At 47.5% G+C, this 288358-nt stretch overlaps 1 protein-coding gene and 1 pseudogene across 1 annotated transcript; both read right to left on the bottom strand.

The window, feature by feature from the left end:
* Positions 1–100065: 100065 nt before the first annotated feature.
* LOC147724878 (alanine aminotransferase 2-like) lies at positions 100066–264890 on the bottom strand. Its single transcript, XM_086966404.1, has 12 exons — positions 264699–264890; positions 253753–253842; positions 246038–246146; positions 177548–177681; positions 153498–153741; positions 125315–125394; positions 121077–121213; positions 114554–114725; positions 111140–111295; positions 105960–106072; positions 100984–101432; positions 100066–100490 (listed from the first exon to the last, which is right to left on the bottom strand). Exons 1-11 carry the CDS (start codon positions 264822–264824, stop codon positions 101342–101344), a joined length of 1452 nt encoding a protein of 483 aa, XP_086822530.1. The 5' UTR covers positions 264825–264890; the 3' UTR covers positions 100066–100490; positions 100984–101341.
* Positions 264891–287692: 22802 nt separating this feature from the next.
* LOC147724877 (uncharacterized) overlaps positions 287693–288358 on the bottom strand; it is a 949-nt pseudogene continuing 283 nt past the window's right edge.

Genomic DNA, 288358 nt, shown 5'->3' with positions numbered 1-288358 from the left:
TTTTGCAAGAGGCAGCTTTGAACTGACAAAGAGTTGGTGCTGATAGTTGGTGACCTCAGTCACCAGTATCTCATTTTCTTCATGACTGAAATTTGACTTCCATTTCCTCTTTGCCCCAGTCTCAGCCTGTGCATCTGGGCTTCTGCTATGGCTGTTTGCCAGAGGGTTGTGGCTACAGTGGTTAAACTTCCTGGTCCATTGGTAGGTCCTCTGTGGTCCACAAATGTATTTTTGGAGAATTGCGTGGATTCCTGGGAGCCTTTTGCCGCTTCATGCAGTGTGAAATGTTGCAGGGTGGTTGAGATAGCATTGCGTGTCACAAAACAGTCTTATATGACTTTTTCTGAAGTTGCGTCATACTGACTTGCAGTAGTTTTGCGGTACTTACGTCAGTTCTTCTGACGCAGGCTGCAGCGTAGTGCCACGGTCCGTCAGATTGTAGTTTTGCCGCATCCTAGGTGAATTGCGTTGTTGCAGCGGCGACACAATATTTTTGACGCATCACTGCCTTGTGGCAGCAATGCATCACTTCTTGTAAATCTGCCCCCTTGTTTTAATTTTTTCCAAGCTATGCAAATCCTCGGGCCTAGGAGAGTCAGCGGGTCACAAGAAGGATCGCAGCAGAAAGTTTTCTGTGACAACCAGACAGAATGTGGCAGATTAAACAAGCATTTACAATGCAATGGTCTCGGCAATATTATAGGTAGAGCTATTAGAATTGCTCATTATTTTTTTATCTTTTTTGTATCCCTAAATAAATGGCATTGTCATTTGTATTGGCATTAGCTTTGTTTTTGCATATGTGATACCTATTGCATTAGCAGAGAGAGAGTGAGGTAGTGAGATAGAGAGAGCGAGTGAGGTATTGAAATAGAGAGAGAGAGTGAGGTAGTGAGAGAGAGTGAGGTAGTGAGATGGAGAGTGAGGTAGTAAAGAGTGAGGTAGTGAGGGAGAGGGATGTTGTGAGGTAGTGAGATATAAGCATAGAGTGATGTTGTGATGTAGTGAGATAGAGAAAGAGGTAGTGAAAGAGAGAGTGAAAGTGAGTTAGTGAGATAGATAGAGTGAGGTAGTGAGATAGAGAGTGATTGAGGTAGTGAGTTAGAAAAAGAGAGTGAAGTTGTGAGGTTGTGAGCTAGAGAGTGAGGTAGTGAGAGAGTGAGGTAGTGATGTTTTGAGAGAGAGAAGTTGTGAGGTAGTGAGATAGAGTGGAGTAGTCAGGTAGAGAGTTATGTAGTGAGAGATAGGTAGATAGAGAGTGAGGTAGTGAGAGACAGAGAAAGTGAGGTAGTGAAAGAGTGAGGTAGAGGGATGTTCTGAGGTAGTGAGATAGAAACAGTGAGTGAGTTTGTGAGGTAGTGAGATAGAGAGAGAGTGAGGTAGTGAAAGAGAGTGAAAGTGACTTAGTGAGATAGAAATAGAGAGAGTGAGGTAGTGAGAGAGAGAGTGAGGTAGATAGAGTGAGACAGAGAGTGAGGTAGTGAAAGAGTGAGGTAGTGATGGAGAGTGATTTTTGGTGGCAGTGAGATAGAAACCATGAGTGATGTTGTGATGTAGTGAGATAGAGAAGGATTGAGGTAGTTTGAAAGAGTGAAAGTGACTTAGTGAGATAGAAAAAGAGAGAGTGAGTTAGTGAGATACAGAGTGACGTTGTGAGTTGGAGAGAGAGAGTGAACTTGTGAGCTAGTGAGATAGAGAGTGAGTCAGCGAGAGAGTGTTGTAGTTATTTTTTGAGTGAGTGACTTGTGTTATAGTTAGGTAGTGACAGTGATATCGAAATAGACTGATGTTATGGAGAGAGTTAGTGAGAGAGAGAGTGAGATAGTGTTATAGATTTAACTTGAGTAGTGATGTAGTTATTTTTGTTTTGTGGGAGAGTGAAGTAGATATAGAGTGAGGTAGTGAGAGATAGAGAGAGTGAGGTAGTGAAAGAATGAGGTAGTGAGGGTAAGAGTTGTTGTGCTGTATTGAGATAGAAACAGAGCGATGTTGTGAAGTAGTGAGCTAGAGTGAGGTAGTGTATGAGAGAGTAAAAGTGAGTTCGCGTATTTGAGAGAGAGAGAGTGCGGTAGTGAGATAGAGAGAGAGTGAAGTTGTGGGGTGGTGAGAGAGTGATGTAGTGAACTTTAGAGAGAGTGTGTCGTGATATAGTGAGAGAGAGATAGTGAGATAGAAATCGAGTGAGGTAGTATATAGAGAGAGTGTGAGGTAGTGAGATAGAGAGAGTGAAGCAGTGAGTTAGAGAGAGAGAGTGAAGTTGTGAGGTAGTGAGAGAGTGTTGTGAATTTTTGAGAGAGTGTGTCGTGATATAGTGAGACAGTGAGAATGAGATAGTGAGATAGTAATAGATAGAGTTAGGTAGTGATGTAGAGAGAGTGAGGTAGTGAGATAGAGAGAGTTAAGTTGTGAAGTAGTGTGTTAGAGAGATAGTTCCTGTGGTAGTGATATTGTGATGCTGTGAGAAAGAGAGAGTTGAGTAGTGAGGTAGAGATTGAGGTAGAGAGAGTGAATGAGAGATAGTGTAGTAGTGTGAGAGATAGTGAGGTAGTGAGAGAGATAGTGAGGTAGTGAAAGAGAGAGTGAGGTAGTGATAGAGAGAGTGAGGTAGTGAGAGAGAGAGTTCGAAGGGACGGTATAGTGGAGCTGAGGAGAGAGTGAAGGGATGGTGCAGTGAGAGGCTGAGGAGAGTGCATCAGTGAAGGGACGGTACCATAAGAGGCTGAGGAGAAAGTGCAGCAGTGAGTGATGGTGCAGTGGAGGAGTGAGGGCTGCAGCCTGGATGGGGGGCGGGGCTGAGCAGAGAGTGCAGCAATGAAGGGATGATGCAATGGGGGGCTGAGCAGAGAGTGCATCAGTGAAAGGCTGAGGAGAGTGCAGCAGTGAAGGGATGATGCAATGGGGGCTGAGCAGAGAGTGCATCAGTGAAGGGACGGTGCAAGGAGAGGCTGAGGAGAGTGCAGCAGTGAAGGGACAGTGCAGGGACAGTGCAGGGAGAGGCTGAGGAGAGAGTGCATCAGTGAAGGGACAGTGCAGGGAGAGGCTGAGCAGAGAGTGCAGCAGTGAAGGGACGGTGCAGGGAGAAGCTGAGGAGAGTGCAGCAGTAAAAGGACGATTCAGTGGGGGCTGAGCGGAGAGGGCAGCAGTAAAAGGACGGTGCAGTGGGGGGCTGAGCATAGAGTGCAGCAGTGAAGGGACGGTGCAGTGGGGAGGAGGAGTGAGTGCAGCAGTGAAGTGACGGTGCAGTGAGAGGCTGAGGAGAGTGCAGTGGTGAAGGGACGGTGCAAGGAGAGGCTAAGGAGAGAGTGCAGCAATAAAGGGGCGGTGCAGGGAGAGGCTGAGGAGAGCGTGCATCAGTGATGGGCCGGTGCAGGGAGAGGCTGAGGAGAGAGTGCATCAGTAAAGGGATGGTGCAGGGAGAGGCTGAGGAGAGAGCGCAGCAGTGAAGGGATGGTGCAGTGAGAGACTGAGGAGAGTGCACCAGTGAAGGGACGGTGCAGGGAGAGGCTGAAGAGAGTGCAGCAGTGAAGGGACGATGCAATGGGAGGCTGAGCAGAGAGTGCATCAGTGAATGGACGGTGCAGGGAGAGGCTGAGCAGAGAGTGCAGCAGTGAAGGGATGGTGCAGGGAGGGGCTGTGGAGAGAGTGCATCAGTGAAGGGACGGTGCAGGGAGAGACTGAGGAGAGAGTGCAGCAGTGAAGGGATGGTGCAGTGAGAGACTGAAGAGAGTGCAGCAGTGAAGGGATGGTGCAGTGAGAGGCTGAGAGAGAGTGCAGCAGTGAGTGATGGTGCAGTGGAGGAGTGAGGGCTGCAGCCTGGATGGGGGGCTGAGCAGAGAGTGAAGCGATGGCGCAGGGAGAGGCTGAGGAGAGAGTGCTGCAGTGAAGCGATGGTGCAGTGAGAGGCTGAGGAAAGTGCAGCAGTGAAGGGACGATGCAATGGGGGGCTGAACAGAGAGTGCATCAGTGAATGGATGGTGCAGGGAGAGGCTGAGGAGAGTGCAGCAGTGAAGGGACGATGCAATGGGGAGTTGAGCAGAGAGTGCATCAGTGAAGGGACGGTGCAAGGAGAGGCTGAGGAGAGTGCAGCAGTGAAGGGACAGTGCAGGGACAGTGCAGGGAGAGGCTGAGGAGAGAGTGCATCAGTGAAGGGACAGTGCAGGGAGAGGCTGAGCAGAGAGTGCAGCAGTGAAGGGATGGTGCAGGGAGAAGCTGAGGAGAGTGCAGCAGTAAAAGGACGATTCAGTGGGGGCTGAGCAGAGAGGGCAGCAGTAAAAGGACGGTGCAGTGGGGGGCTGAGCATAGAGTGCAGCAGTGAAGGGACGGTGCAGTGGGACTGAGCAGAGAGTGTAGCAGTGAAGGGATAATGCAGTGAGAGGCTGAGGAGAGTGCAGCAGTGAAGGGACGGTGCAGTGGGGAGGAGGAGTGAGTGCAGCAGTGAAGTGACGGTGCAGTGAGAGGCTGAGGAGAATGCAGCAGTGAAGGGACGGTGCAAGGAGAGGCTAAGGAGAGAGTGCAGCAATAAAGGGGCGGTGCAGGGAGAGGCTGAGGAGAGCGTGCATCAGTGATGGGCCGGTGCAGGGAGAGGCTGAGGAGAGAGTGCATCAGTAAAGGGATGGTGCAGGGAGAGGCTGAGGAGAGAGCGCAGCAGTGAAGGGATGGTGCAGTGAGAGACTGAGGAAGTGCACCAGTGAAGGGACGGTGCAGGGAGAGGCTGAAGAGAGTGCAGCAGTGAAGGGACGATGCAATGGGAGGCTGAGCAGAGAGTACATCAGTGAATGGACGGTGCAGGGAGAGGCTGAGCAGAGAGTGCAGCAGTGAAGGGACGGTGCAGGGAGGGGCTGTGGAGAGAGTGCATCAGTGAAGGGACGGTGCAGGGAGAGACTGAGGAGAGAGTGCAGCAGTGAAGGGATGGTGCAGTGAGAGACTGAAGAGAGTGCAGCAGTGAAGGGATGGTGCAGTGAGAGGCTGAGGATAGTGCAGCAGTGAAGGGACAGTACCGTGATAGGCTGAGAGAGAGTGAAGCAGTGAGTGATGGTGCAGTGGAGGAGTGAGGGCTGCAGCCTGGATGGGGGGCTGAGCAGAGAGTGAAGCGATGGCGCAGGGAGAGGCTGAGGAGAGAGTGCTGCAGTGAAGCGATGGTGCAGTGAGAGGCTGAGGAAAGTGCAGCAGTGAAGGGACGATGCAATGGGGGGCTGAACAGAGAGTGCATCAGTGAATGGATGGTGCAGGGAGAGGCTGAGGAGAGTGCAGCAGTGAAGGGACGATGCAATGGGGAGTTGAGCAGAGAGTGCATCAGTGAAGGGACGGTGCAAGGAGAGGCTGAGGAGAGTGCAGCAGTGAAGGGACAGTGCAGGGACAGTGCAGGGAGAGGCTGAGGAGAGAGTGCATCAGTGAAGGGACAGTGCAGGGAGAGGCTGAGCAGAGAGTGCAGCAGTGAAGGGACGGTGTAGGGAGAAGCTGAGGAGAGTGCAGCAGTAAAAGGACGATTCAGTGGGGGCTGAGCGGAGAGGGCAGCAGTAAAAGGACGGTGCAGTGGGGGGCTGAGCATAGAGTGCAGCAGTGAAGGGACGGTGCAGTGGGACTGAGGAGAGAGTGTAGCAGTGAAGGGATAATGCAGTGAGAGGCTGAGGAGAGTGCAGCAGTGAAGGGACGGTGCAGTGGGGAGGAAGAGTGAGTGCAGCAGTGAAGTGACGGTGCAGTGAGAGGCTGAGGAGAATGCAGCAGTGAAGGGACGGTGCAAGGAGAGGCTAAGGAGAGAGTGCAGCAATAAAGGGGCGGTGCAGGGAGAGGCTGAGGAGAGCGTGCATCAGTGATGGGCCGGTGCAGGGAGAGGCTGAGGAGAGAGTGCATCAGTAAAGGGATGGTGCAGGGAGAGGCTGAGGAGAGAGCGCAGCAGTGAAGGGATGGTGCAGTGAGAGACTGAGGAGAGTGCACCAGTGAAGGGACGGTGCAGGGAGAGGCTGAGCAGAGAGTGCAGCAGTGAAGGGACGGTGCAGGGAGGGGCTGTGGAGAGAGTGCATCAGTGAAGGGACGGTGCAGGGAGAGGCTGAGGAGAGAGTGCAGCAGTGAAGGGATGGTGCAGTGAGAGACTGAAGAGAGTGCAGCAGTGAAGGGATGGTGCAGTGAGAGGCTGAGGAGAGTGCAGCAGTGAAGGGACAGTACCGTGAGAGGCTGAGAGAGTGCAGCAGTGAGTGATGGTGCAGTGGAGGAGTGAGGGCTGCAGCCTGGATGGGGGGCTGAGCAGAGAGTGAAGCGATGGCGCAGGGAGAGGCTGAGGAGAGAGTGCTGCAGTGAAGCGATGGTGCAGTGAGAGGCTGAGGAAAGTGCAGCAGTGAAGGGACGATGCAATGGGGGGCTGAACAGAGAGTGCATCAGTGAAGGGACGGTGCAGGGAGAGGCTGAGGAGAGTGCAGCAGTGAAGGGACGATGCAATGGGGAGCTGAGCAGAGAGTGCATCAGTGAAGGGACGGTGCAGGGAGAGGCTGAGGAGAGTGCATCAGTGAAGGGACAGTGCAGGGAGAGGCTGAGGAGAGAGTGCATCAGTGAAAGGATGGTGCAGGGAGAGGCTGAGGAGAGAGTGCAGCAGTGAAAGGATGGTGCAGTGAGAGACTGAGGTGAATGCAACAGGGAAGAGACGGTATAGTGGAGCCGAGGAGAGAGTGAAGGGATGGTGCAGTAAGAGGCTGAGGAGAGTGCATCAGTGAAGTGATGGTATCGTGAGAGGCTGAGGAGAGAGTGCAGCAGTGAGTGATGGAGCAGTGGAGGAGCAAGGGCTGCAGCCTGGATGGGGGGGGCTGAGCAGAGAGTGCAGCAATGAAGCGATGGCGCAGGGAGAGGCTGAGGAGAGAGTGCAGCAGTAAAAGGACAGTGCAGTGTAAAAATAAAAATATGCCTTACCTCTAACATAAACTAAAATCAACATACATACCTGTCTGAACAACTCCGTGCACAGCGGTGCACATCGCTGAAGGGAATCGCCACGGGCCATGTTGAACCTAGAAAAGAGAAAATAAACATAAGATTAGCAAAAAAAAACAAAATGGCTTACCTCTGAAAGAAAACAGAGAGTGAGGTAGTGAAAGAGAGTGAAAGTGACTTAGTGAGATAGAAATAGAGAGAGTGAGGTAGTGAGAGAGAGAGTGAGGTAGATAGAGTGAGACAGAGAGAGTGAGGTAGTGAAAGAGTGAGTTAGTGATGGAGAGTGATTTTTGGTGGTAGTGAGATATAAACAATGAGTGATGTTGTGACATAGTGAGATAGAGAAGGACTGAGGTAGTGTAAGAGAGAGTGAAAGTGACTTAGGGAGATAGAAAGAGAGAGAGTGAGTTAGTGAGATAGAGAGTGACATAGTGAGTTAGAGAGAGAGAGAGTGAACTTGTGAGCTAGTGAGCTAGAGAGTGAGTCAGCGAGAGAGTGTTGTAGTTATTTTTGGAGTGAGTGACTTGTGTTCTAGTTAGGTAGTGAGAGTGATATGGAAATAGATAGAGTGATGTTATGGAGAGAGTTAGTGAGAGAGAAAGTGAGATAGTGTTATAGATATAATTTGAGTAGTGATGTAGTTATTTTATTTGTGGGAGAGTGAAGTAGATATAGAGTGAGATAGTGAGAGAGAGTGAGGTAGTGAGGGTGAGAGTTGTTGTCCTGTATTGAGATAGAAACAGAGAGATGTTGTGAAGTAGTGAGCTAGAGAGAGAGTGAGGTAGTGTATGAGAGAGTGAAAGTGAGTTAGTGTATTTGAGAGAGAGAGAGAGAGAGAGAGTGCGGTAGTGAGATAGAGAGAGAGTGAAGTAGTGAGTTAGAGAGAGAGTGAAGTTGTGTGGTAGTGAGAGAGTGATGTAGTGAACTTTAGAGAGAGTGTCGTGATATAGTGAGAGAGAGATAGTGAGATAGAAATAGAGTGAGGTAGTATATAGAGAGAGTGTGAGGTAGTGAGATAGAGCGAGAGTGAAGCAGTGAGTTAGAGAGAGAGAGTGAAGTTGTGAGGTAGTGAGAGAGTGTTGTAGTGAATTTGAGAGTGTCATGATATAGTGAGGCAGTGAGATAGTAATAGATAGAGTGAAGTAGTGATGTAGAGAGGGTGAGGTAGTGAGATAGAGAGAGTGAAGTTGTGAAGTAGTGTGTTAGAGAGATAGTTACTGTGATACTGATATTGTGATGCTGTGAGAAAGAGAGAGCTGAGTAGTGAGGTAGAGATTGAGGTAGAGAGAGTGAATGAGAGATAGTGTAGTAGTGTGAGAGATAGTGAGGTAGTGAGAGAGATAGTGAGTTAGTGAAAGAGAGAGTGGGGTAGTGAGAGTGAGGTAGTGAGAGAGAGAGTTTGAAGGAACGGTATAGTGGAGCTGAGGAGAGAGTGAAGGGACGGTGCAGTGAGAGGCTGAGGAGAGTGCATCAGTGAAGGGACGGTACCGTAAGAGGCTGAGGAGAGAGTGCAGCAGTGAGTGATGGTGCAGTGGAGGAGTGAGGGCTGCAGCCTGGATGGGGCGGGGCTGAGCAGAGAGTGCAGCAATGAAGGGACAATGTAATGGGGGGCTGAGCAGAGAGTGTGTCAGTGGAGGGATGGTGCAGGGAGAGGCTGAGGAGAGTGCAGCAGTGAAGGGACGATGCAATGGGGGGCTGAGCAGAGAGTGCTTCAGTGAAGGGACGGTGCAGGGAGAGGCTGAGGAGAGAGTGCATCAGTGAAGGGCCGGTGCAGGGAGAGGCTGAGGAGAGAGTGCATCAGTGAAGGGATGGTGCAGGGAGAGGCTGAGGAGAGAGTGTAGCAGTGAAAAGATGGTGCAGTGAGAGACTGAGGAGAGTGCAACAGTGAAGGGACGGTGCAGGGAGAGGCTGAAGAGAGTGCAGCAGTGAAGGGACGATGCAATGGGAGGCTGAGCAGAGAGTGCATCAGTGAATGGACGGTGCAGGGAGAGGCCGAGGAGAGAGTGCAGCAGTGAAGGGATGGTGCAGGGAGAGGCTGTGGAGAGAGTGCATCAGTGAAGGGAAGGCGCAGGGAGAGGCTGAGGAGAGAGTGCAGCAGTGAAGGGATGGTGCAGTGAGAGACTGAAGAGAGTGCAGCAGTGAAGGGATAGTACCGTGAGAGGCTGAGAGAGAGTGCAGCAGTGAGTGATGGTGCAGTGGAGGAGTGAGGGCTGCAGCCTGGATGGGGGGCTGAGCAGAGAGTGCAGCAGTGAAGCGATGGCACAGGAAGAGGCTGAGGAGAAAGTGCTGCAGTGAAGGGATACTGCAGTGAGAGGTTGAGGAGAGTGCAGCAGTGAAGGGATGGTGCAGTGAGAGGCTGAGGAAAGTGCAGCAGTGAAGGGACGTTGCAATGGGGGGCTGAACAGAGTGCATCAGTGAAGAGACGGTGCAGGGAGAGGCTGAGGAGAGTGCATCAGTGAAGGGACAGTGGAGGGAGAGGCTGAGGAGAGAATGCATCAGTGAAAAAATGGTGCAGTGAGATAAATAACGGTGATGGATCAAGCCCTGATGTTTGGACTGGGTAAGAGTGGTCTGCTCAATTCAGACACTCTGTTCATCACCACCCCCTTTTCTAAATCGTTTTTGGCCACTATAGGTGTGGCAGGGTATACTCAGACATGAGTCCCTTTCTCACTGCTCCATCAGGATTCAAGCAAGCCGGGCCGAAGACGGCTGAAATGCCAGAAACCGGTCCCCAGTAGCTTGTCTCCTTTCTGGTGAAGAATTGGCTTGGTAGTTTAGTCTGCCCTGTTCCCATGATGCACTGGGCCAGGGACAGACTGATTTGCATATAGCCAGGTTCTGAGCTGGGATGGGGCAGTGAGATAAATAACGGTGATGGATCAAGCCCTGATCTTTGGACTGGGTAAGAGTGGTCTGCTCAATTCAGACACTCTGTTCATCACCACCCCCTTTTCTGAATCGTTTTTGGCCACTATAGGTGTGGCAGGGTATACTCAGACATGAGTCCCTTTCTCACTGCTCCATCAGGATTCAAGCAAGCCGGGCCGAAGACGGCTGAAATGCCAGAAACCGGTCCCCGGTAGCTTGTCTCCTTTCTGGTGAAGAATTGGCTTGGTAGTTTAGTCTGCCCTGTTCCCATGATGCACTGGGCCAGGGACAGACTGATTTGCATATAGCCAGGTTCTGAGCTGGGATGGGGCAGTGAGATAAATAACGGTGATGGATCAAGCCCTGATCTTTGGACTGGGTAAGAGTGGTCTGCTCAATTCAGACACTCTGTTCATCACCACCCCCTTTTCTGAATCGTTTTTGGCCACTATAGGTGTGGCAGGGTATACTCAGACATGAGTCCCTTTCTCACTGCTCCATCAGGATTCAAGCAAGCCGGGCCGAAGACGGCTGAAATGCCAGAAACCGGTCCCCGGTAGCTTGTCTCCTTTCTGGTGAAGAATTGGCTTGGTAGTTTAGTCTGCCCTGTTCCCATGATACACTGGGCCAGGGACAGACTGATTTGCATATAGCCAGGTTCTGAGCTGGGATGGGGCAGTGAGATAAATAACGGTGATGGATCAAGCCCTGATCTTTGGACTGGGTAAGAGTGGTCTGCTCAATTCAGACACTCTGTTCATCACCACCCCCTTTTCTGAATCGTTTTTGGCCACTATAGGTGTGGCAGGGTATACTCAGACATGAGTCCCTTTCTCACTGCTCCATCAGGATTCAAGCAAGCCGGGCCGAAGATGGCTGAAATGCCAGAAACCGGTCCCCGGTAGCTTGTCTCCTTTCTGGTGAAGAATTGGCTTGGTAGTTTAGTCTGCCCTGTTCCCATGATGCACTGGGCCAGGGACAGACTTATTTGCATATAGCCAGGTTCTGAGCTGGGATGGGGCAGTGAGATAAATAACGGTGATGGATCAAGCCCTGATCTTTGGACTGGGTAAGAGTGGTCTGCTCAATTCAGACACTCTGTTCATCACCACCCCCTTTTCTGAATCGTTTTTGGCCACTATAGGTGTGGCAGGGTATACTCAGACATGAGTTCCTTTCTCACTGCTCCATCAGGATTCAAGCAAGCCGGGCTAAAGACGGCTGAAATGCCAGAAACCGGTCCTCGGTAGCTTGTCTCCTTTCTGGTGAAGAATTGGCTTGGTAGTTTAGTCTGCCCTGTTCCCATGATGCACTGGGCCAGGGACAGACTGATTTGCATATAGCCAGGTTCTGAGCTGGGATGGGGCAGTGAGATAAATAACGGTGATGGATCAAGCCCTGATCTTTGGACTGGGTAAGAGTGGTCTGCTCAATTCAGACACTCTGTTCATCACCACCCCCTTTTCTGAATCGAGGAGAGAGTGTAGCAGTGAAAGGATGGTGCAGTGAGAGACTGAGGAGAGTGCAACAGTGAAGAGACGATATAGTGGAGCTGAGGAGAGAGTGAAGGGATGGTGCAGTAAGAGGCTGAGGAGAGAGTGCAGCAGTGAGTGATAGAAATAAACATAAGATTAGCAAAATAAACAAAATGGCTTACCTCTAACAGCAAAACAGCAGCATACATACCTATCTGAACCACTTCGTGCACAGCAGTGCACACAGCTGCACAGGGACGCCACGGGCCATATTGGACTTGAAAAACAAAGAAATAAACATAAGATTAGCAAAATAAACCAAATGCCTTACCTTAACTGAAAAACAGCAGCATACATACCTATCTGAACCACTTCGTGCACAGCAGTGCACACAGCTGCACGGAGACGCCATGGGCCATATTGGACCTGATAAACAAAGAAATAAACATAAGATTAGCAAAATAAACAAAATGGCTTACCTCTAACAGCAAAACAGCAGCATACATACCTGTCGGAACCACTTCGTGCACAGCAGTGCACACAGCTGCACGGAGACGCCACGAGACATATTGGACCTGAAAAACAAAGAAATAAACATAAGATTAGCAAAATAAACAAAATGGCTTACCTCTAATAGCAAAACAGCAGCATACATACCTGTCTGAACCACTTTGAGCACAGCAGTGCACACAGCAGCACGGAGACGCCACGGGCCATATTGGACCTGAAAAACAAAGAAATAAACATAAGATTAGCAAAATAAACAAAATGCCTTACCTCCAACAGAAAAACAGCAGCATACATACCTGTCTGAACCACTTCGTGCACAGCACTGCACACAGCTGCACGGAGACGCCACGGGCCATATTGGACCTAAAAAACAAAGAAATAAACATAAGATTAGCAAAATAAACAAAATGGCTTACCTCTAACAGCAAAACAGCAGCATACATACCTGTCTGAACCACTTCCTGCACAGCAGTGCACACAGCTGCACGGAGACGCCATGGGCCATATTGGACCTGAAAAACAAAGAAATAAACATAAGATTAGCAAAATAAACAAAATGGCTTACCTCTAACAGCAAAACAGCAGCATACATAACTGTCTGAACCACTTCCTGCACAGCAGTGCACACAGCTGCACAGAGACGCCACGGGCCATATTGGACCTGAAAAACAAAGAAATAAACATAAGATTAGCAAAATAAACAAAATGGCTTACCTCCAACAGCAAAACAGCAGCATACATACCTGTCTGAACCACTTCGTGCACAGCAGTGCACACAGCTGCACGGAGACGCCACGGGCCATATTGGACCTGAAAAACAAAGAAATAAACATAAGATTAGCAAAATAAACAAAATGGCTTACCTCCAACAGAAAAACAGCAGCATATATACCTGTCTAAACCACTTCGTGCACAGCAGTGCACACAGCTGCACGGAGACGCCACGGGCCATATTGGACCTGAAAAACAAAGAAATAAACATAAGATTAGCAAAATAAACAAAATGGCTTACCTCCAACAGCAAAACAGCGGCATACATAACTGTCGGAACCACTCCATGCACAGCAGTGCACACAGCCGCACGGAGACGCCACGGGCCATATGGACCTGAAAAACAAAGAAATAAACATAAGATTAGCAAAATAAACAAAATGGCTTACCTCCAACAGCAAAACAGCAGCATACATACCCGTCGGAACAACTTCGTGCACAGCAGTGCACACAGCTGTACGGAGACGCCACGGGCCATATTGGACCTGAAAAACAAAGAAATAAACATAAGATTAGCAAAATAAACAAAATGGCTTACCTCTAACAGCAAAACAGCAGCATACATACCCGTCTGAACAGCTTCGTGCACAGCAGTGCACACGGATGCAGGGAGACGCCACGGGCCATGTTGGACCTACAAAAGACAAAAAAAACATAAGATTATTGCAAAAGAAAAGATAGCTTACCTCAAACTGCAAAAGAGCCGCGGATCGGAACCACTCCGTGCACAGCAGTGCACATCGCTGCAGGGAGACGCCACGGGCCATATTGGACCTGAAAAACAAAGAAACAAACATAAGATTAGCAAAATAAACAAAATGGCTTACCTCCAACAGCAAAACAGCAGCATACATACCTGTCGGAACCACTTCGTGCACAGCAGTGCACACAGCTGCACGGAGACGCCACGGGCCATATTGGACCTGAAAAACAAAGAAATAAACATAAGATTAGCAAAATAAACAAAATGGCTTACCTCTAACAGCAAAACAGCAGCATACATACCTGTCTGAACCACTTCCTGCACAGCAGTGCACACAGCTGCACGGAGACGCCACGGGCCATATTGGACCTGAAAAACAAAGAAATAAACATAAGATTAGCAAAATAAACAAAATGGCTTACCTCCAACAGAAAAACAGCAGCATACATACCTGTCTAAACCACTTCGTGCACAGCAGTGCACACAGCTGCACGGAGACGCCACAGGCCATATTGGACCTGAAAAACAAAGAAATAAACATAAGATTAGCAAAATAAAGAAAATGGCTTACCTCCAACAGCAAAACAGCAGCATACATACCCTTCTGAACAGCTTCGTGCACAGCGGTGCACACGGATGCAGGGACACGCCACGGGCCATGTTGGACCTACAAAAGACAAAAAAAACATAAGATTATTGCAAAAGAAAAGATAGCTTACCTCAAACTGCAAAAGAGCCGCGGATCGGAACCACTCCGTGCACAGCAGTGCACATCGCTGCAGGGAGACGCCACGGGCCATATTGGACCTGAAAAACAAAGAAATAAACATAAGATTAGCAAAATAAACAAAATGGCTTACCTCCAACAGCAAAACGGCAGCATACATACCTGTCGGAACCACTTCGTGCACAGCAGTGCACACAGCTGCACGGAGACGCGACGGGCCATATTGGACCTGAAAAACAAAGAAATAAACATAAGATTAGCAAAATAAACAAAATGGCTTACCTCTAACAGCAAAACAGCAGCATACATACCGGTCGGAACCACTTCGTGCACAGCAGTGCACACAGCTGCACGGAGACGCTACGGGCCATATTGGACCTGAAAAACAAAGAAATAAACATAAGATTAGCAAAATAAACAAAATGGCTTACCTCTAACAGCAAAACAGCAGCATACATACCTGTCGGAACCACTTCGTGCACAGCAGTGCACACAGCTGCACGGAGACCCCACGGGCCATATTGGACCTGAAAAACAAAGAAATAAACATAAGATTAGCAAAATAAACAAAATGGCCTACCTCCAACAGCAAAACAGCAGCATACATACCCGTCGGAACAACTTCGTGCACAGCAGTGCACACAGCTGCACAGAGACGCCACGGGCCATATTGGACCTGAAAAACAAAGAAATAAACATAAGATTAACAAAATAAACAAAATGGCTTACCTCTAACAGCAAAACAGCAGCATACATACCTGTCTGAACAGCTTTGTGCACAGCGGTGCACACGGATGCAGGGACAAGCCACGGGCCATGTTGGACCTACAAAAGACAAAAAAAACATAAGATTATTGGAAAAGAAAAGATAGCTTACCTCAAACTGCAAAAGAGCCCCGGATCGGAACCACTCCGTGCACAGCAGTGCACATCGCTGCAGGGAGACGCCACGGGCCATATTGGACCTGAAAAACAAAGAAATAAACATAAGATTAGCAAAATAAACAAAATGGCTTACCTCCAACAGCAAAACAGCAGCATACATACCTGTCGGAACCACTCGTGCACAGCAGTGCACACAGCAGCACGGAGACGCCACGGGCCATATTGGACCTGAAAAACAAAGAAATAAACATAAGATTAGCAAAATAAACAAAATGGCTTACCTCCAACAGCAAAACAGCAGCATACATACCTGTCGGAACCACTTTGTGCACAGCAGTGCACACAGCCGCACGGAGACGCCACGGGCCATATTGGACCTGAAAAACAAAGAAATAAACATAAGATTAGCAAAATAAACAAAATGGCTTACCTCCAACAGCAAAACAGCAGCATACATACCCGTCGGAACAACTTCGTGCACAGCAGTGCACACAGCTGCACGGAGACGCCACGGGCCATATTGGACCTGAAAAACAAAGAAATAAACATAAGATTAGCAAAATAAACAAAATGGCTTACCTCCAACAGCAAAACAGCAGCATACATACCTGTCGGAACCACTTCGTGCACAGCAGTGCACACAGCTGCACGGAGACGCCACGGGCCATATTGGACCTGAAAAACAAAGAAATAAACATAAGATTAGCAAAATAAAGAAAATGGCTTACCTCCAACAGCAAAACAGCAGCATACATACCCGTCTGAACAGCTTCGTGCACAGCGGTGCACACGGATGCAGGGACACGCCACGGGCCATGTTGGACCTACAAAAGACAAAAAAAACATAAGATTATTGCAAAAGAAAAGATAGCTTACCTCAAACTGCAAAAGAGCCGCGGATCGGAACCACTCCGTGCACAGCAGTGCACATCGCTGCAGGGAGACGCCACGGGCCATATTGGACCTGAAAAACAAAGAAATAAACATAAGATTAGCAAAATAAACAAAATGGCTTACCTCCAACAGCAAAACAGCAGCATACATACCTGTCGGAACCACTTTGTGCACAGCAGTGCACACAGCTGCACGGAGACGCCACGGGCCATATTGGACCTGAAAAACAAAGAAATAAACATAAGATTAGCAAAATAAACAAAATGGCTTACCTCTAACAGCAAAACAGCAGCATACATACCTGTCGGAACCACTTCGTGCACAGCAGTGCACACAGCTGCACGGAGACGCTACGGGCCATATTGGACCTGAAAAACAAAGAAATAAACATAAGATTAGCAAAATAAACAAAATGGCTTACCTCTAACAGCAAAACAGCAGCATACATACCTGTCGGAACCACTTCGTGCACAGCAGTGCACACAGCTGCACGAAGACGCCACGGGCCATATTGGACCTGAAAAACAAAAAAATAAACATAAGATTAGCAAAATAAACAAAATGGCCTACCTCCAACAGCAAAACAGCAGCATACATACCCGTCGGAACAACTTCGTGCACAGCAGTGCACACAGCTGCACGGAGACGCCACGGGCCATATTGGACCTGAAAAACAAAGAAATAAACATAAGATTAGCAAAATAAACAAAATGGCTTACCTCTAACAGCAAAACAGCAGCATACATACCCGTCTGAACAGCTTTGTGCACAGCGGTGCACACGGATGCAGGGAGACGCCACGGGCCATGTTGGACCTACAAAAGACAAAAAAAACATAAGATTATTGCAAAAGAAAAGATAGCTTACTTCAAACTGCAAAAGAGCCGCGGATCGGAACCACTCCGTGCACAGCAGTGCACATCGCTGCAGGGAGACGCCACGGGCCATATTGGACCTGAAAAACAAAGAAATAAACATAAGATTAGCAAAATAAACAAAATGGCTTACCTCCAACAGCAAAACAGCAGCATACATACCTGTCGGAACCACTTCGTGCACAGCAGTGCACACAGCTGCACGGAGACGCCACGGGCCATATTGGACCTGAAAAACAAAGAAATAAACATAAGATTAGCAAAATAAACAAAATGGCTTACCCCTAACAGCAAAACAGCAGCATACATACCTGTCGGAACCACTTCGTGCACAGCAGTGCACACAGCTGCACGGAGACGCCACGGGCCATATTGGACCTGAAAAACAAAGAAATAAACATAAGATTAGCAAAATAAACAAAATGGCCTACCTCCAACAGCAAAACAGCAGCATACATACCTGTCTGAACAGCTTCGTGCACAGCGGTGCACACGGATGCAGGGACACGCCACGGGCCATGTTGGACCTACAAAAGACAAAAAAACATAATGTTATTGCAAAAGAAAAGATAGCTTACCTCAAACTGCAAAAGAGCCGCGGATCGGAACCACTCCGTGCACAGCGGTGCACATCGCTGCAGGGAGACGCCACGGGCCATATTGGACCTGAAAAACAAAGAAATAAACATAAGATTAGCAAAATAAACAAAATGGCTTACCTCTAACAGCAAAACAGCAGCATACATACCCGTCTGAACAGCTTTGTGCACAGCGGTGCACACGGCTGCAGGGAGACGCCACGGGCCATGTTGGACCTAGAAAAAAGAAAAGAAACATAAGATTAGCCTCAAAAAACAAACATGGCTTACTTTTAGACGATAACAACAACAACATACATACCCGTGTGCACAGCGGTGCACATCGCCGCAGGGAGACGCCACGGGCCATGTTGGACCTAGAAAAAAGAAAAGAAACATAAGATTAGCCTAAAAAAACAAACATGGCTTACATCTAAATGAAAACAACAACATACTTACCCGTTTCAAGAGCTTCGTAACAGCGACTTCTAGCGGAGACGATCAGGGGAAAATTGCATTTAGAATCCTACGGCCATTTTCGGACTTGGGGGCGTGGTTTTGAAGTTCTGAGTGACAGACAACGTCACTGTCTAAAGAACATAAAAAATTACGCCCCAAATCCGAAAAGGACGGGGCTTGTTTAGAGTGACGCATCTCTCCTCCAATGGCTGGCCTCCGTTTAGGAAGCCAGCCAATGAAGGTGAGATGGGGCAGGGAGGCGGGACCTTCTGCGCTACTGAGACTCATTAAATCTCCGGCCTAAGACTGCGCAAGCGCAGCCTTTTAGGCCTCCGACCTAAAAATCAATGGATGACCGGAGCAAAAGCTCCCTCATCTAACAGGGTGCGTTTACTTTTTTTTAATAGATTCATGAATGCATCCTGGATTCATGATTTGTAAATCCATTGAGAATCCATGAAATTACAGTCCAGATGTCACTAGAATGTAACCTATTAATGCCCAGACGAGAACACTTTTTTTGCACTCATTACTCAAAAACTCCTAAACAGATATATACCAGCCCAAGTAAAGACACTTCTTTTGGTGTAAAGTTGTATTTACAAGCCAAGTTTGGTGTAAATGCATGTAGCTGTGTGTTCTATGGAGGAGCAAAGAATCCTTAGGAACCTAAATTGGGAAATGTCATTTTTCGGACCTCCTCTCCTGTTTGTTAGGGTCTGATTGATGGATCTGCAAGAGCCGTGCAATGAAGGAACCGAAAGTGGATGTAGTTTGTTTTTAGAAAGCTTTGTGCTGATTTGTTCAAGGGAGCCAAACTGATTAAGAAAACAAAAATGCCTTTTCAATGGAAATTCTAACTTAACCAAGACTAAAGAGGAGCTTTATCTATCTATCTATCTATCTATCTATCTATCTATCTATCTATCTATCTATCTATCTATCTATCTATCTATCTATCTATCTATCTATCTATCTATCTATCTCTCTCACAGGAGATAATTATTGTTCAGAGGCACTTACCATTAAATTGAAAAGATATTTCCCATGGACGCATCTGTGTGAAATTTGGCAAATAAAACGTTGTCTACTCATCATCCTATGGCTTCACTCACCTCATTGGCCGGCAGAGCTCAATAATGATACAACATATGATGCCACTTGCCAGTTACATGAGTCAACACCATATCCTGGGGCCGTATTCGGTGTAGGGCATTTTTCTGGGTGCACCTTCCAAAATGTGCGCCCAGCACTAACCACGAAAATGCCCTGCATTATAGTGAATGCGCTGCCCCCAGGGTAGTCACGAACTTGTGCTGCCGCCAGGGCAGTGCATTCAAGTGAAAAACAGAGCGGCTGCTTTGAATCCGCTCCATTTTTCACAGTGCAGGAGGCAAATTTGGAGGGGGTTTAGAAAGCCCCTTGCAGGTGGGTGCAGTGAGAGACTGCACACACCTGCAAGGGGTTGTCTGGGGGGGGGCATCAGACCCCCTTCCCCCTCGTCCAGAGGGCTGCGATTAGGGGTCGCACTGACAGTGCGCCCCTTTTTTGGTGGCACAATGTCAGTGCGCCTCTTGACAGCTTATTTGCCTCTTCGCCCATGTCTGTAATACGGTGCGGGCACAGAGGAAAAGGGATTCTCTCATTTGCACTGGGCCACACCCCCATGCAAATGAGAGTACAACCTCTGATGATGGCGCTGGTGCTTTATGTGCGCCAGCTCTATTGCTTTTCTAGAAGGGGACACACAAGCATCTGTATCCCCTTCTGTAATACCAAAGTGCCCCGGGCACGCAAAGCGGGCCCAAATGCCTGTTGCGCCCCGGGGCACTTCTATAATACGGCCTCAGGTGTTTCATGGAGCTGACCTCTGTGGGTGTTTCAAGGATGCCTCTGTAGAGTTCATGTATATCTCTTCTCTCTTGCCCCTGGTGTTGCAGGTTCTTTTCTATCTCCAAGCTGCATTGTTTATGGTTGGAATGTTCAGTGATGGGCCATGTGGTCTGGATCTATGTCAGATATTCAGAAACAGAAAATCCACTAGTTAATTAATGAAGCAATGCATTTGATGACTTTACAGGAGCGTTGCCCACTGCACCCATGAACGTGTCTTTGCTCAATCTGTTGGACTCTTTCTAGGACCTGTATGGCATGACTGAGTTGATATATGCCAACTCATTCTTCCCTTAAACTATGTCTGAAAGTTGCAACCAAAGAACTTTCACGGCCCACAAGGACTGCAAAGCCTCTGAAGTAACTCTCTGAAGTAAGTCAAGCAGAAATCCTATTTAAATAAGCATGTCCTAAGGTCAGACTGATAATTTTATAGAACAGTGGTTCGAAGTAGGCCTTATACGGTCCTTAAAGGAAACGGAGGGTATTAGCGAGTATTTAATAAGTCGCTAGGGAGCATTGGTAGTAGGAAAAATTTAGAGTTTTTTATTTTTACTCTTTTCTCGTAACAATATACAAAAATATATATACACTGTATTGCAGGTGCTCAGGTGAATAGTACGGTGCAGGACGTGACATAGGTGATCAAAGTGAACGAACTGTCACACAACAACAAGGATAAAAACACACAACAATTATATACAATGGTACAAGTGAAATTCCTTGGGTAGGTCGACGGCGTTTCGATCTATATTGTTTTAGATCTTCATCAGGACAGTTGAGCCTCCTGAAACTACAGAAAATTCAATTATACTCTCTTTCTTATATGTACTTTACTGGTGTTCCTACATGTTTGTATCTGACATTGTTTTGGTGCTCCCGGAGAAAATTAAAATTAAAAAGAAGAAATGGATTCCCAAGCATGCACATGTTCAATTTACTATGCATGCATTTTTTGTGAGAAGGAATAGTTCGGGGGCAGATGATTTAATCTCACCCAGGTGCGCGGCGTTTTTGCAGGCTTAAGTTATGCGCGCATGCATCCAAAAGAATGGACTGTAACAATTTAAAAATCATTATATACCTTGCCAGTGGAGAGGGCAAGGATGGTCATTCGTGCAATACAGCTGGGCGGATGTCGCAGCTTTTCAAGGAATCTGTGGGTAATTTAATTTAATAAGCATGGGTTGGGCTCAGTTGCTGTAATCATTTAATAGATCTTAGCGAATATGGCAGAATTGAGGGACTAAGGAGTAACCATAATCGCTTATTAATCCAGAGACTTACATAAAATTTTGTTAGATTCCAGGCTTTAATTGGGGATTCAAGTGGCGATTGTTCACTTCTATGTAGGCAAAAGTCCTACTTGAGCTTATAGAATAAGAGAAAGAAATAACAGTTATTAGGACTTTAGGAGTATTACTAACCGTAGTTAGAGGGAAGTGGGGGTATTTACTTACAGAAAAATAATCAGGTTAAAACATAATCAGTATTGCTGCCAAAAGCGCATTCGTCGCTATGGTAGGGAAAATTGCCTGAAACTGAAGAACATTGTCGGTCAGTGCATGGTGTTAGTTAGTTAAAAAACGTGGTGATTGTGACCTCGTTATCGGTGGTACACTTACGCAAACAATGTGGGTTCCCACAGCGCATTCGTCGCTATGGTTGAAGGGGGCGCCTGAAACTGAAAGAACATTACCGGTCAGTGCGCGGCGAGTATAAATCAATTAGAGCCAGCATGGCGAGAAAATGGCCGGGGGGTAGGCGATACACTTACTTAATTGTTGCAGGTCGGTGCGGCAGGAAGGGGGTCCGAGTACCTCTTTTCAGCAGCTCACAACTGAGTGAGCGTCCCTGACTCCATTAAGAGCGTGTCGGGGATAGTGCGCGCGCAGGCAGGGAAGCGTGTCTGGGCTGAGCATGCGCGGTAGGGCTTACTCGGAGCATGCGCTCTTGATTAGTGTTGTAACAGAGTACATGCGTGGGAAGGCTGATCGCGCAATGCTTTAGGCATCCTGAGCGGAAAACTGCTTGAAAACCGCCAATTTTTACAAGAATTAAATAGGATTTAAACAGGAATTATAAATACATAATTATTACAATACTGGGAACAATATTTAGTTATAGTTTTGTAGAAAAAATTTTTGGCATTGGCAAGTAAATGTACATTAGTTTGTGTACATTGCTGAATGGGTTCACGTAACAGTATTCATAATAATATCCATTAAGTCCGATTCAAGTGCACATGTTCCATTCAACCTAGTTTCAATTGTGTTATTAGCTGTTGGATTGATGGCTGCTCCACCAGTACTAGGGCATTTTAAGTGTAACAAGTGCATGGCATGCGAATTCACCACCAACACTAAAGTATTCGAGTATGGATGTATTAAGCACAATCTCAAATTTTTCACAAATTGCAATTCTAAGAATGTGATTTATTGTATTGAGTGTCCATGCAAACTATTATACATCGGACAAACGACCCAACAGATAAAGACCAGAATATCCCAACACAGAAGTAGGATCCGATGTAAAGTAACAACAGCTCCACTGGTGGAACACTACCTTGAACTGGGACATTCGGAAAATGAAATAAAATGGCAGGTTATTGATAAACTGATGCCCAATGCCAGAGGAGGCAATCAGCAAACAATACTAAGCCGCCTGGAATGCAAATGGATTTTCCTGTGTAAAACAATTGAGAAAGGACTTAACTCTCTCGATGAATGGAACATGTGCACTTGAATCGGACTTAATGGATATTATTATGAATACTGTTACGTGAACCCATTCAGCAATGTACACAAACTAATGTACATTTACTTGCCAATGCCAAAGGTTTTTTCTACAAAACTATAACTAAATATTGTTCCCAGTATTGTAATAATTATGTATTTATAATTCCTGTTTAAATCCTATTTAATTCTTGTAAAAATTGGCGGTTTTCAAGCAGTTTTCCGCTCAGGATGCCTAAAGCATTGCGCGATCAGCCTTCCCACGCATGTACTCTGTTACAACACTAATCAAGAGCGCATGCTCCGAGTAAGCCCTACCGCGCATGCTCAGCCCAGACACGCTTCCCTGCCTGCGCGCGCACTATCCCCGACACGCTCTTAATGGAGTCAGGGACGCTCACTCAGTTGTGAGCTGCTGAAAAGAGGTACTCGGACCCCCTTCCTGCCGCACCGACCTGCAACAATTAAGTAAGTGTATTGCCTACCCCCCGGCCATTTTCTCGCCATGCTGGCTCTAATTGATTTATACTCGCCGCGCACTGACCGGTAATGTTCTTTCAGTTTCAGGCGCCCCCTTCAACCATAGCGACGAATGCGCTGTGGGAACCCACATTGTTTGCGTAAGTGTACCACCGATAACGAGGTCACAATCACCACGTTTTTTAACTAACTAACACCATGCACTGACCGACAATGTTCTTCAGTTTCAGGCAATTTTCCCTACCATAGCGACGAATGCGCTTTTGGCAGCGATACTGATTATGTTTTAACCTGATTATTTTTCTGTAAGTAAATACCCCCACTTCCCTCTAACTACGGTTAGTAATACTCCTAAAGTCCTAATAACTGTTATTTCTTTCTCTTATTCTATAAGCTCAAGTAGGACTTTTGCCTACATAGAAGTGAACAATCGCCACTTGAATCCCCAATTAAAGCCTGGAATCTAACAAAATTTTATGTAAGTCTCTGGATTAATAAGCGATTATGGTTACTCCTTAGTCCCTCAATTCTGCCATATTCGCTAAGATCTATTAAATGATTACAGCAACTGAGCCCAACCCATGCCTATTAAATTAAATTACCCACAGATTCCTTGAAAAGCTGCGACATCCGCCCAGCTGTATGGCACGAATGACCATCCTTGCCCTCTCCACTGGCAAGGTATATAATGATTTTTAAATTGTTACAGTCCATTCTTTTGGATGCATGCGCGCATAACTTAAGCCTGCAAAAACGCCGCGCACCTGGGTGAGATTAAATCATCTGCCCCCGAACTATTCCTTCTCACAAAAAATGCATGCATAGTAAATTGAACATGTGCATGCTTGGGAATCCATTTCTTCTTTTTAATTTTAATTTTCTCCGGGAGCACCAAAACAATGTCAGATACAAACATGTAGGAACACCAGTAAAGTACATATAAGAAAGAGAGTATAATTGAATTTTCTGTAGTTTCAGGAGGCTCAACTGTCCTGATGAAGATCTAAAACAATATAGATCGAAACGCCGTCGACCTACCCAAGGAATTTCACTTGTACCATTGTATATAATTGTTGTGTGTTTTTATCCTTGTTGTTGTGTGACAGTTCGTTCACTTTGATCACCTATGTCACGTCCTGCACCGTACTATTCACCTGAGCACCTGCAATACAGTGTATATATATTTTTGTATATTGTTACGAGAAAAGAGTAAAAATAAAAAACTCTAAATTTTTCCTACTACCAATGCTCCCTAGCGACTTATTAAATACTCGCTAATACCCTCCGTTTCCTTTAAGGACCGTATAAGGCCTACTTCGAACCACTGTTCTATAAAATTATCATTCTACCCCAGGTTCTACTGTATGGGGTTCCCTTGTATATAACAAACACTAAGGTCAGACTGAAGCATCTTGAAAAGATGAACAACTATTTAAAAGTTGACCAAGCCCCAACCTACCTCTCATAGAAGATTTGTAGGAATGCCTTGGTCTAAACGTTTCACTAATTTTATCAGGACACCCTGACAGCAGCGGAACCGCTCCGTCACCAGCACAGCGCAACCGAGGCTGGTGACGGAACGGTTCCGCCACCAGCATGGAAGGGGTTAAGAAAGGGGTTGGTATCGCTTGCATCCACCGCTCTGACCTCACCATTACCCAACTTCACTCTGATCCTCTTGACTCCTGCGAATACCTTTCACTTTCCATAAGCAAAGACTCTAATCAATTGTGTAAATTGCATACTTTCTAGCACCCTCCGGTTAAGAATGACCCGTTCATCAAACACCTCATCACAGCAAATGTCTCCCCCCACTCCAATGATATTTTCCCAGGGAACTTTAACCAGTATTGAAACAACCTTAATGACAATCAGGTCAACGTCTTTAAAGATTTCCTAGCTGACCATACACTCACTCAAGCCTGCACCCTGCCAACTCACACAAAAGGCTCCGCACTCAATTGGATTATCTCAAAGGAAAAGGCGGTCAGGCTAATCTCAATTGCTCCTTGCGACTGGTCAGACCACCACTCTATTACATTCCTGAGATCGGGCGCACTTAAGAAAAGACCAGCGTAACCACTGAAACCGAAACTATGGCTTAGGGACACAAAAAGACTAGACCTCGGGAAACTGGTAGCATATTGCGTAAAGGATCCCCCCAAGCTATCAAATGTCAGCGAACTTACTGAGCATTACAATGCAACAATGTGTGATATAATCGACTCTCTAGACCCTTTAAAACTGAAAAGAATCCAGGCTAAAGACAAAAATCCCTGATTTAATGGGTCCCTGAACAATGAAAGAGAAATCTGCGACTAAGGGAATGGAAATGGAGACAACACCCCTCCTCCCCCAGGTAAAACTTCTTAAAAAGTCCAGGAATGCTTACAACAAAAGCATTCTCAAATCTAAAAAATACTTCTTTAGATTGGAAGTGGAGAACACTAAGAACATTCCTCGCAAGCTCTTTGAAATGGTAAAACACCAATCAAACAAAACTGGCCAAATCCTCTAAAGAAGGAACATAATCCCTAATAACCTGTGATCAGTTCCCCTCCTTCTCAGCCAAAGTCGACTCATTGGGAAAATTAGCTAAATTCCAACTGAATTCCGCTGCTTTTGTCCAGTCTCATCCATCGGCAGCACAAATCAAAGCATCCACACACACCCATCAGTTAGCACCCAAAAATGAAGCCCACTTGACCACTTTCACTCTACATGATAACCACAACATCTTGAGAATTCTATAGTACATAAAACCAAATAACCACTTCCATGACCCGCTCCCCTCCAATGTCTATCCGCAACCAACCAATTTAGTCTACCAATCTGGACTCTAATAATCAACTCTTTCCTAGCGCAAAGTTCCATGCCAGACTCTAAAAACTGGTCAATTCATCCCCATTTAAAAAAGAAAACACATTGAACCCGGCTGAACCAGACAATATAAGACCCTTATCTAATATTCCTGTACTAGCAAAAATACTCGAGAAATGTGTACAACAGCAACTTAGCCAACACATTGCCGAATTCAATCTGCTAGCCGAATGCCAATCTGGTTTCAGGTACTGAAATTACTATTCTCCATATATCAAGCCCTAGACCATGACAAAACGTGTCTCTTAATTCTACTGGACCTTTCATCTGCATTCAACGCAGTTAATCATGAGAAGTTACGTGATCGGCTCGAAAACATGATGGGTTCAGAGCGAACAGTTCTCAAATGGTTCAAATCCTTCTTACTGAACTGTTCTCAAAGATTCTTAGTTAATCAAAATCTATCCTCTCCTTCCCCGATTATGAATGGCATCCTGCAAGGCTCAACTATCTCCAAAACTCTTTTTAACCTCTATCTGGAACGTTTAACTGAAATTCTGCCAACGCCAACATCTTTTCCATATGTATGCAGATGACACACAGATCTACATCAAAGTTTAATCCCCAGAAGAGATCAAAATAATGCACATGCGGGGGCAGTCCTCCCATCATCCGCACCTAAATTCCCCCCGCCATATTAGGATGGCGGGAGAGACCGCGGCAGACGGAAATACCGTCCGCCGCTTTTCCGCCCCGGTCGCCTTGCGGCCGGGGCGGAAAAGGATTAATATGGTGGCGGTGTCTAATAGAAACCGCCAGCCATATTATGATGGGCTTAGGGAGATGCCTTTCCGCGGCGGCGATGCTGCCACGGAAAGGCATGCGGTCTTCACTCTGGGGGCCTCCTGCGGGCCCCCAGAGTGAAGGAGAGGTGGGGGCTGCACACGGCCCTTCATTTGCATATACAAAGCGCAGGCACCGCGTGATGCATGCCGCTTTGTTTATGCAAGTGCATTAATGCATTTATAGCATTGTGGCGGTGCAGAGAGCACCACCCACCACAATGCTATAAATGCAGGATGTGCCCGCCACTGTGGCGGGCACATCCTAATTCCCCCCACGGGACCCCTGCCCTAATGGCGGGTGGTCCCGAATTCCGACGGGATGGCGGGTGGACAAAGTGTGCAAAAAACTGAATTCTTACTAATTTGCCCTCCAAAAAGCTTGACTTACATACTAGAATGGACCAAATAGATCTCTGCGCTAAACTGCACCCTGATCATAGTGGACTCAGACAAATCTCTAGGAATCACACTGGATAAGAACCTGAACATGTAAGCCCACATCAACACACTGGACAAAAAAAGCCAGGTTTCACCTGAGCTACCTTAGAAAGCTAAATCCATTCCTCGATACGTCTGACCTCAAAATAACAGTACAGGCATTAGTTATCTCTAGGATCAAATACGGATGCACAACCCTCTCTGGTCTGCCCAGGAGCTCAACAGCTCCCCTAAAAGCCTGTCCCAACGCTGCCACAAGACTCTTAACAGGCTCAAAAAAATTCGACTACTTCTCACCGCACCTGAAGGCCCTGAATTGCAGATGTAACTTACGCCATTCTGGTATCATGGATAATGTTTAGCTTATGGCATAATTCATACCTCTCTGTAACTTTATTGGGCAGAAGTCGATATTGTGCAGTTGTTAGACCTGGCACCTTGGCGTGAGTTTCCCTTCCACTTTTTGCTGATGTGCCTCCGATGTTTTGCTGGTTTTCCGATACTCAGGGCACTGCGCCACGGCTGACCCGTGCCGCAGTGCAAGTGCTCCCTACTGTAAATTGTACATGCAATTGGTATCCATGATTGGTGCATTAGATTTACTGTCAGTCCCTAGTAGTGCGCACTAAAGAGTGCCGGGGCTTGTAGATGCCAATACTGCTGGTGGGCCTGCAGCGCTGGTTGCGCCACCCACCGGAGCAGCCGTAAAGATGTGTCTGGGAACTGCGACCGCAGAACCCGCGTGCGGTCTCGTACTGCCACGCTAGCTGGGCGAGTGCACCCACTTGCCAGCCTCGAACCTTCCCTTGACTACATATTAGTCACCCCTATGGTAGGCCTGCGGGCAGGGTGCGTTGTAGGTGTAAGGTAGGACAAGCCCTGATGTGTGTGGCATGTCCTAGTAGTGACTTACAACCAAAACCGTATCTCACTATTGAAGGCTACCTGCTCCATTAGGCCAGACTGAGCTGCTGGAATTATTACACCCTATAGTCCCAGCAGGCTCAAGGAGCATGGTAGCGAGTCGTCTTTAGTATGCCTGAACTCAGGATGATAAAATATTTCTTGTAGTCAAGTTTATTTTAGTATCCTGGGTTTGCAAATGCTACTTTTAGAAAGTTAGCATTTGCTTGCTTAACCATTTCAGCCCGCCTCTGCTGGTATGTGTATCCGACTGTCTGGGACATGTGAGTGACAGGGCTGGGAGGATGACAGGTGGGGAATGCGCAGATTACACCTTAGTGGGAGGTAGAAGTGCCTCTTGACTCGAACTGCAGCTGTGCTCGGCCACCACAATGCTGGCTCCACCCTCCTGGGGAGCGGCGGATGACTCGGCCGGCACCTGGCCCAGGAAGGGCGAAGCCCCCATCAACAAGGTACTCTGGCCGCCCCTGTCCGCACAATGCTGGCTCCACCTCCTGTGGGGCGTCTGATGCGCCTGCCCCTCACTCTGAAAGCAGAAGCCGGAGTACACCCACCGGGGTACTCAAGGACTGAGAGTGGCTATGCAAAGGCCCCCCTGGCCTGCGAGAACAAAAGAATTGGCCTATAAAAGAAGGAGCCCTGCTCCTTGAAAATTAGATCCTGTTTGGGCCACAGAAGGACTCTGCCCTACGAGAAGGACCGTGAGAGACAAGGAAGGGTGCTGACTCTTGCCTGTGTCTGGTGCCTTGCTGCCGAAGGAGAGGAAGAAGAAAAGACTACGAGAAGACTTTTGCTTTACTTTGTGCCAAACTCTGCTAAAGAGATCTCCAAGGGCTTGCAACGGAACTTGCCCCCTGACCAGCGTCCCAGGACCAGTGGACGCTACCCCCTGAAAGAAAGCGACTGCAGGTGCTGGCCATCGCTGCAGTACCGACGGAGGACTCTCCTCCAAGGCAACGACATCCACCTGACCACCGTGACCGGGGCCCAAAGCAACAGCGAGAGCAAAGTGAGGTCCAGCCGCCGCTGGCCCGAACACCGTGACCGCAACTGCACCGGGAGCCCGAGAGCAAAGCAAAGGAGGACCCGTCCGGTCCGAGCTCTCGAGTTGACTGCGCAACGAGCAGCCACTCACCTGCAAAGACGGACAGTTGCCCTGTGAGAATCCGCAAGGTCGGTAGCCTGCCCGACAGCCCAGCTGTGAGCGCACAGCTGCACCGGCACTTGGCTGGGTACGTCCTGCACTTGGGGACCGTACTGCCACTTGCCGCCACCGCACAGCCGCCGCCTCCAGGGTCGGAGCGGACGACGAGAAGAGGACCCTGCCGCCACAGAACACCGCTGCCCCGGATGACCCGTGAACTGCTCGGCTGAGCGCCGCAACGAACAGCGACCCCGGGAAGGCAACGCGACGTGGGACAGATCCCCTGGAAGCCGCCTGCCCCACAAGAACTTTTGTGGACATCGGCCTGAGGGCCCTAAGAGAACGCTTAAAACTGCTAGAAAGAACTGTGGTAACCTGAACTGAGTAACTTGCAACCGTTATCATAAAGTACGTTGACTGTATTCACAAGCCTGCTTAAAATCTATATAAAGATATATATTTTTACAGAATACAGTCTGGTCTCGTTGTGTGGTGGGTTGGTTGTAAAGGTGTACTATTGCAAGTGTTTAACCTATATGCCCCAAAGATTAGCCTACGACTGCTTAAGCCACACTACCTAGAGGGTAAGCAGAGGTTGTCTGGAAGGTAACCCTCAGCCCTGACGAGGAAGAGGAGAGTCCCTGCTTGTCGCTAGTGTTGCACTGCGCCAACTAGAGACTCCCCCTTCCTACATTGGACGCAGCGGTGAGGATTTCGAATTTACACTTGCGATATCTATACTTGAGCTTCTGACCACTACACAAGGATTACGGTCCAGTTACTTAGCCACAGACTTTGCTTTTTGAATTTTGCCGAAAGAAGATTCCGAGTGCGAAAACCATGCCAGGCACGAAGAGCCTGGATGGAGCGGAGTCCACGACCTCTGAGGTGTTGGAGGTGGAGTGGGACGCCGCAAAGCTGGATAAATACACCAGAGCTGAACTGAAGTTTTTTTGCAAGAAACTCAAGGTTCCGCACGTTGGCTGCAAGAACAAGCCAGAGCTCTACAAGGCCCTGAAAGCCTGGATAGAGTCCAGAAAGGCCCCGGAGGATCAAGATGCCCTCGCGGAGCAAGATGCAACGGAGGAGCAGAATGCACTTGGGGATCTGGTGGATCTCGAACGACAAGACAGCGTGCACAGCTTTGGTAAAGGCCTGTCGCCAGAGGAGCTGGCAGACAGGAAGGAAACAAGGAATCACGAGAGAAAGCTGGCAGAATTGAAAATCCAACTGGAGCTTGAAACGAAAAGAATGGCGCTGGAAGAGCGAAAGCACCAAATGGATTATGAAGTGAAAATGAGGGAGATAAGTCTCAAGGAGAGAGACTTGGATCGTCCTCCCTCTGGTGGCAGCACATCGCCAGTGCAGGTAGAGTCAAGAGTGCACATCCCGAAGGACGTAGTTAAGGAGTTCTTTAAGGGGGATGACATAGGACAATGGTTTAGGGCATACGAGGTAGCCATGTCCTCCCACCGGGTCCCTGACAAGGATTGGGGAGCGGGGTTGTGGGGAAGGTTCCTTAGCGAAGGGAGAGATACCTTGCTAGATTTGCCCGTTGAAAATCAGAGATCCTATTCCCACATGAAAGAAGCTTTAATGAACAGGTACGGGCTTACCCCTGAAATGTATAGACAGAAGTTTAGTGGACGTACTAAGCGGCCTGGGAATACGTATGTGGAGTATGTGACTTACTTTTGCAGAGCACTGGATGGTTGGGTGAAGGGTAGCAAAGTCAATGATTTTCAAGGTCTCTTTGATTTGATTGCATGGGAGCACTTGTCTGATCACTGTTTTCCTGAGTTACGCCAACACCTGATCGATAGCAAGCTGTCCAACCCGAGGAAGCTTGCTGAGGAGGCGGACCGCTGGCTCAGCACCAGGGTCCACAAGGGTCCCGTGGGAGACTCCGCCAAGAGTGGGCAGCGTCCCCAGCAGAAGAGTGGGGGGGACAAGGGGGGAAAACAGAAAGGGTTCCAAAAAGGCCCCCAAAGTAGTTCCCAGGGGAGCTCGCAGCAGGGTTCTCAGCCTCCCCCACCCCCGAAGCAGAATGGAGCCCCGACAGGTAAACCTGTTCCAAAGGGGCCCTTCAATTGTTTCAAATGTGGCGAGCCTGGGCACATATCCAGTGATCCCAAGTGTCGCCTGTTTGGAAAACCCGCACCCACTGGTGCTCCGCCCCGTCAAGTGACTAGCGTTCACCTGGGAGAAGAAATGATGGTCCCGGGGGGTGGAGATCCCGTTCACATGACCCTAGTCTCGCTAGGAGACAGTGAGATGATCCCTACGAACTACCTGCCCTCTAACACTAAGAAATATGGGCAGGTGGTGATCATCAATGGTAAGGAAGCTGAGGCTCTTAGAGATACAGGAGCCAGTGTGACTGCAGTGAAGCAGCACCTGGTGTCTCAAGAGCAGGTTGTACCCCATGCCTACTGTAGGGTTATCAACGCTGATAATTCTGAGAGTCAGTGTCCGATGGCTCAAGTTCCCTTCGAGTGGGGGGGGGGGGTCTCTGGTACTCTGCAGGTCTGTGTGAGAAAAACCATGCCTGTTGACTGTTTGCTAGGGAACGACTTGGAGCACTCCCCTTGGGAAAAGGTGGAGAAGACGACTCACCTGCGGATGGTGGGTCTGCCTGACTGGGCGTGCGTGACCACCCGGTCGATGGCAGCCAGTAGGGGTGATCGAGAGGTCCTGGGGCCTGAAGGAGAGGCCCAGGAACCGGCCTTAGGGAGAAGGCGCAGGGGGCGCGGGAAACCGGCCCCTGAAGTTCCCACGGTCCAGGAGGAGGCAGACCTTGAGGGGGATGCCCTGGAGCCTACAGGGGAACAAATTGCCGAACTGGGGGACCTGCCTGAGCTGACCCATTGGCAGCAAGAAGGAGGACCTTCCAGGGAGGAATTCTGCAAGGAGCAGAAAGAATGCCCTTCTCTCGTGGGTATGCGGCAGCAGGCTGCAGACCAGGCCAATGGTGTTCAGGCCAAAACACATTATGTGTACTGGGAGAACGACCTCCTGTATTCAGAGCCTAAGGCTGCTGAACCTGGGTCAGCCCGTGTGCTGGTGGTACCCCAGAAGTTCAGAAGCTTCCTACTGGGTCTGGCTCACGATGTGCCTTTAGCAGGACATTTGGGGATGGACAAGACCTATGACAGGCTTGTCACCCACTTCTACTGGCCCCAAATGCATAAGAGTTCAGATGCTCATTGCAGAACCTGTCCGACTTGCCAGGCAAGTGGGAAGACGGGAGGGAAGAACAAGGCTCCCCTCCAACCCTTCCCTGTGGTCGGTACGCCATTCCAGCGAGTGGGTATTGACATCGTTGGGCCTCTGGACCCCAAGACAGCCATGGGCAACAGGTTTATCCTGGTCTTGGTGGATCATGCCACCCGGTACCCTGAAGCCATCCCTCTGAGAACAGTGACGGCCCCCGTGGTGGGACGTACACTGATGGGAATTTTCTCACGAGTGGGATTCCCTCTAGAGGTGGTGAGCGACAGGGGGACCAATTTCATATCCAAGTATATGAAGTCCCTTTGGCAAGAGTGTGGCGTAACGTATAAGTTCACCACGCCTTACCATCCCCAAGGTAACGGGTTGGTTGAAAGATTCAACCGAACCCTGAAAGGCATGATCATGGGCCTAGCAGGTCCGATGAGGCGTAAGTGGGACGTCCTCTTACCATGCCTACTCTTTGCATATCGCGAGGTGCCACAGAAATCCCTAGGGTTCAGCCCCTTTGAACTACTGTACGGTCACCCCGTGAGAGGACCGCTGAGTTTGGTAAAGGAAGGCTGGGAGCAATCTCCCAGGAAACCTCCCCAGAATGTATATAGCTACATGCTGGCCTTCAGAAACCAGACCAGACGCTTCAGACAACTTGCCGAGGCAAATCTGGAAGCAAGCCAGGAGGAAATGAAGCGGTGGTACGATCAGAATGCCACTCTGGTCGAGCTTCAACCTGGACAAGAGGTGTATGTCCTGGCCCCAGTGGAGCCCTGTGCCCTTCAAGATAAGTGGACAGGCCCATTTGAGGTTGTGGAGCGCAAGAGCCCCGTGACATACTTGGTGGACATGAAGACGCCCAGGAACCCTTTGCGGGTCCTACATGTCAACCGCCTCAAGCCCCACTTGCGAAGGTCCGAAGTGGGCATGTTGTTGGCAACTGATGACGGAATGGAGGAGGAATCGGAGCCTCTTCCTGACCTCTTGGTGGCCTGTGAGAAAGATGGGTCAGTGGATGGAGTTAACCTCTCACCCACCCTGACCGCCGAACAACAGGAAGACTGCTGCCAGTTGCTGGGGCAGTTTCCAGATCTGTTCTCCCTGGTTCCGAGTGTCACAGATTGGTGCGTCCATGATGTGGACACTGGAGACAGCTTACCTGTGAAGCATAAGGCTTACAGGGTGACTGACAGGGTCCGGGCCTGCATCAAGGAGGAGGTCTCCAAGATGCTTGCCCTCGGGGTGATTGAGTCTTCCAGCAGTCCTTGGTCCAGCCCCGTGGTCTTGGTTCCGAAGGCTGCTGCGCCGGGAGCCACACCCGAACTCCGGTTCTGTGTGGACTACAGAGGACTCAATTCAGTCACGAAGACTGACGCGCACCCCATCCCCAGAGCTGACGAGCTCATTGATCGGCTAGGGGCTGCCCGGTTCCTCAGCACGTTTGATTTAACGTCTGGGTACTGGCAGATCGCCTTGACCGATGGGGCAAAGGAGAGGTCGGCATTCTCTACACCAGATGGGCATTTCCAGTTCCGGGTTATGCCATTTGGAATGAAGAATGCCCCTGCCACCTTTCAGAGATTGGTCAACCAGGTGTTGGCTGGACTGGACGAGTTCAGTGCCGCCTACCTGGATGACATCGCGGTGTTCAGTGGCACCTGGCCCGAACACCTGCGACACCTCTGGGAAGTGTTGATGGCCCTGCGCAGAGCAGGCCTCACAATCAAGGCAAGCAAGTGCCAGATTGGGCAGGGTTCAGTGGTGTACTTGGGACACCAAGTTGGGAGTGGCAAGGTAGCACCCTTGCAGCCCAAAATCGAGACCATCCTGGCTTGGGAACCCCCCAAGACCCAGACTGCAGTGAGAGCCTTCCTGGGGCTCACTGGGTATTACAGGAGGTTTGTCAAGGGCTATGGCACGATCGTGACCCCCTTGACAGAGCTGACTTCGAAGAAGCAGCCCAGGAATGTGATTTGGACTGACACCTGTCAGAAGGCTTTTGACACCCTGAAGACTGCCATGTGCACGGCGCCCGTGCTCCTGGCCCCTGATTTCTCCCAGGAGTTCATAGTGCAAACAGACGCTTCAGAGCATGGTGTAGGGGCTGTTCTTTCACAGATGACTGAGGAGGGCTTTGACCAACCCGTAGCCTTCATAAGTAGGAGGTTACTTCCACGGGAAAGTAGGTGGAGTGCAATAGAGCATGAAGCATTTGCTGTGGTCTGGGCGCTGAAGAAGCTAAGACCCTACTTGTTTGGGTCTCACTTCCGAGTTCAGACGGACCACAGGCCCCTCAGATGGTTGATGCAAATGAGGGGTGAGAACCCGAAACTGTTGAGGTGGTCCATTTCTCTACAGAGTATGGACTTTACGGTGGAACACCGCCCTGGCACCAATCACGCCAACGCTGACGGTCTGTCCAGATTTTTCTGCCTTAGTGATGTGGAACTCCCTGGGGAAGGGTAGTTCCCCCCCCACATTTCAGCTGGAGGGGACACATGTTAGACCTGGCACCTTGGCGTGAGTTTCCCTTCCACTTTTTGCTGATGTGCCTCCGATGTTTTGCTGGTTTTCCGATACTCAGGGCACTGCGCCACGGCTGACCCGTGCCGCAGTGCAAGTGCTCCCTACTGTAAATTGTACATGCAATTGGTATCCATGATTGGTGCATTGGATTTACTGTCAGTCCCTAGTAGTGCGCACTAAAGAGTGCCGGGGCTTGTAGATGCCAATACTGCTGGTGGGCCTGCAGCGCTGGTTGCGCCACCCACCGGAGCAGCCGTAAAGATGTGTCTGGGAACTGCGACCGCAGAACCCGCGTGCGGTCTTGTACTGCCACGCTAGCTGGGCGAGTGCACCCACTTGCCAGCCTCGAACCTTCCCTTGACTACATATTAGTCACCCCTATGGTAGGCCTGCGGGCAGGGTGCGTTGTAGGTGTAAGGTAGGACAAGCCCTGATGTGTGTGGCATGTCCTAGTAGTGACTTACAACCAAAACCGTATCTCACTATTGAAGGCTACCTGCTCCATTAGGCCAGACTGAGCTGCTGGAATTAGTACACCCTATAGTCCCAGCAGGCTCAAGGAGCATGGTAGCGAGTCGTGTTTAGTATGCCTGAACTCAGGATGATAAAATATTTCTTGTAGTCAAGTTTATTTTAGTATCCTGGGTTTGCAAATGCTACTTTTAGAAAGTTAGCATTTGCTTGCTTAACCATTTCAGCCCGCCTCTGCTGGTATGTGTATCCGACTGTCTGGGACGTGTGAGTGACAGGGCTGGGAGGATGACAGGTGGGGAATGCGCAGATTACACCTTAGTGGGAGGTAGAAGTGCCTCTTGACTCGAACTGCAGCTGTGCTCGGCCACCACAATGCTGGCTCCACCCTCCTGGGGAGCGGCGGATGACTCGGCCGGCACCTGGCCCAGGAAGGGCGAAGCCCCCATCAACAAGGTACTCTGGCCGCCCCTGTCCGCACAATGCTGGCTCCACCTCCTGTGGGGCGTCTGATGCGCCTGCCCCTCACTCTGAAAGCAGAAGCCGGAGTACACCCACCGGGGTACTCAAGGACTGAGAGTGGCTATGCAAAGGCCCCCCTGGCCTGCGAGAACAAAAGAATTGGCCTATAAAAGAAGGAGCCCTGCTCCTTGAAAATTAGATCCTGTTTGGGCCACAGAAGGACTCTGCCCTACGAGAAGGACCGTGAGAGACAAGGAAGGGTGCTGACTCTTGCCTGTGTCTGGTGCCTTGCTGCCGAAGGAGAGGAAGAAGAAAAGACTACGAGAAGACTTTTGCTTTACTTTGTGCCAAACTCTGCTAAAGAGATCTCCAAGGGCTTGCAACTGAACTTGCCCCCTGACCAGCGTCCCAGGACCAGTGGACGCTACCCCCTGAAAGAAAGCGACTGCGGGTGCTGGCCATCGCTGCAGTACCGACGGAGGACTCTCCTCCAAGGCAACGACATCCACCTGACCACCGTGACCGGGGCCCAAAGCAACAGCGAGAGCAACGTGAGGTCCAGCCGCCGCTGGCCCGAACACCGTGACCGCAACTGCACCGGGAGCCCGAGAGCAAAGCAAAGGAGGACCCGTCCGGTCCGAGCTCTCGAGTTGACTGCGCAACGAGCAGCCACTCACCTGCAAAGACGGACAGTTGCCCTGTGAGAATCCGCAAGGTCGGTAGCCTGCCCGACAGCCCAGCTGTGAGCGCACAGCTGCACCGGCACTTGGCTGGGTACGTCCTGCACTTGGGGACCGTACTGCCACTTGCCGCCACCGCACAGCCGCCGCCTCCAGGGTCGGAGCGGACGACGAGAAGAGGACCCTGCCGCCACAGAACACCGCTGCCCCGGATGACCCGTGAACTGCTCGGCTGAGCGCCGCAACGAACAGCGACCCCGGGAAGGCAACGCGACGTGGGACAGATCCCCTGGAAGCCGCCTGCCCCACAAGAACTTTTGTGGACATCGGCCTGAGGGCCCTAAGAGAACGCTTAAAACTGCTCGAAACAACTGTGGTAACCTGAACTGAGTAACTTGCAACCGTTATCATAAAGTACGTTGACTGTATTCACAAGCCTGCTTAAAATCTATATAAAGATATATATTTTTACAGAATACAGTCTGGTCTCGTTGTGTGGTGGGTTGGTTGTAAAGGTGTACTATTGCAAGTGTTTAACCTATATGCCCCAAAGATTAGCCTACGACTGCTTAAGCCACACTACCTAGAGGGTAAGCAGAGGTTGTCTGGAAGGTAACCCTCAGCCCTGACGAGGAAGAGGAGAGTCCCTGCTTGTCGCTAGTGTTGCACTGCGCAAACTAGAGACTCCCCCTTCCTACAGCAGTCCTCCCTTGTTTCCTCAAGTGTATTCATGATTGTTTGCTCCTAAACTTTGAATTTAGCTTTTTATCTCTGTAAAGCTCTCTGATACCCTAATGGGTCATGTTCGCGCTCTATAAAACACGAAATAAATAAATGTACGCACCCACACAGCCACTCACACACCCATACAGCCCCATGCACCCACACAACCACTCACACACCCACTCATAGACCCACACAGCCACACAACCACTCACACACCCACCCACTCACAGAACCAAACAGCCACTCATGAATGTTCCCCCGCCCCACAAAATGTGCTGGGCCCTGGGATGATAGGGTCACTAGCGTCCAAATTGGCCTGGGGAGGGCGTGACATGCACCCCTCTCCATTAAAGATGGTGCAGGAATCAGAAGATGGTGTGCCCAGGGCCAAAGTCAGCCTGAACAGGGGAGCAACAATCCCACCTACCTCTGAAATATGTTGCCAAGCCCGGGATGGGGTCAAAAGCAGTCCATGGAGGGGGGCCTGTGCCCTATCTAAAACATATACTGGGGCACCGAGGGTTTAAGACCACAGGCCAAAAGCGGGGCAGGGAGGGGGCCTGCGGGTTGACCGCTTTTTTGCTTCCTTCGCCACAAGGCCGCAGGCCAGGACTTGTGGCCAACCGCCCACTCTGCATAGCCAACGGCCATGCACAGCACAGGGTTGTCATTATCCGGGGGGTTGGCCGCAGGCCCTGAAGACAACCCCCCTTTGCTCACTGCCCAGGTTATTCATTGTTGGACCTGGGGTAGCCTGGCCTAGGGCAAGACTAACATACAGAGGCTCTGTGTGAAGGTTGCAGTCCACCCAAAAGTAAAGCTACGCAATAGCACACAAAAAGAAAACACTACACCAAAAATTGTGGGAAAATACGTACTATTTTATAAAAATAATATCTTCTTTGTGGTCAAAATTTTCAGTTTATGACATTTCAAATTATCGACATTTCAGCAATTAAATCTCTTCAGCTCTAACAATTTATCAAATAAATTCCCAATAACAGTTCATACAGTTTTCTAGAGATCAGGTAAACCCACTCTTCAAAGTTGACCAGTAATACAGTTCACTTTACAAAAATATGAAAATTACACTTCCAATTAGTTAGTCAAACTCAAGGTTGAGCATTAATTAACCACCTCAACAGATTCTAGACTCAGCTTCAATAGGGTATTACACGATGCCCATTACTGGACACTCACAGCACCAACCACCCTCAGGGTTAACTCTGGCAGTTGAATTCCTCAGGCTTGTAACTGTCCCTCCTCTCACAGGGAGGTTGCACCCACTCTGGCAAGAACTCTCCACTTTCCCCTTCCTAGTTAGCTGTTCCCCTTCCCTTCGGATGACACTCCTTACTTGCAGCAGATTTAACTGCGTGGTCCAGGGGAAGAACCTGCTTTTCAAATCAGGGGAGACTCAGTACTGCAGACACCCGGCAGCCACTTGGTAGACTTTCCTCTCTTCTCCCGCTCGCGCTATTTTTACTGCTAGCGCTCAAGCGGGGAGAGAGTTTAGAACAGCTGTCTGGCGTCTTGGCTCCTCACACTCGCCTTTCCGTTGAGCGCTTGAGGTGCACCGGGGATTCGGCGTTGCTGCAGCGGCCAGGGGAAGCTTCCGACGCCTCCTCACACGATCCTCGAGGTGCGCGCTGGTCTCCCGGGCATGCGCGTAGCTCACCGTCGTCTCCGCCTCCTCACAAGTCGCGCTACTCCCTGGAGCCTGCGCAACCACAGCCGGAAACTGCACCTCCACAGACGCTGCACTTCTGGGCCTGCTTCCGCAGCGGTGTTCTCGCGGGGGACATGCGCGGAAGCGCTTACTTCGTCAATTTCCGCGGCCGGTGCCCCCGGGGTCCCACAGCCGATTGAAGCAGCGCCGCTGCTCCTCTCCAGTTACTTCCCTCGCCGGCTTCACAGGAAGGATCTTACTGACCGGGCACTCGCTCCTCCAGGCGTTTCAGGCTCCGCAGTTCCCCAACCACCTCAAGGCGCTTCAAGGGGGTCCACGACTGGCTCGACACCCTGGTAGGTGCAGCGCTGGGCAGGGCATATAAGGCTGAGTTTCAGAACACAGGTCCTGTCAGTTTTTACAGGAATGCTGATCCAGAAGGGTCTTTCTTCTCACGTAGCTTGTTTTCTTGGCCAATAATTGATGTCTTGAGAGAGGGATCGGTCAAGGGCTAAAGGGGGAACAATCCTCTGAAGTAACTGTCAGCCTCAATGACAAACTAGCTGCTCTCAGTGTGTCCACCTCCTCTCACCACTGCCTCACTCCTCTACTCTGGGGTCAACACAAAATGGCTGCTGGTCACTGGCCTTATATAGGTTGGCCTGAGACCTGCAGAAGTCTCTAGTAGATTCCAGAAAGTTCCCTAATGCTATCCTATGGACCTGTCCTCCAGTGGTGTCCGTTATGACAGTTGGTGGACACCATTTTAGGTCTCTGGAGATCCCTAAGGTTTCAAGGGGGTGACTAGGCCTCACAAGTGATGAGGGAAAAATGGTGTCATCGCCAAGGAACACCTAGCCCCCTGACAGCATAAAAAAAAACTCCTGATGGACATATGTAAAAATAAAAATAGAAAGTCTGGGAGGCTAAGGGGGACAAAAATAAATCATGATGGTTAGAGTCTTCCCAGAAGCAGACAGGTCTAACACGCGTCCCCCCCAGCTGAAAGTGGGGAGAACTACCCAACCCCTTGGGAGTCCTCATCACTAAGGCGGAAGTACCTAGATAGACCGTCTGCGTTGGCATGGTCTGCCCCAGGTCGGTGTTCCACCCTAAAGTCCATTCCCTGTAGGGAGATAGACCACCTTAGCAACTTGGGATTCTCCCCCTTCATTTGCATCAGCCAACGAAGGGGGCGATGGTCAGTCTGAACTAGGAAGTGCGAACCAAACAGGTATGGTCGCAGCTTCTTCAGAGCCCAAACCACCGCAAAGGCTTCTCTCTCAATTGTACTCCACCTCCTTTCCCTGGGGAGTAGTCTCCTGGACAGGAAGACCACGGGTTGATCCAAGCCCTCATCATTTAGCTGCGATAACACTGCCCCAATGCCATGTTCTGACGCATCTGTTTGGACAATGAATTCTCTAGCAAAATCAGGGGCCTTGAGAATGGGAGCGGAACACAATGCTTGTTTCAAGGTCATGAAGGCTCGCTGGCAAGCCTCCGTCCAGACTACCCGTCGGGGTTGCTTCTTGGAAGTAAGCTCAGTGAGAGGGGCCACAATAGTGCCATACCCCTTCACGAAGCGACGGTAATATCCAGTGAGGCCCAGGAAGGCTCGGACCTCTGTTTGAGTCTTGGGGGGCTCCCAGGCGATGATAGCCTCAATCTTTGCCTGGAGGGGCTGCACCGTCCCTCTGCCCACCAAGTGACCTAGGTACACCACCGACCCCTGTCCGATCTGACACTTGCTGGCCTTGATTGTCAATCCAGCCTGTTGCAGGGCATGTAAAACAGCTTGCAGATGCTGCAAATGGTCCTCCCAGCTGCTACTGAAGACAGCAATGTCGTCCAGGTATGCAGCAGAAAAAGCTTCCATTCCAGAAAGGACCCTGTTTACCAGCCGCTGAAAAGTGGCAGGGGCATTCTTGAGCCCAAAGGGCATCACGCGAAATTGGTAGTGTCCCTCAGGTGTAGAGAAGGCTGACCTTTCCTTCGCCTCCTCTGTAAGGGAAATCTGCCAGTACCCTGAAGTTAGGTCGAAGGTACTTAAGTATTGAGCAGCTCCCAGCCGGTCAATCAGCTCATCCGCCCGGGGGATAGGATGGGCATCAGTTTTGGTCACTGAGTTCAAGCCTCGGTAGTCCACACAGAATCTCAATTCAGGTGTGGTGCCTGGTGGGGCAGCCTTTGGTACCAAAACCACCGGGCTAGACCAAGGGCTTCCAGAAGGTTCAATCACTCCCAGTTCCAGCATCTTGGCGACTTCACTCTTGATGCTGGCCTTCACCTTGTCCGACAGCCGGTAGATTTTAGACTTCACAGGTGGGCTGTCTCCTGTGTCCACGTCATGGGTACACAGGTGGGTCCTACCCGGGACAAGGGAGAACAGAGAAGAAAATTGCCCCAGGACCTGGCGGCAATCACCCTGCTGTTCAGGAGTTAGGGATGGCGAGAGAATAACTCCCTCCACCGACCCATCCTTTTCTTGGGACGAGAGAAGATCAGGGAGAGGTTCGCTTTCTTCTTCCTCTGCTCCATCGGTTACCATCATCAAGACAACCGCGGGCCTCTCATGATGTGGCTTGAGGCGATTGGCATGCAGCACCCTGTGGGGCTGCCTTGGGGCTTTAAGGTCCACCAAGTAGGTGGACTTCCCCTTCTTCTCCAACACCTCAAAGGGGCCTGTCCAACGATCCTGGAGGGCATTTAGCTCTCCAGGTTCCATCACCCACACCTTCTGTCCAGGCTCCAGTTCCACTGGGTGAGCGTTGTGGTCATACCACTCTTTCATCACCGCTTGGCTGGCCTCCAAGTTGTCTGAAGCTTGCTTCCACAACTTAGCCATTTGGCTCCGGAAGGCCAGCATGTAGCTCACCACGTCCTGGGGAAGTTTTCTGGGAGTCCGTTCCCATCCATCCTTCACCAGGCTGAGAGGTCCCCGTACAGGGTGCCCATACAAAAGTTCGAAGGGGCTGAAGCCCACTCCCTTTTGTGGCACTTCCCTGTAAGAAAACAAGAGACAGGGTAGGAGGATGTCCCATTTCCTCCGCAGGCTCTCAGGTAGACTCCTGATCATACCTTTCAAGGTTTTGTTAAACCTTTCCACAAGACCATTGGTTTGTGGGTGATAAGGAGTGGTAAACCGATAGGTAACTCCACACTCCTTCCACATAGCCCGCATGTACGCTGAAAGGAAGTTAGTCCCCCTGTCGGACACAACCTCCTTGGGGAAACCCACTCGGGTAAAGATCCCCATCAGGGCCCTTGCCACCACAGGTGCAGTGATGGTCCTCAGAGGTATGGCCTCTGGGTACCGTGTGGCATGGTCCACCAAAACCAGTATGAACCGGTGACCAGCTGAAGTTGGTGGATCCAATGGCCCAACAATGTCGATGCCCACCCTCTCAAAGGGGGTGCTAACGACAGGTAGTGGTTCCAGGGGAGCTTTAAGCTTCACTCCTGTTTTCCCACTAGCTTGGCAGGACACACACGTCCGACAGTATGTGTCAGACGCCACTTTCATTCGAGGCCAATAGAAGTGGGGGACAAGCCGGGCAAAGGTCTTGTCCTGCCCTAGATGTCCTGCCAATGGTATCTCATGAGCCAATTCCAGTAGAAAGGCTCTAAAGCACTGAGGGACCACCAAGGCTCTGGCTGAACCGTGGCCAGGTGCCTTGGGCTCACTGTAGAGGAGTCCATCCTCCCAGTAAATCCGGTAGCTCCCTTCAATGTTTCCTGCTGCCTGGGCGTTGGCCTGTTGCCGCAGCCCCTCGAGAGTAGGACACTCTTTCTGAGCTTCACAGAATTCTTCCCTGGAAGGACCTCCCTCCACATGCCATTCAGTAGGGATGGGTAGGTTCTCCAGGGAAGCAACATTCTCCCCTGTGGACTCCAGATCCACCTCCGCAGGTGGTCCAGCTGTCTCACGAGGCGGAGATGTCGAGGCAGGGTCCTTCGGCCTCTTGTCCTTCTCCTCTCTGGCAGCTGGCTGGGCCATTGTTCCAGGCTCCAGCGTAAGCAACTTTTCCCTTCGGGCAGTTGCTGACCTTGTGCTGACACAAGTCCAGTCAGGGGGTCCCAGCATCGCAGAGTGAGTCTGGTACTCCACCCTCCTCCAAGCATTGTGCTCCATATCATTCCCTAACAGGCAGTCAACAGGCACGGCAGGGCTTACGGCAACTCGAAGTGGACCTGCAACCCCTCCCCACTCAAAGGGAACCTCAGCCACAGGGTAGTGGCCCAATCTGCCGTCAGCCATTACGGCGGGATGGAGTATGGGATGACCTGCTCTGGAGACACCAGCTGACTCCTTACCATAGTCATGCTGGCTCCTGTGTCTCTCAGAGCCTCCCCTCTACGGCCATTGATGGTGACCCACTGCTCATACTTAATAGTATTAGAGGGCAGCTGGGTCTTGGGAACCATCTCCTTATCTCCCAGGGACACTAAAGTGACACCCGCCCGCTCCCCTCCATTAACCAAAGGCATCTCCTCCCCGAGCACTACACTAGTGATTCCCGGGGCTTTTCCTCCAGTGGGAGGGGGTGGTCTCTTTGGGCATCTCACATCTCCTTTATAGTGTCCCACACCACCACACTCAAAACAATGAACAACCCTTGGCTGCTGGCTTTGGCCAGGGGTAGGGTTGCGAGGGGGGTTACTCTTGGGGATGAATCCTCTGCCCCTTCCTTGCGAAGTATTTTGTGGCCCTTTAGAGAACTCCCTCTTAGTTTCCCCTCCCTCTTTCTTCTGGGGGGCGCCCTGTCCTTGCTTCTGGGAATTCCCTCCAGTCCCCTTAGTCGACACCCGGGTACTAACCCAGATGTCCGCCTCCTCAGCAAGCTTCCTGGGGCTGGTCAGCTTGCTGTCCACCAGATGCTGTCTAAGCTCAGGAAGACACTTCTCGAGTAGGTGTTCCTTGAGTATGAGGTCATATAGTCCCTCATAGTCCCCTACATCGCTGCCTCTTACCCAACCCTCCAGGGCCTTCCTGGCGTAGTCCAAGAAATCTACCCAGTTTTGTGTGCCCAGCTTGTAGCTGCCCCGGAACTTTTGTCTATATTTCTCAGGGGTCAACCCAAACTTCTTAAGCAGTGCTGATTTCATAGCCGGATAATAGGTCTGTTCACTTGTGTCAAGGGCCAATAAGGTATCCCTGCCAGTGGGGGGCATGTATTTGTATAACCCACCTCCCCAGTGGACTTCCAGAATCCCATGGGCCCTCAGCGAGACCTCGTAGGCGGCTAACCATTTAGCAATGTCGTCGCTGGGTACATAACAAGCCATAATGTCTTTTGGTAGGTACGGTCTAGGTTCTCGGGGGTTGGTTTGGTTATCGCTGCCACCATTCTCTGCTTTGGGGGTACGTAAGTTTAGGGCTTGCAAATCCATCTCCTTGATGGTCCGCTCATGCTCCAACCTCTTTTCCTCCCTCACCATGTCCATCCTGGCTAGTTCTATTCTCATCCTCCTCTCCTCCCTCCTGTCTTCCAACTCGGCGTCGGTCAGGCCCCTCTCTGACACACTACTGCCCACTCTAGAAGGTGTTCTAGGACCCGTTACAAGGTTCTCCCCTCCCGCCTGGTACAGTGTTGTGGTCTCCAGGACAGTGTCCTTGTCACTCTCTTCAGGATCTACCTCCTCCCCGGAATGAGCCTCTACCCATGCCCGAATACTGGTCAGCAGCTCAACTTTCCTGGCGCCTTTCTTGAAAAACACCCCCTGCTGCTGACACCATTCTTTCAATTGAGGCACAGTATAATCGTCTAGCTCTTCCACATTTATCTCCATTCTTGTTTGAAGTATAAAATGCTATACAGGAGAAATCCACAGAGTGACCTGAGGTCAACCTCCACCCACCGCCAGAAGTAAATTTAGAAAAATCAAAATGTAAATCAGGAGGGCCGCAAGGAGAAAACTCCTGGTGTAGGTTTAGTGTATTGCGTCGAATTACTAGTGAGTAGCTGCAACCAAGTCAGTATCCCACCGCTAGGCACCAATATGTTGGACCTGGGGTAGCCTGGCCTAGGGCAAGACTAACATACAGAGGCTCTGTGTGAAGGTTGCAGTCCACCCAAAAGTAAAGCTACGCAATAGCACACAAAAAGAAAACACTACACCAAAAATTGTGGGAAAATACGTACTATTTTATAAAAATAATATCTTCTTTGTGGTCAAAATTTTCAGTTTATGACATTTCAAATTATCGACATTTCAGCAATTAAATCTCTTCAGCTCTAACAATTTATCAAATAAATTCCCAATAACAGTTCATACAGTTTTCTAGAGATCAGGTAAACCCACTCTTCAAAGTTGACCAGTAATACAGTTCACTTTACAAAAATATGAAAATTACACTTCCAATTAGTTAGTCAAACTCAAGGTTGAGCATTAATTAACCACCTCAACAGATTCTAGACTCAGCTTCAATAGGGTATTACACGATGCCCATTACTGGACACTCACAGCACCAACCACCCTCAGGGTTAACTCTGGCAGTTGAATTCCTCAGGCTTGTAACTGTCCCTCCTCTCACAGGGAGGTTGCACCCACTCTGGCAAGAACTCTCCACTTTCCCCTTCCTAGTTAGCTGTTCCCCTTCCCTTCGGATGACACTCCTTACTTGCAGCAGATTTAACTGCGTGGTCCAGGGGAAGAACCTGCTTTTCAAATCAGGGGAGACTCAGTACTGCAGACACCCGGCAGCCACTTGGTAGACTTTCCTCTCTTCTCCCGCTCGCGCTATTTTTACTGCTAGCGCTCAAGCGGGGAGAGAGTTTAGAACAGCTGTCTGGCGTCTTGGCTCCTCACACTCGCCTTTCCGTTGAGCGCTTGAGGTGCACCGGGGATTCGGCGTTGCTGCAGCGGCCAGGGGAAGCTTCCGACGCCTCCTCACACGATCCTCGAGGTGCGCGCTGGTCTCCCGGGCATGCGCGTAGCTCACCGTCGTCTCCGCCTCCTCACAAGTCGCGCTACTCCCTGGAGCCTGCGCAACCACAGCCGGAAACTGCACCTCCACAGACGCTGCACTTCTGGGCCTGCTTCCGCAGCGGTGTTCTCGCGGGGGACATGCGCGGAAGCGCTTACTTCGTCAATTTCCGCGGCCGGTGCCCCCGGGGTCCCACAGCCGATTGAAGCAGCGCCGCTGCTCCTCTCCAGTTACTTCCCTCGCCGGCTTCACAGGAAGGATCTTACTGACCGGGCACTCGCTCCTCCAGGCGTTTCAGGCTCCGCAGTTCCCCAACCACCTCAAGGCGCTTCAAGGGGGTCCACGACTGGCTCGACACCCTGGTAGGTGCAGCGCTGGGCAGGGCATATAAGGCTGAGTTTCAGAACACAGGTCCTGTCAGTTTTTACAGGAATGCTGATCCAGAAGGGTCTTTCTTCTCACGTAGCTTGTTTTCTTGGCCAATAATTGATGTCTTGAGAGAGGGATCGGTCAAGGGCTAAAGGGGGAACAATCCTCTGAAGTAACTGTCAGCCTCAATGACAAACTAGCTGCTCTCAGTGTGTCCACCTCCTCTCACCACTGCCTCACTCCTCTACTCTGGGGTCAACACAAAATGGCTGCTGGTCACTGGCCTTATATAGGTTGGCCTGAGACCTGCAGAAGTCTCTAGTAGATTCCAGAAAGTTCCCTAATGCTATCCTATGGACCTGTCCTCCAGTGGTGTCCGTTATGACAGTTGGTGGACACCATTTTAGGTCTCTGGAGATCCCTAAGGTTTCAAGGGGGTGACTAGGCCTCACAAGTGATGAGGGAAAAATGGCGTCATCGCCAAGGAACACCTAGCCCCCTGACAGCATAAAAAAAAACTCCTGATGGACATATGTAAAAATAAAAATAGAAAGTCTGGGAGGCTAAGGGGGACAAAAATAAATCATGATGGTTAGAGTCTTCCCAGAAGCAGACAGGTCTAACATTCATGTATAGTTATTAAATATTAGTTTGCATTTAAAAAGCTCTGGAAATCAGCTGGAAAAAAAAGGTAACAGGGATGTGATAATTAGGAAATTGAATGTGAAAAGCTTAGAAACGTAATAAAAAAAATAAAAAATGGTTACAGGGACGTTATAAGTATGTCTGTTTTTTTACACATAAAATAATAGAAATTCAGCAGTCATAGTTATCTCAAGTAACTATAACTTGTGCCATAAGCTAACTATACCATGTGCCATTGTGATGCATTGCTAATTGCCCCACATATTACATCAGTCATGATATTTTCTCTGACATCATTGATATCACTGAAACATTTGTCTTAGATCATGGGTTATGGTTCCTTGACATAATGACATATTTGCTGAATTTCTATGGTTTTGTTTGTGTAAAAACGGAACCTAACTATAATGTCCCTGTACCCGTTGTTTTTTTTTGTGATTGATATATATACGTTCACTCCGTTTTGCACATTCCTTCCTTTTGAAAAACGGGCACAGACCACAGTGTTGTGCAGGAAAGTTATTTATTGTTGCTCCAGGACCTTTACTGCCATGACGCTTTTCAGCCCACCAAGGGCCTTGATGACATGACACGCTCTGTCAGGTGAGCAGTTTTTTTATACCATTTTGTCCTCTATTTTTTCTCTTTTTCTCACAGTAACTTTATTTTGTGTTTTACTCAACCAGTGTTGTAAAGTGACATGTGCATTATGAAATTCATAGACACAGAAGAACAATTTCACAGCACAATGGACATAATCGTTGCAGTTGCCAACGTGCTTGTATTGCGGTAACATACCATAGCAACAATCTCCATAGATGTTATAAAACAGAATTGAATAACTGTAACCCATCAATTAATTATAACATTAAAATCTGTTATAGTAAATATGGAGAGGAAACATGAATTTAAAAATATCTAAAATCATGTAAACTTGGACATTTCGGTATAAATACTTGAATTTGTAATATTCCTATCCCTAAATTGTTGTGCAAGTTTCTCTGATATTGTACAGATCTCCTGTAGCTATATGTAAACATTCGGTATTCAAAAAAAGTGCAAGTGCTGTGCAAAAAGCATTATTAAAAGTCTAACCTCGAAAATAAAAAAACCCTTAAAGTTAATTTATTGCTAAAAAAACTTTAAAAGAAAACCTTATTACTAACTCACCCTACGTGTACAAACTTTGTGTGGTAGGCAGCGGTTTAATTATTTGATTACTATCAAGATACTAAATAGTATTTTACAGTTTACAAATTTCGATAGTAATCATTAAAGTGCCTTAAAACTCCTAAACTAGAAGTCTGTTAACTTGCAGATACAATTTATTAAAGACAAGTGTGTAATTCTTCAGTGGCATTCAGACCCTTAGGGAATTTAGTATTGAGGTTAATGATGTAATGTGCCTCGAGAAGTCTGAGAGCTTTTTCTCTGTCTCCTCATCTTTTGTTAGGAGCGACAGTATCTATAAGGAAGTATCTCAGGCTACTAGGGTCTGCTTGGTGTGCTTCACTAGCTTGCCGTGCAACCGGATACGTTAAGTCTTGGTTCTTTATTGCCCTTAAGTGCTGGAGTACCCTTTTGTTTGCTTGTAGAATGGTGCTACCAATGTAGCGAAGCCCACAGGGGCACTCCAGCAGATAAACGGCATGATCATTGTTGCTAAAAGGAGTTTTATATGTGGTCTGATTACTGCCATACTGGCAAGCCTTACAGACCCGGTATTTGAAAAAGCCCTTTCTGTGTGTCAGCCAAGAACTCTTACTGGCATCTATGGATTCATTTTGAACCAAAATATCCTTCATGGGTATACGTGATAGCCGGTTTCTTGGGAAGTAGAGGACCAATCGTGGGATCACTAAGAACCAGAGAATAGGTTTTTAATTTGTCTTTTTTGTTTGCTTTATTGTATGATGAATCTAAAAGTATCATCAACATTGCATTTAGTGGTTTCTATCATGTTAGGCCGAGATGTCTCGCTGTCTTTTTTTCAAGAGGGTCTCTCTGGGAAGAACTCTGCTCTTATCGATAGCTACATCAATGCAATGTTTTGTGTATCTCCTTTCCATAAAGCGCTGTTTGCTGTTTTCTTGTTCCCTTATTCAGTCATTTTCGTTACTGCATATATGTCTGAGCCTCAGCATCTCACCGTAAGGGTTGCTTTGGATGAGATGCTTGGGGTGTGAGCTGCCACTATGTGAGACTGCATTGGTTGCAGTTGGCATTCTGTGAAGTCTGGTTATAAGCTTGTCTTCTGCAACACAGACCTCTACATCTAAAAAGTTGACACTAATAGCAATGATGGAGGCAGTAAAATATAGGTTGAGTGAATTGTTGAGTAGTGCCTGTACAAATTTCTCTGCTTCACTGATGGACCCATCCCTTATTAAAAAAAAAGGTAATCAGCATAACTCCACCAGACTTTTAAATTGTACCTGATAATTGACTCATGTTCCTTTGATAGGACCAGCTCCTCCCACCAGCTCATATGTGGGCAGGCGTAGCTGGGGGAGAAGCTGGCTCCCATTGCTACTCCTCGCAGTTGCTGATATAGGGTGTTTTGAAACAAAAAATAGTTATTACGTAAACAAAACTCTTCCATATTTAAAAGCATCTGACTGTGTTGAGTGTATTCTGGTCCTCTCCTCTCTTAGATAGGTAAAATTCAAGAGCTCTCAATCCATCCCTCTGGTTTATGTAAGTATACAGGGAGGTTACATATAGCGTGATTAAAAGATATTTGTATTGGTATCACGGACATAGGAAGCCACATTTTGAACATGTTCTTGTAAATAAAAATCAATATATCTGGAGGTGTTTTCAAGCAAACTTTTGCCTGCAGATATAATTGGTCTGCCTTGTGGTATTTCGGCATCCTGATGAATCTTCGGTATAAAGTATAGAATAGGAATTACAGGTTTATCGTTTTTCATATACTTGAATTCATCCAAAGATAACAATCCTATGTGCTACCATAGGTGGTTGTTCATTCATTACAGGGTCCCTGCCATCAGTAGGCCGGGGAAGTTTGCCCAATTTTAGGTGGGTTTCCTGATGCAGACTCCTGTCATGATATACAACATCGGGCCCACTCATCATTCAGTTTTGACAAAAGTGCATCCACTGCTCCTTCTCGTTTCCGTTTTAAAACATTAGACAATGCGAAAATGCAGTATTTCAAAAGCAGATGTAACTACAAAGAGCACATTTTTATAATACATTTTTATTAGTAGACAATAGCAATCTTAAGAGGCATTGCATAGCTTCATACACACTTTGACCCCAATTCCATCACAGTCTCTCTCTCTCTGTCAGTCAGTCAATCGCTCTCTTTCAGTCAGCCAGTCTCTCTCTCTCTGTCAGTCAGTCAGTCAGTCTCTCTCTCAGTTTTTCAGTCTCTCTTGGTCAGTCAGTCTCTCTCAGTCAGTCAGTCTCTCTCTCTCTTTCTGTCAGTCAGTCTGTCCCTTTCTGTCAGTCAGTCTCTCAGACAGTCTCACTCTGTCAGTCTCTCTCTCTCTCTCTCTCCCTCTCTCTGTTAGTCACTCTCTCTCTGTCAGTGTCTCTCTGTGTTAGTCAGTCTCTCGCTCTCTGTCAGTCTCTCTCTCTCTCTCTCTCTTATTCTCTCTCTCTATCTCTCTCAGTCAGTCTCTCTCTCTGCCAGTCAGTATCTCTCTCTGTCAGTGTCTCAGTCTCTCTCTCTGCCAGTCTCTTTCTGTCAGTCTCTCTCTCAGTGAGTCTCTCTTTCTCTGTAGACCAGTCTCTCTCTCTGTCAGTGTCTCAGTCTCTCTGTCTTAGCCAGTCTCTCTCTGTCAGTCTCTCTCAGTCAGTCAGTCTCTCTCTTTGTCAGTCTCTCTCTTAGTTAGTCAGTTTATCTCTCTGTCAGTCCCTCTCTGTCAGTCTCTCTCTCAGTGTCTCTCTGTTAGTCTCTCTCTCAGTCTCTCTCACTGTCTCTCTCTCTCAGCCAGTCAGTCTTCCAGACAGGCTCTCTCTCTCTCCCTCTGTCAGTCTCTCTCAGTCAGTCATTCTCTCTCCCTCACAGTCAGCCAGTCAATCTCTCTCTCTCAGTCAGTGACTCTCTCTGTCAGTCTCTCTCTCTGTCAGTCGGTCTCTCTCTCTCTGTCAGTCAGTCTCTCTCTCTCTGTCAGTCAGTCTCTCTCTCTGTCAGTCACTCTCTCTGTGAGTCTCTCTCTCTCAGTCAGTCTCTCTCTCTGTCGATCAGTCTCTCTTTCTCTGTCAGTCTGTCAGTCTTGCTCTCTCTCTGTCAGTCTCTCAGTCTCTCTGTCAGTCAGCCTCTCTCTCAGTCACTCTCTCTCTCTCTCTGACAGTCTCTCTCTCTCTGACAGTCTCTCTCTCAGCCAGTCAGTCTCTCAGTTTCTCTCTCGCTTAGTCGCTGTCTCTCAGTCAGTCAGTCAGTCTCTCTCTCCCAGTCAGTCATTCTCTCTCTACCTCAGTTAGTCAGTCTCTCTCTCTCTATGTCAGTCAGTCTCTGTCAGTCAGTTAGCCTCTCTCAGTCAGTCAGTCTGTCTGTCTCAGTCAGTCTCTTTGTCTCAGTCAGTCTCTCTCTCAGTCAGTCTCTCTCTCAGTCAGTCTCTCTCTCCCAGTCAGTCAGTCTCTGCCTCTCTCTCTTAGTCAGTCAGTCTCTCTCTCTCAGTCAGTCAGTATCTCTCTACCTCAGTCAGTCAGTCTGACTCTCTCTCAATCAGTCTCTCTCTCTCTCTGTCATTCAGGCAGTCTCTATCTCAGTCAGCCAGTCTTTCTCTCTCTCAGTCATTCTCTCAGCAAGTCAGTCTCTCGGCCAGTCAGTATTCAGTCTCTCAGTCAGTCAGTCTCTCTCTCCACTCTCTCCATTCTCTCTCTCAACTCTGTCCACTGTATCGCCACTGTCTCACTCTCTCTCCACTGTGTCACTCTCCACTCTCTCTCTCTCTCCACTCTCTCACTCTCTCTCCACCCTCTCTCTACTCTCTCTCTCCACTGTCTCTCTCTCCACTCTCTCTCTCCACTCTCTCTATCTGTCAATCTCTCTCTCTGTCATCTCTCTCTCTTTGTGTTATTGTCTCAGTCTCTCTCTCAGTCAGTCTCTCTCTGTCAGTCTGTCTCAGTCAGTCTCTCTCTCTGTCAGTCTCTCTCTCAGTCAGTCAGTTTCTCTTTCTCTGTCAGTCTATCTCTGTCTCTCTCTCTTAGTCTCTCCCTCTGTCAGTAAGTCTTCCAAACAGTCTCTCTCGCTCTCCCTCTGTCAGTTTCTCTTAGTCTCTCTTAAGTTTTAACTTGCAAATCCCTATGCAGATATCAAACCTTGTGGTGGCATAGTTAAAAGAGCTGACTGGGCAATAGGCTAGTCCAAGAGAGAGATGTTGTTGCTCAGCTTTGTTAAGGACAATATCGGTAAGGTTAATGACAGTCGGGTTAGCCTCTGGTTTGCCTCTGGTTTGCTAGGTTTTAGCGTCTCCAATTCGTCTTCTGTTGTCTTTTTTGATGCGGGTTTTTGCTTGTTGTTTAGCTTTCTAGCCTGCCTTCTTTCTCGGCGCTTTGTTGTCCTGCTTTTGACGTGTTTTGGTAGGGTCTCGGGCGCAGGGTCTGCCTGCGCTTTCTCTACTAAAAAATCCACTTCCTCGGCCAGTGATATATATATATATATTTATATAGTCTGCCATTTAAAATACGTTATCTGTGTTTGTATATGTATGTATATATATATATATATATATATATCTCAAACAAAATGCTGGACATCTATTGGACCTGCCAGTCACTTCTGCTCTTAAAGTCCAAGTTTGAAAGTACATATGTTCAGTGGACATTGTAAGGAGCAACCACCATGTAATTACTAATCCCTTATCTAGTATAGCAAATAGTTAACTATATCTATAGGAAAATGTATGGTCTATTAAACCCCACGGAATGCCTGAACATTCACATTTTCTGCCCTTTGGAACTGTACAGGACTTTCATCGTCTTTTATAAAAAAAGACATGTTTTTCCTAACATGGATTTATTCAATTCCAGTATTTCTCTTGCCTTTTAACTACCCATACAAAAAGAATCTGCTGCTGACATCTTTGTGTAATCTAGAGTCATTTGTTTGAACCCCAGCAACAGGGATGACCCAACCTTTTGTTCGATTGAGGTTGGTATAATGAGGTCCATTGAGCTGAGTAATGATAGCATCATATACTAAGTTATGAAACTGCAGAGCTGTGAATGCAAGTGTTACGCAAAACATAGGGGCATATTCTCAAGGCAGTATCGCCAAGTTAATGGCACTTTATCGCAGCCAAAGTCGCGATAAATGTACCTCCCCATTCAGAAGCTGGTGCTAACAGCCCATATCAACAGTTTACCTGCAATAGCAGCCGCAAAAAACATTGCCACAGAGTACCCCGGCAACTATCGCTAATGACATGTAGAGTAGGCATTCCTGTGCCAAAAGCTGCGACAACACCACTCCGCAACATTCTCAACAACCAGCCAGATCAATGATAAGAGCCCAAAACAGGCGATAAGGCGCGCTAGCAGCAGGAAACTAACACCTACTCTGACCTGGTGCAAAGTCGGATGACAGCCTGCACAAAGGAGCCAATCCCAGAGCCACATCTGAAGGGCAACAGATGCCATGTAGCCACTGATCATGTGGGTCGGACACCCAAGAGGGCCACAACACCCACTGCCACCACCACCAGGACCACCCCTCAGCTCCCCCTTGGCCCTACCCTGGGCACCCCCTACCTCCCCCGGACCAAGATACTGCACATCAACGGCCCAAACCATGAACAAAAGCACCCGCCTGATTTTGCACAGTTACAACAATCAACATTCATGTGAGTACATAAAAACTGATTCATTCATTCACAATTGAAAGACCAAACAAAATATCACATTCCAATTTGTCTCAAAACAACTATTTTCAAGAGTCATGGCGGGGCATCCCTGGAAAATCTGTGAGTCACAGCCTGCAAGACAATATCTAAGATAAGAAGGTGTGTCAGTCACCCATCAAAGGACAGAAAGAAAAAGAGGGAGAGAAAGAAAGAGAGAGAGAGAGACTGAACAAGGAGCGCAAGCCCAATCTGGCCCTTGGCACATTCAAACATTCCAACTGCTGCGTTTGTTATTTATTTATTTATAAAGTTTTATGTAGCACATGCTTGATCCCGAAGGATATCAGAGCGCTTCACAAATTGAGCGAATGAGGTAACATCAGTACGAGAGTCAAATGGGGAAAATACATAGAAAATTCAAAAATTGTGCACAGGAAAGGACAATATAGGCATTGAAAGCATAATGGCAAGGGGAGCAAATACAGTAGAAAAATACTGGGGTGACATCCATTCTTGGAGTGTGTCCGATGTGCTAAGAACTGCCCATCGCTCTTCTTATGAAGGTAGGAATTTGTGCATGAGGAATCTTTTTGCTTCCAGTAATCGGTGCAACCCAAATCACAGGCCTGGCATCAAAGTCAGAGTGAAGGCCACATCACATTTAAGAAATGCAAGCAGTCAGAGTAAAATTAGGTATGAAAGCTCCTTTGTCTCAATACACAAGGCGGTAGGACAACCGAACCCCCGACCTTGGTCCTGTATGCGGCTGGCACACCCTGCATGAGATACCAGACCAGCCTCCGACGACTCCCACACCACGAACTGCGCTAATGAAACACCAACACTGCCCACACCCCACGCACACTTGTCCCTGCATGAGCTACACCTGCAAGGGATGCTCTTGACGCATTGATTAAAAATAACCCATACATTCAAATGTTGCACACAGATACCACTCATTGCCCAGAGCTGTGGCATATCCTCCACCGAACTGCTGCCGGTGCTACAAGACCAAAAAATGCAATGGCAGGCCGTCCCGGGCACATGCACACCCCCTGTCATGTGGAACTGCACGAATGCTGCATCTGTTGGGATCACTGCCAATGGCAGTGTTACGAATCAGTTTTCTATCTGAGTTTCCGTCTTGCCTACGTCCCCTGCGTCCAACCCTGGTTCCACTATCGATCATGCACTTTCAAGTGGCTCTTGGAGGTCTGCCTATCCAACGTAACAGTAACAGAATAGGATTATGACTTGACAGTGCATCCCCTGTTGGCCCATGAACAGGACTGTCACCGGGATACCTGTGCATGTGATGCACTGATCTTTGGCGTATGTGCTGGCAGTTGTGCATGGGAGATTGCACAACTCCTCGTGTGCAGTGACCACATCGAGGCGCTCCTCTGTTGGGCTGTGGTGCAGTTTGGTAAAACAGCGTAAACTGAGCACATCTGCCCGGACCAGTGAATGGATTGGCTCACCCTGGTGTTCCTTGAACCCAACAGTGACGTACTATTGGAACAGATTGCCCGTGAAGCTGCGCTCTCATTCATGGACGAGTAACTAGATTCCTGCAGCCACATCGGATTGTCACCCACAGCAAAGGCCCCACACCTTGTTGCATCGTGTGGAATCCTCACATATCCCACAACAACAGTTGACATGTCTGCCTTCGTCTTGACACTGAATGCATGTTTGTGGAACTACGCATGTGTACCCACACCTGTGCAAAGGGATGCAGTTCCATGGTCGGAGCAGCACATCGTTGTTTGGCAACGTTCACAATTCGGATAAACTGCTGGGGGGAGAGTACGCACATGGCAATATAGCACGACATGTGACCTTGTCGGACCCTTTCACCTGATCACTGTCAGCCGAGCAGACAGTTGGCGCTGTCCGGTGGTACAGCACTATGCAGTTCCCATGGACTATGAGTTGTGGCCCCTCACACGGGACAATGAGCAGATGCCAAACATCACATGACTCATCAAGCAAGGTAAGGTGGGCTGAGACCGTTGCCATCCATAATGATTTTGTGTACATTTTTGCCTCCCCATTTCTTGCTCCTCAACATGTTCCCATGCTGCGTGAAAGTGTTTTAAGCACTTCCTTGCATGTTGTGGCCCATGCCTTGTATATTTTGATTATTATTTTATTGTATTTAGTTAATAAAAACCATCACAATACAAATACAGATTAAATACATGTTAAAAGGATGTTACTCCTTGCCTTGTACGTCCTGACACGCACATGCCAATAAAGACTACACAACTTTACTGGTGTCTAACTGTGATGAGTGTCGATTAGATTGACAAATGGTGTGCCACAATGAGCATCGTCCCTACACAGGGAGGGACTGACTGATGCATGTACAAGGGGGTGGGTCCCTTTTGACAGCTCCACCTCTGTGAGCCAGTCATTTGTGTGGATAGTTGCTGGCAGACCTGTGCACTTAAGTGTCTCCAGCAATATGAGTATGGTGTCGAAACTCTGGCCATGTGGAGGAATGTTATACATCAAAACTGGCTGTGTCCACACAGATGTGCAGGAGTAGGTTGGGGAAGTGATGTTCTATTGTTACGTGTGATGGAGGACCCCACTTCTGTCTGTCTGTCTATCTATCTATCTATTTATCTATCTATCTATCTATCTATCTATCTATCTATCTATCTATCTATCTATCTATCTATCTATCTATCTATCTATCTAACTGTGTAAATCTTTGTTGCACTATCTCGAGCGCTTTAGTGGGAAGATCAATATCCCTCCTTAGCGTCAACACCCACGTGACTCGGGGCCACGCCCCTCCCATGTAGCCACGCCCACTCCCGGAAGTACAAAACACCGCGCTGAGTTTGCTAGCTACCCTGAGGCGGAAGCCGGGGTGTTTGCTCCTCGACTGAATTTTAATATTGTATTGCACGCACACTGTTTTTATGTCGATTTTATAACTTGAAACTGTGTAAATCTTTGTTGCACTATCTCGAGCGCTTTAGTGGGAAGATCAATATCCCTCCTTAGCGTCAACACCCACGTGACTCGGGGCCACGCCCCTCCCATGTAGCCACACCCCCTCCTCCTCCCTATTACCATGCTCACTCCTCGAAAGCGCAGCGGTCGAGCGCAGCGGGCACACCATCAGCACGCCGAAGACACGCCAAAGACTAGCCCGTCTGTGCTCGTCCGGGCCAGGACGGAGCACGAGGCAGAGGCTCCCGCTCCCCCTACATCTTCTAGGCTGGTAAGATTGTCATCTGAATTGAGAGCGCTGCTCCCTACCCCCAATCCGAGGTGCTCAATATTTAACCTCCAGTCGGAATACGCTCTTGCTCGGACTGTAAACTGTCCACCTCAATATGTCAACCCCACCCTGACACCTCCAGAAGACATAGGAAAAGCAAATTACTGCGTAAAACCGAACCTCTAACTTACGTATTTTACAGTACAAATTGCCGATCATTGCCTAAACATAAATATGATATCTTCAACCTCCCAGCTGAAAACGGTCCCAGTGCCCTTTTCTTAACCGAGACCTGGCTGCACGACAGCGCCGGGCCGGATGTTGCTACCGCCCTCCCTGACAACTACGCCATTGTCAGAATAGACAGGGACAAACAGCTAGGTGGTGGGATAGCTATTATCTTTAATAGAGAACTAAAATGCACCCTGGAACCTGTAGCTATTCCAGACTCTGAAGCGGGTCTATTCAAAATTTCCTTGAACCCGAATTTCACGATGTCAGGCCTTCTGATTTATCGACCCCCAGGCAATTCCTCTCAATGGGTATCCAACTTAGCCAATCTTATCACCCCCTTATTACATCACTTTAAGCAATTTTTCCCTGCTGGGTGATTTGAACCTGCACCTAGAGGACCCCACCATCCCCTCCTGTTCTAACCTACTTGAAGACCTGAAGGCCTTAAATCTGTCCCTGATAAATTCTAGCCCTACTAATATAGCTGGCCACTTGCTGGACCCTATAATCTCCAACATCAGTGAACTAAGTTGTATTGCCACCTTGCCCATAGGCTGGTCTGACCACCACCTTATTAAATTCAGCATTACCTTTCAAGTAGTGTGGCTCACTGGTTAGAGGCGGCAGACCCGAGAGCAGAGGACGGCCCGGGACCAGGGTTCGATTCCCGGCGCGGCAGGTTTCTGGACCAAGGTCAGCGGACTCGATAATTCTCTCGCCTCGGTGCCCACTCTGATCAGCGATCACACTCGGCAACTCTGGGCATTAGCTTGCCTCATCTTCACTAACGGCCCCACCAGACCGCCGGGGATGCCTGGTCTCACCCTGGAGATACCCATTAAGGGACCATTTCTCAGGGAAGCCAGGAAGGGTTTCGCAGCGGTCGAAGCGCTTTGGGACCCTACGGGTAAGTAGTGCGCTATATAAATGCCTATACATACATACATACATACACCCTCCCCCAACCTGCAATATGATGCTCAAGGCTCATATAGGAAAAACTGGAAGCTAGTAGACCTAGAACTGCTAAACTCGGCACTACAACAAAACCAACCAAGCTGTAGCTCAAACATGGATTGCCTAGCAACCGAAGCGCAAAATTGGCTTAGCGATGCAGCTAACAAATGTTTGCCCTCTTCTTGCATCAAAGGGAGTAGACACCGGCTTCCGGCTCCATGGTATAATGATAGCCTAAAGATCGAAAAATCCAAATGCAAAGCGCTCGAACGCAAATGGCGTAAGAACTACGCCCCTGAAGCAAAAAGAAGCTACCAGGAAGCCAGGAATCTTTATCACACGGCCTGTGCAAAAGCAAGAGCTGCTTTCGTCTCAAAAACTATCGTGGAAGCCACAAATATGCCAAAAACCCTTTTCAACAAAGTCAAAGAACTGGCTGGTGCACACACTACAGCTGCTGCACCCCCATTAAATACTCAACAATGTCAGGCGTTAGCATGCTTTTTTACTGAGAAAATTGATAAAATCATCCTAGATATCAAGGCAAACAATACAGAACCATCCTCTCCCTCTGACTCAGTACCAACATCCCTTGGTGACAACTTACTGGAATCCTGGCCTGCTCTTTCAGTAGACAAACTGAAATTAATTCTTAAAACCATAAAATCCGGCTCCCCCAGGGACCCCATCCCTATCAAAATCATTAAACAACTTGGTGAAAACTCATTGGAGATCATTGCAAATCTTCTGAACTCATCCCTTGATCTTGCCACTGTCCCAGCCTTATGGAAACATGCCATGGTTACGCCCCTTCTGAAAAAAACGACTGCAAACCCGGAAATCCTCGCCAATTACAGACCCATATCCCTGCTCCCGGCATTTTCCAAATGTTTGGAGAGACACGTGCATTCTGCTTTAGCTACTTTTGCAGAAGAAATCTCTCTACTACATTCATCACAATCTGGTTTCAGGGCTGGCTTCTCCACAGAAACCGCCCTGCTTGGAGTCACTGAACACATCCGAAAGCTACTTGATCAAGGTCAGACGGTCGCGCTCGTGCTATTAGACCTGAGCGCGGCGTTCGACACCATCTCCCACAAAACACTTATCAAAGAATTGCAGAAAAATGGCGTACGAGGAAAGGCACTGGATTGGATCCGGTCCTTCCTGACAAACCGAACCTTCCAGATTACATCTTCACGAGCCGTTTCGGACATCCTGCCTGCATCCCATGGAGTGCCCCAAGGGTCTATTCTTAGCCCTCTGTTCTTTAATTTATATCTCAAACCCCTGGCCGACCTTGTTGAACAATCGGGTCTCACTCTTATGAACTATGCCGACGACTCCCAAATCATTTTTTCCCTATCCGAATCTTGTCCTCACTCCCCTTCGTTACTCAGAGAAGGACTCCTAAACATCCTGAACTGGATGACAAAAAACCAGTTAAAACTAAACGGCGACAAGACGGAGATACTGGTCCTGGGAAAAGATCAAGATCTGGGGAATCCCGTACACTGGCCTGACCAGATGGGCGCCCTTCCTACTCCGGTGACCCACACTCGAAATTTGGGCTTCATTCTGGACAATTCCCTATCCATGAACCAACAGGCCAGTAAAGTAACTGGCCTATGCCTCACCATAGTTAAATGGTTGAGGAAGATCCTCTGGATGCTGCCTCTGTCCACGCAAAAGACCGTAGTCAATGCCCTCATTACATCAAGGCTTGACTACGGCAACATTCTGTACCTGGGCGCAAACAAATCTGTAGTCGGCCGACTGCAGGTGGTGCAAAACGCAGCAGTTCGGCTACTATGCAATATTCCCAAAAACTCCGGAGTCTCGAACCATCGTCGGGAACTCCATTGGCTCAGGATTGAAAACAGAATCCGCTTTAAAGCCCTGAACTATATGTTCAGAATTAAAGCAGGTACAGCACCTAAATATCTTCAAACCCTCGCCTACCTCTACACTCCCAAGCGTAACCTTCGGTCGCAGACGGCAGCCTTTTTCTGCGTACCGAGATTCAAACGGGCGAGAACAGGTGGCAGATCCTTCGCCCATCTGGGACCCTCCCTTTGGAACACGCTCCCTCCCTTCATCCGGAAGGAAGAAAATTACATCAGGTTCAGAAAGCTTGTTAAGACCTGGCTATTTGAACAATAATACTCAACAGCCATTTCCCCCCTTTTTTCTGTCCTCAAACTAGCTGTGTCTAGGCGCCGGGAAACCCTTTTTGGGTAGCTGTTGCGCCGTATAAATTGAAAAAATAAATAAATAAAATAAATAAATCTATCTATCTATCTATCTATCTATCTATCTATCTATCTATCTATCTATCTATCTATCTATCTATCTATCTATCTATCTATCTATCTATCTATCTATCTATCTATCTATCTATCTATCTATCTATCTATCTATCTATCTAGCTATCTGCAGTTTGGGCGTGATAGCCTGGTTGGTGCATTATGGCGGCTGGTTAGGCATGCGCAGGGGGAGGGGAGGGGAGAGTGCCAGAGGTAACCTCCACGGAAACATAGTTATGGTCCGCTCGCGGCTGCCTGTTGCGACCCGCCAGGCGACCGGGGCCTCCACGTGTCACCCCGGGCAGCCGCAGGTGCCCCCGGAGAACCGGTGGACTGGGATCCCGGTGTCGTCAGTGTTTCTTGTGTGAAAGAGTGAAGTAACATGCCCCAAGCAAAAGGCATTTCTACTTTCATGTTTTTGCAGCGTTTGCAGATTCCAAGAGCGCTAGCCTCCCATGTGTATAGGTCTGGGAGTCCCGTGACAGTCCTAAGTGTGGTGTGGACTGTGTCCCAGTAGCTGTGGAGTATTGGGCAATCCCATAGCATGTGCCGAAATGAGGTATTAGGGACTACATTGACGTTGTTGACTATGGTCTGCCATATTTCCGTTGCGTTTCTAATGCCGCAGTGGAGGTGATGAACAGTTGTTGGTAATGTTCTGTCACCTCCGTGATGATGATCCGGTCTTTCTGCGGACTGAACCCCATCTTCCTCTTCCTCTTCCTCTTCTCCTTGTCCTTCCCCGTACACAGGGTTCCTGGATGGTCCTCCGTGGGGCTTGTGGGGTTCAAGTTGTCCTCTGCACTCGGTCCACATGCATCCATGGTGCTACGCAGTTTGAATTGGTCTTGGTGTTCTTTTTTGTTGCTTTTATAGTGCATTTTCTCGCATGGCGCGTGGAAATTGTAGGCCTGTAGCTGGTTGTCGCTGATTTTTGTATTGCGATTTGGGGCATCGCAACTTTTTTGGCATTTATGTTTCACATTTTCTGTGCGCCGCGTTGAATTTTATGCGGTCATTTGGCACATTATCCTGCTACTATTGCATGGTGCTGCCGGGTTGGGAATTGGAGGTTAAGACAGTGTTATTTTCTTGCGATACACTGCGATATGCAAAGTTGAGTTAAGCTAAATTTGCTATGGTTATCACACGTTCTTGAGAATATCCCCCATAATCTATTGCAGTGAAAATTGTGTGATCAAATACCTGTGTTGACAGAGGAATGAGAGCTGAGATATTTTAGTGGGATGAAGTTATGCCACATTATTTTATTCATAAGCTGTATTCTCAAAAAGATATCCCCGAGTTATCAGCACTTTATCGCAGCCAAAGTGGCGATAAAACTATCACCCCATTCACAAGCTAGTGCTAACAGCCCATATCACCCGTTTAGCTGCGATAGCAGCCGCAAAAAACATTTCCACAGATGAGCCCGGCAACTATCACTAACGAGATGCAGAGTAGGCGTTCCTATGCCAAAAGCCGCAACAACACCACTCCGCAACATTCTCAACGACCAGACCGATCGGCGATAAGATTCCAAAACAGGCGATAAGGCATGTTAGCAGCAGGAAATTAACACATGCTCTGACCTGGGGTAGTCAGATGACAGCCTGCACCAGAAAAGGAAGCCTAGCCCAGACCAACACCAGAAAACAAACAGAAGCCATGGAGCTGCTGATCATGTGGCTTGGTGCCCCAACAGGGCCACAACACCCACTGCCACCACCCCCAGGCCCGCCAAACCACCCCTACCCGGACCACCACAGAGGCAGCACAGACACAGACAGCGGACATTCAGAAACAGCAACAGCCTCACAGACTTAACACCAGAGTATATCATTGCCCACTACAGGCTCAAAAGGACAATGATCCTCCGCCTCCTGAACATCATTGCCCACAGGCTGACGGTACCAACACAGCGGACAACCAACATCCCACCTCAGACAAAGCTGCTGGCTGTGCTGCACCTGTTGGCCTCTGGGACCTTCCAACCAGCAACCGCCAGAGTCGGATGAGTCTCACAGCCAGCCCTATCAAAGTTCCTCAAACCTCTCCTGGATGCCATCATTAGCTTACTACCCCAGCCCCTTCACTTCCCACACACTGCGCAGGAACGGCTGGAGACCTAGTAAGACTAGTGTGCCATAGCTGGCTTTCCCACGTGTGTGGGGCAATTGACTGCACACAGGTCCTACTTGTGCCCCCTGCCGACACTGCACACAATTACCACAACAGAAAGCACACGCATTTCATCAATGTGCAGGCAATAGTGGACCACTGAGGACTCTTCACCAATGTTGTCACCAACTATCCAGGCAGTGAGCATGATTCCTACATCTTCCAAAAGTCCATCATCAACCAGCTCTTCCAGGCTGGCACCTACAGAAATGCACTGCTCGTTGGTAAGTACCAAATGAACACACCACACACCTCAAATCCACAATCATACAATTCACAACTCTGGGAATGCACAGGTCACAAAGTCATATACAACATGCCAAACAACATGCCCACCCACCAGACACGACAGCACAACTTACTGTGGGAACCTGGGCCAGCCATGTACACAAGCCATCAACGGCATTGCACCTCAGCCACATATTAGCAGAATGTGGGGAGAGGTGGGAACCAGGCATGTGCGAAGGAGGCAAGTGACCGATGAATGAGAATGAACACAATGCTCAAGTGTGGCGTGGATGTGCTGGACAGACTTCAGTATGCAGACCAAAGACATATTCATGTCTACATACACCGCCGCTGGTGTATGGAGTGTAGTGTACAGTGGACACAACCATGTCACCCCAGCCAGTGGGGGAGATCACGGAAATGTAGCTTGTTACATCCCTCCTATAAGCGTGTGCAGAGTGGGCTGGCCCGGCGTACGTCAGATTAGCGTAGGGGTGTGAATGAAAAGCGCGTAGCCCTGGGCGTGGTCCTCTTCCAGAGTGGCCAATGTCCCTGCCAGGGTGGCGCCACTGACCCCGCCACGAGGCTGACGGCGTGAGCGGTGGGGCTTGCGATCCTGTGTGCATGCTGCACCCCAGGTCGCTGGTCACCAAAGCCGTCTTGCCCACCCCTGCGCATCCAGGCATCACTGCTCAGCTGCCAACAATGGCGTGTGTCACGGAGGGCCCACCACATGCCGCTCCAAGCTCCAAGCCCGAGGCCCCCGACCTTGGCAGCCTCCTCAGACCATCACGTCTTCCGCGACACAGTCCTGCAGTACTCCTTTCTCGTTGACGTACTCCACCTGCTGACCCAGCAGACTAGTAGGTCACACCTTTGGAACTGAGTCTTGATTACACTATGGCAGAGTACTCATTTTATGGCAAAGTTCATACCACTATATTCCCTACGATGTGCCACTACCTCCGTCAGCCACAAATCCTCTCCACATGCCATTCCAATGTCGTGTGTGAGAGGTCCAAGCGTTGTTGACCCGCGCTGACCACTGCTCCTGACCTACACTATGGCAGAGTACTCATTTTATGGCAAAGTTCATACCACTATATTCCCTACAATGCAGTGCCACCAACTCTGTGCATAGCATTGTAACCACAAGTGTCTGTGGGCCCTTGCTGACTTCGGCCTTCTGCCTCCACTGTGGTCCTGCAGGCCTTAACACCAATCCAATGCAGTCTGCATCAGGCAGGACACGCCATTGTCGCAAGCTGCACACCCGCTCAGCTCTGGTGCCACTACCTCCGTCAGCCACAAATCCTCTCCACATGCCATTTCAATGTTGTGTGTGAGAGGTCCAGGAGTGGTTGACCCACGCTGACCACTGCCCCTGACCTACACTGCGGTCAACTAGGTCAAACATTTGGAACTGAGTCTTGATTTCTTCATGGCAGTGTCCATTTCACAGTACGCAAGGAGAGGAGTAAGAGAAAGACGCTCTTCAGTCCGGAGAAGAAAAGGCTCTCCGTTAGAGAGGTGATGGGACACTGCCAACAACTGCACTGGTGCCACTAACTGTGTGCATCGCAGGCCTACGACACATGGCTGTTGGCCACTGCTGACCGCTGCCTCCGACACACACTGCGGTGGAGTAGGTCACACAATTGGAACTGAGTCTTTCTCTCTTGATGGCAGAGTTTATATCCTTGTACAGGCCTCATCGCAGACTGCATCCCCCTTCAGCTATGGTGCCACTAAGTATGTGCCCCGAAATTTTTTCAAGAGGGTCTCTCTGGGAACAGCTTTGCTCTTATCGATAGCTACATCAATGCAATGTTTTGTGTATCCCCTTTACATAAAGCGCTGTTTGCTGTTTTCTTGTTCCCTTATTCAGTCATTTTCGTTACTGCATATATGTCTGAGCCTCAGCATCTCACCGTAAGGGTTGCTTTGGATGAGATGCTTGGGGTGTGAGCTGCCACTATGTGAGACTGCATTGGCTGCAGTTGGCATTCTGTGAAGTCTGGTTATAAGCTTGTCTTCTGCAACACAGACCTCTACATCTAAAAAGTTGACACTAGTAGCAATGATGGAGGCAGTAAAATATAGGTTGAGTGAATTGTTGTGTAGTGCCTGTACACATTTCTCTGCTTCACTGATGGACCCATCCCTTATTAAAAAAAAGGTAATCAGCATAACTCCACCAGACTTTTAAATTGTACCTGATAATTTACTCATGTTCCTTTGATAGGACCAGCTCCTCCCACCAACTCATATGTGGGCAGGCGTAGCTGGGGGAGAAGCTGGCTCCCATTGCTACTCCTCGCAGTTGCTGATATAGGGTGTTTTGAAACAAAAAATAGTTATTACGTAAACAAAACTCTACCATATTTAAAAGCATCTGACTGTGTTGAGTGTATTCTGGTCCTCTCCTCTCTTAGATAGGTAAAATTCAAGAGCTCTCAATCCATCCCTCTGGTTTATGTAAGTATACAGGGAGGTTACATATAGCGTGATTAAAAGATATTTGTATTGGTATCACGGACATAGGAAGCCACATTTTGAACATGTTCTTGTAAATAAAAATCAATATATCTGGAGGTGTTTTCAAGCAAACTTTTGCCTGCAGATATAATTGGTCTGCCTTGTGGTATTTCGGCATCCTGATGAATCTTCGGTATAAAGTATAGAATAGGAATTACAGGTTTGTCGTTTTTCATATACTTGAATTCATCCAAAGATAACAATCCTATGTGCTACCATAGGCGGTTGTTCATTCATTACAGGGTCCCTGCCATCAGTAGGCCGGGGAAGTTTGCCCAATTTTAGGTGGGTTTCCTGATGCAGACTCCTGTCATGATATACAACATCGTGCCCACTCATCGTTCAGTTTTGACAAAAGTGCACCACTGTTCCTTCTCGTTTCAGTTTTAAAACATTAGACAAGGCGAAAATGCAGTATTTCAAAAGCAGATGTAACTACAAAGAGCACATTTTTATAATACATTTTTATTAGTAGACAATAGCAATCTTAAGAGGCATTGCATAGCTTCATACACACTTTGACCCCAATTCCATCACAGTCTCTCTCTCTCTGTCAGTCAGTCAATCGCTCTCTTTCAGTCAGCCAGTCTCTCTCTCTCTGTCAGTCAGTCAGTCTATCTCTCTGTCATTCAGTCTCTCTCAGTCAGTCAGTCTCTCTCAGTCAGTCAGTCTCTCTTTCTGTCACTCTCTCTCTGTCAGTCAGTCAGTCTCTCTCTCAGTTTTTCAGTCTCTCTTGGTCAGTCAGTCTCTCTCAGTCAGTCAGTCAGTCTCTCTCTGTCAGTCTCTCTCTTTCTGTCAGTCAGTCTGTCCCTTTATGTCAGTCAGTCTCTCAGACAGTCTCACTCTGTCAGTCTCTCTCTCTCTCTCTCCCTCTCTCTGTCAGTCTCTCTCTTTCTGTCAGTCAGTCTGTCCCTTTCTGTCAGTCAGTCACTCAGACAGTCTAACTCTGTCAGTGTCTCTCTGTGTTAGTCAGTATTTCGCTCTCTGTCAGTCTCTCTCTCTCTCTTATTCTCTCTCTCTCTATCTCTCTCAGTCAGTCTCTCTCTCAGTCAGTCTCTCTCTCTCTGTCAGTCAGTATCTCTCTCTGTCAGTGTTTCAGTCTCTCTCTCTTAGTCAGTCTCTCTCTGTCAGTCTCTCTCAGTCAGTCAGTCTCTCTCTTTGTCAGTCGCTCTCTTTGTTAGTCAGTTTCTCTCTCTGTCAGTCCCTCTCTGTCAGTGTCTCTCTCAGTCTCTCTCTGTTAGTCTCTCTCTCAGTCTCTCTCACTGTCTCTCTCTCTCAGTCAGTCAGTCTTCCAGACAGGCTCTCTCTCTCTCCCTCTGTCAGTCTCTCTCAGTCAGTCATTCTCTCTCCCTCACAGTCAGCCAGTCTCTCTTAGTCAATCTCTCTCTCTGTCAGTGACTCTCTCCGTCAGTCTCTCTCTCTGTCAGTCGGTCTCTCTCTCTGTGTCAGTCAGTCTCTCTCTCTCTGTCAGTCAGTCTCTCTCTCTGTCAGTCAGTCTCTCTGTGAGTCTATCTCTATTAGTCAGTCTCTCTCTCTCTGTCGATCAGTCTCTCTTTCTCTGTCAGTCCGTCAGTCTTGCTCTCTCTCTGTCAGTCTCTCTGTCAGTCAGCCTCTCTCTCAGTCACTCTCTCTCTCTCTGTCGGTCTCTCTCTCTCTGTCAGTCTCTCTCTCAGCCAGTCAGTCTCTCAGTTTCTCTCTCGCTTAGTCGCTGTCTCTCAGTCAGTCAGTCAGTCTCTCTCTCCCAGTCAGTCATTCTCTCTCTACCTCAGTTAGTCAGTCTCTCTCTCTCTCTCTCTCTCAGTCAGTCTCTCTCTGTCAGTCTCTCTCTCCCAGTCAGTCAGTCTCTGCCTCTCTCTCTCAGTCAGTCAGTCTCTCTCTCAGTCAGTCAGTATCTCTCTACCTCAGTCAGTCAGTCTGACTCTCTCTCAATCAGTCTCTCTCTCTCTCTGTCATTCAGGCAGTCTCTATCTCAGTCAGCCCGTCTTTCTCTCTCCTAGTCAGTCTCTCAGCAAGTCAGTCTCTCAGTCAGTCAGTCAGTCTCTCTCTCCACTCTCTCTCCTTTCTCTCTCTCAACTCTGTCCACTGTCTCACTCTGTCTCCACTGTGTCACTCTCCTCTCTCTCTCCACTCTCTCTCGTCACTCTCTCACTCTCTCTCCACCCTCTCTCTACTCTCGCTCCACTCTCTCTCTCTCTCTCTCTCTCTCTCTCTCCCCCCTCTCTCTTCACTCACTCTCCACTCTCTCTCTCTCTACTCTCTCTCCACTCTCTCTCCACTCGCTCTCACGCTCTCTCCACTCCCTCTTTCTTCTCTCTCTCTCTACTCTCTCTCCACTCTCTCTCAACTCTCTCCACACTCTTTCTACACTCTCTCTATCTCTCCACTGTCTCTCTCCACTCTCCCTCCACTGTCTCTTTCTCCACTCTCTCTCTCTCTCTCCATTCTCGCTTCACTCTCTCTCTACTCTCTCTCTCCACTGTCTCTCTCTCCACTCTCTCTCTCCACTCTATCTGTCAATCTCTCTCTCTGTCATCTCTCTCTCTCTGTGTTATCGTCTCAGTCTCTCTCTCAGTCAGTCTCTCTCTGTCAGTCTCTCTCAGTCAGTCAGTCTCTCTCTCTGTCAGTCTCTCTCTCAGTCAGTCAGTCTCTCTTTCTCTGTCAGTCTATCTCTGTCTCTCTCTCTTAGTCTCTCCCTCTGTCAGTAAGTCTTCCAGACAGTTTATCTCGCTCTCCCTTGGTCAGTTTCTCTCAGTCTCTCTTAAGTTTTAACTTGCAAATCCCTATGCAGATATCAAACCTTGTGGTGGCATAGTTAAAAGAGCTGACTGGGCAATAGGCTAGTCCAAGAGAGAGATGTTGTTGCTCAGCTTTGTTAAGGACAATATCGGTAAGGTTAATGACAGTCGGGTTAGCCTCTGGTTTGCTAGGTTTTAGCGTCTCCAATTCGTCTTCTGTTGTCTTTTTTGATGCGGGTTTTTGCTTGTTGTTTAGCTTTCTAGCCTGCCTTCTTTCTCGGCGCTTTGTTGTCCTGCTTTTGACGTGTTTTGGTAGGGTCTCGGGCGCAGGGTCTGCTTGCGCTTTCTCTACTAAAAAATCCACTTCCTCGGCCAGTGATATATATATATATTTATATAGTCTGCCATTTAAAATACGTTATCTGTATTTGTATATATATATATATATATCAAACAAAATGCTGGACATCTATTGGACCTGCCAGTCACTTCTGCTCTTAAAGTCCAAGTTTGAAAGTACATATGTTCAGTGGACATTGTAAGGAGCAACCACCATGTAATTACTAATCCCTTATCTAGTATAGCAAATAGTTAACTATATCTATAGGAAAATGTATGGTCTATTAAACCCCACGGAATGCCTGAACATTCACATTTTCTGCCCTTTGGAACTGTACAGGACTTTCATCGTCTTTTATAAAAAAAGACATGTTTTTCCTAACATGGATTTATTCAATTCCAGTATTTCTCTTGCCTTTTAACTACCCATACAAAAAGAATCTGCTGCTGACATCTTTGTGTAATCTAGAGTCATTTGTTTGAATCCCAGCAACAGGGATGACCCAACCTTTTGTTCGATTGAGGTTGGTACAATGAGGTCCATTGAGCTGAGTAATGATAGCATCATATACTAAGTTATGAAACTGCAGAGCTGTGAATGCAAGTGTTACGCAAAACATAGGGGCATATTCTCAAGGGAGTATCGCTAAGTTAATGGCACTTTATCGCAGCCAAAGTCGCGATAAATGTACCTCCCCATTCAGAAGCTGGTGCTAACAGCCCATATCAACAGTTTACCTGCAATAGCAGCCGCAAAAAACATTGCCACAGAGTACCCCGGCAACTATCGCTAATGAGATGTAGAGTAGGCATTCCTGTGCCAAAAGCTGCGACAACACCACTCCGCAACATTCTCAACAACCAGCCAGATCAATGATAAGAGCCCAAAACAGGCGATAAGGCGCGCTAGCAGCAGGAAACTAACACCTACTCTGACCTGGTGCAAAGTCGGATGACAGCCTGCACAAAGGAGCCAATCCCAGAGCCACATCTGAAGGGCAACAGATGCCATGTAGCCACTGATCATGCGGGTCGGACACCCAAGAGGGCCACAACACCCACTGCCATCACCACCAGGACCACCCCTCAGCTCCCCCTGGGCACTACCCTGGGCACCCCCTACCTCCCCCGGACCAAGATACTGCACATCAACGGCACAAAACCATGAACAAAAGCACCCGCTTGATTTTGCACTGTTACAACAATCAACATACATGTGAGTACATAAAAACTGATTCATTCATTCACCATTGAAAGACCAAACAAAATATCACATTCCAATTTGTCTCAAAACAACTATTTTCAAGAGTCATGGCGGGGCATCCCTGGAAAATCTGTGAGTCACAGCCTGCAAGACAATATCTGAGATAAGAAGGCGTGTCAGTCACCCATCAAAGGACAGAAAGAAAGAGAGAGAGAGAAAGAAAGAAAGAGAGAGAGAGACTGAACAAGGAGCGCAAGGCCAATCTGGCCCTTGGCACATTCAAACATTCAAACTGCTGCGTGTGTTATTTATTTATTTATAAAGTTTTATGTAGCACATACTTGAATCCGAAGGATATCAGAGCGCTTCACAAATTGAGCGAATGAGGTAACATCAGTACGAGAGTCAAATGGGGAAAATACATAGAAAATTCAAAAATTATGCACAGGCAAGGACAATATAGGCATTGAAAGCATAATGGCAAGGGGAGCAAATACAGTAGAAAAATACTGGGGTGACATCCATTCTTGGAGTGTGTCCGATGTGCTAAGAACTGACCATCGCTCTTCTTATGAAGGTAGGAATTTGTGCATGAGGAATCTTTTTGCTTCCAGTAATTGGTGCAACCCAAATCACAGGCCTGGCATCAAAGTCAGCGTGAAGGCCACATCACATTTAAGAAATGCAAGCAGTCAGAGTAAAACTAGGTATGAAAGCTCCTTTGTCTCAATACACAAGGCGGTAGGACAACCGAACCCCCGACCTTGGTCCTGTATGCGGCTGGCACACCCTGCATGAGATCCAAGACAAGCCTCCGACGACTCCCACACCACGAACTGCGCTAATGAAACACCAACACTGCCCACACCCCACACACACTTGTCCCTGCATGAGTTACACCTGCAAGGGATGCTCTTGACGCATTGATTAAAAACAACCCATACATTCAAATGTTGCACACAGATACCACTCATTACCCAGAGCTGTGGCATATCCTCCACCGAACTGCTGCCGGTGCCGGTGCTACAAGACCAAAAAATGCAATGGCAGGCTGTCCCGGGCACATGCACACCCCCTGTCATGTGGAACTGCACGAATGCTGCATCTGTTGGGATCACTGCCAATGGCAGTGTTGCGAATCAGTTTTCTATCTGAGTTTCCGTCTTGCCTACGTCCCCCGCGTCCAACCCTGGTTCCACTATCGATCATGCACATTCAAGTGGCTCTTGGAGGTCTGCCTATCCAACGTAACAGTAACAGAATAGGATTATGACTTGACAGTGCATCCCCTGTTGGCCCATGAACAGGACTGTCACCGGGATACCTGTGCATGTGATGCACTGATCTTTGGCGTATGTGCTGGCAGTTGTGCATGGGAGATTGCACAACTCCTCGTGTGCAGTGACCACATCGAGGTGCTCCTCTGTTGGGCTGTGGTGCAGTTTGGTAAAACAGCGTAAACTGAGCACATCTGCCCGGACCAGTGAATGGATTGGCTCACCCTGGTGTTCCTTGAACCCGACAGTGACGTACTATTGGAACAGATTGCCCGTGAAGCTGCGCTCGCATTCATGGACGAGTAACTAGATTCCTGCAGCCACATCGGATTGTCACCCACAGCAAAGGCCCCACGGTATGCAAAGCTTACAACGCGTGCGTTACCACGACCTACTATTACAACGCGGTCGTAACAACGAAAGTTGTTACCACGCATTGCGCTGGGGGGCGCTCAAGGATAGGAAATGATTTAATTTACTATCCCAACACCTTCCCTACTATCCACGGGGACTGGTGTTGGAATAGTAAATTAAATTCTTTAATTTTGCGCCCCCCCAGCGCAATGCGTGGTAACATCTTTCGTTGTTACGACCGCGTTGTAATAGTAGGTCGTGGTAACGCGCGCGTTCTAACGTCATATATCCAGGCCCCACACCTTGTTGCATCGTGGGGAATCCTCACATATCCCACAACAACAGTTGACATGTCTGACTTCGTCTTGACACTGAATGCATGTTTGTGGAACTACGCATGTGTACCCACACCTGTGCAAGGGGATGCAGTTCCATGGTCGGAGTAGCACATCGTTGTTTGGCAACGTTCACAATTCGGATAAACTGCTGGGGGGAGAGTACGCACATGGCAATGTAGCATGACATGTGACCTTGTCGGACCCTTTCACCTGATCACTGTCAGCAGAGCAGACAGTTGGCGCTGTCCGGTGGTACAGCACTATGCAGTTCCCATGGGCTATGAGTTGTGGCCCCTCACACGGGACAATGAGCAGATGCCAAACATCACATGACTCATCAAGCAAGGTAAGGTGGGCTGAGACCGTTGCCATCCATAATGATTTTGTGTACATTTTTGCCTCCCCATTTCTTGCACCTCAACATGTTCCCATGCTGCGTGAAAGTGTCTTAAGCACTTCCTTGCATGTTGTGGCCCTTGCCTTGTATATTTTGATTATTATTTTATTGTTTTTAGTTAATAAAAACCATCACAATACAAATACAGATTAAATACATGTTAAAAGGATGTTACTCCTTGCCTTGTACGTCCTGACACGCACATGCCAATAAAGACTACACAACTTTACTGGTGTCTAACTGTGATGAGTGTCGATTAGATTGACAAATTGTGTGCCACAATGAGCATCGTCCCTACACAGGGAGGGACTGACTGATGCATGTACAATGGGGGTGGGTCCCTTTTGACAGCTCCACCTCTGTGAGCCAGTCATTTGTGTGGATAGTTGCTGGCAGACCTGTGCACTTAAGTGTCTCCAGCAATATGAGTATGGTGTCGAAACTCTGGCCATGTGGAGGAATGTTATACATCAAAACTGGCTGTGTCCACACAGATGTGCAGGAGTAGGTTGGGGAAGTGATGTTCTATTGTCACATGTGATGGAGGACCCCACGTCTGTCTGTCTATCTATCTATCTATCTATCTATCTATCTATCTATCTATCTATCTATCTATCTATCTATCTATCTATCTATCTATCTATCTATCTACAGTTTGGGCGTGATCGCCTGGTTGGTGCATTATCGCGGCTGGTTAGGCATGCGCAGGGGGAGGGAAGGGGAGAGTGCCAGAGGTAACCTCCACAGAAACATAGTTATGGTCTGCTCGCGGCTGCCTGTTGCGACCCGCCAGGCGACCGGGCCCTCCGCGAGTCACCCCGGGCAGCCGCAGGTGCCCCCGGAGAACCGGTGGACTGGGATCCCGGTGTCGTCAGTGTTTCTTGTGTGAAAGAGTGAAGTAACATGCCCCAAGCAAAAGGCATTTCTACTTTCATGTTTTTGCAGCGTTTGCAGATTCCAAGGGCGCTAGCCTCTCATGTGTATAGGTCTGGGAGTCCCGTGACAGTCCTAAGTGTGGTGTGGACTGTGTCCCAGTAGCTGTGGAGTATTGGGCAATCCCATAGCATGTGCCGAAATGAGGTATTAGGGACTACATTGACGTTGTTGACGATGGTCTGCCATATTTCCGTTGCGTTTCTAATGCCGCAGTGGAGGTGATGAACAGCTGTTGGTAGTGTTCTGTCACCTCCGTGATGATGATCCGGTCTTTCTGCGGACTGAACCCCATCTTCCTCTTCCTCTTCTCCTTGTCCTTCACCGTACACAGGGTTCCTGGATGGTCCTCCGTGGGGCTTGTGGGGTTCAAGTTGTCCTCTGCACTCCGTCCACATGCATCCATGGTGCTACGCAGTTTGAATTGGTCTTGGTGTTCTTTTTTGTTGTTTTTATAGTGCATTTTCCAGCATGACGCGTGGAAATTGTAGGCCTGTAGCTGGTTGTCGCTGATTTTTGTATTGCGATTTGGGGCATCGCAACTTTTTTGGCATTCATGTTTCACATTTTCTGTGCGCCGCGTTGCATTTTATGCGGTCATTTGGCACATTATCCTGCTACTAATGCATGGTGCTGCCGGGTTGGGAATTGGAGGTTAAGACAGTGTTATTTTCTTGCGATACACTGCGATATGCAAAGTTGAGTTAAGCTAAATTTGCTATGGTTATCACACGTTCTTGAGAATATCCCCCATAAACTATTGCAGTGAAAATTTTGTGATCAAAGTATGTTTCAAACAAATACCTGTGTTGACAGAGTAATGAGAGCTGAGATATCTTAGTGGGATGAAGTTATGCCACATTATTTTATGTATAGGCTGTATTCTCAAAAAGATATCCCAGAGTTATCAGCACTTTATCGCAGCCAAAGTGGCGATAAAACTCTCACCCCATTCACAAGCTAGTGCTAACAGCCCATATCACCCGTTTAGCTGCGATAGCAGCCGCAAAAAACATTGCCACAGATGAGCCCGGCAACTATCACTAATGAGATGCAGAGTAGGCGTTCCTATGCCAAAAGCCGCAACATTCTCAACGACCAGACCGATCGGCGATAAGATTCCAAGACAGGCGATAAGGCATATTAGCAGCAGGAAATTAACACATGCTCTGACCTGGTGTAGTCAGACGACAGCCTGCACCAGAAAAGGAAGCCTAGCCCAGAACAACAGCTGAAGACAAACAGAAGCCATGGAGCTGCTGATCATGTGGCTTGGTGCCCCAACAGGGCCACAACACCCACTGCCACCACCCCCAGGCCCGCCAACCCACCCCTACCTGGACCACCACAGAGGCAGCACAGACACAGACAGCGGACATTCAGAAACCGCACCAGCCTCACAGACTTAACACCAGAGTATATCATTGCCCACTACAGGCTCAAAAGGACAACGATCATCCGCCTCCTGAACATCATTGCCCACAGGCTGACGGTACCAACACAGCGGACAACCAACATCCCACCTCAGACAAAGCTGCTGGCTGTGCTGCACCTGTTGGCCTCTGGTACCTTCCAACCAGCAACCGCCAGAGTCGGATGAGTCTCACAGCCAGCCCTATCAAAGTTCCTCAAACCTCTCCTGGATGCCATCATTAGCTTACTACCCCAGCCCCTTCACTTCCCACACACTGCGCAGGAACAGCTGGAGACCTAGTAAGACTAGTGTGCCATAGCTGGCTTTCCCACGTGTGTGGGGCAATTGACTGCACACAGGTCCTACTTGTGCCCCTGCCGACACTGCACACAATTACCACAACAGAAAGCACACGCATTTCATCAATGTGCAGGCAATAGTGGATCACTGAGGACTCTTCACCAATGTTGTCACCAACTATCCAGGCAGTGTGCATGATTCCTACATCTTCCAACAGTCCATCATCAACCAGCTCTTCCAGGCTGGCACTTACAGAAATGCACTGCTCGTTGGTAAGTACCAAATGAACACACCACACACCTCAAATCCACAATCATACAATTCACAACTCTGGGAATGCACAGGTCACAAAGTCATATACAACATGCCAAACAACATGCCCACCCACCAGACACGACAGCACAACTTACTGTGGGAACCTGGGCCAGCCATGTACACAAGCCATCAACGGCATTGCACCTCAGCCACATATTAGCAGAATGTGGGGAGAGGTGGGAACCAGGCATGTGCGAAGGAGGCAAGTGACCGATGAATGAGAATGAACACAATGCTCAAGTGTGGCGTGGATGTGCTGGACAGACTTCAGTATGCAGACCACAGACATATCCATGTCTACATACACCGCCGCTGGTGTATGGAGTGTAGAGTACAGTGGACACAACCATGTCACCCAAGCCAGTGGGGGAGATCACGGAAATGTAGCTTGTTACATCCCTCCTATCAGCATGTGCAGAGTGGGCTGGCCTGGCGTACGTCAGGTTAGCGTAGGGGTGTGAATAAAAAGCACATAGCCCTGGGCGTGGTCCTCTTCCAGAGTGGCCAATGTCCCTGCCAGGGTGGCGCCACTGACTCCGCCACGAGGCTGACGGCGTGAGCGGTGGGGCTTGCGATCCTGAGTGCATGCTGCACCCCAGATCGCTGGTCACCGAAGCCGTCTTGCCCACCCCTGCGCATCCAGGCATCACTGCTCATCTGCCAACAATGGCGTGTGTCACGGAGCGCCCACCACATGCCGCTGCAAGCTCCAAGCCCGAGGCCCCCGACCATGACAGCCTCCTCAGACCATCACGTCTTATGCGACGCAGTCCTGCAGTACTCATTTCTCAGTGACGTACTCCACCTGCTGACACAGCAGACTAGTAGGTCACACCTTTGGAACTGAGTCTTGATTACACTATGGCAGAGTACTCATTTTATGGCAAAGTTCATACCACTATATTCCCTACGATGTGCCACTACCTCCGTCAGCCACAAATCCTCTCCACATGCCATTCCAATGTCGTGTTGTGGAAAACGAGCCCATAATCCTATTGATGCCCAGGCCGCTGGCGCAAACCGCCTCTTAGTTCCCATGTTGAATAATTACCAAATAAAGAGACGGGCGCTGGAAGCAGGAATCAAGAACAGAGTTTAATTCTCATGAGGAGAGCCAGTCATTTCGGACACGAAACACAGTGTCTTTCGGGAGGTGCTCTAACAAGTGAGCTGAGACTCTTGCTTTTATATCTTACAAAACACTTGATAATACAATCAGGTCAGTATGACGCAAAAGAAAGACATCCCTATAATCCTCGTGGTGATCCTACCCCACATACATTCACAATGGGAACCCTTGACCTGCTGATAAGAGGGGAGGGCAATCACGCAGCTGAGTGTTTCGTAGGATGTGTACGCCTGATCATAGCCCAGGGGGTGGGGTGGCTAAGACCAATAGAGGATCCTTTGAAGAGGAGTGACTTCATACAATAAGGGCAGTAAAGGGTATCTCCTGGCTTAGGCGATGGCCTCGGACATGTGTAGTCAGCCGGACTCGGGGGAAGGGGTCATCAAGGAGTGGTATTCATGCCGCGTGGACAATCGAGCGCGGAGGGAAGGCTTGTCAACAGAGGGGCATTCATGGAAGGGAAGGAGGTGTTGGTCAGGCGCGGCCGTGACTCTCAAGGACAGGGTCTTGAAAAAGAAGGTTTATGATTTGCCCGTGTGAGGAGAAGGGAGGGGGAGCCAGGGTGGACACAGGGACAGAGTCACACAGAGAGAGAGAGATCTTATGACCCGTACATGAGAGAGCGGGGGCAGTCAGGTGCAGCTGGGGAGGGCTATGTCCGCTAAGGCGAAGGATGCCTCTTCAAGAGGGAATGGGGGGTTTGCGTGGGTCGAGCAAAAGGGCTGCCTTTCAGGGCAGGGTCGCGCAAAAGGGAGAGGGTTTCATGGTTTATGCATGTGAGGGAGAGAGAGAGGTTTCGAATACACGCAGAAGGGAAGCTGGTGATTCTAATCTTAGGCGGGCAAAAGGCCAGGGTGCCTAAAATGGCTGTCATGTATACATGGGTACAGGCCTTTGCTGGCAGTGGGATGTAGTTAATGCTTTACGGTATTCATGGTACGCGCAGGGAGAGGAGTGGGAAAAGGGAAATGAACGTTGCTTATGTACATCAATATTTCTAATTTTCTACAGTTGCCCCTTTTTACATAGCAAAAGTTCATTTTCGTGATCGATGATGGTACATATAAACAGGCGCGGTCGCAGAATTAGCATTGTCAATATTAGCATATGGCATATAATCATGGACAGTTGATGTGTTTGGCAGAATACGGCACATAGGAGATTGCATTTGTCGAGTTCCTACCATTTCAAAGCACTACATAGCATAAATGTTTCTGACTAAAAAATGTGACCAATGAACAGTTTTGACCAGGTAGTTGAGAGCGGAATTCAGTTCAATACACAAGATTTCTTCGTCACAGTGTCTTTTTATTATTGAGCCATCACTGGTAGGCTCTAGTCCGTGTACTTTCGTTGGCGCTGTTGAGCACCGGCGGTGGAGCTATAGGTCCAGCTCTGTTCTATCCTTTCGCGTTGCAGGGTGCGGTCAGTCCTCTGCTGTTAGACCACAGTCCTGTTCCCTAAACAATCCGGTTGGTGGCGCCTTATGCTCGGCACCCATAGTTCTATGGCAGCACCCTATTCCCAGTGGAATGCAGTTCTTTCCCTTGGCAAAAAGTCACGTGGAAAAGAGGGTGAGTGTGGTTCAAATAGTCGATAGGTGAGAGGGCGGAGTTGGGTCAGAGTTCCTGGGACACGCAAAAGGGACCAAGGGAGCAAAGGATAACAAGCAGGCAGGCCCATCAATCGGGCCCAAAGAAGGGGGACGGAGACTCCAGGCACGCGTGGGTTAGCAGACGGAGGGCTTCAAGGCGGCCCGTCATTTTTCATTTTCCACGTTGAAATTGAGGTCTCGTCCCGTATCTTGTCGCTCTGCGGCTCTACCTTTGGTCGAGGTCACACGTGTCCCAAGATCTGCAGTCAGGCTGTACGTCACATCTGACCCATCTCCTTCGGTGATCGTGAATCTTTGAATAGGTACAAAACAAGGTTTTAGAGAAATGGCAGAAGAAGATATCTACGCATGTGAATTCCTCCCTCAATTCTACACATTTGGGAGATACGCTCATTGGTCACAGTCAGAGGTCCTATTACCAAGCAGTGCATGTGTCAGCATTCCTACTGAGTTTATGGCAGGTTTATTCATTGTCCTGTTTATAACTCAAGTGGGGATAAATGACGTTCCCATCAACTGTGCGTTACATCATATTCAACATTACGGAGCATTTCCCTTCAGGACTGGCTAACATTTTCAGACAGGGCGGGGATGCCATTATCGAGAGTCATGCAAAACAGTGTTTTCTCGGGGGTCAACAGCTACTCATGGTCATTATGTTTATATCCGGGACAGCAACTGGGTTCTATCAAAATGGGGCGGGGATGCTTCGGGCGCTTATGCTTCGGTGCAAAAAAAGGGGGGGGGGGTGGGGCAATCTGGGCATTGGGGGTCAATCTAGACGTTGGCGTTCGTCTCTGAAGAACAGACATAAGGTGCCATGGACATACAGTTCCCCTATAAATGGCCAGATTTGGGGGACTTTTAGTCGTCTTACCTGTCCTTTCCTTCTCAGCCAATTCAAGTTCATTCATTTTGCAGAAAGGAGAGGCAGTAATATGGCAAGGTACAATCATTTTAGTTTCGGTCAATTTCGCTGAACACCTTCGCGTTCAATAAATATCCAATCAGACTGGTGCCGGTGGGGCACAATTTTACCAAAAGAGGGAGAGAAAATAGGGAGACTCTCATAGAGAGTGAGAGTCGTCCGCAATCTAAACGAGCCATTTGGTACACGTATGACATGTAGAGAGAGAGAGATAGAGAGAGAGAGAGAGAGAGAGAGAGAGATAAAGGGGTGGTGAGAGAGAGAGGGAGAGAGAGACGTGCACGAAAATAGGTCATTTAGTGCGCTCACAACACAGAACAGCAAAGGTCAGATAACGCGCAGATACAGACAGAGGGAAGACATAAATTCGTACATTACACACACACAAACTCAGACAGGGAAGACGGCACATGTATTACACATATACAAGACATTCACGACAAGACAGGAAACAATTGTTAGCCTACAAGATCTGTTTTTATATATATCCTACGTATCTTTACTATCCTATTTATCTACGTGCTTAGCTCTTTCTACCCTTCCCCCCTTTCCCTTCTCGCTTGTCACGCCTGCGAGCGTTCCCAACTACCAATACTCATACCTCGTTTGGTCGATCAGTAATTAACCTGGTCGTGCTAGTTACCCATGGTTGGATCTTAAACCATTTTTCTGTTTCCTCCTTTGGTGGGAAGTTCTCCAGGCTGAGGCAACGGCAAGTATTGATCGGGAGAGCAGTCGGACAGCTTGGCTATATCTATAAGAGTGTGAGAAAAGGGGGTAGTGCATTTTGAACATCAGCAACATTTCTAACTTCCTAGACGGGTGGTGCTGTGGCAACCCTTACCCGTATAATTTTTCTTTGTCCTTTCCCTACCTAGTCAAACGTCCAGTTACATTATTTAACACGTCATTTCTAGTCAATTTTTCGTCATTCAGAACCTGTCCAGTTTCTATGTCAGTCCATCCTCTCAGTCGCTATGTCCTAAGGAGGAACAGTCATGTTAAGCCTACGTCTTTTAAAAACTTATCGTTATAACGACTACACACATATTCCCTCTTTCCCTTTTTCGTCGGTGGTCCGACCGTCGCTCTTCCACACTTCAGCCGACGTTCTGACGTGACCTGCAGCAGGGAGGAGAAAGAAGGGGTGGGGGGGCAGCATTCAAAGTACATCAGCATGTAGTAGTCCAAAAATGTTTTTACCTACCACCTACTCGACCTATCTCCGCGTACTGCATTTCTTTACCATCTCGGCGTTTAAGCCTAGAGGGACCAGTAATGTCAGATAGATGACCACTGACGATCTACATATCTACACGAGTTACTCGGTCGTAACCCTCTCTGTCGGGTGCAAGGGTGACGGCCAGGTGGCATTTCTGTGGTGTCGTTTCAAGGGTGTCTAAAAACACTTTTCCTGGCTGCCTGCGATACATAATGTAACTGCTAAATATCTGATCCCTTTTGATCTACATCCTTCATCATACTTATTCTTCGCTCACAGTAGTAAGACATCCAAAACTCATTAAGGCAACTGCTACAACCATGCTTTCTTTTTCAAAATACTTTTAATAAATGAAATTGGTGGCGGTTCATTGCATAAAGTGCAGCAGTGCAATAAAATCGTATTAAAATTTTCTTACAGAGCAAGCATAATGCATGTCAAGATTTCAGTTTTAATTAATTCATAAATTCATTATCCAATACTCATTCTTTATCTAAATTACACCAATTCATTTTCCAAATCATAATCAGTACCCACCCTAAGTCAGTTCATTATCCAAGCACATACTCAACATCCTTCATATCTACTTTCATTATCCAAAAACTGCATATAGATCTCGGGACAACAAGCTACGCAATCAGGGTGCAACAAAGTTCATTCAAAACGTCTCATTTTGTGTCGGCGCCATTTTGGGAGGGGTCAGGCGAGTTCCGGTATAGTCAGAATGTCTCTAGTCTCGCATGGTTGGCCCAGAACCTTCCGTTGGCAGTTCAAAAAGTTTTGTGCTATGCGGTTAACAGTCTAACAATATGGACCATGAGTCAAGGAGTGGGAAGGGCGGCAACAATTTTCCTACCGGGTCATCCTGGTGTTCCTCCGGAACTGAACAAGTCTGTGCCGGGGCTGCATTTTAGCCATTTCCAATCCGAGGCTGGTGCCGGCAGGAGTTGCACCGATGTCGTGGTTCCCAGTGAGGGGGCGGGGGCGCCCATGAGGAGGGATCGGGGTGCCCCCCGGCTCTCATAGAATCTTCAAGGTCGAGGAGAGAAGGCATGGAGCGTGTGCCCGTCCTGGGCAGAAGACCGCTTTTTGATGTTGACCCTCTTTAAGTAAGAGCATTGGGGTGTCGCTGGAAGCCTCCACCTGGAGGGGGGGTGGGGGAGGCTCGTTCGCGTCACCTCCCCCTTCCAGCGACCTCGCGCCGTTCCTCGGCTCCGTCGCTTCGATATTGGCCGTGCTGGCTATTGAAGATGGGGGGGGGGTGGTCGGCGGCTGAGGCAAGACAGCCCCCCCCCCCCTTTTCTCTTGACATGTGGCGGGACTACCTGGAACTGTCCAGGCGTCGACATGTGGCGGCACTACCTGGAACTGTCCAGGAATTTGACATGTGGCGGGACTACTTGCAAGCGCCGCCGTTCTCGCTTTTGGCTTCGGCCTTCTTCGTGGGTCGGACCAGGCGAGAGACAGAAGGGGGGGGGGTGGTCGGTGGCTGAGGCAAGACAGCCCCCCCCCCCCGTGGCCTGCAGGGCAGCAGAAGAGGAGAGAAGGAGAGGTCTCTGCCATTCTTTGGACCGCCTGCCCAACATCATCTCCTCCTGACCGTGGCCAGGCGAGCCCCTCGCGCCTCGAGGCCTCGCCTTCCGGATGGGCGTAACCTCGAGCCTGTTGCACTTCGGGAGCTTCCGGAATGGGGGTAGGTACCTATTGGATTGTTTCTATTTCATGTGACCGTTATTTGGGCGTGGCGGGCAATGAGGCAGGCATGTTGGGAGCAGGAACAGGCAGTGAAGCCTAGCTACCTCGTGGCTACTTTTGCTGCCAAACTTTTCGCCATTTTATATTTCTTATTATGAACTATTTCTAATGTTTCTTATTTTTAGTGAAATCAAAAGCTCATCAGGGGGTTACTGACTTAGCCTGATTCCTTTTTATTTTTCTTTCTCTTCCTTAGCGTGTTTCGAGCTAAAGCTTTCTGTTAGTAGGGAACGGTGATCACTTCATATTTTTATGTGTCCTTTTCACTAGGGGGTACTTCTGGGCGGACCAGACGAGTTCCCTCCAATAAATGGTCCGGGGTGGAACGAGATTATCGATCAAAAAGGGGAACATATATTCCTTCATTAGGGTATCATCCTGGACAGACCGAGCGATGTACTTCCATTTACTAGGGTAGCCTCCTGGACGGACCAGATGGTCTACTTCCACTAAATGGCCCATGAGCGGGGAGCATATGTCCTCCATAAGGGTAGTCTCCTGGGCGGACCATGCGAGCTACCCCCCAAATAACCAAACAGTGGGGAGTGGGTAGGACTGACGAATTCACAAAGGGGCATAACCTACCCTTTACTACTTGCAAAGACTAGATAGAATATTTCTATTCCACGTTGTTTGCAGGCAGAAAATACCTCAAACGAAACAATTCCTGGAACAACAATGTCCAGGCAACCAACCAATCAGTGGGGAGAAAAACAGGCATGACGGATTACAACGGGGACAAATGTCTGCATTACCTGCCCTTCGCTATCCAAAAAGGAAGACAGAATATTTCTACTCGTCTCAGTTTGTAGACAGGGAAGATCTCAAAGAACAACAATCGATTATTTAATCGACTTCAAACAATCCAGTGGGGAGAAAAGTAGGCATGACGAATTACAACGGGGACAAAAAGTCTGCATTACCTACCCTTCTCTATCTGCAAAGAGGGGCGACGTTCCTATTCGCCGCTGTTTGCAAACAGAGAATGTCTCGTTCTCAGAAGAGAACCAATATGTCAAGTAGCCTTCAAAGCTAAATGAACCAATACCAACAATTTCGGTATACAAATACCGATTTTCAATACAATCAATCAATCAATCAGGTGGATAGAACCACCCTACCAATCAGGCGTAAGAACGCCCTACTTAATCTTACCCGGACCGGACCATACGGACAGTTCTTTGACTTCCTCCTCCAGCGCCCGATCGTTCTCTTACTCCATGTAGCATTCCTGTGGGATTCCAGTCAGGACAATAGGTCACTCAAGAGAGGTCAGTTCAGAATTGGTGAAGTTCTGTCGATCGGCAGCCGGGCGAGGGCCCTCTCAAGGCAGGCATACCCCGATCATTTAGATGTTCACTTCTTCGTCTGGATCTCTCTTATCGGACCCTATGTCACTGATGGGCCCCACGTTGGGCGCCAATTGTGGAAAACGAGCCCATAATCCTATCGATGCCCAGGCCGCTGGCGCAAACCGCCTCTTAGTTCCCATGTTGAATAATTACCAAATAAAGAGACGGGCGCTGGAAGCAGGAATCAAGAACAGAGTTTAATTCTCATGAGGAGAGCCAGTCATTTCGGACACGAAACACAGTGTCTTTCGGGAGGTGCTCTAACAAGTGAGCTGAGACTCTTGCTTTTATATCTTACAAAACACTTGATAATACAATCAGGTCAGTATGACGCAAAAGAAAGACATCCCTATAATCCTCGTGGTGATCCTACCCCACATACATTCACAATGGGAACCCTTGACCTGCTGATAAGAGGGGAGGGCAATCACGCAGCTGAGTGTTTCGTAGGATGTGTACGCCTGATCATAGCCCAGGGGGTGGGGTGGCTAAGACCAATAGAGGATCCTTTGAAGAGGAGTGACTTCATACAATAAGGGCAGTAAAGGGTATCTCCTGGCTTAGGCGATGGCCTCGGACATGTGTAGTCAGCCGGACTCGGGGGAAGGGGTCATCAAGGAGTGGTATTCATGCCGCGTGGACAATCGAGCGCGGAGGGAAGGCTTGTCAACAGAGGGGCATTCATGGAAGGGAAGGAGGTGTTGGTCAGGCGCGGCCGTGACTCTCAAGGACAGGGTCTTGAAAAAGAAGGTTTATGACTTGCCCGTGTGAGGAGAAGGGAGGGGGAGCCAGGGTGGACACAGGGACAGAGTCACACAGAGAGAGAGAGATCTTATGACCCGTACATGAGAGAGCGGGGGCAGTCAGGTGCAGCTGGGGAGGGCTATGTCCGCTAAGGCGAAGGATGCCTCTTCAAGAGGGAATGGGGGGTTTGCGTGGGTCGAGCAAAAGGGCTGCCTTTCAGGGCAGGGTCGCGCAAAAGGGAGAGGGTTTCATGGTTTATGCATGTGAGGGAGAGAGAGAGGTTTCGAATACACGCAGAAGGGAAGCTGGTGATTCTAATCTTAGGCGGGCAAAAGGCCAGGGTGCCTAAAATGGCTGTCATGTATACATGGGTACAGGCCTTTGCTGGCAGTGGGATGTAGTTAATGCTTTACGGTATTCATGGTACGCGCAGGGAGAGGAGTGGGAAAAGGGAAATGAACGTTGCTTATGTACATCAATATTTCTAATTTTCTACAGTGTGTGAGAGGTCCAAGCGTGGTTGACCCGCGCTGACCACTGCTCCTGACCTACACTATGGCAGAGTACTCATTTTATGGCAAAGTTCATACCACTATATTACCTACGATGTAGTGCCACCAACTCTGTGCATAGCATTGTAACCACAAGTGTCTGCGGGCCCTTGCTGACTTCGGCCTTCTGCCTCCACTGTGGTCCTGCAGGCCTTAACACCAATCCAATGCAGTCTGCATCAGGCAGGACACGCCATTGTCGCAAGCTGCACACCCGCTCAGCTCTGGTGCCACTACCTCCGTCAGCCACAAATCCTCTCCACATACCATTCCAATGTCGTGTGTGAGAGGTCCAGGAGTGGTTGACCTGCGCTGACCACTGCCCCTGACCTACACTGCGGTCAACTAGGTCAAACATTTGGAACTGAGTCTTGATTTCTTCATGGCAGTGTTCATTTCACAGTACGCAAGGAGAGAAGTAAGAGGAAGACGCTCTTCAGTCTGGAGAAGAAAAGGCTCTCCGTTAGAGAGGTGATGGGACACTACCAACAACTGCACTGGTGCCACTAACTGTGTGCATCGCAGGCCTACGACAAATGGCTGTTGGCCACTGCTGACCGCTGCCTCCGGCACACACTGCGGTGGAGTAAGTCACACAATTGGAACTGAGTCTTTCTCTCTTGATGGCAGAGTTTATATCCTTGTACAGGCCTCGTCGCAGACTGCATCCCCTTTCAGCTATGGTGCCACTAAGTATGTGCCCCGAAATTCATGGGCCCTCTCTGTTTTATCTTTGGTGGCGTCTGAGTCCATGGGCTGGGGTTTGTATTCATCATAATTTAGCTGATACTGGCATGCTGGTAAAGAGGAGTCCGTAGCATTCAACTCCGCCATTTGCCTGTTTCTGCTTGCTTCTGCCCTCTGCACCATGCCCTGCAAGGACACCTTTCACTGTCCCCCGCAACCCTCCACGACATACACCTTGGACATCGATGAGGACCCGCTCAGCTCGCATGGCCCTACCTCAGTGCAGCGCAAGTCACCGTCCTGTGGCAGTGTGGCTGTGCTGGCCGCAGTGTATCCGGGGCCACTAACTCTGTGCAGCTCAAGTCATGGACCCTTGCTGTTTGAACCCTGTACTGCTGATAGTCTGATAACTGTTGTGGTTTTTGCCTGCACCAACCAACCCCTGAGGGATGACTTACACTACACAACACCCACCCAGCACAGGCGTCACTGGACATGTGACCCTGGCAATAAAAGGGGACAGGCATAGGGGCCCGTAGCCAGTTCCAAAAACTCACACAGTGTGTCTGTGTAGTCATTATGTATGCATGAGGGCCCGAGACATACCACATTACATTGTGCTGTGTACAGCGGGCGCAACCATGTTACCGCATGCAGTGGGATAGGCCTGGGACATGTAGCCATGTTGCACCTCCCTGTGAGCGTAAGTGGAGTGGACAGGCGTACGACAGTACAGCGTAGGGGTGTGGCTCTTCCACACATGGATCTGGGTGTGGTTAAGTTCAGGACTTGCCAAGGAAGTGACTAATGCGTGTGTCTCTGTTGTGGTGTCTGCGCCACCTGTCCCGCAATGGACAATGTTACTATGTGGCATGCCCCCTGAGTGCGGGCTCAGCCGAAGGGGTACATGAGGGAGAGCGTACCTGCTCGGGGTCAGGGATTACACATGCCAACTGTTGTGTGTGTTGCTATTAGCGCAGCATGTGCCAAATGTCTATCCTCAACCGCACGGTGAGTTCAACCAGGCAGGTGCCCTACATCTATGTCAGCCCTGTCCTTACAATGGGCCTACACACATGTGGCTGGCCACCTTCAGCCCATATCATCACAGTGTTGTAGTCAGGCTTGTGGACATGCTCAGACAGGCCTGACAATGGTGTGCCGTAGGAGTGCAAGTGATGCAACCGCGCTGCACACACTGGTGACTATGCTCGGGGGTAGGGAGGAGCATCAGTGAGGCTACAGAATACACATTGATGCAGCTCATTTGCAACAAGCAGTGCATGTCATGCAGGAATCACTGAGTCAAACATATCACACACCAATAAACCAGTGAGCCTGCCAACACATCATGCAGTATGTAGTCTTGACTCATGTCTCTCTGCACTTTCACAGGTGACCAAGGATATGCACTCTCCACTTGGATGCTGACACCCCTCTGAACCCAACACAGGCCCAGAGGCAGTACAATTTGGCTCACAAAGGCACCAGGGGCATTGTGGAGCGCACATTTGGCGTGTTGAAGTCACGTTTCAGGTGCCTGGATGTCACAGGTGGAAGGCTCCTGTACAGCTCGGACATTGTGTGCAATAAGATCGTTGCATGTTGTGTGTTGCACAACATATGTGTACACAGCAATGCCCCATGGATACAAGTGCCAGATGCACCGGACGATCATGATAAAGATGAGGCACGTGGACCACACCCCACTGCAGCCACAGCCGGAAAAGCCTGTAGGAACACAATCATTGACAATTTCTTCTCATGTTGACGTCACTTTGTGACGGTCTTTAGCAATCATGGGACAGTACGATGAATGACCACAGGTACAGCATGTGCAAATAAATGCATTCCAAGACACATTCTCTGCATGCATGTCACTCATCTGTACAGGCACTTCACTCAGACAAGTGTGGGTGCGACATGTAGTGCCAGCAATTTTGGAATTAGTTGATGGATGGTGGATGTGTCACCTCTGTGCTGTGAGGCTGTTTAGGGTGTCACATTTTCAAACTGCCAGTTCTGTGTGTCACAGTTGTTACGGTATCTCACTCTTTGGCGTTTCACATATGTCCCAATTCATTCCATTTTGGCTGTCATTTGTGGCCTACAAGTGACAACAGGGCTTCTTTTGGGCTCTGATATGTGCCGCCATGATGCAGGGATGCACCCTGTTACTCAAGTCCCACGACATGGGCAACATGTACGTAAGGGGGAGTCACTGACTCTACATTAGTCAATACTTTCATTATTGTTTGATCATGGACATGGCATGTCTGTGTGCAGGGGGTGTTGATTGTCCCTCTGCAATGTGAAGAGGAGATGCAGTTTCACAGTGTGTTCCATGTACGTCTCCGCATTGGCGCAGGTTACATACAGAATGTATGTCAATGTATATTGCGGCTGTTTGTGAGGATATGCCTATCTGATGCAGGACAATGGTCATTTGTTCTACGTCACGGCTGTGGGGTTGTGCTCGTACGTTGTCATCTCACCATTTTTTTTACTCTGCTTTCATGGATCATTCTCCCGCGTGACGCGTGGGTTTCGCAGGCCTGTCGCTGATTCTCGCTGATGTTTGTATGGTGATTGGCCTCAATGCTACTATTTTCGCGTTGGTGTTTCGCGTTTTTTCGGTATTGCTTTGGTTTTAATGCAGACATTTGACGCATTATCCTTAGCCTAACGCATGGTACGCCGTGTTGTGAACAACGCTGTTAACAAGGCGTTGTTTTCCTGCAATAGACTGCGATGTGGAATTTTGCGTTATTATTCTTTCGCGCTGATTATCACATGTTCTTGAGAATATCCCCCTATGTTTCTACACTGAAGAATCAACCTACATTTGTGAAACTACTCACTTCCTTGTTATCATCTATCTGGCTTGCGTGATGGAATATATATATCCTGTTTTCTAGCCTGCTCTTAGACAAAGCCCTAAATTAGCATTCTCTCTTTATTCTCATAGAAGATGAACTTGACTCCTGCTCTGATTGGAGAAGAAAATGTCCATAAGCAGTTTTACCCATAAATTTATAATTTATGTGCTTTGGAGAGTAAAACCTCCTCAGTTTTACTTGGACCTGGCTGGCACGTCCTAGATGTGGAGCTGACTCTCCTCTCCCTCCCACCCTCCATCTGGGACCAGGCTGAAAGAGTTCTGCCTCCGCTGACCTACCTTCGTGCAAGCAGGACAAAAAACGCCCCAGCACAAGAAGCTTCAACCAACGAAAGGAGACACATAAAATGTGAAACTTGTCTGACGAAGGGCAGCACAAGTTTTGACTGAAGAGAACATGGAACCAGAGCAGCCAAATGCAAGCGTATGGGGTAGTCACTCTGCTTGCTTATCTTACCTCCTCACCCAAGCTAGAGAATTCTACACACCCTACCTCCTGCAGGGGTCCCCCTACCAGGAACAAATCCCCCATTTTGCTGAGTTTGAGAAGAACCCACAAAGCCTACATGGGGTTCAGGAAGAAGGTCTATATGCACTTAAGGCCCCTTGATCTTAGCCCAACCTGGCACTGATCAAAGCAATCATTCAAATAGAAGGTACCATGCCCACAACCGATAATAATTGAAAATGCCCCAAAAGAACTAAAGATCTCAAACAATTTGCATGACATGACACAACCCGTGGGCAGGACACTGTCCACACCCTGAAGATCCATATCAGATCCTTAAATAATTGACCCCCGTCAATTCCTACGAGTCTTATTCAAGCATACAAAAAGTGAATGATGGAATGCCTGAATTAATCTCAACCACTGTTAATTACTTGAGCCGCATCCAAATCCATCGTTATTTTGCACACCATGCCAGCTCAGTTTGGACCAAGCTACATGCAAATCAGTCTTGACCTAGCTCCAATGGGAAGAGTCCAGCTCGCTCTGCCAGGCCAGGTCATCCCTGAAGCAGAACATGAGCCCCCCAAGACTGGTTTCATCTTTGTTAGGGGCTTTGCCAGTATAGCTTGGCTGCAGTGACACTGTGCACAGGACCCACGGCTGGACATACCTGTCCCACTTAGGGTGGCATACTGAAGTGTACAAAAGTGATAGATGGAATTCTTGAATTAATCTTAGCCTCTGGTAATTACTCAAACGCACTGCCACAATCACAACCACAGCCCCAGCGGCCTAAGGCATATCTGTAAACGCTTATTGTGCTCAAAAACTTTTTGTTAAGGAAGGCAGGCGGACTCCAATTACTTCCGATTATACATCCATCTGTGTTGGAATCTTGGGTGCAGTGCATACATTCTGCTAGCAGTGTTGTTTGTTTAAGATACATAATTAATTGTTTATGACTATGCACGAGTACAAACGTCACAACTGATTTAAAGACGTGGTGTTCAATTGGCCCGGGGACCCGGAAAAGAGGTACTCATATGATAGCCCTTTAAATATTGTATGGACAACAACTGAGTAATGGTCAATAATAATTGATTTATTAGTGTCGACCAAATACCTTGGGTGGATCTGCCTCGCTACAGTTTGAGGGAATGGGGTCCAGGGCTGTGGTACTTAAAACAGTAATGCTGTCTTGGAAGTTCATGTTTGTTCCTAGCAGGGATACAATAAGATCAACATTTTTTTTATACCGGTTTTGGTAAATAAACAGTCAAAACAATAAAATGATGCTTTATTGCCATGGTGGGATGAAAAGGTCTTGGCAAAATCTGGTTGTATATGGCACTGAGCAAGATGTCTCCAACAAATGCAGCCCAAATAGATTACAATGCAGGAGCCCACTTAAAAAGTATAGGTCTGTAAGCCATCATATAAACATTATATAAACAATATAAATTCCCCCCTCAGTAATACCTGGAAAATCCCAAATAACCCACACGCCCACCTTTAAACCACAAACGACCAATGCCAGTCTTCACATCAACCACCCATCGTATCCCAAACTCTGTCTGCAGGCCCTTGATCCCTGGCTCCATAATCCTGACCACATTTTCTTCCTACACAGTATGTATAAACCTGAACAACACCCTCCCCAGAGCTGGTTACATCCACACAGTAATGACCCAATATGCCAAATACCAAATCATGAGCTTACTCTATCTCCAAAAATAAACACCGTAGCCAGGGGCTATATTATGTATGGGGGCCCTACGCTAATCTGCACTAAGGCACAGCTTTACTTTAACTGAGTGCACCAGGTCAGACTTTGTCAGTTTCCTACAGCCAGTCAGAGACCACACCAGGGTTGGTAGGGATTCAGGGGGCACCTCTGAGGTGTCCCCTGGGTACCAGGTACAAAAAACCCCACACTGGCCTCAGTGTGGATTTATTGAAAGGAGTAGTTTGGTACTAAACACTCTTGTATTCAGTGAAGCCATCATGATACTGTGGAACTCGAGTTGTTGAGCTCCAAGCGCATGTACTCTCTTATAGTTGCACTGGTACTTACAATATTAGACAAAGGGCCTCAACATTGTTGGGGCTTATTCGCTCATGCTAATTTGCTCTCACCTGTGGTATAGTGCACCCTGCCTTAGGCCCTTGAGGCATGCTAGAGGGGTAACTTGTATTTGCTGTCAGGCAGTGGTAGCTGGCATGGAATCCAGGCGGGGGTTTCTCCCTCACAGGGGCATGCAGGCTGCAAGTGCAGTGGCACTGTTCCAGTGAGGGGTCGTTTCAAGGGACCCTCTTCAGACCCAGGCCGTAGGTACTCAGGGTACCATTAATTGGAGACTTATAGGAGGCAGAAGTATCAATTGGGGGTTTGTTTTAGGGAAGGAGCACTGGCACAAGGACCCTTATTGGCAGGCACCCTGTGCACTACATTTGAAACCACGTCAAAACCAGGCAAAGAGTGGGAGGGGGCGGGGGTGCGCTAGAGGGCGCCGGGCAAGATGGCCGCACTTGCGTGAGGCTCTGCCGAGATCATCTAAAATTCGTCCATTTATCCTGTAATTCCTGACACCTGAGCCCTGTAATTCAGCTGAGGGAGCCCCGCTACCATCGGGGGTTCGCTGAAACGCTTTTCCCTACGATAACGGCTGAGCTGAGCACTCCCGGAGCCGAGCTGCTCTGAGCCGGGATCCTGCTGACGGAGTCTTCGATCCTCGGGGAGGAGCCGTCCCGCTGCTGCCCGGGCTGCGGACTCCGCTGCTGCCTGCGGGTGCTGCTCTGAGGGCGCGGCGCCTGGATCCTGCGGTTGCGGTGGCGGTGCCTGTGGGACTTACCCGGAGTGGCGCTGGAACATCGAACGGCCCGGACCCGCCCCTGCTGGTTTTGGTGAGTGGGGCGGGGCGCTACGCAAGCCCGGGGCTGCGGAGGTGGCGTCGGGCCGCGCTAGGCCTCGCCGCGCGAGCTGTGGCTGGCGGGGGCGGGGGGAGGAGGCCTACGGCGAGGCAAAGTGGCGGAGCTGTGGCTCTGAGCAGAGCGAAGCACTAACCTAGGCTGTGTCGGTGCATTACCCGAGACGCTGACGGACTGCTGAGGTGCCTCAATACACTGGTTATCTGTGGGCCTGCAGCGCGCCCGCCATTTTGTGGCACTGAACCCCCGAAACATCGGAATTTGAGCTTTGGCTGGTGACCCACACCCAGCGGCCACAGAATCAGATGCTGGTGCTGGCAGGAGGGGAATTCCGAGGTTGTGGTACTGGCGACATGGACATTTGATTACTTTGGGGAAAATCGGATCATTGTTTTACGGGAGAGCTGAGAGGCTACTTGGAGTTCGGCTTGGAGCGCTTTTCCCGCCGAGTGCGGTGGGGCTGCCTGTATTGCATTAAGGATAACTGCGGAGGGCTGGATCTGCCCCTTGGTGAGGGGCAGCTAGTATATGCTTTGAGTCTGCTGGGGGCGCCTCGCCTGGTGTGTCTGCCCTACATTTCTGCGACTTTGACTGGGCTGTGTTGCTCGCCACCATGGACAGACCGGAGAGGAATCAGCCGAAAATCACATTTGAGGCAAAAAAAACTGCGCTCATGTCTTCTCAGGCTCCCACTGACTCGGACCAGGGGGGGGCTGCGGGGGGTGCCCCAAATTTGGAATCTACACTGGTAGCCATGCAGAAGACTCTACAATCCATTGAAGGCACCATGGAATCAGTTAATCACCGCCTCGATCAAATGGCAACGCAATTTGACCGCCAAAACGAGCGGATGGGGGAGGTGGAACAGAGGGTATCTGCCACGGAGGATGGACTAGCCACGGTCTCATCTAAAGTATTCAGTATGGAGAGGGTGTTGGCGGTCATACAAGCGAAGAACGAGGAGTTGGAAGGGAGGTCCAGAAGGAACAATGTTCGTGTCACGGGCCTACCGGAGTCCACGAATGTTGGACGCATGGAGGACTACATGGAACGCATGCTCATCGACATATTTGGGGCTGACCAACTGTCTCGTGTCTTTATAGTAGAACGTGCCCATCGCTCTCTGGCTAAAAGGCCTCCGCCTGGGGCGCCGCTGCGACCAATCGTGGCCAGAATCCTGAACTATAGGGACCGGGATACTATTCTACGTCTTGCAAGGGAGAAGGGCTCCATAGACTACCAGGGTAACAAACTTGAGTTCTATCCTGACTTCACCATGGCGGTGCAGACAGCTCGTAAAGAATTTGCCACGGTGAAACAGATGCTGCGAGCCGAGGACGTTGCTTATGCCATGTTGTATCCCGCACGACTAAGGATTGGCCCCCCCTCGGACAATAAGATTTTTTCTTCCCCCAAGGCGGACATGGACTACGCCAAGAAACTGAAAAAACGGGCTAAAGAGCCGAATGGACGACGGGACGGTGAAGATGAGAGGCAGGATGAGGTCGCCTGAACTGTTCTGCGCTGTAGGGTGCGGCAGGGGCACTGCTACTGAGTACCGTACTAGGTCACCTACACTGTTCTACACTTAGTTTATGTTGCCAGCTCACACGGCCCACTGGTGCCTGAATTGCTTTGAAATGCTAATATGTATGCTGAGGGGGAATGGACACACTGACCGGTGGTGTCTCTCCGAATGATGTGGTATTGCTATTGGCTGGACCATTTCTCATGTGGGCTCAGTGAGGGGCCTGGCTGATGATCTTTAGGCATGGGAAGAATTGCACGAGTGCCGCGCTGCTAGCTACAAGCATTATCAGCTACAGTTATTACTCTATTGGTTGTGGACACATCAAGGGATGCTCTAAGCAATGTACTTATGTTTTACTGCTCATTACTTGATGCCATGATCACGAGAATGGGGCTGCAGGGTTGGGGATATCATTATTGAGTATGGTCTACACTCTCGTCAACTATTGGCGGGAGTAGTGTGCCGCTGCGCCCCCTGATATGGGAGATCCCCACACACAGTTGTTTGAATTGTTGGGGTTTGCAAGGGGGGGGGTACGGGATGGCTTTGGCAAATTGGGAATGCTGAAGTGGGTGGTGGGGTGGGGGTTGGGTCTTTGGGGTTTGTTGGGGGATTGTTCCTTTTCCTGGTCAAGGGCGGGGGATCTGAGGTGTCGATGGACTATGTTCGGAGCTTCTGGTGGGAGATCGGTCTTTGTTACAGAGGAACTCATGTCACTCCCAGGTTGAGGGGTGAGGTGGGTTGCCCTCTAGGGTGGGAGCTGGGGAAGGTCTATTTGCTTCTGGGATGTTTGAAGGTTTGGCGATATGGATAGGGGGGGTAAACTCACGTGTGTTACTTGGAATGTGCGGGGTCTCAATAGGCCGCAAAAGACTCGACAAATGCTTGCTTTTTTGAATAGGCATGGTGCACAGGTAGTGTTTCTTCAAGAAACACACCTTCAGGGTAGGGCGGCTGAAATGGTGGGCAAACAGTGGGCGGGAGTGCAACTGGCTACGACGTACTCATCCCATGCACGAGGGGTGATGATTCTGATAAAGAGAAACGTCCCATTTGAAGTGATTCATGAAGAGATTGACCAGGATGGTAGATATATCATTGTACAGGGTAAATTGTGTGGTACGCTGATCACTCTTCTCAATGTATATGGTCCAAATGTTGATGATCCTGATTTCTTTGTTACGCTCTGGAACAAAATTTATATGCTTACACCATCAGCTATCCTCTGTGGGGGGGACTGGAATGTCACGCTGGATTCCGATTTGGACAAAAAACATGACAGGCCCTATGTGCGCAAGAAGGCGGTGGATGCGGTATGTGAGGGTATGAATGGGCTGCAACTGCTGGATGTCTGGAGATTGCGCAATCCGACCAAGCGGGCGGGAACTTGTTACACGTCGGCGCATGATACATGGTCGAGATTGGATTACTGGCTGGTGACTAGAGATGTTAGCGGTTGGGTGGTGGATGCTGCACATCTGCCTCGTACTATCTCTGACCATGCGCCTGTTACACTGGTGCTGCAGCTCTCAACGCATGCTCCTGCTCCTTTCACTTGGCGACTTTCTCCTGGGGTGTTGACTGATCAGGTGTTATGTGAGCGACTGAGACAGATAATTGAGGAGTTTTTTTAGAACAATGTGGGGTCCGTTGACAATATCAGTACTGTGTGGGAGGCTTTCAAAGTGACGGTGAGAGGGGCCTGTATTGGTCTGAGATCAGGGGTGCTCACGTCCATCAGGGACTCTATGACCAGGCTTGAAAGAGAATTGTTGGTTCTGGAGCGGCGACTGGAGGAGGGTGCGGAGGGCACTTTACTGGCTGACATTAGATCAAAAGTCACAGAATATAACGATTTGGCGGAGCAGGAGGTGAAATTCCTGTCCAAACATGCTACAGCTAGGTATTATGGCGAAGGGGGTAGGCCGGGAAAGGGGCTTGCGGATCGAATCAGGGACCCATGGGCACGCCACTGCTCGGTACAAGAGATTGAGGATCAAGGGAACGTCGTGACTAGTACGGATGGTATTTTAGCCTGCTTCTCGAAACATTATGCGCAGCTCTATGAGCACAGGGACACGGCGGATGAGGAGGAAGTGAATCGGTATTTAGAGGACATCGCCTTGGTATGGCTATCCAGGGGTCAGCAGGAATTCCTAATGCATCATGTCACTGAGGCGGAGTTTAGGGACGCAATAGCAGCTCTCCCGAATGGGAAGGCGGCTGGCACGGATGGTCTGCCCTCCGAATTTTATAAAACGTATGCAGATCTGCTGATTCCGCAACTGGCTCTGGTCTTGGAAGAAGCATTAGAGTGTGGACGGCTTCCGGCGACTATGAGAGAGGCGCTGTTGGTAGCACTGCCTAAACCAGGGAAACCACCGAATAAGTGCGACTCGTATCGTCCCCTTTCACTTATGAACACCGATGTTAAGATAATTGCCAAAGTTTTAGCCACGAGATTGCGTTTACTGCTGCCTGTCATGGTGCTTCCGGATCAATCGGGGTTTGTTCCCCTCAGATCCACTACGCACAATTTGAGGGCGCTGTTTGCTGTACTACACCTGCTTAAACCTGAACTGGCTGCAGCTGCTGTCATGCTTGACGCGGCCAAGGCCTTCGATTCAGTGGCGTGGAAGTATATGTTGGCTGTTCTACACCGGATGGGGGTGCCTTTCTTTTTTACGTCGCTTATTGCCCTCTTGTATACTGCGCCCACGGCAAGAGTTAGGGTCAACGGTCATGTGTCTTCCTCGTTTCCGATTCAGAGGGGGACGAGGCAGGGCTGCCCCCTCTCACCATTGCTGTTTGCCATCATGATGGAGCCATTGGCCTGCATCTTGAGGCAGAGATATGCGGAAGCGGCGTTGAAGTTCCCTCTCAGATCTTTGGCTGTGTCAATGTATGCTGACGACATGGTCCTCTATGTTAGGGACCCGGTGCTCCATCTTGAAAACATACTCCGTGAATTCATTAAGTTTGGTCGCCACTCCGGACTAACCATAAATTGGGACAAATCTGTAGTGTTACCACTCACGGACGCAACTCACCAAATTCCATTGGAATTCCCGCTGGAATGGGCGACAGAGTCGGTTCGATATTTAGGCATTTGGGTACATAGGGATTGCCAAGAAGTCATACGGGCTAACTATGGCGTAGCCATCTCTAAGTTGGAAGATCAGGTAGCGCGGTGGACTCGTCTCCCACTGACCCTGGCTGATCGAGTATCCTTAATTAAAATGGTAGTGTTGCCGAAATTTCTTTATCTTTTTGTGAACATTCCTGTCCCGTTGAAATCGCATTTCTTTGCAAGGATGAGGTCCCTTTTGATATCTCTCACCTGGGCTGGCAAGAAGCCACGTGTAACTTGGGAGGTACTGGTCAAGCCGTATGCACTGGGAGGGTTCGCCCTGCCGGACATGAGGCTTTATTATCTCTGCGCACAGGCGCATTTCGCAAGTTACTGGTTGAATGCCCCGCCATATACCCCGCATGTGGCACTTGAGGCAAGTGTGGTTTTGCCATATCCACTGAGGGCCATGATTGTTAACGAACATTCGGTATTTGAGAAGGGGGAGATTGATACTGTGCGAATCACGGCGACCGCCTGGGAGGGTCTGGGTAGACGGGCTGCCAGGTTGCCGTTATATGCACCGGCTATGCCGCTACTTTATCACTCGGGTGTTTCAGTATCCAGCGAGATTGGAGGATTACAGGTTCTGAGGGAAGCCGGATTACAAACTATGGGGGACCTCTTCCCCGGGGCATCATTTCTCTCCTTGCAGGCCATGACAGCTCGCTCAACTAACGCAGGTATGGCTACCTTTATCTATGTTAGGCTTCGGGCTGCAATAAAAGATTTGTTTCCAACGTACCCAGGGGAACCATTAACACTCGGGGCTTTACAACTGCTTTACACGGCTAAAGACAGGACTAAATTGCTCTCTAAACTATATAAAGCTGCGCAGGAGGATGAGGGAGGGGGCGCAGTCCTGGCTAGAGCAAGATGGGATCGGAGCCTTCCAGAACCTCTGAGTGATGACGAATGGAATGAATGTTGTGCCATGACCGGGGGGTATGTGATAAATGGTAATTTCCGCCTTCTGCATTATAAGTTTCTACATCAGTGGTATTACACGCCGGTTCAGCTGGTTCGATATGGTCTTCGGGCTACTGCTCAGTGTGTCAGGTGTGGTGCTGATGACGCTGACTTTGTGCACCTGGCCTGGGGATGCTCACGTGTGTATGACTTCTGGAGGGCGGTGACCGAGAGGCTGACTGTCATGACATCGACTGAAGTTAAGCTGGATGTGCGCCTCTGTCTTTTGGGCATCGCTTCTGGTGTGTCAGCGCAATCGCGACGGCTTGTGGTGCTGGCGCTACAATTGGCTAAGAGGAGAGTTGCTATAGGATGGGGAGGGAGGAGGGCGCCTGATGTGCAGTTGTGGCTGAATGACATGGCTTACTGCAGGGACCAACTGCATTGTTACTATCATGGAATGCCGGAGAAGTCTCGCCCGCGAGACGTATAGGCTCCGTTTACGCTCTATATGCTGTCCCTAGCTGATACCGATAGCGAGAGGAGTGCGTCCGCTGACTTGTCAGGGGGAGACCGGGAATCTGCTTGAGTGCTACCCGAGTGTGGGAGAGACGAATGTCCTGTGTAGAGTGTCTGCGCTGTGGTGCTCATTGAGGTCTTTACGTGTGCTATGGGAGGCTGGAGTGGCCGGTGCCTCGCTATGGTTTGCGTACAGTGGGAGAGACTGTTTTACTGGTTGCCTACCCTATCAACGTTCTTCTTGCCGACTACCGGACCGGCTGACTTTTGGACACTGTACATATCGGACTTGGACTGCTCACTAAGACCAGGATTGGAAGGGTTGGGGGGGAGTTGGGGTTAGCTGTTGCTTGACTTTGTTTCTGCAAAACTTGAAAATGAGACCGAGATCACATGAGGGCTATACGGCCAAAATCTTCTGGTGTGCTTTGAACACTGCATTTAGATCATGTGTGGTGCCTACATGAGCTGAGTTTTCCGGATCATGCACTTGTGCCGATGATGTAAGTTACTAAGCTCGTCTATATTGTATGGTACACTGATTGCGGCCGGCCCTGCCAGTGAGTTGTAGGCACACCGCTGTGTATATGAATAATGTGCAATAAAGGTCTACCAAAAAAAAAAACAAAAAAAAAAAAGAGTGGGAGGGGGCTGACCAGGCAAAAGAGGCACTTTCACACACTGTGTCATTTGTACTTGTGCTACAGAGCAAACGGTTCACCATATGTGGCACAGTTACATGTACAATGGCTGTTATCTCCGTGCACTCACTCAATTCGAAATTATTTTTAAGGTAGGTTGACGACGGCGCTGGCCTTGTTACACTGTGCCTAGCAGTGCCTTACGAAATTGAAGAATGTGTGATGTACAAATCACTAAGGACGCGCTTGTTTACCATGAAACCTAGGGGTTTCTTAACTCATTTATATGTGGTTTGATTGTCTTGCTTCAATAAAACCAATCATATGTATCTTGAAATCATCATATGTTTTATTTCATTTTCACATGTTTTCTTTATCCACGTTATTTTTTGGAAATTCTTTTAAAAAATAAATCAATTCAAAGCATTACGTCATGCCCAATGCATTTCGGGTTAAAAGAATAACCCTTCATCAGGGGCTGGATGTGTAACGCGTAATGTTCTTGACGTCTCGTACACGGAACCGAGTCTGTGTACGAGACGCCGAGAACATTACGCGTTACACATCCAGCCCCTGATGAAGAGTTATTCTTTTAACCCGAAAAGCATTGGGCATGACGTAATGCTTTGAATTGATTTATTTTGGAAAAGAATTTCCAAAAAATAACGTGGATAAAGAAAACATGTGAAAATGAAATAAAACATATGATGATTTCAAGATACATATGATTGGTTTTATTGAAGCAAGACAACCAAACCACATATAAATGAGTTAAGAAACCCCTAGGTTTCATGTTAAACGAGCGCGTCCTTAGTGATTTGTACATCACACATTCTACAGTTCCATGTACAACACAAACGTACAAACATTTTATTTTTCAAATTGGAGAAATTTAAAGTGCAAAAAAATTTTCAGCAAAAATGCTCATAATAAGGAACATTTTGCTCAACTTGATGGAACATTTTTCTGCATTTAAAATTTCTCCCATTTAAAACACAAATGGCTGTATTTTTCAGCTGTAAATAAAGAAGTGTGCCTACCAGGCACAGGGAGCAAGATGCTTGATTTTTGTAAATGCGACATTTTGAAATGGGAGAAAATTAAACTGAATAGTTAACATTAGGCCTGGGCGGAAAACTACACTACGCTCGCGTAATTTGCCTAGTTTGCGCAACTGCCCGCTACGCGAATTGCACGTAGCACAGTGCAAAGACGCGTAGCATAGTTGGCATTTTTTGCTCGCTTGTGGTCCTCAACGTCAAGTTGGCGACCATGAGCGAGCAAAATGACATCCCGGCGAGACTTTTTCCTTGTTCGCGATCAGCAACATCAAGTTGCCAATCGCGAGCGTGGAAAATAAACCTCCCGGCTAGATTCTCAACGCGGGGAGGTCAGGTTTCTCGTTGCGAGTGGTCGTGTATGCTCGAGACCACTCACGATGAGAAACTACTAGTCCGCGTTAAGAAAGCTGCAGCCCGAGTAAAAATCTACTCGAGCGGCAGGAAACGACCGCTGGCACTGTGCTAGATGCCGTTTGCAATGATTGCATAGTGCAAACAGGAATCTAGCACTGTGCAATCATTGCGAACAGCATTTCCCTCCCACACTACGCAGTTCGCCTAGTGCTATGTGTAGCTTGTGTACTACGAAGTGCACTTTGCGTAGTTACGCGTAGCGCTACTACGCGAACTACGCCCAGGGTTAGTTAACATTATGTTTATATGCACTACATAAAACTCATCATTTTAATTTTCTCCCATGTAATAGTGTCTTTACAGACAGCAGCCATATTACTCCCAGTGGCCTGTAGACATAGTGCCATATTTATATCAGAAAAATACAGTCATTTGTTTAAATGTGAGGAATTTGAAATAAAGAAACATGCTTCATAACACGCTGGGACTTAATTGGCTTACTGTAAAGTAAAAAAAAGCATTCAGACAATGTTTAATAGAAACATTTTCTTCACTTAAAATGTATTTCTCTCATTTAAAAGAAAATGACTGTATTGTTTAGTTATAAATATGGCACTGTGTCTACCAGCCACTGGAAGCAAGATGCCTACTATTTGTAAAAGTGAAGAGAGAACTCCTCAGTTTTATTTTCTCTCATTTAAAAGCATACTGAAATATAATTTTGTTCGCATGCTGCAATACAGAGTTGAGAACTACTTTTATTTGAGAGTTAAATGCCCCAGTGCCTCAGTTCTGAACCTCTGTGACTCACATGAGTCATACATCTGAGTGGAGCACTGCTCGCTATCAAGCTCTACACCTGCAGCCTGAAAATAATGTAAAATAAACACAGCTTATCCTTAACTTTAAAAGGAAAACGCAACACTCATTTATTGAAGTTATTAGTTGAAAATTGACTCAAGGGTGGCTGGGAGTGCTCTGAAGGTTTCTGTGAGCTCCTGGTACCTCCGGATCGACTGGCGGGAGACACCTGTGAAAGGATCCCGGTGCTACATGAACAAGCCCCACTAGAATGAATACAATTCATTATCTACACATCACTTTTTGGTAAAGAATCAAACACAGTACATGGAATTCTTTATTTAATCCAGAAGAAGTTGAACAAATCCACAAACAAGCACCAGCAGCCAATCAATTATGGGGTCCCTTACCAGAACCCTCACTCGAGAGTCTCTCACCAGAACCCTCCCCCAAGAGTCCCTCACCAGAACCCTCACTGGAGAGTCCCTCACCAGAACCCTCACTCGAGAGTCTCTCACCAGAACCCTCACTCGAGAGTCTCTCACCAGAACACTCACTCAAGAGTCTCTCACCAGAACCCTCACTTGAGAGTCTCTCACCAGAACCCTCACTCGAGAGTCTCTCACCAGAACCCTCACTCGAGAGTCCCTCACCAGAACGCTCACTGGAGAGTCCCTCACCAGAACACTCACTCGAGAGTTCCTCACCAGAACCCTCCCCCAAGAGTCCCTCACCAGAACCCTCACTGGAGACTCCCTCACCAGAACCCCCACTCAGAAGTACCTCACCAGATCCCTCACTTGAGAGTCCCTCACCAGAACCCTCACTCTTTCGAGTGCCTCTCACCTGAACTGTCACTCGAGAGTCCCTCACCAGAACCCTCACTTGAGAGCCCCTCACCAGAACCCTCACTCTTTCGAGTGCCTCTCACCAGAACTGTCACTCGAGAGTCCCTCACCAGAACCCTCACTCGAGAGTCACTTACCAGACCCCTCACTCAAGAGTTCCTCACCAGAACCCTCACTCGAGTGTCCCTCACCAGAACCCCCACTCGAGAGTCATTGGGAGTTGGAAGAAGTAGAAATGTGAAGCACAGATCGACACATCGCACAGGTAGGGATCCTTGCTTTATTAGTCTTCTGTGTCATGGGTGTTACAATCCTTCTGTGTCTTCTTTTGATTTCAAACATATCTGCTTTTCCTCTGGTATTGCCATTTTCAATCTGGACCAACACAAAGACTCCAAAATCTGCATTTAAAGTTCAGTTCATGAGCTTGAAATACTCAGAGTTCTGATTTTGATTATGATAATGAATTGATGGACATCTGGGTGCCCAGTGGGGCATGACTGCAGTGGCATCCTGTGCACTGTGCTTTTAAGAATACTCCTGCAGGAACATCTTGTGAAAGTCCTTGATGGAGGTCAGAACCATCTTCAGCTTCTCCAGGGGCTCAAAGAGTGTTATCCTAGGAAGAGGGACAGAGGATGTTATGATTCACAGTCTCATTCTTGGTGCAGAGAGAAGGCAGGACTCTGGTGCTATAAAACAGGAATATTTTTATAATGTAAGTTTCAGGCACATAGCAGGAAAGGAACCCCACAATGGTGCGATGGTGTGTGCAGGTCACAAGGCAGACTGAAGTGCAGCAGTGCAGAGGATGATTGGACCACCTCTGTAACTTAGCAGATACATTGCTGTCCCTCTGCACCTTTCACACAACACAGCACAGCAACTTTGGTTCTTGCCTTGCACTGGGTGACAACATAGTACATTAGGCCCCTAGGCCAGAAATCCCACTGGTGAAAGAAACTATTCTCTATTTGAATGAACAAAAGCATGCGGTGGGGAGAACCAGGAAACGGTTCCTTTGGATTAATTAAAGGCCTTGGTCCCTTTCTATCACCTCACTGAAAAAAGGGAGTTCCACAAATCAATACTGTAGTGGGCAGGGATAGCCCACACTTGTCTATGCTTCTGAAATCCTCTGGCTCCAACAAACAATCCAGCTGAATCTGACAAGGGTCATAGTGAAGAGTTACTGCAAAGTATTCTATTCTAGGCTCCTAAAACAGTACTAATACTTGGAAACTACTAAATCATACAGCCAGGCCAGCTCTGAATTTTCAGGAAAGCATTGGAAACTCTCTACTGGTTTCCAATGGTCAAGACTCTATATTTAAAGTCTATCATTCCCCCTGCCTGCTGGAACTAGTGTTTAGATACTTATACAATCAGTTTTCTCATTACAGCCCAGTTCACCTCCTTTGATTGACCAACTTGCACCTTATCACTGGCTCTTTAAACCCTATCAGCAAGGCAGATCTCTCATCCTCCTGCCTAATGACCCCACTACCCTAAACCACAGTCTGAGAGCAGAATCTAGACTTTCTCTGGTTCAGAAAACCCCTAAACCCAGAACTGTTAAATTGGCTTTCTTAAGGACTTGCTAATTAAGGGGCATATTACCAAGCAATAGCGATAATTATCGCTATTGCTTGGTTAGAGACAAAAATTTACCGCTGAGCTGTGGCGATTTGTACCGCAAATAAACCTTGGTATTACCAAGGTTTATCGCAAATGCGATAAAAATTGACGCAATGCATGAATATCGCTGAAAAGTCAGCGATATTCATGCATTAACGAGCTAATGCTCTTAGCCATCTTATCCACCTCCCATTGGATAACATGGCTAAGAACTGCTCAGGGCAGGTGTTAGCTTTTGAAGATATTCGCGCTTAGCGCGAATATCTCCAAAAGTTGGTAATAGGAGATAGCGATGTTAGCGACTGTTTTCAGTCGCTAACATCTTGGCACGCCCACTTTGCATGTCATTAGTGATAAATATCACTGACATGCAAAGTGGGGCCCAAGACGGTCGCTATCTCCTACTAGCTGTCGCTAACTGGTGTTAGCGACAGCTAGGTGATAGGGAGATAATTTTATCTCCGCTTTCTTGGCTTTTAAAGCCAAAAAAGCGGAGATAAACCCCCTTGATAATATGCCCCTTAGTGTTTCTTAAGGACTTGCTAAATTTTTAAGAAGTTTCAACAATTTCTAAAGAATTGGCGTCAAAGTTGTCCAGTACCTATGTCTGCTAAAGTGTCCCAATATGTACATTGTAATGCCACACAATAGCCCACAAAATGTATCTCAATTTAATTGTGTAATATGTTACATAATGACCTTTTTATTGCTCGGAATTCAGTGAAGTCTGCTGTTAGACCTAACACCCTTGGTGTGGTTTTCCACTATCTTTTTGCCTCTGCCTCCTGTATTTTTGAGGCTGTGCTGAATTTCGTTTTTGCTGGTTTAGATGCTTTGGACACTCTGCCACTGCTGTCCAGTGCCAGAGTGTAAGTGCTCCCTGTGAAAATTGTCATATTGATTGGATGTACCTGATTGGCATATTTGTATCACTGAAAAATCCCTAGTAAAGTGTACTAGATGTACCAGGGCTGGTGATGACAGATGCTACTAGTGGTCCTGCAGCACTGATTGTGCCACCCACATGAGTAGCCCTAAAATGGTGTCTCAGGCCTGCCACCGCAGTGCCTGTGTGCAGTCAGTGAACTGCCATGTCCACCTGGCCAGTGTCCCCACTGGCTGGGCCTGACCCTTCCCTTTCTGTGCACATCAGTCACCCCTATGGAAGGCTCAAGGTACCCCCCTGGGCAGGGTGCAGTGTATAGGAAAGGTAGAGCATGTACTAGTGAAGGTAACATGCTCTGGTAGTGAGCAGCAGCCATTTTGTGTGCTCCCTGCTACAAGGTTATCTTGCTCCATAGACTAACGTGGGGGAGGCTGGTCCTAATGGATACCAGCCTATCTTCTCATAGGAACAAGATGGGACATAGGTGATTGATATCCCTGAACTCAGAATTTAATAACACATCTTTTAGGAAAGGTTGTTTTTAAATTCTGTGTTTGAGAACAGTACTTTTAGAAAGTGGCTGTTCTCTTGTCTAACCTTTCTGTATGCCTGGGCCTGCTTGTGGATTAACTGTCTGGTTTGAGGGTGACAGGGGCTGGGGAGCCCCCAGGAGGTTGTCTGAGTCAGCCCGTGGTTGAATGACTGCATCTGCAACTAGAGTGGTGGGAGGAGATAGCACCTGGGAGTGAATAGGGCTGTGCCTGCCTGCCACAATGCTGGCTCCACCTCCTGCTGGGCGGCTGTCACCTCTGCCCCTCACACTGAAAGGAAGGAAGAAGCCAGGAAGCCCAAGTGCTTCAGCAACACCCAGAACTGGTTTAGACCGGGCTCAGGGCCCACTTGCACAAAGTCTTCAAAGACTTTTAGGGGTATAAGAGAAGGACCCCTGACAACAGAAAATCAGATTCTACAATCAAGTGGAACCTCTGCTGGAAGAAGGACCGCTGTAGAACTGAAGGAAGATTGCCTTGCTGTGTACTCTAAGGGCTGACCTGTCCCGCTGTTCAACTGCAGCTGAGGAGAAGAGGGACTTTGCTGTGTGCTGTGACCCTGCCTGCTTGACCTACCAAGACTTTGCTGTGTGCTGTGTCTTCTAACTGAATCTCCAAGGGCCTGAGAAGAGATGGTCTCCTGTCCTGGAACCCAGGATTAAAAGGTTCCCAAGCATTTCCAAGCTGCTGCAAAGATCGTGTGGTGCCTTGCCCTTAGCGCGTGTCTCTGACTGCTGGCCGTGGGAGAAGATCGATGTGCTCATCGGCACATAATCAAGGGTGACCGGAGGATCGTGTTGCCTCCCTGCGTCAAGAATCACCCTCCATGAACTGGTGGCCTTGTGGGCGGTCTAGTCACGACCTGTGGCCCTAAAACCCCTTGCAGCTGCTTTCATCGCCGCTGCCCGGGGCCAGAAACACCCTAAGAAGTTTGCCGATCCTAGCCGGGGCGGCGGAGATCGAAGCCGCTGCGCTCCCAGTGGCCAAGGGAAACGAGCCCCCTCAGTGAACGCCGCGCTGGGATTGGCCCAGCGCCGCCGCGTCATCGTCGTGGCCGCGTCCTGATTGGTTGCCGACTTCTGCAGTATCGGGGGCTTGTCCCGGGAGCCGCACTGCCATAAGCTGACTCCCGGGTGTCTGTAGGGGCTCGTCTGGAGAGCAACGACCTCATTGGACTGTGCCCCGAGAACCTCGCCTGAAGACACCGGAGCCGCGCTCGAGGCGGAAGAGTGACCCGTCTTCGCCGAGGGAGCCACGAGCAACACGAGTGTTTGCCGTCCCAGAATTGAAGTGCCAGGTCAGCTCCCCGCCGCTCGCTGGATTGTCGAGAGCGGGCGGAGAGCTGCCGGGACCGGCCGGGGCTTTGTAGAAGGCTTCTCTCCCGCCGAGGCTGCCCAAAACAGGAGTGATACGGTGAGGCGCCCTCGCAGGGCTGGCGCAGAGATAGTGAAGGGCTGATTTTGGGCCCACAGCACAGTAGTATTATCTTGATGATAATTTTGAGAGACTAGAGACCATTTTCCTAGAGAACTTCCTAATACCTAAGTGCAACCACCAAGAGTACGTGCAACCTTTGATTAAGAGCAATCATCGTGTAACTATTTATTTTTTACTGCTGCAACTAGATAAAGTTATATTTTTATATATATATTCACCTGTGTGGTCTCAGTTTGTGGTGGATTTGGGGCCATTGTGTGTGTTGAGTGCATATATTATACACATTGCCTTGGGGATAAGCCTGTCTGCTCGTGCCAAGCTACCTAGGGGGTGAGCAGGGGTTATCCACAGTGTGTATTCCTTCACCCTGACTAGAAGCAAGGGTCCCTACTTGGTCAAAGGTACTTACCTCTGCCAATTAGAGACCCCCAATTCTAACATCTGCCACATGATTTGGTCTTGCATTACCAAATAATTCCAGTCACCCTGCTTGTGTTGCTGAGAGTGGGGGGCTGGCTGCTCCAAAGGGGATTGTTTCAGAGTGAGTATCTTTTTCATTACAAAAATAGATTCTGGTTAGTATGAGCAGGATTGCAGGAAAGGTTCACAGGGCATAGAGGCAATTTTTTCCTACCTGATGTGGTGCGTCCCCTTAGCCTGTCCAAAGTCACTTCCAGGCGCTACGATGATTCCAGTCTTGTCAAGTAGCTGCCTGCAGAAGAACACATCAGGCTCCAGGCCCTGAGTCTAGGGGAGAGCAGGAAGGTGAAAAAAACAGTACAATCGTGAATGGTGATAAAGACACAGGAGAACCAATTCTAAAATAAAAGAGGTCCAATACCATTGCTGCACGATGTGGTTACCATCCACCATCAATCACATGACACCATAATGACATCCATGACGTGGTACTGTACAAACATATACATGCAAGGTAAGGCCTCACTATCAGATCAAAAAAAACATATCACATCGCCTGTGCAGTATTGACTTCTTTTCTTGTGTACCTCCCATAACATCATTCCAGCACTGACACATTTAAAGGTCCAAGTTCCTGTTGTGACTTGCAGCATTATTAGAAATGTGTTCTCACGGTCACCATAATCTGTGTGGACGACTGGTTTATGTGTCTCATCAACTTCTTGAACTGTGCCTCCACCTGGTGCTTCAGTCCAGGGACCTAACATTGGAATCTATACCGCTCCCCAAATGAAAACTCTCATCTATAGCAGAATGTGAGCCACACTGCTATCTTTAGTCAGAAATTGCAGAAAAGATCCCCGACACAGGAGGGGATCATTACCTATCTGACTGGTTGTATACAAATTGCCTAGTTTGTCATACCAATCATATCCCATTTAGCAAATCCTCCTTGTCTGAACACTTTGCCAAGCCTCTCACCATCCCACAGAGGAATCCCTTATTAGGTATTCCTTCAGCCCACCATTTTGGATGCTTCCCGTGATTTACTGGTCTAGTATTTTCCAGCAGTCTCCCATCTGCCTTTTCCTGGGGAGAGAAAGGGAAGGTATCTTCTCTCGGCCATAGCCCGTCACTTAACCTGAAGTGAGGGTTCCACAACACAGGCAGTGCCCACTCGTTCACCACTATCAGTTGGTTTCCCCAGTAGAAGCCCCATCAGTTGAGAAATTAGATGCTACCTGTGAGAAGTTGGCCTGGTATATACTGTCGACTAATTAAAGCACCTTGCACCAATCCAAACAACCCTTATGATGTATGAGATCAAAGATAACCTTTAGAAAGCTATCCTAGTGGTAGTTGTGGAGAGCAGCATTCAGGCTTAATCTTGAAGGAACGTAAAGCAGCTTGTTTTACCAGAATATCACCTCCTATATTGACTAAATGAAAGGAGAACCACACAGTAGTTATATAAAAATATATATTTATTAATATAACACTCTCCAGTATCCTCTACACGAGGATAGAACACAAAGCACACAATACGAGATCAATAGAACAATTGTAAGTAGCACAATACACACCAGCTCCAAGGGGAGACCATACCATATACTAAAATATTGGTTTAACAACCACGACTCAGGACAAGACAAGGTCTGGAGCACGTAGAATCGCTGGGACCCCAAGGAACCACCCAAGATGAGTAGATAGGGACCCCACGGAGGACGGGTACAGTGTGAGAACACGACGCGGGCTCCGCACAATTCTATGGGTAAGTCGTGGTTGCTCTTTTAAAGTGTAAGGACCCTTCTTGGAGGACTTCGAGGAAACCCTTTGGAACTTAAGAGGTTGGAGAGCCACCCCACCCGTGGATACCATATTACCCGAGTTACCTATCCCAAAGGAGCCGGGTGCATAGGTATGGAGTGATGTCAGAAACCACCATCATTCTCAATGGAGGGGTGCAAAGAAGTACTGCTACCGTGAAGGTTAAAAGGGTCCGGTGAAATACAAGCCTGGATTCTAGAAGGAAGGAACCTGAAAGCAGAGGGGACAGCATCTGGGTCACTTCAGAGTGACCAGGGGTTCGGTAGACGAATGCCCACCGATGTCGGGTGCTTCAGGTGCGAAGAAGGGGTGCTTGACTCTGCAGCCATGAGAACCAGGAGATGTCAAGGACAACCAGGAGCCAAATCATAGCTGTCCCATGAAGGATGTCGAGTGCTGAGGGGTCGGTGTTCGGTTGGAGCACCAACAAACCTTGGCAAGAGCAACTCACGCAGGAAGGTCAAGCAGGTTACGGTGTGGACCAGCAAGGTCCAGAGGACTCAGCAAGCAATGGGGAGTCAGGGCACCTCTGGAGCAACCAGGCAAGCCCAACAGAAATCAAGATCACCCTCAGGAGGACCCAAAGGCCGAATAGCCAGGAGTCGCGAGGGGACCTCGAGCCAGATTGTAAAGTACCAGCCCAGGGAGCACTTGCTGAAAGGAGGCCAGAGTTCTTTATTGCAAATACTGCTCAGGATCTAGGACTACACGGAGTCCAATGCACAAGCTCAGGAATTGCCAACAAGTATATGCAACTGCAAATTGATGAGGTGCATAGGTGTTTGGGTTTTGCAGTCCTCACAAGGGATACTGGCCTCAAACTTGCTTGTAGGGCAGATCATCCTCAGGGACCTTTGGAAACCCACCTCCTGAGTTGCTGAAATCAGACCAGTCAGTTGTGTTAAGATGCCTGCGGTTGGAGAAGAGTGACTCCTTTACTCCAAGGGTGATTCTTCAGTTGTCCTCAATCCACCACAGGTCCTGCACAGAGCTTGTATGGAGCAAGGGCCCAGACAATGCTTGGATGGAGAGGCAGACGAAGTCGGGCCCAGTCGAAGTCCAGCGAAGTCCAGAGTGTCCAGACGGTCGAAATTCAGTGGTTTCTTCTTGTAGAATCTTGTCCGCGTAAAATCTAAAGTCTTACATCCAGGTAAGCCCTTTGTACCCATGGAAGAGGGTTTGACAGATTCAGGGGACCCTTCTAGGGGAGGGTCAGGACAGAGGGGTGGTTTTGTGCCGGAGGAGGAGCCAACAGCTCCCACAACTGGTTTGAGCTGGACTATGCACAGGGACACCAAATGTTCCCCCAGTGCAGACTTTCAGGCACTCTCAGAGTGTACCAACCAGCCCCAATACACTAAATCCTGCCTGGGAAGAGGTTACACCTCCCTGTGACAGGATGCCTATCGTGCTGTATTCCTCTGCTCGAGCTTGGCAGCAGGAGGGTAGAAAGATGTTTCTGGTCGGCAGCATCCAATTTGTGCTGACTGGGTCGAGAAGGCTGGCACCGGATAGACCAGTGACCACACGAAGCTCGCTTCAGAAGGGTGGAATCATACCTCCACACTGGTTACCAGTGTGGAGGTATGATTGCAAGGTGTTTGATACCAAACAGGATATGTTTCTATGCAGCCATTTACAAGATATATTTTAAAACAACAATGGGACCCAAGAACAGTAGACCAGGGACCTTGGGAATCAATTATTTTAAACAACAGTGGCCCCTAGAAAGGTACAAAATAGGAAACCAAGTAATTAATATAGACTCAATTGTTGCTGTATTAAGTGGACATGTCCAGCCGGACAGAGGTCTGATATTTACTTGTAAGCACATTTAGACATTAGTTACACAGTAATAAATAAAATGGGACTCAAGCCTGTGTCCTACTTAGCCAGTAGAATACACAACAGGGGAGAAACGAAGAACAAGGGGCTCAGGCAAAGCTTTTTGGTTTGTTACACAGAGACAATACACAGTGTCATGAAAACAAATCGCAAGGAACACCTTTACAACGTAATAAACGAAAGATTTTGGCGTATAAGGTGTTTTAAAGTGTTGACAGCGTTTCGATCCATTGAGAAATTAGGCGGATCATCATCAGGATATTTAATTCATGCCTGTTAGGTAGAGCCTTATTAGCCAGCAAGTTCAGGTAAGGTTTAAGGCAGATTGAAGGGGAGTCGCATGCGCGTACTCCGGCGGCTCAGTCGCCTGTTTTGAAGTGAAAGAAGGCTGGATAGCGAGATTCTCTCGTGCGGTGATACATTTTCGAGATAGCATTTACCGTGAGGTCATAATGCACCTCTACCTATATGTCCGGCTGAGTCACAGGTAACCTGGGAGAATGGTCTCCGAAGGCTGCAGAGAGGCTCAGCTCATGCAGTGGCACCCTCTCACTAAAAACCCAGCACCCTGCCTTCAGGATTGATAAGGCCTGCTATAGGGTTGACTTATTCGTTTTAAGTGTAATGACCTATAGATATAGTGAACCTATATCTAAAGTTAGGGGTGCAAGCACCAGCTTACACAGGTTGCAGTAGCAGGCCTGTAGTTCCATTTTGCCAGGCCTCTCATGGGTGGCAAAAAACATGCTTCAGCCCATGCGAAACCTCTGGGATACCTATGTCCTTGGTACACGAGTACTATATACTAGGGAGTGATAAGGGTACCCCAGTATCCAATCTGGAGTGTACTAAGGTACATGTGTGAAAATTTAAAGGAGAAAGCAGATAGACTGGGGACCTGATTAGCAGGATGCCAGTCAGACTAGTCAAAAATAGTGTACCATCAAGCAAAAAGTGAAGTAACCATAAGAAGCAGATCCTAGTTTCCTACACTGCCTTTGTAAACAATATTACTCAGGGTCAACAGCAAAATCTGGGCTGCACCCTCATCCTAAAGCTGATCTCCAAGAGTCAAATTAGCATTTGTGAAATAAGTAACAGGGACCCAAAAGGCATACACATACACATGTTCCTATTCAATTGGGTGTCCCTGCCCTGGCTCAATAAAGGCAGTTTTCTCCAATGTTGTAGGTCATTTTTAAACCTGTCAAGAAGAATCATCAGCAATATAGTAGTGTGATGCCATTTACTAATGGGTTATAGAATAATACCCACAGGAAACACATTTCTTGTGTTATCCATACTTTTGAGCCCATTTATTGTTCCTTGTACAATGTATGTGTTGCAGTTCTACCTAAGAATATCTTAACTGTAAATTATTTATCAAAAAGCACTGGACCTTAAACTGCACCCTGTGGAATTCACACTAAATTAAACATGAATGTTACCCTTAATAACTACCCTTAGTGTAGGTCTGCTGACTCACTGCTCATCCATTTCCACAATTATTAACTCAGAGGTAAAAATACAGATCCTATTTCCTGGATTCACTCTTCTGGGATGCATTTCAAGATGCTCAGGAGGTTAGCTTGGCAAGACGCAATGCAATGCATGCATGTAGAATATTTCTACAATGGCCTTTGCATCGTAATACACAGCATATCATATGTGACAAATGCCCTTAATGAACAGGATCAGTCTATCCAGCATGCATTAAATTACCTGTGCCATCTTCACAGCTTTATCTGGGATCTCGATCCTGGGAAAAGCATGCATGGCACCTTGGATGGGGTTACAGTGGATGCCTGAACCTTGGTTTAAAATCTCCTCTGCCAGCCGCGCTTGCATGGCCAGCTTGTGCAGCACCGCCTTCTTCTCCTGAAATCACAAATGGTCAAACAGTGAACTCATTAAGATATCCGCCCATCAATACATAAACTTGCTGAAATTGAAATATATTCTCCCCACTACCCACGGCATGAAGAGTGGCACAACGGAATGCCAGCTCACTTGTGTGTAATCGCAGCTTCTCATGTCCACCTCTTTGAAGCTTGTAGTGACAATTCAGCTCGCAATGCTTTCACTTTGACCAAAAAACACTGTGGAGCAGATTTAATAACCCCTTCCACCACCGGTGAGTCACTTTGTGTGTTGTGCCAGTGGCACATTTTACTGCTCCATATTTACAAGGACAGAAATAGCCACCCTGCATGACTTTAAATATGACCCCTTTGCCCACCGTGCTCTGTGTGAAAGGGGCATTCCACGGGTGTTACTTTGGGTGTTCCCATACAACACCCATGGAACCAGACACATTTCCAGATTTACGAGGAATCGTAAATCTGAAAATGTGGTGTGAATGCTACGACTCCCCAGGGGAGGCGTAAGGAGTCGCTACATGGAAAAATGTATTAATTTCTCCTCGTTTTCTTTTCCTCTTTCTGTGCGTGCTGCATTCTGCAGCACACATAGGAAGGGTTCCCTTCCTGCACATAAACAATCATTGAAACATTGACATTTTTCAACTTCTATGTGTGCTAATGCAGTTCACTTAGAAGATGAAAAACAGCATTTCAGAATGTTTTTGTGCAGGAAGGGAACTCTTCCTAAACAAAAACAATCTCCCCACGATGCAGGCATCCTTGCACCATGTTCTAAGAATGCCTGTGCCGGCGCATGGCAGCAGTTTGGGTGCCAGCACAGAGGGAAGCACAGAGATGCAACATATTGTTGTACATATGTCTCATCCCTGTGTTTTGAAAGTGATTCAGTGCGGCGCAACGAAATGGCTTGTTTTCCGCACTGAGGGGGATATATACAATGAAGTGGCAGAGCGTGTCGTTAGCCCTCTTGGCTTAACAACATGCTCTGCCACTTCGGAAAAGCAAGGCTGCACCATATTTACAAGAATGTAGTGTAGCCTTGCGTTTCCCCCTGTGTTGGCGCTAAGTTTAACAACTTAGCGCCAACGCAGGCATCCTTGCACCAGAGTGCAAGGGTGTCTGCGTGCAGGGGCGTATTGGTTATATGTAGGAAGGTGTCCCTTCCTGCACAAAAACTATCCTAAAATGCCATTTTGTACCTTTCATGGGTGATGCTTCATGCAGCACACATGAAAGTTACAAAATGGCATTTTTTAAAAAGGTTTGTTTATGTACCGGAAGAAACACCTTCCTGTACATAAACAAACCATGGCATTTTGCTTTTTGCATGTGTGCTGCACAAGGCAGCACACATGGAAAAAGCAAAAATGATTGGAAATAATGCCTTTATCTTCGTTTCGCATTTTTCTTCTTTTCGCCTGTTTAAGACCCGGATTTTCCTGGTCTTAATTTTGGCGCTGCCTCCTATGTACGCCACCCTTGTACATAGGGGACAGCATCAAAAACAGTGGGTGATGCAGTGGAATGCCTACTGCAACACCCACTGCACTCCCGTTCATGCTGAACATAGCGTGAAAGGGTGCCTTACTTACAAGGCATTTATTAAGCCATGTTAAGTGGCTTAATGCTGCCTTGGCGATAAGGGATTGTACACATGCCCCTGTGTCACTTTCTTGCAAATATGCCCCTGACGGTTTGCAAACTATGGCTGTGCTGGGTGGCTGCGAGTGTGTTGTCAGAGGCATTGTGTCTTCCACCACAGCCATAGAGCGGCAGCCCATCAAATTTGCGAATCAGGCCCTGAGTCTACCATCTGCTAACAGTGCAAAGACTCCTTTTATATTTACAACCAGTACATGGTTTTAATCTCTGCAACAAACAGAAAAGTGACACGAGGAATGCTTGAATTAATCCTAGTGACTGGCAATCGCTATGGCCATATTCAAGTTGGTTGTTTTTAGCCTATTGTGTCATTCTAGACAGAGACTGATGATATGAAAATAAGTCTTGATCCTGCTCAAATACGAACAGTCTTGCCTAAACGGCCATGGTGTACGCCTATAGAGTGGAACACAAATGACGCCTCCACCCGTTACCAATAATTTTTGATTCTATACTCTGCAGAAGCACTTAATCCTCTTGGGAGAATATTAATTCACACAGTCAGCAATTTAATGTTATATATTATGCTTTCAATCCTTTATCCTTACAGTCTCTGAGTCTGGCTTTAGCCTGACTACTTTGTTAAATTGAAATTAGGGCTCAGTCAGTCCCAAGTGACTCTTCATACTATGCAGGTATCATTTGCCTCTCCAAAGTAAAGCAGTGAGTAGCAGCTGTCTGTGAGAGGATGACCAAATGACAAGTTTTATCAGTATGATCAGTGATTTTCACTCTACTGCAGTCACTAAAAGTTGGAATTATCTGCCAGCCTGGCTAATTATTTCATGGGACAATCATGTCTAAAGTCTTCAATCTAGATCATCTGACACACAAACATTTACAGGCACCACAAAGCAGCAATAAGGCAAAAAGCCCAACGTCTTGAAATCACCTAATTGATAATAAATAAATAAACATATTTATTACATTGACACCTGAGAAGGAAATATTGGAGCAGCTCACAATGCAGATTTTTTCATGTCTTTCTCGGTATCAGAACAAAGGGACTGTTTGCTGCACAGAACGTATTGAGGAAGGTTGAAATTGCTATGTTAAATAACTTGTCAATTTGTATTTGGTGATGAAGAAGGGCTGAGTACAAGCCTCACACTGGTCAGAAACCTATGCAGATATTACACCCATAGCAGGGGCAACTCCTTATTGTATATTGCAACTACCTGGATACTTATCTTGCCATTCGTGCATATATAAAGCAACTAATTAATGCATATGATAAACTTAGACCACCCCTCCATCGTATTGTACAGCACCCATTCTCTGCATAATAATATCCTGTTTATCAGAAGAAAAATAAACTGCATACAAATTGAGTTTTCATTTACTTGGTTAGAGTCAGTATCACTCTGAATAATTTATAGACATAGTGACACGTCTTTTTAGATATATAGACATTTATTGTCACTACTCTTGAAAATATCTCAGCTGACCTCTCCTAGACCTAGCAATTAACTTCAATTAACCTGTACCATGAGAACCTACAGAATGTCAACTCCATGCTCCTCACTGAGCACTGTAACTCATTCCCTGCATCCAGCCACCTCCCGCTATATTGGAGAAAGTAGCTACTTACTGCCACAAATGTGTCGTGAGATGGGTCTCCTGGCATCGGTGGGTGAAGCATCAAATCCAACAAAATCATGCCCAAGACTGGCGGATGCCCAAAAATGACATTTACGTACATGCATTCCATCACATCTTCATCTATGTTTACAAATTCGAAATATGCACCGCGCATGCCACCCCTTAAAGAAATAAAGCAAGCAGAGTTCTGTTAGAAATCTAGAGCATAAACGAGCAGGCCATTATTTACCATAAACCCATGTTTCAAATATTACTTACTGCAAATCAGCACAAGCCTGTTTTGTGTGACATCTCAGTTAGGACTGCTTCTAATGAAGACAGTGTGATGATCTTGTGTCGACTGTGAGATATTGGAGAAGATCTACATGGGAAAAGATCATGTCTCAGCTCTTAATGAAAGCTTGAATGTTGTGTAGAAAACGTGAAATATTTTACTTGGCATAAGCGACAGCCATTTTGGCTGTGGTGTCCATTTAAGTTTCCTTCATAATTCTTTCGTCTTTTCACTCTCCTTGTGCTATCTATTTTAGTTGACTTCCTGACAAAGCTAAAAGCAATGTACATGCTGAGAGTTTGTAGGTGCCAGTACACCTGTTAATCATTTACTGCTGCCATAAGCATTTCTGCTCCCACTCACACTTTGCTGACCATGTAGTTTTCATCTGCCCTTGTTTGCTGATAACTATTTCTAAAACGTGTTCTTCCTATTTCTATTCACATGCTTACACTGCACAAAACCTGTATAAAAAGGGCACTGGTTTGTGAAGCCTGTGTACTACTTCAGGCACCACTTGAAAGTGCTGTGTGTATGTGGTCCTACTCATGAGTGATTAATAAACTTGTTATTTATTTCCAACTCAAGTGCGGATCTCTATTTTGTTGGTGTTTAAACCCATGGACAACAGGGTGACCCTGCACCAGTGTACCCCTAAAAAGGTAAATTTTCACAGTTGGAAAACTGGATCAGGCCTGGGTTCAATTCCTTCAAATGATTGGCTCTGAACAACCTTGAAGTTTTTCAACCTTGCTTGTTTCTCTTAAATCCAGTGGCAGCTGGCAATACGAAAATATAGGGGGGGCGCCATGTGCCCAACTCACCGCTGTGATGCCCTTTCCAGGAGCAGCACTCCAGGCGATGGTGGTTTGACATCCATGAGCAAAAGAGGGAAGGACTTCCCTTCCTGCATAGTTGAGTGCTACTTCTGCCCAATACGGGAGCTGCTCTCACCATGAGAGCAGCACCAGGATTGGTGGGGAGGGAGGGCAGGCTAACCTAGCACTCATATTGAGGCTGGGGGCCTGTGCCAGCAATCGCCTGGCTGTTTCACAGTCCGGGGAATGCTATGTGGGAAGTGCGCATGTCAGGCTGGCCGTAGGTAGCGAGACAGCCAACCCGACATCCCTCTGAAATGGGCAGCAGTAATCCTGCAATTGGAGCATTCAGCCCTGCCCCTCTGCCTCACACTTGCACTGTACACAGCGTGAGGTGGTGGAAAATAAATAATATGCAATTATTATGCCATTTTATTTATTAGTGTTTGCCTGCTGCGTTCACAGCAGGTGGTGCGTCCCTCCTCCACCATTTAGGAGGAGCCGCCCCGCTTAAATCTTTGCTGTCAGATGGCTCTTGGGCCTGTCTGGTGTTGGAGACTTAACTAGCAAGTAACGGGGCTGTATTGTATATGAAGCCTGGGACAGGTCCCTAATAGGCTCTGTATAGTGTGCAGAGTATCTGTTGGTTAAATCTCTCTTTTAAGTGGACCCTTTTGGTGACTACAGGGCAAATGTAATGTTATTTGAGATTCCTATATTGAGCCATAGATTCTAAAAATTTCTAATGAAAACCCAACCTGAATAAAATAGTTTTAACAAATCACATTTGGTGAACTTGTTATGACACATGTTTCACCAGGCTGTTGAAACCAACCCGGGTGAAAAATGCTCCAGCTCAGGTTGTTATTTCTTTGCTTTTTAAATGCCCTCCCTTAAATTCACAAAGATTTCCTTGTTTTTCTTTTCCTCCCTCTGTTTACAGGTGGATTTACCTCTAAGCCTCTCTTATTTCTTTCCCTCAATATTTTCTTACAAGGTGTTTCCTCCCTCTCCTCTTTAAACTCTCTGGTCTTCATTTACAATATTTTGTGCAAGGCAACGCAGCAAGCCTTCCTGCAGCACTGCTGTGTGTCAAAAGAAAAGGGCAGCAATGCACTGTATCTTCAAGTTATGGTTCATTCCTCTTCTTTTCCCCTGCGCTGGCGCACAATGGGCTGCCTTGCGCCTACGCAAAAAAACCCTTGCGCCATGGTGCAATGGTGTCTGCTTTGTAGGGGGGATTGTTTTTTTTTGGTTTTTTTAACAACAATTTTTATTTTGTCAAGAGACAACCTGCCACATATTACACAAAACATGTTGCGTTGACGTTTAACACAAACATTATACAGAAACGGAAATAATAAGGAAGCAAACCCCCACACTGTCTATGCACAACATCAATATTAGCACACAGTCGGCCAGACATGAAGAGCACTATTTGCAGGACCCAACAAGCCCAGAACCACAACTCCTGCCCAGCTTATCCCTCGAGTGCCACATCCCTCACAACAGGGGGCTCTAGGTCCAAGTCCAGATATGCCTCCTACCTCTTCCAGATCTAATATTGCTTCATCGGGCATCCACGTGCCTGAAAAATGGGAACCTCCAAACCCATATTAAAGTCCAACCTTTTTTCTATGCCGAAAGTGGAGGTGGAGCCCCAGCCTTCCACTTACGTGCAATGTCCAGTTTAGCCAGAGTAAGGCCTAGCATCATCAATTGGCGCTTATAAATATTCCCCCCACTCCCTCCATTATATGTAACAGCACCAATTTTGGGGAGTAAGGGAGCCCCAAACCCAAAACCTCAGCACGGCAGGCCAAAACTCCATCCTCGCCCGAAACTTTCTAACACTGTGCAATGCCAAATTGTGTGAAATAGAGTACCATCCTCTGAGCCGCACCGCAGGGACACGAGGGTCTCTATCAAGCCCTCCCTCCACAACCGGACACAAGTATAATACACAGGGTGGAGATAGTTAAATTGGATCAACTGGAGACGCATGGCTATCGCAGCTCCTCGAGGGGACGCAAGCACTTATGTCCAGTCCTCCTCGTCCAAGGGATCCAGGTCCTCTTTGCATCTCCTCCTAAGTTTATCCAGCATGGTGGGACTATTGGTCACCAGGGTTTGGTATATTTAAGATATCTTGTTGTCTTGCAGGTCACACATAAATACTTTGGCTTCAACAGGACTAAACTCGGGAAGAGACTCAACTCCGCAACCCTAGGTAGAATGGATTATCTGAACTGCAAGTATTTGCAAAATTGTGTTTTCGGCATCTGATATTCCAGCTGCAGATCCTGAAAAGATTTGAGAACTGTGCCAGCATAACATCTCCTAGGGTAAAGATCCCAATATTATCCCTGTCACGGAAGCCCCCCAGGCCCACAAGTTGTGGCAACCCACCATTAGACCACAGGGGAGTCTGCCCCACCACCCCATCCTAAGCAGGGCCTGCCTCCACAACTGGAAAACTACACTTGTGACATCCCATCCGGTACCGTTCCATTGCATATGCCGGATCCGAGAGGTCCTCATACCACCATTCATTCAATATCAGTAGTTGCGAGGCTACATAATAGTACTGAACGTCCGAGATGGCCAATCCGCCACAATACGTGGACTGACAACATGTTCGGAGTGCCACCCTAGGTGTTTTCCTAGCCCAAAGGAACTGTCCCAGAACCGAATTAACCTGACGGAACCAAGAAGGCTTAACAGGCAATGGATAATTTTGCAGCTGATACAGCAACGGCGGTAACAAGACCATTTTCAAGATGGCCGACCAGCCTGCAAGAGAAAGGAGCATTCAAGACAAGGTTCGCAATTCGTTGCGCACCCGTATCCTGATCAGTGCCACATTGCGGTCCCAAGACTCGCCTGCTGAGGCGGATAAAAAGACACCCATATATTTCATACCGACCGTGGTGACCTGGCCCGCAAAAGCCCAGGAACCCAATTCCACCTGACTCCCCAGTGTCCACAACATGGACTTACCCGCGTTCATAAACAGGCCGGAAGTCTCCCTGAATATTTCGATGATACGCAACAATCTGTGGCCTGTCCTGTTAGCGTTAGTCAAAAAGAAAAGAAAATCGTCCGCGTAATGAGCGATATGGTCCGATAGTCCCGGCGCCCATTCAAAGCCTGCCACTTGTGTGTTTATCTGCACCCAAGTTGCCAATGGCTCCGTTGCAAGGGCGGACAAAAAGGGCGACAGCAGGCCCCCCTGTCAGGTGCCCCACCCAATCAGAAAAGCGAAGGATACAGCTCCCACAACCCGGACCGATGCCAGGAGCTGCGTATAAAGAAGTTTTAAATATGTCAAAAGCGTGGGCCCAGATTCAAACTATCCAGGAGCGCAAAAAGATATGACCAACTATGGGAATTGAAAGCCCTATCCATATCTTCCAACAGAAGCGCTGTTGGGACAACCAGCCTCCGAATAATGTCAATGGCAATGCGCGCCTGCCGAATGTTGTGCCATGTTGACCTCTGTACTGGGGTGAATGTATGATATTGTTCTGCATTCTGTCCATCAACTGTTGTTTTTGCATTTGTCACCCCGAGTGGGATGGGTATGCTCAGACGTGAGTCCCATGCTCTCCACACCACTGGAGTCAAGCTATCCTGGCTGAAGACAGCTGATAGCCAGAAACCGGTCCTAGGATGCTTGATTCCGGTCCAGGAAAGACATGGCTTGGCAGTTCGGGCTGGACTGTTCCCATGAGGCACAGGGTCAAGGCTGATTTGCATATGGCCATGTTTGAACTGGGGTGGTGTGGAGTGTAAAAAAACGATGGATTTAGGCCCAGATCTCTGTACTGGGGTGAATGTATGACATTGTTTTGCATTCTGTCCATCAACTGTTGTTTTTCCATGTTGCCCGTTGAGGCATGAAGCCCGCCTGGACGACATGGACCAGCGAAGTGATATGGGAGTGAAGGCGAGTGGCCAAGGCCTTGGCCAAGAAGTTGGCCTCAATATTCAGCAGCAAAATAGGGCAGTATGAAGAATGTTGGTCCGGAGGTCGGGCCGGCTTTTGAAAAACGACCACCTTGGAGTGTCTCCAGTCCCGTGGAAGGCGGACACGCTCATGCGCCTCCTCGACCACCTCTAGGAGATGGGGTCCCAGTTGCGAGAAGTATCTCTTAAAGAACTAACAGGGGAATCCGTTGGGCCCTAGGGCCTTCCCGGAGTTCAGGTCACCTAACGCAGTACCCAGTTCCTCTACCATAATTGGGAGATCTGAGGCCATTCGAGCCTCATCAGAGAGAGACCGTAGCAGAAGATCCGAGCGAAAGTCTGACAGGGACTCCAATGGGGCATACAAATCGGCATAGTAATGCACAAAACTCTCAGCAAGAACTAAGGGATCACTCAATGCTCTCCCATCGAGCCCCAGAATCCCTGGGAGATCAAGGGAACTCACCGCCCCCTGACATAGTCAATGGAGCAGTTTACTGGACTTATCGCCCCAATGATAGATCCTACTGCGGGACGCCAGCCACGCCAATCGGGCCTCATCCAGCAACAAGTCCGTGTGCGATTGCATCACCACTAGCAGTTGTCGACGTGCCAGTGCCTCCCCTCCTCTATACCTGCATGTTCGAATTCCAACAGGTGGGCCTCCGAGCGCACCAAGGACTCTTTCTTGGAGCGCCGTGGATCAATACGAAATGTCCACACCACGAATGGTTGATTTCATTGCTTCCCACACTGGAGTAGTGGTCGTCAACGAGCCCACATTGATATCTCGATAGTGTTTGATGGCCTGCCACAAATGAACCCTGTACTGGTCATCTTGCAGATGCCAGGGGGAGAGACGCCAACGAAAGGGCGGCCGCGCATGGCCGAGCCGTAACCTAAGCGCGACCAGGAAGTGGTCCGACAGACCCCTGGGGAGGAATTCCGCATCCAACACTCTCCCAACTGTTGCAGCCGGGCGGAGACATAGCCCAGCTCTGAAAACGATTCATGCACAATTGAGAAATAAGAGTAGCCCTGCTCCTCCGCATGCTGTCGTCGCCAGGAATCTACCCGGCCCAGACCCAACACCAAAGAGCATAATTTAAATGGTTGGCCGAAGGGTGATTGTTCTATGACTGCCTCCCCTGCACCACATTTAAACATTTTTAGCTGTATCCAGGCAACAAGTCCCCCTTCAGAATTCCTGAAATCTCTGCTTGCTGCTGTAAATTTTGACTATGTTGTAAGCTCTTTATATAAAATGTATTTTTGCACTCCACAAAAGGAAAATGTTGATCAGAAACACTGGGTAATGTCATCTCCCCAATTCCTTATGGGTGGCTCCCACCTTTACACCAATTGCTCAGGATAGTTTTTTCTTTTTAATTAGGTGAACTGCGGAACAAAGGTGGACCATGAAAATGCAATCCCCTTCCTGATTTACTCACTCTCCGAAAACTGCATTGGAGATGGAATGGAATGATATTAGCTGCACCTCCTCTGAGTACGGCGGGCCCATCTCAAACAGGACCTTCTTAAAAGAATGGAACTGGAATCCTGGGGCGAACACCGCATCCTGGTTCATCTGAGGAAACAGAACAGAACCTTAGTAGTGTTGAAGTCCGAGGGAAATTTTAATGACACTCCGGAAATTTCCAAATTTCATATTAAATGAAATTCACAAAAACCCTTGACATTTTGCATTGTGGGATTTAGCATAATTTTACACAAGTGGAAACTGTTTGGACTATAATATCAGGACATGTTTTTGAAGGGTGTGCTTCAAGGGTTCTAGCAGGTCAGAGTCCACCAGAATTTTAGAAAACCTACCAAAGGTATGTGAAAGATAAACAAACAATGTGACAGTGCCCATGATGAGAAAAATCCATATGATCAGATCTAAGCTTGCGAATTGTGACCCCCTGAGTAGTGCTCCTCTCACCAACACCAAACATATCTGTGCAGGTCAACTGTCCTCCTGTGTTGACCTTGAAAAAGCAAGCTAACTCTTTCTTCATTTAGACATCTGCTGCACCTCACATTGGTTGCTATATATATATATCCACTAGCAGCCCGCCCGACGTTGTCCGGGTATGAATTGCTGCCGGACAGTAGTATATTGTTTTGTAGGATTTCGTTTTGATAGCATTTCTTATCTGTGACAGGCCTGTGAAATGCTCCGATTCACAGTGCACTTCTGATGCACTTAAGAGTGCGCGTTCAGTAGTGTGTGAACTCGAGTTTCCCTACTTTATTTTTACTTTCAATATTATATAGCGCAAACTCGACAACATGGCATGAGCACAATTTACATTACAGAAGAACACATTCATTTGTGGTAGGCATGGGGAGACAAAGCGATTTGCCTGGAATCACAGGATGTTGAGCTGATGCAGAAATTCAAACGTAGCTCCCCAGCTCTAAAGTTCGCAATTCTAGAACTTGTGGCGGGAGGTGTGTCTAAAAGTGTATGTCGGTGCTGGCCATCAATGAGAGAGACCTGTGCATTTTTCAAATGGGTGGTGAAAAAATATGAGTATGTTGCTGGAGATGTAGGCCGCCGTGCCACCAATGTACTTACCGGGGAGGGTAAACACCCATAATTCTGCAACTTTCTTTCCGCGTACCATCACTCCGCATACTTTCATTACGAAAGTACCATGACTCCGCAATCCCATTATAACGCATGGCATTACATTTGATATGCTTTTACCACGCATACATTTACAACGAAATTCGTTGTAAATGCATGAATGGTAAAAGCATGGTTTTTTCTAATGTTTGGATAAGGTAAGTATGGGTATAAGGGTATATGTTTTGGGGTACTGGGGTATATGTTTTGGGGTGTTTGGGTATTTTAAGTGTTCAGACATAGTTTTGGGTAATGGGGTACAGGGGTATTTTTAGGGTTCAGGGCTAGGTTTGGGTTTTGGGGTATAGGGGTATTTTTAGGGTTCAGGGGTAGGTTTGGGGTTTGGGGTACAGGGATATTTTAAGGGTTCAGGGCTAGGTTTGGGTTTTGGGGTACAGGGGTATTTTTAGGGTTCAGGGCTAGGTTTGGGTTTTGGGGCACAGGGATATTTTAGGGTGCAGGGGTAGGTTTGGGATTTGGGGTACAGGGTTATTTTTATGGTTCAGGGCTAGGTTTGGGTTTTGGGGTACAGGGGTATTTTTAGGGTTCAGGGGTAGGTTTGGGTTTTGGGGTACAGGGGTATTTTAAGGGTTCAGGGCTAGGTTTGGGGTACAGGGGTATTTTAGGGTTCAGGGGTAGGTTTGGGTTTTGGGTTACAGGGGTATTTTTAGGGTTCAGGGCTAGGTTTGGGTTTTGGGGTGCAGGGGTATTTTTAGGGTTCAGGGGTAGGTTTGGGGTTTGAGGTACAGGGGTATTTATAGGGTTCAGGGCTAGGTTTGGGTTTTGAGGTACAGTGGTATTTTTAGGGTTTAGGGATAGGTTTGGGTTTTGGGGTACAGGGTATATTTATAGCGTTAAGATGGGTTAGTGTTTAAGGGTGTTGGGGTATTTTGAGCAGTAAGGGTGGGTTATGATTATGGGCTGCAGGGGTATTTAAAGGGAGCAGGGTGGACACCCGGAGCTGGAATGTACAGAACCTGGGAAGAGAAAAAACAATGAAATATTGGGCACAACACTCGTTTTTTTTTCCCGTAATCCCGCGCCCCGCACAGGCCCACGCCCCCAGCACACGCCCAGAGCACACAATATGAGACATGGCATGAAGGGCGGAACGTAGCACAAGCCCCAAGACACGCCCACAGCACAACGCAGAAACGCCCACAAGGGACTACTTTGCTGGCATGGTTCTTTTACCTTTTAAATGTATATGGTGGGCATCTGCATAGCCTATGTCCTTCTGCTGCAACTGCTCTTTCCAACGCTGTATTGGGTGTTGTGATTGGTGCTATGGTTCCTGAGATTACCCGCCTCAAAGGTTTGGGCTCTCTATTTATTATATTAGTATAGATGTACAATGAATTGTTACTAATTGCAGGAAGCCTTGATTGAATGGTGTTGCTCACCTGTTAAGCCATAAAATGCTATAGGCCAGATTTACATAGCCTTTGAGCTGCCGGTGTGTCACTTTTTTTTTGATGCACCTGCGGCGCAGTGTGCCTGTCCATATTAACAATTGCAAAAATAACAAGTGATGGACCGAATGTGGATCAATGTCACACATTCCCCCAGTCAAAAGATCTGGGCCCAAATCCATCGTTTTTTTGCACTCCACACCACCCTGGGTTAGACAATGGCGATATGCAAATCAGCTCTGACCCTGTTGCCCCATGGGAACAGTCCAGTCCGAACTACAAAAGCCATGTCCTTCCCAGAACGGAATCAAGCATCCGAGGACCGGACCGGTTTCGAGGTAACACCTCTCATCAGCCCGGCTAGCTTGACTCCAAGTGGTGTGGAATGCCTGGGACCCACGTCTGTCCATATTAACAAGGCCACTTAAAGTCACCCTGCATGACTTTCCTTGCACTTGTAAATATGTGGTGCTTTCATGCATTACTCTGCATCAAAGGGGCATTGCATGAGTGTTGTTTTGGGTGCTCACAGACAACATCCATGGAGCCTGACACATGCACAGATTTACATATAGGTAAATAATAACCTAGGCAGACAAAATGGTTGTCAAATAAATATTACATAGGCGAGGGACCATTTTCAAAGTGAGGTTAAACACAAAATTTATTGGCAAATACATCAAAAATTCATAAAATATTTCAAAATAGTTTCAGTGAGACAAACATTTAATAAAAATAGTTCAAAGAACTATAAGTAAATAGTTAATATAATGAACTTGTCTACAGATGCGCTTTGGACCAAATTTAGCATGTCAATGTACGATAATTCTTTGAGGTGTTTTAACAAATGTTGGCTAAAATATAATAGTATTTGTTACTTGGAAGTTAGTACATGTTTTTCGCTTCTTATCAATTCTGTATGTGATGTATTTATTTGATTTTAATATATAATGATTATTATTACTTAGGTTACTTTGTGGCTTGTCCTGAAGAAGGCGCTGGTCGCTGAAACACGCGTCGAGATTTATTACTTTTGTGCCACAAATATTTCCTCTGTATTCTAGTTTTTAAATTATTCTTTTTATATAGTGATTGTCCTTCACGTTGTTTATTTACTTATAGTTCTTTGAACTATTTTTATTAAATGTTTGTCTCACTGAAACTATTCTGAAATATTTTATGAATTTTTGATGTATTTGCCAATAAATTTTGTTTTTAACCTCACTTTGAAAATGGTCCCTCGCCCATGTAATATTCATTTGACAAGCATTTTGTCTGCCTAGGTTGTTGTTTACCTATATGATTTATCCCTGACCTAGGGGTACAGCTAGTTCTTTTCTCAGGGGGCCCTTGTTTTATACACTACATGCACAGATTTACACCATTTTGTAAACCTGGGAATGTGTCAGATTCCTACGCCTCCCCAGGGGGGGTGCAGGAGTGCAGCAACAAGGAGAATTAATTTTATTTCTCGTCATTGTTTCCTCTTTTTATGTGTGCTTCATTTTGCAGGATGCTTAGATAGAGGAAAATACAATCAATTATGTTTTTGTGCAAGAAGGTGTCCCTGAGATTGTTATCTCTACGGTGAACATCAGGGTGGGAGACTGGAAGATCATTGACCATAGACCACCGAACGTACCTCATCAATGAAGAGAAGAAGGTTTTCTTCTGCGGCCAGCTGAATCACCTCCTCAATGCACTTGCGACTCTGCACGTGGCCTGCACAGTGAGGAAGATATTGAGTGGTGTAAGCGATGATGTCACATAGAATCAGTAGGTCAATTTTTGTAATAGAGAGAAATTCAGGAGGAACAGTAGGGGAGGCTGTAACATCAGCATCAAACAGATAAAGACCCCCAAAGGTCCACCTAGAAACCACTATAATGCCACTATGTGGACGGATTATTGCTGTGATCTTTTCAAAGGTACTCATATGCTGTACACAGATGACCATATTATACTCTTGCAGAATAATATTTTACTCTGTAAGAATTTTGTAGAGCGGATTGGAATATAGTTCGGCTTCTCCTCTGTTGTATAACTGACTTGATTATACTCTCGCAGAATTATACAGCGCAACGAACTAGAATGCTGATGCTTCTAAACAAATTTGCAGTTATGAAGTAAATCTATATAGTTCGCAATGGGCTTCAGTCAGATGCAGTCATTTCCCAGTCTTCTATTAAATATCTGTGGCAAAAGTCCCTGTAGGGGTGGGTCTGATGTGCCGATCCATTGAACATGTTTTTGGGCGCGGGTCATTAGAACCTCAATCGATGGCGGAAATGTTCTTTGTAAATTTGGCTGCACCAATATCACTAAAACTATGGTACCTCTAGAAACCCTTTCTTATTTCAAGCCATTACAAAGACGCAGCCTAAGGTGAGTTTTACTTGATGCACAGACTCTCAGGACGTCTGCTATCTCAGGGTTTGTCCTCTTGTTGGGGGTGATATTCAATGGCGAGCCAACTTCAGGCATTGCCTGATGTGTGTTGCACTACTTCCCAACCATCAGCTCCAGTAATTGTAGTATAAAGCTACTCGCGGCTCCCTCTTACCCATAACCACACCTCCAAAGACCTTTGAAGCGATCTTAGGATAGGAACCTGAGCTTTACAGAAAATATAGAGATGAATAAATAGACACATATGGATTTAAAGGAAATTCACTTTTATATAACCCATCTAATCTGGACTGTGAGGAAGATTGAATGATTTTTGTGAAGAGATTTTGTGGGACTACATGGAAGGGGGCTGGGCCTTCCTTGGACCTCCAATAATGAAATTGTAACACTGAGCAGCTCGCCTGAGGTGCTTCAGGATTTCATCAATCTTCATAAGGATCGAGGTGAAGAAATTTTAGCACCTTAGAATACAAGGCATCAGGGGCCGATTTCACTATGTGCTGCAGGGGCGCATAGGACATGTGTGCCTACTTTCTGAAAAGACAGGGCGCTTTAGGATGTCAGGAGGGACTGGAGACACTTGGGCATCCCTGTCTGTAAGAGATCACCCCGGTTCCATTGTATGTGCTCGTGTGATCTCAAGGGGGTGCTACCTCAGTTCTAATGGATGTGGTCTAATTAATTGTTTAGGAAGTTTTACATAGGGTGATCTTGAATCTAAGGTTTTGGAGGGCTTTACAATAGCATCAGTTATATTGTACGAGGTCACATTTTCTGCTACAGGCACAGGGAGTTTAAGTGACTTGCTCAGAACCACAAGATATTGAGTGACACCAAGGATCAAACCAGGTTCAAAGTCAGCAGCTCTGGCCATAAAGCCACATCCTCTCCACACTTTAGGAAACACTTTGACTCAGCTCTTGTGCCAGATTGTGCTATATTACAGATGTGGGAGCATTGGAGCTGTCTGGAGGGTGCACTGACTGGGCCATATTGAGGTGGTGTAGAGTAAGCATGCCTTCAAAGGGGCTCCCAAAAGGAAAAAGAGGTCCCTGGAACCCCCGGAAGCCCCTGGAAGTTAAGCGCAGTCACTCACTTCACCTGATTGCATGGTGATCCCTCTGCCCCACTTTCAAATGCAGGCTGAGTTTCCACTGCAAATTAGAAAACAAACTGGTAGCTTCAAACAGCCGGTCATCTTTCACTAAAGCGCTTCCGCAGAGCATAGGCCCGCACTCGGAACAGAAAATTCACAGTAATAGGGCCAACAGTCCCAGTGTAGGCCTGGCTCACCCAGTTAACAGTGGGCTGCAGTATTGGTATGAACTGACCAGTGTGTTTCAAGTCCATGGGATTTTTCTAATCTCTTGGTTCCCCCCGCAGCCTCCCTCTCTGAGCTATTAATAGCCTTGTGGAACCCATCTCCCGGAGCCGGCTAGGATGCTATGTCCAGGCCAGGAGCCCACTAGCTGGACATATGGCTTTCCCTCCCCGCACCAGCGCAGGCAGGGACACTTGTATTTGCTCTTGCTTAGTGGGAGTATTTTCAAAACTCCCACCTGGCGGGAGCAAACACCAAGTCCTCTCTCAGCAGACATGAGCTCCAGATATGCTCCCACAATGGGAACGCTCTTTTCATCTGTTTCCCAGCCCACACTGAAGCGAGCAGAGAATCAAATGAAAAGATTGCTCCCGCCCACAGGGAGCAGCATTATTAGCTGCTCCCTGTGGGTGGGAGCAATCCTGGCTCCCGCTGTATGCATGCAGCCGGCTGGGACCACTGGGGCCTTGGGGCTCTACCTTCGGTCCTCAATGAAAGGACAGGGGCCCCAGGGCCAAAAGTGGCCATCCTCCTCTTAAAATTATGCACAGGCCCCGGGGGAGGGGGTCCCCAAGGCTGAAATATGCCCAGGCATGGGGTCCATGTGACTACTCCACCTAAAAATAACAGAAAGAACTGTCTGCTGGGTCTGTTTAATTAAGGAGAGGGGGCCCCACAGCCCCCTTCCCGGTGCTGTATTCGGCCCCAGGTACCTCATCCCCCAGGGCCCAATTCACTAAATATGGTGAAGGGGGCACATGGCCCCCCTCCTTGAATTGTATTCGGCTCCCCTCCCCTTAGATAAAAATAAGTCCATGGGCGATGGAGTCTTCAGGGCCTAATGAGACTGGAGGGGGAGGAGCGCTGCCGCCTCCACTTTTGAAATGTGTCTTTGATTTATTGAAACACAATCTCTTCTGTAGTGAGTGTCCAAGACTAGTGGTCTAAGACCCGAGTCTATGGTTCTCCCAAACAATGGCGGCTAGGGGACCCAATTATTGCACAATCATGTGTAGCTATAATATTCAAAGACTCTATCAAGTTCACAGTTGCCCACCTCAAAAAATGGTTCGCCACCAGCCAGAACCACAAATAATTAAGCAGCAGCCGAAAACAACTGAGAGGTAACAAGAACAACTTATAATTGAGTAAAGGCGAAATTGCCAGGCATGAACAGATGAAATGAAGTTTATCTTTATAAATTAGATCCTTTATTTCATGTTGTTTGATGAATTGTCAATTTTGCTCGTATCCGGGCTTCTTCAGGGCATCCAAGAAGTAAAACTCCTTAGTATCAGTGTTAGTTTCAGTTTGGTAAACCATTAAAAATACTCAGAAGGTATGTTGGTAGATTTTCTTCTGCATTCATGTGTTCAAAAAATTAGACACTGAGGGGCATATTACCAACAACTAGCGATAATTATCGCTATGTTGGCTTAGCCGCAATATTTTTATCGCCGTGTTGCGGCGATTTTTATCGCTTAGGAACCTTGCTATTATCAAGGTTTATCTCCTAAGCGATAAAAATCGGCCGAAATGCATGAATATCGCTGAAAAGTCAGCGATATTCATGCATTACCGAGCTAATGCTCTTAGCCATGTTATCCACCTCCCATTGGATAACATGGCTAAGAACTGCTCAGTACAGGTGTTAGCTTTTGGAGATATTTGCGCTTAGCGCAAATATCTCCAAAAGTTGGTAATAGGAGATAGCGATGTTAGCGACTGTTTCCAGTCGCTAACATCTTGGCACGCCCACTTTGTATGTCATTAGTGATAAATTTCACTGGCATGCAAAGCGGGGCCCAAGAAGGCCGCTATCTCCTACTAGCTGTCGCTAACTGGTGTTAGCGACAGCTAGGTAATAGGGAGATAATTTTATCTCCGCTTTCTTGGCTTTTAAAGCCAAAAAAGCGGAGATAAACCCCCTTGATAATATGCCCCTGAGAGTCTTCAATGAAGAGCTGTGTAATGAGAGTATTTTGTATAAACACTAATGATGCAGAGCCATAATCAGCATCTTTAGAATTAAACCGTGTCAGGTTCCGGCATTTATGTCTGGCAATTTTGCCTTTACTCAATTATAAGTTATTCTTGTTGCCTCTCAGATCCTTTTGTCTGTTCTATGGTTCTGCCTTTTAATTGATGCTGAGAATACAAAGGTGCCAAATCACCTACAAGCTACATCCGTTTGACCCCACCCCTTCCATGTTAGTAGTAAGCAACGGTGCTGGTTCTGGATGGATTGGCCACCCTATGGTCAACCCCCTACTATGCACGTCAAAGACAATGTGCAGATTAGCGTTGGCTGCCTGGTGGAAAACAACCAGCTGCGCACAACCTCTGACTGTGCACTACAGGGGTTTAGATTTAAATATGGTAATAAATTATTACTTTATGTTAAAACAAAAGCGAAAAATTCACTGAAAGAAACAAAAGTTAAAGTAACATTTTAGATAGGTTTGATAAAAAATCTGTTTTGTTTTTTAAAAACTTAGAGATTCACTGAAAACAAAACAAAGGTTAAAGTAACGGAGAATATGTCAGTGACAACATTAACGTTTTAAAGAAAAAAAACACAGACATTCACCAGTTCTAGTTAGCAGAACTAACTATGACTTGCGCCCCCGCCATGCTCTTCTTATGACCTCGCATATTACATCACTTAGGACATGTTCTATGACATGTTATGATATCACAGGATTACATCATCCAATGAAAGTGTTAGTCTAGAGAGAGAGGTCTCCAGGTTAATCAATGTGAGAAGCAATAAAAATGTTATGGGAGACATTTTATTCCGTAAAAAATAGCCTGTGTCTAATTTTCTCATGACATTTTAGTTGTGACATCACTAGTCATCAGTAATAAGAAAATTATGTAGCTTCTCAACTGTAATACGGTATTACAGTTGAAGTGTGACATATCAGTGCATGCACCCCTTCAGGGTAGAGTGAATGGTAACTGAAACAGCAAGAATTCCAACTGATATTTACTAGGGGTGTTCAAAATTCAAATAATTTGCTGTCATGTAAATTAAAAATAAATTCAAGTAAATTAGAGAAAACTGCGGGCAATTAAGCAAAATGTAAATTCACTTTATATTTGAGGGCAAAATATACACCCTCGTGTCCAGGAATTCAATTTGATTCGTGTGGATGTTATGGGTAAATTTCAACCCACATTCATTGTTATTAAGAATTGCCAGATAATCCAAGAACTGGATCTCAGTTCCTCTCCATAGAAGGAAAAGATCATCTATAAAACGAAGCTATAAGGCTACCCTCGCTGTATGCTTGTCATTTTCCTCTTTCCAAGCTATGCACTTCTCCCACCACTCCATCATGAGATTTGCAGAGCTTGGAGAGAAAGAAACTCCCATAGCAGTTCAACACTTTTGGGAGTACAGCTTTTTGTTGAACAGAAAAATATTGTTCTTGAGGCAGAGTTCTATCATTTCTATCAGCATGGCTGAGTGTTTTTGTTCTCTGATGGGTCTCTGTTTGAGAAAATAAGAGGTAGCCTTTATTCCAACATCATGGTCTATAGATGTACACAATGACACAATGTCAATGGTGACTAATAAGTAGTCTGGCTGCCAGATGGTCTCCATAAGAATTCTCAAAAAGTCTCCAGTGTCTTTGATATAAGAGCTAAGAGTGGGCACTATTGGTGCGAGGAAATTATCCACATATAGTGCAATATTCTGGTAGAGACTGCCACAACTGGATGTTATGGGGTGTCCTGTTGAAAGATGACACCTATGCGATGGCTAAACATATGAGAACACATTCCGTTCGCACTTGGATGGACATGAAGTATTCAGGACTAGCAATGGTACTGATACATAAAAGAGGAGGTAATCTTGAGTGTCTTGAAGCTGAGACGTCTGGAATCCAAATTAATTATACGTTTCCGAACAAAGGTTCCATTTGGGCTTAATGGGTACGAGGAAATGTACATACATCTATAGACATGTTGTTAATATCATGTAAATATTTCTCATCTTGAATGATGTGCTACTGAGAACTATGACAGATTTTATTTGACATTATATTCGCCCAGAAACTGAAAACATTTGAAGAAGGAAAAACAAACACTCTTCTGCAATTTGAGCTGCCACCATCCGTGATGTAATATGTTGTAATGTTATTTATTTATCATATGTAATTATCAAAAAAGGACTAGCTAGGTTGTGTTTATAAAGGGAGACTCAGTACGTATGATGGCAAACCATTTGGTTTGGTTGTTAAGCCCTCACCCACCGACCTAGTCGGTGGCATGCTTCATCATCGGGCCCACCACAGTGACGCCGAATGCGTCCCGGGTGTGCTTCGACTCCAGATTACTGAGGAGCTGGTATACTTCTCTGAGTGTGCTGTGAGGGGGTGTATAAGAAAGTGATTTATAAGCTATGCTGTATGTCCCAGTGCCCGAGGGTATATAGAACTTTAATAGCTGGGCCCACGCTAGCGTATAAAAAGGCAAGCGGACGCGGTGGAGCGAATTATGAACTCCCGCGTCCTATGTGGTCGACATGTTTCAGCCAGGCCTTTTCTTGTTATAAAACTGGCTTTCCTCAGGACCAATGAGAGTGTGGGTGAAAAAATTAATATTAAGTGAAGTGATTTTTAAAATGTGTCGCACACGCTAAGGTGCTATACGTGTGTGGAGGGGGGTTCCCTCCGCTTTACTGTACACAAAACATAGAGGACGAAGACAGACGTACATGGTAAAGTCAGGTAAGTATTTTATACCAAAAACACAACGCACTGCCGGCAAGTTAAAGGTGTGTGAACGACCTCTACCGGCGGGATTTTAACGTGGCCATGAAATTATATGGCGACAGTGAGATATAAGGCGTTACTAAGCGAAGTGAAAGTGGTGGACTAAACAGCGGAAGATAGTCAATGAGTGAGAATCAAGCATAGGTAATTCTGTTTCCTCACACATGCTATTTGCTGTTAAAGCCTCAAAGGTCACCAGGCAGGGAAGAGCGGACCCTAAAAGTTTTTTAGGGAGGCAGGGATTAGAACCTGTTGGGAGAGAAGGTAGCTTACCTATTTCGACGTGAAGGTTGTATCTCAGTACTTACGAGATTACCGGCCTCTGTGCTCCATGAACCTGTAGTCCTGCTGCGGTGTCCCGAGTGAGTGGAGATCAGGAGCGTTCTGATATTTATACTCGTTCAGGAAGGGCGGTACCTGCAGAGGGGTGGAGCAAGGGGAGTAGCTGCGCATGTAGAATGATCAGTGTCAAGTGCTCATGGGCTACGCATGCGCAGAAGTGTATAATTGTTTACATTTGGAAAGAGTAGCACAGAGGGACTGTAGGAAGGGACAGGGCCACGAGTCCAGACGGGAACAGGGCTCAGCAATTCAATGAATTCCATGGTATGGAATCATTAAGTCCAGTCAAGTGGGTGGAAAGGCGGTAAATCCACCGCTGTTCTTTTGTGTGAAGGGTTCTCTCATCACAGTTGTCGAATTTCTCGATGACTGTCCACGAAAAATCGTTAGGAGTATGGTTGTGCGACAGGAAATGTTCTGTTAATTTACTGATATTCTTGCCACACCTCATGGTGCTCCTGTGTTCGGTCATTCTTGTCCTTACTTTTCTGGTCGTCATCCCGACGTATCTTAGGCCGCAATGGCATGTTATTAAGTACACCAAGTTAGCAGAATTGCAATTGGTGAACTGCCGTTGCGTCCAAACTTTGCCATCTTCGAGATTGAGTGTTTTGGATGGAGTGGTCAGATGGCAGACACTGCAATTGTTGCATGGTTGATGTCCAGTTAGTTTGGGCAGCCCCCACGCATTGAGGATAGTGTTGCCTGAGGGACGTTGGTTTTTTCTGGGTCTTGTCGAGACCAACTGGTCCCTTAAGTTTTTAGCTCTCTTAAAGGCAAAGCGAGGGAGGTCCCACTTCCTGGTGCCAGAATTGATTATTTTCCAGTTCTTCTTGATAATGCTGGACACCTGATTAGAGTCCGTGTTGTACGTTGTAACACAGGTCATCACAGGAGGTTGCCTTTTTATACGCTAGCGTGGGCCCAGCTATTAAAGTTCTATATACCCTCGGGCACTGGGACCTACAGCATAGCTTTTAAATCACTTTCTTATACACCCCCTCACAGCACACTCAGAGAAGTATACCAGCTCGTCAGTAATCTGGAGTCGAAGCACACCCGGGACGCATTCGGCGTCACTGTGGTGGGCCCGATGATGAAGCATGCCACCGACTAGGTCGGTGGGTGAGGGCTTAACAACCAAACCAAATGGTTTGCCATCATACGTACTGAGTCTCCCTTTATAAACACAACCTAGCTAGTCCTTTTTTGATAATTACATATTAATTTGGGGATTCGGACTGGCTTATCTAGTCCTCTCTCTCCGTTTTGATTTGCTGATACTTGGCAGCGCACAGCTGCGAGAGATATATTGACACCTTAACACCATGGTGCAAAACTTTGGCCTAACCTACACGGAGGATGACATCAGTGAAATCCTCTCAGACCCTTCACTCCAGGCAGATTTCTCTACAGCTTCTACCGTAGCACAGACTTCAGATTGCGACGCTCTCACTGAGAAAAAACGGAACCGGATTCGCACGATCCTACATGGCATCGTCCTCGCACAATATCTGCGAACCAATACAGCACCAAGGGGACTGCTAGTTACCAACGCCCCAGGATCTTCCTGGATGACGTTACCTTCAGGAAGGACTGGGCCCAAATAGCGTGGCACTGTACCAGAGACTGGTTGGTACTCATCATCAAGACTGCTAAACGCCTATCTGACTCCATAGTCATAGAAATCCAGGCATCAGAGACACATTTCAAGACCACTCTTACTGGTTACAAGAAAAAACTTGAGGACCAGAACCGAGAGATTTCTGAGTACAATGAATACTTAACCCAAACTAAAATGAAAAAGTTTGAAAAGGACCTGAAAAGGTTCAGTTACTCGAAAACATACCCCTATGCCGATGACGATTACACTGCACCGACTAAAGGGCAAGATAACTCTGATGACAACAGCTCCGTCTCAAGTGGGTCCAGTACGGGCTCGAACAGCACAAGAGGAAGGGGACGTAGAGGCCAAAATTGGCCACAACCGTGGCAAGGACCTCCACAAAATCATAATTTCGGCCCTCCACCTTTTGGCCCCGTTCCTCCATATTTTGGATACCCTCCAATGTACGCCCCAGGACAGATGCCATACTTTCAGAACAACCAGAATCAACGGTATCCTTTTTTAGGCCAGGGCCGCAGATCACGCGGCAAGAGAAGAAATCCCGGACAACGGGTACATTGGGAAACGGAAGAAGACCCGGTCAGTTCGAACACCCGGAACAAATCCCGAGAACAAGCGGGGACCAGCAAGTAACCGAACCCCGAGTGGACAACCCTTTGGTGTTCAATATTTCAGACATACCCCTAACCAACGAGGAAACTGCCGTCCTCAATAAAGGCCTCTCCTTTGTTCCTACCACTAGACTCGACACGTTCAAACTTCATGTTGAGCTTGCTGAGTTTTTCCGCAAGTTAAAACTGAAAGCATTTTTTGAAAAGCAAGAAAAACAGGATGATAATCAAGAAAACATAAACGAAACCGGTTTGAAAGTAAAATCCACCTTCACTCCGCCACCGACAAGCATACCTGTGGAAATTATCACTTTTGAAAATGCCGTCTATGCAGAAATTGAGAAATTACAACCTGGGAACAAGTTCAACAACTTCTCCTTTCAAGAACGCGAGATCATCAAACATCTACAAAGTGACTCGACCCGCATTATAAAACCTGCGGATAAAGGAGGAGGGATTGTGGTCATGAACAAGTGTGACTACGACAAGGAATGCTGCCGTTTATTGAGTGACACTCGGAACTATAAGCTCCTGAACAAAGACCCCACTGAGGAACTCCAACTGAAAATCAACCGAATCGTCAAAGAGGCTGTTGATGCGGAACATATCTCCAAACAGGAGGGCGATTATCTTTGCACCAAGAACGCGAGGGTACCGTATTTTTACACCTTACCTAAGGTACATAAGGGTAAAAATCCGCCACCAGGGAGACCCATAGTGTCGGGCATTCAATCTCTGCTCGAACCACTCTCACGCTTCTGCGATTTTTTCCTCAATCCCCTTGTACAAAAAACACCATCCTACATCCAGGATACTAAACATCTACTAAATGTCATCAAAGATATGGCATTCAATCCCGAATCTCAACTCCTGGTCGGACTGGATATTGAAAGCTTATACACAAGCTTACCCCAGGATGCTACTTTGCAAGTACTACACGATGTCCTAATGGAAACCACTTGGCAACATCGCACCCCACGAAAATTCATTCTTGAGTGTGCGGCACTGGCTCTCAAGGATAACTACTTCGAGTATGAAGGAAAATTCTACCTCCAGACCAATGGAACCTCGATGGGGAGTGTTTTTGCCCCGAGCGTGGCCGGACTGTACGTTCACCACTTCGAACGTAGCCACATCGAGTCTCCCACTAACCCATACTCGGCCAACATAATCACCTGGCGTCGTTACATTGACGACATCTTCATTATCTGGGAGGGCAATGAAGACACCCTGAAGCATTTCTTGACGTGGATTAACGATCGGGATGCTTATCTGCGCTTCACATGCACGAGCAGCCCCACTGAACTGGCTTTCCTGGACCTTAACACTAAAGCACAGAACAATGGCTTAACTACCACCACCTACTACAAGCCCACCTCACGTAACTCCTTGCTGCGCTTTGACAGTTTCCACCCTAGGCCTCTCAGAGAAAACCTCCCATTTGGCCAGTTTTTAAGAATAAGGCGACACTGTAGTAACATTCAAGACTACAAGTCACAGTCCGGAGCCTTAGTCCATAAACTGGAAGACCGTGGTTATCCAACGAGAATCATCTCTAAAACCTGTAAAAGGGCACGCAACCTGAACAGGGATGCACTCCTGGAAACCATACCGAAACCAACGGAACCTCCTGTGATGACCTGTGTTACAACGTACAACACGGCCTCTAATCAGGTGTCCAGCATTATCAAGAAGAACTGGAAAATAATCAATTCTGGCACCAGGAAGTGGGACCTCCCTCGCTTTGCCTTTAAGAGAGCTAAAAACTTAAGGGACCAGTTGGTCTCGACAAGACCCAGAAAAAACCAACGTCCCTCAGGCAACACTATCCTCAATGCGTGGGGGCTGCCCAAACTAACTGGACATCAACCATGCAACAATTGCAGTGTCTGCCATCTGACCACTCCATCCAAAACACTCAATCTCGAAGATGGCAAAGTTTGGACGCAACAGCAGTTCACCAATTGCAATTCTGCTAACTTGGTGTACTTAATAACATGCCATTGCGGCCTAAGATACGTCGGGATGACGACCAGAAAAGTAAGGACAAGAATGACCGAACACAGGAGCACCATGAGGTGTGGCAAGAATATCAGTAAATTAACAGAACATTTCCTGTCGCACAACCATACTCCTAACGATTTTTCGTGGACAGTCATCGAGAAATTCGACAACTGTGATGAGAGAACCCTTCACACAAAAGAACAGCGGTGGATTTACCGCCTTTCCACCCACTTGACTGGACTTAATGATTCCATACCATGGAATTCATTGAATTGCTGAGCCCTGTTCCCGTCTGGACTCGTGGCCCTGTCCCTTTCTACAGTCCCTCTGTGCTACTCTTTCCAAATGTAAACAATTATACACTTCTGCGCATGCGTAGCCCATGAGCACTTGACACTGATCATTCTACATGCGCAGCTACGCCCCTTGCTCCACCCCTCTGCAGGTACCGCCCTTCCTGAACGAGTATAAATATCAGAACGCTCCTGATCTCCACTCACTCGGGACACCGCAGCAGGACTACAGGTTCATGGAGCACGGAGGCCGGTAATCTCGTAAGTACTGAGATACAACCTTCACGTCGAAATAGGTAAGCTACCTTCTCTCCCAACAGGTTCTAATCCCTGCCTCCCTAAAAAACTTTAATAGCATGTGTGAGGAAACAGAATTACCTATGCTTGATTCTCACTCATTGACTATCTTCCGCTGTTTAGTCCACCACTTTCACTTCGCTTAGTAACGCCTTATATCTCACTGTCGCCATATAATTTCATGGCCACGTTAAAATCCCGCCGGTAGAGGTCGTTCACACACCTTTAACTTGCCGGCAGTGCGTTGTGTTTTTGGTATAAAATACTTACCTGACTTTACCATGTACGTCTGTCTTCGTCCTCTATGTTTTGTGTACAGTAAAGCGGAGGGAACCCCCCTCCACACACGTATAGCACCTTAGCGTGTGCGACACATTTTAATAATCACTTCACTTAATATTAATTTTTTCACCCACACTCTCATTGGTCCTGAGGAAAGCCAGTTTTATAACAAGAAAAGGCCTGGCTGAAACATGTCGACCACATAGGACGCGGGAGTTCATAATTCGCTCCACCGCGTCCGCTTGCCTTTTTATACGCTAGCGTGGGCCCAGCTATTAAAGTTCTATATACCCTCGGGCACTGGGACCTACAGCATAGCTTTTAAATCACTTTCTTATACACCCCCTCACAGCACACTCAGAGAAGTATACCAGCTCGTCAGTAATCTGGAGTCGAAGCACACCCGGGACGCATTCGGCGTCACTGTGGTGGGCCCGATGATGAAGCATGCCACCGACTAGGTCGGTGGGTGAGGGCTTAACAACCAAACCAAATGGTTTGCCATCATACGTACTGAGTCTCCCTTTATAAACACAACCTAGCTAGTCCTTTTTTGATAATTACATATTAATTTGGGGATTCGGACTGGCTTATCTAGTCCTCTCTCTCCGTTTTGATTTGCTGATACTTGGCAGCGCACAGCTGCGAGAGATATATTGACACCTTAACACCATGGCGCAAAACTTTGGCCTAACCTACACGGAGGATGACATCAGTGAAATCCTCTCAGACCCTTCACTCCAGGCAGATTTCTCTACAGCTTCTACCGTAGCACAGACTTCAGATTGGGACGCTCTCACTGAGAAAAAACGGAACCGGATTCGCACGATCCTACATGGCATCGTCCTCGCACAATATCTGCGAACCAATACAGCACCAAGGGGACTGCTAGTTACCAACGCCCCAGGATCTTCCTGGATGACGTTACCTTCAGGAAGGACTGGGCCCAAATAGCGTGGCACTGTACCAGAGACTGGTTGGTACTCATCATCAAGACTGCTAAACGCCTATCTGACTCCATAGTCATAGAAATCCAGGCATCAGAGACACATTTCAAGACCACTCTTACTGGTTACAAGAAAAAACTTGAGGACCAGAACCGAGAGATTTCTGAGTACAATGAATACTTAACCCAAACTAAAATGAAAAAGTTTGAAAAGGACCTGAAAAGGTTCAGTTACTCGAAAACATACCCCTATGCCGATGACGATTACACTGCACCGACTAAAGGGCAAGATAACTCTGATGACAACAGCTCCGTCTCAAGTGGGTCCAGTACGGGCTCGAACAGCACAAGAGGAAGGGGACGTAGAGGCCAAAATTGGCCACAACCGTGGCAAGGACCTCCACAAAATCATAATTTCGGCCCTCCACCTTTTGGCCCCGTTCCTCCATATTTTGGATACCCTCCAATGTACGCCCCAGGACAGATGCCATACTTTCAGAACAACCAGAATCAACGGTATCCTTTTTTAGGCCAGGGCCGCAGATCACGCGGCAAGAGAAGAAATCCCGGACAACGGGTACATTGGGAAACGGAAGAAGACCCGGTCAGTTCGAACACCCGGAACAAATCCCGAGAACAAGCGGGGACCAGCAAGTAACCGAACCCCGAGTGGACAACCCTTTGGTGTTCAATATTTCAGACATACCCCTAACCAACGAGGAAACTGCCATCCTCAATAAAGGCCTCTCCTTTGTTCCTACCACTAGACTCGACACGTTCAAACTTCATGTTGAGCTTGCTGAGTTTTTCCGCAAGTTAAAACTGAAAGCATTTTTTGAAAAGCAAGAAAAACAGGATGATAATCAAGAAAACATAAACGAAACCGGTTTGAAAGTAAAATCCACCTTCACTCCGCCACCGACAAGCATACCTGTGGAAATTATCACTTTTGAAAATGCCGTCTATGCAGAAATTGAGAAATTACAACCTCGGAACAAGTTCAACAACTTCTCCTTTCAAGAACGCGAGATCATCAAACATCTACAAAGTGACTCGACCCGCATTATAAAACCTGCGGATAAAGGAGGAGGGATTGTGGTCATGAACAAGTGTGACTACGACAAGGAATGCTGCCGTTTATTGAGTGACACTCGGAACTATAAGCTCCTGAACAAAGACCCCACTGAGGAACTCCAACTGAAAATCAACCGAATCGTCAAAGAGGCTGTTGATGCGGAACATATCTCCAAACAGGAGGGCGATTATCTTTGCACCAAGAACGCGAGGGTACCGTATTTTTACACCTTACCTAAGGTACATAAGGGTAAAAATCCGCCACCAGGGAGACCCATAGTGTCGGGCATTCAATCTCTGCTCGAACCACTCTCACGCTTCTGCGATTTTTTCCTCAATCCCCTTGTACAAAAAACACCATCCTACATCCAGGATACTAAACATCTACTAAATGTCATCAAAGATATGGCATTCAATCCCGAATCTCAACTCCTGGTCGGACTGGATATTGAAAGCTTATACACAAGCTTACCCCAGGATGCTACTTTGCAAGTACTACACGATGTCCTAATGGAAACCACTTGGCAACATCGCACCCCACGAAAATTCATTCTTGAGTGTGCGGCACTGGCTCTCAAGGATAACTACTTCGAGTATGAAGGAAAATTCTACCTCCAGACCAATGGAACCTCGATGGGGAGTGTTTTTGCCCCGAGCGTGGCCGGACTGTACGTTCACCACTTCGAACGTAGCCACATCGAGTCTCCCACTAACCCATACTCGGCCAACATAATCACCTGGCGTCGTTACATTGACGACATCTTCATTATCTGGGAGGGCAATGAAGACACCCTGAAGCATTTCTTGACGTGGATTAACGATCGGGATGCTTATCTGCGCTTCACATGCACGAGCAGCCCCACTGAACTGGCTTTCCTGGACCTTAACATTAAAGCACAGAACAATGGCTTAACTACCACCACCTACTACAAGCCCACCTCACGTAACTTCTTGCTGCGCTTTGACAGTTTCCACCCTAGGCCTCTCAGAGAAAACCTCCCATTTGGCCAGTTTTTAAGAATAAGGCGCAACTGTAGTAACATTCAAGACTACAAGTCACAGTCCGGAGCCTTAGTCCATAAACTGGAAGACCGTGGTTATCCAACGAGAATCATCTCTAAAACCTGTAAAAGGGCACGCAACCTGAACAGGGATGCACTCCTGGAAACCATACCGAAACCAACGGAACCTCCTGTGATGACCTGTGTTACAACGTACAACACGGCCTCTAATCAGGTGTCCAGCATTATCAAGAAGAACTGGAAAATAATCAATTCTGGCACCAGGAAGTGGGACCTCCCTCGCTTTGCCTTTAAGAGAGCTAAAAACTTAAGGGACCAGTTGGTCTCGACAAGACCCAGAAAAAACCAACGTCCCTCAGGCAACACTATCCTTAATGCGTGGGGGCTGCCCAAACTAACTGGACATCAACCATGCAACAATTGCAGTGTCTGCCATCTGACCACTCCATCCAAAACACTCAATCTCGAAGATGGCAAAGTTTGGACGCAACGGCAGTTCACCAATTGCAATTCTGCTAACTTGGTGTACTTAATAACATGCCATTGCGGCCTAAGATACGTCGGGATGACGACCAGAAAAGTAAGGACAAGAATGACCGAACACAGGAGCACCATGAGGTGTGGCAAGAATATCAGTAAATTAACAGAACATTTCCTGTCGCACAACCATACTCCTAACGATTTTTCGTGGACAGTCATCGAGAAATTCGACAACTGTGATGAGAGAACCCTTCACACAAAAGAACAGCGGTGGATTTACCGCCTTTCCACCCACTTGACTGGACTTAATGATTCCATACCATGGAATTCATTGAATTGCTGAGCCCTGTTCCCGTCTGGACTCGTGGCCCTGTCCCTTTCTACAGTCCCTCTGTGCTACTCTTTCCAAATGTAAACAATTATACACTTCTGCGCATGCGTAGCCCATGAGCACTTGACACTGATCATTCTACATGCGCAGCTACGCCCCTTGCTCCACCCCTCTGCAGGTACCGCCCTTCCTGAACGAGTATAAATATCAGAACGCTCCTGATCTCCACTCACTCGGGACACCGCAGCAGGACTACAGGTTCATGGAGCACGGAGGCCGGTAATCTCGTAAGTACTGAGATACAACCTTCACGTCGAAATAGGTAAGCTACCTTCTCTCCCAACAGGTTCTAATCCCTGCCTCCCTAAAAAACTTTTAGGGTCCGCTCTTCCCTGCCTGGTGACCTTTGAGGCTTTAACAGCAAATAGCATGTGTGAGGAAACAGAATTACCTATGCTTGATTCTCACTCATTGACTATCTTCCGCTGTTTAGTCCACCACTTTCACTTCGCTTAGTAACGCCTTATATCTCACTGTCGCCATATAATTTCATGGCCACGTTAAAATCCCGCCGGTAGAGGTCGTTCACACACCTTTAACTTTCCGGCAGTGCGTTGTGTTTTTGGTATAAAATACTTACCTGACTTTACCATGTACGTCTGTCTTCGTCCTCTATGTTTTGTGTACAGTAAAGCGGAGGGAACCCCCCTCCACACACGTATAGCACCTTAGCGTGTGCGACACATTTTAATAATCACTTCACTTAATATTAATTTTTTCACCCACACTCTCATTGGTCCTGAGGAAAGCCAGTTTTATAACAAGAAAAGGCCTGGCTGAAACATGTCGACCACATAGGACGCGGGAGTTCATAATTCGCTCCACCGCGTCCGCTTGCCTTTTTATACGCTAGCGTGGGCCCAGCTATTAAAGTTCTATATACCCTCGGGCACTGGGACCTACAGCATAGCTTTTAAATCACTTTCTTATACACCCCCTCACAGCACACTCAGAGAAGTATACCAGCTCGTCAGTAATCTGGAGTCGAAGCACACCCGGGACGCATTCGGCGTCACTGTGGTGGGCCCGATGATGAAGCATGCCACCGACTAGGTCGGTGGGTGAGGGCTTAACAACCAAACCAAATGGTTTGCCATCATACGTACTGAGTCTCCCTTTATAAACACAACCTAGCTAGTCCTTTTTTGATAATTACATATTAATTTGGGGATTCGGACTGGCTTATCTAGTCCTCTCTCTCCGTTTTGATTTGCTGATACTTGGCAGCGCACAGCTGCGAGAGATATATTGACACCTTAACACCATGGCGCAAAACTTTGGCCTAACCTACACGGAGGATGACATCAGTGAAATCCTCTCAGACCCTTCACTCCAGGCAGATTTCCCTACAGCTTCTACCGTAGCACAGACTTCAGATTGGGACGCTCTCACTGAGAAAAAACGGAACCGGATTCGCACGATCCTACATGGCATCGTCCTCGCACAATATCTGCGAACCAATACAGCACCAAGGGGACTGCTAGTTACCAACGCCCCAGGATCTTCCTGGATGACGTTACCTTCAGGAAGGACTGGGCCCAAATAGCGTGGCACTGTACCAGAGACTGGTTGGTACTCATCATCAAGACTGCTAAACGCCTATCTGACTCCATAGTCATAGAAATCCAGGCATCAGAGACACATTTCAAGACCACTCTTACTGGTTACAAGAAAAAACTTGAGGACCAGAACCGAGAGATTTCTGAGTACAATGAATACTTAACCCAAACTAAAATGAAAAAGTTTGAAAAGGACCTGAAAAGGTTCAGTTACTCGAAAACATACCCCTATGCCGATGACGATTACACTGCACCGACTAAAGGGCAAGATAACTCTGATGACAACAGCTCCGTCTCAAGTGGGTCCAGTACGGGCTCGAACAGCACAAGAGGAAGGGGACGTAGAGGCCAAAATTGGCCACAACCGTGGCAAGGACCTCCACAAAATCATAATTTCGGCCCTCCACCTTTTGGCCCCGTTCCTCCATATTTTGGATACCCTCCAATGTACGCCCCAGGACAGATGCCATACTTTCAGAACAACCAGAATCAACGGTATCCTTTTTTAGGCCAGGGCCGCAGATCACGCGGCAAGAGAAGAAATCCCGGACAACGGGTACATTGGGAAACGGAAGAAGACCCGGTCAGTTCGAACACCCGGAACAAATCCCGAGAACAAGCGGGGACCAGCAAGTAACCGAACCCCGAGTGGACAACCCTTTGGTGTTCAATATTTCAGACATACCCCTAACCAACGAGGAAACTGCCGTCCTCAATAAAGGCCTCTCCTTTGTTCCTACCACTAGACTCGACACGTTCAAACTTCATGTTGAGCTTGCTGAGTTTTTCCGCAAGTTAAAACTGAAAGCATTTTTTGAAAAGCAAGAAAAACAGGATGATAATCAAGAAAACATAAACGAAACCGGTTTGAAAGTAAAATCCACCTTCACTCCGCCACCGACAAGCATACCTGTGGAAATTATCACTTTTGAAAATGCCGTCTATGCAGAAATTGAGAAATTACAACCTGGGAACAAGTTCAACAACTTCTCCTTTCAAGAACGCGAGATCATCAAACATCTACAAAGTGACTCGACCCGCATTATAAAACCTGCGGATAAAGGAGGAGGGATTGTGGTCATGAACAAGTGTGACTACGACAAGGAATGCTGCCGTTTATTGAGTGACACTCGGAACTATAAGCTCCTGAACAAAGACCCCACTGAGGAACTCCAACTGAAAATCAACCGAATCGTCAAAGAGGCTGTTGATGCGGAACATATCTCCAAACAGGAGGGCGATTATCTTTGCACCAAGAACGCGAGGGTACCGTATTTTTACACCTTACCTAAGGTACATAAGGGTAAAAATCCGCCACCAGGGAGACCCATAGTGTCGGGCATTCAATCTCTGCTCGAACCACTCTCACGCTTCTGCGATTTTTTCCTCAATCCCCTTGTACAAAAAACACCATCCTACATCCGGGATACTAAACATCTACTAAATGTCATCAAAGATATGGCATTCAATCCCGAATCTCAACTCCTGGTCGGACTGGATATTGAAAGCTTATACACAAGCTTACCCCAGGATGCTACTTTGCAAGTACTACACGATGTCCTAATGGAAACCACTTGGCAACATCGCACCCCACGAAAATTCATTCTTGAGTGTGCGGCACTGGCTCTCAAGGATAACTACTTCGAGTATGAAGGAAAATTCTACCTCCAGACCAATGGAACCTCGATGGGGAGTGTTTTTGCCCCGAGCGTGGCCGGACTGTACGTTCACCACTTCGAACGTAGCCACATCGATTCTCCCACTAACCCATACTCGGCCAACATAATCACCTGGCGTCGTTACATTGACGACATCTTCATTATCTGGGAGGGCAATGAAGACACCCTGAAGCATTTCTTGACGTGGATTAACGATCGGGATGCTTATCTGCGCTTCACATGCACAAGCAGCCCCACTGAACTGGCTTTCCTGGACCTTAACATTAAAGCACAGAACAATGGCTTAACTACCACCACCTACTACAAGCCCACCTCACGTAACTCCTTGCTGCGCTTTGACAGTTTCCACCCTAGGCCTCTCAGAGAAAACCTCCCATTTGGCCAGTTTTTAAGAATAAGGCGCAACTGTAGTAACATTCAAGACTACAAGTCACAGTCCGGAGCCTTAGTCCATAAACTGGAAGACCGTGGTTATCCAACGAGAATCATCTCTAAAACCTGTAAAAGGGCACGCAACCTGAACAGGGATGCACTCCTGGAAACCATACCGAAACCAACGGAACCTCCTGTGATGACCTGTGTTACAACGTACAACACGGCCTCTAATCAGGTGTCCAGCATTATCAAGAAGAACTGGAAAATAATCAATTCTGGCACCAGGAAGTGGGACCTCCCTCGCTTTGCCTTTAAGAGAGCTAAAAACTTAAGGGACCAGTTGGTCTCGACAAGACCCAGAAAAAACCAACGTCCCTCAGGCAACACTATCCTCAATGCGTGGGGGCTGCCCAAACTAACTGGACATCAACCATGCAACAATTGCAGTGTCTGCCATCTGACCACTCCATCCAAAACACTCAATCTCGAAGATGGCAAAGTTTGGACGCAACGGCAGTTCACCAATTGCAATTCTGCTAACTTGGTGTACTTAATAACATGCCATTGCGGCCTAAGATACGTCGGGATGACGACCAGAAAAGTAAGGACAAGAATGACCGAACACAGGAGCACCATGAGGTGTGGCAAGAATATCAGTAAATTAACAGAACATTTCCTGTCGCACAACCATACTCCTAACGATTTTTCGTGGACAGTCATCGAGAAATTCGACAACTGTGATGAGAGAACCCTTCACACAAAAGAACAGCGGTGGATTTACCGCCTTTCCACCCACTTGACTGGACTTAATGATTCCATACCATGGAATTCATTGAATTGCTGAGCCCTGTTCCCGTCTGGACTCGTGGCCCTGTCCCTTTCTACAGTCCCTCTGTGCTACTCTTTCCAAATGTAAACAATTATACACTTCTGCGCATGCGTAGCCCATGAGCACTTGACACTGATCATTCTACATGCGCAGCTACGCCCCTTGCTCCACCCCTCTGCAGGTACCGCCCTTCCTGAACGAGTATAAATATCAGAACGCTCCTGATCTCCACTCACTCGGGACACCGCAGCAGGACTACAGGTTCATGGAGCACGGAGGCCGGTAATCTCGTAAGTACTGAGATACAACCTTCACGTCGAAATAGGTAAGCTACCTTCTCTCCCAACAGGTTCTAATCCCTGCCTCCCTAAAAAACTTTTAGGGTCCGCTCTTCCCTGCCTGGTGACCTTTGAGGCTTTAACAGCAAATAGCATGTGTGAGGAAACAGAATTACCTATGCTTGATTCTCACTCATTGACTATCTTCCGCTGTTTAGTCCACCACTTTCACTTCGCTTAGTAACGCCTTATATCTCACTGTCGCCATATAATTTCATGGCCACGTTAAAATCCCGCCGGTAGAGGTCGTTCACACACCTTTAACTTGCCGGCAGTGCGTTGTGTTTTTGGTATAAAATACTTACCTGACTTTACCATGTACGTCTGTCTTCGTCCTCTATGTTTTGTGTACAGTAAAGCGGAGGGAACCCCCCTCCACACACGTATAGCACCTTAGCGTGTGCGACACATTTTAATAATCACTTCACTTAATATTAATTTTTTCACCCACACTCTCATTGGTCCTGAGGAAAGCCAGTTTTATAACAAGAAAAGGCCTGGCTGAAACATGTCGACCAAATAGGACGCGGGAGTTCATAATTCGCTCCACCGCGTCCGCTTGCCTTTTTATACGCTAGCGTGGGCCCAGCTATTAAAGTTCTATATACCCTCGGGCACTGGGACCTACAGCATAGCTTTTAAATCACTTTCTTATACACCCCCTCACAGCACACTCAGAGAAGTATACCAGCTCCTCAGTAATCTGGAGTCGAAGCACACCCGGGACGCATTCGGCGTCACTGTGGTGGGCCCGATGATGAAGCATGCCACCGACTAGGTCGGTGGGTGAGGGCTTAACAACCAAACCAAATGGTTTGCCATCATACGTACTGAGTCTCCCTTTATAAACACAACCTAGCTAGTCCTTTTTTGATAATTACATATTAATTTGGGGATTCGGACTGGCTTATCTAGTCCTCTCTCTCCATTTTGATTTGCTGATACTTGGCAGCGCACAGCTGCGAGAGATATATTGACACCTTAACACCATGGCGCAAAACTTTGGCCTAACCTACACGGAGGATGACATCAGTGAAATCCTCTCAGACCCTTCACTCCAGGCAGATTTCTCTACAGCTTCTACCGTAGCACAGACTTCAGATTGGGACGCTCTCACTGAGAAAAAACGGAACCGAATTCGCACGATCCTACATGGCATCGTCCTCGCACAATATCTGCGAACCAATACAGCACCAAGGGGACTGCTAGTTACCAACGCCCCAGGATCTTCCTGGATGACGTTACCTTCAGGAAGGACTGGGCCCAAATAGCGTGGCACTGTACCAGAGACTGGTTGGTACTCATCATCAAGACTGCTAAACGCCTATCTGACTCCATAGTCATAGAAATCCAGGCATCAGAGACACATTTCAAGACCACTCTTACTGGTTACAAGAAAAAACTTGAGGACCAGAACCGAGAGATTTCTGAGTACAATGAATACTTAACCCAAACTAAAATGAAAAAGTTTGAAAAGGACCTGAAAAGGTTCAGTTACTCGAAAACATACCCCTATGCCGATGACGATTACACTGCACCGACTAAAGGGCAAGATAACTCTGATGACAACAGCTCCGTCTCAAGTGGGTCCAGTACGGGCTCGAACAGCACAAGAGGAAGGGGACGTAGAGGCCAAAATTGGCCACAACCGTGGCAAGGACCTCCACAAAATCATAATTTCGGCCCTCCACCTTTTGGCCCCGTTCCTCCATATTTTGGATACCCTCCAATGTACGCCCCAGGACAGATGCCATACTTTCAGAACAACCAGAATCAACGGTATCCTTTTTTAGGCCAGGGCCGCAGATCACGCGGCAAGAGAAGAAATCCCGGACAACGGGTACATTGGGAAACGGAAGAAGACCCGGTCAGTTCGAACACCCGGAACAAATCCCGAGAACAAGCGGGGACCAGCAAGTAACCGAACCCCGAGTGGACAACCCTTTGGTGTTCAATATTTCAGACATACCCCTAACCAACGAGGAAACTGCCGTCCTCAATAAAGGCCTCTCCTTTGTTCCTACCACTAGACTCGACACGTTCAAACTTCATGTTGAGCTTGCTGAGTTTTTCCGCAAGTTAAAACTGAAAGCATTTTTTGAAAAGCAAGAAAAACAGGATGATAATCAAGAAAACATAAACGAAACCGGTTTGAAAGTAAAATCCACCTTCACTCCGCCACCGACAAGCATACCTGTGGAAATTATCACTTTTGAAAATGCCGTCTATGCAGAAATTGAGAAATTACAACCTGGGAACAAGTTCAACAACTTCTCCTTTCAAGAACGCAAGATCATCAAACATCTACAAAGTGACTCGACCCGCATTATAAAACCTGCGGATAAAGGAGGAGGGATTGTGGTCATGAACAAGTGTGACTACGACAAGGAATGCTGCCGTTTATTGAGTGACACTCGGAACTATAAGCTCCTGAACAAAGACCCCACTGAGGAACTCCAACTGAAAATCAACCGAATCGTCAAAGAGGCTGTTGATGCGGAACATATCTCCAAACAGGAGGGCGATTATCTTTGCACCAAGAACGCGAGGGTACCGTATTTTTACACCTTACCTAAGGTACATAAGGGTAAAAATCCGCCACCAGGGAGACCCATAGTGTCGGCATTCAATCTCTGCTCGAACCACTCTCACGCTTCTGCGATTTTTTCCTCAATCCCCTTGTACAAAAAACACCATCCTACATCCAGGATACTAAACATCTACTAAATGTCATCAAAGATATGGCATTCAATCCCGAATCTCAACTCCTGGTCGGACTGGATATTGAAAGCTTATACACAAGCTTACCCCAGGATGCTACTTTGCAAGTACTACACGATGTCCTAATGGAAACCACTTGGCAACATCGCACCCCACGAAAATTCATTCTTGAGTGTGCGGCACTGGCTCTCAAGGATAACTACTTCGAGTATGAAGGAAAATTCTACCTCCAGACCAATGGAACCTCGATGGGGAGTGTTTTTGCCCCGAGCGTGGCCGGACTGTACGTTCACCACTTCGAACGTAGCCACATCGAGTCTCCCACTAACCCATACTCGGCCAACATAATCACCTGGCGTCGTTACATTGACGACATCTTCATTATCTGGGAGGGCAATGAAGACACCCTGAAGCATTTCTTGACGTGGATTAACGATCGGGATGCTTATCTGCGCTTCACATGCACGAGCAGCCCCACTGAACTGGCTTTCCTGGACCTTAACATTAAAGCACAGAACAATGGCTTAACTACCACCACCTACTACAAGCCCACCTCACGTAACTCCTTGCTGCGCTTTGACAGTTTCCACCCTAGGCCTCTCAGAGAAAACCTCCCATTTGGCCAGTTTTTAAGAATAAGGCGCAACTGTAGTAACATTCAAGACTACAAGTCACAGTCCGGAGCCTTAGTCCATAAACTGGAAGACCGTGGTTATCCAACGAGAATCATCTCTAAAACCTGTAAAAGGGCACGCAACCTGAACAGGGATGCACTCCTGGAAACCATACCGAAACCAACGGAACCTCCTGTGATGACCTGTGTTACAACGTACAACACGGCCTCTAATCAGGTGTCCAGCATTATCAAGAAGAACTGGAAAATAATCAATTCTGGCACCAGGAAGTGGGACCTCCCTCGCTTTGCCTTTAAGAGAGCTAAAAACTTAAGGGACCAGTTGGTCTCGACAAGACCCAGAAAAAACCAACGTCCCTCAGGCAACACTATCCTCAATGCGTGGGGGCTGCCCAAACTAACTGGACATCAACCATGCAACAATTGCAGTGTCTGCCATCTGACCACTCCATCCAAAACACTCAATCTCGAAGATGGCAAAGTTTGGACGCAACGGCAGTTCACCAATTGCAATTCTGCTAACTTGGTGTACTTAATAACATGCCATTGCGGCCTAAGATACGTCGGGATGACGACCAGAAAAGTAAGGACAAGAATGACCGAACACAGGAGCACCATGAGGTGTGGCAAGAATATCAGTAAATTAACAGAACATTTCCTGTCGCACAACCATACTCCTAACGATTTTTCGTGGACAGTCATCGAGAAATTCGACAACTGTGATGAGAGAACCCTTCACACAAAAGAACAGCGGTGGATTTACCGCCTTTCCACCCACTTGACTGGACTTAATGATTCCATACCATGGAATTCATTGAATTGCTGAGCCCTGTTCCCGTCTGGACTCGTGGCCCTGTCCCTTTCTACAGTCCCTCTGTGCTACTCTTTCCAAATGTAAACAATTATACACTTCTGCGCATGCGTAGCCCATGAGCACTTGACACTGATCATTCTACATGCGCAGCTACGCCCCTTGCTCCACCCCTCTGCAGGTACCGCCCTTCCTGAACGAGTATAAATATCAGAACGCTCCTGATCTCCACTCACTCGGGACACCGCAGCAGGACTACAGGTTCATGGAGCACGGAGGCCGGTAATCTCGTAAGTACTGAGATACAACCTTCACGTCGAAATAGGTAAGCTACCTTCTCTCCCAACAGGTTCTAATCCCTGCCTCCCTAAAAAACTTTTAGGGTCCGCTCTTCCCTGCCTGGTGACCTTTGAGGCTTTAACAGCAAATAGCATGTGTGAGGAAACAGAATTACCTATGCTTGATTCTCACTCATTGACTATCTTCCGCTGTTTAGTCCACCACTTTCACTTCGCTTAGTAACGCCTTATATCTCACTGTCGCCATATAATTTCATGGCCACGTTAAAATCCCGCCGGTAGAGGTCGTTCACACACCTTTAACTTGCCGGCAGTGCGTTGTGTTTTTGGTATAAAATACTTACCTGACTTTACCATGTACGTCTGTCTTCGTCCTCTATGTTTTGTGTACAGTAAAGCGGAGGGAACCCCCCTCCACACACGTATAGCACCTTAGCGTGTGCGACACATTTTAATAATCACTTCACTTAATATTAATTTTTTCACCCACACTCTCATTGGTCCTGAGGAAAGCCAGTTTTATAACAAGAAAAGGCCTGGCTGAAACATGTCGACCACATAGGACGCGGGAGTTCATAATTCGCTCCACCGCGTCCGCTTGCCTTTTTATACGCTAGCGTGGGCCCAGCTATTAAAGTTCTATATACCCTCGGGCACTGGGACCTACAGCATAGCTTTTAAATCACTTTCTTATACACCCCCTCACAGCACACTCAGAGAAGTATACCAGCTCCTCAGTAATCTGGAGTCGAAGCACACCCAGGACGCATTCGGCGTCACTGTGGTGGGCCCGATGATGAAGCATGCCACCGACTAGGTCGGTGGGTGAGGGCTTAACAACCAAACCAAATGGTTTGCCATCATACGTACTGAGTCTCCCTTTATAAACACAACCTAGCTAGTCCTTTTTTGATAATTACATATTAATTTGGGGATTCGGACTGGCTTATCTAGTCCTCTCTCTCCGTTTTGATTTGCTGATTTATTTATCATAGAAATTGCCAAGGCAATGGTATCTTCTGTTTCTGTAGTGAATTATGCAAGAGGTTGCCAGGCATAATGAAGGCACTCAGCCCAAGATTTGAAGTATTTGATAAATATCAAATGTGACACTTCGTCAACTAATGTTTATATGTAACATTGAAACATATAATAAACTACTATATTTTGTTTATATTGAATCAATGTATTCATTTGGTTACATGATTTAAATAAAAGAATTCTAAATAACCGTACTAAAGTGGAAATGATAACAAGAGAATCTGTGAGGCCAATCTATGTTAATTTGGAAATATAGTAACCACATTTCCCACAATGCCTCATAATGGGTAAAGTGGGGAATTACTATTTAAATAGAAAGTATTGAGGGACTCTCGAAAACGACCTTGATCAAGAACCCTGTGTTTGAAACGCGTGGGTGGAGAGAAGGAGATCTAAAATAAATATTACTGCTGAGAAGTGTGCCGTGTTTGAACTTTTTGTTGAACTATATATATATATATATATATATATATTTATTTATATATATACACACACACACACACACCCACACACACCAAATGCTTCTTACACATAACTTATGTTACCAAATGCCACTGGGAAGCAATGTGCAAGCTGATCTTAAGTCAGATTACAAAACGTTCCCGACCTACCCTACAACACCTTGCATAACGCAATGGCAATGCAAGGGTTTAGTAAGTTTGGCGCTGTGTGTGGATGATGAGCTAAGTCTCAATGGCAGTTACGGTTGGTGGGACAATGATTCCCTGACTAACTTGTGGAGCCTGTATGCCAAAGGGCGAAACATGGAAATAAAAAAGTTACTACCTCCAACAGGAGTGGCTCCTGTTTTATTTGTATGAAGACCTACTCTGTAGTTACATCCTCCAACAGTCTTAATGGAGCACTATGAGATACTGAACAACTCAATGTTGCATTATATGATTCAAAGTTGGCAACTAGCACAATCGTTCAACTTTTATGTATAAAAGTAGATGCAAGTGGACAAGAAAAGGGCTTTGCCTCACATACAGTGCCTGCCAGACATACCTTTTATTCCACAGGGCATTTCCCAGGTGGGTGGAGCTTTTGAAACCTGGTTTTGGAAGCCTTGAACCACTCCTGGTGCATCTATCCCTTTCTCCAGCTCCCCAAGATTAATTTCACCAGGTGGAGAAGCTTTAAGAGGGGGGTATAGAGAGAAAATAATGAGAGGTGGTGGAGAGAGAGAGAGAGAGAGAGAGAAATTAGAGGAGGAGAGACATAGAATGGAAGAATGGATGGCTGAAAAGGGTGGTTATAAAAGGTGGCAAAAGGAGTGTGGCTGGTTTGAGCATTTTTACCATACTTATTTTGGTTCGCCATTCCGACCCTGCTCACATAGCTACAAGCCCTTACTAATTCAAAGGGGGTGTGATGGTCAGCAAACTCCTTGGGTAATGAACGACTTCAGATTTTCACGTCACGTGAATCTGCATACATGTTATTGTTTATGGGCTTCAATATTAATATGGTCCATCGGGTGAATGAAGTCACAATAGATCTCAAAATCCCATCCAACATCATTAAACATAGGAACATTCTAGAATGCTCATTGATGGTGATTGTTTTAGGTGCAGAGCTAGGAAAAAAGAATACCACTGAGTGGGAGAAGCAGCATTAAGGATGTTGGTCACAATGTTGCTGTTTGTTCCTCACCTGTTGGATTCCCGGGGTTTGCGATGCAGAGCACCTTAGGGGTGCAGTGAGTTCGGGCTTTGTCGAGGGACCTCCTTATCTCACACACGTCTAGAGCCCATCCGTTCTCTTCGTCTAGGGGGCACTCCACCTTGACAGCGCCACACTGCACAATAGCATCTGTATAGACTGGGTGTAGGGGCACACAGATCATCACCCCAGTTCTTCTGGGATCCTCTTCTGTGACGATGAAAGACATGAGACTCTAGATACAAAGACGCACAAGATCAAAAGCTGGAACATCGGGTGATTACAAGACGGGATTAGTAAGTATCTCCCCACAACCACAGCCGTCTCATCACCAGTGAGGAATGTAATGTGAAAGACTTTGAATTCTTCTATCTCATCTTTGACTCTGCTCTTTTTACAGCATCAACTCTTTCTTACCTGGTGTGTCTGCGCTTATCAGTGTTTTTTCTTATCTTTCCTTTTTTTAAATGCCAGCATACTGTTTGAAAATGTGACAGAGAGCACCAACCCTTCCTACAGGTACTACTTTTGCCTCCATCTTTCACAGACCTACCCAGGGCTGGACAAGAGACCCACAAGCAGCCCTGCCAGCAATGCTCAAACCAACCCAGCTCCCTTCGTCTCCTCGCACAATCTCTCTTTCTATCCATCATTGCGCTCTACCCATCCCTTTTATCTCTCTTTTCTCCCTTTATGATTGCTTTCTCTCTTCCTTCCACCACACTCCTTCTCTCTATCTCTCTCTCGAAGCCTCCTGTGCCTCAACAAATGCCTCAGTGAACTGGAAAAGGGTGACAGAGGAACCAGGAGTGACCTTGGACTTTTCAAAACTGGCCTCCTTGGGCTCCAGCCCACTGGGAATTGCAGAGTGGAATAAAAGACCCATCCAGCCCTGGATCTACCAACACAATATAAGAATGTGAGCAAAATTTCCAAAAGAGAAGCTTTCCTTCTCCAAATATTTATACAGCCTACCTTCAGCTTTATGTAGCCTGCTAGCCCAGCTCCTTGGCTTGAGACTTGGTTTTGCTACATGGCACTGTTTTGAGAAGACATAATGAATAAGGTGGAGGCAGAATTGCCTGTAGGAGGACAAACACATATGGCTGAGATACCCGCCACCCCCTCTCAACACAATCCCCCAAGGATGGGAAGACGGAAACGGTTCTGAACTTGTGGAAGGCGGGAGGGAGTTACCCTCCCGGCCGTATTTATTAAAATATGAAACAAAATTAAAACGTTAAAATAACAGTTTCATATCATGTACAATTTCATTTACACATTACGATGTTCTTGGCTGACCTTAACACATCTCTAATACAAAGGTTCTCCTAGCCGATACTAAACATCCTGCCAATGCATTACTCACTTTGAAATTGTACATCCTAACATTACGGGCCAACGGCAAGGTCGTAACCGGTGTCAGATCCCCAATACCAGAACTCCCCCCTCACTTGTGAGGGGCGGTCGCACAGAGGACTGTACCTCTGTGCCAACTTCCAATTTCCCTTGTCTTAGCGGGGGCCCCCTGTTAACTCGACGCCATCTTTAGTGGTCGTCCGAGGACTCGTGTGAGGTGTCTAGAAGGTAGCGTAGACCCCCCTCCCACCCCACACAACTTACCACATCTGCCGTCGCAGATGTCCTGGCCCCGGGAAATTCCCAGGAGGGGCCCTAGCCCCTCCTCCCCAGGGAGGGGCCTATGGCCGCCTTCCCTTTCGGCGTCCCCATCCTTAGAGGGGACCGCCTCCCCGTTTGAGGGGCCAATGGCCGCCTCCCCCCGGGCGCTCCCATCCATAATGGGTGACGCCCAACCTCTAGGGATCTTCTAATTCCTGCTCACCGATCATGACCTTACCGCCCGACCAAAATAAATACGACAATCTAAGACTAAAGTGGAGAAAAACAATTTATACTTAAGCAAATCAAAGTATACTCTCTACCAAGCATCCGGTGCAACTACTTTGCTGAATAAAACATGCTGAAAAGGAAAAATTATCAACTTTATTACATACCAAATTACCAACTTTATTCAAAACGACCTGTAAGAAAACAATATCATGACACTCGACTTTATTACAACAAAACGCTGTCATCAGGGGCTGGTGGGTGGGTCAAAAATGGCTCTTCGTTCCGTCTCGAGCTCACGTGCAACGGGGAGGTGCAGCTTCAGAGCACAGGAACAAGAGGATGCTTCCTTGGCTTGTCGCTCCTTTTATCCTTCTTCAGGCGGGCGTGGACCCACCTCCAATCCGCCTACAGGGCGTGGCCAGCGGTGTTGGTGTCTAGGACAACCCTCTCTTGGGCGGGAAAAGGCGCGCCCCGGCTACGCCGCTTCGGGCATACCAGCCGAGACTCGCCTCCCGCCCAAAATGGCTTCCCGGGGGGATCGGGGCACTCCACCATACGTTCGGGGGGACCGAGTGGTCGCCCCTTTCCATATGGCTGAGATACTCGCCACCCCCTCTCAACACAATCCCCCAAGGATGGGAAGACGGAAACGGTTCTGAACTTGTGGAAGGCGGGAGGGAGTTACCCTCCCGGCCGTATTTATTAAAATATGAAACAAAATTAAAACGTTAAAATAACAGTTTCATATCATGTACAATTTCATTTACACATTACGATGTTCTTGGCTGACCTTAACACATCTCTAATACAAAGGTTCTCCTAGCCGATACTAAACATCCTGCCAATGCATTACTCACTTTGAAATTGTACATCCTAACATTACGGGCCAACGGCAAGGTCGTAACCGGTGTCAGATCCCCAATACCAGAACTCCCCCCTCACTTGTGAGGGGCGGTCGCACAGAGGACTGTACCTCTGTGCCAACTTCCAATTTCCCTTGTCTTAGCGGGGGCCCCCTTTTAACTCGACGCCATCTTTAGTGGTCGTCCGAGGACTCGTGTGAGGTGTCTAGAAGGTAGCGTAGACCCCCCTCCCACCCCACACAACTTACCACATCTGCCGTCGCAGATGTCCTGGCCCCGGGAAATTCCCAGGAGGGGCCCTAGCCCCTCCTCCCCAGGGAGGGGCCTATGGCCGCCTTCCCTTTTGGCGTCCCCATCCTTAGAGGGGACCGCCTCCCCGTTTGAGGGGCCAATGGCCCCTCCCCCCGGGCGCTCCCATCCATAATGGGTGACGCCCAACCTCTAGGGATCTTCTAATTCCTGCTCACCGATCATGACCTTACCGCCACAGGCCGGATAGTTGACCGGCTATCCGGTCCCCCCACAAAACTCCTACTTAAAGGTCATAGCTGCAAACTCTTTAACCAAGCTACGAGGTCTCCTATGAGTAAAGTATTCCCCACCCGGGACAAATGAACTCCATCTTCTAGATACATATGGTCCCCCCTGATACACCCATGCGGAATAGAATGCAATGTACTTGTACGGAACAATCTACCAAGTTTGTTATTCACCTTCTTCACTGAATGATTTACAGCAGCCACAGAATTAGCCCCCCGCCACACCTTCCGTGGAATCATATGGGACCATGCAATTGTGCACCCCGGAACCCTTCTCGCCAACCAACTCACTGTGGATAATATCAATTCGAGAAGTACTCGTCTACCAGTGGTCACCAAATCATTGCCCCCAAGATGCACTATGATTACAGATGGCGGTGACCTTGTCCGCCCTAACAAACCCTCCATAAAACTTTGAAAGTGGTCAATACAGAGCCCGCCCCTTCCGTAGAAGGTCACCCTGTACCCGTATTCCCCAGCCATGTGATTCATGTCACCTGCTTTGAATACGTCTGCGGCACGCCTCACGTATGAGTGGCCCACGACCCACACCACTCTTTCCTCAGCCGGTGATCTTTGACCGCTGGTTCCCAGGTGTCGGGTCGACTGCACAGTCCGCCCCGCCTCGTAAGCTCGCGACACTGTAAACCAAACAAAAACAAGAAGCGTGAGTGCAAGACATAGGCTTCACAACATGTGCAACCGCACATATCTTTTATAACAATTCGAGGACCAACGCCCCAACTGTTTCACTTTTTCCACACTCAGACCCCTGGCTGTAGCCTCTGTAGCAGCCCCTATCCGGAAGGAATGGGTCACAAACTCGCACGGGTTCAAGCCCGCCGCTGCGATTGCCATCGTTAGCACCCGCTGGAACTGAAACCTAGTCAGTGGGGTGGCGTCGGCGTGCCTCAGCAAGCTTCCCCCCCATGATGCCGCCCTCTGCGCCTAATACTCCTCAACGCATGCTACCGGGCACATGGGAGATCCTGGAATCCGCTGAACGACTATACTGTCCCCGATCGCTTTCTGATCGGTCTTGGACCTGGCAAATGAGACTACCATTGTCTCCCCCTTAATTTGAATGTGCTCCCGGCACAGACCTCCCCCCGTATCCTGCTTGTTCCTCGCTACCAGCTCGCTTACCCGCATAGCCCCATGGAATGCTAATGCAAAAGCGGCCCGGAATAGCACTGTCTCTGATTGAGATGAACATGTCGCAGGGAGTACGGACAGTAACAGGGCCAACCTTTCCAGACCTATCGGGTGTCTTTCATCCACTCTGCAACCCTCACGGCGTTGCCACCCACGCAGCGCCTTCTGTACCAAGAAAGACGCCGTGGGATCCTGGATGCCATGGGCCCGTGCCATGAAAGAAATGGCGGCCCGGTGCCTATTGGCCGTAGCCACTGATTTGCCTGCCTGATGTAATGATATCAAAAAGTTCAGGACATACTCTTCTTGGCCCCAAAGCTCCCCCCCTAGCTGAACCCAAATAAGAACGGAACGCCCCTTCATAAGCCTTCCTTGTCCTGGGTGCTAGACTCTCTCCCACGAGGTCTTGTAGTCCGGGGCACCGAGAGACCAGAGAGCTTCGGGAAATGGTGCCGCCACCGAGTCCGCTGAGGGCAGAAAACCCCAGAAGGCCTGCATGCGGGAACGAGAAAGCGCATCAGCTGCCTGATTTAACACCCCTGGCACATGTCTTGCCCTAAAGTGGACGTTTAGTCTCATACACAGCAGGACAATTTCCTTTAACAGTCTCAAGATCCATTTGCAGCGTGCTGCCTGACTATTGATACACTCAACCACGGTCATATTGTCAGACCAGAACACCACAGAGCGATCACGAAACTCCTCCGGCCATGTTTTTAAGGCCACCAGAATAGGGAACAGTTCGAGAAACCCAATGTTACCTGTCAGCCCACTCTCGTGCCACCATGTCGGCCAGGTTCGTGCTGACCAATGATTACCCAAAATGGCGCCAAAGCCCACACTCCCTGCCGAGTCCGTCCACAACCCCAGCTCCACGGAGTAGACCGCTGGTTTGTTCCACACGACACGACCGTTGAAATCCGCCAGGAATGCCAACCATATGCGCATGTCCTGGCGGACCTCTGCCGAGAGCCTTGTGCGGTGGTGCCCTTCCTTAAGGCCGACCATGGCTTGAGCAATAGAGCGGGAAAAGGGGCGAGCCATCGGTATCACTCTAAGAGCAAAATTCAACTGACCCACAGCCTGCTGCAACTGATGCAAATTTACCTTCGTCTCGCTAATACATGTTTCAAGCGATGCCTTAAACTTCTTTACCTTTTCCTTAGGCAAACGGAAGCACCCCTCTTCGGAATCGAGCTCTATTCCAAGAAACTCGAGCGAAGTAGCCGGGCCCACTGTCTTACCTGGTGCCAATGGCACGCCAAAGTGAGTCATGAGATCACAAAATTCATTCAAAGCCTGTGCACATTCCATGTCCCCGGCTGCCCCCAGAAATAGAAAATCATCAAGATAATGCATAACATGTGTAAACCCTGTTGTTCTAGTGAACGCCCATTGGAAAAAACTACTGAATTTTTCAAAATACGCACAAGAGATGGAGCAACCCATTGGCATACATTTATCTATGTAGTAGCGTCCTTGAAACATGAAACCAAGGAGCCGCTGATCATCTGGGTGTACCGGGAGCAACCGGAACGCCGACTCAATGTCCGATTTGGTCATCAGCGCTCCGGGCCCCAGGCGATTCAACATGGCGACAGCTTCATCAAAAGATGCGTACCGCACCGAACAAACTCCCGGGTCAATCGCATCGTTCACCGAAAGGCCCCTTGGAGCTGACAAATTATGTATCAACCTGAATTCCCCTGGGTCTTTTTTGGGGACCACTCCTAGGGGCGAACAAAGAAAATTAGCCACAGGCGGCATGTCATATGGGCCGGCAACCCGACCTCGGGTCACCTCCTTCCCAATCTTTGCTTGTACCACCGCCGTATTTTGCAGCACCGACAGTTGGTTCCTACATTGCGCTTTACCCTGAAAATCCCCCGCCGGGATGCGGAAACCATACGAAAAACCATCTCGCAACACCCCAGCGGAGATATGATCCGGATATTCGTTCAGCCAAGGAATCATTGCCATGATATCAATCGGGGTAGGGAGAGGCGCCCCTCGGACTATTTCAGACCTGTTTGGCGCCCCCCCTACCTGCCGTATCACCATTTTTGGCTCTGCACATGGTCTCGGGGTGCGAGGACTGCCCGCACCCAGCACATTCATGCCTAGACCTGCAAGATCCCTGCAGCCTAGTACGTTTGCCTCTGTTAAAGCTCCAGCAGACCCCTTTTTTACCTGAGTTGCCATTATTCCTTGTGTGCTGATCATTGCTTGATCCTGCCCGAAAGGGCGCCCCAGATGAATGGCGGGAAAACTCGACCATATTCCCCCCTAAAGATGGCGACTTCGCCGTGCCTGACTTCTCCATTCTCTGCCAGGAAATGGAGTCGAAACAATCCCACGTCAGGGATGAGTCGTGCTCCTTGGACTTACGAAATATGCTATTGTAATAAAACCATTGATTGCCACCATATGTTCCATAAAATTCCATGATACGTGTCTGATACACGGCTAATCCCACCAATAATTCGGGCCTACGTTCCCCCATAATTGCAATGAACATTCCAAACGCTCTGCCCCAATTGTCGATCGATTCATCAACTCTGAAACCGGCCATCTTGGCGCGCCATACACTAGGATGCAGAAACTCCTTTTGATTTTTAACATTTTCAATCTCATAGTGATCGGTCAACAAGGAAAACATGTTCACGTATTTATCAGCCCATATCCTTTCTTTTACCTCAATCGGGATATGCTGAACAACTTTTTCCCTCCTTGAAGGTACCGATCCCTCCCCCGCAATCGGCAACGGCTGCTTAACTGAACCGGCCACTGTGACCGTAGTTCCTGCCGAACCAACGCCCGATACTGGTTGTTCCACGGGAGCCTGCGGGGAAACAAAAGGAGACGGTGCCTTCGCAGCATCTTTCGATTGCCGCAACTGCTTCATTATTGCCCTGGCTTCCTCAGCCGTGGCCCCCTCGTTCTCTTTGCCTAACCATGCCGCCAACTGGGCAGCCAGCTCAGGAGGCATATTCTCCCCGCTCGCAGGAGTGACTACCACAGGGATCGGTTGGCCCAAATCTGGGACCGGAGTCGGGGCCTCGATCGGGGTGACCGGGTGCGCAGGGGGTGCTTCGGGAACCGGGGCCTCCCCCCCCGACGCTCCCTTCTTGGCCCTTCTACCTCTCCCGCTAGTGACCACTCCCGGCAATGCTGGTCCGATGACTCTCTTAGGCCCCCCCACACCATTCATTACCGCCATCTGCTTTTTCATATCCGCCATGTCTTTCATCAGCATACGAAGCATCTGATCGGTCCCGATCCTCTTTCCGACCTTCTTGCTAGGCATCGTCCGCGTATACTCCTCAAAGGTCCTAGGCAGGAAGCTCCGAACTCACTGAAAGAAGAAACACACGATTAATTCTCAAAAATGGCTCTTCGTTCCGTCTCGAGCTCACGTGCAACGGGGAGGTGCAGCTTCAGAGCACAGGAACAAGAGGATGCTTCCTTGGCTTGTCGCTCCTTTTATCCTTCTTCGGGCGGGCGTGGACCCACCTCCAATCCGCCTACAGGGCGTGGCCAGCGGTGTTGGTGTCTAGGACAACCCTCTCTTGGGCGGGAAAAGGCGCGCCCCGGCTACGCCGCTTCGGGCATACCAGCCGAGACTCGCCTCCCGCCCAAAATGGCTTCCCCGGGGGATCGGGGCACTCCACCATACGTTCGGGGGGACCGAGTGGTCGCCCCTTTCCATAATTCACCTAGAGCAATTCTGAGTTCGAATAATATAGCTGATTGCCAATTCTAAAAAATATTTATGAGTCCTGGAAGTAGTACTACAAGAGTACTCTTTTGTGTAATGTACTGCTGCATGCCCCAAAATGCCCAGCACTCTATGAGAACAAGCATTGCATTCGATCTGCTTTGGTTGCAGCATTATGGCTCTGTTAATTGTATAGAGAAACATAGAAGGTACCCTGCCAATTATTTATAGAGGTCCCAGCTAGGGGATCCTACTGTGATAAAGTGAGGGGGTGGTTAGCCCAGAGGCTGAGGCTGCACAGGACAAAACTAAGTCATTCCAAACAAACTCAACAACATGTTTTGAAAAAATACATATTTTTTTATTTTTCTTTTCTTAAATATATTCAAAAGACATACATGTATAAATTTAAATAGTCAGTGATATTTCGCAAAACACATAAACAAAATTCTTTTCAGGATTAAGATCTGCCCACACTTCAAACAACCTACCACACTCATTCACACAGGGATTTTCCTAGCTACGATAGAAACATTCAACTCTCATTCATCCATTCTTATAGTCCTGGCGTAGACAACAATAGATCTTAAATAAGTTGCCTAAGACGGGGGGTTCAACCAGGAAGGTGGTATTAATACGGGTCCTGATGTATTTGGAACGGGTTGCCGTATTCCTGGGACAACGTGCCGACGCGCGTTTCGGTGGAAAGCCAATATGGCCGCACCTTCGTCAGGGCCAAGGTGGTATGCTGGGCAGGGGTAATGAGTAAAAATCTGTTTAGCTTATTGGGGATGCCTACGGAGTAAGGGCCACCTTCACCATTTTAGGAGGGAGTAAGTTCCATTTATCACCAAGGTTTAAGGAATCCACCCGTGATCCCTCCTGTAGGGTTAACAGGTCAGTTTATTCAACCGAATGAGTCCTGTCACTCGGACAGACAGAGATATCAGATCCTTCTTCCGATTTGTTGCTCTGTTAGTTATTTTATAGCTTCTTCATTGAAGACTGCCGGGCATCAGGAAGGAGGTTGATTGATAGGTAATTCTGCACTTTCTAATCCTTTGCTTTCGATGCCATAGATCGGGTAAAAATAATGCGTCAGGTATTTCTGTAACTTAAGGTTAAATCAAGCCGGGCTTTTGGTTATGGATTCCACCGACAATGTTCGGAACCATGGCGGAGTGCCGCTTTCGCGAGTCCCGTCTGAGAGTCGGTCGTTTTCGTTTGATGGGGTTCCGCCGGCTGCCTCGGTCGGCCAACTTCGTGATACAGGACACTCTGTTAATGCCTGGTTTTTTTTGTCACACGTCTTACAGAAGTTCATTTCGTCAACATGAAAAAACATTAGATAAAAGCAAAAACGTGGTTTTGGTCTCAAAAAGACCATTGCAATAGTAGTCCCTGCCACTGAAGGGAAGTACATTGCATGTGGATGTGCTCCTTATGAAGAGACAAAATGCTGTCACTCACGTTGAAGTTAGCCAATGATTGATATGGAATGACCCATTTCCCTAGGTTGTATGCTGTAGTGGGTGGAAGAAACTATGAATGGTATAATAACAGACCAACAGATGAAAGGGACTAAAAGCCCTTAGAGGTACATATTTTATGCATGTAATCTTTGTAACATCAAAAGTTCCTGTCTAATGATTGACCTGAAAAGTGTGAGGAAGAAACAATCTTTCTATTTACACTTAGACCTCGATCACGAGTCTGGCGATCCCCGGACGGCCAGACGCATGGGGCACACCAATCTCCCGACCACCCTATTACGATTTGGGCAGTCAGACCACCACAGCCTAGCCGCAGCTGCCAGGGAAATGTCGTCCCCCGGTGGGGTTGAGGGTGTCAGGTGGCCGCAATATGCCTGCCACAATATTACGAGTTCCTCCTCCATGAACACCATGGCGGAGAGGAAACAAAGGGGGCCCTCCAGGACCCCTGTGCCTCCTCTGCATGGGGATGCATGTAGGGGTGCACAACATGTGCTCTTCTGTATGCAAGCACCCCAGTTCCTGCTCGGCATGGTCTGTTTTGGCATTCCCATTGCGGTGCCCATTTTCTGAGGCACGGCCGTGGAAACGCCAAAAACCAGACCACCAGACTGGAGGAAACTCATCTTGAGGCCGGTCTAACCAAGGCCCAAACTGATTATCCATTTTCTGAATATTCACATTTCATAATACTGGGGTCAGTTCATCAAGGAATATTAGAGTATTTAAAAGAGTAGTACACCTCGGGGATGTTTGTTCCAACCATAAGCCAATCGAGTACCCAATGGGTGCTGATTGTATTCAGCTGCACTAACTGTTATTTAATGTGTGGTACTGAAATTAGTGTATGTCTTTGGAGAGCTCACCTATTAGCACTAACATCTGGCTACCAGGTAATAGAAGCCCATGGACATGCTTTATACTTCCAAGTATCAGCAGAACACATTCAAAATCAACAAAACAGCCAATCCCAGTTCGGCTAAACTCATTGTACATAATATACCAGCACATTGAACCAGTGACAGAGGAAACAATACTACTTCTCCCCCAAATAATGTAGGTCTGGGTTTAGGGATGGTTCATAATTTGTCTGAAACAATCAAATTATATGAATTTAGATTAGTGGCTATTTAGGGGATCCAGCCTGTCTAGCCGAATTTGAATCCATTGGTATGAACCAGTATTTTGGTACAAAGATCAGCCATTGCTCATCCCAGAAGGGCAGGGGCTGGTGCCTGCTACCTGTGGCTGCAGGCCATAATCCAAATAATATCTAAAAAATGTATTAGGAAAATATAAATGATTAGGTAAAGTATAATGTAAATAGTACTATAAAAAACGCTATCTATCATAATATATTACTATTTATATTACATACTAAAAAAGTATATTAAACCTGTAAAAATAAAAACATGTATGTGTAGCACGTCTATGAGAAAAATGATTATGTACCATTTTTATAAAAAATGTTTACACATATAAATATGTTAAAAACTGTTAAAGGAATACACGTGTTGATTTTTTTGCGTAATAAATGTACCTCTAGAATATTTTGTTTTACTTTTATGGCAAACAATGTGTATATATTGTATTAAATATAAACATATACGTTAAATAAATTATGAAAAACTAAAAAAAAAAAAAACATCAATGTGCTATTGATTGTAGTAAAAACAAAGGCAAAAAATTGTGTTTGTAAAATGTTGAATACTAAAAGCTTCACATTTGATAATTACACTGCAATGTAACTTATTAGGGCAAAACAAAGAAGAAAAAGAAACTAACCTTGCTCCTCGCTACTTCTTCATCGTGTGTCTCCTCCGTTGTACCTCATCTGGCTGGAACATAAAGAACACCTAGGCTCCCCTAAGCCAGTCACAATGCTGCAAAGCAGCGTTGTGATTTGCCTGAGCGCTATGATTCGCCTCTCAGATGGACAGTTGGAGCCTGGGCGTGTTCTCCACCTAGGCTTCAATACAGTCTGGGTGGACAACATGCAATGTGTGCATGAATATTTAGCCTGCCCAAGACAGCCGGCCAAACATTTACACACACTCACAGAGTGTGCTCACAACTCCTCCTGATCCTCTGTCATTAGAGCAACCCCACCTGGCCCTGCAAAGCTGCTGCAGCAGGACAAGAAACAATTATACTAACATGAAGATATTATCATTTTATTCTTCCTTTAGCAAAGGAGCAGCCACTGATTCCATCTACAATTCAAACTATTTTGGAAAGTTTGAACACGAAGTAGGTCACATTTACTATTCCAACCCTATTCTAAACAAATTTGGGGACATGTTTGACAATAAAGATAGCAGATTTTATATTTATCACTCCAATTTTAACAAATATTTTATCATATTATCAAAATGTAATCGAAATAATGTGTATTTTATATTAAATAAATATTGTGTATACAATAAAAAGATATTAATGCACTTAATTGATATTATTTACTAATCTACATTAAGAAATCATGTAATAAAATAAATAAAATAATTACTACTAAAATATCAAATTAAACAGTACAACATGAAAAAACGATATACAAAACTATATGGATATTTATGCTGCAAAAGCTGTAGGCTGCGCCCTTTCTGGTGCAGAGCTGTGGGGCTTTGATTGTGTTGACGCCCTGACCACCTCTGAGAACAAGTTTTTTAGGGAGAAGACATCGCTACCAAGGGGTACCCCCATCAAACCATTACTAAGTGATTTGGGTCGCCGTTCCATTAAGGATTTAGCCAGGTTACGTCCTCTTTTATACTGGGCCAGGTTGTGGCGGGCCCCCGAGATCTCAAGGTATTTAGATGGCTTGAAAGAAGTTATGAACCTTTATGGTGCTCACAAAATTAGCTGGATTCGCAATATAAAGTAAACTTTTGCTTGAATCTGGCCTGCCAGATTCAAGCAAAATTTTGCCATTTTGTGTGTTGTTGTCCTCCCTCGTGGACCGCCCCGCCTCCCAGCTGAGACGCCCTCCCACTGCCTAGATACAGCGCTCCGTGCCCGGAACACGCTGTGACTCACTTCGCCCTCCAGCCGAGTGGTCGCTCCCCTGCCTCCCTGGCACACTGTGGTATCGTTGATCCGCTTTGCTTACTATAACTAACTGTCTGTAGTCTGCACCGCTTGGCGCTTTACCTATCTCTCATTCTCAGACCGCGTTTGCCATTGTTTATACATTTTGAAGTATTTGTGCTGGCGCACTGTGGTTTCGCTGCTCCGCTTTTGTGTACTATAATTAACTGCCTGCAGTCTGCATCGCTTGGCGCTTTGATTTTCTTTCATTTTGACCGCGTTTGTCAGTGTATTGTACATCTTAGCAGTATCAGTGCATTCCGCCCCAAGCGCTCCGCTCCGCTGAGCCCTCCCTGCCATTTTGTGTGTTGTTGTCCTCCCTCGTGGACCGCCCCGCCTCCCAGCTGAGACGCCCTCGCCCCTCCCCCTCCACCATCCATATATGCCCACTGCATTAACGCGCAGCGTCCACGCGCAGCGACCGCGCCCCATTCGCGCCGAAGGTGCGCCAAAGGTAAGCCCGTCTACGCCCGTCCGCGCCTGTACCGCGCCCAGCGCCATACCCCCTGCCCCTCGCGCTGCCCAGCCCACTCGCCTCACTTACGATGCCGCCACCCTCCTAGCCCTTAACCCCGGTCGCGCCCCCAACTGCGTCCAAGCCGCTCCTGGACTCACCCATGGACCGTTCTCCTGCGTCACCTGCAAATTCAGCGGCACCGACAACATCTCCGCTACGACCACACCACAGATTCCCGACCCCAACCACCTACAGTGCATCCTTCTCAACACCCGATCAGTCCACAGGCACGCCATTGACCTTTGGAACCTACTAGACACCATCTCTCCCGACGTCGCCTTCCTAACGGAAACATGGATGAACGCTTCCTCCGCCCCTGACATCGCCATCGCTATCCCTGATGACTATAAGATTACACGCAAGGACCGCACCGACCATACAGGAGGAGGAATCGCTATCGTCCATAAGAAATCAATCCGCATCTCAACCAGCTCTGACGCCAACCTCGCCAACTCCGAACACCTTCACTTCCTGATCCACATCGACCCCAAGCCACACTCAGAGGCACCCTCCTCTACAGACCACCAGGACCCCGCGCAAAATTCAGTGAAGACATCACGGACTTCATCACCCCACACGCGCTCCCCTCCAAAGACTACATCCTCCTGGGAGACCTCAACTTCCACCTTGAAAAGATCAACGACCACAACACCGCCACCCTCTTAGACAACCTCGCCAACCTCGGACTTAACCAACTGGTCACTTCCCCCACCCACATCGCAGGTCACACACTCGACCCCATCTTCACCTCCAGCGACCATGTCTCCTTCAGCCACACTACGGATCTCCTCTGGACTGACCACAGCTGCGTTCACTTCACCTACAACAAGCCGAAACCCATCATCCACCTCCAACCTACTCTACAAAGAAACTGGAACAAAATCACCACGGATCAGATCTCCACATCGCTCCTTCGAACCTCCCCGGCCCTCTCTTCTAACGCCAACGAAGCCGCCTCCAACCTCACCCTTTGGTTATCCAACACCGCCGACACCTTAGCACCACTGAAAAAACGTCAACACAAACTTGGCAACAAGAAGGCCTCATGGTTCAACGATGACCTCAAGAAGTCCAAGAAACTGTGCCGCTCCCTTGAAAAAGCCTGGAAAAAAGACCCATCCACCAGCAACAAGGACGCCTTCAAAAGCGCCACCCGCACCCACCACCAACTAATCCGAAAGGCCAAGAAAACAGCATTCAAGGATCGACTTGACAACAACGCCCACAACAGCAAGGAACTTTTCAACATCGTCAAGGAATTTTCCAACCCCTCGGCCAACTCCAACGACATCACCCCCTCTCAAGCCCTCTGCGACTCCCTAGCCTCATTCTTCCACAACAAGATTGCTGACATCCACAACAGCTTTGACAACCAACCCGGAAGCCAACCCACCCTACCATCTGCTGACCATCTTCCCCCCGTAAACACCCTTAACGACTGGAAACCAATCTCCACTGAGGACACCATCCGCCTGATGAATTCCATCCACTCCGGATCCCCCACAGACCCATGCCCTCACCACATCTTCAACAAAGCAGACTCCGTCATAGCTCCGCACCTCCGAGATGTCATCAACTGCTCCTTCAACTCCGCTACCTTCCCAGAAGACTGGAAACACGCTGAACTCACCGCCCTTCTGAAAAAACCAACAGCGGACCCCACCGAACTCAAAAACTACCGCCCCATCTCACTTCTTCCATTCCCGGCCAAAGTCATCGAGAAAGCCGTCAACAACCAGCTCGCCGCCTTCCTCGAAACCAACAAATCACTGGACCCCTCACAATCTGGCTTCCGAGCCAAACACAGCACTGAGACCGCCCTCATCGCAGCAACAGACGACATTCGAACTCTACTGGACAATGGAGACACAGTCGCCCTCATCCTCCTCGACCTCTCCGCAGCCTTCGATACAGTCTGCCACAGCACCCTTTTACAACGCCTCAGAGACATCGGAATCCAAGGAAAAGCACTGGAATGGATCACCTCGTTCCTCACCGGAAGAACCCAGAGAGTCCGCCTCCCACCATACAAGTCCGAGACCTCTGAAATCATCTGCGGCGTACCACAAGGATCCTCACTTAGTCCCACCCTCTTCAACGTATATATGAGCCCCCTTGCGGCCATCGCCCGCCAACACAACCTCAACATCATCTCTTATGCGGACGACACTCAACTGATCCTCTCTCTCACCAAGGACCCCAGCACCGCCAAAACTAACCTACACGAAGGAATGAAAGAAGTCGCCGAAAACTCAGACAAAACAGAAGTCCTCATCTTAGGCACATCCCCCTCTGCATGGGACGACTCCTGATGGCCGGAAGCCCTTGGAAAAGCACCCATCCCGACAAACCACGCACGGAACCTTGGCGTCATCCTGGATTCTTCACTCTCAATGAACAGACAAGTCAGCGCCGTATCCTCTTCCTGCTTTAACATTCTTCGCATGCTCAGAAAAACATTTCGCTGGATCCCCTCCGAAACAAGGAAAACAGTCACCCACGCTCTAGTCACGAGCCGACTGGACTACGGAAACACCCTCTACGCAGGTACCACCGCTAAACTCCAGAAGAAACTACAACGAATCCAAAACGCCTCAGCCAGACTCATATTAGACATCCCACGCAACGAACACATTTCTGGTCACCTTAAAGACCTCCACTGGCTACCCGTCAATAAGAGGATCACTTTCCGACTGCTTACCCACGCACACAAATCACTCTACGACATCGGACCAGATTGCCTCAACTCTCGACTGTCCTTCTACACCCCCTCCCGCCAACTTCGCTCTTCCAGCCAAGCCTTCGCCACTGTACCTCGCATCAACAAGACCACCATGGGAGGCAGATCCTTTTCATACCTGGCGGCCAAAACATGGAACTCACTCCCCGCCTACCTTCGCCTCACCCAGAATCACCTAGCGTTCAGAAAGCAGCTTAAAACGTGGATATTTGACAAATAATCCTCCTCCCCTTCCTAAGCGCCTTGAAACCCTCTGGGTATGTAGTGCGCTATACAAATTTTATGACTTGACTTTATGACTAGGTTTCTCTATCCAAGGATGAAACTAAACAAGCCTACTGGAAATGGGTTGATGAAAAAGAATTAAGGGACCCAAACCAAGGCAGGCTGACTAAGGCGTTCATGCAGCATAAACTAAAGCCTTGTTTGGAGCCTTACTTGGATTTCATTAAGAAACCAAGAGACAGATCCCTTTTTATCCAGTTTAGGTTGGGAAACCTCCCCCTCCGCGATTATACGTGTAAGTGGAAGCCCCGCATCAAACCTCACCTGACTGCTCAATCTGTGAAGGTGTTACTGAAAATATCCCTCATGTCTTCTTTGTATGCCCTGCCTATGTAAAAGCCAGACAGAAATGGCTAAAACCAGTGTGTTTACTGCTTGGAACCAGGGATCATTCCTCTGCACTCAGAATACTTAAGGCTGACACTAGTACAACCTTAGTGTGTGGGGTGGCCAAATTTCTGAGCTGGGCTTGGCTGATTAGATCGAAGGCTACTAGATGACCTTAGTATTAACTGGAATTTTTTTAAAAATATAACTCACAAAGCTGCTAATGTTTAATATGTTCTTAAACTATTTATTGAAATATGAATGGTTTTATTGTAATGTACTTTTTAAAAAATGTAATGTATATGAACTGTGGTTTATATTTCTAAGTGCTTTTATGATATTTTGTATATCGAAATAAAGCTTTGATGTTGATGATGATGATGATATACAAAACTATAATCAACAGCACAATAAAAATGTACGAAAGTATTATAAAAAATCATGCTACATAATCAAATAAAATACAATTATATCACAGCACTACATAAAAATAAATCAATGTAGCCTTAATTTCTAATATTTAACTACACACCTGAAAACAAATGTATTGAATTAAGCATATATAATGAATCATTAATTTTAGAAAAATATAAAACATTTATTCCAAACATAAAACATTTTTTTTCAAAACAATATTTTTAATGTGATTATGTTTCAAACATGACATTTTTAAATTAAATATTTATAAATACTTTGCACATTATTTCTAATTCTAAGAAAATATTACAATATTCTAAAAACAAATGATTTAAAAACATTTATTAAAAATTAATTTACATAAAAAAACTAAACTATATAACCACGACAATGAATAATTGAACATAATTATTTTTCATGTTCCATTAAAAACTGACTACGCAAAAAATATTTACAACATGAATCAATAACCTTAAATATACACATAAAAATAAAACTACCAAAAACATACTTTTAAAATGTCCCTACCATTTCCCCCTATAAATCCAACACCCCTTTTAAATATTAGAAAAAAGGTGAATTAATTAAAAATAAGAATATAAATATAACTTTTCACAATAATAATATAAAAATGAAAATGTAACATTAAAAATTGTCATAAAACAATTTCTATATACAACATAAAACCAGAAAACATTCAAAATAAAATGATATTGTGCACAATGATATTTTTGGTACTTATAATTTTAACAACAATATTAAACACAAGATAACCCTTAAAAAGATATTCTTACCTTCAAATTTTATGTCCAGGATACGTTGGACATCTTGATATTCTTGCAACAATATTTTTGTTTGATATTTTGTTCAAACACAGCTGGCCGATCACTCACCTACCATTCATCGGAAAGATCATTGGAAAAAAATAGTCTATGTTAAACTTAAAGATTTTATCAATGCTAATCATTTCCTTCGTGACTACAGTCTGGTTTCAGATCATGCTGCAGCATGGAGACCACTACCTTACACATTGTAAATTATACCCTCTTGACCACAGATTAAGATGACCCCTGCGTGCTGGACCTTAGAGCTGCCTACGACACCCATCTCACTTTCATGCGGCGTCTGGAGTCTCAAATGAGATTCACTGGCAATATCCTGCACTAATTCTCCTACTACCTTTCCAACCAACAGCATTATGTTCACATAGGTGCTTTAAAGTCACAAAGGATCCATATCACCTGTGGAGTTCCTGAGGGTTCCATACTGTCTTCTGTGGTCCTCAAACTATACTCACAGAAAACAGCATCAATATTAGAAGTGTGTGAAATTCGCTTCCACATAATTAAGCAAAATTATGCAAAATGATACTTAGGCCTAATCATGATATCTGTCAGTAAGGATCTGACTGCTCGTCGGAGGCTTACTGACCAAAATCCTTGGTTTGAATTCAGAGCACTGTATTATGATTACGGCTGTCAAAATTCAAACCACCTAGTCAATCTGGCTGGATTCCGATGGTCAAAAGGAGTCCATCGGCCAGTAGTTGGCTGCAAATAATCCCTTTAGGACTGGGTTTACCCCATTGGGATTATGGTTTGCGGTTTCAGGCAGGCTTTCCATGTCGGGCTCTTCAACATGGAAAGACTGCCAGAAAGTGACTTAGGGGGTCCCTAGCAAGGCCCCTATCCCTCAGCGGCCTCCAGTTGGGGGCCTGGTGCCCTTCAGTAAATTCCTGCACTGCACCGCATGGCAGTGCCTGCCACGCGGTGCAGGGATTCACAGAAACTCCAATTTCTCTGTGGGGAGCTTGAGCTGCAGCCGGTTTCCGACCGCAGCACAAGTTTCAATCGAGAAATGGGAATATGTGAACGCACTATGCACCACCTTAATAGGGGGTGCGGAACTGCTGACCTATAGTCGATCGGTTCTCACACCGAGGTGGTGTTGGCCGGACGCAAGTCTGCCCAACATGGTAGTAGGCCCCTTAAATATTTAAAATGCGAATCTGTCATTTTGTACTATATTTTAGCGCAAGATGCATCCTTGCCACATTCTTTGGTGCAAGGACACTTTTAAACAAAGCACAGAGAACAACAGCTGCTTGTGTTCTATTTTTCCTGTGCATTTGTGGAACATTTTTACTGCAAATGGCACCATTTTCTTTCAGTTTTTTTTGGAGAATCTTGCATTACAAGCACTACACCAAATTCCTAAAATTACACAAATTACGTCGGCATAAGATAAATGTCAACCAAGCTTAATCAAGATTAAGCAATCTGCCTATGATGCACAACTCTACTTGAAAGTCTCCTCTATGTCATACATTCAATACCTTAAACATGACTTGCACAACATCCAGTCATGGATAAGTAGCACCTACCAGAAGCTCAATCCAACCAAAAAACAAACATGATACAGTACAAACCTGGCTGAATGAAATAAACCATGACAGCTTTGAACCCCCCAACTTTCACCGAATACCAAGTTACCTGGATTCACCTTGGACATCAACCTCACCCTCAAGAAACACATTGCAAAAAAGACAGTCTAGTACCAGCTCTCACCTCTAGAAAATCAAATAATTTCTTCAAGAATGCAACTTTAGAACTGCTGTTCAAGCTCTCGTACTCTCAAATATGGATGAGGAAATGCTCTGCTCCATGGGCCCCCACAACTATATGCTGGCATCGCTTAAGGATATATTACACGCCAAAGCGCGTCTCATCAATCACCTTAAGAAATATTATCATATCACCCCCATGCTGGTGGAACTCTTTTTGCTCCACCTGTAGGCCTGTGTCATCTTCAAAACCAGGTACATCATTATAAAGCCATCACAACCAGCATCCCCCCTTATCTCGCATAAAAGCTCACCCTCTTTGCACATTCACAGCCAAGACACCATTATACTGCAGAGTACGAAGTGTAAAAATAAAACAAATAACGGCCACGATCGTGGCTATACCAAAGCCCGGTAAGCCTCAGGAGGAATGCTCCTCATACCGCCCCATCTCCCTACTGAATGCACAAAGCAAAATCTTGGCTAAACTCATGGCCAACCGGCTGTTGGCTCATCTGCCTGATCTTATCCACCCAGATCAATCGGGGTTTATGCCTCATAGGAACACTGCACTAAATCTTCGTAGGGTTCATGGGGTGCTGGCGAGGGCAGACCAGATTAGTGACAGTGCAGTTATATTGGCCCTGGACGCGAAGATGGCTTTCGACCTGGTGGAATGGGTCTACCTTTTTGAGGTGTTGTCCCACAAGGGCTTTGGCCCGAACTTTATCTCATGGATTAAGCTACTCTACGCGGCGCCTGAGGCACACGTGGTAGCAAATGGCCACATTTCGCGCACATTTCCGCTTGGGAGGGGCACCCGGCAAGGCTGCCCTCTGTCTCCATTGCTCTTTGCGCTAACCCTGGAACCGCTGGCTAATCGCATAAGACAAACTCCCTTGCTCAAGGGGATACAATGGAGGGAGGGATGGGAAGACCGCCTGTCCCTATATGCGGACGACATGCTGGTGTATTTAACGGATCCCGAGCATGGAGTGCCAGCTCTTTTGAACTTGTGCGACGAACATGGCAAGGTTTCTGGTTACACCATAAATTGGAGCAAATCAGAGATGTACGTACTGAAAGGTCAGATTCCGACGCTCGGACCAGACTGCCCTCTGAGACTGGCCAGCTCCTCCTTTAAATATTTAGGGATCTATGTTACGAGGGACCCACTTGAGTATAAGAGACTGAATTTAGTGCCACCGCTGGAGCGTCTCAAACAAGACGCCAACTTCTCTGCGGGGCTGCCACTGACTATGTTGGGGAAAACAGCACTGTACAAAATGAAATCGCTGCTCCGTTTTCTGTATATCCTAGATAATACGCCCTTTTCGGTGGCAGCAGGGTACTTCAAAAAGGTGGCAGCGGTTGTTTCGGGGCTATTGTGGGGCAATCGGCCGGCACGCATAGCTCAGGCTAAACTCTGTAGAGGATGGTATGATGGGGGCATTGCACTGCCGAATCTGCACTTGTATTACTGGGCAGCGCAACTTAAGCCCATTAACCAATGGCTATACGCCCCGCAGTCTGATCCGGCATTTCAAGCAGACAGGGCGCAGCTGGGCATTACCAACATACTCGCCCCACTCTATGACCGGAGAAAACTGAGACTCCTCTCAGGGCCTACTAAACTCACTGTGGAAACCTGGCACGCGGCGACAGCTGCGTTAGGCTGGAAGGGGAAAATCACCAAGCTCACCCCGCTCTGGGATGCACGCGCCTTGGGCAACTTGAGAAATAGCAAGGGTTTCTCCCTCTGGGATTCCATCGGCATATCCACGGTGGGTGACATGTGGGAACGGGGTTACAGTATTTCGTTCACCCGCCTGAGGGAAATATATGACCTGGGGCCACACGAATCATACCGATACGTACAAATTCGTCATGCCCTGCTCACGGCCATCCCCTCTGGGTCGACTCTTCCTGAGTCCTCCCCGCTGGAGGATCGCCTCCTGACTGACTTTATGGTGGAAAGAGCAACTTCACTGACGTATCGTAAGCTCCTGAACAACTCGCCAGATCCGCTGGCTCCCCTGAAGGAAAGGTGGGAACAGGAGTTGGGCGCCCTGGATGAACACGAGTGGAATGAGGCTCTGGCGTCACCGAAAGAAGTGGGCATCTCGGCTAGGATGAGACTTGTCCAGCTCAAGGTTCTCCATAGGGTATATTACACAAGAACACTGCTACACCGCATCCACAGAACACCACACCCTTTTTGTCTGCGTGTCTGTGGGGAAGAGGGCACCTTTTTCCATACGTTTTGGGACTGCCCACGCATACAAAATTACTGGCGACGGGTACTGCGTACTGTATCTCAGGCCCTAGAGATCTCGATCCTCCCAGAACCAAGGCGATGTCTCCTAAACGTGTGGGAACCAACAGATTTGCCCAGACATAGTCGACTTTGGGTAACGTTGGGAATGATTGTAGCGAAGCGGGATATTGCTCAGCGTTGGGGGGCGGCAGAACTTCCAACGAAGTCACAGTGGTGCATGAACATGGACAAAACAATGATAACTGAAAGGGCGGTGTACTTGAGCCGTGCGTGTCCAGGCAAGTGGAATAAGGTGTGGTCCCCATGGAATGTGTACTGTGGCGAAATCTGCGATCCGCTGCCAGAAGATGATCCGTTGGAACCAGATGATGAGGGAGGGATGGAGTGAAGGGTGGAGGACGGGATAGGGACTCCATTTGGGTAGGGATGTTGAGGGGGGGGGAAGTCCTTCCCCGTTCCGGATGAGATCCTTGGATAATGCATGGCAACTTATACTGTCCTAAGGATCTTTCATACAGCTAACCTGCAATATTATTTCTCAATGATCGCAAAGTGATTTCCTGTTTGTTCTTTTGGTTCTTTTCAAAAAACAAAAAATGAAAACCTCATTTAATTTGTAATGTGATTTTGACTAATGACCTTCAATTTGTTTAGTGATGTGCCTATTCACTACAGTAGCTTATTTAACGTATGGACTTCATTTCCGCATGGCTGTCACTGCTATTTCTTCTATTTTAGCGGCCGGCCCCTCGGGGTTGTAGGCGACTTGCTGTGTAATTGTAAGAAGGTACAATAAAGGTTTTCTAAATAAATAAATAAATAAATAAATAAAACAAATGCAGCAGGCCTTTTCCATCTATGCATGCAGGGTCAGTAACAACATCCCTGTATCAATCAAACCCACCAGAGTGCTGCTCAAATTTGGGAAACAGTTGGAAATACACGGTTTAAAGAATATTACATCACAGTGCATTAATCCTCCACACCCCAGCTTCCCTCTCCTATTACTCATTTAATTTATGCTTTTCTATGGTCATGTACAGAGGTTTGCTGCCTTTTGTTTGGCTAGGTTCGCAGTATAGAAATACTATAAACATACATGCATAAATAAATACATACATACATATGGTGCGCACACATTCTAAAGCACAAAAGTACCTTTAACACCGACTTACACCAAACTGGTTAGAAGTATGTGTTTGCAAGAAATGACTGGTTGATTCTTGTTCTGTGTGTATATTCACAGAACCAAATCAAGTTTTATTACATGCTGTCTGCGAACATTTATTTGATGAGGAGGAGTGAGAGACCGAAGATTTATAATGAGAGCAGTGAAGGAAGTTTGTGTGACTATGTATTATAAAAAACTACACTACCACCAGCCAAATTTAAAAGGATATCACAATCTACCTCAGAATTCTGTGCCTTTATCAAGGAACATCTCAGACATGTGTCATACCTTTGTCACAAAAGATAGGGAGTGATGCTTCCCATTTATTAAATGGTGCACTTTGCAGCCATTCCAATTGCACAGCTTATTAACCCAGATTTCTGTGGAGCTGTTCTTATGCCTGTGATGTTTTATATCTCTTTAGCACTTACACTCATAACATGCACTCACACTTTTATCCTTTGACACTTATGTCCAACCTCAAACCTTTATTCATTAATCCCAAGCCCTGAATAAAGGAGGCTCTTCTCAATCTTAGTGGCAGCCAAATTCCATTTCTTTTCTTCTTTTGCTTTGATCTAAGACGTTGTAAACTTTGTGAGATAACTGTCCCTGGCTGTGAAATTAAGTGTACAAGTCTGTCTTTATTTATAATCATTGACTTTTTTCATTGAATTTGGGATTTTTTCTAACAGCTTCATGTACTAATATGGAACTTCTTTGAAGATCCTGCAATCAGCGACCAATGATTCAAGTTAGATCTTTCAAGAACAGAAACCTTCAATTATCTCTCGCTCTCTCTCTGAGCTGCTGTCTCTTTGCGTCATTGCTCTATACTCTTTTGCTTATATCAGGGGATGCAAGATTAGCAATATCAAATTCAAATCAAATCAAATCAAATCAAATTATCTTTATTCAGTACATAAAAAAGATTAGCAATACATAAAATTTGCTATGCTGGCCCCATAAGTCTATCATTCCTTATCCACCAACCCATATTTCTGGACAACTCCTTAGGTAGAGGGGCGAAGTCTACTCACCAGAATAGCCCGGGTAGATCCCCATGAGATGATAACGTTGTTGGGACTAGCAGGAACTCCACCATCTCGCCTTTCAATGTACTGTGCCACCTTGTTAGGTGTGTTCCTCATCGCATACCCAACATTATATGCACCTGAAAACGCAATCAACAGAGATAACAGATCTGAATCACAATTCCATTCAAGTCTAAATTTGTGCCGCAAAGAAATACAAAGTAATGTAAACAACAAAGTTTTAGCAGCTGAGACAAAATGAAAACTTTCCTCTTTTGGTACTTCAATTCTCTAACAATAGAGTAATTTGTGGGCCTTTTTTTGTGAACTGGTGCCCTTAGGTGACAATGTGCGTTGGAAGCCTAAGGCAGATATCTGTGATGCCTTAACGTAGCATCAGCCATGAGAAACAATAAAAATACTGTTTTTTGTTCAATATGTTCCTGATGATAACGTGCAAAACGCATAAGAAGATAAGACCATTGTGCTCTTCCTGTGTAAAATAGGATGTACATTTTGGACGAGTTAGTGAGGATCTCTGAGGGATTAATTGTGAGCTCTTGCAGGACACACTTACAGTAGAGAAGAGCAGCATATTCCAGATGATGTGTGTGTCTATAATGAGGATGTGTGAGATAGCCAACTCTTGGGGTTAGAAGTAAGGATAAAGAATTATTCTGTAGAGAAAGGAGAAACATGGCAGATTGAGGTATCTGGCATTATTTTTAGGAATTAGCTGTGTTCTCTCCCTCCATTAATAAAGAAGGCAGTTTTGCTTTGAGATCTTAAAAATAATAACGGCTGCATGAGCACAGGCCTCTCAAAATGCATGGGTCCAAGGAAGCAATAACACCTCTCACCTCCTCCCCTCAACCATTTTAAATACTGGTTTAGGTACTGATCCTTGGTTCAAAGAAGAATTTGACCAATGAACTTCCGCCAATGATCTTCTGAGATGAGGTGTGTTTTCTAGGATTGGCATTAGAGGATGCAGTTGGTGTCTAAATGACTTTGTGGAGGCAACATTGTATTAAGCTGAGTCAATGTTGAGAGTAGACAAAGAGAATCAGAGGTTGGATGGTCCATTTGGCTTGACACTACTGACATCTTAATGTTCTATCTAAAAGGGAAGTGTCTAAGGTTTCATTTCTTGTTTTGGATATCTGATGAAAACAACCTATCATTTTAGTACATCAATCTGCTGCCATAAAAAGGGCTGTTCTGGTGTTAGATGTCTGTGCTTTTATGATGTGAAACAGTTGATTATGGTTGTTTTTAGTGGCTTATTCTGTTTTCAAGAAATTTAGATTTAGTTTCAAAGATATTGAATCCATGCAAAGCTTTAGGTTATCCTTACAAGAATGGGAGAAGTGTAGTGGTCCTAATGGTAATGAAACTCATTGACATAATGGTGGCTGTCCTGAATATCTGGTACAGGTCATGCGCTATCGGGAGAGATATTGAATGTAGATGGTGCGTATAACAAGCTTGCATTGGCTGTGTCCTGTAGGACCTAGATCCAGGTTACGGGGGCAGGCACTTCCTTAAGGATCCAGGTCAAAGGTGCCCAAAGTGAAGACAGTCGGGACTGACCAAGGAAGAAAACAAATTCTAACTGATGAATTGGAACTTATTTAATTTTTTAAGTGTTGTCTCCAAGATGATCTTACAGTAAATTTTACATAGAAAGGAAATCATACTGGTTAATTTATATATCAGAGATTGTAAACTAGGTGGACACTGTTGACATCAGACGTGGTCTGCAGATGACGGATTCTAGGGCCAGAAATAGTATTCATCCTTCTGCTGTTGGTACTTTAACCACCTTTAAATGGGTGATTGTAACATCTGGTATTTAGAAATGATGAAACCCCAGTCTAATATGGTATTTTAAAGAAAAGTATTATTCTTTTTATTATAATAGCTATAATACAAATTATTGTTATTATTTTTCCAGTTGTGCAAAGGTCCAAAACTTCAAATTGCAAATGATGAAGGACCCCATTGAAAGTTGGCTTGACCTCTTTTTGTCATGCTCAAAAGGTTGAGAAGACTATTGCAGTAAGAGGAAACAGGACCTACAGAGAATTTCAACAGTAAGTATTACTCCTAGACTAAATGGATGAGAACGGTGCAAATAAAATGTACTGAAAGCAGTGATCATTCCATTACATAGTGTATTTTTAAATTACTCATAGATCGTGTATTTGTAAATTTTGAATGTGAAAGAAAGTTTGCATCATATTGGGAAAATGTATGGAAATTACAATGCTGACTTTGGTCTTTCATTCATAAGTTAGATGCTGAATTTCTGCCAGCTAAGTAATTTGAGGTAACAAAAGATTAGGAAATTCTCTCAAACAATTATGACATAATGAGAAATAGAAAAATGTCATTAAAGTGTTTAGGAAACTCCTAAAAAGAAACCATAGAATTTAAAACTTTGCACAAAGAGCACTCACTTTGGACAGAAAATTACATTGTCGGATTCTCAAAAATGATAATCCGCAGTTCCTAATGTCCCTGAATACTCAAAAGTAAACGCTTAGGGCCATATTCTCACGGACTCATCACCAATTTAGCGGCACTTTTCTACCACAAAAGTGGCGATAGATGTATCGCCCTATTCACAAGCCTGCCCTAACAGCCGACATCACCAGTTTACCTGCAATAGCTGCTACTAAAAACATTGCCACGGTTGACAGAGACAACTAACGCTAATCATAGTGTAGGCATTCCCGTAAAAAAACTCACGATAACACCACTTCGCGATATTCTCAACGACCAGCTAGATCGGCGATGTGGGCTAAAAACAGGCGATAAGGCATGTTAGCAGCAGGGACTTAAAACCTGCTTTTTTCTGGTCTAGGACAAAAACCTGCAGTATAAAGGGAGCCCAGCCCAGAGCCACTACTGAAGACCAACAGATGCCATGGAGCTACTAATCATGCAGCTCGGAGACCCAAGAGGGCCACAACACCCACCACCACCACCACCCTCAGGACCACCCCCACCCCCAGGACCACCCCTCCGGACTACTACACTAAGACAGCAGACCTTCTGAAAACGCACCAGCATCACAGACTTAACGCCAGGGGATGTCATTGCCCTCTACAGGCTCAAAAGGACAACCATCCTGCGCATCCTGACCCACATTGCACACAGGCTGATGGTACAAACACAGCAGACAAACAACATCCCTCCGCAGACAAAGCTGCTGGCTGTGCTGCACTTGTTGGCCTCCGGTACCGTCCAACCAGTGAGTCTCACAGCCAGCCCTTACAAAGTTCCTCACACCTGTCTTGGATGCCATCATCAGCTTGATATCCCAGCACCTTCACTTCCCCCATACTGTGCAGGAACAGCTGGAGACCAAGCAAGGATTCTACGCCATAGCTGGCTTCCCGCACATGTTGGGGGCAATTGACTGCACACATGTCCTAATTGTGCCCCCTGTTGACACTGCACACAATTATTGCAACAGAAAGCAAACACATCCATCAATGTGCAGGCGATAGTGGACCACTGGGGACTGTTCAACAACGTCGTCGCCAATTTCCCAGGCAGTGTGCATGATTCCTACATCCTCCGACAGTCCATCATCAACCAACGCTTCCAGGATGGCAACTATGGAAATGGACTGCTTGTTGGTAAGTACCAACGGAACACACCACACACCTCACCTCCAAAATCATACAACTCACAACTGTGGGAATACACAAGTAACAAAATCAAATACATCATGCCAAACAATGCCCACCCACCAGAGATGACAACACAAGTAACTGTGGTAACAGGGGTTAGACATGTAGACAAACCATCCACAAAGGCATAGCTCCTCTGCCACACAATTGCAGAATGTGGGAAGAGGTGGGAACCAAGAATGTGCGAAGGAGGCAAGTGACCCATGAATAAAAATGTACGCAATGCCAAGTGTGGCGGTGATGGGCTGGACAGTCTTGAGTATGCAGAGCACCAATATGTCAATGTGGACATATACTGCTGGTGTTTGTTGTGTTGTGGACAGTGGATGCAACCTTGTTACCTCAGGCAGTGGGGAAGCCCTCAGACATGTAGCTATGTTGCCCCCCCTGTAAGCGTAAGCGTAGTTGTCTGGGCCGGCGTACACCAGTCCAACGTAGGAGTATGAATAAATAGCTCAGGGCTCTGGGCGTGGTTCACTTCTGAGATGGCCACCAAAGTAGCTACTGCATGTGTCTCTGTGTCCGCCATATCCTGACCATAGACCTACACACTCGAGGCCGACCACCTTCAACGGACAAATCTACACCTGCGATAAGGTGGCTACGTCACACGCCACCCGGCGCACATCTTGTTATCGCCTGCAGGGGATGTGTCTGTCATGGCAGCAACCCTTACCCTGCCACGAGGCCGCCACCATGACCGGTGGTGCCTGCATGATCCTGTACGCCTGCTGCACCCCATCCTGCTGGACCCCAGACCCATCGAGCGCCCAGTGATGATTGCCCGCCCCAGCACACCCTGGGCTCACTGCTCATGTGCCACTTCTGGCGGGTCTCCAAGAGGGCCTAACACATGCAGGTGCAATCTTCAAGCCCGAGAGCCCACGAGCTTGGCAGCCTCCTCAGCTGATCGCTGGCTTCCACGCAACAGGCCCCCCAAGGGCACCCAGCTGCACCACTCCGCGGAGTTCTGTGTGTACTGACTGCTCCCTTTGGTCTACACTGCGGTCAAGCAGGTCTCACACAAATAAAATCAAGTCCGGACCTCCAGGCCTACTGCATCATCGCAGGCTGTACACCCGCTCAGCTCTGCCGGTGGGCCTACCTCAGCACACCGCAAGTCATCGCCATGTGGTGGTAGGACCATTTTAGATGCAGTGCCTCAGGTGCCATTTCCTCTGTGCACCACAAGTCACCGTCCAGCCTCCAGGCCACTGCATCATCGCAGGCTGCACACCCACTCAGCTCTTCAGGTGCTATTACTTAAGTGCACCGCAAGTCATCGTCCCGTTTGACTACACCACAAGTACGCCTCCAGCAGCCAACAGCATGTCATCTGTAACGCCACTGGAGCCCTCCCAGTCGTGGGGCCACCCCCATCCCAGGCAGGCCACTGGAAAGCTTGGGTGGAACTTCTGGAGACATGCTCTGAAGGGCACGACATCCCAGCACAGCAGCGGGGGCCCATGCGTAGGTGTGTGAGGAGTGTGAAGAAATGGCCCGGGGCTCTGGGGGTGGTTCAGTTCTGGGCTCAGGGCGTGGTTCAGTTCCAGGCTCAGGGCGTGGTTCAGTTCTGGGCTGGCCATAAAAGTAACTATAAAAGTAACTATGGCGTGTGTCTCCGTTGTAGTTTCGGCGCCACCCAGCCCTTAATCGAAAATGTTGCAATGTAGCATGCACCCGGAGGGCGGGCTCACCCGAATGGATAAGTAAAGGAGAGCAAGACCGCTCGGGGTCTTGGCTCATACATGCCATCTGTTGTGTGCATCTTCATTGCCGCAGCATAAGCCAAAGGCCTAGCCTCAATCGCAGAGCAAGTTCAGCCAGGCCTGAATGCGACATATGTGTCCGCCCTATCCTTACCATAGGCCTACACACATGTGGCCGCCCACCTTCAACGGACAACATTACAGTGTTGTTGTCAGGCTTGTGGACATGCACAGACAGGCATGACAATGGTGTGCCGTAGGAGTGCAAGTGATACAACTGCGCAACGCACACAAATAGGCTCGGGGAGGGAGGAGCACCTGTGAGGCTATGTAGTACACGTTGATCCCCCACATTAACCAGAAGCAATTCATGGCAAACATGAACCCCACAGTTGCAGAAATCACACGCCACAAAACTTGTAAGTCTGCCAACACAGCATGTAGACCCACCAATTAACACAAATCTCACTTACCTCTCACAGGTGATCAAGGATATGCACTCTGCCTGTGGATGATGACAACCCTCTGAGTCCCGAACACCCTGGCCCAGAGGCAGTACAATGTGGTCCACAAACGCACCAAGGGCATTGTTGAGTGCACATTTAGAGTGTTAAAGTCATGTTTCAGGTGCCTGGACACCACAGGAGGACGACTGTGTGCAAGATGATCATTGCATGTTGTGTATTGCATATGTGTACGCACCAATGCCCCATGGATCCAGGTGGCAGATGCACCGGACAATGATGAGGAAGATGAGGCAGGTGGACTACAACCCCCTTCAGCTCCAGCTGGAATAGCCCGAAGGGGCACAATCATTAACAATTTCTTTGCATAAGCACGTCACATTGTGACTGTCCTTAGCAATCATGGAACAGTAAAATATGACCACATTAACAGCATGTGCAAATAAATTCATTGCAAAACACATTCCCTGTGTGCATGTCAGTCCTCTGCATTAGCACATCACTCTAACAAGTGTAAGTGTAACATTAAGGGCTAACAATCTCACGAATATTGAATATATGGTGGGTATGTCACCTCTGTACAGAGAGGATATTTATGGTGTCATGTATTCGAAATGCCATTTCATGGTGTCAAATGTAGTATATAATCCCACTCATCAGTGTATCACATGTGTACAAAAACATGACATGAAGGCTGTCGCTGGTGTCCAAAAAAAGACAACAGGGCGTCATTTTGGGTGTCCATTGGGGTCAGATCCACAACATGAGCAACGTGGACGTAAGGGGGATGACGTCAGGGGTTGTTTGTGCACATGGATGTGTCAGAGTGAGACCTGCTCCTTTACGGATGTGGTCCACACCCAGTCACCTCAGGGTCATGGCGTGCACCATGTCATGAGATTGGACTGCAGCCATGCTAATCGTCATGCAGTGTCACTTGCATTGTCAGTGTGGCTGATGGACCCGCAGCTTGCTTGGTTCAGCACATGTACATGGGTTTGTTGTGAGATTAGTGATGTGTGGGGAGGGCCCCCTCTGGGCACATTGTCGACTGGGGTCTAATTGCTGTTTCTATGTGTGCTACAGTATGCCCAGGAGATTAGAGACAAGACGCAGAGTCATTGTGGGTGTGCACTGTGCTATACTTAATTGTGCATGTGTGCCATTGTGCCCATCTCCCCTTGTCTCCCTGTCCCTGGTTCTTTACTAACCCTCTTGCTGTTGGGTCAGGTCATGTTGAGCAGTGTCTCGTACCCCAACTCCTGCCACAGTCTCCCCACTGATTACTATGGACACCATTTCCTCCATCTCATCCAGCTCCTGACATGGCACTGAACTCCCACCTCCAGTCTGCACTGCTGATTTCCAGTTGTTAGCGAGTTTCAGCTTGGGTTTGTTAAAAAGGGTTCCAAAGACAACCGGTAACCAAAGACCCTTTTATGTTGCCCGGCGGTATCGCCTCTATGACCCACCAATATTAATCAATGAAGAAGCAGGCGCTGGAGACTGGAAGGCGGGAAACGAGGATTTTATTCTCTCCGGAGGAGAACACATCAATTCAGACAGCAAGTATCGTCACGAGGTGCTCTAACCACATCTCTGAGGCCTGGCCTCTTATACTAGGGTTTATGATCTTTATTGCACATAACACATTCTCGCAATACTTTAGTACTTGAAAGAACATCCTCGGAATCTCCCCTTCAGACCCGTTCCCACATACATTTACAGTTGGATTCCCCACCCCGGTCACAACAGGTGATGGTTGTCGCACAGCAGGGCATTCCGCCGATTCACGGAATGCATGGGGTTGATCGGATCTCATGGGGTGGGGGCTTTGATCGGTTCGGGGGTCTTTTGATGGGGAGGGGAAACTTCCTACTGTACGGGGTAATAAACAGTATCCGCAGGGCCAGGTGGCGGCCTGGGAACAAGGAAGGCAAACGGGGACACAGGAAAAGGGGGTTTGCATCAAAAGGGTTCGAGGCTATGAAAGGAATGAGGGGAGGTGTCGCGCTGGGAACAGGATGGGATTCCGTGGTGAAGCTGCGCTGAAGAGGGGTTTATGACCCAAGGCATGAGAGAGCGGGGGTTGTCAGCGTGCGGGGGAATGCTTGCGAGGTTAAGAGAGAGAGAGACGCGCTGGCTATCAGCGAGGGGCAGGGAGGCCATGGCATTCAAAATGGCTGCCGCTTACGCGCACGAATGGGCTTGAAAAGGGGCAAGATGGCGCCGATAATGTTGACGTTTTGCAGTCTAATCTTTAACAGTCCTCCCTTTTCAACATATCTTAGCCAACTTGCTTACTCAATGTCAATCTTCATCAAATTCCTAACCTCGGCATCATATATTGCTCTCATACGTTCGTTTTCAAAGTCCACAGTCTTAGGGCAAATACAATTTACACATAATGTACACAGGGGTGGTAGACATTGAATTCCTAAACATAAACCGCATAGTACAACCACGGGAATCAGGATAATGGTGAATAGTCTCCAGCCCCAGTTTTTAACGGTGCTCCAGAACCACCCACCCAGCGACCATTCTTCTTGTTCTTGGTGGACTTCTGAAGAGAGTCTATGAAGATGTTCGATGGCCTTGTACACTGAGGGTGAATTGTCCGGTATGTACGTACAGCAGCTGGACCCAATAATGCGGCATGCCCCACCACGATCCGCAAGAACCACATCCAGGACAAGGCGGTTCTGGAGGGCCACCAAGCGGACCGCTTGAAGTTCAGCGGTGTTGTTAGCAAGGATACCCGCTGTGATGTTCATTGTTGTCTCAACTGCTTGAGTCAGATGTCGGATGGCACGGCTGTTTGCCATCGGGCCCCAGAGGGGGACTAGTCCTTTCATAGCATCGATGAATTGCGCTCCTGTTGAATCGGCTTGTTCGATGTCCTTGGCTCGTTTTTGTCTGTGATGATTTGCTGATGCCACATAAGTCGGAGGAAGGATGAAAGAAATGAAACAAGTGCCCCCCCAGCCTTTGGGGAGCCAGGTGTAAGCCTTCGTGCCGCAGACGAAATACGTGTTTGGAGATGCCACAAAGGAAGGTGGGTCGGCAGAGTCCAGAGTTCTAGAAAACCGGCAGGCACTGTGGCCTACCAGCTGAGTCCCAAGCCCTTCCATGCACATGTGGCCGGTGACGTTGATGACTGACAGGGCCACAGTCAGAGTGGCAGACGTTCGTTTTCGCAGGTAGGAGAAGGTGGTTCTGGTTGGATTATTGAACACTTGCATTTCAACTTGTTCTTTAGCAGGGATGTCCAAGTGGATTGTGTTGTTGTTGGTCTGCGGGCAGAAGGGTGTCTTTGTTCTGTTCCGCCAGACCCCGTGGTAGAAATGCGTTACCGTTTTGCTGGAGGTGGCATTGTCCTTAAAGCTTTCTTGCAGAAGCATCAGCCAGGCAAGACAGGAGCCGTGAACTGAGAAAGGTGAAGGGATGAATGGTATCGAGTGTCCAGTGGCGTGGGGTAGCAACCCACAGATCCAACAGTTGGTGGCATTGGTGGCAAGGTTGTGCTGGTGAAGTAGTTGTACGAAGGAGTTATTCCAAAATTCCCTTCGCCTCTCTCTGAGTTGGGGAGAGAGCGAGATCAGATAATGTTCCTTCATGGTGGTAGGCTGGACAGTGGTCAGGAATGTTTCGTGAGCAGGTGCATTTTCTTCCACAATCCAGAGTGTGGTCATGAGGAGAAAGCAGAAGAAGATTGTGATGAAGAGCGCAATAGTCTTTGGGCTATGGAGTCTGTCTGCTTTTGGGTTTCTGCGGTGGGTATTTCCTGTTTCCTTCATCATCTTCTTATTTGGCGCTTCCATCATCTTCTTATCTGGCGCTTCCATCATCTTCAAGGGGCTCGGTAGCGGGCAGAACCACAGACTTTGTTTTGCTTCTCTCCGGGTAACCCTTGGTAGTGTTTAGGTCACCGTTCTGAGATTTAACTCAGTCCGTGGTCTACTTAGCCGAGACTCCCTCCTTTCGACGCAGGAAATACCCTTCTTTCGATGGCACTGTGGGATCAGAGAATTTTGAAAGTTCAAGTGTGTCGGTATCAGGATAGCAGGTTAGTGATGGTCGGTCCTTGTTCAGGAGCTCTTCTTGGTTGTCGATGTTTTCGGTCGAGGTCAGGGTCGAGGAGATCTTCTTACAGTGGTGTGCATGCAGCCAGTTGCGTTTTCCCTCCACCCGTAGTGCTGTTCGGGTGGTGATGAGGACTTGCCAGGGGCCCGTCCACCGGGGTTCCAGACTCTTGGCACGCTGGAAATTCCGGATCAGGACGAAATCCCCAGGCTGAATGGTGTGTCCGGGACCCCTGGAAGTGTCAGGGATGGCATGCAGCACCTGTTGATGGATAACAGACAGCGTTTTAGTCAACTGACATAAGTAATCAGACATTAGGACGTCCGGGACGTCATGAATGGAAGTTGGTTTCGGTGCAGACCAGACATTCATAGGCCGGCCGAAAACAACCTCGTATGGCGTCAAGTGGTGTTTGGTGGGGGTGGAACGCATTGAAAGCAACGCCAGGGGGAGTGCGTCTGGCCATTTCAGTCCTGTGGTAGCTACTATTTTGGCCAATTTTAGTTTCAGTGTGGCGTTATGTCGTTCAACTAGTCCAGCAGATTGGGGGTGGAAGACTGCGTGGAACTTTTGTTTTACACCCAACCCCTTCAAAATGAGTTGGATAACTTCGGCTACGAAGTGGGGGCCATTGTCGCTCCACAAAATTCGACAAAGGCCGTAACGGGGGAAAAACTCCTTTAACAGTACTTTTGCTGTGGCCATAGCAGTGTTGTCACGGGTTGGATATGCTTCCACCCATTTACTAAATGCGCATACCACCACAAGTACATATTTCAGGCCTTGACATCTGTCTAGTTGGATGTAGTCCATCTGCAGGACTTCAAATGGGTGATTCGGGACCCCAAACCCTCCCCGGGGTACTACAGTTCCTTTCCCGGGGTTGTGTTGCAGGCATATCAAACATTGTTGGACCAGGCGTTTGGCGGACTCTGTGATCTTATCATTGTGCCAAACTCTGGAGACAAGTTCAATCATGGGGGCTGATCCTATGTGGGCAGGGGAATGTGCCATAGTCAGTATGGGAATCAGGTATGAGTCAGGTAACAACCATTTGTTTGTGTCTTTTGTCCGCCAGCAGCCTTCGTCATCTTTCAATCCCACCCGCGTCCATTCAGTCAGTTCGTGTTGTGTGCTAGCCATTTGAATGTCTCTGATAGTGTCCCTAGCGTCAGACCATTTTTCTGCTTGTGACCTGGTCACGTACATGCGTGTTGTCGTCCTATTTTCAGCTGTCGCTCGGGCAGTGAGGTCGGCTAGTGCATTTCCCTGTCCAATAATGTCTGTCACCTTTTTGTGTGCCTGGCATTTGATGACTGCAAGCTTTTTGGGGAGAAGGACGGCTTCGATCAAGGCGGAGACTAGGTCCCCGTGCAAAATGGGGGTGCCGTGTGAGGTCAAGAATCCCCTCTCCCTCCAAAGGAGCCCAAAATGGTGAACCACCCCGAAGGCATACTGGCTGTCGGTGTAAATGTTTGCTGTGGTTCCTGCTGCTAGGATACAGGCTCGTGTCAGGGCAATCAGTTCTGCTGCCTGGGCAGATCGTTGCGTTATGCGGGCTGTCTCGACTACAGTTCGAGCCGTGGTGACTGCATAGGCAGCTGAAGTGGTGCCATCGGGGAGTTTGATGCAAGAACCGTCCACCCACAGCTCTCCGTCGGGGTCGGGGAAAGCCGTGTCTCTGAGGTCAACCCTACTTCTGGTCTGTTCGTCTGTGAGGGTCACACAGTCGTGTACAGGGTGCGCATTGGGATCGTTTTCTGGTAAGGGCAGCAGGGTTGCTGGGTTCAGTGTGGTGCATCTCTTCAGAGTGATGTGGGGTGCGAGCAGAGTCAGTTCGTATCCTGTCAGTCGTGCACTTGTCAGGTGTTGCGTTTTGGTTTGGTTTAGGAGGGTGTCAACTGCATGGGGTACCAGTACTGTGAGGGAATTCGAGAGCACGATCCCCTCACTCTGTCGGATAGAGATCGCAGCAGCAGCTACGGCTCGAAGGCAAGCAGGCAGGGCTCTGGCTACGGGGTCAAGAGTGGCTGAGAAGTAAGCGCATGGTCGTTGCTTTGGGCCGATGGACTGGGTCAGGACAGATAAAGCGCACCCCTCCCTTTCATGGGTGTAAAGGGAGAAGGGCTTTGTGTAATCGGGGGTACCCAACACAGGGGCCGAGCAGAGGGCATCTCGTAGTTGCATGAAAGAAGCCTGACACTCAGGGGTCCAAGGGAGTGGGAGAGGGATGTCCTTTGCTAACAATGAAAGCAGTGGTTTTACTACAAGGCTAAAGTTGGGCAACCACTGTCGGCAGAAGGAGGTGAGGCCTAGTAGGGAGCGGACCTGTTTCTGGGTCTTAGGGACGGGGGTGTCGAGAATGGTTTGGATCCGGTCAGGAGTCAGTTTCCTTCCGTCTTTGGACAAAAGGTGGCCTAGGTAAGTGACCTGGGGTTGGCAGAATTGCAACTTCTTCTTAGAGACCTTGTGGCCATTTTCTGCAAGGAAATGCAGGAGTTGAATGGTGGCTGTGACAGCTAGTGGAGTGGTGTCGGCTTCCAAAAGGATGTCATCGACATATTGTACTAACACCACTCCATCGGTTAACTGGACTTGATCCAGCTGTCTCTTGAGGGCCTGGCTGTAGATGCTAGGGCTTTCTGTGTAGCCCTGGGGTGCTCGGCAGAACCTATATGAGCGGGCTTTTAGGGTGAAACCGAAGAGATATCGGCTGTCTGGGTGGATGGGGATGGAAAAGAATGCGTTTTTGAGGTCAATGACAGTGAAAGTGGTGGCAGTGGAGGGAATCAAAGTCAGGATGGTGGTAATGTCCGAGACCACAGGGTACTGGGGTACCACCACTTTGTTGATCTCTCGAAGGTCAATGATGAAGCGGTATGCTTTCTCATCTCCTTCTCCCTGTTTCTTAATGATGGGCAAGATTGGGCTGTTGCAAACGTTGCTAACTACTTCCTCTACCACTCCTGCGTCTATCAGTGATTGGATGATTTCTACCAATGCCTTCTCGCCTTCGGGCGATATCCGATATTGTGGAAGTTTTGGGAGTGTGGCATCTGGTCGAACAGTGATGTGCACTGGGTCAATCATCATGCGCCCTACATCCGAATCCGTTTTGGCCCACAGATACGGAGGCAGAGTGTCAAGCAGGGAAGTGTCAGCGTCGGTGATGGAAAGCATGTGTCTGGGGGGGCAATGTCTAAGCAGAACAGGATTGTCGTAAAGGAAAACTCGGACTCCATCTTGAGAACATCTAATCGTTGCTCGGAAGTGTTTCAATAAGTCGAGTCCCATAATTGCGTCAGGGCTATTGGAGGAGAGCAAAAACGTGGTGTCAGTGGTGTTGTTTTCTAAGTCAAAGAGGATTGGGGCGGACAAAGGGTTAGTGGAGGGCGTCCCATCGAAACCTGTCGATGTTATTAGTAAGCCAGACAAGGGTGCCCTTGGAATCAGTCGTTTAGATAATGCACTACGTGTTGCGCCAGTGTCTACCAGGAATGGTGACTTTGTACCCAAGACCTTAGCAGTGACATAAGGGCCTTGCTGGTCAACATGGAGCTCGACTGGATCCCTCCCTTGCCCTAGGCAGTCCTATGCAAAGTCATGAACGTCATCGTAGTCAGATTGCTGGCATTGGTTCTGTCGGGGTCGGTCAAATGTGTTTGGTCTACTGGATCTATCATTAGTTGCGTTGTTTGGGGGCCCTCGCTGTGGTCCCCTATATCTTGGTTCGTTTGTTGAATCTCTAGGATCTCTATTTCTGGTGAGTTCCAAAAGAACCGGGCACTGAGATTTCCAGTGGCCCGATCCTTTACAGAAGGCACACTGGTCCTCCCTAATGTCTGTACGTCCAATGTGGGGAGTTGAAGCACGGTCTTTGGGAGGTGCCGTTTTAGGGACGTTCATCTGATGGTTTCCCCGGTATTGGTCTCGTCCCAGAGTCACCCCTTGCAGTTGTGCTATCATCACCCTCTCCTTTAATTCTTTCTTCTTCCTCTCTGTTGTTCTATCGTTTTCGTTTTTCTGATGCTCATAATATTGGGCCATCTGGAGGATAGCCGTAGGTTTGGAGGCTGCCCAACTACTTTCACTGGCCTGCAGTTTCTGCGAGACCTCCGGTGATAAGCCCTTAACGTAGTTCTGGACAAACAGATGGTGTCCGGTTGCAGTGGTCAGGTCCTGGCCGCTGTAATCGGAGAACACCGTTTCAAACCGGGAGAAGTATTCCGATACATCCTCCTGAGGTTTCTGGCGACAAGCCGTTACTATCGACCAGTCCACTTTCTTTTCTGGGATCAGGGTTTTTAATTTCTGCACGATTTTATCCGGGAGGTCTAAAATGGCTTTTAAAGGCTTTTGTCCGGGTTCTCGTTGTCTGTCTATGCCATCAAGTTGTGACCAGTTATGTCCAAACAGCTCAGAGTGGTCGACTTTCCGGATTTGCTTCCACACATCAGCTGGTAGACATAACCCGAAAAACAAGTCGATGTCAGCTAGAGTCATAATCGTCGAACCTAGGGCCGTACCCAACTCAGTATAGAAGGCAGTGGGATTTTTACGTAGGTCAGGCAGAGATTTCCGGAAGGTCAGAATCTCTTGCCGGTCCCATGGTTGGTAGACCCAATTGTATACTACCCTTCCCTTTGCATCTTTGTTGTTTGCGTCATCGTGAGTCCCTTCACCTCGTGGAGGAACCCAGTAAGGGGCAGCCTCTCGTATCGGCATCATAGTGTTAGGTCGTTCAGTTTGTGGGTTGGTTGCTACGGAGGTAGTGGATTCGGTTTTCGGCTTTTGTTCAGTGAGGTGGCGGAAAACCTCAAGCGTACGCGTAAGGAGGTCCGTCACATCACTCTCACTCTCATCCCCGATATCAACCTTCCGGTACAGAGTCGTTAGGCTCTGTGGACCTTTTTCTTGATATCGGTCCTCGTATGCATTTAAGACGTGGTAACACAGTTGTGCAGCAAAGTGTCGTCTGTGACTCCCAGTATAAGAATTAAACACATCCGTGACGGACTCTTCATCCTCCCTCTTCTCTACCAGTATCTTTGCTATCTTGTCGACCCCTGCTCGTTCATGTTTGCTTAGTCTATATGCTCTAACAGGACCAACCCTTCGGGCTTCTGGGTCGCCCGGCGTTGTCGTTTGCGTAACATCTAATACGAGGAGTTCAGCCGGCACAGAGGCCATGGGGGCTGAAGCCGTGGTGCTACTCTCGCTGGTACCTGGGGATAGTGGGTGTTGGGCTAAGGGTTGGGAAGGGGCATATGGAGGGGGCATGTGGATGATCGGAGGACCTAGCAGCAGATCATCGTTGGTTCGCTGTTTTGAGTGTAAATCAGGGTAGAGCGTGGAGGGAGTTCTAACCAGGCACTGGCTTGATGTTTCTATTTCTAGCTTCTGTTTGGTATCCTCTCTTTCTTTTATCTCTTTCTCTAGTTTCTGGGCTGCTAGGTGGGCTGCTTTCCGCAGCTCTTTTCCCAACCTACTCTCAGTTCTCTTTTTGCGTTGTTCGGCTTCTTTTCGCCACATGCCGAAGCTGTCAAGCATAGTGGACGTCGTCTTGTTTTTACCAAGGGCTGTTTCTAGTGCGATTATTCTATCGTCTTCGAAGGATCCTATCAGTGGCCACTGACTTTCTCGATCCTTTTTCGTATATTTATGCCACAGCTGGCTATAGGCTATAGCGACTAATCCATGCTTTGTGAACATGTCCTTATTAGGGGTGCCTTCCAGCGGAGCCGGATGGTTCATCTCTAATAAGCGGTCCGGGCTAAACAGGCTACTAACCAGTGGGGAGAAGACAGGCATGACGGATCACAATGGGATAATAGTCAGCACTACCTATCTTATCACTGCGCGCAAAGACTAGACAGAATATTTCTATTCTACGTTGTTTGCACGTAGTGAATACCTCATGAACCAATTCTGAGCGATCAATGTTAGGTCAAAAATAAAAAATCAATATGGTCAATGGGGAGAATAAGTAGGCTCGCAAAGGTTCGCGTCACCTACCCTTTCACTATCTGTAAAGAGGGGACCTATTTTTCCCTGTTTGCAGACAGAGAATCTCTGCAATCACAAAAGTATAAAATACAACAATCTATAACAGTTAATCAATAGGGGGAAGGGGCAATTGTTCAGTGGGGGAGAAAGATAGGTCCGACGGGTGCGTACCTATCCTTCGCTGTTTATAAAGGGAGAGCCTGTTGTTTCTCCGTTTGTAGACAGTGAATCTCCAATAAATTAACAAAAAGTAATACTAGTATTTTCTCAACAATTATCAATTATTTTCAATTATCTATCACTTTCGCAATTCGTCGTGTTTACACGACCTTACCCGGACCGCATGGACAGTTTCTCGTCTTCCGAATCCAGCGCCCGATCGTCCTCTTCTCTTCGTACTTCTCGTGGCACTCCTGATGGTTCCCAGTCAGGACCGCAGATCACTCGAGAGAGGTCTGTTCGGAACCAGTGAAGTTCGGATGATCGGCTGTCAGATGAGGGTCTATCGGACAGGGTACCTTCCGATCGTTGCAGTCGTTCACTCTGTCGTCGGGACCTCTCCCACTGGATCCACGAGTCGCTGATGGGCCCCACGTTTGGGACGCCAATTGTTAAAAAGGGTTCCAAAGACAACCGGTAACCAAAGACCCTTTTATGTTGCCCGGCGGTATCGCCTCTATGACCCACCAATATTAATCAATGAAGAAGCAGGCGCTGGAGACTGGAAGGCGGGAAACGAGGATTTTATTCTCTCCGGAGGAGAACACATCAATTCAGACAGCAAGTATCGTCACGAGGTGCTCTAACCACATCTCTGAGGCCTGGCCTCTTATACTAGGGTTTATGATCTTTATTGCACATAACACATTCTCGCAATACTTTAGTACTTGAAAGAACATCCTCGGAATCTCCCCTTCAGACCCGTTCCCACATACATTTACAGTTGGATTCCCCACCCCGGTCACAACAGGTGATGGTTGTCGCACAGCAGGGCATTCCGCCGATTCACGGAATGCATGGGGTTGATCGGATCTCATGGGGTGGGGGCTTTGATCGGTTCGGGGGTCTTTTGATGGGGAGGGGAAACTTCCTACTGTACGGGGTAATAAACAGTATCCGCAGGGCCAGGTGGCGGCCTGGGAACAAGGAAGGCAAACGGGGACACAGGAAAAGGGGGTTTGCATCAAAAGGGTTCGAGGCTATGAAAGGAATGAGGGGAGGTGTCGCGCTGGGAACAGGATGGGATTCCGTGGTGAAGCTGCGCTGAAGAGGGGTTTATGACCCAAGGCATGAGAGAGCGGGGGTTGTCAGCGTGCGGGGGAATGCTTGCGAGGTTAAGAGAGAGAGAGACGCGCTGGCTATCAGCGAGGGGCAGGGAGGCCATGGCATTCAAAATGGCTGCCGCTTACGCGCACGAATGGGCTTGAAAAGGGGCAAGATGGCGCCGATAATGTTGACGTTTTGCAGTCTAATCTTTAACAGGTTTGTGCTTCACATCATTCCTGCGCTTATTGGCACTTCACTCAGACTGCATTCACCTTGGCCAAGATGGACTGCCATATTGCATTCTTAGTTGCCAATGAGACAGTAGAGGTGATGAACAGTTGTTGGTGGTGTTCCATCACCTCCGTTATCAGGATCTGGTTTCCCTGTGGACTGAATCGCGGGTTCCTCTTCTTCTTCCCCTTCTCCTTGCCCTTCTCCTTCCCCAAGGTCCCTGGCTGGTCTTCTGGGAGGGTGGGGAGGGGGGGGGGCGTTGTGGAGTTCTGGTTGGCCTCTGTAGTTACTCCAGCTTCCTCCATGGTGCTTGTCAGTAGTTTGTTTTTTTGGGGGGGTTTGCAGCTTTTATGGTAATTTTTCCCACCTGACATTTGAATAGCCAGCCTGGTGCTGCTTATCGCTGATGTTTTTAGCGCTGTTGGGCCCATCGCAACTTTTTTTCGTGTTCGGGTTTCCTTCTTTATCATCATCCCAGTAATTTTAACGCAGACATTTGACACGTTATTGGTAAACTATCGCCTGTTGCCGTTGTGTTGAGAATACGCCGTTAACATGGTGTTAGTTTCCCGCGATAGACAGCGTTATATAAAATTGCGTTAACCTAGGTTGGCGATGATTATCGCCCGTTCTTGAGAATATTCCCCTTAGCATTAATCCTCAAAAGGTTCAGGAAGGGTTAATTAGAGAACATTGGGGCATATTATCAAGGGGTTTATCTCCACTTTTTTGGCTTTAAAAGCCAAGAAAGCGGAGATAAAATTATCTCCCTATTACCTAGCTGTCGCTAACACCAGTTAGCGACAGCTAGTAGGAGATAGCGACCATCTTGGGCCCCACTTTGCATGTCAGTGATATTTATCACTAATGACATGCAAAGTGGGCGTGCCAAGATGTTAGCGACTGGAAACAGTCGCTAACATCGCTATCTCTTATTACCAACTTTTGGAGATATTCGCGCTAAGCGCGAATATCTCCAAAAGCTAACACCTGCCCTGAGCAGTTCTTAGCCATGTTATCCAATGGGAGGTGGATAACATGGCTAAGAGCATTAGCTCGCTAATGCATGAATATTGCTGACTTTTCAGAGATATTCATGCATTGCGGCCGATTTTTATCGCATTTGCGATAAACCTTGGTAATACCAAGGTTTTATCTGCAATAAAAATCGCCGCAGCTCGGCGATAATTTTTTCACGCTAACCAAGCAATAGCGATAATTATCGCTATTGCTTGGTAATATGCTTCATTGTGTGCATAATGATAATACACAAACACTGCATAATTGCAAGAGCTAAGCATGTTATTTTTAAACTAATTGACAGAAAAATACTCTCTCTAAAAACACCTTGGGCTCCTGGATCAAACTCTTGTGTCTAAGTTTTAGCACATTTTTATTTTCCAATGAATAATACTTCCATGTCATCTCTGGTGATATTTAATCCTGCAGATTAAGCCGCATTGTTATAACCTAATTTTTTTTATTTCAATGTTCCAATTATTTGCCTTTTCGATATGAGTGGTAAACCATAAAAAGGGATGGATAATTGAGAAGCTAGGAAAAATATGATAGTTACAGGGCAGACAGGCTGCCACAAGCACTTTTCAAAAGTGATCAGGCAGTCAAATTAGGTTATCTTGCTTAGGAGTTGGTGAAGGAGCTTTGGTTCACTCTTTAGATGAATAAGGTGATAAAGTGTTTCGGAGTGCATTTTGAATGTGGTCTGTGTTTTGAGGTACTTTCAGCATTTGTATTAAGTTACTCAAGACACAATATTTCCATACAGAAAAGGTGAATAGTAGATGAGATCTGTATGCTATGCAGGTGACTCTGTGGTTCTGTAACCTTACAGAAAAAGAAGTTGTTCCCTTGAGATAAATTCAAGAAAAGCTAAAACATAGCCTCAAAGTGCACACTATTGTCAAAACTAATGCAATCACAAAAGTATAAAATACAACATATTTATTATACAACCAATTAAAAACAAATCATTACATACCTATACATATCATGGTTACAAAATCAAATAATTAAAAAGAACTTGCAAATAATAACATACTCTATTGTGACCTGCACAATTGAAAAGACAGACAGAAATTGTAAAACACAAAGCTTGTAAAATACAATTGGTACATTTAAAGCTGCCAGATATTAACATCTATGTTTTACAACTAATGAATTTGGATATAAACATGGATGATGGAGACTTAAATTGTACAGTAAAATTGCGTCGACGCGTTTCGGTGGTTCGGAACAAATGGGGTCCACCTTTATCAAGACTTTTCTTTGTTGTCTGTCGTACCAAAGGGTCTGTACAATTTCCCTATGGAGTTCAGTCCTGGATGTCTATGTTTCTCTGCTGTACGTATACTAGCGTTCTATTTGGTGGGGTGTAAATGTTTCAAGAGTTATTGGAAACGGTCCTGTATAGGATCTGGACCTTCCAGGGAAGCGAGCGACGGATTTCTAGAATTTACGTTCTCTATTTGACTATGTTGAGGATTAGTATTTCAGCGTTGGTAGAAAATACTCCTGCTCTTGCAAGGGCGTGCCAGACGTATCGCAAGTTATATGTGGGAGGAAGTGGGGAAACTGCCCTTTTGTTCTATTGGGTAATAGTCCTGGCAAGATCTACTATTGCAGGCGATCTCCGTAAATCTCAGATTGTAGACGGAAACAGAAAACTGGAAAGCTGCCCTTCCTTATTGTAGATAGTGGGCCTGAATACAAGAAGGATTCACATAGACCTCTTCTTAAAGCGCAGTGGCTAGGTGAACTTGGCCGTCAGTGCAATCGGGACCAAACAGCCTCCGAATAAAAACTGCTCCCGCCGATCATGGGATTCCGTATAATGTACACCATTTCTTGTGAATCCTTCTTGTATTTAGGCCCACAATAAGGAAGGGCAGCTTTCCAGAGTAGCAGAGTTCTGGGAGCTTTTACACAAGTTTTAAGTGCTTTCCTACAACACGAAAAACATACACGTTGAGGTAATGCAGTGCACTCATTTTAGTGCAGTTTGAAAAACAGAAAAGCTGTCCCATCTTTCTCACCCAGCTTAAAATATTTATGGAGGAAACATATATGTAAAAGGAGCCATGTCCACTATTCAGAGGATCATTGGGATAGAGCTGCAGGCCAGGGCTCAGAGCCATAGGGCCACCCTGCTACAATACCTAGACATTGACAGTCTGAGCCGACAGCGCCACTGCCAGAGTCACCGGATCTGAACCTGGCTTGGCTCTCATCTCCATCCCAGAGCAACATGTGCAATCCACATCTGCGGTAAATGTATTTCTGCTTGATGTTGTAAATCCTAACCTCTGAAAGCCAGACCAAGCAATGCAAGGAGACACTCATACACAGATTCCATCCGCTGTCAGGTATTGTTAAAACAGTTGCCTTTGTTCAGTACTTGCAGGGGCCCCAGTGGGGGCTTCTGGGGTGTGACCAGGTGGTGAGGCATAATGACTGCTAAGGTATCGGCCCAGTACCCCCAGGGCCTGCCAGGTACTCCATGCCTTCCCTTATTACACATCAAGGTAGAAAGAAAAGGGCTGTTGGTGGACTCACCTGTTTGGGTGACCCCAATTAGTCCACCACTAGCGTCACTACTTCTTTAATCCAGGGGAATCACAGCATGGCCAGGAAAAGGCTGATGCAGAACGTATGAAACCCTGTTGCTCTTTGCTGCTTGCCACCTCTGTAGTCTGACTCTGATAATGGACTCCTACTGAGTGTGCAGGCTGGATGTGGGAGGGTCCACAGACAATCACTGAATCCTGCTTTAGTCGCATCCAGGCCTTCTGCAAGAGCCCTTCACCCACTCCTGCAACTGACAAATGATGGGTCCCGGGAGGCCTCCTGCACCATGGTGGGGGGGGGGGGGGGCGTTAAGCATTCACATTCACACACAGAGTTCTATCATTTGTCTCTCCCTCACAGCATTTCTTCTTCCTTTGAACTTCCTTTTGACTTTTAAGGTCTCGCTGGTGATGCAGCGCAAAAGCGTTGTCACCAGCGAGCTCTTTTGTTGCCGTCTTGCCTGCCAAGTGGTACAGACCGAGGCACGGGCCGATTGGGTTCTGTGGACCCGCTTCTGAGACGCGCTTGCGCAGACGCGCTTTTATACACACACCCACAGCCCCTGCTTTTGCTTGGCTCGCATGCAGTAACGGCGCACACACACACAGCCAGCCCGCCCCCCCAAACCCCTCGCTCACACACACACACACGCACAGACATGCACGTGCGCACCCCCCCACGCCTTCGGAGGTGCATTGTGGGACTTGACACCCATGGTGTTCCGGGGCAGAGTCCTACTGGTCACTTACCTGCTTGCCCCTTTAGATCGCCCTCAGTACTCACAGCGGCACAGAGAGGGTCTGGTGCCGTGTTTACTTCAAGAAGCTGCTGCTTCCACAACACTTCTGTTCTGCACGCCCACTTCTGGTTTGGGATTTCTGTGCTTCTCCTGAGGGTACACTCAGCAGAACAGACTCGAATGAAGCGAAAACAACCCCCAATCCAACATGGCGGTGCTCTAAGACCACCCTCGCCATTCTAAAATATTAGCCTCGCATTTTAGAACCGTCTCCTCCACTGAAGAGACTCTGTCGCTGTTTTACAGTCGCTTGTTGATTCATTCTCATGGGTAGTCCCTATGTAGGAGTCGTAGAGCACCTTGCGCGCTTGGGGGCAACTTCATTGCGCTCTGGGTGGAAGAGACAAATGATTGAGGTCACTGAGGACAGGGGGGGGGTCAGACTCGGCACTGATGGGGTATATGCTGGCAGAGACCTCCCCAGCACCCTCTCGGCGAAGCTGTGATGATGCCTTTGGGACTACTCAGGCAGTCCCTGAGGAAAAACAGCTGCGGGACAGGTTTTCTGTGCCAGGGCATCGACGAGCATAACATGTAACGTCACCTCGAGCACATTTTTCATGCACTACATTTGGGTATGCTGATATTACACAGTACCATTTTAATGTAATGCGTCATCAATCATTTTAACTGGATGGGTTCCAAATATTAAAGAGCACAAGTGTACCCTGCGTTTAAAGCGATAGTCGCATTCCTGTGCTTGTGTTTGTTTGTGTAACAAGAAGAGAGGTAGGGAGAGTAGGCAGACACTCTTGTTCCCCGGTCAATAATCAAAAATCAAGAAAAGAGTGTCTATAGGATAGGCTAAGCCGTTCTAGGGAGCACAAACACAACCACACTGGGATGTTGAAAAAGCCCTCACTCACCACCTGGTGATGACATGCTTCATCATTGGGCTCCACCAAAGAGACGTAGTGTCTCTTTGGTGTGCTGCAACGTCAGGATTACTGCGGAGCGGGATAGTGAGTTTAGGGCGTGTTGAGTGCAAATAGGACTAGTGAGTGTTGGGGGTATTAAAATAGTCAGTAGTGTATCAGAGATAATGACTTTATTAAATGATCACTAAAGACTTAGGAATTAAAATATGTGAGGAAACAGTCCACTTTAATTGAGTGGGGGGTTCCTAAAAGTTAGTCGACATGTTTCTTGCCATCGAAACGGTGTTAATTTACCAGGCAATTCATCAGGACTGTGTGTGGTAAAACCCTGGCGGTATGGGCATGCTAAGGCCCACCCTTACCTAGGGGCGTGAGAGTGAAAAAAAAAATTTAAGGTGAAAAAAGTGCAAAAAATTAGGAATGAATAAAATATTCCTAATTTCTTCAACATCCCAGTGTGGTTGTGTTTGTGCTCCCTAGAACGGCTTAGCCTGTCCTATAGACACTCTTTTCTTGATTTTTGATTATTGACCGGGGAACAAGAGTGTCTGCCTACTCTCCCTACCTCTCTTCTTGTTACACATACATAGCAGCGCAGAGCTGTGAGAGCTTTTCTTATTGAGCGCACGCAGGCTCTTTTAAGAATTTTATCAAACCAATTGTCTCCTATTAACATCCTGGGTCTACCATGGCAAACTTGGGACTAACTTTTTCTGAGTCAGAAATAGCTAACATCCTGTCTGACTCTGATCTGTTCGCTGATCCAGCTATTTCACAGGTAATAGCACACACCTCTGAGTGGGATAAACTAACTGAAATTAAACGAGACAGGATACGAACTATTCTTCATGGCACAATACTGAAAAATTATCTCCTTAAAAACATAGCACCACGGGGACTACTCGTCACTAATGCTCCGCGAATCTTTCTAAATGATGCTACATTTAGAAAGGAGTGGGCCATGATCGCGTGGCATTGCACCCGCGACTGGCTCGCCCTAATTATAAAGACAGCCTTACGACTCTCAGAAGCTCTACAGATAGAAATTCAAGAAACTGAGTCGAAATTTAAAACTACAATAACTGGCTACAAGAAAAAACTTGACGAGATAAATAAAGAGTTAAATGAATATAAAGACAATCTGACACAAGCCAAAGTTAACAAATTTCAGAAAGATCTGAAAAAATTCGAGTATGAGAAGGTATATCCATATTCAGCTGCAACATACACTCCACCTTCCCACAATTCAACTAATGATGATCAGTCTGATGACAACATATCCAACAGCAGTGGATCCACTAGGTCTCTTTGGTGGAGCCCAATGATGAAGCATGTCATCACCAGGTGGTGAGTGAGGGCTTTCTTCAACATCCCAGTGTGGTTGTGTTTGTGCTCCCTAGAACGGCTTGTGTTTGTTTGCACAGCAGGCATTATTGAACGTTTATAAATGTGCGCTCCAACTTTTCAATGAGAAAGGGTTGACGTCTGAAAATGGATGTTCTTGGCAGCGTCCGACAAGGAAGTAGAAAGACATGAATGCATGGTTTATAAGCACTCACGCATAATATACACATTTTAAATCCATGCTCCACATCAAAGTTTATAGTTCAGCTTTGTGACTGGAAAACACAGCCATTCACATTCAAGTGATGGGGTGTGACCTCGCGTCCAGGGCTGTCAACCGGTTCAGACACACTGTAATCTCATTGCACATTTCAGCTCAAATTGGAAAACCCGTTATATTTTTGGCCTTGTTCCCTTCACTCTTTTGTAGAGAGGGCAAGTGAAGTCTCGAGCACTGGAAGGTGATAATAATGAGTGATTTATGCAAGGGCCACTAACAGGAAAACAAATGATGAAACGAGCAGAGCAAATGTCCTAAAAAAGAAGTGGGGGGACTAACCTAGTTAGGCAGTTTGCAAGTGACATCCTGGTGCGAGACATCACGGCGCACAACATCACGGCGCATGACTTCACACATTACATCGCAGGAATTGACATCATAGAACGTGGCATCACAAGCCACCACTTTACAGGAAGTGGCATCACAAGAAGTGATATCAGATCTAAAGCCCTCACATATATGTTTAGCAGGTCTATTGTGTACGTTTGAGCGCATTTCGAGGCTAATAGCACAGTGAGCTATGGAAGATGATATGTGACTTCTATACCTAGCAATCCCCCAGTTCTATGTAACACATCCTGTACATTAATTTACAAACATATATCATTTATTGTACATTTAATATGCATGTGTTGATGTAAAGCGCTCAGACACCCTGCATTGGATGAGTAGCCCTATACAAGAAAAAAGTGGCACATCAATTATTTCAATGCCTCCTCAGGGGTAGTAAGCTCTATGTAATTTAGTATTATGTAAATACTGGGAGAGACCAACACATCTGACATTCTTACAGTGCATGCATATCTCCTAAACAGAGACTGAACAAAGTGAAAAGCTGCATCTCTTAGGTATGTGTGAAGTGCTAACCTGTGTTTCCCCTCTACTGCCTTTGCTTCTAGGTGTGAGACTCCTGACTGCTCCCAGCCAGGAGACTCAAATTCGGCCTTTGCTATGGGTGCAGCAGGAGTCTAAAATAAGACAAGCCCCGTCCCAGCCTGCACGTTGTTGCTTGTTGCAGTTGGAACGCAGACAAGTGCAGGCGCTGCTGAAAGTGTCCTGGTGTTTGGAAATTACACCGGGACGAGTTCAGCACATTATTCACAAGGGCCCAAATTCTTGGCAGGGTGGACAGCGTACACTGTGTAAAAATAGTCGGTGGACGCCGTCCGCCCGCGTGTACCCCCGACTCGTGCCCTGGAAACGAGCGCTTTAAATGGCGCACTCACAGGTACTGAAAGCCCACACTTTTTTTTATTTCAAAGGGAGAGTACCTGAACTTCTCTGCAGAAGTGCAGTATTTTTAATGTGGGAATACCGGCACTTCTCTGAAAAAACTGGTGCTCAGGGATAGAGAGTTCCTGCATGTTTCTGTTTCTCTTTCACGCAGTAGGAAAAACAAGCATTTGCAATGCAATGGTCTCGCATTTGCGAGAGTTTAAGCTATTGGCATTGACAATGCCTTTAATTTATGTTTTCAAAACCAACACGTAAATAAAAGGCATTGCCATTTACAATGCCAAACTCTCACAACTGTGAGACCTATTGCATTGCAAATGCTTGTTCCTTGTTGCTGCTCTGTAGACTGTTTCTTTCTGTACTCCAGCACTCTGTTTCACAGATAAATCCTGGGGTGCCCTTCCTTCCAAGTTCCAGGCCTCTGTACACAAGCAAGAAACAAAAGCTATTAATTGCAACTGTTTCTTTTTTTGTGCAAGATCTTCAGAACTCTGCTGCCTGCCCAAAGAAAGGCTGCAGCTTAATAAAACTGGTGTGCCTTGCTCAGGCCTGTGCCTCAGCACTCTCTTCAGTGTGGGGCAGAGGGGGCCCCAGGCCCCTTTGAGTGTAGGGAAGCCTGCACCGCTTACACCCCTGCTTCCAATGCCTCCCAGCCAAGGACATCTTACGCATTTTGGGGTCCTGGGCCAAACATATTTGGGGGCCTCTGTGCTGTACAGCTTTGAATTTATTTTCCAGTTTCAGCTCTTTCTTGCCCTCTTTGGCCAGGTCACTGACAGTGCACAGGCACACACCCAAATTCTCAACATTGCAATATAGCAGCAGCTTAGTAATATTAAGGCAAATATTATCTGGCACCCTTCTGTTTATTGCATATGAGATCCTGTTATGATACAAAAGAAACTTTTTTATGAGTGTTGCATGAAACATAAACACAAAATGTATCTGCAAAATGCCTGTAATATACTCTCACTCATCACCATGGGCGTCCCCAGGAGAGGGCAAGGGGGGGCACTTGCCACCCCCCCCCCCCCCCCGCCCCCCCCCCCCCCCCCGGATCGCCAGTGCGCCCGGTGTGGGCCCAGTCAAGGCCGGCCTTAGTCCTTCATGCTTTTGAAATGGTTCCATTGTTCCAGGTGGCAGCCCCCTCCATTGGGTGGGAAAGCTGCAAGGGGTTGGCAGAGAAGGGTGCAAGGCAGAGGGGAGAAGGGTGCAAGGTAGAGAGGAGAAGGGTGCAAGGCAGAGAGGAGAAGGGTGCAAGGCAGAGAGGAGAAGGGTACAAGGCGGAGGGGAGAAGGGTGCAAGGCAGAGAAGAGAAGGGTGCAAGGTAGAGAAGGGTGCAAGGCGGAGGGGGAGAAGGGTGCAAGGCAGAGGGGAGAAGGGTGCAAGCGGATGGAAGAAGGGTGCAAGGTGGAGTGGAGAAAGGAGCAAGGCAGAGAGGTGAAGAGTGCAAGGCAGAGGGGAGAAAGGTACAAGGCATAGGGGAGAAGGGTGCAAGGCGGAGGGAATAAGGGTGCAAGGCGGAGAGGAGAAGGGTGCAAGGCGGAGGGGAAAAGGGTGCAAGGCAGAGGGGAGAAGGGGGCAAGGTAGAGAAGGGTGCAAGGTGGAGGGTAGAAGGGTGCAAGACAGAGGGGAGAATGGTGCAACGGGGAGGGTGAGAAGAGTGCAACAGGGAAGAGAGACGGGTGCAAGGCAGAGGGGAGAATGGTGCAAGGTAGAGGGGAGAAGGGTGCAAGGTAGAGGGTAAAAAGGTGCAAGGCAGAGGGGAGAAGGGTGCAAGGCGGAGAGAAGAAGGGTGCAAGGCGGAGAGGAGAAGGGTGCAAGGCAGAGGGGAGAAGGGTGCAAGGCAAAGAGGAGAAGGGTGCAAGGTAGAGAAGGGTGTAAGGCAGAGGGTAGACGGGTGCAAGGCAGAGGGGAGAAGGGTGCAAGGCAGAGGGAAGATGGGTGCAACGGGGAGTGTTAGAAATTGCGATTTCCGGTTGGCTGAGGCTTGCGCCAAAGCCAGGCAGAAACCACCATTCTAAGTCAAGGCAAGGAAGTCACCCGCCAAGACAACCCCTGCTCACCCTCTTGGTAGCTTGGCAGAGGCAGTCAGGCTTATCTCAGAGGCGATGTGTAAAGCGTTTGCTCGCGCACCCAGCAACAACACCCAAGGCCCACCACAAAGGAAACTCCACACAAGGTTATATATAAAAATAGCCTTTGTATTATACCAAGCACATTAGATAATAAACACACAATTTACACTGTGCCACTGGCACGGGCGGAATTTACAGGGGATTGTATACATGGGACAGGGCCACATGGGCCACTATCAGGAATAGGCACTTTTAGAACTAGCACTTGGTAGAATTAGCACTTTGTAGGAATAACGCTTAGCACATAGAACATATAATAACTGTAGCACCAAATAGTAAATGTAGCACACAACCAGTAATCACTGGTAAAAGGTAAGTACCACCTACGCAATCCTAAACACCTTAGGCAAATATCACGCAGGGAACCATAAACTCACTAGCATCACCTATACTAGGAAAACACCCTCCTAAGCATAAAAATACATTTAGGGGTATAGGCATAAAAGCATTGCATATGACATAACAATCACATTAGGCAAGTATCACATTTGTGCCAAAATATCACAGAATGACCCCAGGCCCACCTGGCCTCTCAGGGGCTTACAGGCGCAATGTCCTGAATGTCTGGGCTGGCTGCGCTGGCAGGGAAAGAAGATTGAGCAAAGGGCCTAAACGTGGCAGCTGCCCACTAAGTGCTGGGCAGCTAAGGAACTGAGCCTGTCACCAGCGTGCCTCCTGGTTCTCCTGTAGGGCTCAATGGAACAATAGTGCCCAAAACAACAACAACGTAGAGCCTCGTGGGCGCGAAAAACTGTGCCCCAGGAGCATCTCTTAGACTCTAAAGAAATACCCCCGAAATCGTTGGAGTCCTGCTCTGGGGACTCGCTAAGTAATGGCCCCCTCGAAGCCCTCGTGGGCTCGGGATAAATGCTGGCACCAACGTTGAAGCCACGGGGCTCGGAACAACAATGCCTCCTGGACCTTCGTGGGCCCGCAACAAATGCTTCCGTCGTTGGAGTCCCTCCTCTGGGGACTCGGGAAATAATGGCCCTTGGAGCCCTCGTGGGCTCTCAACAACTGCTCCCTTTCGGTGGAGTCCCGCTCGGGGGACTCGTAATAAGCAAATGCCCCCGGAGCCCTCATGGGCTCTAAGTACAACGGTGCCTCTCTCAGGCACACGAACAGGCAGGGAGCTTCCCTTCCGGCCCATCAACACTCACCGGCTGCCTTCTCTCGGTGCCGGTGCTCTTCTTGGGGTTTGGCTGGGCGGGGCTCTTCTCCACTTCCCCAACTGCACTCTGGGGCTCTCCTTTACTGCGGAGCCTCCTGCACAGCAGCACTACTCTGGCGGCCAGGCTCTGTCCTCCTGGTGCTGCAGGCGGGGCTCTCCTTCTGGGACCCTGCTGGCGGCGGCACCTCTCCCTCTTACACCGGAGCGCAGGGTGGGCTCCCGTCAGCTTCCGGTTCTGGGCCAGTACTTCCGGGTTGCGCTAGGCATCGGCCCGGAGGGGATTCTTCTCGCAGCTCGGGCAGCGGCAGTTGACCATGGGGTAGGCACCCGGTGAACAGAGAATAAAAACGGGGTGGGCACCCGTGATGGCAATAGATAGTCGTCAAATAAGCAAGGTGGGCACCCGCGCCGCAAAACTTGGCTGACTGGCTCTGCAAAATGCAGGGTGGGCACCTGCCTTAAAAATAAGCTCAGAAGGGGGGATCCCCACGCCGGGGAACCCCTTGAGGCAGGGATCGCCGCACCAGCGGCGCAACGCGCTATTTCTGGAGGGGGAGACCAGCACTCCTCAGGCGCTGCAGGTCAAAGTTCAGGAAGAAGGTCCCTAGAAAGGAAAAGGGGGGCAAAGGCTGGGCCCAGGGGCCAGCTCACAGGGCCCTCCAGGCAGGGAGGCAGTCCCAGTAACAGTCCTCCTGGCGCCAGCAGAAGCAGCAGCAGGCCCCCCTCAAATTAGGATCAGCAAGCACATTTTACATGGGGTCACAGCCCCTTTTTATATACACATTTCCTTTGTCTGTGTCTGCAGGGTGGGGGGAAAACCAGTCGCAGCTGGTTTTAGAGCACTCTGTTGTGCTCAGCCCCTCTTCCTATTCACTGGACAGGCTAGGGTCATCAGTCGCACCACAGGGGGCGGAGCCAGCATTGTGTGGTGAAAGCCCAGCCCTATTCAGGTCCCAGGTGCATTCCTCCCACCCATCTGGCTGTCAATCTCTCTATTCACTACTGGGGCAGACCCATCCTAACTCACCAGCCAGCTCCAGCCAATCACAGGCCAGACAGTCATTTCACTTTCATTACACATACATGCCAACTTCTAGAAGTGGCACTTCCACATTAGGTACATTCACGCTGCACACACATTGTGCAGCATTCAATCTCACAAGTCCACACGTACCAAACTCGCCCCTGCACTCCCCACGCATCAGGAACTACCATGGACACATACATTCCCCATGCATTCCTATGGGAGGGCAGGCCAACCTCACTACACGCACGCACTTCACACTGGGACACAGCCAAAAATCACCAGCACCAAGTCACATATTAAAGCAAAAAGTTTAGGGGTGAACCCGTCAGAAGGACCAAGTCCAACAGGGAGGGGAAAAGCGTACATCGGGAAAGGGAGACGGATGCAAGGCATAGGGGAGAAGGGTGCAAGGCAGAGGGGAGAATGGGGCAAGGCAGAGGGGAGAAGGGTGCAAGGCAGAGGGGAGAAGGGTGCAAGGCAGAGGGGAGAATGGTGCATGGCAGAGGGGAGAATGGTGCAAGGTGGAGAAGGGTGCAAGGTAGAAGGGGAGAAGGGTGCAAGGCGGAGGGAGAGAAGGGTGCAAGGCAGAGGGGAGAAGAGTGCAAGGTAGAGGGGAGAAGGGTGCAAGGCAGAGAAGGGTGCAAGGAAAAGGGGCATATGGGTTCAAGGTGGAGAAGGGTGCGAAGCAGAGGGGGAGAATGGTGCAAGGCGAAGGGGGAGAAAGTTGCAAGGCAGAGGGGGAGAAGGATGCAAGGCGGAGAAGGGTGCAAGGTAGAAGGAGAGAAGGGTGAAAGGCGGAGGGTGGAAGAGTGCAAGACAGATGGTGTGAAGGGTGCAAGGCGGAGGGGGGAAGGGTGCAAGGCAGATGGGGTGAAGGGTGCAAGGCGGAGGGGAGAAGGGTGCAAGGCAGAGAGGAGAAAGGTGCAAGGCAGAGGGGAGAAGGGTGCAAGGCAGAGGGGAGAATGGTGCATGGCAGAGGGGAGAATGGTGCACGGTGGAGAAGGGTGCAAGGTAGAAGGGGAGAAGGGTGCAAGACAGAGGGGAGAAGAGTGCAAATTAGAGGGGAGATGAGTGCAAGGCAGAGGGGAGAAGGGTGCAGGGCAGAGAGGAGAAGGGTGCAAGGTAGAGAGGAGAAGGGTGCAAGGTAGAGAGGAGAAGGGTGCAAGGCAGAGGGAAGAATGATGCAAGGCAGAAGGGGTAGAAGGGTGCAAGTGGGAGGGGAGAAGGGTTTAAGGCAGAGGGGAAAATGGTGCAAGGTAGAAAAGGGTGCAAGGCCGAGGTGGAGTAGGGTACAAGGGGGAGGGGGAGATGGGTGCAAGGCGGAGGTGGAGAATGGCACGAGGCGAAGGGGGAGAAGGGTGCAAGGCAGATAAGGGTTCAAGGTAGAAGGGTGCAAGGCGGAGGGGGAGAAGGGTGCAAGGCAGAAGGGTGCAAGGCGGAGGGGAGAAGGGTGCAAGGCAGAGAGGAGAAAGGTGCAAGGCAGAGAGGAGAAAGGTGCAATGCAGAGGGGAGAAGGGTGCAAGCCAGAGGGGAGAAGGGTGCATGGCAGAGGGGGGAATGGTGCAAGGCAGAGGGGGTAGAAGGGTGCAAGGCAGAGGGGAGAAGGGTGCAAGGCAGAGGGGAGAAGGGTGCAAGGCAGAGAGGAGAAGGGTGCAAGGTAGAGAGGAGAAGGGTGCAATGGGGAGGTGGAGAAGGGTGCAAATGAGAGGGGAGAAGAGTGCAAGGTAGAGGGGAGAAGGGTGCAAGGCAGAGGGGAGAACGGTGCAAGGCAGAGAGGAGACAGGTGCAAGGCAGAGAGGAGAAGGGTGCAAGGTAGAGAGGAGAAGGGTGCAAGGCAGAGGGGAGAAGGGTGCAAGGCAGAGAGGAGAATGGTGCAAGGCAGAAGTGGTAGAAGGGTGCAAGTGGGAGGGGAGTAGGCATGAGCGGATTTTGCGGATTGGCAATCCGCGAATTTGCGGATTTGCGAACTCGCAATCCGCAAAATCCGCGAATTCCCGCGAATTTGCGGATTTTTTTTTTTTTTGTGTTCGCCCGTGTTTCTGCCAGTTCGCGAGGGTTTTTACAATTTCGCAATTTGCGAACTTACCTGTCGGGTCGCAAGTTTTGCGAACTTGTTGTTTCTACGTGTCCAACCTGTTTTTGGGACACTCTTCTTCATCACTGCCACTCTCTGTCACCACTGCCACTCTCTGACTACTCATGCCACCCTCTGGCCCACCCATGCCACCCTCTGTTTCATCACCACACCCTCTGGTTGTCCAGTGTACATTATTTTCGGCAAAGCAAAGCACACCTTCCCTGCCTCAAGTGACCTGAATTAATTTGGGGCTGATTAATGTGTCACAGAATATTTTTTTAGCTGGCACCTGCTTCCTTAGTGCGCCCTGATTAGTGATCTTTTGCACTTGCTAAGTGCTTTCATTGTTGCAAAATTAGTTACAACACCTGCCCTGCCCCAACTGACAATAATGAATTAGGGGCTGATTAATGGATTTTAACTTCCAGCCTGGCTCCTGCTTGTCTCCCTTAGCTGTAATTCATGACCTTTGTGGCATATGTGTAACTATTCTGAGGTTCAGAGCAGGGTCACATAATAGTTTCAACTGGCAACTGAACTCTGGAGGGGCCCCTCAGGAAGCACTACAGGAAATGGCTACTAATGATGTGCCTGAACTTTTGAACCTGGTAAGTAGTTACTTTCAGTTTTGCTTAGATCATATTTCTGCAATTTCGCACTTATTCGCGGGGCGCGAACTCACGCGAACAGTGCGAGCAGTGCGAGCAAAATCCGCTGCTCGCGGATTTGCGGATTTTGCAGGAAATTCGCAAATCTCGCGGATTGCGGATTTCCCGAAAATCCGCAAAATCCGCGAGCGGAACGGATTTTCCGCCCATGCCTAGAGGGGAGAAGGTTTCAAGGCAGAGAGGAGAAGGGTGCAAGGCAGAGGGGAAAATGGTGCAAGGCAGAGGGGAGAATGGTGCAAGGTAGAAAAGGGTGCAAGGCGGAGGTGCAATAGGGTACAAGGGAGAGGGGGTGAAGGGTGCAAAAGGGAGGGGGAGAAGGGTGCAAGGGGGTGAGCGAGAAGGGTGCAAGGCAGAGGGGAGAAGGGTGCAAGGGAGATGGTGATGAAGTTAAAAATCCCCCCCGAAACATTTTTGCGGCCACTCATTCTCATCACCCACATTAAAAATAAATTTAAGAAAAACAATATTTAAAACAATCAGTTTAAGAATTAGTCAAGGTCATCAGGTAAAGATTCTCTGCAGAACAGAGCTTGCTCTATCAGGGGGGCCCCCTGAAAGGCTGGGGCCTCAGGCCAGAGCCCAATTTTGTCCATACCTTAAAACCTCTCTGCTCCAAGCAGATCCTGTTTTGCCTCAGAGGAGCAGAGCCCTGTGGCGACTGCTGTCTCTGGGGCCCCCACCCCCACCCTTGTTTCAGGCCTGGCCCTGGCAGTGACTGAAGAGAATCAATGTATGTTGATACTTTGTTTCTCTTCAGTCAGTGTGAGGGGTCGAGGGGCTCAGAGCAGGCTGCATCACCTGCTTTAGAGGGAGAGAGGCTTGCTTCAGCACAAGCCTCTCTGACAGCTCTCACCAAAGAGCTGAGGAGGCCCCCTTTATCTACTTTAGAGTTGGGGCCCCCGCAGCGCGGGGGCTGCGGGGGCATTTGTTACGCCCCTGTTGCTATTAGGCTTTATGGTTACTACTCGAGGTGATAACCATAATGAGTCCTCGGTGAGTAATATGATGTTTGCTTTTCCTAATTTTCCAGCTCTTTACACACCTTCATCTTATTGGATACAGGTACCTTCCCACTCTTCCCCAATGTAGTAGCCTTATGTTTACTGTAGTGTTGTAAAACACCGGTACAAAAGCATGCACTGTCTTGTTCATACTCTTATCATTACTTAACCTAAGCAGCCGAACCTTATGACTGGGACCTGAAACTATGCTCACTTATCAGCCTTACTGATTAGAGCCATACCCACTTTTGTTACTAGCACTTATCCTTGGGACATCAATCTTATTATACTTGGTCTGTGTGCTACATAGCGTCTTAAATCAGCCTATCTGTCATCAAACTCAAATCTTTCCTTCTGAAACCCAAAAGAGTCAATTAGTGTCACAATTGTAGCCATCAGGGTTAATGTCAGTAATACAGAATCTCTACAGATTTTTTCATAGACAGCTAATCCATAGTTTCTCTGAAGTTATTGCATAATGAATCTCCAACTAAAGAGTTTAAAACGACATTTTATGATGTCTAGCTCTCTTTCCTAATAACAAATACTTCTTTATACTTCTCATCATTCTCCCCAATTACAGTTACTTTGAACTTCTTTTTCATGTTAAATTATACTGAAATGCGAATTTATAACATACTTGTGAGATAATTGGTGAATTGTCAGGCTTCTTTTATTTAACTAAAATGGATAAACTACCAGATAGGTATAATTTTGATACTTTCCTTTCCTGTTTTTCTTCTCTTTTGCATTCTTATTAAGTTCCTAACTGTGGGCTCAGTACTTGCCTTGCCCGGAGTGCATTTTTGAGTTAGGCAATTATATATTGGTCATCTCAGATGTCTAAGGAAGCCCGATGGTTAAATTTGATGCAAATGTTATAATTAACCACAAAAGAATACTTCGAAAGGACCTCAAATGCCTAGTCTTACTTTACTCCAAGGATCTTCTGAATAACTCAATAACAAAAACTGCAATAAATCCCACAAGAACTGTACTCATTGAGTCAAATGATGTAAATTCCTCCAGACTGTCAAAAAATATTTCCTTCACAATGTATGTGTGTGGATTCTGTTCTGGGATTAGGTGTATGTAGAGCTTGTTCATTGATAAATTGCCTTCCTTTGTGGTCTCTTAATAAACAAATCTCCCATTCACCTTGTATTGGTTTCAAACAGAAGGGTTTGATATCAGCCACTTTATTTTGACTGCCCTTGGGTTGTGTCAATCAATGCTTTTGCTTGATTCTCAGGGATCAGTTTTCTCTTCCGACCAACCCTTTAACTTTTGCTTCTGTCGGGACAACCAACATTCTTAACTTTTTCCAATCATCTTCAACTCATATCAGTAGTGAGTTGGTTTGGCTTCTTTCTTGACTCACATCTTTGCTAGCTCTATATATTGAAATGTGCTAGCTGGCAATAGCATAACATAACTGGTGTATTTGTAAAGAGCACAATTACCCGAAGGTGTCCTGGCACTGAATAACAGATGTTTATTGTTTCCCAACTCAATGGTACTCATTGTATCAACCTCAAATGGATGAAAGGCTGAGTGGAACCGCCGGGATTTGAACCTGTGACCATGAGGTCGAACACAGGCCCCTGCAGTGGCTGCTTTAGTCCACTGAGCCACCAGACCCGGCAATACTTTATTGCAATTGGTTCAAAAGCCCACTATTTAAAGTATTATAAATGAAAAGACCTTTAAGATAGACACTGAAAACATTTCTAGATATAGTAAAATCCACAGGATTACAAAATGCAGAAATTAAAACCAGAGGTTAGTTACCATGGTTTACGAATGATTTCAACACAAATTACCCTTAATAATTTTAAAAAGAGATTTATGGTGCTTTTAAAAACGTTTAAACTAACAGGAAGATTTTATTTTTTGCACTTTCTAAACAAAAGTTTATAGCGTCATTCACAGTTTGCATATTGTATGATTTAAAAACAGTTTCAGGTGAGCAACTGAAGCAGAATATCGACAATGACATCAGAATATTGAGCTTCATTTTGGTGGCGGCTGGACTGCCATTGTAAGGCCTTTTGATCCGACCGCTGCATTTTAATGCTGGCGGTTGGACCCACAGCAGGCGGAGTCTAGACCGCTGTCTCGGACAGGATCTCAGAGGTCGGAGTCGTGGCCAAGAATGGCGGCGATGCCGAGCCAGGCACCGCTGTCTGGATTTGGATATCCCTTACCGACAGCCTGTTCATGGCAGGAACACTGCCATTTAAAGGCTGTCAGAAAGGGATATTCAGGGCGCAAACAGGGCCCCCTTCACTCGTGGGCCACTGCAATGTGGCCATGGGGGCGCATGTAGGGTCCCCACTCACCTCCATGCACTTTGGCCATGCACCAAATGGTGCATGGCACGCAGTCCATGGACTTGCAGGAGGAGCTCCTTATCACGGTGGCTTATACTACAGCCATTTTCCTTGTCTGATGCACATGCTGCTGTGATAAGGAGCACTTTGCGGCGGTCACACCGCCCCCTGCTTGTAGGGCGGTCCCTTGACTGCTGCGATAGCAGTTGGCAGTCCGACTGACCGCTATGAAAATGAGGCACATAGTCTGACATGAATATTATGTCCTAAGTATTGCAAAAATTGGGCCCCATTTGAGTTAATAATACAAAATCAACACCCAGTGGGATAATATTTCGGTAAATTCAAAGAGGATACACTATTTCTATCAGACATAATTGTTCCATAAAATATTCTGGCATACAATTAGCAATTTACATGCCTGTTAATACTGGATAGTTGTGAATGATGTGCAATAAATGCCGATCATCAAGACCACATTGCGTGCAAATAGTTATTGCAACAATTGTGCACCACTTTTCAATAAGGTCAGTGCATTATAACCTGAAACAAAGACGTTTGTTTTAGACCACTAGTAGTAAGAAGTCTTAAAGATAACATTGTGGAGCTACTTTACTGTAGTTAAGTAATAGGTTGGTGAATTAATATTTGTTATCTCAATTCATTTATTAACATTTGAAGCGTTTTTAAGAGGTGGGATAACGGTGATGGATCAAGCCCTGATCTTTGGACTGGGTAAGAGTGGTCTGCTTAATTCAGACACTCTGTTCATCACCAACCCCTTTTCTGAATCGTTTTTGGCCACTATAGGTGTGGCAGGGTATACTCAGACATGAGTCCCTTGCTCACTGCACCATCAGGATTCAAGCAAGCCGGGGCGAAGACGGCTCAAATGCCAGAAACCGGTCCCTGGTAGCTTGTCTCCTTTCTGGTGAAGAATTGGCTTGGTAGTTTAGTCTGCCCTGTTCCCATGATGCACTGGGCCAGGGACAGACTGATTTGCATATAGCCAGGTTCTGAGCTGGGATGGTGCAGTGAGATAAATAACGGTGATGGATCAAGCCCTGATCTTTGGACTGGGTAAGAGTGGTCTGCTTAATTCAGACACTCTGTTCATCACCAACCCCTTTTCTGAATCGTTTTTGGCCACTATAGGTGTGGCAGGGTATACTCAGACATGAGTCCTTTTCTCACTGCACCATCAGGATTCAAGCAAGCCGGGCCGAAGACGGCTGAAATGCCAGAAACCGGTCCCCGGTAGCTTGTCTCCTTTCTGGTGAAGAATTGGCTTGGTAGTTTAGTCTGCCCTGTTCCCATGATGCACTGGGCCAAGGACAGACTGATTTGCATATAGCCAGGTTCTGAGCTGGGATGGTGCAGTGAGATAAATAACGGTGATGGATCAAGCCCTGATCTTTGGACTGGGTAAGAGTGGTCTGCTTAATTCAGACATTCTGTTCATCACCAACCCCTTTTCTGAATCGTTTTTGGCCACTATAGGTGTGGCAGGGTATACTCAGACATGAGTCCCTTTCTCACTGCACCATCAGGATTCAAGCAAGCCGGGCCGAAGACGGCTGAAATGCCAGAAACCGGTCCCCGGTAGCTTGTCTCCTTTCTGGTGAAGAATTGGCTTGGTAGTTTAGTGTTCCCTGTTCCCATGATGCACTGGGCCAGGGACAGACTGATTTGCATATAGCCAGGTTCTGAGCTGGAATGGTGCAGTGAGATAAATAACGGTGATGGATCAAGCCCTGATCTTTGGACTGGGTAAGAGTGGTCTGCTTAATTCAGACACTCTGTTCATCACCAACCCCTTTTCTGAATCGTTTTCCTTGTCTGAAGCACATGCTGCTGTGATAAGGAGCACTTTGCGGCGGTCACACCACCCCCTGCTTATCGGGCGGTCCCTTGACTGCTGCGATAGCAGTTGGCAGTCCGACTGATCGCTATGAAAATGAGGCACATAGTCTGACATAAATATTATGTCCTAAGTATTGCAAAAATTGGGCCCCATTTGAGTTAATAATACAAAATCAACACCCAGTGGGATAATATTTCGTTAAATTCAAAGAGGATACACTATTTCTATCAGACATAATTGTTCCATAAAATATTCTGGCATACAATTAGCAATTTACATGCCTGTTAATACTGGATAGTTGTGAATGATGTGCAATAAATGCCGATCATCAAGACCACATTGCGTGCAAATAGTTATTGCAACAATTGTGCACCACTTTTCAATAAAGTCAGTGCATTATAACCTGAAACAAAGACGTTTGTTTTAGACCACTAGTAGTAAGAAGTCTTAAAGATAACATTGTGGAGCTACTTTACTGTAGTTAAGTAATAGGTTGGTGAATTAATATTTGTTATCTCAATTCATTTATTAACATTTGAAGCGTTTTTAAGAGGTTGGGATTTATCCCACAACTTTCAATTTTATTTAACTTAAATAAAGTTTAAATATAGAGCTCTCAGCTATTCAACATATGCAAAAGGATTTGACACCAAAGTATTAATTTTATAGTAGTCAATTTAACCTCAATGACAGAAAGAAATAGTTTAAAGCTGCTTTGTCAAATAGTATGCAAGTGGCAGAACAGCCTAACTCTAAATGAACAAAAACCTATAAAATGTTCCCTGTGCCCCAAAAAATCAGCTAAAATTATTAGGCCAAGATCTGCGATACGTTTCAACTGACACTCATGTGAAGTGGCATTGATCAACTTTCATATGTAGAAAAGTTTTTGTGGGCAGCAGACACAGTTGCAGTGCCAACATCACTAGGTCGGGCGGTGAACTTCGCTCCGTTCGCAGAGTTTTCTGTACTCCGCTCCGCGTGTGCAGCTGAGTATTTTCTCCACTCGCGATTGCGAACTGTAAGTTTGTGAGCACGAGCTGCCGCTCGGTTAGAATTTCTACCCAAGCAGCAGGAATACCAGCACAAACTGCAGTTCGCACTGCACTGCGTCACTTGCGGAACTTCGCAGTGGTTTTTTGTAACTTTGCGGAGTTCTGCTTAGCAAAACTCCACGAACTACGCCCAGGCCTGAACATTACATTGTGCCATGGAGAATAGACCCTCACATTACTATGAATGAGGGACCTAATGGAACCTGTAGCCAAATATGGTGCTGCACAGTTTCTTTTTCCTTTTTGTGCAATGCAGTACTGTTCAGCGCTATTGTGCTTGAAGGATAATACATTTAGTTCAAAGTAAATGATGCCTTAATACATACTCTCTCAATGGCAATGTGAAAGAGAACAGGAGTGAAACCCATGAACCAAATTGGGACTGGGTATAGAGGATATATAGGATACATTGTCCAAATAGGTATCAATGTCAAAGACAGTTTGAAAATTGCATACAATAAGTATTACAAGGAAGGAAACACAAGGAGTCTCAGTACATTTGTGAGAAGGTTATTAATCACCAACTTGTTGGAAATGGGAAGCACAGTTAAAAAGCAGCACTGTACATGAGAGACATTCATGAAGCAACCCAAATGACACTTGGTGACAAGGTGATGACAAAGTGAAAGTGACGACGCAAGTGAACGTGGTGAACAGCGTGGTCGGCGCAAAGTGATTGGGAACAATCAGAAATAGGCTTCACATTGAATATACATGATTAAAATGTTCAAATTTGGCACAGTTATAAGCCTAGAAATAGTGCGCCAAGAAATCGCGCTGTGTTTGTCGACGGCGTTTCGATCCTCGGCGATTTGGGATCCTCTTCAGGACAGGGTTGACGATGATTTTGGAGTGCTGAAGTCAAAGAGCGCTGACAGTGCGGGGGGGTCAGTCGTCCAATGATTGTAGGTCCAGGCGATCAGAGGTGAAGCAGTGATCTTGGCCGGGGGGTCCAGGTCTCAACGTATTGAGCCGGTATGGCGCCTGGAATTAAAGTCTGGGTTAGGACGTGGTGAGAGATATCGGGCATACAAAGACTGGTGAGATGCCTCCGATATGGCGGGGGATCGGAAGGTAGTTTACCTGAGTTAATCTGGCGCTGGAGCCGAATGAATCCGTGGCGATGGGTTCCCGCGAAGGAACACGGGTTGAATGCAGTTGTCAAAGTAAACCAGGAAGTAACCATTGGGAGGGGCGGGGCCACGGGGTATGAGAGGGCGTGGGAACGGGAGGGGGAAGGGAACAAACGTAAGGGCAACGCCCAGGGGCTGGTTCTAGTAACGTGAAGGAGTGGAAGGGGACGTGGGGTGGGTGGGGGAAGGGGAGGGAACACTGCGCTGTGGATTAATGATTAAGGGAGAAGTAACAAGTACACGTATTGTTAAACAATCAAGGTCACAGTAAGTTAACATATGTTATAAATGCATAGAGAATACACATCAAGGGTTGAAGGTGCAGTGAGGCATAAGTAATTGCAAGAAAACCGCACAGGTGGTCGGTTGGTGCCTTAATTGGGCCACAAAATTAAACTGGTAGTTTCAGATATCTGATTCTGATTCATAAACTTTTATTCGATTATAAAAATTTGCATAATCATAAAAAGTACAATATTTTTAAAAACCATCAGTTTTAAGCTGAAGTTCACATGTTACATTTTATAAAACAATGCCCTGTCGTATTTTCATTACTTTTTTTAAAAAGGTCGCTGTCATTTTGGCTTCATGCGGGTTTACCGGCGACTGGAGATAATCAAGCGCTGGATATGTGTTTCTATGACCGCTTGAGCGTAGAAGGGGGAGAATCCATTTTTTCCTGGCCACACTGTAGTATTTGCAGAACAATGTGACATGGACCGTTGATTGCTTGGAGGCCCCATCACACGGACAGCAAATCAAGTTCCGTGACCAATTGTTCTGTTCTGGAAATGAGACCAAGCGAAAGAAGAGATCGAACCGGAGTCTTGTCAGTAGAAACTTTTCATAGTTCGAAAGAAAGAACGTAAGGTAAGGCTGTATCGGTTTCCCTGTTTGCAATTGGGAGATTTTTCCATTTTGCGTTTTCACTATCTCCGCCTGGTTGCGAAGTTCTCTCAAGTGGCCTATACATAGTTCTTTCAGCCGTTTCTTGGATATGTCTTCAATTGAAGGTGGATCAAGAAAGTATTGCTCACGGTTGAGATCTTGAAAAAATTTAAAAACGTAGTTGAGCCAGGGGATTTTTCTCCAGTGTGCTAGGCTCAGGCAGTCTGTGATGAGGGAGCGTGTTACATGGCTTTCTGGATTGCACCATATGCGGTGCCATAGAATGAGAGGCTGGCAGCGTATGGTGTCTGTCACAAATTCCATCCCTAGCTCTCGGTGTGATGCTAAGGTCGGGGAGCTTTGGGGAAGGGCTAGGACGTACTTGATGAAGGCGTTCTCCGTTGCCTGTAGTTGTTTGATGCTTCCGTGACCCCAGATGCCTGCTCCGTAACTCGCCACACTGTGGCATTTTGCATAGTATAGAGTTAATAGTTCCGACGGAGCTGGTTTGCCTAGTTTCCTGGAGAAGGCACAAAGTGCTGATGTTGCTCGACGAAAGTTAAGATTTCTGGCTTCAATGGCTTTTCGCCAGGTCATTGAGTCGTCCACAAGTATACCCAGATATGGGTAAACTGACGTTTTTTCCAGCTTGGTGTTGTTTATATATATGGATTTTGAATTTCCGGGTTTGGGGCCTATGGACATTGTGAATGTTTTCTTTGTGTTTACTTTTAGTCCCAAAGAGTCCATGAACGTCACATATTTGTTCAGCTGTCGTTGGAGTTGGTTGGCTGTTCGGGCCAGGATGACCGAGTCGTCGGCGTAGAGTAGGATGGGTATGGGGCGGCGTGCTATTTGCGGGAGGTCCTGGCTCCCTGCCAACATTGCTTTTTCAATCCCGTTGGTGTATAGATTGAATAGGAAGGGTGCCAATACGCACCCTTGCCTTACTCCTCGCGTGATTTTAAAAGGACGTGATAGGTCGCCGCCGATGCCGTAACGCACTCGGCCTTCTGCGTTGGTGTATAGACCCCTGAGAAAGGCCAATATCGCTGGATCTACTCCAAGGTTCGACATGATTTCCCACAGCTTTGCATGCTGAACGCAGTCGAAAGCTGCGCTCAGATCTACGTAGACCAGGTAAATTTTTCCTTCTTTTGCATGGGCGTATTTTCCGGTCAGGAGGGTCAGATTTAGGGCTTGCTCCACCGTACCGAGCCCCTTCTGGAAGCCGTATTGCAGGTCTGTAAAGATGTTATTTGCCTGGGCCCAAGATTGTAATCGGTCCAGGAGTAATCGACCTGCAATTTTACCCGTGGAATCCAGAAGGGAGATCGGCCGGTAGCACGCAGGGTCGTTGCGGTCCCCTTTCTTGAATATTGGCAGGAGTGTGGATGATGACCATGAAGGAAGGAGACCAATTTCAGCGACTGCAGACATTACCCGGGTTATTATTAGCGACCAATAGTCACTGTTATATAAGAACAAGTCCATGGGTACCCCGTCTGGGCCGGGAGCCTTGCCAGTTTTTGACGCTGTAATTGCTTTTCTGACCTCGGTTACGGTGAAGCGTAAATTAATGGGTAGATTAATGGGAAGAAGATGATTCTCTGCTTCAGCCTCGCGTTCTGTTCGAGGTGTGTCAGGTGGCAAGCCAAAAATTTTTGTAAAGTGGCGGACCCATTCGTTCTCGGTTACTGCTACATCGAGTAGATTTGGATCAGTATCATTGTCCAAAAAGGGTGATCTAATGGTCTGCCAAAATGTTATGCTGTCCTTTTTTAGTGCGCTCTCGTGTAATTGGCACCAAAGGTCTCTCTTTATCTGGCACCTTCGATTTTTCCTGGCTTCGTTGTACGCTTTCCTCCGGGATGAAATTAATTGGGCGTCTCTTGGTTCCTGCCGGAGGGCTTCTTTTAAAGCCGAAAGGGCCTTTCTGCAGTCTGAGTTGAACCATCTTTTAGTTTGGGATATTGGTTTGTTTGTCCTGTATTTGACTAACTCATCTCTTATTGCCCCTTGAATATTATGGAAGGAGGTAATGATTAGTTCAGGCGAGGCCTCTGCGGACAGACAGTCCCTTAACCAGGGGTGCGTTTTTTCAAATATCCTTTGCGAGGTCACCTCGGGATCGACTTTGGCCCATTTAATTGCGAACCCGTTTCTCTTCCTTATTGATATTGTTTGTTGGTCGAGAGAACTAATTTTCGTTGTAGAAGGACCTAGTTTCTCCAATGTAATCTCCACACTTAGGGGATAGTGATCGCTAATCGGACAGGACCCAACTTTATAGTTAATTAGCGAGTTCTTACAGGTATTGGAGGCTAGGATAAAATCGATGGTGGATGTGCAACCTCGCCCATGGAAGGTGGGTCGAAATTCCTGGGCCGGGTCCACTAGCTCATTTACAAAGTCAAGGTCCAGAGTAAATACGATTTCATTCAGCTTATTTCCGCTTTGAGTGTGTGCGAAGTGAGGAATCGGGTTACCGGATTCAGATTGAAGGCCACAGGTCCCGGTTTTGTGGTTTGGGCATATTGGATGGTTGAAATCGCCTCCCCAAATGTATTTTATTGTCTCGCTTAAATTCGCGTTTTGAAGTGTAGATATATGAGCTACCATTTCATCCAGGTTTGTACAGCAGTCCTGTGTGCCTATGTTGTTATAATAGTTTATGAGTATGTAGATGTTCCTCGATGCGGTGGTATGGTGTGTGATTTGAATGACTTGAAAGGCAGGTGTTTCTTTTGTTAATTTTACCTTAACTGCTAAGGTGTTGGAGAAATAAATCATGAGGCCGCCTTTTGGTCTTCCCATTGTGCTTGGCGTTGCTTTGGTGAAGAATGTTTTATATCCCGCTAGATGGAGGGGGGATAGACGCCAGGTCTCTTGTAAGCACAAGATTTGGTGGCTTCGTGCAATTTCCAGCCATTGAGGGCATGTTATTTTTCCGGTTAGACCTGCGACATTCCAGAAAGCTATGCCTACGGTCGTGGCCTCATTAACAGTCGAGGTGGCGCATGCTGTTTTGCTGTTGGTAGGGATTTCGGTGGTTAGAATTTGTTCAGTGAGTGATCCTGCGCTCGTGTCCAGGTTCTCTGGGGGGGGGAGGGTCAAGAGGTTGTTTTGTTGGGTCATTGGGGTCTTTGATGCTTCAGGCTGTTTAGAGGGAGTTATCTGGTGCTTGTCAGGGACTGGGAAGTGTGAGGCGACAACTGAGTGTAAGGAGGCAGCTATGGGTTGGTTAAGATCAACAGTGGGTGGTCAATCGACCATGTCGAGGCACTCGTAACGGTTTTGGGTCGGGAAACCCTGCCAACCCTCATATGCGGGGTAAGATCTGTCCTGCCAGTATGGAACTTGGCTATCGACATACCTTTCTCTTGGCCCCCCCCTATCAAGGTACTCGCGTGGGAAATCCCTCCGGATCCAAGGTGTTTGACGCCATGGGTCCTGATTCCGCGGGCCTTTGGGATGATGGTGCCATTCCCAGGGAGGGGGGTTGTGTTGTTGTTTCATTGGGGGGTAAAAAAGAGAAAGGTGACGAGCGTCTATTCCCCCTTTTTTCTCGAGTTGTGGCCAGGCACATATATAGTCAACCGTTGCGGGATCTTTGCATGTTACAATGATGCAATCACCGCGTATTGTTTTCTTGGTTTTGCCTATCCAGGCTACCCTACGTGCTGACGTAATTCCTCCTGATAAGTGGGATTCAAGAGGTCTATTTATGCTAAGCCACTGCATGGCCTTGTTTTTGAGTGACCAAGCAGTTTCTGGGGTGTCGTCTACTAACTCGGGTACTCCTGTTAGAACTATTGTGTATGGAGTAGCTTCAGGGGGCAAATGGGCAGGGCGTCTCACTACGGGGTATTTTTTCGGGGTGGTTTCCGTTACGTTCTTAGGTGTTTTTTGGGGGGGTGGGGAGTTCGTAGGCTGGGAATCAGGTTTCTCCTGGGGGATTCTGCTAGGGTCTGGGTTTTGTGCTGGACATGGGGTTCGTGCCGTGACCTTCCCTTTGGTATCTGCCTGCTGCGCTTTTTGTTGTGATGATTTCTGTTGTGGTGGTTTCTCCTGCTGGGAGTGGAGCGTATTTACTATTGGTTTGGGTGTGACAGACGATGGATTGGGGTTCTTTTGTATTGTAGGTGTTGCATTTGTAGGATTGGCTACTTTCTGGATGTGTTTTTGGTTTTGCTTTTTTGGTGGGTGTGTAGTGTTTCGCTGGCCCTTTACGTCTATCCTGGTGTTTGTATCTAGGAGAGTAGCTGATATTATTGTTAATTGAGCCTCGAGGTTTCTAACACTCAGCTGGATAGGCTTTAGGTATTGGTAAAGTAGGTCTTTGGTGGTGGTTAGCACTTGTGATGTGATTCTGCAGGTCTTGCATTGCTCGGCTGCATTGTTGTTGCTGGATATTGGCTTGTGTGGGAGGGTGCAATCAGGAATGTGCAGTATGCTGTTGGAGCATGGAGAGTTTGAATTGGTCATGGGTGAGCTTTGTGTTTTTCCTCTGAATGATAGTCGAGTTTCCGATGTTGCCCTTTCTCTCTCACCGTGCTGAGGTAGGTTGTTGGAGGTTTGGATGTCTCCTTGCGTATGACAGCCAGCTAGGTCTGGGGTTGCTTCCAAATCTTCTGATGTTAATGAGGGATCCGACTCAGAGTGCGTGACTGACAGATCGACTACTGATGGAACGGTGTTAAGTTCTGTGGTTGGAAGAGGCACTGGGAGTGAGCTGTTTTGGGAGGTCAGGTTGATTGGGGATGCAGCGTTCGCTATGGCGCCGAGTGATGAGCGCTTGGCATTTGCGCTCATGAGATCCATTGAGACTCTCTTTTCCATTAAGGCTATGCTTTGGTTTATTGTTTCGTTTACCCGCGATATGAACAGGTCGATGGGGCCTGTTACCTGTGCTACCTCCTGCGCATGTTTGGATTTAGGTTTGGGTTTGGAGGTGCTTCTGGTTTTTGCTGGCATGATGTTTGTTGCCAGGTCGTTGATGAAAGAGAGATGGCCCGGTCCGGTCTCTATCGGGCACTAACGGGCAACAACGGGCCCGCCCTTGGCCCGGGCTTCGCCCCGGGCTGCGTCCCGCGCGCGTCCCGCGCAGCGGATGCCGCGAGAAGTTATTGCGCTTCGCTGGGGGCGGGGCACTGGAAGGGGGCGCGGCTCTCGCAGGAAGAGGACCAGCTGGGGATGGTGAATGCTGGTCCTCGCAGTCCTGGGGCCGGCGCCTTGTCCTCCTCTGCGGCCTCCCTCTCCCAGTCGCGCTGCAGAGCTTCTGGTGGTGAAAAGAGCTACTCCTGTAGCGGGAAACGGCAGCTGGTGCAAAAAGTGAGTCCTTTGGCAGTCGGGCTGTATCCACGAGTTGGTTACATTCTCAGCGAGAGATCTTGGCATCATAACCAAAAAAGAACATGCTTACTTGAACAACCCTCACCCCAGGACACCTGTCCTGTATGTACTGCCTAAAATCCACAAAGACACGACCCATCCACCGGGTCGTCTAATTGTCTCCGGTTGCGGTTCAATCCTCGAACCCCTGGGTAAATTTATCGACGCCATCATCAAGGAATTTGTCCCTCTAACTGACACCTATGTACGGGACACTATGGACCTCATTACCACCATTGAGGATAAAGCCTTTGGCACTACTTCACAACTCATGGTCAGTTTGGATATAGAATCCCTATATACCAATATACCTCACAGAGAAGGCCTACAAGTTATCCATGATCTACTAGTAACTAGACCACAACCCACAAGAATCCCAACGGAGTTTATCATGGACTTACTCCGAATTGCCCTGCAGAACAATTACTTCTTGCATCGTGAGACATACTACCTACAAATCAAAGGTGTCTCGATGGGTGCTTGCTTCGCGCCCAACTTTGCAATACTCTATGTCCATAATTTGGAGAAATCATTAATTCTCAACCCGGCCAATCCCTACCTCCACCATGTGGGTCTTTGGCACCGCTACATTGACGACATCCTCCTCCTCTGGCATGGTACCCCTGATGATTTAACACCCTTCATTGGATGGCTCAACAACAGTCAAGAACATCTGAATTTCACCAGTGTATATAAAGCAAACGATCTACCTTTCCTGGATGTTATCATACATGCCGAGGAAGACACACTGGGCACCATTCTCTATCGGAAACCCACAGAACGCAATACCCTGTTGCACTATTCAAGCCATCATCCCAGAGGCCTTAAAGATGGATTGCCATTCAGACAATTTCTACGCATTAGACGTAATTGTAAATGGAGAAAAGATTACTTCCGCGAAGCAGACATCCTGGTGAACAAACTCATACATAGAGGATACCCCCGCAGACTGGTCACCAGAGCTAAGAAACGTGCCTGGTACTACCATCGTGAAAATCTATTGGTCCCTAAAACCAAGAGATCAATGACAAGGATCCCATTCCTGTCTACCTTTGGACCAGACAGCAACAAAATAAGTGCCATCATCAAAAAGAACTGGGCAGTGCTAAGATCCGAAAAGCAATTCCAGGATCCACCTCTCTTCTCGTACCAACATGGCAACAACAATTGCAAATCATTTGGTACATGCCATTACGTGGCCAGAAACATCAAAAGACAAAAATACCATCACATCTGCTTGGGGCCTGGCACCAATTCGTGGACACTTCAAATGCCAAGGATGCAGTTTATGTGAACTCACTAACAACACTAAACAGTTTATATATAATGGTAGAAGCCATGAACTAACATGTCACACCAATTGCAAGACTACCAACGTGATTTATGCCATTCGCTGCCCATGCGATCTACTCTACATTGGCCAGACTACCCAAATGGTGAAACAGCGCATCATTCAGCACAAAAGCCGAATCAATTGCCAGGTTCTTTCAGCACCCCTTGTATCGCACTTCATTGAAAAAGGCCATTGAGACATTGACCTACAGTGGCAGGTAATTGAACATCTCAGACTCCCTACCAGAGGTGGCAACATAAACTTACTCCTAAACCGAGCTGAATGTAAATGGATCTCACTTGTAGACTCTGTAAACAGGGGCCTCAACACCTTTGATGAATAGAATAGCACGGTAATCACTTGAATCTCCATTCAGACTTCCTGAACCTGACCTATGCCTAATTCTTCATGATATCTGAAACTACCAGTTTAATTTTGTGGCCCAATTAAGTCACCAACCGACCACCTGTGCGGTTTTCTAGCAATTACTTATGCCTCACTGCACCTTCAACCCTTGATGTGTATTCTCTATGCATTTATAACATATGTTAACTTACTGTGACCTTGATTGTTTAACAATACGTGTACTTGTTACTTCTCCCTTAATCATTAATCCACAGCGCAGTGTTCCCTCCCCTTCCCCCACCCACCCCACGTCCCCTTCCACTCCTTCACGTTACTAGAACCAGCCCCTGGGCGTTGCCCTTACGTTTGTTCCCCTCCCCCTCCCGTTCCCACGCCCTCTCATACCTCGTGGCCCCGCCCCTCCCAATGGTTACTTCCTGGTTTACTTTGACAACCGCATTCAACCCGTGTTCCTTCGCAGGAACCCATCGCCACAGATTCATTCGGCTCCAGCGCCAGATTAACTCAGGTAAACTACCTTCCGATCCCCCGCCATATCGGAGGCATCTCACCAGTCTTTGTATGCCCGATATCTCTCACCACGTCCTAACCCAGACTTTAATTCCAGGCGCCATACCGGCTCAATACGTTGAGACCTGGACCCCTGTAATGGCTGGATTTTCTGTTTAGATGGGATCAGCCCCCAGGGGCCCCTGTGACCCAGCCAAAACGTACTCACCTTCCCTTCTTAGATCGTATTCACAATGAATAGCTATACAGATAAATATACAAATTGCACCTAAGAATGGGGAATGACAATATACATATATGGATTTTCTACAATATCTTATTCACATCAGTTGGCCTCGCGGTCACCCCGACCCAGACCGTTCTACCCTAGGGCAGATCTGACACACAATCCGGTGTGTCTACACACGGGCCTGCAGAACCCAATGCTCCCTTTTCCAAATCGTTCGCGATCCTGCGAAACATACACGTCAGTGTCCCTCCTGACGCTCTCACTTATTTTAAGCCACAATCTGGTGGATTTACACGACGGTGTCCTTCCCGTCGCTCTCATTAACGCCGCATATCAACGACGACCACATTCCTATGAAACATTATTAGGATCTCAGCAATCTACTTAGGATAAAACTAAAGTAATAACTTTGGATATGGATTCAGATTGTATAGTGTACTCCGTGCTCATGACATCAAAGGTCCACTCACTCCCTCTTTATTTGGTTACCATTCGTCTGATCGGGATTTCTCATCCGTTCGCCTAAATAGTGCCCAACTAGGAATAGCATTTACCAAGATTGAACACAAGCACCAGGTACACGATAATTCTATATGAATTAGGGTATTTATTAACAATAAACATAAATCACGTTACTATGCAGCATTACATTTGCAAAGGGAATAAAAGATAAAGGTTAGAGTGCACATACTATAAGAATCGGTCGGACTTCACCTGGTTAATGGGAAATCGGGACTCGGCAGTCATCTAGGCTCCTGTCTCGTCTCTGGGTCCTGGCTTGCCTTGCAGTCACCCTCAGCCGTCACAAGCACACGTCTGCACCGCTAGGCTCAACCTCGTCTGCTCTCCCTCAGGACCTCGGAACCTTGCTGTTTATTAGCTACCGTCTCTCTCTCTCTCTGTATTAGTGCGCTCCGCGCCACTTCTCGTTCAGTCTATCTTCAGAGAGTTTCGGTCTTAAATCTTTCTCCGACTTCAAGGATGGCGACTTGTCCACCATGAAAGTGAATAATGGCAGAGATGCTAACGGCTAGATGCCGCCTACGGACTAACTGACTGAAAAGACTAACACCTTCGCTAATATCAAAGCCCGTTCCTTCATGGAAATTCACGGCCAGTAACCTGCCGCCCACCAAATTCTTGTACCTCCCCGTACCAAGGACACTTTCCCAGCTGGCCAGCCTGAAGTTGTGTCTTCGGAGTGGAGAAAAATACATTCCTTCGATAAGGGTCAGCCTGAACCGGTTCTCTCCAAGCGAACAACAGCTTGAAACTAAAACATTACTCTTCACCTAGAAAGCCTTCTCGAGCTACCGGGCAGAAAGCAAAATGGAGTCTGTCTCGTTTAAGGCCTACGGAGCCCATAATATGCATAGCTCCATGAAAAACAGATCGGCATGTTAGCAAATGAGTGAATCATGACTAATACTTATATATCTATCCCCTAACTTAAATTCATAAGCCTTACTCTAAGGGAAATAATACGAAAATGCCTTTATATATATAAGACAGGGTCCCTGTCTATCGGCCTAATCCCTATGCTATGGGGGTGATAGGCTGGAGTCACTCTCCATCATTCTCCTTCTCCAAAGAGCTGGCAAAAAGACAGCCATAACAACCCCCCGGCCAAGATCACTGCTTCACCTCTGATCGCCTGGACCTACAATCATTGGACGACTGACCCCCCCGCACTGTCAGCGCTCTTTGACTTCAGCACTCCAAAATCATTGTCAACCCTGTCCTGAAGAGGATCCCAAATCGCCGAGGATCGAAACGCCGTCGACAAACACAGCGCGATTTCTTGGCGCACTATTTCTAGGCTCATAACTGTGCCAAATTTGAACATTTTAATCATGTATATTCAATGTGAAGCCTATTTCTGATTGTTCCCAATCACTTTGCGCCGACCACGCTGTTCACCACGTTCACTTGCGTCGTCACTTTCACTTTGTCATCACCTTGTCACCAAGTGTCATTTCGGTTGCTTCATGAATGTCTCTCATGTACAGTGCTGCTTTTTAACTGTGCTTCCCATTTCCAACAAGTTGGTGATTAATAACCTTCTCACAAATGTACTGAGACTCCTTGTGTTTCCTTCCTTGTAATACTTATTGTATGCAATTTTCAAACTGTCTTTGACATTGATACCTATTGGGACATTGTATCCTATATATCCTCTCAATGGCAATAGCAGCAAAGAAACATAGAGAAGAAAGGATTGTCTGAGAAAACAATAGAGCTAGGTGATGGAGCACCATAAGAGGGGTACAACTTATAAATGCTGGCTGGTGGAAGGCCAGTGAATCACGGTGCAAGGACCAAGACATTTTAGAGTTTGATTTACACCCTAAGTAGTCATAAGGCATAACCGGTTCAGTTCTGCTCACATTTACAGACCAAGAAACATTTATGATCATCTTTACCAAAGATGATGATTTGGGTCTTCTTTAGATGGGTATTCTTATTGTAAATCAGCATTGATGCAAGAAGCTGCTGCTAGCCAAAAAGAGTGTTTTCAACCAACACCAAATTATCTGCATAAGCAAGCATTAAAACATTTACCCTTCCTATCTTCAGAAGAAAACATTTTATGGCTTTCAAACATTTAGAAAGATTAGGTTGTATGACAGAAGCACACATGGCTAAACCATGTGCGCTTTCACAACGCAGTTCCAACAGCATATGCGTCTTAACCACGCATGCCTTTACCACGCAATTTCCTAGTGAAGGCATGATTGGTAAAGGGATATGCATCATAAAGTTCCCCCTAAAAAATACCCCAAACCTAGCCCCCCTGCCCTGAGTCCCAAAACTGCCCGAGTCCTGAAAAAAGTCCCTCCCCCCAAGCACTAAAGCTCTGCCCCACGTCCTAAAAACTACCCTGACCCCAGGCCCCGCCCTGAGCCCTAAATCTTGGCCCCCAGCCCTATAAACTACCCTCACCTCAGCCTCCTGCCCTGGGCCCTAAAAACAGACCCCTCCCCTAAAACTAAGAGCCCTAATTCCTAGCCCTAAAAACAACCCCTACCGCTAGCCCTAAAACCACCCCAGCCCTAAAAACTAGCCCCCAAAACCTGGCACCAGCCCCAAAAACTTCACTCACCCCCCAAAATTCAGCCCCAAAAACCATCCCCTACCCCTTCAGCCCCACTGTATGCATCTGGAGCTTCCTGTTATGACGCTTCCTCCTCCTCTCCCCACCCATCTGGGCACTAGACCGTGCACAGCCTTAACCAAGCATATGAGTGGTTAAGACAAGCGTGGTTCCGCTTTCGGGTAAACGGCATGCGTAGCTCAACCCACATTGTAAAGGCTGTTTCCCGGAAGTTTATTGATGTGTGGCTAAAAGGCACAAGGGCAGAATACAGCCCTGTTTACAACTGTTTATGGTGGAAATCATCTGGGACTACTAACCCACCTTGCCCCAGTGGTTTCTTACTCAGGCTGAATTGTGGAGTCAATGTATTTGCCAGAAGAATGTATGATCATGTCAAATCAATGTGCTCCATATCGTTGTACTATACTGTCATGCTTTACCTTTACCCAGCCCGTTTTATGAAGAGGAAGACTCACAATTGCCCCCTTACGCCTCCCCTGTTCTTTGCTTGCAGTCCCCGGGAGATTTGCAGTTCCAGGAAAGAGACGGCCCCTTTAACAAGGACTACATACCCGATGACGTCATGACCCATGTGGGTGAATCACGTGATTGCCAAGGGGCGGATTCCTCCAACGCGGGGATATTTGAGGATTGCCCAGAGGACGAGGAAGAGGCAGCTTATTTATTTATTTATTTATTTATTTATTTATTTATTTATTTATTTATGCGTTTTTATATAGCGCAGACTTTACCCAAAGGTGTCAGAGCGCTTTACAATAGGAACAGAACTGATACATGAGAACATTACAAGTGCACAAAATACAAAAGCCAACGTTACATTAAATGAAGCAAAAATGACAATCGTGAGCCAACAAAGTACAAGAGGTAGCAAACGGTGCATTACAAAACTGACAATCGTGAACCAACAAAATACAAGAGGTAGCAAACGGTGCAATACAAAAGTGACAATCGTGAACCAACAAAATACAAGAGGTAGCAAACGGTGCATTACAGGAGGAAAAAGTGACGTGTGCAGGTTTTATAAAGCGTACAAAGTAGACAGAGATATAATACTGCAATATATGGAGGACACTCAAACACAAGAACAAACGTTACTTGGGCAACGGTGGCACTTGTGCAGGTATCGAGAACAAACAAAGGTAAGAGGTAGAAAACAGTGTGTTACTAGAGAAAGTGACGGGTGCATGCTACACACGAGTACCAAACACATGGCAGACTCTCAAACCACAAGAACACACTGGGAAGACACTTCCATAGTCAAGTAAAGTAGATTTTTCTATAGTGGAAGGGCTTCCTTCAGATAATAGAGAGGGCATGAATTACATTTGGAAGTGTCTTTGAAGGAGGAGAACTTTGAGGTCAGTTTTGAAGGCCTGGGAGGAGGTGGTGGTCCGGAGCTGCGGCGGAAGGGAGTTCCAGATTCTCACCCTGTTACCTGAAAAGGATTGTGCCATCGTTCTTTCCTTCTTGAAAGTGGGAGGTTCAAGCAGAAGATTTTCCGCATTACGTGATGGTCTAGAGCCTCCAGAGAGTTTCAGTTTATTCGCCAGGTAGCGAGGAGAGGAGGAGTGCAAGGCTTTGTGGGTGATACAAGCAGTCTTGTAGATAGCTCTAGCCTCGATTGGAAGCCAGCGGAGGGTGGATAGCATCGGTGTGATGTGGTCGCTTCTTTTGGCCCCATAAATGAAACGAGCTGCTGAATGGAAAACTGATTTAAGGGGGGGACAAGTGGGATTTGGGGAGGCCAGTAAGAAGAGAATTGCAGTAGTCAAGTCTGGAGAGGACCAGCGATTGCACCAGGGTTATAAGGTCCTGCTCCGGGAAGAAGCGACGGATTCCCCAAAGAAGGCGCAGATGGTATCGAGCAGACTTTGCAATGGAATTGATGTGGGGGATTAGATTGAGCTTTTTGTCGAGAATGGCACCCAGGGATTTTGCTCTGTCGGCAATGATGGGTTTAGTGTTAAGTAGATTCAACTGATCCATCCATGATTGCACCGGGGGAGGAGAGATTGAAGAGGAGAAGAGGAGGAATTCGGTTTTGGAGGGATTCAGAATCAGTTGATGAGTAAACATCCAGTTATGAATGGAGTCGAGAGTAGAGCGTAGGATAGCGAGATCGTAAGTGGAGGCAACCTTGAGGTATATTTGAGTGTCGTCAGCATAGAGATGATAGTGGATCCCGGATTTACTTAGAAGATTTCCTAGTGGTTCTAAATAGAGATTGAACAATGTGGGTGCAAGTATAGAGCCTTGAGGAACACCTTGACCCACCGCCACAGGAGAAGAAAGACTGTTCGCTATTTTGATCATTTGGGATCTATCAGAAAGGAAGGAGGCAAACCATTTAAGCACAGTGCCCTCCATGCCCATTCTCTGTTTAAGAATGTTGAGGAGGGTATTGTGATTGACAGTGTCAAAGGCTGCATAAAGGTCAAGGAGAATTAGAAGACAGGACCCCCTGAGTCGAGGATCCTCAGCGCGTCATCAACCACTTGCAGTAGGGCTGTTTCAGTGCTGCAGTTTTGAATGAAGCCAGACTGGAAATTGTCAAGAAGATCATTGTCCTTGATATGACGAGAGAGTTGTTTCGCTACACATCTTTCTGTAATCTTCGCAAGAAAGGGTAAGTTAGTGGTGGGGCGGAAGTTGTTGAGGTCAGACGCATCAGCAGTTGGTTTTTTAAGAAGCGGGGTGACCTGCCCAGTTTTGAAGAAGACGGGAAGGGAGCCTTGATAGAGGGAGAGGTTGACCAGAGTGGTCCAGTAGGAGAGGGAAAGGGTATAAAAGTCAATGGCAATGGCACTGGGGATGGGGTCCAGATGATGATTGGAGGGCTTTGTTTCGCGGATGCACTTGAGAAGGGCATCTTCAGATATGGGGTCAAAGTTTTGCCAAATGGCTAAGGATTTGCACTCTTCTGGAGGGGTAGGATGAGCGACCTGATCCACAAGTGATTTCACTTTTTCGTCGAAGAATATAGCGAAATCCGCTGCTCTCTTTGCAGAATCCTCCAACTTGGAGGATGGGGGAGAGCAGTCAGGAAACTTGATGAGATCGAATAGTTTTGTGGGTCTATCTTTGGCTGAGTCAAGGAGGGTTTTGAAGTGCACCGCTTTCCCAAGGAAGATGTGCTTGTGGTACTTGGACCTTGCGGAGCAAAGCGTGGACAAGTTATCGGTGGAGGGCATTTGCCTCCATTGTTTCTCCAGGAATCTTAGCTGCTTCCTTTCTTCATAGAGGGATTTGTTGAACCAGGGTGCTGAGGGGGTGGGCCTTAATCTTTTGCTTTTGAGTGGAGCGACGTTATTGATTTCATCTGCAAGAACTGTGAGGCATTGTGAGGTGAGTTCGTCAACATCAAGTTTCGGGTCTAGCCTTGGAAGTGATAACAAAGCTAATTCACAGAGGGAATGACATCAATATTTTTAACATCACGGAACCAGGAGATAGCCCTCTTGGGTTGGCCAAGTGTTATAGAGTGTGATAGTTGAATAGAGAATGGGATGAGGAGGTGGTCAGACCAGTCTACATGAATTGGGGTAGTGACGGAAAGCATGCCTGCTTTATAAATAACAAGGTCCAAGATTGTGCCCTTAGAGTGTGTTGATTCTGTGCAGTGTTGGATGAGATCGTTTGCAGAGAGGAAGGTGGCCAGGGAGTTTGCGGAAGAGTCTTGCGGTGAGCCCCAGTGGAGATTGAAGTCACCCACGAAGGTCTGATTGTCACTTTGCGAGTATTGGTCACTGATGAAGTCAGTGAGTTCCTCCAAAAACGAAGGGCCACTACGAGGCGGGAGGTAAATGACATGGAATCTTTGGGGTGAACGGTGGTACACTTGTAACTCAAGAGAAAGGCATTCAAAGGTGTGGAAGGAGCTGATAGGAGAGGCCTTAAGTTGAAGGGAGTTTCTGAAGATGACTGCAACAGCTCCCCCCGTGCTGTCAGTTCTGTCATTCCTAAGTATAGAATAGCCTGAAGGTAATAGGAGATCAAACATAGAATGCGAGGTATCTTTGAACCAGGTCTCTGTGAGGAAGAGCATGTCAATATTGTGGTGGGTGATGGTATCGGACCCTCGACGTCGGAGGACTGGAGTTGGGAGCCATGGATCCGGCCGGGACAACTCGGAACTGGAGATATCGGCGCAAGCGGCTTCCAAGGACGGAATCGAGTGCCTGCTGCCAAAAAAGGAGCCGGACCTCTTCCGGCACTACGAGCCTGCCAGCCGCGCACCTGGGGTTGCGTGGCTCACGGTGGTACGTGCCAGGGTACGCAAGTGGTTCACTAAGACGGACCTCTCCTAGAGGGCTCCACTGTGGGGTAGGGGAGGCGATTAATGGTGCTTAAAAGCCAGTGCTAATGTGATGCAAACATTAGAGACCACGTGGTGACGGTACGGGTGCACTTTCCTCACCCCTTTTCCCAACAAAACACTGTAGCAAAGAGAGGACACAACCCTAAAAACTTCTTTCCTTTACTTTTGTATATGGCTTCATGTTTGGGACCTCCACGCAAGTATGTTTCCCTGACGAGAAAGAGAAGATGAAGGAGGCGTGAAAGACTGAGTACCCTCACCAGCCTTGAAAAGAAGAAGCAGAGACTTAAAAATAGTAGACTGTTACCTCTTATACAAATAAATCCTCCCTAAACTCTACAAACTTCTCTGGTCTCCATGTGTGTAACGACATATACATTTTGTCAAACGCAGCTCTACAGTCATCCAAGCGGCAATATATGCTTATGTGTTTTTCTGAAGTGAGCATGGTCAGCAACATTATACTATTATTAGCCCAAATCACCTGTTCTGGTCCCGGTTTGCAAATAGAGAAGACTTTTTGGGAAGATCACCCAATCACTTAAATGATGCAGAAGATTTCTTGCAAACAATGCTCCTTTCTACATCTGTTGCCCTTTATATTGCTTGAAACCAACAGGTTCCTGCACCATGAACGTGGCATGCAACCAGTATGTAACAAAGGTTCAAAAACTTCAAAGATTGCTTTTTCCAAGTACCTACTTCCTAACTTGTTCTATTGTGTTTTTCCTGTTTGTATACTGCACTAATCACCCTAGAAGGTATCCAGTTGCTTGCAGATAGGTAGGCTATGCTCCCAGGGGCAGTAACTTGAAGAGCCAAATCTTCAGCTTCTTGTGGACCTTGAAAAGCGATAAGGTAGGGCTGACGTACTGTGCTAGGTCATTTCAGGCTTTGGCAGCAACGGGAGAGAAAGCCTGCCCTCCAGTTCTGTTCTTGTGTATATGGGGTAGCTGTGCTGGTGAGAGTGCTGTGGATCAGAGGTGTCTGCTGGGGTGGTGGAAGTGTATACAGCCATTGAGGTAGGTGGGGCCTATGCTGTGTAATGCGCTGTATGTGTGTGAATACTTGGAAATGAGTGCACCAGTATATGGGTAGATAGTGCAGTGATTTTAAGCGTGGAGAGATGTGGGTGCAGCAAGGTAGGTCGAGGACGAGGATTACTGCCGTATTCTGGATGATTTGGAGCCTTTTCAGGAGTTGTTTGATGCTCTGTACAAAGACTGTGTTGCTGTAGTGAAGTCTGCTGGTAATAAGGACCTACGCTCCTTATTTCCTGGCATTTTCCCAGAGCCACTTAAAGGTTTTTCATAGCGTCCTCATGCTGAAGAAGTAGGTGAAGGTCAGTGCAATTATTTGGACTATCATGTTGAGTTTGTCATTGAGGATAAGTCCTATGTTCCTGGCATAAATGGTGGGGACTGGTGTCCAGGAGGTGGAGTCCCATGTCTTCTTTCCAAAGATCACCACTTCTGTCTTGTCCATGTTGATCTGTAGGCAGTTTGATCTCATCCAGATTGTCATAGTGGATATGCATCTAGCAAAGTTGTTTTTGGTGGCATTTTAGGCTGTCTACATATGGAAGAATGTTGATGCCATGTGATCTGATGAGGTCTACCAGTGGGGTCATGTAGAAGTTGAACAGGGTGGGGCTGAGAGATGATTCTTGGGGGACCCTGCAGATGAGGATCTTGGCTTTTGAGGCTGACTCTTCGTTTTCTTCCTGTAAGGAAGGAGCAGATCCAGTTTAGGATAGTGTGTTTACTGTTGCATGTTTTCAGGTCTCTGGGTATGTTGCAGTAGTGATGGAGGAGTTCTGAATAGGAGTGCGAGCTTCCCTGTTAGGGAAGGTGCCCATTTTTAAGACTTGGTGGAGGCATTGATCTGTTCGGGCCCCTGAGAGGGTGGATCCCATGATGTTGGCTGTCTCTTCAATGGAGACTGTTTTCTCAGCTGCCAGGGTGTTTCCAAGGTCTTTTCAAGCTGGCAGCAAGTTTTGTAGGATCCTGCTGTGGGTTGAAATTATTGTAGATGGTTTCAATTTTGTTGCTGAAGTATTCTGATGGGTTGGTGCATAAATCTTGCAAGGGTGTGCTGCTGCTAGCGGTGGAAACTGGTGCAGCAAGTTCTTTGGTGATGGAGAACCTCACGTTGCATCTTTTGGTGCTCTTTTCTATGCATTCCACTAGGGCCTTCCTTTTTGGATCTCTCTGATCTGCTGGTGGTAGCATCGCATGGTCACTTTGAAGGTGTCTGTGTGGGCCTCTTTGCGATGTAGTCTCCTCCTTCTCTCCAGTTGCTTGCAATGTTGTTTTGTTGCTCATAGTTTGACTGTGTACAACTTGCTTGCTCCCTGATTCCCTTAAGCCTGTTATACCCACTGGCATATAGGGCATCAACGATGGACTTCCACTTTTGTCTACCTTGGGCAGGTTTTTGTACAGTGCCTCAGCTGCAGTTCAGGATCTTCTTTTTTGCTTCCACAGTTCGCCTCCAGGTGTTCTTTGACCTGTCTCTCTTTTTTTTGCCTTCCGAAGTTCAGTGGAGAGTTGTTCTAGGGATGGAGTCTTGTTCTCTTCTGATGGTGTGTCCTGTTCATCGAGGAGTATCACCAAGAGACCACTCAAAGTCTAAAAGTTTTGGGAGAAGTTGCAAAAGAAGGAAAATTATCCTTCCTTAAGAAGACCCCTCACTTACCAACCTAGTTGGTGACATGCTTCATCATCGGGGTCCAACCCGACTAGCTGAATGCCATCCGGGTGTGCTGCGACACCTGACTACAGTGGAGCGGGATGTTTTTGTGTGCAAAAGTGACAAAGTGGGTTAAAAATTGGCCAGATATAACTCGCTGAGAAGACTTTATTCTGGAGCACCTGGACAATGTTAAAAAATGATTAGATACCTGTTTTGGTTAAATTGACCTTTGGAATCTATAAAGTGAAAAAAGTGTAATAAAAGGTCTACATGTTTCAACCTGTAGTTGGTATTTCCGGGTTTTCGTCAGGACCAAGTGTACGTGACCCAGGCGGTGTACGCACGCTAAGGTGTACCCTACCCTTGATCACTTAAACCTAACCGTGTACTTACAGTTAGGTGTCCTTTTGTCCAATTATTCGAAAGGAAAAAACCTACAAAGACAAAAGTACATTCACAAGCAAACAAGATACGTGCCTGCAACATAGTGTCTGGATGGTTAAGTACTCCTTGCTAACCCAATATTGTGTACTAAGAAAGCGTGATGAATACACCATTCTTAATGTCTGTCTCCTAAAATGAGAAACAGACTTAGGTAATACTCATACTGTGCACATTTATTCAAGTGACAGTCAGTCACTAAGTACCTTCCACTCGTGATATTCTTTACGGTGGGAGTTGGTGCACATAAGTTGGCATGTCTTGCCATGAAATACAAATGCATTCTTTGACTCATGTGAATATTAATGAAAACAGTGAGTATATGTTACACCGCCACTTTCATTGACATTAAAGAGTGGGTGTCTTGCGCTCTCATTTTGTAGGTGAGGGTGTGTTTAAAACTGCATGCATGCCAGTCAATGAGCGTCACATTCAAGGTACCAAGAATCAAAGGGGGGACCAAGGGGTGCTTACTAAAATTCACAGCGTTGTGTGCCTCATGGGAGTCGGGGTTGTGGTGCTGACTCCATTGCACAATCTAGATTAAAGAGCGTGGTAAGTAGGAATTGCGGGTGTCTCGGGAATCGGGAAACAGTTAAAGTTTAGGTGTTAACGGAGGAGCCCACCCACATCTGGTCAAAGTACTCTCTGTGCAATTGTCAGTCACCGGGTCTTGAGCTTAAGATTCGCCGCCGCTCGTCGCGGTGTACGCATCAGAGCTGCTCTGCTGGTTAAATGCAGAGTGCTTCCAGGTGCGGGTCGAGGGGGCGTGGCGACGTGATCACGGGACCAGCCTATTACCTAGGTTACAAAGGTAAACTAAAGACACATTAGCGAGTGTGTGGCGTCTCTAGAGTAAAAGACTATGGGCCAGGCAAACGAGAACAGTGTGGAGTAGACCACGCTATCTTCGTGTTGTTACGTGGAAGTGCAATTACTATTTACATTTTTTTGTCACTCGGATCTAATAAAAGCAGTGGTGACTAGGTGGAGATTCAGGTACTCCTGAGGGTATATATCCAAAACAATCTAGTAAAAGCAATCAATGACTGCGTGAAGGATCTAATGCTAGTTGAAAGCCTGAGTGACGTCAGTCTTGCAAATCCTTACTAGGATACCTAGCAACTTAAACATAGTAGAAGATGGGTAATGACTATGTGGAAGTGCCAATATAGCCTAAGTTTAATTTACAATAAAAGGGACCAATGGCTATATGAAGGTTAGGTACTCAAAGTTGGAATACTGAACGGTGTCAGTAGTGTATAAAGTCTACTGTGCATTGACAGTGGTGGTCAAATAGATCACAGAGTATGACTAGACTATGCATGATGGTTGGTATGAATCTAGTCAGAGATGTGCTGCTGTCTCATAAGAGACCTCATGGAAACTGCTCATAAAGTGTTAGGTATCTAAACAAGATATACATTATGATCTTATCTAGAAAGGACTGAGTTCCATGGAATATTGTTGTTTAATCAGATAGCAGAGTAAGGATTGTATTTAGTCAGATTTTGGAAAAAGAAATGTTTTTAATTGCTTCCTGAAGGACAAATAACATTCTGTTAGTCTGAGTTCCTGCGGCAGCTTTTTCCAGTGGTTTGGCGCCAGGTGGGAGAACGCCCGTCCACCCATCCTAGCTGTTTTCACATGAGTGTTGCTTGCTCTAGCAGCCGTACAGGAACGCAGGTTCCTCGTGGGAGCATAGAATCTGATTTTATTTTTTAGGATGCGAGGGCCCGTGTTGTGCAATGCTTTATGCGTTATGCACATTAGCTTGAAGATAGCTCTCTGTCTCATTGGTAGCCAGTGAAGCTCACGCAGGCAGCTTTTGGCTGGGTCGTACTTTCTTTTATTGCAAACTGCCTTTGCCGCAGCGTTCTGTACGACTTGTAGTTTCGCGAACAGATAGTCCGCCATTCCCACAAACATGGAATTTCCGTAATCCAGCCTGCTCATTAATAAAGACTGGACGAATATCTTCCTACAGTCAGTGGGGATCCATGGAAAAACTCGCCGGAGCATCTTGAGTAGTGCGAAGCCTTTGCCACAAATTGTAGATACATGGGTTTTCATGCTCAAGCTATTATCTAGGATCACACCTAATTTTTGGCCGTTGATGCTGGGATAGGAGCGTTGCCCAGAGTGGTGGGCCACCAGCTGTTGTCCCATAGGTGTGTATGTCTACCAAACAGCAGAATCTCAGACTTGTGAAGGATCCACCTCTGTTCCTTCTCAAACAGGCGTTGTTGGATTCTTGTTCCTGTTTTAATTTGTTCGAATATGGTCCATTTGATGTCATTAGTTGTGTGATTCTTTGCGAGAAAGTGTTCAGTAAGTTTAGTTGTGGGTTTTTTGCACCTGATTGTGCTCCGATGTTCACAAATCCTATTTAATTTTTCTGCAAGTCATACCCACATAAGCAAGGTTGCATATGCATTTTATAAGGTAGATGATGTTGGTGCTGTTACAGTTCGTGTGGATACGTTGGTGCCATACTATGCCTGGTTCCAGTGCGAGCATTTTTGTGATATAGGTCAAGTGGCAGACACATTGATAATTACCTATGACGTTGGGTAGGCCCCATGCCATTGTTAATCTCTGTGTTGTTTCCTGTCTACTCTCCTTAGGGTGTGCGCTCACCAGGGAATCCTTCAGACTTCTTGTTTTCTTGAAGGAAAAAAGCGGTTTCTCCCAATGTAAATTGCCTGAGTTAATGATAGACCAGTGTTTGTTGATAGACTTGGTCATTAGGTTAGAGGCTGTGTTATATAGTTGTTACACATGTCAATGGTATTCCCTCGTCCTTCTGTATTTTTCTTCCAGAAGTGCCTCTCTGGGTTGGTTGCGCTCTCCTTTCTGACATTTGTTGAGAATCCTATAGCCTCTGTTGGTGAGTTGAGTTTGTTTGTGAGGTCTATTGCCTGACTGCTGCAGTCACTGATTTTGCTGCATGTGCGGCTTAGCCTCAGATATTGGCCATAAGGCAAATTCTCTCTCCAAGGTCTCGGATGGAAGCTCTCAAACCTGAGTAAATAGTTCCTTGCACTTGGTTTATGGTATGTTTTTGTCTCTAATTGGCTGTTCTCCTTGGTGATTATTACATCCAGGAATAACATTGTGTTCAGGTGAACGGTGTTGGTGAACCTCAGGTTTTGGTCACAGGTGTTGATCCACATGGTAAAGCCAGTCTGTGTCTCCATAGGTGCTTGCCAGATAGCAAGGACATTGTCAATATACCTTTTCCAAAATACAATGTTGGAGGAAAAAGGGTTTTGGTTGCTCAGAATAAATCTCTTCTCAAACTCAAAAGCATAGAGCCCTGCCACGCTTGGGGCAAAAGTGCTACCCATTGAAGTACCCCCGTCTGGAAGTACAGTGCTCCTTCATACTCGAAGCAGTTCTTCTTCAAGGCAATTCTGCACATTCCAGGATGAAGCCCTTTGGCGTCCTGTTTGTCCAGGTGGTTTCGTTTAGAGCTTTCTCAAGTACCCCTAGGGTGTCATCCTGTGAGATGCTGGTGTAAAGGGTCGAAACTAACCAGAATGGGGTTTTCATCCACTGCGATGTCCTTGAGTAGTTTCAGGAGACATTTAGTATCTTGTAAATAAGACGTGGTATTTTGTACAAGAGTTTTGAAGAAAAAGTCACAAAAGCATGACAAAGGCTCGAGTAGAGAGCCTATACCCGACACAATGGGTCTGCCAGGAGGGGGGATTTTGTTCTTGTGCATTTTGGGCAACGTGTAAAAATAGGGGATTTTTCCCTCACTGTTACAAAGAAAATCAGCCTCTTGCTTAGAAATGTGTCCCATTGTCTCTGCGTGGTCCACAAGGGTTCTGATTTCCTGTTTCAGTTCATTGGTGGGGTCAGTCAGTAATGGCCTGTAGTTTCTGGTGTCTGACAAAAGTCTCTGACATTCCATACGGTAGGCATCTTTGTCTTGGACAACCCACCCCCTTTATCCGCTGGTTTTATGATGATGGAGTCACAAGATTTCAGACTCTCCAGGGCCATGTTCTCCTCTTTGTTGATGTTTTGGAATGCGGGTATAGGATTCAGAATTTCAATGTCATTAAAGACAGCTTATTCAAATGTCGCTATCTCTACTGGAATGGTATGTGGTGGGGGATGAAGGTGGATTTCACTCACAATCCGGTCTCATTGGGATCTTCGGTGGGTAAAGGCTCGCCCTGTTTTTCAAAGAACGCTTTTAGTCTTAGTTTCCTGAAAAAAGCCTGCCAATTCACAATGGAGTTGAAATTTGTCGAGGCGTGATTTTGGTACAAAACCTAGGCCTTTGTTCAACACTTTTACTTCCATAGTCGATAGAGGTCTGGTCGCAAGGTTGGTAACTAGGGGGCATATTACCAACAACTAGCGATATTTATCACTAAATGAGCTTAGCAATATTTTTTTTATCGCCGTACATCGGCAGATTTTATCGCAGAGATAACGTGCTATTAGCAACGTTTATCTCAAATGCGATAAAATATCCTGTGATAGCGGCTCAATGCGTGAATATCGCTGGAAATTCAGCTGTATTCAGGCATTAACGCCAATAGGGTCTTAACCTGAATATCCAACTCCCATTGGATATACAGCCTAAGAAGTGGCCTGAGCACATGTTAGTTTTTGGCGATATTCGCACTTAGCGCAAATTTCTTTATCGCTGTGCCTGCGTTGATAATAGGCGATAGCAGTGTTAGCGACGGCTTTCAGTCGCTAACAGGTTGGCTATGCCCACTTGGCATGTCATTAGCGATAAATATCGCTGACTTTCAAAGCGGGCCCCAAACCGCTGGCTAACTGCTGTTAGTGACAGCTTGCTAATAGGGTGTTGAAATTATCGCCGCTTTAGCTAAAGCTAAAGCGGGGATAAGGCCCTTGATATTATGCCCCTAGGTTCTGCTGTTGCTCATCCCTGCCTGTTCTTGCTCCGTGTGTAGCTGCCTACCGGGTCCTCCTGTGCACTTGATTTGCGCCCTTTCTTCTTCCTCCCCCCTCCTGCCCCTGCCTAAAAAAGGCGGCCTGAAGGTGTATTCCCCTTCTGTCTCCTTTTGCTTTGTGTCCTGTCCATCTCCATCTTTTTCTTATAATTATGGTGCCCATGCTCTTTTACTTGCATCCTGGTTGGAGATAGTCGCAGCCAGAAAATGCACATGATTCTTCTCAGGTTACTGGTGTGAAAGGCTGACAGAATATATGTCGATACAACACAAAGCAAAGCAACGTATGCTTTTACAATGATGTTTTTAGTTCGCGAATACCATTACAATGCAATTTATTAGAATGCATACCATTAGTTTGCAAGTGTATTGAAATGCATTTAAAATGACATTACAACAGATCCAATACCCCGCATACTTTTACAACACATTTTTTAAATTAAAAACCCTGCCAACACTACGCTAAATCCTAAATCCAAATAAAATACCCTACACAACACAAACTCCACAACGCTACCCTAAACCCTAAAGCACTATCCCCCGCACAACCCTCCACCTACCCCCAGTCCGATCCCTACACTCAAACACTACCCTGCACAACCCCCAACACTACCCTGAATCCTAAAACACTACCCTACACTACACAAACACCACAACACAACCCTAAACCCTAAAACACTACCCCCAGCAGGATGCTCCCCCTTCCTCCAGTCTGATCCCTACACTCTAACACTAGCCTGCACAACCCCACCACACTACCCGAAAAAAGTAACCCCCACCCCAGACCAAATCCCCCTTACCTCTCTCTCCTCGTGGTTCGTCTCTCCTGGTTTCAGCATCGACTGAGGGGTGGTGCACATCGTTGTGAGGAAACGGAACAGCCTCAGTTACCTCACAACGATGTGGATAGCCATTACGTCACATGCGTTGTAAAAATGTTTGCGATGTAATGGTATGCGTAGTAATGGCTATGCGTTGTTACATTGCATGCGTTGTAACGCATGCAATGTAATGACTTGCATAGTAACAGCCTCTTTGTAATGGCTGTTTACCAGACTGACAGTTTGGTGAATGTTGCTCTTCGTCATCCACCCTTATTCCGATCCATACAAGAGTGTGAACGGAAGGCAGCTCTTGTAAGGCCTCAGATTGGTGTTACTGTACTGAGATCACCTCCACACAGTACTCAGCATCTAGAAGACACTCCCTCTCTAGTTTAGACTGCTCTTGATGTCACTGCCCTCATCTCAGATACTACAGCTTAGGTAAGAGAACTCTTCAGTCATGATGTGTCCTCTCCATCCACTGTGATTGATGAAGGGTTTGGGATGTTCATTGCATGACTTCTGATTTCTTTGAGCTGATCTTTAGCCCACTTGCTGTACATATGTATTGACTTGAGAAGACTTTTCCTGCATATGCTTTTGTGTGTATGAGAGAGCAAGACTAGGTCATCCGCATAGTTAAGGTCCACCAGTGTGGAGAATAAGGTCCATTGGATGCGTCTGGCTTGGTCTTCCTTCAGTTGCTGATCGCATCATCCATTCGATGACTAGGTTGAAGAGCAATGCTAACATTACACATCCCTGTCACACACCAGTCTGGGCTTTTAAAGATATACTCAGTATCACACCCTTACAAGTAAAATGATCATATAAGTTGTTGATGAGGAGAACTATCTGTCGAGGTATACCGTGGGTTCTCAGTATACACCGGAAGCCGTCATGGTGGATACTGTTAAAGGCTTTCTCAAAATCAATGAAGTTGACATAGTTATTTCTCTGCCAATCCGTGCACTATTGGAAGATGTAGCGTAGAGTAAGGATCCGATCAGTACACCCTCATCCAACCCAGCTTGTTCTTTTCTTAATTGCTTGAGCGCAGCATCAGATATGTGCTGCATAAGGATTTCTGCCATAATTTTTCTCAAGGGTCGACAGAAGGGCGATTCAACGCATGTTGTTATAGTTGGTTAATGCTGCCTTCTTTGGAAACCTAACGATGATGCTTTGGTTCCAGTCATTTGGTACTTTTTTCCCTCCCAAATCGATGTAATCAGTGGTTTTGCATTCCTGACTGATGTTTCAGGGTCTGACTTGAACCGTTCTACATTCAGGTTTTCTGCGTTAGAAGCTTTTCTATTCTTGAGAGATCAGAAAGCTATGATGATTTCATCTTTCTGTGCAGGGGCAGTGTTCACTTCCAAGTCTTTCTCTGCATCGGCGATGCGCACTTCAATTGTTGGTAATGATCTATTCATGCCTTCTATTAAGTGCTTGTGCTTCCTGCTCTTTCTCTGTTGTGAGTAGTCTGCCTTGTCCATGATATGGTTGATGTACATTGTACGAGATTTACCACTAACCATCTTCATGATCTTGAAGACCCCCATTCTCCTGTACTAGCTGCTTACTCTGCTCGTCTGGCAATGTTATCCTTGTGCACCCGCTTATCTGCTCTTGTCATTCTTTTGATTGATTTGTTTGCTTTTATGTACTGTTGCTTGTACTTCTCCTGCAGCCTCTCAGATTTGGCCCCCATGAGTTTCCTGTTTACTGCCCACCTGTCTTTAGTGGCTTGTCATGTGTCTTGTCTTATCCATTCTCTCATGCTCCTTGTCTTAGTTCCCAGGTATGTGTCACTGTTCTCACATATTGAAGCAATATTTTGCCATTTCCTGTTGACTGCACCTGCAGATGGATCAATAAATCAATCAGGGATTTGTGAAGCGCACTACTCACCCGTGAGGGTCTCAAGGTGCTGGGGAGGGCGGAAGTTTGGGCAGCTCTGTTAGGGTCATTGGAAGAGCCAGAATTTGAGGTCCTACCTGAATTGGTGCAGTGTCAGGCTCCATCGGGGGCTGAAGGGGGAGTTTGTTCCAGGTCTTGGCTGTGAGGTAGGAGAAGGATCTTCCACCTGCTCTGGTCCTGTAGAAGCGTGGTACGGTTGCTAGGGAGAGGTCGGCTGAGCAGAGGTTTCTCTTGGGGGTGTGGAAGAAGAATCGGTCATTGTGGTATTGGGGTCTGGTGTTGTGGAGGGCCTTGTAGGCATGTGTGAGCAGCTTGAAAGTTATTCTTCTTTCAATGGGGAGCTAGTGGAGTTTGCGGAGGTGTTGGGGGATGTGATTGTGCCATTGGATATCGAAGATTAGTCTGGCTGCAGTGTTCTGGATGGTCTGGAGTTTGCAGAGGAGTTTTTTGTTGATTTCGGCATAGAGGGCATTGCCATAGTCTAGGCTGCTGGTGATAAGTACATGAGTGGCAGTTTTCTTGGAGTCGGTGGGGATCCACCTGAATGTCCTGCGTAGTATGCAGAGCTTGTTGAAGCATGCGGAAGAGACAGCGTTGATCTGGTGATTCACAGTGAGTGATGAGTTCAGTATGATGTAGAGGTTGCGTAAATGGTCTGTTGGCGTGGGTGGGTTTCCGAGGGTGGGGGGCCACCCGGTGTTGTCCAATGGAGAGGTTGTGGAGCCGAGAATGAGGACTTCTGTTTTCTCTGATGTGAATCAGACTTATCTTCCATGTTTGTCAGGAGCTGGAACCTATTTTTGATTTGTCAGATGAATGCTTCCTCGCTCTTGGGGTCTTGTAATTTTGCAACATCCAAGAATTGGCAATCAGTTTTTAGTATGTCTGCTAGAGTCCGATTAGAGCCAAGTGCCTCAGGGCACTCTACGATGGAGATCAATTTACCAATCATTTAACACGATAATATAAATGGTCCTGAGTATGAGCTGATCAATTTGCCTTGTCAATTGCCATTTCGACCTGGCTAAATAAACCTTTTTTCAGGACTAAACCTGCCCTGTTGATACATATAAGTCACTCCTCGGTTAGGCACTAAATTGCCCAAAGAGCAGAGTGCAGTGTACTTAAAAAGGTGGACATGTACTTTTAACTTTTGCATGTCCTGGTAGTGGAAAACTCTTAAATACATTTTTCACTACTGTAAGGCCTATCTCTCCCATAGGAAAACATTGAGTTACCGTATTACATTTAATAAGTGATATCTTTCAATTGGGAGCCACGTCACAGATAAGCTGATAACTAATAGCCAGATCGAGGATAGTGTGCCCTGCTATCCATGACCACATACAGGAACAATAATTGAATATGATTTTCTTTTTCTTATTACATGTGCCTTACCTTTTTAGATGAAAAACAAGTTGCATGTTCAACAAGACACATACTGGATATTCTGAACATACCAATGGCGCCGCCATCTAACTCTTCGAGCAAACTCCGGGCCCTTTGCTTGACATCCTCTGGCAGACTGGTGCTATTGAGGAGTTCTGGTAAAGCACAGACAGCAGCTACCTGCAGAGAGCACAAAGCACAAGTCAATGTGTATCCACAGTGACAAGTCCAGGTCTGTCCCAGATGCAATGTGACATACAAGACAGAAAAGGCCACACATCGCATGTATCTTAAATAATATAGTTGAATGGAAGGGAAATCATCAAATGTTCACATCACTTCACCAAAGAGTCCCTGTTTTACTCAATGTTTTATTGATCTCAGAGGACCTGCAGGAATGCCAACAATACTATAGTCTTGCAGCATTTCTCATCAAATGAAAAATCTTTTTTTCCGGAAAATCCACTGGGATTTTTATGGAAATCCAGTGTATTCTTTGGTGGAAGTGCACACATTTTCTAATAATTTCACAGTCTTGGAATATTCTCATGGAATGGTGATATTTACCCTAAATTTCAAAGGAAATATATCCTTGTTATTTCCCTCAGATTGTTACACGAAAACAGTCGACTGTGTTACGGATACCAAGAATCTGAGCATGGGAGATATTTCAAAACACCTTTTTACACAGAGCAGTATCTCAGCAGTCCCTCATTGAAACAGGCCCACAAAAGTCCTGAAAGAATTTTTTCTGAACCTTACCCGGGTAATGCAAATCTTACCACTTACTTGACTTTGTTCCCTAGAAATGTCAAGGTCATTCGGGATCCTCTTAATCACCATTTTTATTCACCATCAGCGCGCTTGATCACAATGGGCCTGATTCACAAACTGGATTTTGTAGGATGTAAATTAGTACTAACGTAGTACTACTTACTTACTACAAAATGCAATTCACAAACCTACACAGATCCGACCCCAATCATCTGAAGTGCATCCTGCTGAACACCCGCTCGGTGCACAGACACGCCACTGAACTCTGGGATCTACTCGACACTACATCGCCGGACGTCGCCTTCCTTACTGAAACATGGATGAACGCCTCATCAGCACCCGACATCGCCATAGCCATCCCGGACAATTACAAGATCATCCGAAAAGACCGCACCATCCAAACAGGAGGAGGCATCGCTATCGTGCATAAGAACACCATCCGAATCACGACCAGCTCCGACGACAACCTCGCGACCGCCGAACACCTTCACTTCCAGATCCACACCGACCCCAGGACCACACTTAGAGGCACCCTCATCTACAGACCACCAGGACCCCGCACACAATTTAATGAAAACATCACTGACTTCATTAGCCCTCATGCCCTCACCTCCGAGAACTACATTCTACTGGGAGACCTCAACTTCCACCTGGAAAAGAATACCGATAACAACACCACCACCCTTCTGGACAACCTGGCTAATCTCGGACTCAAACAACTTGTTGACACCCCCACCCAACTTGCCGGACACACGCTCGACCCTATCTTCACCTCCAGCAAACACATCTCCTTCGATCACACCACGGCTCTCCATTGGACGGACCACAGCTGCGTTCACTTCAGCTACAAAAAGGCCACGACCCACATCCCACCACAACCTATTCCTCGAAGAAACTGGAACAAAACCACCACCGGCCAAATCTTCGCTTCGCTTAACCAAAACCCCCCCACCATATCATCGGACCCAAACCAAGCTTCCACCAATCTCACACAATGGATCACCCTCAGAGCGAACGAATTAGCACCCTTGAAAAACCACCAACTCAAACTAGGTAGCAAAAAGGCCCCTTGGTTCAACGATGACCTCAAGAAATCCAAAAAGCTATGTCGTACCCTCGAGAAAACCTGGAGAAAAAACCCAACCACTAACAACCTGACCACCTTCAAGGACGCCACCCGCAAACACCACCAACTGATCCGATCCACCAAGAAATCAGCATTCAAGGATCGACTCGACAACAACACCCACAACAGCAAAGAATTATTCAACATCGTCAGAGAGTTTACCAACCCCACCGCCGGCACCAACGACATCACTCCCTCCCAAGACCTCTGCGACTCCCTATCCTCCTTCTTCCACAACAAAATCGCCGACATTCATAACAGCTTTGGAAATCTGTCCGAAGCACAACCCACTCCACCCACCGCTGAACCAAAACGACACTCTCACAACCTTGGCGCCTGGAACCCAATCAAGACTGAAGACACCATCCGCCTGATGAACTCCATCCACTCAGGATCGCCAACCGACCCATGTCCCCACTACATTTTCAACAAAGCAGACTCAATCATCGCACCCCATCTCCGCGATGTCATCAACTGCTCCTTCAACTCCGCGACCTTCCCAGAAAGCTGGAAACATGCCGAACTCAGCGCCCTCCTGAAGAAACCCACAGCGGACCCCTCCGAACGTAAGAACTACCGCCCCATCTCACTCCTCCCCTTCCCGGCCAAAGTCATCGAGAAAGCCGTCAATAGTCAGCTCGCCGCATTCCTTGAATCCAATAACTCACTTGACCCCTCACAGTCCGGCTTCCGAGCCAAACACAGCACCGAAACCGCCCTCATCGTTGCTACAGACGACATCCGAACGCTACTGGACAACGGAGAAACAGTTGCCCTCATCCTACTTGACCTCTCCGCCGCCTTCGATACAGTCTGTCATAACACCCTCATAGAACGCCTCAGCAACATCGGAATACAAGGGAAAGCATTGGATTGGATCATCTCGTTCCTCGCCGGAAGAACCCAGAGAGTCCGCCTCCCCCATTCAAATCAGAAGCAACCGAAGTCATCTGCGGCGTACCACAAGGATCATCACTCAGTCCCACCCTCTTCAATGTGTACATGAGTCCTCTCGCATCCATCGCGCGTCAACACAACCTCAACATCATCTCCTATGCTGACGACACCCAGCTAATCCTCTCCCTCACCAAAGATCCTAACACCGCCAAAACCAATCTACACGAAGGAATGAAAGGAGTAGCCGAATGGATGAAGAGCAGTCGTTTAACACTAAACTCGGACAAAACGGAAGTCCTCATCTTAGGATCATCCCCCTCTGCATGGGACGACTCATGGTCGCCACCGGCTCTGGGCACAGCACCCACACCCACAGACCACGCACGTAACCTAGGCTTCATCCTAGACTCCTCCCTATCGATGAGCAGACAAGTCTCTTCATCATGTTTCAACATCCTACGCATGCTCAAAAAAATCTTCCGCTGGATCCCCACCGAAACAAGAAATATAGTCACCCACGCACTGGTCACCAGCCGACTGGATTATGGAAATACCCTTTACGCCGGAACCACAGCCAAACTTCAGAAAAAACTCCAGCGCATCCAAAACGCCTCAGCCAGACTCATACTGGGCATCCCCCGTCAAGCTCACATTTCCGGTCATCTGAAAGATCTCCACTGGCTTCCCGTCAACAAAAGAATAACGTTCCGTCTCCTCACCCACGCACACAAGGCCCTCTACGTCCTAGGACCCGAATGCCTCAACAAACGACTATCCTTCTACACACCCACCCGCCAACTACGTTCTTCAAATAAAGCCCTCGCCACAATCCCGCGCATCAATAGATCCACCATGGGAGGAAGATCTTTCTCCTATTTAACGGCCAAAACCTGGAATTCCCTCCCCACCCACCTCCGCCTCACACAGAACCACCTCTCCTTCAGAAAGCAGCTAAAAACCTGGCTATTCGATAAACGATGTACTAAAACACCCACCCTCACTCAAGCGCCTTGAGACCCTCTGGGTGAGTAGCGCGCTATACAAATCACTGAACTTGAACTTGAATCTCCACCTCTACCTCTCATATCTATCTGTAAGGAACCCTCCACAGATGTAAGTTTGCTATTTAGGGGTTGATTCTGATGCGGTTAGGAAAGCATGCCCACATAGGGCCTGATTCTGATGCTGTTAGGAAGGCCTCCTAACGGCATTCGCTCCTTCCAAATAGGATCGGGAACATGTCTTCCTGACTGAGGCCCAATTATGATGCGGTTAGGAACATATGTTCCCATTGAAGTCAATGGGACTCCAACCAAATTGTATCTGGAAGCATCCGGATGCATTGTACTCCATCGGTCGGACTCTCCCGATCCAAGTGGGTCGGAAACCATTTCCAAACTGATTCAGTCGGGAAGCTTTTCAACCCGCAACAGAACGGGGCCCTTAGTAGTAAATGTGGGAAGGACCAGGGGAGTTGTGGGAAAATGGGGAGTACCTACTTCGAAACTAGGAAGAGCTTTGAGAGGAATACAGTAGAGTTTAGGGAGGGATATGCTAATACAAACACCAACCCACAAAAGAGTTAAACCATTGCTATTAGAAAACTAAATGTTTTAAGTCATTAGAGCCCACAATGCAACAGTAAAGTTCTGAATGTAGTCCAGCTCAGCCATGGAGTAAATCCAGCACCACACATGGCCATTCAGAAGTACCCACCCCCCCCCCCCCCCCCCCCCCCCCATGGAAAATAATGGAGGCAGTGACTTAAAATAGAACTCAATAGGAAATGAGGTCAATATAAAAGAATATAGTTTCACTGTAAAACAAATAATATATATATATATATATATATGTAATTTAATATCAAGAAACGTTTATATATAGATACAAATACAAATTATTTGATATATATATGTTAATACCTTTTTTAATTTACACAATAAATGAATTAGAATGTTTTTGTAATAATTATATGAATGACACACCTAACAGTAATTTTTAATGCATAAAAACACAATAAACATTTTATTTCAATTGGGATTTTAAAAAATAAATCATTAAAACAATAATTCAAATAATGTCACCTTTATTATTTAAATTAAATAAATATTTAATTCAAATTTAGGTTTAAGGTGGCATGGCATTTTTATTTTGTTATACATTTCAAATAAATTAATACATTAAATGTACTTTAATATTTTACATAAAATATTGTACTCATTTTGTTTAAGTTCAATAACTATTTCAAATGTCCCCTATACTTTACAACGGGAAGAGCTCTGCTCTGTTAGAAATAACTTTACAATTGTAAATGCAGCTCCATCCCATGGTTTCAGATGTATTTAACATAAGATATTTCACTATTTTTTAAAGTTTACAAATATTTCAAATGTAGTTTACCATAAGAAGATCTCCGCTCTGAAAGTAGTAACTTTACATTTTGTAAATTCGACTCAACCCCATGCTTTCAGATTGTGGGGAAATGTAAGTCTACGCTTTTGAGTAAATTTCCACTCCGAAATGGCGAATAGCTGATAGTAGTAAATATACATGCAGTTATACTCTCCTACACATTTACCTTTGTGAAGAGGCCATAATATTTCTGATTGAGAGAAAGATGTTAAGGACTTGTGATGGCACAGGATTGTTGAACATTTTAAGGTTTTAAGGCTTACACCTATTTCTTCTGACCGCAATTCCACTGGATTGTCAGTCAAAAGATACAGGGCTTAATTTGAGCCGGTGGTTGGCAGTGGGGATTTCGTTTAGTTTTAGGGGTTTCGTTTTAGGGTGTCAATCGGCATGTTTTTACTTAGTGTTTAGCCATGTGAAAAACATTCAGTTTAGGCTTTGTGAGTGTTCCAAAGCTTCACAATGGCCATCTCGAGCCCCACCCTTCTAACTCACATTTTCAAACCTCGGGCCTCATTTATGAAAAGTGATGCATCGCTGCGTGAAAAATGCGATGCGTCACTTTTCACAGCGCCCTCCTTGCGAGACCAATGATGCGTCATATTTACAGTATGACGCATCATGGCGCAAGGAGTTACAGATACGGCAGTATTTCTGACGTATCTGTATGGCGCAAAAGTGATGCATTGCTGGAGTGTGTCACAAAAGTGACGCAACTCCAACAAATGTGTCCTTTCACATGGGGCAAGCCCCATGTGAAAGGGCCTGCGTCAGTCTTACGCCGGCTGTGAGACAGGCGTAAGAAATTGACATGTTTGTGTCCTAGAAGTGGCGCAGTGAAATCTTATAGATTTCACTCCGTCACTTCTATGACCCTGGGTTGCATCAGAACGCCCCCCCTGCATACATTATACCTGGTGTAGGTATAATGTAGCGCAGGGGTTTACAAAGTGACGCATCTACCTAGATGCGTCACTTTGTAAATATGGTGCAACAAGGCACATTTCTTTACGCTGCTGGTGCGTCACAAAAAGTGACGCACCTGCAGCGTAAAAGTGACGCACAGCCTCATAAATGAGGCCCCTCTTACTTAACAGTGTAACTGCGCAAAATGTGCCTATTTGAGCAAATGTGAACAGCTACACATTTGCATCTATGTCTGAAAATAGCAAAGGATGTTGATTTTGTGAATCAAGATGTTTCCTTTGCAAGGACAGTTGATATTTTTTTTCATGTTCTGTTAATCAGAGAATTATATTTAACACTTATGTTAATGAGAATCAAACCAAGCTATGTTTAAATACTTCACCTAACCCATCCTCATACCAATTTTGGCTTAATGTACATCAGAGAGGTCACCTTATCAAGAGAAATGCAACAGAGCTGGAGACAATAGCAGTACAGAGATAGAATTGATGTATATATCAGGGCATATTATTGTGTAAGAAACCTAGGATGACTTTGAGCTGACGCTTGCAACTCAGAATATAGCTGCCTCAATATACGCCAGTTCTATTGGCTGGTCAATTACTGGCTGATTCTATCACTGTACCCCATTTACTTCAAATTGCAAATATTTGCAAGGAAATCCGTAAAAAGATACTTGTACAGTGTGCTTGTTTTCCCAATTACCTATCCTAATGGCGTCAACATTTTCATGATCTAGTCTCACCGTTTCCCCAAACAACACATTCTTTGGACGACACCTCGTGTTCACAAAGCTTGTGAGGCAAATTGTGTTCTGTGCTTTACTGTTTCTTGGAGCTAGATCAATGGTACATCAAATTTCTGAATTAAGCAAATGTCCATCATGGCCAGTATGCCTCAAAATTTTACCACAGAAACTCATGTTATATCTAACATTTTAAATACAGCGAGAACAGTATGCTGTTGCATGTCTGGTTACAATGTCAAATAGATGTTCCAATGGCTCAGATCTTCAAGAGTTCTACTACGTACCCAAAGATAGGAGTCTGAAGTATAAATCCATGTTCACAGTTGATTAATATCTATATCAAATTAGACCACACTTCTGAGCGTATGGTGTGAACATTATAATCCTCTAAGCATCTTACATGAAGACATTCCAAGAGTCTAAGGGGGTTTGTAGCAGTGAGTGTGTGGGTTACCTTTCAGCTGAAGATACATTTCGAGTTGTTGTTCTTGTTTTAACTTCTGGATCAAGATTGTAAAAAGAGATGGTTCTTCAGAATCAGTTTCTCCAGCCTAAAATGCATGATGTTTAAGTCTCTTCGTGTTGAATTCACTCAGGATTACTGCAATGTATGCATGAATGTTTCTACTTGTCTACTCCCTAGAGTTGTTATTTGTGTCTGACTGTGTTCTTTGCTCACCATATTAATGAAGCTGTCCTGCTACAGCACATCACCTGAGACATACTACTCTTAACATCTCAGCAAAGAGGGAAGAGGAGAGAGGACAGAGAAGGGGGGTAAGAAATGAAGAAGATAGTATGAAGAAGGGGAAGGGAACAATGATGTTCTTCGGGTGAAAGGAGGACTATGAAGGATGTGAGGGTATCAGCTGGTTAGAGAGTGGGTCCTCTCATGGTGTTACCTGCCGTATGAAGGTGATTGGCTTCTGTCCCACAGTATGATGGTCTTCAGAGTAGCACGGTATGAGCTCCTGGAATGGTTTCTCTACACCCTAAAGGAAAAGAGAAAAAATGTTTAAATGATTACTAGTTCCCCTCTTCTTTTGCCATTTTTCACCATCTCAATGTGACTTTTGTCATAATTTAGAGTTCAGCAATGGGACACTCTGTCAAAACTTGGTAGATATCCGAATCATGGTCTTACAAGTGCCATAGACTATAATACACCGCTCTAATGGTGGATGGGACATCCATCATGTTTGTGATGGAGCTTCTTGTCCGCTAAACTGTAATTTAGGCCCTGTTGGACTACGCCCTCTTTGCAGCATCCTCCTCAATCCTTTTACTTCCTCCCTCCTGTGTTTGATGGCTTTATGGACTCTGCACCCTTTAGCACTGCAAATCAGTGCTAAAGTGCTTGTGCTCTCTCCCTTAAACATGGTAAATTTGGCTAACGCCCAATTGGCACATTTAATTTACTTGAAAGCGCCTAGTAAAGTGGTACTACATGTGCCCAGCGCCTGTAAATTAAATGCTACCAGTGGGCCTGCAACACTAGTTGTGCCTCTCACTTAAGTTTAAACATGTTTCTGGCCTGTGTGTGCAGTTTTAAACTGCCATTTCGACCTGGCTAAATAAACCTTTTTTGAGGACTAAACCTACCCTGTTGATACATATAAGTCACTCCTCTGTTAGGCGCTAAATTGCCTAAAGAGCAGAGTGCAGTGTACTTAAAAAGGTGGACATGTACTTTTAACTTTTGCATGTCCTGGTAATGGAAAACTATTAAATACATTTTTCACTACTGTAAGGCATATCTCTCTCATAGGAAATCATTGAGTTACCGTATTACATTTATTAAGTGATATCTTTCAATTGGGAGCAGATTAGAATGTCGAGTTTGGTTTCTAAAGAAACTTAATTTTAAATCCTCTTTAATGGTAAAGTTGGATTTTAAGGCATAATTCAGAAGATGCCACTTTTAGAAAGCTGTACAAAAGGGGGTGGTAATGGACGGAGCATCTGAATCAATCAAACACTCACACTCAGTCAAAAGATCTGGGTTTAATCCATCACCGTTCTTTAGCCCACTCTGCCACCCCAGTTCAGGCATGGCTATATGCAAATCAGTCTGACCCTGTGCCTCATGGGAACAGTCCAGCCCGAACTGCCAAGCCATGTCTTCCCTGGACCGGAAACAAGCTTCCGAGGACCGGTTTCTGGCATTCCAGCCGTCTTCAGTCTGGCTTGCTTGAATCCAGTGGCAAAGTGAGCAAGGGACTCACGTCTGAGTATTCCCTGCCACACTTATGGCGGCCAAAAGCGGTACAAAAGAGGGTGGTAATGGACGGAGCATCTGAATCAATCAAACACTCACACCCAGTCAAAAGATCTGGGTTTAATCCATCACCGTTCTTTAGCCCACTCTGCCACCCCAGTTCAGGCATGGCTATATGCAAATCAGTCTGACCCTGTGCCTCCTGGGAACAGTCCAGCCTGAACTGCCAAGCCATGTCTTCCCTGGACCGGAAACAAGCTTCCGAGGTCCGGTTTCTGGCATTCCAGCCGTCTTCAGCCCGGCTTGCTTGAATCCAGTGGCAAAGTGAGTAAGGGACTCACGTCTGAGTATACCCTGCCACACTTATGGCGGCCAAAAGCGGTACAAAAGGGGGTGGTAATGGATGGAGCATCTGAATCAATCAAACACTCACACCCAGTCAAAAGATCTGGGTTTAATCCATCACCGTTCTTTAGCCCACTCTGCCACCCCAGTTCAGGCATGGCTATATGCAAATCAGTCTGACCCTGTGCCTCCTGGGAACAGTCCAGCCTGAACTGCCAAGCCATGTCTTCCCTGGACCGGAAACAAGCTTCCGAGGACCGGTTTCTGGCATTCCAGCCGTCTTCAGCCCGGCTTGCTTGAATCCAGTGGCAAAGTGAGTAAGGGACTCACGTCTGAGTATACCCTGCCACACTTATGGCGGCCAAAAGCGGTACAAAAGGGGGTGGTAATGGATGGAGCATCTGAATCAATCAAACACTCACACCCAGTCAAAAGATCTGGGTTTAATCTATCACCGTTCTTTAGCCCACTCTGCCACCCCAGTTCAGGCATGGCTATATGCAAAACAGTCTGACCCTGTGCCTCATGGGAACAGTTCAGCCCAAACTGCCAAGCCATGTCTTCCCTGGACCGGAAACAAGCTTCCGAGGACCGGTTTCTGGCATTCCAGCCGTCTTCAGCCAGCTGGCATTTTCCTGTCCTAATCAGTTGCTGCTTGCAGCTTGTATCCTGGCTTACATGATTAAGTGTGGCTGTCAGTTGGTCTTAGAGTATTGCTCCCAGACAGTGAGATACGGGGGAATAGATGTTGGCAGAACTGGCCCTCTCTGACTTGATAGGGGGCAGAGCTGTTACCTACCACACGTGCACATCACAAAGCCTCTGCCTGGGTACACTCACAAAGGATTTGACAATAGTCTTTTGTCTCACCAGACAAGCTGAGGCCAGGGCAGGGAGGTAGAAAATTCCAAGTCTCTCTGTGGATGGGAACCACCAGAACTTTCTCCTACTTCAAAGCTAGCACCAGAGATAAATAGTGGACTCTCAAACCCAACTCTTCAACTCAACGCTTGACCTGCGGAAGATTTAGAAGGACTGCTGTGCTGCTTTGCACAAAGGACTCCTAATATGCAGCCCTGCTGTCTTGATGTCTGAATGAGAAGGACTGGGCATGCATCTTGAACCTAGCACCACAACAGTGACTGTAAGGGTTATTTCTGTGGTATTCTGATCAGAGCCTCAGGGACAGAAAAGGCTCCAACCACCTTCAACCCAACACATGAACTATGCCTGCTGTGAGTCTTGCCCCAAGTGGAGCCACCTGACCCCACCCCTGAACCGTTGGAAGTGGGCCTGGATGTGCTCTGCCAGCCCAACTGTGGACTCTTGGTTAGAACCGATGCAGCAAGATGCATCACCTCGCAGTCTCACATGGGAACCACCACAGCAAGAAACATCCCCAATGCAGGACTGCGCTTCTCCTCAGAACTGCCACTGCATGATGCATCCTCGAAGCAGGAACTCACGTCCTGATCTGGCGCACCCAGATAGCCACAGTTGACTCTTTGGCTTTCTAAGCACTGTTTTCACTTAAATCTTTAAAATTACATATTTCTGGTTCTAATAATTGGATTTTTGTTGCTCTGGTCCTAAATAATTTATTCCGTTTTACTGTATTTTTCTAGATTGTCTGTGTTGTGTTTTTCCTTTATTACTGATTGATGCTGTATAACTACTTCACACATTGCCTTTAAGTTAAGCCAGACTGCTGTTGTGCTAAGCTACAAGAGGGTTAAGCACAGGTTAATTTAGGGTTTCTTTTTGTTTCACTCTGACAAGAATAGTGGTTGCTGTGTCAGTCGGGTTTCACCTGTCCCAGCCCTAAACCAATTTCCTACAGGCCTTTAAGTGTTTAGAACTAATAGGTGTGTTGGAAAGTAAATTTTCCTCAATCTTGGACTTACTAGAGGACATGGAGTTTTTGTCGTTCTCTCTAAATTTGTAAGCGAGTGATGAACACAGATTGCGAAAGATGACGCAGTGTCTTTTCAGGATAGTTAACCTTGAGTTACTAAGGGGAAGGAATGATAAGTAGACCAGTAGCTACAGAAAATTACACGAGTAGCAGTAGGAAGAACCAGATAACACATCCCAATGTTTGCCTTAACAGGGTGATAGAGAAGGTAGCAAAAACACAGTAAATTTTATTTTAAATTCCCAATATGTGATGTGCTGCTAGGCTAGACTCACTTGGGCAGGATTACATCAAATCCCTAATTTCTAGCATATCTAAGTTTTCAAGTAGTATAAAAGTCAGACATGTGAAGCTCACTGACTCCTTTGCATTCTGGTACATGTAGATGTGCCTGTTGAATTTCGCTTGACTACTAGTACAAGTGTGCCAAGAATAGAGCTACCCATCACTACAATGAGACATCCCACTCTGTGGTCTTGTTTATTTATTTATTTATTCATTCATTCATTTTTTTTCTTTTTTTGTAAAGCGTATAAAGTACATAGAAAGGTGTCCTGACGCTAAGAGGAAAACTTTTTGTGACGTTCCGTGGCGCAGAAGCCCACGTGATATTTATCAGGCAGCACTAAGCCACTTTTTTTGGCTTATTGCTGCCCGATAAATAGTGGTCCCTATAACACAATTTTCTGGATGAAAGGGGCGTGCAATGAGTGTTGCTGGGGGTGTTCTCAGCAACATCCATAGCATTTTGACACTGCTCCATATTTATGAGAAATCGTAAATCTGAGGCAGCGCAAAAATCTTACCCCAAGGGAGGGGTAAGAGAGGCACAGCGAGGAGAAATAATATTTCTCCTTGCTTTTCCTTTTTCTCAGTGTGCTGCATTCTGCAGCACATATAAGAAGAGGAAAAAGCCTCTTGTGATTATTTTTGTACAGGAAGATTTCTCTTCCTCTACAAAAATAATCATCCTCGTAACGCAGGCACCCTTGCACCATAGTGCAAAGGTGCCTGCGTTGGCGAACGGCAGCTCATTGTGCGCCGGCACAGGGGAAAAGGACAGGAATACGCCGTATCTAATAGATACCAATAACAAAATAGGGCTGGCTCTGATCAGTAAGGCTAAGCCTTGAAAGTACAACAACATAGGAAAGATGCCAATACTGATATGTTCTTTTAAAACCAAAGTTTTCACCAAAGTACAAACGACAGTTCAATACCTGGGATGGCTATTGGATAGCTATTTATTCAAAAATATTCAAAAAATGAACACCATTTCAATTTTAGTGCGCCATTTCAGATTGTATTCTTCACAAACAATGAAAATTAGGACACAAAAACGGTAAAAAAGTTTCAACCATATCATCACTTAACAGACATATCACATTCAAACCACTTTCATTCAAACATCCATAAAATACACATATAGAGAAATACACACACGCTGGGAAAGAATCAACCAGGGGAAAGAATAGAGGGTCAACTTGAAGTTTGAAAAGCAACAAGTTGACCCTACAGGGTCAACTTGTGTTATCCTGGTGCTTAATTATTTGGCACTAGTGTTTGTGTTTATACACCCATTTAATGTTACAATAGAAATTCTTCTTGACAACTAAATAACAAAAATGAAACGATAGCGGTGTATACATAATAACTTTTGCAACCTTTATGAATTGCTTTTCAAACTTCAAGTTGACCCTCTATTCTTTCCCCTGGTTGATTCTTTCCCAGCGTGTGTGTATTTCTCTATATGTGTATTTTATGGATGTTTGAATGAAAGTGGTTTGAATGTGATATGTCTGTTAAGTGATGATATGGTTGAAACTTTTTTACCGTTTTTGTGTCCTAATTTTCATTGTTTGTGAAGAATACAATCTGAAATGGCGCACTAAAATTGAAATGGTGTTCATTTTTTGATTATTTTTGAATAAATAGCTATCCAATAGCCATCCCAGGTATTGAACTGTTATTTGTACTTTGGTGAAAATTTTGGTTTTAAAGGAACATATCAGTATTGGCATCTTTCCTTTGTTGTTGTATCTAATAGATACAGCACAATCCTGTCCTTTTTTTGCCGTAGGGCAGCGCAGCAGGAAGGTCTGCTGTGCTACACTATAGCAAAGTGTACAAAATGTACAAAGTAAAAGGTGGGGTGGGCGGGACTGGTAGAATTCCACTCCACACGATTCCATAAAGTTACATAACGAGATTCCGCTGAGTTGTGCCAACGGGCAGAATATATGCACGTGGCACTGCTCACACTGCAATCAAGAGCAAGCAGCACTGAAAACCAGCAGGAATGGCACCATGTGCTGCGTAAGAGTGCAAGATCATCCGAGTTGATTTTGCTGCCAATCAAGAAGAAAATCTACTCGAGGGGCATCGAATCTACTCGAGGGGCATCAAATCTACTCGAGAGGCATCAAATCTACTGGAGGGGCATCAAATCTACTCTAGAGGCAGCCCTCTGACTGCTTGTGACTGCCAGCGATAGAAAATCGTGCTTGGGGTGCCAGAATCTCGCTCGCACATTTCTGAAGCCTCACGGGAGAAAGAATCTTCCATGCAGCGATTGGTGGAATTTGCCCGACCTCCACGTTGCAAGACTAATATAAAGTTGCCAAATTCCCGTAATTTACTCCCACCTCTAGTGAAAACCCAGGGGCTAAGCATGAGCGAATTTTGCGGATCTCGCGTTCGCGAATTTTGCGGATTTGCGGATTCGCAATCCGCAAAATCCGCGAATTCCCGCGAATTTGCGGATTTTTTTTTTTTTGTGTTCGCCCGTGTTTCTGCCAGTTCGCGAGGGTTTTGTACACTTTCGCAAATTGCGAACTTACCTGTCGGGTCGCAAGTTTCGCGTGTCCAGCCTGTTTGGGACACTCTTCTTCATCACTGCCACTCTCTGTCACCACTGCCACTCTCTGACTACTCATGCCACCCTCTGGCCCACCCATGCCACCCTCTGTTTCATCACCACACCCTCTGGTTGTCCAGTGTACATTATTTTCGGCAAAGCAAAGCACACCTTCCCTGCCTCAAGTGACCTGAATTAATTTGGGGCTGATTAATGTGTCACAGAATATTTTTTTAGCTGGCACCTGCTTCCTTAGTGCGCCCTGATTAGTGATCTTTTGCACTTGCTAAGTGCTTTCATTGTTGCAAAATTAGTTACAACACCTGCCCTGCCCCAACTGACAATAATGAATTAGGGGCTGATTAATGGATTTTAACTTCCAGCCTGGCTCCTGCTTGTCTCCCTTAGCTGTAATTCAGGACCTTTGTGGCATATGTGTAACTATTCTGAGGTTCAGAGCAGGGTCACATAATAGTTTCAACTGGCAACTGAACTCTGGAGGGGCCCCTCAGGAAGCACTACAGGAAATGGCTACTAATGATGAGCCTGAACTTTTGAACCTGGTAAGTAGTTACTTTCAGTTTTGCTAAAATCGTATTTCTGCAATTTTGCACTTATTCGCGGGGCGCGAACTCACGCAAACTCACGCGAACAGCGCGAGCAGTGCGAGCAAAATCCGCTGCTCGCGGATTTGCGGATTTTGCGGGAGATTCGCAAATCTCGCGGATTGCGGATTTCCCGAAAATCCGCAAAATCCGCGAGCGGAACGGATTTTCCGCCCACGCCTACCAGGGGCATATTATCAAGGACAGGCGATACATTATTACCGCTTTATCGGCAGAAAACTGCCGATAAAGCGGCGATAATGGCCTTGATATTATGCTCTATGAATTCCAAGCGAAGCCCATGTTAGATGTGAACACATCTAACACGGGCTTCGATTGGAATTCATAGAGCATATTATCAAGGCCATTATCGCCGCTTTATCGGCAGTTTTCTGCCGATAAAGCTGTGATAATGTATCGCCTGTCCTTGATAATATGCCCTCCAGATCTTCGGAGGTGTTGTGAATTGTAAATGGCTATCAATAGATCGCATATAAATCGGAAGAGAATTGAAACCTGTAGATGAATGATAAGCAAAAGAACGTCTTCCTTGACTTACTATCCTTATTTTAGGAATGAAAAAGAATTAGCAGAACACAGCATACAGGAAAGTTGAATAAAAAATAGCAAGCACGGTTAAAGAATTCCGGGCAAGAATTTCATCATATTGTGTGGCCTCATGTGATGTCACTTGAGCCGGATATGACTTTTTAGGCAGCAGGACTTTGCATGATGGGGAACTTAAGTCAATGCCTCTATGCTAAACATAAACTACCCATTTGAGAAACCAACTGTATTTGCCTGAACAAACTGGACCTGCCAAAAGTGATGCACAAGACATGTATGGCCTCATTTTTGCGACTCCGATGCGTCACTTTTTGTGACGCATCAGCAGCGTAAAACATGCCTCCTGTTGCCCACTATTTACAAAGTGACTCATCTAAGCAGATGCGTCACTTTGTAAACCCCTGCGCTACATTATACCTGCGTCAGGTATAATGTATGCAGGGGGGGCGTTCCCCTGCAAAAAGCCTCGTAGAAGTGACGCAGGGAAATCTATAAGATTTTACTGTGTCACTTCTAGGATGCCGTTGCATCACAGAAGGCGTAAGACTGACGCAGGCCCTTTCACATGGGGCTTGTCCAATGTGAAAGGACCCATTGCTGGAGTTGCGTCACTTTTGTGACACACTCCAGCAATGCGTCACTTTTGTGCTTACAGATACGTCAGAAATACTGACATATCTGAAACTCCTTGCGACATGATGCGTCATACATTAAATATGATGCATTGGGTATGTTGCTAGGAGTGCGCACTGAGAAGTGATGCATAGCAGCTTTCACGCAGAGATGCGTCATTTCTCATAAATGAGGCCCGTAGTACTTGGCAGCCAACATCATCAAGAAAGAAAATGGAAAAACCTGAAACAGGATGTAAAAAGTGCGGTAATAAACCTATAAAAGCCAATTCACCAGCTCTTGGTGCAGAGAGTTGATGCCCTTGTTGTATTTATAGTGTCTTATCTACACCACCATGTTTCCTTGTCTCTCCTCTCCAGCACTGCTAGTAGCATCATGTTGATGAAGGAAGATAAATTGCAATTGTAATTACACTTGTATAGCTCTTACTACCCCTGACGAGACGTTGCAGTGCTTTACACCAATGGGCAGCACACCAGTGGTGGCTGGTACGAGGGTAGAGAGGCAGGGGGAGGGAGGGATGACGGACAACAGAGGATGACAAAAATAAAAAATACAAATAAGAACTTACATGCCAAACCGCTGCTCTTCCGATCATCAGGGTCCACTGCATGCAGCACAGGCTCCCAGACTTCCCTGTGGCCAAACCTGATGCTGCTCTCATGTTAGAGTCAGGATAGGCCTGTGAGCTCTCTATTTGTGCTTCCATGGAGACTGGATGCTTGTGCCTGCACTCTCCAACCCAGAAACGCAGCTCGAGTTGGAGACAGCGTTAGTGCGCATGATGGTTTGGCCGGCCTGGGTTGGCCATCCAGATCGTCATGCACACTGATAACAGTGCCCACAATTCCCCCTGTCACTGCCCCCCATGATGGTTCTGCCCCCAAGCCACAACTCAGAGGCCAAAAATAAAACAAAAATAACTTATTGAGGCTGCTGACTGGGGTGACGCTCCTCCACAATAGCAGAGGAGACCCTCCTGCAGAGCGCTGCTCTAGAATCCCAGGTTAGTGGTTAGTCCATTGCAATTGGCTATTGAAATTAGTCTTGTGTGCTCATCAAACTACTCCATGTGTTCATTCCAGTTTCTTTATGATTACATTAATATGAGTTAGGTGTCATCATTAGTAGGGGGTTATGTGAGTTCATGCACATGGTTGGTGGGGTTAGTAGAAGCGTTTGGTTGCAGGGGTATGACTCAAGGAAGGAAAGGTTGTGATCTTTCTTACAAGTTGAAACAGCTTTCAAGAATGACAGTCTTGCGACACTTTTGCACCACTGTTGCATCACTTTTGTGACAAAGCGGCTGTGTAAACAATGCAGCCAATTTACAACGTGACACATCTAGGGAGATGGTTCACAATGTAAATCCCTACTTCACATTATACCTGCGTCAGTTATAATGTATGCAGGGTGGATGTTCCCACGTAGGAAAGCCTAATAGAAGTTCCAATAGGGACGCAGCATCGGGCTGATGATGTCATGGACCTCTCACTACACAAAGACAAGTGGACCAGTCCATGCCGTCATCCTCACCTTTCAGATATGAAGAGATGCTCCCACCACCTCCATCTTTTGAAACCCAGAATTCTAGCTTTCTTAAACAACAATACATTAATAAAAACTGCCCAAACCTTAAGTCACTTCTGAGTTTGGGGCCCAGAATGAATGACTCATTGGCTACCTGTCCGGATGGGAGGAGGGATGGGGTATAGCCATACTTAAGAATGTGACACCATGTCATGGCTACAAGACTGACTACTATTGTTCCTCTGAATCAGTGGCCCCAGGGGTACCACAGGCTCATGCTGGGTTCAGCCCTCAACAGTTACTGCAAGTTCCCCCTAATTCCGGGCCCCTGAGGGTACTGCAGACCCCCACTTACCCTGCCCCCCCCCCCCCACATTGCTGCATGCTGTAGCTGAATCTAGACCCCTAGAGCAACACCGACCCCCACTGATTTCCTGCCTTTGGGGGTAAAGCAGGCACCTACTCACACTGGACCTGCTGGGGGTACCACATGCTGGTGCTGACCCTAGACACCACTTAAACTGTCCCAGTGGTGCTACAGGATCCCACTCAATCGCCCAAGGTTATCGCAGGCTGCAACTAATTCTGCACCTCTACCTTGTCATCCTGGTGTTACAGCCCCCCACTAGATTCTGTCCAGCGGTGTTACACAGCCTCCCATTGACTCCGGCCTCCCATGCTGCTGCAAGCTCCCACTGTAACTGGGCTCCCTGAGGGTGCCACAGGCTGCCCCTGACTCCGTGACCCCAGGGCTACCAGAGGCTCCTACAGTCCCCTTTACCCTAGGGGTACCACAGGCTTCTACCTGACCCCAGGGGTACCACAGGTTCCTACCTGACCCCAGGGGTACCACAGGCTCTTACTGAACCCAGGACCCTCTCCCCCCCCCAGGCTCCTACTGACTACGGAACCCAAGGGGTACCACAGGCACCTACATAATCCAGAGGTACCAGAGGCGCCCATCTGACTGAAGGGGTGCTGCTGCCTCCCACAGACTCTGGGCCTCCAGGGATACTGCCGGCTCCCATGGACTCCGGCCTCCCATGGTACTTCAGGCTGCCACTGAATCTGGGCTCCCTGAGGGTGCCACAGGCTCCTACTGACTCCGGGACCCCAGGGGTACCAGAGACTCCAACAGACCCCCGGCACACACCCGACTACCAAAACAATGCACTCACCAGGGCTTGTTCCTGTTTGATCACCGCAGCCTGTTTCAATATGTCCTCTATGGCTGGCACTTTGAGGTCTGTAATCCTGCGGTGCAGCCTGCCTATCGTCAGCACCTTGCCTTGTCCAGCAGCCATCGTCAAGGGCTCTTTCTGAAATGTCACAGCAGGGATTGCTCTCTCACAAGTGGATGCAAACTTTAGTTGTGGACTTTGAGAGAAGTCTGTGACCGCTACCAGAATGCAGACTTACAAATCATTAATCCAGCCTGAATTTGCAGCATCTTCAGTTTATTGAAACAGTAAATATTAACTTGTCCACTTCACACAGACAGACCTGACACAGCAGTCAACTAGCCCTTGTGTGTGTGGCTTACGTAGCACAAATCTAGCTTCAAAGGAAGGGAGCACAGTCCATACAAGAGACCATTCGCAGCTTTATATTTCTCTCCAGGATCCATCCTGAGCCAGTAGGGCTCCAGGTTTGAGGTCAACATCTTCTGTTCATCATCACACACAGTACAATTTTAGTTCTGGCTTGACAGTGAGGCTGTCACTTGATAATATGTGATCACCAGAACAATAGCTCTAAGACGCACTACTAAGATGGATGTAGGCTCTGCATACATGCACATCTTCACTTCTCCAAGCTTGTTATTAGGCAGGTGTGTTCATTTACGAAACCTTTGCTTGTGTTGCAGTTTTTGCTTGTGGTAAAGCATATCTCCAGGGCAGCAGGCCGGATTGGTTATGTTGGCAGGCCAATGAGCGAGGCTGATCTGTTCTTTCTGAGGTATATAACATATGCTGTAGGCCTAACATATATACTATGAGCAGCATTTGTTAAAGCCAATTAGATTGTATAAGTTTATTACTACACCATATTAATGCAAATAGACCGGTATTTTTTACTTGGAATCTTACCGTTTACGATGCTAGGGCGGGTTTTGACATCCAGTGATAATCCCTGTTAAGCAACTTTAGAAGAGAATACGGGTAGGGAGCACACTACCTCACAGTACCAGCACAGTTCGCCCCTTTGCATCCTGGTAAATGTAGTACACAGTTCAAACTTACTTCAAAATTAGCTGGAGTGTTTCACCAAACTTGGTGCAGATATAGCTGTATATCTCTGAGCCACTGAGCTGACGAGCTCTTGGAGATGCACCTGTGCACCAGGGAGAGTACAGAGACCTGAGAGTATTGTGGCAGCTTTCTCAGCAAACCCCAGATGAATGTCGTTTTATCTCTACTGATGAAGGATAACATTCAGAAACACATGTGTCTAGAGATTGACAGCACTAACCTGCACAAACTTTGGTGAAACACTCTGCAAAATTTCAAGTTAGCATTTAAATTGAACTGCATTTACCAGGATGCAAAGGGGCGAACTGTGCTGGGAGGTGAAGCAGTGTGCTCCCATCCCCCTTCTGTTTAAAAAGGCTCCCTTGAGCCACTGAGCTGACGAGCTCTTGGAGATGCACCTGTGCGCTAGGGAGAGGGACAGAGACCTGAGAGGATTGTGGCAGCTTTCTCACCAAACCCCAGATGAATTTGTTTTATCTCTTCTGATGAAGGATAAAATCCAGAAACACATGTGTCTGGAGATGACATTAGATAGAGATTAACCTGCACAAACTTTGGTGAAACACACTGCAAAATTTGAAGTAAGCATTTAAATTGAACTACATTTACCAGGATGCAAAGGGGTGAACTGTGCTAGGATGTGAGACAGTGTGCTCCCATCCCCCTTCTGTTTAACCCCTTGCGCGCTAGCGGTTTTCCCGCTGTGCGCTGGGTTTTTCGAAAACCCGGGTTACATGACGAGTTCAGCTCGTCATCAGCATACGAGCGCCGTAGCTGATGACGAGCTGAGCTCGTCATCAGCATCGAAGGGGTTAAAAAGGCTCCCTTGAGCCACTGAGCTGACGAGCTCTTGGAGATGCACCTGTGCGCCAGGGAGAGGTACAGAGACCTGAGAGGATTGTGGCAGCTTTCTCAGCAAACCCCAGATGAATTTTGTTTCATCTCTACTGATGAAGGATAAAATCCAGAAACACATGAGTCTAGAGATTGACAGCACTAACCTGCACAAACTTTGGTGAAACACTCTGCAAAATTTCAAGTTAGCATTTAAATTGAACTGCATTTACCAGGATGCAAAGGGGCGAACTGTGCTGGGAGGTGAAGCAGTGTGCTCCCATCCCCCTTCTGTTTAAAAAGGCTCCCTTGAGCCACTGAGCTGACGAGCTCTTGGAGATGCACCTGTGCGCTAGGGAGAGGGACAGAGACCTGAGAGGATTGTGGCAGCTTTCTCACCAAACCCCAGATGAATTTGTTTTATCTCTTCTGATGAAGGATAAAATCCAGAAACACATGTGTCTGGAGATGACATTAGATAGAGATTAACCTGCACAAACTTTGGTGAAACACACTGCAAAATTTGAAGTAAGCATTTAAATTGAACTACATTTACCAGGATGCAAAGGGGTGAACTGTGCTAGGATGTGAGACAGTGTGCTCCCATCCCCCTTCTGTTTAACCCCTTGCGCGCTAGCGGTTTTCCCGCTGTGCGCTGGGTTTTTCGAAAACCCGGGTTACATGACGAGTTCAGCTCGTCATCAGCATACGAGCGCCGTAGCTGATGACGAGCTGAGCTCGTCATCAGCATCGAAGGGGTTAAAAAGGCTCCCTTGAGCCACTGAGCTGACGAGCTCTTGGAGATGCACCTGTGCGCCAGGGAGAGGTACAGAGACCTGAGAGGATTGTGGCAGCTTTCTCAGCAAACCCCAGATGAATTTTGTTTCATCTCTACTGATGAAGGATAAAATCCAGAAACACATGAGTCTAGAGATTGACAGCACTAACCTGCACAAACTTTGGTGAAACACTCTGCAATATTTCAAGTAAGCATTTAAATTGAACTGCATTTACCAGGATGCAAAGGGGCGAACTGTGCTGGCAGGTGAAGCAGTGTGCTCCCATCCCCCTTCTACTTTAGAAGAAATTAATGTTTGCATTGATTTGCAAACAGTAATGCTGTACATATTTGTATTTTTTAACTCTATTCCTGATGTTTGCCTTAAGAGAAAGATTATGCTCAATACAGTAGGCCTAAGTAAGTTATGATAACAAGACAATAACAAAGACGGGGGCGTGGCTTGGACGCCGATCGGGATGGCGGCGTGAGCTCGCAGCTCCGCGCGGAATCCCGCTAATTCTCCTGTTTTCGGTACCCTGGGCGACCCGGAGACGACACTCCTCCCCTCTGAAGTGTAAGGGGACAGCCGGGCACGATCGGAGAGTCGCTGGGGGACTACTGGCCCCGAGGAGATCGAGCCGAAGAGACGACCGAGGTGTTGCCGAGGGTGCGATGAAAATGGCGGCGAGGAGGCTGGGCGGTCCCGTACTTTCGCTTTGAGCCGAGTTGTCGCCGACTGGCAAGAGATCCTGCAATCGGCTGCTCGAAGCACTGGGATCAGCGGTGCTGTGTCCAGAGACCAGGGGACGCTGACCTGCCTCGCCCGGATCTTGGGGACCCTCGCTGGCCGCCGTCCCGGGACCCATCCTTCCCCCCTCAGGCTACCGAGGGGGTCAGCTGAACGAAGTTCGTCGAGCGGGTCATTGCTCCCGGGGGCATCGGTGGCGACATTGAACACTGCCCGGTGCCAGGGGGCTGGCACTGAACTAAGAGAGCGGACGCCAAACGGGTTCCTGGGCCTGTGACGCAGCACCCTGGAATGGCGGCGATCGGAGGGTCGATGGCCGAGGAGCGTGCTGAGGGGGACCCGGCAACATCAACCCGGCTGGGCGAGATTCCCTCCCCGGAGCTGGGCCAGGAACAGCGGCTGAACCGGCGTTTGGATGCCATACTCGAAGCGATCACCTCGACTAAGGAGGCGCTGCACCAGGACATTGCCCAAGTGGCCACGGGCCTGGGGCTGCTACGAGCGGACCACGCGAAGCTAGCGGACAGGGTCAAGGACCATGACCAACTGTTGCTGGACCTGAAGCCATCGGTGGTGACCGCGGAACACAGGATCACGGATATATTGGCCCGGTTGGACTCGCTGGAGCGACGGGCGGAGGATGCCGAAGGCCGCAATAGACGGAACAACGTGCGGGTCGTAGGCCTGCCGGAAAGGATTGAAGGGGAGGATGCGGTGGCCTATATGGAGAACTGGTTCCGTACTGTGGTAGCGCCGGAGGGGCTTACTCCTTTTTTCACTCTGGAGCGAGCTCACCGGGTACCTGCTCGCCCGCCGGGGCTTGGCCGCCCCCCACGACCGATGGTGGTGCGGCTCCTCCACTACAAGGACCGGGATCTCCTCATCCAGCGGGCCAGGATGTCGGGCCCATATGAGGTGGAGAACAGTAAGGTCACGATATTCCCGGACTACACCCAAGCGGTCCAGAAGAATAGGGCATCGTTCCTAGCGGTGAAGAAGGAGCTCAGGGAGGACGGCATCCAGTACTCCTTGCTCTACCCGGCCAAGCTGCGGATCATAATGGATGGCACTACGCACTTTTTTCAGACTCCGGATGAAGTTTGGCAATGGCTGGAGCTGTATAGAGCGGGGACAGACAGATCGCATAAAAGTAGGCGAGATCAACCTAAGCCGCCCCGGGTGAGGCAATCGCAGCGCATCAGGTCCCGCAACAGGCGCCAGCGGGAGAAACGGGAGGCTCAAATGGCGGCGGAGAAGAGGGATGCACTCGCAGTGACGGCGGCCATTACGGGGTCGCAACAGACCAGTGAACTGGCAGAATCGGACTCAGGCGGGGAAGGCAGCAGAACGGGAGGAGAACTCTCAGAGGCGGAAAGCTCGAAGGGGCCGATAGTGACCCCACAGACATCGGATGCCATATTTTGCGGCTGAGACTGCCTTGGGACTTGATTGAGACTTCATGGTAGGGTGGTATCCTGTTGGTGGAGGGCGGGTTGCCGGGTGGGGGGGCTGAGTGCTTAGTAGGGGATGAAGACGCGGGGCGCGGGCTCCGCTAGCTGGGGTCGGCGGTGACTCACCCCCCTTGGGCCCTTAAGGCCGACTGTGGTGGAGACCACAGGGTAGGAGTGTGGGAAGTTGGATCAAGGTTTGGATGGGGGCTGACATTGGGTTCGTGTGCTCTGTCCTGGGGAGTGGGGTTTGGGGAGTTTTTCTGTTCTGGGTGTGTTCGGGGGGGGGGCAACTGCATTGGGGGGGCTATGAACCTACGTTATTTGAATCGGACTGCTCGAAGTTGGAATGGGGACATTACCTAATTTGAAATGCCTGACGTGGAATGTCCGGGGGCTGCGAACTATGATAAAACGCCACAAAGTTCATGCGTACCTAGTGCGTAGGGGGGTTCAGATTGCTATGCTACAAGAGACTCATCTCACCAAAAAAGAGTGCACTGCTTTGCAGAAAAGATGGCGGGGCCAGGTGTTTGGCACCACTTACTCGGCGTATGCCAGGGGGGTGTTGATCTGGGTGAGGGCGGGGATACCCTTTCAAGTGTTGAATCAAATGGTGGATCCAGATGGCCGGTTTGTGGCGGTGGAGGGGAGGTTATATGGAAGGGATGTGGGGGCATATTATCAAGCCTGTGCGCTAAAATTATCGCCGCTTTATCGGCCGAAAACGGCCGATAAAGCGGCGATAATGGGCTTGATAATATGCTCTGTGGAATTCCAATCGAAGCCCATGTTAGATGTCTTCACATCTAACATGTGCTTCGGTTGGAATTCCATAGAGCATATTATCAAGCCCATTATCGCCGCTTTATCGGCCGTTTTCGGCCGATAAAGCGGCGATAATTTTAGCGCACAGGCTTGATAATATGCCCCGTGGTTCTCTGCTGTGTGTATGCACCGAACACTGATCAAGCTCGGTATTTTGATGGCCTCTCGGGGTCCTTGGCCTCTTTCCTGGCGGGCCCGATAGTGTTAGGGGGGACTTCAACTCGATCACGGATGTGGCTCTGGATAGGTCCCATCCCCCCCTGGTGGACTCCCCGGTGCGCAGGTTGGCCGCGCACAGGAAGGACTGGCAGGATAGATGGGGGTTGCTGGATGTCTGGCGGGAGCGGCACAGGGACGCCAGGGATTACTCCTTTTATTCTGCTCTCCATGATCTGCATGTCAGGATCGATTCGGTGCTCTGCGGTGGGTCCCTAGCCCCATTGATCTCTCATACGGAGTACCTGGCTAGGACCATCTCAGACCATAACCCCCTATTGGTACATATTCAGTGGCAGCGGGAGCGCTCAGCGATACCAACATGGCGGCTTCGGCCGGAGACGCTTGAGGATTCTGTGTTCAGCGATGCAGTCCAGCAAGGCATTGATAGCTATTTCGGAGTGAATGAGGGCACGGCCACGAGTAGGTCCACTGAATGGGATGCAATGAAAGTGGTGGTGAGAGGGGTATGTTTGGGTAGGTTTTCGAATGCTCAGACGACTGTGTTGAATGCACTTATGAAAGCGGAAGGGACTTTGAGGGACCTGGAGCGCCGCAGGCCGGCTAGGCCGGATTTGCAGACCCAGTTATTGGAAGCGAAGGAAGTGGTTGCCACCGAGACAGAACGTTTAAGGTGCTACGACTACAGGCAGTATATCATCAGGGCACATGCGGAAAGGGACAAGGTGGGCACCCTCTTGGCCAGACTAGCTAACCCGGAACTTAGGGGCTGCCCGGTCCTCAGCATTAGTAATGCGCGGGGGGAGATGGTGTACTCCCAGGCAGCGGTGTTGGAATGTTTTAGGGGGTACTATGAGGAATTGTACCAGAGTCAGCTGGGGGTGGGGGTTCAGGACATTGCGGAATACCTAGGGGAGAGGCAGCTTCCGGTCCTGGACGAGGAAGACGCGAGGGAGCTGGGCGGCCCGATCACGCTTGCAGAAATACGGGTGGCCATCAAACATATGGCCCGTAACAAAACGCCTGGGGTGGACGGACTGCTGATTGAATTTTACCAACAGTATGTGGACAGCTTGGCTCCCAGGCTTCTGGTGGTGTATACGGAAGCTTTTGAGGCTGGGGAATTGCCTGGGTCCATGCGAGAGGCCTTGATTGTACCGCTCCTAAAGCCTGGCCGGGATGCAACGGATGTAAGGTCCTATCGCCCGCTATCCATGTTGACGGTGGATTACAAGATTCTGAGCCGAATTCTAGCCACCAGGCTGGCCCCACACATGACGGGTTTGGTACACAGGGACCAGGCCGGGTTTATACCCACGAGGAGCACGGCGCTGAATATTCGCCGCCTGGTGGGAATAATGGACGCCATCTTGGACGGGGAGGGAGCTCCGGCGGCCCTGTCCGTGGACATTGAGAAGGCCTTTGATAGTTTAGAGTGGCCTTTCCTGGATGGAGTGTTGGAGAGGTTTGGCATGGGCGAGGGGTTCCGCAGGTGGACGAGGGTCTTATATACCTCGGCGACGGCGAGGGTGCGTTTGGGCGGTCTGGTGTCTGCGGCGTACCCGGTGGGCAGGGGCACGCGACAGGGGTGTTCCCTATCCCCCCTATTGTTTGCTCTGGCGATGGAACCTTTGGCGGTCCATGCGAGGTCGGGTGACAGGTACGCGGGGATAGCCAGCGGCGGGCAGTGGCACTATATATCGCTATATGCGGATGACCTGCTCCTGTACCTCGCTGACACGGCGCGGGCACTGGACGGGGCGATGGACCTGTTGTCGGAGTTTGGCCGGCTATCGGGCCTTGAGGTCAATTGGGCGAAGACCTGTGTGTTTCCACTGAGAGCGGGATCGCCCGACCCCGGCGGCGATTTAGGCGTGGTCTGGGAGCCATCTTGTTTCACCTATCTGGGAGTCCGCATCTACCACGCGACTGCGGACCTATTGGAGGGCAACATTGGTCGATGTGTCCGGGCACTGAGGGGCAGCTTGTCCTTCTGGTCGACCCTCCCGCTGACGGTGCTGGGTAGGATCGCACTTCTAAAAATGGTTGCGCTCCCCCGCTTCCTCTACTATTTCCGGACGCTGCCTGTCTGGATTCCTCAGGGGGTCTTCAGAGACCTGAGGTCAATGATTATTGGCTTCCTATGGGGGCAAGGCCGCCGAAGAGTGGCCCTGAGCACGCTACTTCGCCCCAAGATAGAAGGGGGCATGGCTGTGCCCGATTTCGAGCTGTACTATCTAGCGGCGCAGTTGCAGGTCCTTACGCAGAACGTGGCTACGGTGTTTCGGGGTCCAGAGGTGGACCGGGATCGGGGGATGCAACGCCACGTACTGTCCTATATTATCATGCAACAGAGGCTTGAGTTGCGGGGCCTCACTATGGAGGAACGGACACTCCGGCTGTGCTGGCAGAGAAGCCTTCGGAGAGCGAAGGCCTTGCGGCCTTATGCTCCGGAGATCCCGATCGGCATGCTGACGGCCTTGCCGCACGGGGGAGATTGGTCCCCATTGCTGGATTGGGAAGAGGCGGGACTACAGGTAATAGGCGACCTATACATAGACGGGGCTTTGGCACCGTTCGAAGCGCTCCGGGACCAGTTTGGGCTGCCCGACGGGGGGTTCCTCCTGCACGCGGCGGTGGTGGCTGCCATACAGAAGCACTGGAAAGGGGGACTCATGGAACCGACAACGACTATGGCGTGCCAGTACGTGGTAATGGCGGCAGGCACGTTCAAAGCTGTGACGTGCCTCCATGGTAGGATGCTGAACGAGGGACTGGAACCGCTCCAGGGGCTCAAGTCTAAATGGGAGGAGAGTGTGGGCCGGCCCATACCGGACACGGCGTGGGGCCATATCCTGCGGCGCACGTGGAAGGGCACGAGAAATGCGCGCTTTCAGCAAGTACATTTCTATGTGCTTCATAGGGCCTACTTAACCCCTGAGAAATTACAGCGGTACTTTCAGGTACCGGATGCCCGATGCCCACGGTGTTCGTCTCTGGGAGCGGACATGGACCATTTGTTCTGGGGGTGCTCGCACTTGGAGGCCTACTGGGCGGAGGTAGGGGACCTCCTGAACGAAGTGACTGATAGGGAGGTGGAATTCGATATGGCAGCATGCCTGCTGCTCTGGTTCCCGCACACCAAACACACCAAGGTGACGAGCAAATTCATTGATCTGGGCCTGATATTGGCGCAAAGGGAAATATCGTGGCATTGGAAGTCCAGGGGGGGACCCTCACTGCGTAGATGGAAGAATGAATTGCTGCGGTGGTCTGACTGCGAGAGTGTGCTCCGGATGAAGCAGGCCGTCAAGATGGGGAATGAGAAGGCATTGGATGCGGCACGTGCATGGGAGTTAGTGGTGCAGGCCTTGCGTGATTCTATGGTGGAAGATGAGGACGGTGAGACTTAAGCCGGTGGACACCGCGGGGCGAACACAAACAGTATCATAATCCGCACTGTAATGGATCCATCCAACTTGTTGGGACGAGGCATACACCTTAGCAGTTGCCAGGGGGGGGGGGGGGTTGGGGGGTTGGTTAATGGGAGTTTGGGGTGGGTCGGAAGCCGCATGGATGGTGGCCCGCCAGGGCACCTTGGAATTAATAGGTTGGTGGGGTACTGCGTGGAATGAGGAATGGCTGGGGGGAGCGGCCAGGCAGGATAGATATACAGCACCTGGGGCGGGTCCCGACAGGGGCGGTACCACTGATTACCACTGGGATGGCTGACGGGAGCAATGTTGAGGGTGGGGGGGTAAAAGCAGATACGTAAAACGACATATCAACCATGGTCCCTATGGGACGTGCACCGTGATGCTTTCCTCTTGAGTGGAGTATTATGCCGCCCGGCCTCCGGGATGCGGGCTGAATGGCTGTGTACGATCTGTGTTTTACTACTGAACGGGGGGATGTCACGAGTGAACTGGCTGACTAACTGTATCCTGTGGTTTATAACTCTGCAATAAAAATATATTTAAAAAAAAAAAAAAAGACAATAACAAAGACAAAGAAAGTTTCATTAGGGAAAAGGTTTGTCAGATGCAGTGAGACTGGTCTGTGTTGTATTGAAAGCTGAAACAAACACAATAGTCCTGACTTGTTTATTGTGAAACCGTATATTAAATGTGTTAGGCCTTTAACAGTGGAATATTATTACACGGTGTATACACTATGCACAGTACCATTCCGAGGTGGGCGCCTGCAGCTACATTTAATTTTGGCAAGAGTATGCCCAATACATTATATTTTTACTACTTTACTTTGCATGTGCTTAGAGAGTTTGTGTGTGTATTTATAGTGGATGAATGCTAGACTGGGACAGTGGGTAGAGCAACTAATGCATTAGTGTAAGGGTGAATGATACCGTTAATGTATGATGAGTTATTTAGTGCCTAAGCTCACCAGTGATAAAAGTAATTCATCTTAAGAAACTAAAAAACAGGAAGAACGCCTCTGCCCCATGGTTTAGTGCGGAACTGAAAGTTCTTCGTTCCAATCGTAAGAGGGCAAAGAGAAAATGGAGGAGAAACTATGCAGAAATAGACAGAAAGGAATTAAAAGTAGCCCAGACTTGTTACAAGGAAGGCATCGCGAAGGCTAAAGCAGATTACTTTGCCGACTATATTCTGCATGCTCCAAACTGCACCGAAGCTTTGTTTAGCATCGTGGGGAGTCTTTCACACCCTACCTGTACTAACAGTAAGGTGATCGCCTCACAGAAACTCTGCAACTCAATTGCAATACACTTTGAGGAAAAAGTCAGTAAGATTGTGTGCGAGTTAGGCCCCAATAATAATAACAATGCACCTGACCAGGCTGGAAGCTTAGGAGAGGAATTTATAGCGATCTCCTGTTTGGAAAACGTCCAGTTTCCATCGAAAGACCGGTTAAATGAGTTAGCCATGAGTATCACCTCTGGCTCACCTCGGGACCCCCTGCCTCATGGAATACGGAAAACATATGGCAAGGAGAGCTTCCTCTGGCTGCGCCAAATCTGTATTCAATCCTTAGAAGAAGGAGGAGTCCCGGAAACATGGAAGAAGGCGATAGTCTTTCCATTACTCAAGAAACCTTCCCTTGATCCCCTGGCCCCAGCTAATTTCAGACCAATATCTCTCCTTCCTTACTCGGTCAAGATCTTGGAAAAAATTGTCTGTAAAAGCCTGTCGGGATATCTGGAGGATGATCTCCTGCTAGACAGGTATCAGTTTGGTTTCCGTCCGGCCACAGTACTGAGACCGCATTGGTCACCGTTGTGGACAATCTGCGGATGCGAGCAGGCAAGGGAGAATTCTCCGTCTTTGTTTTATTAGATATGTCGGCCGCATTCGACAGGGTGAACCATACAGCACTGTTGGAGAGATTAAAAATGGCAGAAGTAGGGGGCGTGGCTTGAAGCCGAAGAGAATTGTCGCACTGTGAGGCGGCTCCTCGGCCCGTAAAGCTAACCGGCCTTTAGACATCAGCTAGTGCTGCTGCCTGGCCCGGGGTCAACTGGACACACATCACTGCCCCTCCGGGAGCTCCCGGCCGATCTCAAATGCCCGCTAGATCTCCCTGACCGCCACGACCTGATCCCGGCGCCTAGCTCGTATCGGCCCAAAATGGCGGCCGCAACTCGCTGGACCTCTGAGTGATACTCCGGGGCCGCCACACACAACGGTGGACCCCTGACGCCTGCATATCACCCAGTCGAGTTTAGAGGAGGCGATTCCCCACTGATCCAGCCTGTCTGCATGCCAGTGGCCCCCACGAGTAGGGAGCGAGACAGAGCACATTGGTCTCCCCCACCCGCCCGGCTCCAACACCTAGGCGAGCCCCCGGCTTTGGGCCTACTGCCGGAAACCCTCGATGTACACCGGCTACCGCTGATTTTTTTTGCCCTGGAGCGAGACGACCGGGACTGGGTCCACACCTGACGGCCCGCCTCTTGCCCTGGTCCGGGGGGCTACGACGTGGACAGGTCAGTGCATTGAAAGGGCCCACAAAGACACTACAACTCCTCACCGGGGGCCTATCAGGGCACGCTACAACAGACGCTGATCCCCCTAATTCATCACAACTACTACTTGCTCGCATTGCCAGGGACGCCTAACGGGGGCTGAGACCGGACTCTGTGGTACTTGATCCCCTCGAGGACCCTCCAAATTGCATAGAGAGACACTTACTGCTGACCTGCACCCAGCCTACCGGCCCCGCAGAGGGGGATTCCTCCCGACCCCCTGCTCCTCACCAATAAACAGCTCCGCATGGTCACCTCCACCCGGGCCTTGGGAACCACGACCCCTTCCGGAACTAAGATCGCAGGAAAGTGGGGTGCGCTTCCCTGTCTCCCCCCCGGACCATCAGCGAGAGGCTCCCTCTCCCCCCCTCCCTATCCTTTTCCAGCGAGTACGCCTCACAGTCCTCCGCCATCATGACCCCCTGTGAGGCCTAATTTCACGATTGCCTCCAATAAAGGAAATCGGCCTTCCAATCAAAGGCAACTCAATAAACTATCATGGGGTTCTAAGGGGGAACCTAAAGACACAGCCCCAGACACTACCCTTAAAGCGGCGACCCCTCCTCCGCAGGGGAGGCCCTCCCCCACACTAGACGATGTCATGGAAGCAATTGCCGGGGTCCGCTCCTCACTGGAAACCCGCATCGATTCGGTAAACATAGAAGTGACATTGCTACGTGCCGACCTTCTGAAAATGGACTCTAAGGTGAAAGATATTGAAATCAAAACCCAGGCGCTCGTTGATGATACCTCCACACTGCAACAACAGGAGACCCAACTGCAGAAACAACATCACCAGATGGAGGTGCTCCTTGACGACTACGAAGGACGCGCTCGGCGCAACAACCTCCGCATCCTGGGTGTTCCCGAGCGCCTTGAGGAGCCGGCCACTGACCTCTTCGTGGAGAAATTGGTCCTACAACACCTCCAACCAAAGAACCTCTCCAACTATTTTTCCACAGAAAGGGCCCACAGAGTCCCGGGGGGCAGACCGAAGCCGGGCGCTCCCCCCTCCCCCATCGTGGCCCGTGTGTTCAACTTCCGTGACTGTGATGTCATCCTCCAAACGGCACGAGCGGGACTGCCCTTACGAATGGACAACACGCAGATAACGATCTTCCCAGACTTCACCATGAAAGTACAGGCCCGTCGACGCAGCTTCTTGGAAGTGAAGAAGGCACTCCGTGCACAATCCATCAAGTACTCTATGTTATTCCCTGCGAAACTCCGCATTGAGTCAGATGGTAAAACCTGGTTTTTCGAATCCCCCGCTGATGTTTGGGACTGGCTCGAGGGGTCGCGCCAGTCGACTTCCATCGAAAATCGGTGCAAGAAATCCGCAGATCGCTCTGACGAAGTGGTGCCACCAGAAAGTCAAGACATGTTCACGGACAATGCGCAGGAAGAGTAACGACCCAAGAACCCACGTTGGATCGAACAAGTAGACCACCTCTCCTTGAGCCGGTTGGCTCTCCGTTTTGGCCTTCAGACTTTACTCTTGGATTGAAGCTACATATCGGACCCTGTTGCTCAGAGACCCATTTGACTGGAGCACAATCCACCTCTTACTTGAATCGCGCCTTGACTCTTATGTATCCTTTGCTGATTTTCTTCCAATATGGGTTACCTCACCTGTTGTTTGTTGATTGTCCCATACATGTCACTGTTTTAACTGACTACTCTCAGGTGGGACACTCAATCTCCTAGTACCCGTATGGGGGAGAGGTCACTTAGCCCCGGAAGCCACTCTTCATATATTGATTTGCTCAATGACAATGTAAATGGTTACAAATTCTGACCCTCCCTCCACTGTTAATTGTTGAATACCACATGAGTATGCTAAGCGGTGTTTTATGACGATGCCCCCCGCTTGGGCTGATCTCCATGAGACCCTGGGCACAGGCCTAGCCTACGCTTATGTGTTATTAATAACTTCTACTATGTGAATATTGCTGCTGATCTCAGTTGTTTGTAAATGCACTAGACAACATCATCCTGTTACTAGCTGACGAGGGCACCTTCGGCTCTCCACACACCTCATCAATGTTCGGGGGGGCGACAGGCATTCTGCCTAGTTGGGGAGTGGATAGTTTCAAGTCCGCGGGCAGGGACGCAAGGAGGGGGGTTGATGGGGGGGAAACAGTAAGGGGGGTGGGTTTGGGAAATGTTGGAAAGTTAATGAAGGGACTACTTTGGTCTCTGTTTTTGTTATTGCTTACTCGTTGCAGAGAATTCTTGATCATGGAGCGTGTCATACAGCACGCCGCGGCCTCACGCGTTACCTATTGCGACCTCTTACTTGCAAGCCCAGCTATACGTCACCACATGCCAACACGATACACTCACTGCCCAGACTTTAGTTATGCTGGGCCTCGCGAATGCTCCACAGTAGCTCCCTCCCTTAGAGTCATTTCCTACAAACTGCACTCAATACACCACAAACCATTGATCCGCGCACAATTTCACTTCTTTAAGCCACCATGACACCTCCCTCGATAACGTCCCTTGCCATCATGACGTGGAACGTCAACGGTCTTGGCAATAGGATAAAAAGAGGGTTGGTCATGCAATATCTCAAACGCCATTCTCCAGACCTGGTTCCCCTCCAAGAAACGCACCTAATGGGTAATGCATGCCAAGCGCTACACCGAGGTGGATATAAACTACTCGTGCATGCAGGTTTCACCTCTGGATCCAGGGGCACCAGTATTCTGGTGCGAAGAAATGTGGCCTTGACATGTACCAAAAAATGGGCCGATCCCCTGGGTCGCTTCGCCGTGGTGGAGGCCACCTGGGAGGGCAAGCCACTCAATATCATTTCAGTCTACATCCCTCCAGCCCTAGGCACAGCCGCACTACAGACCCTACAGCGACTATTGCTTGACCTTCCACAGGGACCCCTACTTATCGGCGGCGATTTTAATATGACAATGGATGATGCCAGAGACCGGCACCCCCAAAGTCCTTCACACAAATCGAGCTCAGACCTATCTGACTTCACACAAACAATGGGGCTCGAAGACCTATGGCGCCTATCCCACCCGAATGCTTCTTACTATACACACTACTCCAACGCTCATAACAGCAGCTCTCGCATAGACTACTTATTCTCTCCCACAGCTGACTTGGAATTCTTTCGCCACCCGGAGGGGCTCCCTAGAGGGATCTCCGACCACTCCCCACTCACTGTGGAATTCACGCACCACCGTCAAAAGACACGTGGCCCCATAATAATCAAGCCCTGGCTCTTAAAAATCCCTGACATAAAAGATTGCTTGATTGAACACACCGGATACTACTTTGCCGAAAACGTGGGCTCTGTGGCTTCGGCCATAACAATATGGGAGGCATACAAAGCAGTGATCTAGGGTAAAGTGCTAGCCCTCAAGAATGGTTACATCTACAAGCAGAATGAACACTTGATACAAGTAGAAACTGACCTTATCAACCTAGAATCCCTCCACAGCACGAACCCCACAGACGACATAACGGCCCGCCTTCGCGCGAAACAGATAGAATATAGGGCACTGGCTCTCGAAAAAGCGCAAGCCAAGCTCTTGAAAACCCGTCATCACGTTTACAAGCTAGGGGACAGAGCAGGCAAAATGCTCACGTGGCTCGAAAAACGCGAAAAGGGCTCCCGTTGGATCCCAGAATTGACCCTGCCAGATCAGTCTACTGTCACAGACCCGGGCGATATAGCGGAGGCCTTTGCCACCCACCTAGAAGGGGTCTACACCGCCAGAGCCCACTACAACTCGGAAGAATCCAAACTGCTCCTAGCCGAAATGAGGCTTCCTACTCTCTCCGAGCCCGAGATGCAGGAGTTGGAGGCTGACCTCATGACGGAGGAAGTTGGAAATGCCTTGTTTGCCATTCAATCAGGCAAAGCTATGGGCCCCAACGGCGTCCCAATTGAGTTCCTGAAGGGTATGGCGGGTGAGATCCTCCCACACCTTAAAGCAATGTTCGAAGAAAGCCGTGATGTCGGATGCTTGCCGCAAGATCAACGGTTGGCCTCGATAGTGGTTATTCGCAAGCCTAATAAACCAGCTGCTGACTGCAGCTCTTACCGACCTATCTCTCTCATTAACACTGAAGTAAAAGTCCTTGCCAAGCTCCTCGCCACCAGACTCATGACAGTTCTCTCCGCCCTAATACACGAAGATCAATCGGGCATTTTACCAGGCCGCAACTGCGCTCAATCTCCACCAAGGCCACAATGTCATGAGTAGGATACCACATCTCCAAGAAGATGCAGCTATCCTTTCCCTTGATGCAACACTTGCCTTCAATTCTATCAAATGGTCTTACCTCTTTGAGGTACTCCTCCGTTATGGCTTTGGCCCCAAATTTATACAGTGGATCCAACTACTCTACACTGATCTCTGGGGACAGGTTTATGTCAACGGACATACGTCCAGACGCTTTCCCTTACACAGAGGTACAAGACAGGGATGCCCTCTGTCCCCCCTGTTGTTCACTCTCACTCTCGACCCTCTGGCCCACTAGATTAGAACCGACAATTGCATCCGAGGCCTTCGATGGAATGCTGACACGGTCGACAAGATTTCACTGTACGCAGATGACATCCTTGTCTATATCTCCTCCCCCAAGTCCTCCCTTAACACCCTGTTACACGTGGTCACCAGCTTTGGCAAATACTTGGACTTCTCTATTAATTGTTCTAAATCGGTGCTCTATGTTCTACATGGTCCACCCCCACCCCTCCCGCGAGGCTACTCCATTGAAATCGCCTGTGACGGTTTTAAATATTTGGGAATCTTTGTCACCCCGAACCCCCAATTGTTCTATGAATGTAACTATAGGCCCACTCCAGAGACTCCATACTGACGTCTCACATTGGAGAATGCTCCCGCTCTCTCTTCCAGGTAGAGATGCCCTATTTAAGATGCTTGCGCTCCCTCGATTCCTATATGCCCTACAAAATTGCCCATTCCCCATAGCTGACTCTTATTTCAACCTAATCGAAGGATACCTCCGCCTCCTTTTATGGGACGGCGGTTCTCCTCGCATTGCTCTCATCTCACTCACGCAAGGGTGGTACGATGGAAATATTGCCCTCCCCAATGTCCGCCTCTATTATTAGGCCACTCAGTTGGTCGCCACCAACTCATGGATCTACGGCTCGCCCACAAACCCTGCCTTTCACTTAGAGAAATACCAGACAGGCCGTGGTGGCTACCTCGAGGCTCTTTACGGCAAACACTATCGTACCCGATATATCGACCCGATGTCCGCCTCTATTATTAGGCCACTCAGTTGGTCGCCACCAACTCATGGATCTACGGCTCGCCCACAAACCCTGCCTTTCACTTAGAGAAATACCAGACAGGCCATGGTGGCTACCTCGAGGCTCTTTACGGCAAACACTCTCGTACCCGATATATCGACCCGATGTCCCACACGATATCAATTTGGCACAGCGCAAACAAACGACTCGGATGGGCCAACACCCTCACACTATCCACCCCACTCTCGACCTCGTACAAACTCGGCACCCTTTGTCATTATAGAGGCTTTGATAAATGGGACACACTAGGCATATCCACCATTAGCGACTTGCTTCACAAGGGCAAATTACTGACATTCAAAGAGCTGCAAAATACATACGACCTGGCACAATCCGAGACTTTCCGATATCTCCAAATTAAACACGCCATACTCACCAGTGTCCCGGACCTCGCTTCTCTCCCACAGTCCTCGCCCCTCGAAGACAGACTCTTATCAGAACCCCTTCAGGCCAAAGCGATATCCTACACTTACCGTACATTTTGCAACAATATGCCAAACACTTTTCACCTCCTGCGAGATAAATGGCAAACTGACGTTAGAGCCCTAGATGAAGTTGAGTAGCAGTCAGCATTGATGTCCCCGCGCGAATCAGCCATCAATCATAGATTCAGATTAATACAGCTAAAAATATTGCACAGAACATACATGTCCGGTCCCCTTCTAGCCAGAATAGGCCGACGCCCATCTGATCTCTGCCTTCGGAATTGTGGCCTAACAGGTACCTTCTATCACATTCTGTGGGAATGCCCAGCGGTCCAATACCTTTGGAACCGTGCCGTTCAGAAAATGACTGATGCTTTGGGGAAACCGGTCCCTTTGACCCCCAAATGTGCTTTTCTTAATGTGTGGGACCCCATGGATTTAACTGCGATAGAACAACGATGGACAGCCCTAAGCTTGCTCCTATTGAAGCGGGAAATAGCCATGCAGTGGGGCTCACCACACAAACTGCTCCTGATTAGATGGGTGTCTGCAATGGACGTGTGCATGCTGTCTGAAAAAACAGTTTACAATACTAGGGGATGCCCCAAAGTTTGGGATAAGAAATGGGGTCGATGGAATACCTATAGAGGCGAATTGTGCACTTCCCCCTCAGCAGACATGGAAATGACCAGGCCTACCATCCCTCAGTAATTGTGGCTGTGGTTACTGCTGTACTGTACGTGCTCTATGACGAGATTATAACTGTGATTGTTTTGATAAATATTTCCTCTGCTTCGAACAATAACGTCTCTTTTACAAAAAAAGAAAAACCATAGACCTATAAGCTATCCGACACACAAGTCTGGCTAATCTGTGTACACCTTGCTTTACCACGCCGCCGGACCTCCGGGATGTCGGCTGAAGGGCTGTGTTGGTAAATGGTAAAAGGTAACTGTACATAACTCGGCCGGCCCTAAGGGTTGTAGGCTCTATGCTGTGTTAATACATAATTGTGCAATAAAGGTCTTTGGAAAAAAAAATGGCAGGAGTAAAAGGATGTGCCCTGAAATGGTTGCACTCCTATCTAACTGGAAGGCAACAGATAGTGTCACTGCCCCCATATGAGGCGAACCATTCGCTAGTGGCGCACAGGCTTCCGCATGGATCGGCGATCAGCCCCATCCTTTTTAATATCTATCTTCTCCCTGATCAAATCCTTTGATGTCGACCTTGCCAATTATGCGGACGACACCCAACTGGTGTTCTCCCTGAAGGGTAAAGGGGCGATATCGATGGACAAGTTTCAAGAGGTGTTGTTCTGTCCCTCTTCCAGAGTGCACCAATTGTTAATGCCAGACTTCAAGCTCACCCCAGAGGATGACCCCTGAATTCCGACCAAAACGGCGCATAACTTGGGGGTACAATTGGAGGGTAATCTCCAGATGGAATCCCAGGTCAACAAAACGACTAACGTATGCTTTGCGTTGTTACGAATGCTACGTCAGATCCTCCCGCTCCTGCCTAAGGACATGCGTCCCATTGTGGTACATAGTGTAATTCTTAGTAGGCTAGTTTACTGTAATGCGCTGTATCTGGGAGCCCCACAGTACATCATACGGAGACTACAGCGAATCCAGTCTATGGCAGCCAAATTGGCCCTAAATAGGCAACGGAGGACCTCAACGACTGCAGCCTTGAGAGATTTACATTGGCTGCCTATTAAGGAGAGGATCCACTTTAAGTCTTTATACATCGTATACAAAGTGGTGCATGGCATGGGCCCCATTCCTTTACAGGAAAGATTTTCTTGGTATAACCCGGAAAGGCAGCTTCGCTCTTCCAATACAAATTTGGTAAAGACCATCCGCATTAAGAGAGTTAGGACGGGGGGGCAGAGCTTTTGGAGTGGTAGCATCACAACTTTGGAATGAGCTACCCCAGCCTATTAGACAGTCCCACACATTAATCGGTTTCAGAAAGCTGTTGAAAACATGGCTGTTCCCAAGGGGCGATATCTAGTCCCCCCCTTGTAATGGTAAAAAATCGAAAATACCAGGTAGTAGAAAAAGTATATATATATTTATTAAGTAAATACTCTGGTAGAGCACAGCACGTCTGGAGAGATCCAATCATCCAGTAAACTGTCTCACATGGAACTTGGAACCAAGACTGTAAGATGCAGGCACGCATCAATGCATTCCAGGCTCCAGCCATGAACAACATCAAATAGACATAGAAGAGCAAAAATCATAACATACAGAATGTAACACATCTTATCCCTAAAGAAATAACACATTAATTTAAATACCTGCTAGGTAGTTTTTTAGGTCTGACATTACCTTTAACTCTAGAAGCAATGGATAAATCATTATGTACAACATTTTGGGGATAATCCTTCAGATCATGTACTAACTTACTATGGTTATCTTCAAACTGATCACTACACTTAGTCACTCTACGAACATTCCAAATTCTTCCATCTTGAGTGACCACACTATTTTTGAAAACTTTAACAACCTTGATGGGAGGAAAGAATTTCGAAAATCCTTTGACAAGGAAACCAGGTTTTTTTATCCTCACCCACTCTCTCACCACAAACTCAGGAACTCTGACATTCATTTTAGAATCAAAAGACATTTCCATTTTCCATTGTTTTTCTTCAACACGTTTGGCAACATATTCAAGATCAACAACTGAATTGTTTTTACTCAACTTTTTTATCCACCAGGGACAAATATCAGAGGATGGTTCTCTTCCCCTAAGGAGCATGAATGGACTCACACCAGTGACCAAATGAGGCGTCATGCGATACGTCCACAACCTTTTCCTCATAGTTTCCAACCAATCACCACCAGAAGAGATCACACCATTAATACAATCCTTAAGTACTCGGTTGAAACGTTCAACCTGGCCATTTTTTCCCTAGGTTCATATAAGGACATAGTACGATGTTTAATATTACAAGCTTTGAGAAATTCTTCAGAAGAAATAAGCTGCGTACCATTGTCTGTGACAAATGTTTCTGGAAAACCTTCCCTAGCAAAAATCTCTTTTAAAAAAACAAGCATCACTTGCCATGAAGCATTTCCAACAAACTTCACTTCAGGCCATTTCGAGTGGTAATCAACCATTACTAAAGCATAACGAGCATTTATAGGCAAATGTTTGAATGGTCCTGAGATATCAAAAGCCACTTTCTGCCAAGGAAAATTAGGCCAACTCACTGTCTTCAGAGGAGCAGAAGACACATGAAACATTTTATCACTACTTATACATTGTGGACATTCTCTCACCATTCTGTCCACCATTTTATCAATGCCCGGCCACCAAAAGTTTTCCCTAATCAAACGTTTCATAGAAGACATTCCAATGTGACCTTGGAAAAATAATAATAAGATTTTCTTCTGTAATGAACAAGGAGGAACAATTGTACCAGCTTTAAACCGTAAACCACCAAATTCTTCAATCTCAGAAGAAACTTGCCAAAAAGGAGTTAACTCAGCAGAAATACTTCTATTGTTCGGCCATCCTTCCCTTACATTACCAAAAATCTGCTGGCACAACACATCTTTACTCAATTCTTCAAACCACTCTTCTTCACTTAAAGTTAAAAACTCCTGAGAAACACAATCACCAATAGAAGCAACCACGTCATCATCTCGCTCAGCAACTGAAACATTATCATCAGTACAGGGTAACCTTGACAAAAAATCAGCCGTGACATTACTTTTTCCAGGTACATAAACAATCTCAAAATCATATTCTTGAAGACGGGAAGACAACCGAGCTATCCGCGCAGTGGAATTCCATCCACCTCCAGGAGATAAAATCCCCACCAGCTATTTATGATCCGTCCTCAGGATGAACCTATTTCCCCACACATAGTTCCTAAAATGTTCCACTGCCCAAATACAAGCAAGCAGCTCTTTTTCAATAACCGAATACCTTCTTTCTGTGGAGGATAAGGTCCTGGATGCAAACGCAACACACCATTCATCTTTACCTGAACACTGACTCAGAACTCCTCCAACCCCATAGAGACTTGCATCCACAGTAATAATGCATTTTTTATTAATGCAAAACGATTTTAGAGTGGGAGCATTAATAATCTCATCCTTAATCTGCTTAAAAGCAAGATCTTGTTTGTCTGTCCAAATAAATTTGGCAGAATTCCTTGTCAAATCTCTAAGCGGTTTCATTTTGTTAGCAAAATTTTGAATAATTTTGCTGTAATACTCGCATAAACCTGCAAATGAGAGTAACTTTTCCTTATTATCAGGAGCTGGCGCTTTCACAATAGCATCCACAAGGTTTATCTTTGGTACAACCCCTTCTCCAGAAAGAGTATGTCCCAAATACTCGACCGATTTACAAAAAAATGTACATTTGCTATCCTTAATAGTTAATCCATATTGTTCTAACCTGGAAGACACCTCCTTAAGGTGAGTGTGATGCTCAGAATCATTCTTAGAAAAAACAAGTATGTCGTCTTGGAAACAATTGACAAATACTCCTGGGGCCTCATTTATTAGAAATGACGCATCGCTGCGTGAAAGCAGCGATGCGTCACTTCTCAGTGCGCACTCCTTGCGACACCAATGATGCGTCATATTTAATGTATGACGCATCATGCCGCAAGGACTTACAGATACGTCAGTATTTCTGACGTATCTGTAAGCGCAAAAGTGACGCATTGCTGGAGTGTGTCACAAAAGTGACGCAACTCCAGAAATGCGTCCTTTCACATGGGGAAAGCCCCATGTGAAAGGGCTTGCGTCAGTCTTACGCCTGCTGTGAGGCAGGCACAAGATTTTGACGCAACAGCATCCTAAAAGTGACGCAGTGAAATCTCATAGATTTCACTGCGTCACTATTATGAGGCTTTTTGCGGGGTAACGCTCCCTCTGCATACATTATACCTGACGCAGGTATAATGTGGCGCAGGGGTTTAAAAAGTGACGCATCTACCTAGATGCGTCACTTTTTAAATATGGCGCAACAAGGCGCATATTTTACGCCGCTGGTGCGTCACAAAAAGTGACGCACCGGCGGCGCAAAACTGACGCAAGGCCTCATAAATAAGGGCCATGGATCTTTAAATATATGATACATAGCTCTTTGAAAGACCGAAGCGGCCGAAGCCAAACCAAATGGCATTCTCCTAAACTGAAATAAACCATGAGGGGTGATGAAGGCTGTAAATTGTTTTGAGCCTTCAGTAAGCTTGATATGGTGATACGCAGACCTTAGATCCAATGTTGAAAACACACACGCACCATCCAACATACACAGAATTTCAATAATATTGGGAAGTGGGTGACAATCAGTAACCAAATTCTTATTAAGTGCTCTTAAGTCCACTCATAATCTAATACTTTTATCCGGTTTAATCGCTAAAACAATGGGCGAAGCCCACTCTGAAGACTCCACCTCCTCAATTATGTTTTCCTTCACCATGGTATCTAACATATCTCTAAGCTCATTCCTAATACCAATAGGAACCCCTCTAAGCTTTTGTTTAACTGGAATAGTATTAGGGTTAACCTTAATTCTATGACTGAAACCATTCAATTTTCCCAACTTGTCAGAAAAAACTTTTGGAAAAGATTGGGAAATTTCAGTGAACATAGGTAATACACTAGACTCCCCATCAGATACAGCAAGAACTGACACAGGATCCTTTAACCTGGGATTCAACGTAACTCCTAACTTTGCTTGGTCCCTCCATCCTAAAACATTCACACCTTTCCATGCAATATATAGTTTGATAACCGCAGAACTACCCTTGATGGTAATAAGAACCTCCTTAAAACCAATAAAATCTATGTCAGAACCATCAAAGTTATAAGCAATTATATCTGGCTTGCACAAGGAATTGATATCTACTAATTCTCCAACTGACTCTATGCAATATTCACGAGTAATAATAGTCCACGGGGAACAAGAGTCTACCATAAGTTCTAAAACTTTCCCCAAAATATTTACAAGACTTTTAGGAGAGGATAAGCTATCAGCTTGTGCAATATC

This window comes from Lissotriton vulgaris, chromosome 4_1, assembly GCF_964263255.1.
Source record: "Lissotriton vulgaris chromosome 4_1, aLisVul1.2, whole genome shotgun sequence".
In the NCBI taxonomy this organism is placed as follows: domain Eukaryota; kingdom Metazoa; phylum Chordata; class Amphibia; order Caudata; family Salamandridae; genus Lissotriton; species Lissotriton vulgaris.
This window is presented reverse-complemented; position numbering and strand designations above follow the sequence as displayed.

What these genes read in the sequence shown, in the direction of transcription:
- LOC147724878 (XM_086966404.1), bottom strand. Translation starts at nt 264,824, where the DNA reads ATGGCTGCTGGACAAGGCAAGGTGCTGACGATAGGCAGGCTGCACCGC. An exon ending in GTTAGATGGCGGCGCCATTG is followed by an intron (nt 177,682 to 246,037) that starts GTATGTTCAGAA and finishes TTGCGTTTTCAG; the next exon opens with GTGCATATAATGTTGGGTAT. An exon ending in AAACCCCGGGAATCCAACAG is followed by an intron (nt 125,395 to 153,497) that starts GTGAGGAACAAA and finishes CTCACTGTGCAG; the next exon opens with GCCACGTGCAGAGTCGCAAG.